Source organism: Rattus norvegicus, chromosome 17 (genome assembly GCF_036323735.1).
Source record: "Rattus norvegicus strain BN/NHsdMcwi chromosome 17, GRCr8, whole genome shotgun sequence".
In the NCBI taxonomy this organism is placed as follows: domain Eukaryota; kingdom Metazoa; phylum Chordata; class Mammalia; order Rodentia; family Muridae; genus Rattus; species Rattus norvegicus.
The window spans coordinates 30,680,969-30,969,326 of NC_086035.1; the positions used below are offsets into that span (position 1 = coordinate 30,680,969).

General features: G+C 45.3%; 3 protein-coding genes and 3 long non-coding RNA genes across 17 annotated transcripts; 2 read left to right on the forward strand and 4 right to left on the reverse strand.

The window, feature by feature from the left end:
- The first annotated feature begins 68,476 nt into the window (after positions 1-68,476).
- Positions 68,477-234,171, forward strand: Slc22a23 (solute carrier family 22, member 23). Of its 8 annotated transcripts, XR_010058929.1 has the most exons (12): positions 69,194-69,870; positions 108,295-108,398; positions 114,672-114,826; positions 189,190-189,358; positions 208,764-208,891; positions 214,764-214,866; positions 217,196-217,428; positions 219,269-219,301; positions 219,424-219,447; positions 220,397-220,520; positions 229,982-231,535; positions 233,703-234,171. XR_010058929.1 is itself a non-coding variant. In NM_022624.1 (11 exons), exons 1-11 carry the CDS (start codon positions 69,232-69,234, stop codon positions 230,337-230,339), a joined length of 2,070 nt encoding a protein of 689 aa, NP_072146.1. In that variant the 5' UTR covers positions 68,477-69,231; the 3' UTR covers positions 230,340-234,171. The 8 variants fall into 8 exon arrangements, 7 of the variants coding, with proteins under 7 accessions (NP_072146.1, XP_006253907.1, XP_038951981.1 ...); NM_022624.1 differs by having other exon boundaries at positions 68,477-69,870; positions 229,982-234,171; XM_006253845.5 differs by lacking the exon at positions 219,424-219,447 and having other exon boundaries at positions 229,982-234,171.
- Positions 205,265-208,814, reverse strand: LOC134482704 (uncharacterized). The gene is made up of 4 exons (XR_010059146.1): positions 208,677-208,814; positions 207,908-207,978; positions 207,258-207,329; positions 205,265-206,790 (listed from the first exon to the last, which is right to left on the reverse strand). It is a non-coding gene; the product is annotated as an uncharacterized LOC134482704 (long non-coding RNA).
- An 891-nt stretch (positions 234,172-235,062) lies between the features above and the next one.
- On the reverse strand, positions 235,063-242,462 carry Psmg4 (proteasome assembly chaperone 4). 3 transcript variants are annotated; one of them, NM_001129879.2, is made up of 3 exons: positions 242,136-242,405; positions 239,405-239,480; positions 235,063-235,255 (listed from the first exon to the last, which is right to left on the reverse strand). In NM_001129879.2, the coding sequence occupies exons 1-3, from the start codon at positions 242,301-242,303 to the stop codon at positions 235,134-235,136; spliced, it is 366 nt and encodes a 121-aa protein (NP_001123351.1). In that variant the 5' UTR covers positions 242,304-242,405; the 3' UTR covers positions 235,063-235,133. The 3 variants fall into 3 exon arrangements, with proteins under 3 accessions (NP_001123351.1, XP_006253909.1, XP_038952014.1); XM_006253847.5 differs by having other exon boundaries at positions 235,065-235,251; positions 242,136-242,462; XM_039096086.2 differs by lacking the exon at positions 239,405-239,480 and having other exon boundaries at positions 235,065-235,255; positions 242,136-242,462.
- An 11,273-nt stretch (positions 242,463-253,735) lies between these two features.
- On the reverse strand, positions 253,736-256,036 carry LOC120097753 (uncharacterized). The gene is made up of 3 exons (XR_005495457.2): positions 255,668-256,036; positions 255,170-255,316; positions 253,736-254,484 (listed from the first exon to the last, which is right to left on the reverse strand). It is a non-coding gene; the product is annotated as an uncharacterized LOC120097753 (long non-coding RNA).
- Positions 256,037-268,315: 12,279 nt separating this feature from the next.
- Positions 268,316-271,987, reverse strand: LOC102551220 (uncharacterized). 3 transcript variants are annotated; one of them, XR_005495341.2, is made up of 3 exons: positions 271,733-271,900; positions 270,780-271,032; positions 268,316-270,314 (listed from the first exon to the last, which is right to left on the reverse strand). It is a non-coding gene; the product is annotated as an uncharacterized LOC102551220 (long non-coding RNA). The 3 variants fall into 3 exon arrangements; XR_005495342.2 differs by having other exon boundaries at positions 268,316-271,032; positions 271,834-271,987; XR_360972.5 differs by having other exon boundaries at positions 268,316-271,032; positions 271,733-271,915.
- Positions 271,988-272,117: 130 nt separating this feature from the next.
- Positions 272,118-275,165, forward strand: Tubb2b (tubulin, beta 2B class IIb). Its single transcript, NM_001013886.2, is given in 4 exon segments — positions 272,118-272,273; positions 273,082-273,190; positions 273,425-273,535; positions 273,856-275,165. Coding segments are annotated over 4 exon segments (1,338 nt in total). The 5' UTR covers positions 272,118-272,216; the 3' UTR covers positions 274,917-275,165.
- Positions 275,166-288,358: the final 13,193 nt, after the last annotated feature.

A 288,358-nucleotide genomic window follows, 5' to 3' on the forward strand; every position in this document is an offset into this window, starting at 1 on the left:
CTGAGTGAGTGGTCCCTGTGAAGTTATGCAATCAACAACCGAAGCCACCCCATACGATGGCCTGGATCCAGCACTTTTCCTGCCATGTGTCTCCAAAACTGCATTTCTTCTCAGATGCTCTGAGCCGGGTGCTGTCTGATGAAAGCCTTCAGCATGCTCCTCCATCATGTTCCCCTTCATCCGGTGGCACAGGTGGCTGGCTCACTTGAGACCTCCTTTAAATCCTAATTCATCCAGTCGTTTCCATTAGTTGTTGGTGGCTCGTTACCTAAGTGTCAAGGACCCCCCTTCTCGTATCATGCCCCATTGAGCAAAGTGAGTTTAACACCATTGGGAACACTCTGTTGCTAAATGACCCATTTGATAACAGCGATGATGGCTGCTCCTGATTCACGGCTGCTAAGCTTTCACTTACAACCTGAAGTCAAAGACAAGAGACCACCTGCTTCCCTCTCTCCCTCAGAACCACTGGAAGTGTGGTTTAGGATCACTCAGGCCTTAGGAGACAATCGAACTCTGTGCATGAGCTGCATGTCTCCCAAACTCCCTCTAAGGCTGTGGGAAAGAGAAATTGAAATGAATGCCGAAAATAGTCCTTCTCCTCTGGTGCAGAGTGTGCTCAGCCATCTATGAGACCTTGCTGGTAGGGAGCAAAATGGACTGTTAATGAAAGTCAACTCTGTTGTCATCCTTTAGAGCCTTGCCCTAGACACTCGTCTCCTCACAGATTGCCTGGTCTGTTCTAGACACATAAAGCACATGAGGATGCTAACAGGCCTGGGAGAGAACAGCCATTCATTCACTCCTCAAAGCTCAGGCAATGTCCTGCCACAAAAGAAGTGTTATCCCAACCCTTAGGGGCTCATTCTTGACAGACAGGGTAGAAAACAGTAAGTAAGGGTTACAGCACAGTGGGGCTGTTGTTCTAGGGGGGAGAATTTTGTTAGATGCACAATGGAAGTACAGCAGAGAGGCCACAGAGAGGCCACAGTTAACGAGGCACAGAGAGGAGCATTTTTATTGGATTTTGCAGGATGAGTTGGGACTTTCTAGGGGATGAGAAGGTATTCCAGGTAGCGCAGAAAGTATTTGCTCGAAGTTAGAGGTTAAAACCCTTGTATATATTCAGAGGCTAAGATAGTGTTGTAGGTCATTGGTTCTCAATCTGTAGGACACCCCCTTGGGGGGCAGCTAACAACAGTTTCACATCCGTCACCTAAGACCATCGGAAACACAGGTATTTGCATTATGACTCATAACAGCAGCAAGATTACAGTTATGAAGTAGAAATGAAAATAAAATGCTATGGTTAGGCATCATTAGAGGGTATTAAAGGGTTGCAGCATTAGGAAGGTTGAGAAGCACAACTCTAGATAGGAGAGAGAATGAAACAAGGAGGAAGCTGCACCGGCTGAAGCTGCAACCAAGTCAAGCTCCTGTCATGGCTGTAGCCTCAGGATGCTGCTTCTGGAGCCCTGCTTGACTGGGCTGTCATAAAGAGAGCAAAATAAACTAAACAAAATGATTGATTTAAAAATTATGTTTAAATTATATCTAAGGTGGGTGTGTTTGTGAGTACTGACTTCAGGAGAAGGTTAGAGATCTCTTGGTTGGAGTCACTATTATGTGAGAATTGGGAACCAAACTGGGATCCTCTATAAAAACAGCCAATGTGTGTTCTTAAACATGGAGCCATCTCCTTAGCACATCTTTATTACTGAGATCTTATGGTTACAAGTGATTCTTTCTGTCCTTTGGATACTGGACCCTTATGATAAGTTATATATGTAGAAAATATTGTCCCAGTTTGCTGGCTCTCTCCTCTCTTCTCTCTCCTCTCTCCTCTCTCCTCTCTTCTCTCTTCTCTCTTCTCTCTTCTCTCTCCTCTCTCTCTCTCTCTCTCTCTCTCTCTCTCTCTCTCTCTCTCTCTCTCTCTCTCTCTCTCTCTCTGTGCTGAGGATCAAACCCAGGCCCTATTTATGATAAGCAAGTGAGTCCTCTTGCTAGTCCAGCTCTAGGTCCTCTGAGACAAGATCCTGCCATATATCCCAGACTGGCCTTGAATATGGATTCTCCTGTCTCTGACTAGATTACAGTGGTGTGCACGACCCCTTGATGTGTCTTTTTATGAATGCTAGAGAAGTTTAACTGTCTGCCAACTGTCTATGGTTCAGGATGAAGTCCTTACTCGGAGGACAGGAAGATTAGGGCAACCATGAAAAAAGCAGGGCAGATTAAAGAAGGGACAAATTCATGCCTCTCATTTTTATCACTGCTAAGGCTGTCAGGAAAGCTCCTACCCCACTTTGCTTGTCAGTTGCCCCTCCCCTCCACCCACACATTCTAATCTAGTAAGCTATAGTTACCATGCCGTGTTGTGTCCATGAGAAGACTAGTTCTAGAATCCCCATGGATGCTGAAATCTGAGGATGTAAAAGCTCTTATGTGAAATGTTATTGTATTGCCATCAAACTTACACCTCCTCCTGAGAACATGAAACCATGATGGCATGACTTACACCTAACGTCGTGTAAGTGGTATGTGTTACCCTCAATAGTTGTTAAACTGTATTGCTGAGAGAAAGATGAAGAAAACTGTACCTATTTGGTATAGATGAAGCTTTCTAGACTGAGTGTATAGATCAGAACTGGCAATCAAGACGCTCTAAGCTCACTTCCTGGTACCAAATGCAAATAAAACTATCTGAAATGAAACAAAAAGATAAATTTTTCCCAAAATATTTTTAATCCACAGTACCGAGTGCTCAGAAGAGGAGGGATGGGGTCCCTTGTGGATTTCCATTTCCCTTGCTCTCTGCCTCAGGACCTTTCCCGAGCTACTTCCTCTGGTTTCTGCTGAACATCCTTGTCTTTGAGAACATTCCTGTCACTCACATAGTCCACCCGACCATGGCCTCCTCACCCCAGTCATTCTTTACAGTCTTAATTCTGTGCTTCTCTCCAGATGGACCTTTAATTTAACAACTGTGGGCAATGCCTTCAGCTTCTCCAGTGTCCCATACATAGTCTATCATGGTGCTCAGTGGGTTGCTAGTTAATGCCGCTTTAAGCAATGAAATAAGTTTCTTTCCTCCTTTCCCCCCCACTTACACATGAGGATACTTTCTAAGCTCCCAGTAGATCACAAATAATAGCAAACCTTACATATAATATGCCTTTCCTATACACACGCATAAAATGAAGTTTAATTTATTCATTAGGCACAGTAACAGTAATAATTGATAGTGAAATAGAGAAATAATAATGGACTATAGGAGAGTATATGATCTTTACTCATTACACACACACATACACACACACACACATATCCTCTTGTGCTTATAATTGCAGATAACGAAGTGCCTACCTAAGGAAACATAGGGGTGAATGTAGGCTGCTGCCCAGGGGTTTGGGAATGCACGTATGCATTACTGACCCCACAGCAATTACCTGGTAACTAAGATGAGCAGCAAGTGAATGACATGTGCTTAGCTAATACAGCATGGACATACTGGACAAAACGGCTGATTCACCTCCCAGGTAGGACACAGCAGGGTAACAGGACTTCACCATACTCAAAACAGTGCACAGTTAAACCTGTGGATTACCTTTGGGGATTTTCTTACATTCAGAGCTTTTGGCCTGAGACTGACTTCTGGTAACTAAAACTTCAAAAAAGCAAACTCTCGGATAAGGTGGAGCTGCTCCTGCAGTAGCTGAGGATCAAGCGTTGATAATCCATATGGCTTGGCAGGGACCTCTGTCTGGGATTACTGTGGCCGCTGCAGTGAAGCAGCCTAGACACAGGAAGAAAGCCAGTCTGGAACCCTTCGCCCAGTGGTGTCCTGGCAAAGTAACCCCTCATCGTGTTAAGCCTTGATAATAACTAGTGTTCGTCTATGTAATGTCCCTGATTAAAACAATCTCCCTTTGCATTGCCTTTGTAATCCACTTGGAAGATGCCCAGTGCTATCAAGACTTCACTCTGTGTGTATGAATGAACTCATTCAAGTCAGTTCAACCGATATGTAGTAAGCACTTTGTGCAATCAAAATAGAATAGTAAAGACTGGGAATGATATCAAGCCAAGGCTTTGCTCTCTACCGCCTCACAGGGTGGCTCATACAACTGCATGTCTGCACGGCCAAGTAGAGGATATGGTTGCGGACACACTGAGATAGGCAATTTCTTTGGAAGTCATCGTGCACCAGAAGAGCCGCTAGCTAGGACACTGTTAAATCTATGGCATTTATGCAGCAGTGTGGGACACTCTCATTCTCTGCCTGAGGTGGTCTATTGATGATGCGGGATGTCGTGTGATGAGTGTTTCCCCACAGTTCACCCCCAGAAACCATGCCATAATCCACAGGGTGACAGGCTTGGAATTGGGTGTTTGCAGTGGTCCTTTGAGGTGTTGAGTGTATCTTGGTGTAAAATGGGTCACTTCTGCATCTACGTCATCATGTTTAACCCAAAGAAGAGGATTAATGACTTTATCCCAAGCTGTATAACACAGACACGTGGGAAACACACAGAGCTCTGGGGCTTAGAAGGCTTTGGAGATGGGCAAGGTGTGGTGACTAATGGAACCTGCCCAACTATGTTTTTAAAATCCCTCCCAACCTGAGAAGAAAAAAAAATGTCAAAATAGAGCAGTCCACACAATGGCGAGAAGCTGACTAGAAATGTGGCAGCAGAGACAGGTATGGGCCAACAAGCTGCAAACACAATGGTTGCCATGGTTCTTGCCCAGTGTACTGGCGTGGCCACTGAAGGTGAGGGCAAGGTCACCAGCATGCAAAGTCTGGATCTTGAGCAATACTGCCCCCAAACACGCTGCCCAGCTGCATGATCATTTGACTCTGAACAGTAAGATATCCAAGATGAAGAATGGTTCATTTTCTGAGTTAAGCCTCCTTGAAAGCCTTCCATGATTCATGATGCTGAGGGAAACATGTTGATATCCATGATTTCCTGCAGCCACACTGGCAGCTATAGGTGGGGAAGCTTCTTTTGCGGTGGTATCAATGACTGCAGACAATTAACTGAGATTGAAAGACATTGAAGGCTTCTGTGCCAACCTGTCCGGCCCCTCCTAAAAAGGGGAAGAAACAGTCCAGACATGAAATTATTGAAGAGAGTCCTTAAAAATTGTGATAAAGACATGGAAGTGTAGTTCTTTCCAGTTGATGGCTTTGGTGGGGATGCTGGTGGGAAAGGGCTCAGGCTTCTTTGAGTGGCTGGTCACTGGCGGTTTTGGATATGCTCCAATGAGTATATGGGCAGCAAAACTGGATTTGGTGAGGGTTTTCTTTCCTTCCCTTTTCTTTTCCTTTTTGGGGAGTCGTGCAAGGGTGGGAAGGTAGACCTGGGAAGAATGGGAACAGCATAATCAGGGCATAGTGAATGAAATTCCCAAATAATTAATAAAACATTATGTTGGGGGGAAAGAGTCTTAATAAACACACAAAGGAGAAGGAAATTCCTCCCCAAAAGGCATATTTGGTCAACAAGAGGATAAACTCATGGGGAAAGGAAGAATGACCTGAGCGCCTCTGGGATAAATATACACATAGAACTGTTCGTGAATACAGACCAGGGCCTCAGCAAACTCAGACCCATACCAGACATCAGCAACCAGCTGGCAGCTGGGTCCAGGTTCCATGCCTTTCCTAGATCAACCTAGCAAATCCACCCGTGGACACCGCATTCAGGTGCCATTACCTATGTTCCTTCTGGTCTCCTGTTTTATTTTCTTACAAAATCAATTCCAGGTTGCAGAATGGTGAACTAGACCATGGCCGAATGTGTACAGATGTTATCCCTGAAGAGTCCAAAGAAGCTGGAAAAATCCTATTGCCTGGGTGTTGCAGCTGCCCTAACAGTGCCAGTCACTGGCCATGTGACTGTAGTCCTCTGCTGTAATCAGAGCTGCTGTTTCAGTTGCCTGAAGGTGTAGCACATACACACTCAACCCTGAACAACGGTTCTTGTACTATGGAGCAGTACTTCTGAGTCTCCACTTTCTACTTATAAAGCAAGGTGACAGTAAACTTTGCAAAGAACCTTACATCACAGGATTACTGTGCCTCTTGGCTGCACCCAGAGGCCACCATGGATACCTGACCTGGAGCATTCAGGTTCGGGAATGTCCCTTTAGGATATGTGCTTGGGACGAATCTACTTTTCTCAGAATTTGTCCCCATTGTCTGGCTATAATGACCACGTAGGGTGAGATGGATTCTAAGATGTCTTCTAGCTAATTCTGCCCACGATGTCACTCAGCATCAGGTTTCATCTTCACCGTTGGTCCGATGGTAGATCTCTTTTCATTTCCATCTCGCAGATGAGCAAACCACGGCGCAGAGGTTCAGTGACTTTAATTATAACCACACAGCATGTAAACATCAGGGAAGATGTTCAAACCTGTCTCTGTCTCCAGGATCTAAATACTTTACTGCTACACTAAATAACCATTATGGTTGTTAATTTTAACTGTCAATTTGAATAGACCAAGAGGAACTCAAATATGTTAAAATAGTATTCTGGATATTTCTGTGGAAATGTTTCCAGAAAATATAAGCGTTTGAATTGGTGGATTAAGTGGCTTCTACCCCAACCCCTGTCTCCTCTACCCCACATCACCACCCCATCCATGGTGTGACTGGCTACATCCAACTGGCCTAAGAATCAAAGAAAATAAAAGGCAGAGGAGATGGAATTCTCTCTCTCCCTCTCCCTCTTCCTCTCCCTCCCCATCCCCCTTTCCCTTCTCCTCCCCCTATCTTTTCCCTCCCCTCCCCCTTCCCCTCTCTCTGTTTTCTCAGCAATTTGAGCTGAAGCATGAGTCTTCCTCTGCTCTCATTTTATACTATAGTTATACATCAGTTTCTCCAGCTAGGCTAGGTCTCAGACTAAATGAAAAGAGGAAAAGAGAAAAGTCATTAGAGCAGTGCTTCTCAACCTGTGGGCTGTGACCCCTTTGGGGGATCAAATGACCCTTTCACAGGGTTGCATGTCATGCATTTATATCACAATCCATAACAGTAATGAAATGACAATTATTAAAAATAACAACTAAAATAATTTTATGGTTGAGGGGTCACCACAACATGGGGACTGCATTAGAGGGCTGCGGTGTTAGGAAGGTTGAGAGCCGCTGCATTAGAGGGTTGGCATTCTCCTTTCTCTGACTTGAACTGGCCTCTTTTGCTATTTTGCTTTCTACTCTCACAGACTGTATTCCTTTGAACTGTGAGCCAAAATGAATTCTTTGTTCCTTACGCTGCTTCTAGTCAGGTATTTGGTTATAGTTCCCCTCAGTTCTTGAGATCTTCAGGCACTAGCTGAGAGCCCACTGTATTCTGGTACAACCCGTTCTTAATTGACTCCCTTCTGTAAAGACTCTTTCCACATGTAAAAGAGGGTAAGATGTGAACACGCTGGAGCATGGGGCACATTCAGCCACCACAGTAACAATGTGACTCACTAAAACTGAGAGGGAAAAGGAGGGGAAATGCAGGCAGCTTGAGAATGTCGCCTTCCTTTGAAAGGTTCTAAACGCAAGGCACACAGAGACGTGTGTGCACCCAGACATAAAACTCCAACCTACAAATGTTAGTTCCGAAGAATATCTGGAGATAATGATATCTTCAGAGAAACAATCTTCTTTGAAACATTTACTTAAGGCTTAACAGCCTTAGGTTTTGTTCTTTTATAAAACAGATAAAACTTAGATGTAAAGATTGTTTATTCTTTCAGAGATTATGATGATTTAAGAGATTGTTCCACTAAGCAATCATGATAGGAACTTCCTCCCTGCCAACCATCGAAATCGTCAGAAAGGACAATTAACAAAGGGTAGGAGTGGAGAAGAAGGGAGAGGAATGAACGGTAGTGGGAGGGAGATATGAATATATCACAGTCTTAGACTTATTCACAGAAGCGAACAAGAGCTGTCAGTTCATAAATGTTTGCTGAACTGGGTCCTTGGCTGTTAACGATGGCGTGCTGTACCAATGTCCAGACCTCTCTCTCTCTAGAATCCCACAGCAATTGGGATCTGTGGTGCTCAGTATTCAAGGGCTTCATGTCTCATTTCTCTTTTGCACCCAGCAGTCCAACTCTGATTAATTCCAGACATAGCCGAGGAGGAGAGGCCAGCCTTCTTAGATGAACTGACCCTGTCGCAGAACAACAAACAGAATCCTTCCCTTCTGTGTAGAAAGTACTTGGTGCTTCCAGCTCCTAAATTATATTCTTTTTGGCAAAATAATAATTCCCTCCTTGGCAGTGGGACTGGCTGGTAAAAAATAAACCAAGGTGCTATCCATAGCTGTCTGACTCAGCCCCTTTCTCTGCAGGGGACACTGTGGCTGCTCATAAACACTGTCCAGCTCAGAAATAAGCAAATGCCACAGCTGCTGACTGATGCTCACAGCCTGTCACCAGCTCCACACCTCCTCATCCTGCATGTCCCTCCCATGCTGGCTCACCTCCAGCCTATTTCAAAGGCAATAACAGTGACTCAGGTTTCTATAAGGGACATGGACTGGCTTCACTCTCACCAGGAGATTCCTGAGAAGGGATATAAAAGCTAGACACCTCATGCTTCTGCTTCTGCCTCTGCTGTGTATGTCTCTCCCTCCACCAACCCCTCTCATATTTGCCCTGTAGCCATCAATATTCTCACTCAGTCACAGATTGAGGACGTACTGGGCCCACTTACCATCCTCTGCTGACTCACATACGGAGCCCAGCACGTGCCCAGCACTCCCTCTGGCTGGATCAGGAGCTTGGTGATGTTCTAGCTTAAGCTAGCTTAATGTATTTCTCCTTTTCCCTGTTTCCCCAGAAGTCATCTAGGTCCTTACCCATGCCCTGTCACCCTAAGAGTCACAGAGAGGATCGGAGACCTACAGATCTGTGTGGGAAGAAATACCAAATGCCATTGTTTCTTTTTAAGTGTGAAACCAATTCTCAAAACAGAAAGAAAGAAAGAAAGAAAGAAAGAAAGAAAGAAAGAAAGAAAAATGGCCAGTAAATAACTGAAAACTGTTCAACCCCTTAACCCCTTTAGCCATCAGGGAAACACAGATTGGTACTATTTGAGGTTACAACTCACCCATGTCAGAAAGATAATCACCAAGAAAGAACATTGCAAAAAATGGTGGTAAGGATGTAAAGATTGAAAATGCTATGTACTGTTGGTGAGAATGTAAATTAGGGCAGCCACAATAGAAATAGTGTGGAGACTTTAACAAAGAAAAAAAAAAGCAGAACACACATGAACCCTCTATACTGCACCATCCACAAAGCAAATTATAGAAGGAGCCTGGAGACCCATGGGGTCTGTGAGGTATATGTATACAACATCATTTTGTTCAGCCACAAAGAAGAACATGGTGATTTCATCTGCAGGAAAGTGAGTGGAACCAGAGATCATCATGTTAAACGAAAGAAGCCAGATTCAGAAAGACAAACATCACATGGTTTCTGTTATATGTAAAACCAAACCTTTTTTTTTTTCTTAAGCCATAAAAGTCAAAGGGGGACAATTTGGCAGAGCAAGAGACCACTAGGACAGATAGAGGAACATCGGGGTAATGAAAGGGTTAATAAGATCAAAGCACATAAACTGTGTCCATGGGAACATCATAAGGAAGCCTGTCATTTTACGCAATGCACATATGTTAGTAAAAAGATTCAGGTCTAGAACCGATGAGCACAGCAGCTGCCACCTTGGGACAGAATCTTCATGCCCAGGTGTGGTGGGTTACCTAATTCTATAACCTAACTAAGACAGGCACTCATTTAAGTTCTATTCAGTCTGATGAATGACAGAGGCTCAGAGCTGGCCGGATACTATAGTTAGGCTCTACAATGGATACACGTGACAATGTGTTAACTACTTAGTTCCCAACATTCCCCCTGGGAGACAGTGAGACCTTTAAAAGGTAGAGGCTAGGAGAAGTCCTTCCAGTTATTTGGGGTATACCCTCAAAAGACATCATGAGAACCCAGTATGGCTCCATCCAAGTTGGATATGATTAGTGCAGTCTTGACTCAAAGCAGCTATGATCGGCAGCCTTAGAAGACCCAGCCCACTAACATTCCCACGGAGAGGGCAGGAAGGCTTACTAGGCCCCTCCCCTCCCAAGGTTATGTGAATGGTTAAAAATTGCTGGAACAGGAAGAGACTCTGTAAAGTAGCTGCTGGTTGCTCACTCTCTTGTAGATAACCCCAGTGAGTTCATTGTTTCTTCATGATGGACTTGGGTAGAATAGTTCTCTGGCCTGATGTCCTATGTATCTGGGGTGAATGGAAGTAGACACCTCAGAAAATGGCATGCAGCGCTCTTTTACTTTCCAGTTGTGAAGTGAACAGTTTGTTCTGATTCATGTTCCTGCCAAGATCTACTGCCTTATCATAGGTTCAAAGGCCCAATCATAAACCTGGAGAACTATGAGACCTGAATAAGTCTTTTCTCTTTAGAAGTTCATTACCACAGGGATTTGTGCTAGCGATGGAAAACTAACTACCACTGGATCTCAAAGAGCAATATACCCAATCCCTTCTTTCCAAGGAGGAGCCAGAAAAATGTTGGAAACAGGATTTGACTCCCTACCTACACCCCGCCCCACCCCCAGGGTCACCCAGGTGAGCCAGCTGAGGAACCCCAGCTCAGGGTTATTTTCTTGCCTCTATTTCATGTACTGCCACATCAGTTTGCATGCTATCTTTACGTTGCTCTGCAAGGGGATGCTGGGAATCAGCAGGGAGAATGGCCTGCTGAGGAATGGAAACTGCTTCCACACAACAGTGGCAGAGGAGCACAAGCAGCTAAGCACTCCAAAAAAAGGCCAGAGCAGGGAAGTTCAGGGGAGAGCACCTTACTAGCCAGTCCCTGGAGACTATAGGAAGGTTGCTTCCCCTAATGTCCACCACCACAGCTCACTGGCTCAGGGAGAGGAAAAGGATGTCACTGTGGGAGAGTTTGAAAGGTAAAGGCAGTACACATTCTGCAACTGAGGTTTCTAGAAGCCGCATGGAAAGCCCTCTGCCTGCCCCATGGAAATCCCTGCAGAGACTACTCATCTGTGCTTTCTGTCACTCTGGATTGCAATGAAGGCTCCAGGGGACAAAGAGGTAGGTAGATAAGGAAGGAGACAGTAGAGTTGGGGCATGAGGCTTTCCAAGGTATGCCTGTTGTATCTGTGGGTTTCAGAGAATGCTGTTCCACAAACAAGCAGGGAGAGCATAGACCATTGGGCTTAAACCAGGCTTACTTACTCCAGGGTGACCAATCCCCGAGGAGCTAGTTCAATGAGACCTTGATAAGTAGCAAAACTTTGAAACTGGAAAGCAATATCTGTGTTCCCTTCTTTAGGGATTCAAAAACCACAGGATAGTGGACTCTGGGCTGAGTGATCCCAGAGGCTGTTTGTATGCCCGGGGCAGAAAATATTAGCACTGTCAGGCTGCTTTGAACAATGCCTGAGGAGGCAGTAACCCCCTCCACAATCCAGTGTTCCAGTTAGGGAGTTTTAAACTCAGTCAGAAAGTCAGAGTAAGACCCCAATGCCCTGTGATCATGGCCCTAACCCTTCCCTGGATTCTCAGAAGACAACTTACTACAACCTTTTAGTATGTTTTAGAGGGTGCATGCTATGTGCACACATGTGGGCAAGAGCACAGGAAAGAGGAAGGATTAGGAGAACTGATACATTATTTAAATTAATAATCTTGCCAATTACAAACAAGGAACAAGCCAGTAGTTTCTTTACTTGATGGCTATCAACGACAAGCTCCAAAACTCTCTATTTATTTTTCAGAACTCTGTTTGAATTTAAGATTCCTAAATCTTATACCATGGGGACAGACTCAATCAACTTTCAAATGATAACAGTGACAATATTAAATAAAAGCCAGTCTTTCCTCAGGATACATGCCCTGTTAGTGATAATGACTTGTCTTCCTTGTCCCTGAGCCTGGAACCTTGTTGTCACTGGTGCCTGGCTGTCTTGTATCCCTCCTGTCAGACTTGCCGCACTCTGTACCCTGACACACTGCTCTCCTTCCATTTACAACCACACCCCTCACTCCTCTGCCTCAGGCCCCCTGTGCCCACAGTGCTCCATCCCAACTACCCATCACTCAAGACCTCTCAAGGACACAGCTAGTTTGAGTCACCAACATTGTACACCCACCACCGTGCTTCTGTGTTGGCAGCTCCTGACTACATTTGAACTTGGTGCTGGGACTCCTGGACTATGTATCTTTCATCTACATATCCCACTTTTCCTGTGGTTCTGTCTCACCACTTCCCCCAGCTTTCCTGGCTCCTGCTCCTCAGGCCCATGTCCAGTTGGTTATTTTCTAGCCCTTTCAGGGAGAGTCCCTTTTCCTTTGCACTATGACATGGGCCATCTTTTTATCTGAAATGTTCCTTCTTGTGCACCCCCACAACAGGGGAACATGACTGCTTCCACAGCAAGAAGGCACGTTCTGCATCACCTAGGAAAGGTACTACATCCACGATGCCTCAGCATCAGCTGGACTTCCTTGGGTCTGACATGGAAGGTAGACCCCAGGTCTGACAGGCTCAAGGGCGACCTGTAGCCACTTCTTTCAAGCTTATCTTTGGTCTGTTGTGTCTCAGCACAACAGCCTGGTGCTCAGTGAATTTTCTGGGACTGCTTTGATGTACTTACAAGAACCTGGGTAACTCACAGGCAGAAACGCCCAGCCAAGAAACATCTCTCTTCCTGTCAATTGTTAACCACTTTATATCACCAGAGGAAAAAGGAGCTCTCATGAGCGTCACAGGACTTCACATTCTTCCATGAGGGAATGTTATGGGCCCAATCTGTGAGAGTCTAATTCAAGGCAGTAATGATCATACCCAACTTAGAGGGAAAGCCACACAACGGGAATCAAGGAGAAGATCCATTGCTGTAGAATATGGCTTGCAGCCTTCCAAGACCCTCCAAGTGTGATCCTGACATTCTTTCCCACCATTCTTCTCATGATGCTTCAACAAGTCTATACATCTATGGGCTATCAGCTAAGAGCTCTTCTCTCTCCAAGGATCCAGACTATTCCCATGGTAAGACTCTCACTAGTGGGAACATATGAGAACTAGTTATTATATTAATATATAATAATGTGTATAATAACATATGTGTATATTAATGCATAATATTTGATAGCATTTAATACTCATTTAATAAAAAATAAAACATTAGACAATATGTCAATACATACATCAAAATTGCATATAGTATATTGCTATAATATTTAGATATACTAAATTAAAAATATAAAGTTTGAAGTATTTAATAATAAAAATATTGAATGATATATTAATGGATGGTTAGGACATAAAATATAATATAGTATGGAAATATACGGTAGTCTGATATCATTACTTATTGCTAAATTATAATATATAATGATTACAGTAGTATATAATTATATATGCATGTGTACATATCACGGGTTAAAATATTTTTCTGAACTTGCTGCTCTTTGAACATTTTGGATGTACTCACACTTAATGTATCACCTTATTGTCTTCCAAATGTTTTGAATTCTCTCATCTAATTTTCCCAACAGCTCTCTGATGCAATTATTTTTATTATTCTAATGCTTAAAAACACTGGACCTTTTGGGCTTCTAGAAGTCACTTCATGTACCCTCACTGCTCAGTGGGAGTAGCTCTCATCCTCCTACCCCCACCATGCCTTCTTAGGTATCCTTGATGCTGAGGACAGTCCTCTGAGTCTGCCTTCTGAGTTCCTAGCTCCTGCCTCTGTGAGAAGGCCATGAGGGAGCAGGTCAGACCTCTCTCCTTTCATTTGGCAGGAGCCTCAGAGCTTGTCCTAACTGGCCAAATTGGATTATATATATCTGCATGCACACTTACTCAGTCTTGAAAACTGGTTTCTACACAGAGGGGTGAGTCATACAGTTGGTAATTTCCCACTGCCACAGAATTATCTCTGCCACATCCTTCAAATGTTTGTCTGGCTCCCTAGCTGGATATAATGTATCCTGTTATTGGCTCATGACACACAAGACAGACTTCAAACACTGGGTTAGTAAATGGCTAGGGTAGCAGGGGCTGAGTTCTGAGTTGAAGGTTCCTAAGCCCCTCTCACTCCACATTTGTACCTGAGCTGTGGTTTGTCAAACATACTGCCAGGAGAGGGAACAGCAACACCCTGACATTGTACCATCTTCTCCATCAAAAATGTCTGAAAGGCCTTCAGACAGGTTAGTTGTTCATGCCTTTTCCAGTTTCTACAGGGGGATGCAGATAAACTATGTTCTCTCTTGCTAGGGGGCATATGCTATTAGAAATATAACCCTGGGAAGCTAGTGTTCCCATTACATTTAATTCTATTCAGTATGTATTCAGAAGAGGAGCTAAAGCTACCATGAGCTCTCCTCATCCCCTCTGCATTGAGGGTCAAACCACCATCACTGTCCCAAGCATTTCTGCTAAGGCTTCATTTGTACATCCTGACTAGGACCCTTAATAACTAAATATACAATCATTAGAACTAGATGTCTTAAACTCTTTCTTCCCAAGCCTTTGCTCCCATAACATTGGATACCATCTTGGGTATATTGGTATATAAAATAGACCTACAAATCAAACGTTCACTGATAATGAGTCTTTAAGAAAACTATTTCTAGAAAATGATTTGGTATGCAAACAATTATGCCATTTATTAAAGATGAGAGTTAAGTTTTCTAATGACATTAAACCTTGGCTGAATTTTGATATTGAATGATAAAGAGCATATTCAACAATTTCCAGAGTTGGTCAATATGCTGAGAATGGTGATTTGTATAAACACATAATTCAAAATTAGAGAAGTGTGCTCAGGATCATTTCAAAAATCATTAGAAAGTCTTTCTGAGGCCCAAGCAAAAATTAATTTTCTTTCCCTCTAGTTATTTGCTTGTTTGATTGCTTGCTTGTTTGATGTGTGCCTGCGTATGTCTAGAGTCTGTGAAATCTAGTAGAGGCCATTGGAGTCCCTGAAGCTGGAGTTACAGTTGGTTGTAAACTACCATGCAGGTGCTGAACTTAACCCAGGTCCTCTTCGAGAGCAGTAAGTGCTCTTATCTACTGAGCCCTCTTTCCAATCCCTCATTTTATTTTTATGAAACTCCCGTCAAATAGCAATTTTAAAAATCAAATCTTGTAAGAATGAGAATGTAGCTTGCTTGGTAGAATGCTTGTTTAGTGTCTATGAAGGCCTGGATTCAATCCTCAGTAATACATAAACCGAACATGGTGATAAACACCTGAAATCCCAGGTCTTGGGGCATGGAGGCAGGGGAATTAGAAATTCGAGTTCATCCCTGGCTACACAGCAAGTCTGAGGTCAGCCTAGGATGCCTGAAACCCTGTCTCAGGAGAAAGGAAAGAATTCTAGATACATTGCAAAGATATACTGCATGCTGAGCAATGACAGGAAATATTTAGTCTTTGTTTTTTGTAAGTAAAGCACGGATGTTTCCATAAGAATAGAAAACTTTGTAGCTACAGGATACGCTATGGTTTATAACACACAGTGTCTTATTTCTGAGCTGACCTGTTCCAGGCAGAGACCATTGGTGTCGAGTGGCGTGAGGGCATTCAGAGAGCAAATCACACATGTGTGTTCAGAATCAAGGCTGTGGTGAAGTCATAGGAAGGCAACATGGGTGACCACTGACAGAAACACTTGAGGTTTTTTCTTACATCATTCATTTTTAATTAATTTTTGTTGGCCATGAGTTCAGAAATCTTTTACTGTTGTCAGATTCTTGAAAACCCCATACTTAGTCATGCTTCTCACAGTTTAGGAGTCTGTGTCTTAAAAGGCACTTTAGAAGGTTTGTTCTCACACCATCCCCCCTTTAAAGATTCTTTCTGGCCCCCTTCTTGTAACATCCAGAGCCATTTTTCTTTTCTTCCTTAAAATCTCAAGGCCATGTCAGGGGTCATCAAGGGCTAGGTTCCCCAGAAGCCGGTTCCAAGACCAGGCTGTGTGAGACAGTGCTGTTTATAGGTAACTCTCCTCGGGAAGAGCTGAAAAAGGCCCAGAAACCTCACAGCTGGAAAGGGAAGATCCCCAAACCAAATGGTAACCCAGGCCTGACAACAAATTCAGAGTGAAAACTATTCCTCCTATGAGTTTGCTCTGTGTCAAAACAAGTGTTCTAACTCATGTTTCTATATTCCTTTATCAAGTAGCCTTTACTTAGGACAAAATACTGGTTCTAGTCACTAAGTGCAACTGATGTACAAGTGTTGGCCATTAAAACTGAAACAGAACAATGCCAGTTCCTGGTGCTGTCTTAGTCTTTTCTATTTGCTTAAACAAAATACTGGAGACTGGGGAAAATGGTGGATTGGTTGGCGGGGGCGGGGGAGCTGCTTATGGAAATGACAAAAACATATTTGCTGAATCCTGACCTGACCTGGAGGTGAAACTAAAGTCAGTCTGACCTTAGGGCATGTACAGCACTTAGGGAAACTTTCGCTAACCTGCATTGTTTTGTTTCTGTCACCCCCAGTCAAACAGAGACATCATGGTGACACAACTGTACCCTATTCTTTTTTTTTTTTTTTTGATTCTTTTTTTCGGAGCTGGGGACCGAACCCAGGGCCTTGCGCTTCCTAGGTAAGCGCTCTACCACTGAGCTAAATCCCCAGCCCCCCCTATTCTTAATAAAAGGTTTTATCCTGTCATGCTTGCCAACAGCCATCACAGCTATGTCAACGGGAGGTACCAAACTTGTGGATTTTACCTATGTAAACCCATGCTCACCTAGCTCAGGGCTGCCTCTAGACTTGTAGTCACAAGAATGTGTGACCAGGCTGGGTTTGTACAGTTCCAGAAAACCGTCAACTTCATAATAAGTTTGTCCTGATCTCCTTCTCTGGGGTTAGAAAAGCCAGGCTGCAATAGGTTGGAGGCTGGAAACTTAAAGATGGAAAGGCTGCACCTGGCAAAGACAATGTGCTCATTCACCTCATGCTGGAACGAAAAGAGTGTAGTCACATGAGGAGGAGCATCCGTATGTCATGGTAACAGAAGTGCTTGACTCACTTCATAACAATCTGTTCTTGAAGGAACTAAGCCAGCCTTAAGAAAATTAACCCAGTCTCTCAGGAAAAACAATGATCTACCTATGTAGGCTATGTCTCAGGGCCCCTAAATATCCTACAGCTCCCCGACGCCATTAAATTGAAACTCTGATATCATCTGTAAGTTTCAGAGGGAGCAAATCACATTCACACTGTGAGTTGAAGTTACCAAATAGAAGAGAGGCACTGCACCTGCACCAAAGAGTCTCCAAGGCCAGATGACTGAAGTTCAAGATCATGGAGAGTTACTCGTCATCCTTCATCATCTCAAACCCATAGCAGAGCTTCTCCTGTTTGTAGCAACCTGCTTACCTATGGCCCCCACGAATATATTTGACTTATGAGTTTCTCTGTTCTGCAACTAATAAAATTTCCTGGAACTGTGGATCAGGTACTGTGTTCCTGAGCCATGGCCACTCATATTTAACTCCAGAATAAATTCTATCTCTTACCCCCTTTGAGATTGCTTTTGTGTTGACAATAACCCCAGGAGGCACGAAGAGACAAGACGAGGCAGATACCAGAAGCTGGGTGAAGCACCAGCAACACTGCTGCATCATGCCGAGTGGCACTTGAGCAACTGCTGCCCAGATGAGCCATTCCTTTATGTGTCCCTGCCAAGAAGTGGGGCTTAATAACCTAGAAAAATCTTTGATTCATTAATTAGTAAGGTGAACTTCAATTCTCTCTCTCTCTCTCTCCCTTCTTCCCTCCACATCTCATCACACACACACACACACACACACACACACACACACACACACACACCGGTGGTAGGGGAACCACAGCAGAAGGGCAGAAACCCAGGATCCCACTCATCAGTGGTATGAATGACTGTCCCAAGGTAGAAGCCCTTCCTCTCAACCCCTGGGGTCAGGATCACCCTGCAGCTCCACTACCTTCCTGCTGAGCCTTCCTGTTTCCACCTCTTAGAGGTTCTGTTTGTTTGGAGCCCAGCATCTGTTTCCTTTTGTCATGGTTCCTGTGGCTTCCTCTGCTTGCATAGGATTTGTTTGTGAATCCTTTCCTGGAGCATACACACTTTGTGAGCAAGCTCTTCTGTCTTGGAGATGGAGTTCTTTGCTACCTGAAGACCAGTTCTCTGGATCACTGGTCTATGCATTGTTAAGTCAAAGAGCATTGCATCCCTAGGACTGAGGGAATTCGTCACAACTTTGTAACTAGGAGTCTGATAATCTACCTCATGGCCCAGAGTGTTCAGCACAGTAGGAACCTGGCAGAGCATACAAAGAGGCATTCTGCCTATTGCTTGCCAGGGAATGGTTTACTCACTTCCTGCATGTCAGATGAAGAACATACAAAGTTGTCTGAGTAAACAATTCAAGCATATGAGTCACACAATATCAGCCTGGTACACTGTGAGCATCTCTTTATGGTAGCAGCAATGGATATTAATATTATTCCGGGACACATACCCCAAAAAAAGTGCTGGGGGAATTTCATAAATGACTTTGAAATCCAAGATCAAATATCATTTTACTGATCTCCGATCTCCCAGGAGCAAGCTCTTCTCTGTCACATACTTCCTGGATTTTTTGTTCAGTACATGACAGGTACCCAAGAGAGATGAGCTGTCTTGCTGCAGATAGAAGTTGCTGGAGGCAGAGACAGAGTGGAAGTGGAGGGGAGGGGATATATACATATATGTGTGAATTTTAATCATAGCAGCAAAGATTAATTGAGGGGATTAAAAATAAGGTTTATTGGCCCGAATTGATTATTTCTGAACAATATCTTAAAAGACAAAATCGAATTTAAATTGACTAAAAACAAGCTTATTCTTTTAAACATTTTTCTTAGCCCAATATATTCAATTGAACTTCTATTCATTTTCCTTACTTCTGAATAAGGTTAAGTTTACCATAATTGTAAAAATTTTCAATAGTCTTTGCACAGATTACCAATTCTGTGTATGGGTATGCATGTGTGGGATTGCACATGTGCATGTGTGAAGGACAAAGGTTAATGTCAGATGTGTTCCTATATTGCTTACCACCTTAATTTTTTGCATATGTGTTTGTATGGGGTAAGTGTGCATTGTGCATGTGTGGTTGAATGTGCACTTATGTGTATGAGTGAACATGCATACATCCATATGACGGCCAGAGATTGATGTTGGGGGTTTTTCTTTACTTACTCTCTATTTTGTATATTGAATCAGGGTCTCTTGTTTGAAACTAGAGTCCATCAATCTAGGGCCAGCTAGCTCTACTTGGATTACAGGCAAGACACACACACACACACACACACACACACACACACACACACACACACACACACACACACACCAACATTTGTATAGGCACTGAGAATCCAAACTCTGATCTTCACTTTAACCCACTCAACCATTTCCTCAGCTCCTAAGATGACCAAGTATTAACGAGTTGCTCCTTTACTTTAACCCTTTCCTCTCAATACATACATGCTTTTTTTTTCTGGACAATTTAAAAACTAATAGCAAGCATCATGTGACTTACACCCAAAAATTTCAGCATGGATTTTTGTAAGGGAAGATATTCTCTCTCTAACCACACTACAAGGACCAAGTTCAGGTGAATTAAATGAATACAATAGTGTGGTCTAACTTACCAAATTCAATTTTCACCTACTGCTCCATTAACACTCTTTATGGATATTTCTTCCTTGAAACAGGATCCAACCGTATGTAAGTATTGTCTCTTTCCACACTTTAGTCTACCTGCTATTACCCTTAAAAATAATGACTTTTAGGGGTGGGGGATTTAGCTCAGTGGTAGAGCACTTGCCTAGCAAGTGCAAGGCCCTGGGTTTGGTCCTCAGCTCTGAAAAAGAAAAGAAAGAAAGAAAGAAAGAAAGAAAGAAAGAAAGAAAGAAAGAAAGAAAGAAAGAAAGAAAGGAAGGAAGGAAGGAAGGAAGAGAGAGAGAGAGAGAGAGGAAGGAAGGAAGGAAGGAAAGAAAGAAAGGAAGGAAGGAAGGAAAGAAGGAAGGAAGGAAGGAAGAAAGACTTCTTTTTCTCCAGAGACGTCTTGTAGTATATCCCAAGGAAGCTTGAAGTACTGGCATTTCTCAGAGAAATGTCTTGATTTGTATAATGTGCTGCTGTGTCCCCCTCTGTGAGTCTACACCTCTCAAGGGGCATCTAAAACCAACTAGTGCCACTGTTTCAGGTGGTGGCCTTCCTCAGATGGTGGGACATTATTTGTGAGCCCCCCACAAATTGCTGTTTGCAAGGAGAAATCTAGGGTCTTTCTAAGGATTTGCATCTCCTGTAAATAAATCTAGGGACTTAACAGTCTCGAACTTTCCCAACAAATTTCGGAACTTCAAAGACTAAAAATAAGCAGATGCCTTCAAAATAATCAAGCAAGCATATCCCCGAACAACTCTAAGAGAAAAGAAAAAGGAGGAGTCTGGCATCACAGCTTGCATCTATGGTTCAAGAGCTTTGAGGGAGAGGGGTCAAGCAGAAGGGTTACTATGAGCTAAAAAAACAAAACAAAAAAAAAAAACTAAAACTAGCCTGTGCTACAGATTAAGAGAAGAAGGAGGAAGATTTGACGTTTTCTCCAGTTGTTAAAAATCTTGGTGATGAATAAAAAAAAGTGGCAAGCGAATTGATAGATGGCAGCACAACGAAACAGAAGAGTGTAGATCCAGAATGTAATGTCCCAAGGGTATGCGTGAGCATGACAGGAAGGTGACCATCATAGAGAAAAGTGAACTGGAAACCATACATACACACCATGCACTGAGATCCACACTAAAGTGTCTAAGTTTTAAATGGCAAAAAAAAGCAAAAGCCTACGAGTCCTGCCAGAAAGCAGGGATGCAAATTCCCCACCTCTGCAGGGCTCAGAGCCACTCTGCCTCATTCTCAGCCAGGAAAGCCTCCCACATGGAAACAGCCATGGGCATCACAAGGCAGTAGAGAAATGAGAGTGTAGCCTCTGTTTCCAGGATCTCTGCCTGTAGGTTTCTACTCCTACAGCAGAGGAAAGGGTCTGCTCTTGAAGACCACTCTTCCCAGCTCTGTCTCCTTCGAGGTTACGGTAACTCTGTGTCCCTCGTCCCTTGAGCTTCAGTTGTGATGGCATCTTTCCTGCCTCTGGCTCTTGTACCATCCCTTAGGAACCCTCTAAAATTTGCTCATATCCTCATAATAAACCAATGTGTGGACTAGGCAGTCAGTCCTTGTACATAAAACCCTCTTAAATTATCCTAATTTAAGTATACCATCTGCTTCCTATTAGGGCGGTGATTGATGGGATAACCTTGGAGTGAATTGGCGCATCTAACTGTCTCAAGATCTAAAAGCCAAAAATAAAACGCTTTTTAAGATTACACAGGAAACAAAAACCAAAGCACAAGACCAAAAAACTGGGAGAAATATTTGTGGCTTACAACACAGAAAAGTACTTTTCTCCAGCACACGAGAAAAGCACCCAGAGATGGAAAATAGCGAGACCACAAGATCAATAGGAAAGTGGGCAAAGGGTTATGGGGTGGTTCACAGAGTCAGAGACATAAATGGACTGAAAGACAAGCGTCCACAATCAGAGACATGAAAAATTAAAGCTATATTAGGATACAATTTTCCCTTGATCAGATTGGTAAAATTCCAAAAGTTTGAAAAATGCTCTATTGGCGACGGGCCAGAGATGCAGAGTCTGTCATTTTCCTTTGGTAGGACAGCAAGATAATGCTGTCCCTACCAGGACAGTAGTCATCAGCATTTCACATCAACTCCCTTTGGCCAGCAACCCCATTCCTGGGATTGCATTTGGCAAGTGTAAACTGATGGGACAAGCTCACTCACCCCAGCATTGTTTGTGATACTGACACCTTGGAAATCACCCTGGTGACCATGTCAAAGGAACTGAAGAAAGTTATGATTCACTCATAGGATGGGATACTTGGAGTAAGAATGGGCAAGTGCCTCATGCACTGAGGACAAGACAGTTAAATATAAAGGGGAAAGCTATGAAATGATTTGGTGTACCCACCACCAAAGAAAGTAGAAAATACAAATATATAGATAAGACATATATATATATATATATATGTACTTGTTTTACATAAAGAAACTGTGAAATAGTTTAAAACAATGTAAGGGTAGCTGAGGCAAAAGCAGGCAGGAGAGGAAGGAGGGGACAGTATGATTTTAGTCTACTGCCATCTCGGTTGTCTGTGTTTTTGATGGAATGCCAAGGCTGGACTGTGGGATTCCAAAGTCCAAAGTGCACTAAAATGCAAAACATTTTGAGAGTCAGCATAACACCTTAGGTGAAAATTTCCACATCTGACATCATGTGACAGGAGGCAGTCAAAATGAAGATGTCTTAAAATACTCTATGTTCCCTATGACCTTTTGTATGGCCATGCAGATATGTGCATAAAACACAGCTCATACTGATGTTTATAGCTGGGTCTCATTCCACCTCATTGCGTGTGTGTGTGTGTGTGTGTGTGTGTGTGCGCACGCGTGCGAGTGTGCATGTATGTGTGTAGTCTAAAATCAGAAGAGATGCATCCTAAACATGAAACATATCTTCCCAAGTATTTCAGTAAAATATGTTCAATCTATATCTAGGATGTGAGGGACTGAAGAGGGGGAATGGAAGACAGGGAGGACCAAGAAGAAGACGATGAAAAAAGAGCTGCGAAGAACACAAAGAAGACAAAGACACGGCGTGTGCTGCTGTGCCACAGACTTGGAGAATGCTGCTTTAACTGCATCTTGTGCTATCACAGACATGGACCAGGAGAGCTCAGCAAAAGAATGTGCGTCGTGGATGAAAGCAGACCTCGACCTGAGTCTCTGCTTTGACTGGGAAACTGGGTTAATGTCTCTGAGTCATCCTGTGTATAATCAGTGAGAGGGGATTTCAGTACTCATCACTTGAAGGGACTGTTGTGAGGGCCAAATTCGGGAACATAGGCGCTCAGAAAGCTCTGGCTCCTTGGAAATATGAGACACCATCCCTATTTTTACAGCTTTTAGGCAGACATGTTGAAAGGTAAGAATTTAATTGTCCGTGTAAACACTTTGGACTGAAAATTCTCTCTGGAAAATGAAATTAGTCTTCCGAATAAATACCGAGGCTTCTATTTCGAGATGCATTGCTAAAGGCTGTCCACTCAGCTGCAGTCCATAAGCCTCCATCACGAATACATGGGAGTAAGTCAAAGACTTTTATTCTCAACAAACGACGTCAGGTTTTCTTCTCTCTTCCCATTCCCTTCCTCTTGTCCTCCCAAGTTCACTTTCTACTCTTCCCTTCCCCTTTATTCTTTCTTTTTCTGTGCCTGCCTTTCCTTTGGCTTAGGCAGTCATTGATGGCCTGAAGGTTAAAAGCAGTTTTGACCTTGGTAGACCATGTGCTAATCTACACATGATTGCAGATGAGCAGTCAAGACCCAGACATGAGCACCCCCATGCCGGGCCATCTTCCAGGTGGCAGCAGACAGAACCAGAGCCAGCTTCTCCTATGTGCCCTTTCATCCATCTCCCAAGGGCATTTTCTACCAACAATTCCTTCAAGTTATACTGATAGGTGACAGTATCTCTCAATATCTTGTTCTAGTTGGAAAACAGGTGGATGGATGGATGGATGGATGGATGGCTGGATGGATGGATGGGTTTGTTTGTTTGTTTACTCTTCAAAATTTGAAATCAAATGCACAACACCCCTGGAATTTCAACTGATGAAAGGCTTGTCAGAGTGCAGAAAGATAGCAAAGAGTTATGTGGAACTCAGCCTCCTTGACCTAAGATTATAAATGGCAGGCAATTCACAGAACCTTCTTCTATCTCCGTGTCTCACGAGTGGAATTTTTCAGCTGTCCAGATCCTGCCTCCTCTCACTGAGGCCTGATTACTCTATCTTGATTCTTTAGCCTGGGAGCTGTGGGCCAGCAACCATACGTGAGAACAAGGGAACAAACAATACCAAGAATCACGAAGATCTAGTGGCTGCTTACTGCCTGCAATGTGCTGCAGATTCACACCCACGGCAGGTACTGATATCAAGAGGCTAAAAACACAGGGTGCAAGAAAAGTCGCACTTTCATTTGTTCTTAACTCACCATTTAGAGACAAAAATCCTATTGTAATTGTGCTTAGGATTTCTCCATCATTCTCCTTGAAATGTCTTTGCCTTGTTGGAGTCTCCTCCCCAGGATGCTTTAGTGCTGAGTGGGACACACAACATGGGGTTGCCATCTGACTCTGATTTGGGCCATCTCCTACCCTGCTCATACACACAGAAGCATTGCTACTCCCAGTCTTCCCTAAGTAAGCTGGCCTCTTGACATCTTAGTGGTCTAGGCATTTTTTCTTCTCTTCTACTTTATCCCCTTTGCCCTGATCTTGAGCTCCTGTGGCTGAATTCCTCCTTTGTGTGAATGATGTGATGAGACCATGCTTTTCTTTTGAGGCTACCTGACCTTATGACAAGCTTTGGCTGGTGAGACATGAGCAGAAGAGCTGCATGTCACTTCTAGGTAGAGCCATGTAAGAACCAGCGCTTAGATCACCAGCTCCTTCCCCTGCCTCCCCCATCAAGATTGCTTCATATGAAATCATCTTGGGTCTTCGAGTGATGGCGGTGTGAAGCAGACAGATGGCAAGAGCAAGAAATAAATCATCTAATCCATTGAGATGGGGAGAGTATTGCTACCGCATGCTATTGAGGAGGGTGAAGCTTCAGGATGTAGATAGGGTTGTCTGAGCCTATGTGTCTAGGCTATTTGGCCATTATGGAATTTGTGCTTTCACATTAGGATTGGCAGGATTCTCTGCAAGGTTGGCTGTGATGCCCATCTTCCCCCGGGGCAATGGGGCATATAACCCCATACTCTCAAATTCTTAGTTTTTCCCCACAGGGTTCTATTGTCCTTTCCCATTAGATGTTTGTTTTACAGAATAGAAAGTATCCCCAGCCCAGAACCTGTCCCTGTCAACCCCTCTCTGACGTTGTCATCTCAGATTTGACCCAGTTCCAAGGCGTTGGAATGCTGGCCTTTGATTCTCTTTCTATTGTATGAGGCATTACCTTAGGGCAGTGCCCTCAGATAGCAACATTTTAGATCCTCAAACTCACAGACCCGCAAGTCAAGTCTTTCCTCTCAAGACAGTCATATCACAGTTTCTATTTGCTTTGAAGTTTCTTTTAAAAAAAAAAACTATCAACGAAATACATGTACACCATTAAAAATCATTAGTACTACAAATCTGGTAACTTAAAATGGCACTTTTTAATTCTTTTCACTATGCCAGTATTAATAACTATAATCTAATGTCATAAGATTGCTATTTTATGTTTATTTTTATTGTTTTTATCTCCCCCCTCTGTGTGTGTGTGTGAGAGAGAGAGAGGGAGAGAGAGAGAGAGAGAGAGAGAGAGAGAGAGAGAGAGAGAGAGAGCAGAAGAAAGCTGCCTGCTGAACTTGTTTGCTTATGCAAGAACAAGACATGTTCCCTACCACTGCGTCATCTCTCTAGGCCCTAGATCATTGTTTTTTACATGTCCGTTTTAAACAACATCTTCCTACTGGTTGCCTGTAATGGAAAATGGTCGTGCTGTGGCTTGAATCAGCACAGCGCTTTAGTCCACAATTCCCTTTTTCCCATCATGCCAATAGTGGTGGCATTAATAGTCTATATGTCCCTTATGTTCTAGAACTGTGACTGAACCTATTACTTACATATCTTTTTCATTTTTCATCTTTATGATGGTAAAGTTTAATTGACACATTCATTTGATTGAGAAGTACTATGGGACATTGGTGAAGCACAAGTCTGGATGGGTCTGGAGAGCTTTTCCTGAGCTGATCTGTTCTGTTCTTGGGGTTCTGATGTAGTGTATAAGATCCATCCTTGGATAGACTCATGTAATAGCATCACTGGGAAATGGTAGGAAGGGGCCTATTGAAGAAAGTAGATGACCGTGGGAGTGTCCTTGGGAACTATATTTTACACCATCACTTTCTGCATTTCCTTCCAACTTCCTGTCTTCCATGATGTGGGCTGCTCCACTGAACCACACTTTCCTTGACGTGAAGGACAGAATCATTTGAAACCATCAGTTGAAAACAATCTCCCTTCCCTTACGTTGCTTCTGCCGGGTGGTTTTGTCACTGTGATAAGCAACTTAGGAAACAAACCTTTGTGTCTAATAGTTTTTAAAGCTAATGATTTGTATTTGCTTGGCTCATTCATTTCTTCTGTGACTTTTTGACAGAATTATGAAGCAACCCTAACACAATGGTGTACCAATAGATCAAACATATCAAGTCATCTACTTATTAACTTCATTTTTTAAAAAGGTATTTCTCTCCCAAACCATCAGTCCTCCTGTCAGGAGCAAGCTAAGTTCCTGTCCTCACCTCTCCAGGCCTCTTGATTCTGCTCTGTTCCCTGCAGTCCCTTCCTTCCTTATTATTGATGGATCCCCTTATTTTGAAGGCCTGGTCTCTTGCAACTTTCATGAAAAGATGGACAGAGTAAAGCTGTATGTTTGAAGCCATACAGTATCTGTATTCTACCCTTTCTCTGGTTCAGTCATTTAGTGGGTAAACAATCTCTACTCTCTGGATCTCTGGCTTCCACCTCAGCTTTTAAGAAGAATATAAACTTTGGATTCTCTTGCCTTTGTGTGTGGACTTTCCCTCCTCCTTTGAAGAATTAAGGACCATCTCTTGTTACTAGAGTGCTAACATTTCAACCATGTGCTTTCATTGTGTCCAGGCATTTTGTAGACCTTTAAGTTCAGAAATTTACCTATTTTGTCATCCAGCTGTATGCCTCAGACCTGTGTACTTTATTCATACGGTATCACAACATAAACCTTGTGAACAGCTCTAGAGTGGGCATGCCTTACCCTCCCACATGTGTGCTTTCTCCCTGAGGACACATATGTTTGTAAAAGGAGAATGTGTGTGGAGAGATTTGGCTAATAGAACAGACTTTTCTCTTGACATCATCCTTAGGGTTATTTATGCCTTACAGTTGCTCTATAAAGTGGGAATTATGAGCCCCATTAACTGAGAAAAACTCAGTCATTGACATGTTTAAGCAGCTTCCCTACAAGTCTACTACGAATTCAGGTATAAACCTGATTCATATTGTCTTGCTGGTCCCAAAGACCAATTTTTTTTAAGTTTATACTGTTTTAATTGTTCTAAAAGTTATGTATCCATAGGTCAAAACACTAAGTTGACAGTTAAGTACATTGTACAATCACACAGGCAAGGCCAGCCTATGGTTAGAATAACCACCTCCCAAAATGTCCTTTGTTGAAGCTATGCTATTAGGCATGAACTCTCAGGAAAGGAGAAACTTTTAGGAGGTGGGTCCTAGTGAGGGGAAGTTAGCAAATTGAGTCTCTCTTTGAAGGGGCTCTTTCTTGAGTTTATGGCCCCTTCCTTTCTCTTTTACTTCCACGAGGTGAGGCGAGCACCTTCCTGAGTTACATAACCGCTGCCATGATGTACAACCTCACCGCAGGTCTAAAGCAACAAACCAAGTACCATTAAACAGAAACATCGAAAACTCTGAGTCCAAACAAACCTTCCATCTTCATAACTTGATTGCCTTAGGTGTTTCTATCACAGCATCGGAAAGCTAAAGCAGTACCTTGTCATCAAATTACTAAGAACCAGTAACAAAGAGAATCTCTGAGGGGAGCCAGAACAAATTATGTTTGAGGGGATAGGCAGGTGAGCTTAGCCAGATTTGAATATCACACATGTGTCCCTGTGTCGGAATATCAAGTGGTGAGCTGGAGAGATGCTTTGGTGGTTATGAGACTCCAGTTTGGTTCCCAGCACCTATAACTGGGTGCTCACAACTACTTGTAACTCTGGCTCCAAAGGACCTATTGCTCTCTTCTGGCTTCTAGGAACACCCATATGCATTTGCCCACAAATACACATAAATAAAAATTAAAACATCAAATCTTAAAAATAAAAGAAAGAAACAAAACACCATATGGTACATCATAAATGTATACAATATTTATATATCAGCTTATTAAAGTAAATACAATTTTTTTAAAAGCCAGAAAGGAAAAAGATATAACAGACCAAAATACAAACCAACACAATTCTTACCAGAAACAAAACAACACAGAAAAAAGAAATTAATTTGTTCGCATTTCTTTTCTGTTTCCTTTCTTTAGCATGTAGTTTGGGTTCTGGGGATTATCCCAGGGCCTTTGCATGCTAAGCTGCAGCCTGCCACTGAACTGCAGCCCATTCCTGAAGCTCCCATGCATAATCACATTTCCCAAGTGCTTCCTGGGAACTATAAAAGCACACAGGAAGGAAGGAAGACAGAACAGCCACGGGCTGCAAGATGCCTGTGAACGTACGGACTCCAAAGGAGACGGGTTGCTTTTTACGTTCTCTCCTTCTCATCCGTTAGAAAACACAGACTCTTTCAGGGAAATGCAAATGAAATCAAAGTCCCCTCAGCTAAAGAAGAATATTTGAAGACTGTTTCCTTTATAGAATGAGTAAAAACGACTGACCCATGGAAACGCAGAGTTGTCAGAAGCCCTGGCTCTCCTGCCACTTTGACTCTAAGATAATGTTGTGGGGATACCGGCATCTCCACTTCGCAAAGCAGTGGAGAGTGCCCACTGGATCTCTTTTCTTTCCAAAACCAAGTCTCTTTAGAGGGTCACTTAGGATTCCTCCATATAATCATGACTGAAAATCAGCTGGGCCCCGTGATAGCCCCCAGTGGGTTAGTTGTGACCTTCCCCATTGATTTATGTTCCTTACAACTCGATAGGACAAAAATGAAGTGACCATTCTGGCCTATCCAGTGATGCGAATGTCTCACTAAATAGGACTACTCGTCGCTGTAATGAAATCTCGAGAAAATAAGGATAAATATTTCCCTGGGAGATGAAATCTCCAATTAGGGTTCTTTTCCCACAATTAGATTTGCTAGCCTCCTGCCCTGGTTTTACCACCTGCTGATTAGTACATTAAGCCAATTAAACTCTGACTAACTCTTTACATTTGCTCGCCTATTTTTCAGAGGCACACACGGAATTAGTCTGAACCAAAGGTGCAATTTATTTGTCTGTAGTCTGAGTCACCAAGTTCCCTCAGGGTATCTTTCCACTGCTCTTTTTTAATATCCATGAAGTATTTTTTTTCAAAACATATGATTTATTTAGAAACAGCAGGCTCTCCGGTGCAGAACCCAACCTGTTGTGTGTCTTCCATTTCAGAATTTTCTGACATGGCTTTAAAACCCACTATTTTACATGTTCCTGAGCTCCGAGTTGGTTAAGTAGCAGAGACAATCGTTCCGAAGGATGCTTTATGGAAGAAACAAGATGCAGCCACTCTCAGGGGAGCACCTGTCAACAGCAGAGTGGGGTGGGAGGTGGGGGTAGGGTCGAGGGAAGGAGGGCTACCCACCCCAGGCCTTGCCCCCACCCTGGCTACTTCACATTTTGCCACCACAGCATAAGAAAGTGTTGTGCTTTTAAGCTCAGAAGAAATTGTCCCTCTCTGCTCTTGGCCTTCTGTAAAGGAGCATATCAGCCATGTGATACACTTTGATCAAGGATGGGCCGTGTATGTGGTGGGAATCGCCCAAGATGATAATAGGACTAAAAACCTTTGCTGACTACCAGGGCCACAGTTTGATGCCTCCCTCACTTGTGTGTCTGTGTGGTGCTGGTGGACATAAATACATAGAACAGAGAGAAATACATACAGTAGACAGAAATAATGTCATCGGATAGTATAGCACATAGGGACTCACGGGATATGATACTTGGTAGTAATTAACAACTAGTGACTGGTTTTATTCCCTGTACTGCAACTATTATTTTAAAAAATGCACCTTTAAAAAAAGTGAACTGGAAAGCAGCCTGAAGTAGGTCTTTCATGGATAGTCCAGAGGCCTTGTTGACATAAATGACAGTTCTGTGCATGCTACCGTTCCAGAGACCTTTCAGTGGGGTGGAAAATAGTGATGTTAATCATAGAATAGGACCTAGGCTAATATATATGGTTTTTTACCTTAGGGTTTTATTCGGGGTGGGGGAAGGTAGAGATGGGGTTTCTCTGTGTAGCCCTGACTGTCCTGAAACTCTCTTTGTAGGCTGGCCTCAAATTTAGTGATCTGCCTGCCTCTACCTCCTGAGTGTTGGGTTGAAAGGCATGTGCCACCACACCCAGTTTGTATCTTTGATTGCTTTTGTTTCCTTTGGATTTTCAACAACACAAGGTTTCTCTAAGTAGCCCTGGCTATCCTAGAATCTGCTCTGTAGATCAGGCAGGTCTCAGACTCAATGATCTGACTGCCTCTGCCTCCCAAGTGTTGGGATTAAAGTTGTTCACCACCATGCCCGCCTGTATTTTAGTTTTTAACAAAAGGTTTGTTTAAAGAAATCTTTAAAATGCTAAAGATCTTTTTATTTTGAGTTGTGTAAGCACATGTGTACATGCATGTGATATATGGATGGTAGTGGTATATATGTACATGTGGAGTTTGGTCATCATAGAGGGCAGAAGAAGGCTCTTGATCCATTGGAGTTGGAGTTACGGGTGTCTGTGAGCTACCTCCCGATGATGCTAAAATTCACAGGGTTTCACTATGTAGACCTAGATAGGCTACACCTAGTCAAACGATTTTTATTTTTAAATAATACAAATGTTGTACCACATAATGTAGATGCACAGTTGTCCATTCCATGTGAGTACCCTCTATGATATTCATACAACAAAAGTGCTTACTGACAATTCCCAGGATGCCTTGCAACATGACTTTGCAATTGTAAGAACACAGGCACTAAACCATAATTTTCTTCCATACTCTCTGTCTTAATTAGAGTTACTATTGCTATGATGAAACACCATGACTAAAGCAAGGTGGGGAGAAAAGGGTTTGTGTGGCTTACACTTTCGTATCACAGTTCATCGTGAAGGCAGAGTACAGGAACTCAAGCAGGACAGGAAGTTGGCCATGGAGGGGTGCTACTCACAGGCTTGCTATCCATGGCTTTCTCAGCCAGCTTTCTTATAGAAACCCAGGACCAGTTGCCAGGAGATGGCACTACCCCCATGAGCTGTTTCTTCCCACGCCAATCACTAATTAAGAAAAATACCCTACAGGCTTGCCTATGGGTGGATCTTACAGAGACATTTTCTCAGTTGAGGCTCCCTCCTCTCTGATGACTTCAGCTTGTGTAGAGTTGACATAAAACTAGCCACCACATGCTACTAATATTTCTGTGTAACTCTATGGTGGATGACCAAAACCCACCAGAATTCAAGTTGTAGGTCTGTTCTTAGCCAAGCCATAGGAGTGGACTCATAGCCCTAGTGTGCAACAGGAAAACTATATGGTAGGTTCAGCCATAATTCTGAATGATTTAATGTTGGCAGAAGCCCTCTGCAGTGTCTGAGGTTGTCCTGGCATAAAGCATTGCTATACTGCTTTTACTGCTGCTCTTAAATCCTGATCTCCATACTGAGGCCCTCAGAGGGCCCCTTGGCAGAATGGTAAGAAAATACCAAAATGCCTAGAATATTTACTTTTGACCTTGCATTTATTTCTGGGTGTGCATGTGTGGAGAGTGGAATCTAGGTGTGTTTGAGGGTAGATTGGTTTGTCCCACATTTCCTTCTGCTTTGACTTACTAGACTGTGAAGGCTGGCAAATTAAAGATCCATGCTCCACAAATTCTCTCAGGAAGAACGAGAGGTGATTTAGTTTTATATTTTTACCCATTCTTAGCTTCTTAATCTTGTACTTTAACATCTGCCCTGCATGCATATTCTGGGTATGCTTTATTCCATATAGTCCAATAACCCTGCTCATCCTTGCTCCCTCCTAATCAACTCCTGGGTTTCAAACATACATCATAAATCCAAAGCCCCTACTCTGAACATCTTCGCTGGGCTCTTGCCTTCTGGGTCACTATCTTGTCACTAGTCTGTCTCAACCTGCCAGCTACTTAAGTAATGACAGAGACCTTTTTTTAATTATGAAAGCTTGGCCTTAGCTGGCTTCTTCCCAATTAGCTCAAAACACCATGGTCGGCTACATGGCTCGTTACCTGGCAGACAGCTCACACTTGATTCTTTCCCAGAGCTCCTATCTCTTCCTGAAAGTCTCGCCTAGCTATTGGCCCTTTAGCTCTTTATTGAACCAATCAGGAGGTGCCTTGGGCAGGCAAAGAAGGACAGAGAATCATTTCACAAGGTATAAAAAAAGATTATCCCAACATTGCCTTGTCTGGACCTAGAGACTACTGAAATTAATTCAGACTGGCTGGTCCTACGCTTGCTCACCCCGCTTATTCCTTTCCACAGAAAACACAACCTTCCTCCTATTGACTTGGGGACTTCACGTGTGTGCATGCATCCCTGCACACACACACACACACACACACACACACACACACACACACACACACACACACACCATGATGTGTCCCAGCTCCTGGGCAACTGTGAACTGTAAACTGTCTTTTCAGCTATCGTGTCCTGGACTCTAGTCCTTATTCAGAAGCCCTAAAGCAATGTGGGATAGCATTCCACTTCAGGTTTTGCTGATTCCCAGCCTCTGTTGAGATGGGACCAGAAACTGCACTGGGACATGGGGACACAGAAGACCTTGGACATTTCCCTGCCTTAGTCTCCACTCTCTTCTTTCTGCTGAGTAAGGAGAGAGAAGGAGGAGATCAAAGATACATGAAATCCTATAGCCTCTCATCAGCGGCCTCTGGGTATCATCACTCTCATGACCTGAATAGAACCACACCACCCTCCATCAACACAGAAACATCAAGCACACAGACCTTCATCCCAGCCCCCACCCACACCCTGGCGAGTACTGGGAAGTCCTCTCTCTGCTCTTCAGTCTCCTGTATGTGGCTGGAAGTGTAGATGGGAAAAAAGACAAGATCCGAGAGTAGAAAAGTTATCCTTGTTCTGCGGCTAGGCTCTAAAACATGGCCTCTGTTTATCCATGAGTGTGTGGGAGGCTGGCCGCCGTTATCTGAATTGCCTTTTGGTTGTATTTGCCTTTGTTTTTTGAGAGGATAGGAAGAGATGGTTTTCTTCTTTTCTTCTTATTTTTCTTTACCAATTTATTTTATTATTTGATTTGATTTGATTGTCGGGGTCTCACTTCGATTCTACCTGCCCCAGTCTCCCAGAGGCTGGACTCCAGCATGCACCACCACACCCCCTGAGAGCAGCATTTCCACATTAAGTTGCCGTCTTTCTCAAAATACTTCCATGTTCTTTCAGAGCTGCATTTTTCTGATACTTGGAGGCAAGTGTGCTCTTGCCAATAGTATGCCTATTTTTCCCATTAAGAGGTGAAGAGAACCTAAGAGAGTAGATAGAAGTCACAGACAGATTTATTGTCTTAAAGAGAAGGGAGGGCTGGGGCAGCAATGGACAAAGAGGGAGGGAGGAGAGCCAGGGAGCACTGAGGATAGAGAAGTAGGGAGCACTGAGGACAGAGAGCCAGGGAGCACTGAGCAGGCCAGGGAGCACTGAGGACAGAGAGCCAGGGAGCACTGAGCAGGCCAGGGAGCACTGAGGACAGAGAGCCAGGGAGCACTGAGCAGGCCAGGCAGCATTTCCCCAGCCCAGCCTACAGAACTCTTTCCCAGGATCACAGGAGCCATCTCCATCAGGGATTTATTGCTCTCAGGCAAGCTTTCTGAGGAAAAGAAGGCATCTAAGGGCAGCATAAAAGGTTATTGATTATCATTGGTCCATTTTGTGCTAGGTACTTAGATAAGAGGGAAAGAGAAAAACATAAATAATCTCCAAATTTACTTCTGCAGAAAGAAATGGACCAGATACCAATATGGCACCTTCCCAGCACAGACCAGTTCTTGAACTCATTAAAATTCAAAACAGTGATCCGAGCATGTCCTGGAAGGAACTGGCCAGAGTCTCACTAATGGATCTTCCTAGGATCTTTTTCCAACTCCAGCAGAGAAGGAAAAAAAAAAGACTCACCAGAATCACTTAGAGGGCTTGTTAACCTAATTCTTCGGGCCACCCCAGCAGGTCTGGGCCAGACCAATGATGTGCATTTCTAACAAGTCCCTCAGGTGTGTGAGTGCTCCCAAGAGGCTGCTATACAATTTCTCACAGTTCTCAAGTCTGAGAAGTCCAATCAAGGTCTGATCCTGCACAGCTTGAGGAGTTCTGTAGAAGTTATACTTAGACCTCATCCTGACTGGTCCTGCTCTCCCAGGAGTAATTCCTGCATAGTTGTGAAGGAAGAAGGGAAGTGAAGAGAGGAGAGCTATATATTAGTCAAGCAAGTTCCAATATTCCTTAAGCAGCCCTCTGGGGCAGCTGAAAGGGTCTCATTTTGGACATGAGGAAATTGAATTTAGAAAAGCGGTTAGCTACAAAAATTGACCAGGGCACACATGATAAAACTAAGGCATGGCCAGTCATGTGGTACATGCCTTTAATCCCAGTTCTCGGGGGAGGGAGGCAGATGCAGGTTGATCTTTGTGGGCTGAAGGACAGACAGGTCTACATAGTGAGTTCCAGGACATCCAGGACTATATAGAGAGACTCTGTTTCAATACAAATAAATAACTAAAACCTGACATTTGCCCCCATGAAAGAAGCCCAGGGTAGAGAGTTAGTCCTTCAAAAACTTGTATCCCAGAGGGCCCATGAAGCAGAGAGGTATACTCATGGAGTGACTGACAAACTGGATCTGAACTTATTGACATACCCTTCCCAGGATGCACCATCAACATTTTATTTCCTTTCTTCATGATCCTGGGAAGGATGTTTTTAGAAGACAGTGTATAGGCATGGCCTGCCGAGAAAGAAATGAGGACAGGGAAAGTCTAGACTTATATACACCTCCCTCCTCTTCAGAAGCTATCCTTGTGGAGGATGCTGTTAGAAAGTCTAAACAAAGGCAAGGCCATTGTAGCTCCCACAACAGACAGACATCCCCAGCTCTCTTTTGGCTAAAATGAGTAACAGCTATGTTGCCAATTACAACTCCAGCCATTTTTTTTCTCCCTTATTGTGGCTCTCTTTTGAGGTGCTCCATTGCAGAATCATCTCAGCCTTCCAACAATAACTAATCTACAGCCTCTTTAAATCCTCAAATCATCCAAGCAAATGTCAAATCCTTTCTGTCCCTCCTAACACATCCACTGAGATCTGCCAGGATTCCCCATGACCTGTGCCCTCTATCACTGAAACAGGTGTACCCTAGCTTGCTCAACAGGAGACTGATTCTGGTTGTCTAAACTGGGAACACTGGTAGAGCTATTCTGTTGGCTCTATTTGACAGGTAAGGCACACTCACTGCCTTTTGGAGAAGCATCGGGGGCGGGGAGGGCTTTCTACAAAACCACTATTACATCTTCCAACACAATCTGAAGCCAAGAACATGCAGGGCACTATTGATGCTGGCTTTGGGTTTGGGGCAATGAAGTCAGTTCTTACAATAATTAGGTAAAAATCTCACTCTATGCCAATACAACAAAGGGAGGAGAGGACACCAGTGGCCCCCATATTGTACTACTAAGATTAGCTCTTCATCAGTCTACAGACGTATCTAGAACATACAACCTTAATCTTGAGATGAATAATTTAGTCATCAGAGTGCATCAGAGAGCAAGCTAGAGGCTCAGGATGGACTGAAGGACTATATGGCTATCCAGGAAACCCTCTGCTTTCCAGAGAAAACTGGTCAGCACCCTGCTGTCATTGGCAGAAGTAGCTTTGGGCTTCTGACCCAAGGCAGCCCATCTCTAGGCTGGCTGCCAATGTCTCTGCAGATCAAGGATGACAGGGTGTGATGGATCTATTCTGGTTCTTTCTTAGAGCATTTGGCAGCAAAATAGATGGAAGGCAGTGTGAGAATATTTGTTTCCTGTGGCTGTTGTAATGAACTACCACAAGCTGAGTGCTTTGAACGCTAGAAATTTATTGTCTTGCAGTTGTAGAAGATAGAAATTGGAGGTAGAGCTATTAATATTAAGCAGTTCATTGTTACTATAATGAAACACCTGTGTAGGCTACTTCACTGTGGAAAGGTGTTCGCTCAACTCACAAATCTGGAGACTAGAAGTCCAAGCAGCACGACCCAGGCGCGCTCTCTCTCTCTCTCTCTCTCTCTCTCTCTCTCTCTCTCTCTCACACACACACACACACACACACACACACACACACGCATGCACATGCGCACACATGCATATTTTGCACATTTGTACCACATCATAACAGGACCATGTTATATAACTCTATAACTCTCTCTCTTTTATAAAATCACCAGGGAGTGGAGTAACCCGGATCCAGAAAGACAAACATTACATGTTCTCAGTCATATGTAGACCCAGCATAGAATCTTTGATTTGTGTGTTTATTTGGAGTACCTATAGAATCCAGAAAACTCAAAGGGAATCATGGGTGGGAAGAAGAAAAACGTCTTAAGGGAGGGGGAGAGATTGGCACTCAGATGATACGAAAGGAATCGGGGAATGATGGGAGAGAGGTGTAAGTGAGGAGAGAGATGAGAGTATAAAGGAAGAGAGGAGGTTGATACGCAGATAACTACTGCTAGAAATGTTTGGAAAGGTCATATGGAAACCTATCATTTTAGGAACTCATTGAATGTGCACACATATACTTTTTTCATAGAAAAGAGCTTAATTGCAGTTGCCTAACATAGGGGATTATGCTCATCTCAGAAGCCACAAGTGGCCAATAGAAAGCCCATTTCTAGATGCAAGATACCACCCCTCAAGTTTTTGGTCAGTGAAATCCTGGGACCCCACCTCCAAATAACAATAAATTCTGTTGCCATTTCTGTTTGCTCACAATAACTTAATGAGAGCTTATTGCTGACTGCACCACACACATGTGCCACAGGACATGGAGAAATAAAGTTATTACTGACCAAAAAGCTTCCTTCCTGATGGCTAGCTTTCATAGTAATTGGAAGGTGCTATTCAGGGAGAAGGATAGGGGCTACATATGATCAAATTATATTGTATGAAATTCTCAAAGAATTAATGACTTTGTTTTAAAAGAAAAGTAGAGTACCAAGGTTTAGTCAGGGGGCTACCTCCTAATAATCTAATATAACATAGGCACTCACCTCAAAGCCCAGTCAGAAGACACCCCCACTCTTTTAACACCATTAGCATAAGACTTTGGGGATTAAAGTCCTTGAATTGAAAGACAGACAAGCCCTATTCAAACCATAGTGGTATTTAAGGCAGATTCCTTCTGAGGGATCTCAGAGAAGGATCCATTCCAGCCTTGTCTCTATTTATCATGACATGGCATTTCCCCTGCCTTAGAGCCTAAATTTCCCAGTTTTATAAGTTTGCCAGTCATGTTGGATCACAGTATGCCCTTCTGCAAAGATCCCATTTTCAGATGAGGTTACATTGTAGGATTTCAATGTATGGTTTTGGGAAGGGAAGGAATACCTGTCACAGGGAGAGAATGTCAAAAGCCAAAGGGACCTTCAAAGCATCTTCTTAGAAAATCTCATTCAGACCTCATATGCCCATGAGACCCCCTAGTGACCTATAAAATACAGTTGTACCAAACAGGTTTGAGAGGAGGCTCAAAGTCTGTTCCCAAGGTCAATGGGTTTAGATGCTGACCCATCTGGGACAGAAAATAAAGAGCTGTGAGACAGAAGGGCATGACGTAGGTGCCTGGTGCCCCCGAACAGGACTAGCAAACAGAAGGACTCAATGACTCCCTCAGATTCTTAAGGCAAGTGCTGTGAATACTTCCTGTCTTTTGGAACTAGAAAACTCTTGTCATCTTCTTACCTCCTAGAGATCTGTTTGGAAGGTCTGGCGTTGACATCAGTATTTATTCAAAGCTGCCCAGATAACTATTCTTACTTTCAGGGATCCCCCTCACAGACAACATCTTTATAGTCTAACAACTATACAGGTTAACACGTGACTTTTAATAGCATGGATCTTTAACCATCAGTTTTAATAGTGGGAAAGTATCTTTGGACAGACAAGCCTTTTATTCTTCAGATAAAAATGGCATAGGGTCATTTGATAATCTGTAAGAGTATCATTGCCAAGTAGTTTGGAGTTGAGGCAAGGACTAGAGTGCTGTATCCCTTACCAGGGTAGAGAGATGTCCTCGGTATCCAGGAAAGCACTGAGTAATATTTAAGACAAGAGCATCTCCCACCCAACACACACAGCCTTGGGACAACCAAAGGGCAGGAAGTAGTTGTTGATAGTGCTTTAACAAAAGGACAGTGGCATTCTACTAATAGTTCTTGAGGAATGGGACCCAGTAGGCCACCCCAAGAGCAGGTATATGCTCTTCAGATGTGCTGTGAATTCAACAGGGCAGGCTTACTGTGTCAGCAGCAAAGAGAGCAAGTGAAATAGGAAACTGGGGATTTTGGATAGCAGTACAAAGAAGGGAGTTTTTGTTTAAATGTCATAAACTTGGAATGGTGATCTATAACTGTAATTTCAGCATTCAGGGAACAGAAACAGGAGGGCTGTACATTCAAAGCAGACCTGAGCAATACAATATGATCCAAAAAAAAAAAAAAAAAACAAACCAAAACAACCATAACATCGGAGTGTTACAGTCTGAAAGAACACCACCACAATGTACCCTCTGAAGGATGCTGACTTCCAGTTTGTCTTAGTAGATGATATTTTTCAAAAAGTCCTTCAAAGGTTGTGTGCTAGAAATGCAACCCCCACCCCAACAAAGCTGAAAGCCACAGCCTAATGAGAGATGATTGAGTCCTGAGGGAAGGACTGAGGAGGCCATTATTACAGGAATTAACTAGCTCTCTTCCCATTGGCTTCTTAGGGGGAAAAAACTTTTCTTGCCCTTTCAGCCTTCATATGTAAGTTCTTTCATCTTCCAATCTTCTTTCAAGCAGGGCAGACTTGATACCAGTTGGAGGAGGAGGAGATGTTCTTGGGTCTATCCCGGTGCCGAGCCCACGGTGGCACAGCAGGCAGTACAGGAAGCACTTGGTGAGTGAGCACCATGTCTCCGGGTCCGGAAGGTCAAATTCCTACTGTGGAGAGTGCACCCTTGATCTACTTCCTGCCTCCTTGGGTATCACAGTGCCGTGTATACAGGGTGACAGCTGTTCTTGCCTTGAACAGGCTTTGGTAATTCCATTTTGCAGACTGTACTCTATAATATGTGTGGGAAGGGTAAGAATGGTGGCTATGGGGGCCTGGAAAAGCAGCCATCTTTGACCCTGACCTTGATTTCTCTCCCTTGGAAACAGTTTAAGTTCCAGCACTATAGCCACCTACTTCCTTGGCCACCATTTAGCTCAGAGCTCCAAGCTGCCTTTGCAGAGCTGAGTCTTCCTGAGAAGCTTGAAGTATCCTTGTCACACCTCCTCTGTCTCACACATTTTAGCTGCATCCCACATAGCACTGCCCCCTAGGCATCCAGCTTTGCCCTCAGATGACCCTGGAAATGACTGCTTCCTAGCTGGGGCAAATACCTCATGCTTTGATCCCAGGCAGGCATCCCCAGGCCAGGCCTGCATACCCCAAATAGATTTCAAAAGCACAGCTGATGTGTAGACAGTGTTTGGTAACTAGATCTTGGTACAGCTCAGCTGCCTAAGTTGAAATCTATTCATAATAATCAGCTAGCTCTTGTCGAGTATTCACAGGGAGTCTGGGCTCTGCTAGGACCCACCACAGGAGGCACAAAAGACATGTGAGGTGATTTCTAGACCGGAGCACAGTTTCTTCCTTACCTGAGGTAACTAAGGACAACACACAGGTATTCTATCATACAATAACCTGCATGCTGGAATACAACAGAAAAGAAACAGGAAATGGTGACCGAGAAAGCAGGCTGGAGCTTGGGCAAATGAGTAACAGAAAGTGGGGGGAAAGGTGTCTTAGGGTTTTATTGCTATAAACAGACACCATGATGAATGCAATGTTTTTTTTATTAACTTGAGTATTTCTTATTTACATTTCAAATGTTATTACCTTTCCCGTTTTCAGGCCAACATCCCCCTAACCCCCCTCCCCTTCTATATGGGTGTTCCCCTCCCCATCCTCCCCCAATTACCTCCCTCCCCTCAACAATCACGTTCACTGGGGGTTCAGTCTTAGCAGGACCAAGGGCTTCCCCTTCCACTGGTGCTCTTACTAGGCTATTCATTGCTACCTATGAGGTTAGAGTCCAGGGTCAGTCCATGTATAGTCTTTGGGTAGTGGCTTAGTCCCTGGAAGCTCTGGTTGGTTGGCATTGTTGTTCATATGGGCTCTCGAACCTCTTCAAGCTCTTCCAGTCCTTTCTCTGATTCCTTCAACGGGGGTTTTATAAAGGACAATATTTAATTAGGGCTGGCTTAGGTTTAGAGGTTTAGTCCATTATCATCAAGGCACGAGCATGGCAGCATCCAGGCAGGCATGGTGCAGGAGAATTTGAGTTCTACATGTTCACCCAAGGAAGTCAGGAACAGACTGAGCATCCTTAGGCAGGAGGGTCTCTAAGCCCACCCCACAGTGACACGCTTCCTCCAACAAGGCAATACCTTCTAATGGTGCCACTCCCTGGGCCAAACATATGTAAACCATCACAGGGGGCTTGCCTCACTGGCAAAGTTACCATTGGACCAAAAGTACAGGGATGCAAACAAGCATGTTGTCTAACTGGACCACTAGGAGCTTGGCCAGCTCACAAATGGGATATGCTTGGTTGGGCCTAGCTGATAGGGAGTTTGTAAAGCTTTGATGTATATAGTTTTAGCTGGAGACTGAGCGATCGACTTACTCAGCAAACCAGGCCTGATGCTTTAGGGACAGCAGCCAGAGCATAGCAGGCACACAGTCATGGCAACTTGGGGTGCTGAGGCGAGACGAGAATGAAGAAAGAATAGCTCTAATGAGAATGGTAGGATTGGATGAACAAAGGCTGGTAATGGGACGCTGTTCGCTGCAGAACACACTTTAGCTCAGTGGAGGAGAAGTCAAAGCAGTAGAGGCTGGGACTCCTGCTCTGCCTGGTTTGAGGCCTGCCTCCACATCCCTGTGAGCAGCCATGCAGCTCAGCTTGTACTTTCTTCGATTTCTGCCTCTGGGACATGGAGGTGGTGAGAATATATTCTAAAATTGATTTGAAAAGTGGCCAAAAGCTTAGGGCCCTTTATGGGAACATAAACACAACTATAACCTGTCATTAGCAGTCCTCCTGTGTGGTGTCCCTTTCCTTGTGACTAAAGGGGTACTGGGCAGATGTCAGAAACTGCTAATAGAAGGAAAGAGAATGACCCTTCAATACCAACACTTTTAAACAGAATTTTCTCTATTGAGTTTTGAACCTTCTATATCCTTTAATTCTGTTGGAGGTGGAACCCAAGACCTCATACATGCTAAGCACGTTTTCTCACTGAGCTAGATCCCCAGACTCTTATCATGTTGTGAGCCAGAGTCTTGCTATGTTACTCACACCAGCCTCGAACTCTTGTACTCAGATGATATTCCTGCCTTGTCCTCTTTGAATAGCTGGACTTACAGACCCCATGATGATTTGACTCTTCAACATTCCCTAAAGATTCTCATGCTAAAGGTGTGTTAATGAGTTGGCAGAACCTTCAGAAGGTTGGGTTTAGTGAGAGAAAGTTGGGCTACCGAGGCATGCCCCTGAAGGGATATTGGGAGCCTTGCCCCTCCCTCTTTCTTTTGCGTCTTCACTGTGCTCCTACATATGCTCCCTGCAATGATGATCTACCTTGCCACATCCCCAAAATCAGCAGAGGCAAGTAGCCATCAATCCAGCAGAGCGAAGCAGTCATAAATTGAAACCCCTGAATCCTTGAACCAAAATAAATTTCCTCTTTTTCTTTTGTTTAAGTTGATGATCTCATATTCTATTACAGTGTCAGAAAGCTAAGAAAGGGGCATACCGTTGTACCTGCCTCTCCATGTGTATTTCAATAAACTCTTTTTGTGTGTTTTGTCTGAAAGACTTTTACATCTCCCTTTTGTAGATACATATAGTTATCAGAAGCTTGTATGTACATAGACACACATTCTCTCTGTGCATCTTCTCTCTCTCCCCCCTCCCTCCTCTGCTTCCCTTCCCTTTGTCCTTGCTCGTAGCACATGGTATATGTGCTATGTTACAATAAGTATTTCCAGGGACTTGCAGTATGACTCCACTGCTCATTTGCATTGAGCTAGATAAGCATTTGAATTAATGTGTGAGGCTTAAGTCAGGGTGGAGGACAACCCATCAGCTATGTTATATTTATATGAACTTGTATTTCCAGCAATGGTGACAATAAAAAACAATATCAAAGCAAGCCCGGACTAGAAATGCTTTGAATATATTGTAATACATTAATTCCACAGAGGCTTTCCGAGGCAGCCTCATCAGGCATTCGGAAATCATTCATCTTAAATGGGGCTCTGTAATGTATGAGGGCGTTAAGAGCAGCAGTCAATTATGCTGGCTTCATGTTTTACATTAAAAAATAGGGAGCATCATAATTCCTGTTGGGGGTGAGGGCATTTTTCTAATCCCATAATTAGCTCTCTAGGCATCCAAAAAGAACATTTCATCCCAGACTTTGGAATTGCCACCTCTTTTTAAAGCTGGATAATGTATGCGTTGGCAGACACAAAGACCAAAATAGATCAAGTGGTGCCTGCTCTGGCACCTTTAGGTGATGAAACATGGGAGAAAGGGACAAAAATGAGGAAGAGGTTGATGGCATTTATGGCATCGAAAACTTGTCGACATACCCTGCCCAAAACACACACACACACACACACACACACACACACACACACACACACTGTTAAGTCATTTCCTCCCCCTACATAACCCAAACTATGTGAGGGATTCTGTACTAGGCTTTGGCATCCCAAAGAATAGTCAGAGGTTCTCCCCATCCTCAAGGCCTCATTGTCTCTTGAAATGGGCAGCACAATCATGTAATTCTGATGCAAAGGTAGATGCAGATTTCAGAAAGGAAAAATTGCTCCTAGGGCATGCCCACATAAGATGCTGCCACACAGGAGAGTCCACCAGTAATCCTTCACCAGCTGCAAGCTTGCCTCAGCTTTTGTCTTGTCTGAGATGAAGCATGAAGGTCTCTGTTCTTTGTGAATCACGCTGGCTACACACTGACTGGTAATGCTTTCTTAGCCAAGCATTTGTATGTGCCTGAGGGCACTCACTCATTCATCAAACATTCCCTCAGTGTAAGGCACAGTATTAATTCCCACAAACATGCAAGATTGACAGCATAGTAGTTTGGGGTCTAGTTATGTAATAGTGCTATGGCACTTAGAGTTATGATTCCAAATCCTTACACAGCAAATATGCATTCTGGATGGAAATGGAAAAACAAGAGTGTAACAGTTGACTACCAGAGTTCTGAGAGTCTGGACTATGAATCACCTAGGCCATAGTTTTCTATCGCTGTGATAAAACACTGACTACAATCAACTAGAGAAAAAAGGTTCGCTTCACTTTACAACTTGTGGTCACTGTCCATCATTGAGGGAAGTCAGGACAGGAAGTCAAGCATGAGGGGCTGGGGATTTAGCTCAGTGGTAGAGCGCTTACCTAGGAAGCGCAAGGCCCTGGGTTCGGTCCCCAGCTCTGATAAAAAAGAACCAAAAAAAAAAAAAAAAAGGAAGTCAAGCATGAACACAGAATCAAGAACTGGAACAGACACCATAAAAGAACACTGCTTACTGACAAGCTCGCCAAGACTTGCTCAGCCCACTTTATTATATAACCCAGGACCACCTCCCCAGTCATCAAATAGACGGTTGCTCCTAATACTAGAAGAGAAGCCAAAGAGGTTCATGGAGCATGAAAGGTAAGAACAGAGAACAAGTACATCTCTAAGCCAGCATGGGGTCAGTTCACACCACAGATGTCACTGAGCCTGTGAAAGGGACCTTGCTGATCTCTGAAGCATGTCCTAGGTATGGCAGAAATGAAGTTCTTTCCAAATGGCCCTTCTGTCTCCTCCAAGATGAAAGCTAAACTCTCTAATATGGTGTGTCTGGCCCACTATGGCATCAGGACCTAGCAAATATGGTGACTTCTTGCCCTGCATATGCTCAACACCTGGGGCAGTCTCTCCCACGTGGGTTGTTGGATACATGTACGACCAGAAGTGTTGCTATAAACAATATGCGAGACTAGATAATGTATGTACTTATTTCAACTCATTGCTCTGGAAGTTTATCAGCATGCCTTCTGACACGAGCCTTATGCTGTCTCAAGTTGTAGTAGATTGTGAAAGGACAAGGGAGTAAGCAGACTCAGGAGAAAGGACAGGCAAGAACAGATAACTTTTAGACAGAGACATGGGCATGTTATCACTCTTCTGGGAGAGAGAACTCATTGACATGACTTGGCCTTAATCAACTCATGAGGGCTCTGTTCCATGAGCCAAACTCTTGCCACTAGGTCCCACTGACCTCCATACTATGACATTAACAAATTAAGCTTCAACATTACATTTGATGGAGACAAAGGCACATAATCTATTTTTAAAAATTCCTAACTATCAGACAAAGGTTGTATGTAATTGACTCCATAAAGACTATGAAAGTGAGGCTTGCTTGCTGGTACCACATTTGTTTACCACATGCAAGGTCCTGATCCTGCCCCCAGCATTGCTGTAAACAAACAAAGAACATGATAGCAGGCTAGAATGATGGTAATAAAGGCTGTGAGGAACATGCTTGTATCAGGAGTCCCTGATACTGTGGAGGCACAAGTTGGGGCACAGTGGTATCCACTTGGCAATGACAGTACATGCACATGGGGTTGGAAGAAGGCCACTCTATCTGCCAGGATCTCTCTAAGAGATAGTTCACCGAAACCACTCTTGTGCAAATAAGTGTGGGTAGAGCTGGGAAAACAACTAGCAGGTATGGTATAATCAAAAGGATTTCCCAGTTCCAGAGGCAGAGTTCCTAACAATTTTGGAATTTCCTTGGTAAGGAGAAAAACATGATATTCACAGCAAGGCCTCATACCACACTTGAGTTTATGCCCACGAACTGAGTGTTGGTGATCCCCAAGGTTACCTCAGGTTGGGGGCGGCAGACACAATAGCCCACACATGATGAAGGAATTTTAGCACCCCCATTCCCAACCACTGGGGATATGCCAGAGACCAATGATTCAAAAAAGAAATCTGAAAAATGAGGCTCAGGGGCACTTTCTGCTTGGGCAAACACATTGGTATGCCCAGTAAGTGATGCACTCTGACCCTATGGGGACAGTGGAATTGCAACCTGGGGTGTTTATAGATCTCACCTCCTGTAGCTCTTTATTTAACTGGTCCGGGGTTGTGTGCTTCCTACTAAAAATGAACTTGTAAGCTTAGAGCACTCCTGACTCCTTTGTGTCTTTTTAATGATTCATAGAACTAGCGTAGGGGCCACGGGAGCTTTTGTCTATTTGTATCACAGAAGAGTGGGTTCCGTATGGAAAGAGCAGGTTACCGTGATGCATCTGCCCTTCCATTCCCTTCCTGTCTTCTGCCTGTCCTTGCTTACTTGCCTTTCCACATTCTACAGTGACTTGGACGCATAAGCCATGCTTGTGGGCTGACGTGACTTATCTGGAGACTCTAGACACATAACTGGCAGTTGAAATGGAGACAGCCTCAGGGAACAGAGTGACTTGCATTGTATAGTTCATCCTGCCTTTGAGTAGTGTTGAGAGTGAACTGAAGTGTAGGACACCAGTTAATTTCTCAGAAGCAGAGAATTTTAGTGTAAGTATCCAGGGGTGTACAAGACCCACAGAGTCTGGCACCAATGAGCACTGTTACCACCTACAGAGGTGGAAGGACAAGGAGGAGAGACAAGGAGAAAAACTGTTGTAACTAGGAGAATCAGAAATCTGAGGGTAGCTACCCCACATAGGCTCTCATTATGCATCGAACTAGAAGGAGTTCTGCTCCTTGTTGATGGACAAAAGGGAAATGGTTGGCATCCCAGACATAGAGAAAAAAAATGCCTCAGGGCTTCATAATCAACATGAATTGGATTTGGAATCAACTGGGAGACACAACTCTGTATATGTTTGTGAGGGTATTTCCAGTGAGTTTTTTTTAAAAGATTTACTTATTTTATGTATATGCATACTTTGTCTGCATACACACTAGAAGAGGACCTCTGATCCCATCATAGCTGTGAGATGAATGCTGGCCATTAAACATGGAAACTCTGTAAGATCAGCCACTGTCCTAAACCATTTTAAATGACGAGGGGACACCGACCCTGAAGCTCAGCACCAGTGTTTGTCTATCTCTGCTTCGTGACTGTGACCAGCTGCCTCACCCCCTGATGTCAAGCCCTCTCTGCCATGATGTTCAGTGGGAACCAAAATACACTACTGGCACTGTACATTCCAACGGGGAAGCCAAAATGAACCTCTCCTCTCTTAAGTTGATTTTGTCAAGCATGTTGTCATGAAAATGTGAAAGGTGAGTACAGGGCTAATCAACAGTTTGGGGCTATGGTTGAACCACCAAAGTACCTAATGTTACAAGCATATACTTTGTCAAAACAAGCCTTGAGCCATTTACAACCAAAGCGGATGCACGGCATGTTTGTAAAATGTGCACAACACACCGTGTCCCAACTCCTGCTAACCCTAGCAGTAAGACTATGAGGGATGCTAGTGATAAGTGAGGGCCTTCAGACTGGGCAACAGAAAGGAAGGGAGGCATGTGCATGAGTTAGCACACAGTAGGAACTCTGAAAATGTTAGTCCCTATAAATGGGAGCATATAAACCACTCAGAAAGAGTCAGGAGCTTGGTTCAAGTGATTGCGCCAGCAATGAGATGTACTGTTCCTATAGAGTATCTATAGCCTGTGACTGAGGAGAAAGGGGACAAGCTTCACTTTTAAGAGTGGGTCCATGGGGCAAACAGTCTACCTCAGAAGACACTAAGCCCCAAAGACATTACCCTAGACCTGTCATACAAATATTTAGTTCTATACAGAAATGTTTTCCACAAAAACTCAAACTATTCTCCAGAATTTTCTTTGATAAGAGGGTATGGACAATACGTATGCACAAAGTACACACATGACTTGTGACTTACGCCCTCAAAGGGGGCCCTCACCAGAACCTGTACAATGCTGTTCAGAGGTCTGTCTTCAAATCTGTGAGCTAAATAAGCTCTCTCTTTCTGAGAGGGGAGAGGGAGAGAGGGAGAGAGAGAGTTATTAAAATAATTCAAATAAAAATGATATTTGAGGAAGTGATGTTATTTTTGAAAGTGGGGTGCAGGAAGGGTTCTGGGTGTACCCTTCAGAGGTGATTTAGAGAGATCAGAAAGTAGAAACAAAATAAACAACACAGAATAGTGGATGGCCACAACCAATTGCAGCAGACAAGAGAGCATAGCCCAGTAGCTAGGAAGCCGGGTATTATGTTCCATTGTTTATCATATCAGCATGTTTGTTCCTGAGAAAATTTCAAGGACATTAGTGAGCCCCTCCCCCTATCAGAGACTAGCAATCCCAGACCCCAGAAGTGAATAGTGAACTTGGGAGCCAGAAGATTACATACTCAAATAGGAGAGACCAAGGATACAGCTCGCGGGTAGAATGTAAAGTCATGAGTTCAGTCTGGAGAGTGAGGCTAACGAAATAAACCATGCTGAGTTTAGAAGACTTTTCCAGTCCTTTGAGCAACAGCAGCAGATGGAGACCATATTTATTTTAAGAGTTCTGGTTGTTCTAATAGGGACAATGTAGTTACGTGGACCCATAATTTATTAATTCTCCTCTAATGGCTCCTATTATTTGCAAATTCCTGGGTTAGAGAGGGTATTTTTTTTAAAAGACTTTTAAAATCTTAATTCAAATTAAATATCTCTATTTAACAGATGAGACTGGAAATAAAGTTAAAGTGGTACCAACAACAACAAAACAAGCTAAAGTCTGGGCGTATCTATTTACAACACATGGAGCTATTATAGGGGGAGCATTAACAATACAAAAAAAATCTCTGCAGATTATTGGGTTTTATTTTTTAAATAAACGATTGAGAAAAAAAAGATGAGCATCACACAAAATGATCTTGGCCCCTTTCTAAGTACCCTGACTGCTTAGAGGTCTCTAGACAGCCTGATGGTCCCTCCCCACACTGCTCACAGAAAAGCCTGTAGCGGTTCTGTAGCTCACAGAAAAGCCTGTAGCGGTTTCAGCATGTGGAACATTCTTAACCTTGAAGATCCTCAAGGCCTGCCCAGGCCTGCAAAATCTGTTTCTTCATGAGCCTCAGATCACGCCCGCATGCCGTCAACTCTAAATATGCCACATACAAATGCTCCTGAGGCCCCCACCGTTCCTGCCCACTAAATCTGTTGCCTAGATAATGTGGACATCTTTGTCTGAATGTAATGCAAACATTGTCTGCCCTCCGATTGTTCTGCACCACACTGGGTCAGGAGTCATCTGTGTATGATGACTGCATTAGTTACTATTCTATTGCTATGATGAGATACTAGGACCAGGAACTTATAGAAGAATGTCTTTGGGGCCTTTGGTTGCAGAGAGTTAGAGTCCATGGCTGGCACTGCAGGGAGTATGGGAGCAAGCAGACAGGTATAGCCCTGAGCTTAGAGCTCACACCTTAAGTCACAAAAGCAAAGCAGAGAGAGCTAACTGGGAATGGTATGGGCTGTTGGAACCTCAAATCCCACCCGCCGTGACACACCTCTACCAACAAGCCCATGCTCTCAAGTCTGTCCAAACGGTTCCATTAACTGGGAACTAAGTATTCAAATATATGAGCCTATGAAGATCATTCTCATTCAAACCTCCAAGGGGCATTTTGGCTTATGCCAAAAATGCAGAATTACCATCAGTTACTAACTAGACTATGACTGTTTGGTCATTGATATTAGATGTGGGGGTGTCATGCTATCACAGTACATAGTACATAGAATAAATTCAATACAGTCTTAAGACAGTGGTCAGCCATTATCCACACTACAAATTCTCCCTAGGGAACAGTGTCTGGTTGCAGAGTACTTTCCCATGTGGAGGAGATGTTGAAGTCCATACCATCTTTTAAAGTTCTAAATTTGAAATAAATCAAATTGGTTTTTAAATTACGGGAATTAAAAGAAATGTGCATGTTTAAAATTTGGTACCAAAGTACTATCCAAGATTGTGGCATTTCTTTGTAAATCTCTCCCTTTGAGGAACTCCTTATCTTTTGAGTGGCCTGGCCCTATGGGAAGTCTTAATAGAAAGATCAGAACACCTTAGACAAACATACATAATCTATATATCACTTCGAAGCTGTCAACACAAAATAGCAATTCTACTTTAAAGGCAATAAGAAAATTGTTTATCCTAGACCAAATACGAGAGACACATTCAAGTTACTCAAAATGGACATGTTCCACTATGAAAGAGGTTATGTTAACCGCTGAGAGTTGCAGAACAAAAGAAAGCTGTGAACCAATAGATTTACCAAGGGGCTCCAGCAACGCAGAGAAACCTCTCCCATAGGTTTTCGATGCTATTTGAGTTCATTCTTAGCGTTAGAGATGATGGAGGCTGGAGGTCTGCTGAGATGAATGATACATTCCCAAGAAATTGACCTATTAATTAGGAAATTATTAGATTGCATGTAAAAGTTAAAGTGTTACAGACAGAAAGGGGGCTGGAGACTCTTCCAGTCCCACAGCCAGCCCATCCCTAGAGAAGCCATTAACAAGCATTTACAGAAACCACCAACTTGGGCAAGGATAAATTACTGCTGAGTCATCGTGGCAGCCTGGGCTGTTTATTGCCTTATTTGTGTCAGATATTTGTGAAATGACCCCAAGGGACATAAATAAGCTCATCCAAGACTCTGAGTGCTGAAGTCACAAGTAGATTGGGGAAAAGAAAACAACTAGGAAATTTGAAAGGTTTAGCTAATCCCAGTAGAAGAGAGCTCTTGGAGGAGCTGGCCTTCCCCATCTTTATGGATGCCTGTCAGTAGGAATCTGAGGGCAGAGAGAAAATTTGGATGCATTTTCATTTTGGGCTTTAATTTAAATGCTGCCTTGGTGTTCCAGATTTCTCCAAGTTCAAGATTTTTCCTGTTTTTAATCCTTTAGCTGGAAGAAACAACAAACAGAATCAAGACCCAGAGATGGTAACAGCCCCCAAACCCCCATCTGGGACACAGGCCTAAATCTTAAGCCTGTTTGCCTGACACATTGGGTGTTCTTGTTTCTCTCTGAAGAGCCCCCTGCCCTACAGAGTTGCTTCTGAGCTGGCTTGCTCTCCTGACCTCTAATTCAGCATACATAAACATCCTTCTCTTACCAGTTTCCTCCTCTGGAAGACACTGAGATCTTCTGTTTGCCTACCTAGTTGCTTATTCCTCCCTTTCAATGTCTAATAAAATCGAGTTACCTTCCAGGTTTACTTTTAAACTATTTTATCTGTACAACTAAGAACCTGCAAAGCAGTCCCTATGTTCTTGGGCTAATACTTTAAAAATGAAATCAACTTCGAAAAATTAAATTAAGCAAACATGGAAATAATAGTGTCTGATACATTGAATTACTTAGTAACTAACAAGAGGGTCCCTTCAGCTGTCCTTGCCTCACTTTGTTTCCTTCCTTCTCCAGCAGCTGGGTCCCTGCTAGCTGTGTGTTTTTCAGTTGAGTCTTCAGGAAGCTTAATATCCTATGGAAAGACTTGGAGGAACCCATCTTTCTGTAGTTAAGTTATTGACTTCCAGAGAGATGCAGTTGGAGAACGGCTATGTAATAACCCATTGATTGTTTCCATAATTTCATTATTGATTATTATAATGCACAGAGTTCAGGTTTAGGGGACAATATGGAGAAGTTCCTCCCTGGGAACCAGAGAGACTGGGCTCTACGAAGTTGGTGTCTAACCAACACGTCGATTTACCTCAAAGAATTCTATTTCTCAAAGAAAGTGAAGGGCATACAGTAACAGCTTGGTGGCCCTCTTTAACTTACCTTTTAGAAGTTAGACTTCCCTGCCTAAGAAGGGAGTTTCTGTTGTCTTGGAAGCACTCCCTACTTCCCACAGTGTAAGGAGCAAGGGCCACCCTTACCCAGCTAGAGCCCTCTCTTACATTTTGAGTAATCACCCCTGTTTAGCCAATGAGAAGACACCTCCACCAGAGGTGCCCAGAAGTGCAAATGACTATTTGCAAAGCTACATGCAGGCTTTAATTAGTATGACTTCACACGTGGGTTTAATGCAAACCAGCCTCTTTCATTAGCCTAGAACTTCAAATAGTGATACTGAATTCCAATGATTCTGTGGACAGACACAAGGGATCAGGGTTAAAGGGGGAAATGAGAGACCAAGGAACAGAGTCTTAAATCAGTGGTTGACCCGAGGATGGAGATGGTCTTTAATTTCTTGAAATGGCCTAAACGGGTGATGGGCAACTGAAGCAACTGACATCTCAGAGCCTTAGCTCAGGTTTAACTTTCATAGACCAGGCCTGGGTTTCCTGGGTGCTCCCCCCAGCACCACAAAGAAAGAAAGGAAAACATTAAGAGTTGTGATTATGCAGAAACTTGCCAAATGGGTCTAAGAGCGAACCCCAAGAGAAACAGAGATGCATTCACACATTTGCCCCTTTGAAGTCGGGAAGGGAAATTATAAAATCAGGGCATTGAGTAACAGGGATGCTGCCTTTTGACTCCTGTTTCTAACCTTTTTACCTTAACCACTGTTAGAAAAGCAGCCTGTCAGAACAAAGGAAATATAAAATGTACCTTCACACATGGCAAAGAAGTATCTCCATCCGTCCATGTGGTTACTCTCAGGAAATGACAATGTGAAGGACAGTGTTCTGCGAGGAGAGGAGCATCTTAATGGAGACACGAGGAAAGTTCCTCCTAAAGCCACCACATACCACTTCTGGGGAGAAAATAATTACCATCAAAGCTACTCTAAGAGCAATGAAGGAGCTGAGGGAGGAGGATCACTATGAGTTCCAGGCTAGTCTGAGCTGGAATGTGAGAACTTCTTAAAAACTCAGACAAAATAAGAGCAATGACAGAAAGGAAATTTCTATTTTATAATTATGGGATATTTGAGAACCCCCAACCACATTTCAGTTTAATCGCTGACCTTGGTTGGCTTCAGGGAGCCTTGTCACTTGCCTTAATTTTCCAAAACTGGGACTATACTGAAGGATATATTGCTGACCCTAAACACAATGTCAAGAAAAGAGGGGTGGGAAGGTTTGAGTAATTCCAATGCCATGACTAGAAATTTTGATAGGAGTCCAGATTTGCTTCTTTAACATATCGATGAACATATATAAAACTCCCAACCAAGACGAGGTGGGGTGATCATTTTTAAAGTAACTGGGTGAGAGAGCAGGGCTGTATCTCAGTGGTAATCACCTATCATGCATGAAGCCCTGGGTTCAATCTAGAAAGAAAAAGATCTGTGGGGGAAAAAAAAACCTTGAATGAAGACTAAAGGCAAAACCCTAGAATAATCCATAGGTTTATACTTTCTGCTGTGTATAATCTCTGTAAAATGTTGCTGGGATGTCCAAGGCTCTATCCTGGCTGCTTTCTTGCTTCCTGGTTCCTGTGGATGGTTGATCCCCAAGAGCTACAAATGAAGCATTGGATGAATCAAGGCAAAGGACAGAGGTGGTTCATCTGAGTCTCTAGGGAATTCTTTTTCCAACAGTGGGACTCCCTAAGCATCCCTTGCAGTCAAAGCAGAGAGGAGGATTTAGGATTCTAGTCTCTATGACCTCTGCACCAGGGAACTATATCTCAAGCAGACACAAAGGGAAAACAGGCAGGTTATCAGGAACTTTCACTGTGCAGAGCTCTATCTGGTTCCCCAAGTAAGAATTAATGGTAGATTAATGGCGAGGTACATGATTGTTGAAAAGTATACGGGCATACATGTAGTAAAGTCTCCAGAGACATGTGAATGACAGCCTGGAGAGCGAAGTAGACAGGATCCTAGAGGGGAACAATTGGGGTTTCCCAGGGTCACTAGTGTTGGAGCAGAGTTAGCCAGTGTCCCCATCACTGTGACAAACTACCTGACAGAAACAATTTAAAGGGAAGGAGAGGTTGACTTAGGTTCATGGTCACTTGGCTCAGAGTTTCCAGGGGTCAGCTTGGACAAAACATCACAGTGGAAAAGCATGATAGAAGAAAGCCAATCACCGCATAGCGGCCAGGAAAGAGAGGGGGAGGGGAAGGAAAGGGAGAGGGAAAAGAAGACCAGAGGGTCTGGGGACAAGATGTACCTTCCATGTCCCCTTACTAATCACATCTTTCAACTCTGTAGTTTCCATTGCCTCCTAGTCATGAGGTCAAACTATTCACCCATTTACCCATTGCAGAGTTCCCTTGACCCAGCCATTTCCCAAAAGTCCTATCAGCTGGCAACATAAGCCTTAAAAAATGAGCCCTCAGAAGAGGTTTCAAACCATAGCAGGCAGAGGGGGAAGGAAGCCAGTTTCAGAGCAGATTCAAGCCAGGGAAGCTTGGTGGGTCCACATTTCTACAGAGAGAAAGGGCAGGATATTCCACAGAAGATCAGTTTCTCAGATCTAGACAAGGGTGCCCCGCCCAGTTCTTGTCTGCTATGACAGGTGGCAAAGGGTACTGTGTGAGAATCCTCAGTGTAGGTTTGAGACAGATCTGCATTTCTGTTTGGAATCAGTCTATGAAGCTGTTAACTATTCTTTCTTGTTTTTTTTGTTTTGGTTTGTGCTCTTATTCATTATTACAAACTTTCTGTAAATCCAGCTAGACTTGGAGGGGAATAAGGAAACTAGGGAACCTAAAGGAGACTGCAGGGAGATTACAATGATGATAAAGTATTTTGATAGACAAGGTAGAGGGAGTTATCTCCTGATTCCAGAAGGCATTTACTGGTTGTGAAGATGCGTACAAGTTACAAATGTCAGTGCTGTCCACTGAGGGCAATGGTGAACTTCTTGCTTGTCCTGCCATCCCTAGACCCAAAGCGTTCCATGACTTCCACCACGCTCAAGCCTTCTTTTCACCTTCCCAAAAGCTAAACATTTGCCATCTAACTACCGAGTCTGGTCAGTAGGAGGGAAATCTGGGAACTGTTTGTATTTGGTCTAGCATTTGTCATGGACAAGATGCCAGGACCTGCACATTTCAAGATGAAGTTCTCATCCTCAGATATCTCCTGTACTGTGTGTGAAGACACCACCCTAGCACATGAAGCCTAGAGTAATTCTGTGTACGGGCTAAGCCTTTGCTTGTCATCAAGTTCTCTCCCCCCATTACTCATAGCAGAAATTTTTCGTCATCTCTGGAACTGTGCCAACAGTCAGTCCAAAGGCTCATGATTGATCACCGGGCGAGATTGACTATGGTAGCCAATACAGCTACAGAGCTTCTGCAAAGCCTTTACTGTTGTTAAGAGCGAGTGCCCTTGTTCCAGAGCAGAGCCTAGTGCTCCCTTCATGACTGCATGGGGGACTTTAAGTGAGGCAGTCTTTATGGGAAGGTGGTCAGCTACTCACAGAGCCGTAGCCATGTGGATTATTAAGATTACTCGGCTGGGGAAAGGTTGATAGACAGCCAGGAGTTAGAGTTGAACAGAGGTCAGAAGTTCTGGAGTGCTACTGTTACACAGTAGGGTAATTGTAAATACCACTTTAAGAAGCCAAAAGAATTTTATGGAGATATAATGACACGATAAATGTTTGATGAGATGGGTATATGTAAGATGTTTAAACACCCCATAATGGTTGTCTCTGTGTGTGTGTGTGTGTGTGTGTGTGTGTGTATACATATATATATATATATATATTCTCAAATGTTACATGGTATATCATAAATATTTATTACTTTTGTTTTTATGTGTCAGTTAGAAAATAAATTTAACTGGCAGTCTTAATGACACAGCCTGGAATCCCAGCTACTGGGAAGACCAAGGCTGGAAGATAAATTCGAGATCTGCTTGGGGAACAGTGTGAGTTCAGGATGAGCCCAGGCAATTTAGTGAATGAAATTTTATGTCAAAAAATAACAAAGTGCTAGGGAATTTCACTCAGTATACAGAAATCACCTAGCATCCACAAGACTGTGGATTTAAGATGGTCTTAGTGACCCAAGCCTTTAATCCCAGCACTTGAAGGAAGAGGCTGGCCTGATCTACATAGTGAGTTCCAGGGCAGCCAGGGCTACATAATTAGACCTTGTTTCAGCGGGGAGGAAAAGACTGGATTTAGTTCCGTTTTTAAATTAATTAACGTGGTGTGTGTATATGTATTTGCATGCGTCTATGTGTTCAAATATGTATGGGTATATGTGTGTGAGTACACACATATGTGTGTAGAGGCCACAGATTAGCCTTAGTTGTCTTTCAAGTATAGCAAGTACTTTATCCCCTTAGCCATCTTGCAAGCCCCTAATTAAATTAAATTATTTTATATTATTGTGTATGACTGTTTTGCCTACATGTGTACCATGGTGTGTGTGTGTGTGTGTGTGTGTGTGTGTGTGTGTGTGTGTGTGTGTGTGTGTTATGTGATGCCTGTAGGCCAAAAGAAGGCATTGGATCCCCTAGAACTGGAATACATATGTTGTGTCTCACTATGTGGGTGCTAGTAATCAAACCCATGACCTATAGAAGAACAGCAAGTGCTCTAAAATGCGGAGCCATCTCTCCATCACATCACTGGAAAAGGCACATAGGTTATAGAAAGATTACTAAGGCAAGGTATCTCATCACACATCTGTAATCTTAGCACTCAGGGGATCTCCAGTTCAAGGTCAGCCTGTGCTATATAGCAAAACTCTCAAAACAAATCAAACAACTGTAAAGCGATGAGGCAAGGAAGGTAAGTTGGAACTAGGAACCATAATTCCCTTAGCATGGTTGACAAATGGGGTAAATGGGGTCAGGAAGTGGGTTGCTCCTGTTGGGGAGGTCACTCTCTTTTAATAGTTGTTAAAGATATTTTCTACCACTAAGCTGTACCCCACCGCCAGCCTTCTACTCTTGATGCCAGGAGGGTCTGATCTCCTTCTGGGAGCCAGAAAAACATAGTGGTCTGGACCAGCAAACCTTTGCTACCATAGAGTCTGGCCTCATGCAGCCATCTCAACCTCTCTGCCTAACTGAACTGTAGAATTATTTAGCAGAGCTAATGGAATGAAATGTCCTCTGGGGACTCCATCCTCTTCTCCATGTGACTGTTGTTAGAATCTGACCCTAGCTTTATTGTGATGAAGAATCATATATGATCAATATAGATACTTTAAACACTTCTGAAAATGACTCACTATTAAGGAATATTTCTATATCATCGAATCATCCCTAATTCAAAATTCTAAACCCCGAACTTTGTGAGCAGCAACACAATGCAACAATGTTAGTGTTTTCTACATAAAATTAATTAAAACATTACCTTCAAGCTACAAAGTACATATGAAACAAATTATTTTTAATTAACACTTATTGATATATTTAGTGTATGCCTGTACATGTGTGGTGTGTTTGGGCCATGGAGCACAAATAAAAGATCAGAAGACAACTTTGTGGGAACTGGTTCTTTCCTCCCATTATGTGGGTCCCAGGGATTAGACTTAGGGTGTCAGGTTTGACAAGTGCCTGTACCTGGTGAGGCATCTCACTAGCCCAAAATAAACTTTGTGTTTAGACTTGGGTCTCATCGCCCAAATATTTTCATATAAATATTTAATATATTTATATATGCAAGTGTGTGATGTCTGCTGGGGTCTGTAGAAAGAACCCCCTCTACTGAAATTGTGTGTGTGTGTGTGTGTGTGTGTGTGTGTGTGTGTGTGTGTGTGTGTGCGCTAAACATGCAGCAAAATAAATCCTCCCACTGAGCATGAGCAAGAGGACAGTGGAGAAAAAAAGCAAAAGCCTGAGACGGAAGAAGCTAGGATTCCACCTTGCAAATCGCAGCTTCTGGGCTACTGAGCTAACCAATGCCCTTCTTCCTACAGCCGCTTTATCTTGAGTTTTCTGTGATGTGTGTGTAAAAACAACACTGATGCATACACAAGAGACAGGATGCCTATAGACTGATGGCCATTTAGACAAGTATGAAAACTGATTTAAACTAAGTTCCTTCTTAGACACCGGCATGTAAAGTATTCCCTTTTGCTTGTTACTTGTGTCCTGAAAGACTGTGAGCCTTAGTCTAACTTCATAGGAACAAAGGCTATTCCATGCCCTCTCAGATGATGCTTTTTTCAGCCCTAGGTTCTTTTCCTAACAGCAACCCAAGGACAGTCTTTTTAGATGGGTGACCTGGAGCCCAGGAGCCACAGTGCTAGCTTCTAAAATAGCACCTGGCTCAGCCAGTGGCAGTCAGAGCCAACAGACTTCACTGCTGCACAGTAGACGCATTCTTGATGACACCTAGAAAGGTGTCATTTTCAGAAAGTGAGATACAACCTCCTCTATAAACATCAGTCCTGCTTGTTCTGGAAAAAAAAAAAAACCCAGTCCCTATGTTTGAGAACAGACCTCTGAGTGCTGTGAGACTGAAGAATAAAACAAATAGATCCATCATCAGTAGAGCATAGTCCGTAGGGGACTTGCTGACAGGAGCATACATAGTAGCAGCAAGACCATTGATCCCCATAATGTGAGTTAAAAGAAGAGGTTGATCAGGTTAGAGGTGAGTCTATTCAGGTGGTTTAATCTCAAGTCAAGGTCAAAGATATCAGTCACGTGTTTGGTATACCAGGGTCTGGCTAGAAAGCTTCCCATCCTACTCAAACGCATTTGTGTGCTAGTTATTTTTATTTTGCTATCATAAAACCCGGTCACCAAAGCAACTTATGGAAGAAGTTTATTTTAACTTTTTGGTTCCAGAGAGATGGGAATCCACCATGGCCAGGAAGCATGGCAGTCAGCAGCAGGCACGGTGGCAGGAGCAGGAAGCTGAGAGAGTACATCTTCGACCACAAGCCCAAAGCAGAGAGTGAACTGGAAGTGGCAGTCAAAGTTTAAACTCTCATGCCCACTTCCTACTCCAGTGAGATCACACTTCCTGAGCCTCTTCTAAACAGTGCCACCAATGGAGAACCAAGTGTTCAAATGACCAAGACTACAGGGGGTATTTTCCATTCAGATAGCCACAGATTGATTTTATTTCTTCAGGTTTATTTTTGCATTCATTCATTCTTATTAATTGATTAATTAATTAAAAGTGCCGAGGATTGAACCAGGACCCTGCACATGATAGGCAAGTGTCCCACTGTTGACCACACTCCCAACTCTTGCTTTTGTTCATTTATTACTTGCTGGAAAATTATGGGCAAACTGACTAGGGTTACTCAGTTATATCAAGCTGAATCCCAAACCATACCTAGATTATGTACTCAAGAAAAATGATTTTTTTATTGGTACAAAGACCTCTCCTGGGTTCACAGTATTTCTATTCACAATGGCCCCAAACTGTAAATAACTAAAATGCTCACAATCAGGGGGCCAGATAACAGCATATGGCATGATGTGGTATATTCATACAGTCAATACCAGTTAGCCGCAAAGGGGGATGAAATGCTGGTACAGGCAACAGAGAAGTAGATCTCACAAGCCGTGTCGAAAGCGAGAGAAGCAGACATGAAAAGTGTGTGTTGCCTGCTTCTACTTCTTCTTCAGAGTTCTAGAGCAGGCAGATTCAATCTGCAGTTTAAGAAAGCTGACCAGCACTTGTCTGGTCATGTATTCCTACATGAGTGTCATGTAGGAGGAGGAGATTGGTTTCAAAGGACACAACAGACCATTCTGCAGGCCAGTGACATGTTTTGCTCTTATTTAGATGTCAGCGGTGCATATATCCACCGTCATCAAACTGAGCATTTGAATCATGCATATGAGTTGTACTTCAATTAACTTGGGTGGTTAAATCTGGTATTTCTCTATAGATCTCCCCCTTTTCTTTTAGATGTATTTCTATACATATTCATACACATATACATACATACACATACATAAACATGTATGTGGCTTGCCTGCATGTATGTCTACATACCACATGCATGCCTGGTCAGAAGAGAGGGTCACATCTGCTAATACTGGATATACGTGCTGGAAACTGAACCTAGATCCTCTGGGAGAGCAACACAACACATGCTCTTAAGCACTGAGCCATCTCGGAATCCCTAGACTTTTCCTTTTAGAAGCTCGTGGTATTCAAAAGGTAATCAACTTCAAATTTAGCTCATACTGTCGGAGGTTTCAGGCCATGGCCATTTGCACCTTGTTGCCTCTGTGTCTGTACAAAGCAGCACATCCTCAAGCAAAAGGGTGGAAGAGGAAGTAGCTTACCTGACAGCAGCCCAATAAACAGGGAGCTAACGAAGGAGGCCAATAACAAAAATCTCAACAAGAATCCGCCAAAGGCTGTTAACCTAGACAATTCGGCCTGCTCTACGATGCTACAACCCCCAGTATCGTTTTCAAGGGCATGCCACTTCTTTTCACTATGCCTTACCCTCTAAAGGTTCATAACATTCCAAAAGGATCATGGGCTGGGGACTAAAACCTTTTACACTAGCCATGGGGAACATTCCAGATCCAAATTAGAGCAATTGCTGGCAGTAAATCACATTGTGGAAAAGCTACTCACCATCCAGACACATAGATCTTACACATTCCCGCACGCACACACCGTTGTCTTCATCTCCTTGGGGCTTTCACTCCCACTGTTCCTCTGACTTGGAAGATACTGTGCCCTCTTCTCTCTGGAAAATACTATTTGCCATTCCATTCTTCCTTACTCCCGTCATTCGGTAAATACTGCTAAGTGCCAGGCCCTGTGCCATGCAATAGGGCTACACAGAAGTCGTGAATAAATCAGGGCTCTATCCTTTAGGGGCATACACCAGAAAACGGAGTTTTACTCAAACGCAGACAGGTTTATATTCACAGGATTTTTTTGGCTAATAAAAAGACCGTCAAAGAGCATTTGCCTGGAAGCTACGGCCTGCTTTGTCACACTACCTAGAAATTGGGCTGGTCCTTCCGTACCCCTGCATTTTGCAGCTTCCCCAGAGGTTCCCTGTTAGGTTTAAAAAAACAAAAAACAAAAAACAAAAAACAAAATCACCGAGGAACTTGACAAGACTGAGGAAGTTCCAAGAAACAAAAGAAGAGCCCGTCTTTAAACGTGTGTTCAGAGCTGAGTGTGGTGATACGCCCTTGTAATGTTGGCATTTTAGCAGCTGAGACAGGAGGAGAAAGAGCTCAAGGTCACGCTCAGCTACATACTGAACTCCAAGTTGGCCGGGACTACATGAGACCCAAGACCTGACTCAAACAAACAGATGAATAAATACATAAACAAAACAAGTACACACCCAAGTCTATGGGGGAAATGTGGCTGGAACGTGATCGAATCTGGAAACACACAGGCAAATGTAACAAGAGAGACTTCAAGTTGTTCCTCCCAAGTCCCCAGTTTAGTAACCACTGAGGCAGTGCTTGTAGGTTTTTGTACTCTAGCCTGGCCTTGCTTCCGACAACGTATTTCCTGGCAGAAAGTCACTGTGTAGCCCATCCTCAGGGAGAAGGGGGTCATGTCCTACCTTCTTGTGAGCCTCTTTGTAAGTGATGATTCTTAGGCATTAAAGATCAGCACTTCTGTCTTTATCCCCATTTATTTCACTAGCTTTGAAGTTAGCAGACAAACTAATCTCTCAGCTTATATTTTTATTAGATCTGTGCCATTCTATCTGTTCTTACTCGTGCCTCTCTCCTGTGCCCCCTCTTGCTGACCTTCCCCCTCTCCCCAGCTCCCTTCCCCTTCGGTTTTCAAGTCACCTCTATGTCATCATCCTTTCTTCCTGTCTCCCATCCCTGATTTAAGATTCCTCCTTTCTCTCTTGTAGTCCTCTTTCTATATGACCTAAACACACACACACACACACACACACACACAACACTCACACACACACACACTCACACGCACTCACACACACTCACACACACACTCACACACACACTCACACACACACACACACACACATACAACTTCAAAACTAGACTGTGGGTATGAGAAAAAATATGTACTATTTGTCTTTCTGCATCTGGCTTACATGCATACTTATATAATAATTATATTCATAATGATCTCTTGCTCTATTTACTTTCCTACAGATGTTGTGAGTTCATTTATTCTAGTGACAGAATAAAATTATTTGGTGTATACGGACTATGTATATCCATTCATCCGTTGGTGGACGTGTGGGCTGTCTCCATTTCTTAGCTGTCGTGACCAGTACAGCAATAAACACGAGTGTGCAAATATCTCTGTGGCATGTTCTCAGTCACTCACTTGTGATATTTATTCATTTATTTGACCACTAATTTTTATCAATATAGACTTGCAACTATGCTACGCTCTGGGCTGTCATCCTATGGTATTTACTGCTCAGGCTTCCCAGAGCTCAAGCACTCCTTTTGCCAGCTCTTTCAGTCAGCTCTTGGTCCATATAACGTACTCCGTATGTGGCGTCTGTGGGGAATATATACAACTTCCTTGCTTCCTGGCACTCCATGATGCCCTAGAATCACCCTGTATGTTTCCTACTGCAGCCCCAGAATCAAACATTTCACCAAGGAGCCCTGTCTTCTTCCATGGAGAATGGTATTAGTTCTAGATGCCTTTGTTGATAGTATTGCACTGAATTGCTTTATCAGTAGAAAAAATGTTCTAGTAGTTCAAAATTTCATCTTTTAAAAAAATCCATTATTGAGGTCTTCAGAGATGGCTTGGCAGTTAAGAACACTGGCTGTTCTTGCAGAGGACCTATGTCTGGTTCCCACCACCCACATGGTAGTTCATAACCATCTATAACTTCTCATTCTAGGAGATCTGATGCCTTCTGAACTCTGTGGGGACACAGGCGAAACACATATATACATAAGATATTATGATGATGACGATGACGATAATTTTAAAGTTCAGTGACAATATCTCAGTTACTTTACACACTTGAAGTGTTTGCTACAGAAACAATACAATTTAATTAGGACCCCTCTAAGAAGGCCCACAGTTTAAGCTGGAAACACAAAGCAATAGTAATTAAGTTTTCAATCCATAAATGGGGTTAGTCCATGACCACTCACCTCCTGAGTTCTCCCCTCTCAACTCTGATGCTCAGTGGGGATGCATCCTGCTACATACAAACTTCAAGTGGACATTTATCATCCAGATATAGCTCATTTTTCAACCAAGGAAAGTCTTTCATGATTACTCAAGTTTGCAGTCAGCACCACTGAGAGTAAAACCTTCATCTAGAGCTGAAGTGGCTTAGTGGCAGTACACTCGCTTAGTTTGCTCCAGGACCTAGCTTCCACCTCCAGCACCTCAAAGAAAGAGAAAGGCATTTTTTACCTAGTGTTATGTACATCATTTTCAGCCTAAACTGTGAGATGGATTAAAAGGATTTATTAGTTATTTAGTTAGGTTTTTGAGTCAGGGTTTCTCTGTGTAGCCTTGGCTTTTCTGGAACTTATTCTGTCGACTAGGCTGGCCTTGAACTCAGAAATCCATGAAGTGCTCTTAGAAGGTTGTAAATTAAATGTAATTATTCCTATAGCGGAAATGATAAGGATGAACAGGTAAAGTCACCAAATGGCATGCTCTAACAGTTGAAACTTCTCAGGAGGCTGAAGCAAAAACAGGATCGTGAGTTCAATACTAGCCTGGGTTACATGGTCTCTGCTTCTAAAACGAATAAACAAGTGTGTAAGGTTTATCTCAAAAACAACAACAGAAAGACATGGGGTAAAGTGTGTAGTTTCAGAAGGTGTTTTCTGGGTTGACAGTTTACTTAGTCTTTTAGGGGTATTGATTATCTTTCTGTAGGTTCTAGTCTTTGAAAGAAATTTATTCACTGGGGTTAGATTTCATTAGAAAAAGTTTAGACCAATGTTGGAGGGGGTGTGTGTGGGTGTTTTCTTTAGCTCTCTTTCAGAAGGAAGAGGTAGAGACAGAGAGTTAAGAAGCATTCTTTACTCATCTTAGGAAGTGAAAATTCCTTGCCCTAAATCTCTGTTACTTTATTGTCCTTCCCCAAAGCCTTCACGGCACTGGTAATCTACAGTTTGCTCATCCATAACCAAAACCCAAGTTCAAGAAGAATCTCTGAACCAAACAGAATCAACAGGAGGTAGCTGTTCTAGGGCTGGGACAGAACGTTTAAAGTCTACCAGTAAGGCCAGGTCTGGAAATCCATCTCATGCTCCCCTCCCCTTACACACACACACACACTCACACACTCACACACACACTCACACACACACACACAACACTCACACACACTCACACACACACTCACACACACACACACGCACTCACACACACTCACACACACTCACACACACACACAACACTCACACACACTCACACACACACTCACACACACTCACACACACTCACACACACACACTCACACACACTCACACACACACACACAACACTCACACACACACACTCACACACACTCACACACACACACTCACACACACTCACACACACACTCACAACACACACACACAACACTCACACACACACAACACTCACACACACTCACACTCACACACACACACTCACACACACACACTCACACGCACTCACACACACTCACACACACACTCACACACACACTCACACACACACACACTCACACACACTCACACACACACACTCACACACACTCTCACACACACACACAACACTCACACACACACACACACTCACACACACTCACACACACACACTCACACACACTCACACACACACACACACAACACACACACAACACTCACACACACACAACACTCACACACACTCACACTCACACACACACACACTCACACACACACACTCACACGCACTCACACACACTCACACACACACTCACACACACACTCACACACACACTCACACACACACACACACACACACACAGAGAGAGAGAGAGAGAGAGAGAGAGAGAGAGAGAGAGACGCGTGCACGCACACAACAGATTTCTTACAAAAAAAAAAATCCACAATACTGCTTTCTACATACATTTGATAGGAGAGAAATTTTTTTAACTCAATAAAACAGTTAAGTGGGTTTTGCTTGTTTTGGATTTTGTTTTGTTTTGTTTTTTGTTGTTGTGTTTTTGAGACAGAGTTTGTCTGCATAGCCCTGGCTGTCCTGGAACTCCTCCTATAAACCAGGCTGGCACTGAACTCAGAGATCTGCTTGCCTCTGCCTCTGCTGGGATTAAAGACATTCGCCACCCTTGCCTGGCTTGAAATTAAGTTTTATCCAAACATTTTAAAGCAATTGGGCCCTGCTGATACCCACTTGTAGGGGAGTAGCTTTTTTGCATGGAAGAGTTTGTAATCTTCTCATGATTTGTGAGCAGGAAGTATGAAGTTGGCTTGCAGTAGACAGGCAGGTGGCTTCTCCTCCAGGTAATACCTGCAGCTTTCCTTGGGAGAGCTTGTGTGACATTTTTATTACTTCTGCTGCCACAGAATGAAAGTAGCTTTTTCATTTTGATTTATGATAGGTTTTGTAAATGTCAAATTCCTTGTTAAAGAGTAAGGGTTGACATTGCAGAAGCCAAAGGATGATAAAAAATAATGTTTGAATACTATCTACACAGCTATAGCTGGGAGCTGCTGCTGTTCATCACAATACGGGAGCACTCATCGAAAGCAAGGTAACCTATCTTTCAAGTAAGCATCTGAAGGGAAGAAATTAAGTTACCAAAGAATGATACAGTATGTGATTTTCCCACTTATAATCCCAGTATAAAGAAAATGAATAAATGAGTACAAACAATCCAAAATACGTTTGGAATGACATGGTTCCTGATTAAAGTTATTTAACCCTGATACCAATTCCTTGGCATTAACTTTTAAAGTTGGATGTCCCTCAGTTTTAGAGGTAAGCCAAAATCATTTTTTGTCCTCCTGATATATTCAAGAGGGAAAAAAATTATCCAAGCATATAACCGACTAGGTTGCATCGTATTTTCATTATCTTATGTTTTGGGGATTGCAGAGTGATAGATTACTTAACAGAATGTCAAAGGAAGAGGGATGACTCAGCTTCTTGATGTGCACTCTGGATGCTAATGTGCACTAGGGTCAGGAACTCAGATGGAGATGTTTGCAGGGGCCAGCTGATGACGTGCATGCGTGCCAGGCAGCAATAAAGACAGGCTGGGTAACCCTTGCCTGCTAACTGGATTTCAAGGGAGCATGGCCCATAAATACAGGGCAAGGAAAAGGTCAGACACCTGCTACGTTAGGAGAATTCCCAAACACATTTTAAAAACACGCTCAACTCTTCCATTTTGAAATGTTGGCGGCGATGGCTTTTGGAAACCTGGCATGCATAGTCTGCAAGCTGCACTTCATCAGCAAAACCAATGACAATGTCCTATCCGGAGTGATCCACTCCCCACAGTAGCTCTCGAGGCGTGGAATTGTCAAGTTCATCTGAATTCTTGTGTTGGCTCAGCTGAGGACTTTGTTTGAGAGATTAAACAAATATGAAAAGCTCCCTTAATGACTTAAGAATCAAAGTAAAGCCTGTTGTAGGTCTTAATAGAGGGCATGGCCAGATGATCACAGCTGGGCGCACTCAGTCCCTCCACAAATACATACTGAGAATCTCGCTTGTGCCAGGTACTGCTATCACTCCCAGGAATACTGCTGAGCAAGAGAACCACCGTGAGGTGCTTACATTCAGGTGGTAGAAAGTAGCAAAACCATTAGATAAGCAAGGCAAACAACTAATAGCAAAGGCCATCCAGAAAATTAGGGGTGGAGCTGCTGCTAGTCCAATACGACACACTTCTGTATACTAGCTGGGGGACCTTTAAAAACTCACCTTGGAGGCCTTCTTCCACTCTGGAATATCAATTTTGCTTTACGCCTTTGTTCTAGGGCTCATCCTGAAGTCACCTGTGGTGGATTTTAATAAACAGAAGGCCAGATTATTTTAAATTAGTTACATTTTAATCGTCTTGACTAGATTTGGGAGAAATGTTGATCCAAGAGGGATTTAGGGAAACCCCTAATCTAATCAGTAACTTAATTACAACGCCTGGGTTGAGGCTGCTGCTGCTGCTGCTGCTGCTGCTGCTGCTGCTGCTGCTGCTGCTGCTGCTGAATTCCAAATATTTGGGGTTGGAATTCAGCTCTTGCTTTAGAGGGCACCATTTTTCAGCGTGCCTCCAAAAATCTTAGAATGTACCACTTGAGGATTATTGCTAGAGTTTAGAATAAAAATAAAGAACTTTAAAATGAAGGTACTTCTGGGCCATGGCTGTGCCCACCTTATAAGCATACATTAACAACTAGCTTTTCTTTAAAAGGCAAACAGACCTCATTTTAAGGTTCTAAACTTTATTTTATTGTATATATTTAATGTGTACAGGATGTTTTGGTATATACATGTATAGCAAAGTGGTTACTAGTCAAACAGTATCTGTCACTCCTTTTCGACAAACACCTTTGTAAACTCTTCTGTGGTTGGTAATCTGTCCCTGCATGTTGAAATGAAAGAACCCTGGAGGTTAGATGAGTAGGGATCTAAAACCAGTGGTTTGTTGAGCATCTAGGGCTCACTTCATCTCAGCCCTAGATGAAAGAATTGAATGACTGTGGACCTGAAAGCAACCCCCTCCGAAGTCCCCCATGATTATTATCTCAATTAGACAAGCCATTGTTAAGATCAGTGACTGTGTTTTGCAATGAGTTACAGAACTTCAGCTGGGTTCCTAGTGAGCAGATGGGCAAAGGAAGCAGAACCAGACACCGAGCAGGCTTCCTTTGAAAGAATCAACACGGAAAGGGAGTGAAAGAAAGCCTGGCCTATTGCATTTCAGTTCAGATAAGAAAATGTAAGTTGTGTGCAATGGGTGGAGTCGGTAATAAATATCTAATACTTGTTCATTGAGTGTTGACTCTGTTCTGTTGGGGGTGGGGGTCAGCAATTCCCAAGTATTAGCTCTTCAAGTGAGAAAGAAGGGAAGAAAAGTTAAACCAACCAATAAGGTGAAATTGAAGAAGAAGAGGAGGAAGAGGAGGAGGGAGGAAAAGGGAGGGGGAGGAGGAGATCACATGTATTGACAGGGTGCACTGTCACTCCCAACTGATTTCTAAAATAACACTTTATTAGAGTATAATCATTATACAGCGCGATGGGTCTCATAATGACATTCTCATTCAAGTATGTCATTAAATATGCTTAAATTAGCAGACTGGGTTTCCTAGACCTTTAGTGTCCTCTGCAGCCTGTGTCTCTTCCGTCTATTGTTATCTAATCTCCTCTTCCCAGCCACACAGGAGAGTTCACAGTTGGGTTCCCCAAAGTCCAGCTCTCTGGCAGTCTTCAGAAATAGTTCCTTCCACGTGCCAGAATTTCAGCAGTAAGTACATGTTGACTGGAACATTGAGCTGCATGCTTTAAAAAAAAAGTCTCCCACTAAATTATACAACATGCAGCTGAGCAAATATTGGAGATGCTTAGAGAATGCATCCCATACGTGTACTCGCAGGATATGCTTTTGGAAAGAGAAGGCTAGCTTCTTCCCCTGTGCTAAATAAGACCAGAGATAGATTGCTCCATTTAAGATTTCCATTAATTCCATTAATAAACTTCTCAGGATATGAAATGTCTCCAGAATGTAGTGAGGCTAAGATGAAAGCCGCATAATTCTCACTGGTGTCAAGCCCAGCAAGCAGGAGAAGATATGCTAATGCGGCCGTTTGCCGCAGGGCTGGTGTTATTTATATAGTGCTAGCTGGGCAAGGGCTGGCTCTGGAGTCTGGAGTGCCGAGAGCATTTGGATCTCCTGTGAGGTGTAGATGTGTGCGCCTGTGCACACAGCATGGGAATTATGAATCCGAGACCTTGGGGAGGGGGTGGGGCAGGCCGCCCTCATTCACGTTTGTATCGAGTATGTGGCTCCCCTTCAAGGTATAGCCATCCAGCATTGTGTTTATTTGACATTCATTCTGGAGCACAGAAAGAAATGGCGATTTGGGGCGGGTGCTGCAATGGGTCGCGTGTGACCCAGCGTTGGAGGGGCTGTCAACCTAAAATTGTCAAATATGCTTCCTTGCCCCTGACCCGTGGCCATAAAAAGCAGCCTTATTTGAGTCTGGAAGAAGCACAGAAGGTTGTTCTGGAAGGCAGGCAACGCTTGGGCTCAGGACCAGGAGTGGGGTGCCAGCCACCGGGCACCTCGGATACGAAGAGAGGTCACGGAAAGCCGGTGTGCCCTGGGCGGGGTTCCTTGCGGTTGTGGGACTTGAGACTGGCAGACGACCCTATCCCCTCATTCCCCGCCAGTGCGGACTCCTTGGGGACCCCTGTCCAGCCCAGAGACCGCCGGGGATCTTGCGTCGGCCCGGGTGTCCCTCTCCCCGCCCCTGCGTCTGTCCAGGCGGCGGCGACGGAGCCCGGCTGGAGGGGGCGCTCGTGCGCAGGAGCGGCGCAGCAGGTGCCGCGGTTACCTCCACCTCGGCGGGGGGAGAGGGGGCGGGCCGGGGCGGGAGGCGGAGGCCAGCTCGGTGAGCCGAGAGCGCGGCCGGCTCCCCAGGCTGGCTGCGAGCTCGCGGCTTCCGGGAGCGCCCGAAGTCCGTGGAGGACCTCCTAACCCGCGGCCGCCCGCGGCTCCAGCACAACGCGCACCGGTGCCCGCAGGGCCCTGAGTCGCGACAAGGGCGCGGGTCGGGCTCCTCCTCCTCCGCGGCCAGCGCGCAGCAGCGGAGAGCCTCGGAGCTCGGCGGGCGCCCGGGCCGCGGCGCGGATGAGCCGCGGAGGCTAAGGGCTCGAACGTCTTCTGCCCGGCGCCCAGGGCGAGGGGGTGCGCGGGTGACATGGGGGTGGCCTGACTCACCGGGCCCGGAGCATTCTCTCCGGCCGCGGGCCCTCCTCCTCGGCGGCGGCGCTGTGCCCGGGCGCCCGCCGAGCTCCGCCGCGCTCTATGCGCCTCTGCGGGCGCCGCGGGCCCTGGCCATGGCGATAGACCGGCGGCGCGAGGCGGCGGGTAGTGGTGCCGGGAGGCAGCCGGCCCCGGCGGAGGAGAACGGCTCCCTGCCGCCCGGAGACGCGGCGGCCTCGGCGCCCCTCGGGGGTCGCGCGGGCTCCGGGGGCAGCGCGGAGATCCAGCCGCTGCCTGCGCTGCACCCCAGCGGCGGCCCGCACTCGAGCTGCTGTGCGGCAGCAGCCGCCCCGAGCCTCCTGTTGCTGGACTACGATGGCTCTGTGCTGCCCTTCCTCGGGGGCCTGGGCGGCGGCTACCAGAAGACCCTGGTGGTGCTCACCTGGATCCCGGCGCTGTTCATCGGCTTCAGCCAGTTCTCGGACTCCTTTCTTCTGGACCAGCCCAACTTCTGGTGCCACGGGGCCGGCAAAGGCACCGAGCTGGCGGGTGCCACTGTCACCGGCCGATGGGGTGACATGGGCAACTGGACCAGCCCCTCAGCCACCCCTTTCTCCACTGCCTCCTGGGGGACCACAAGCAACCGAAGCAACAGCAGCGACACACCACCCCTCCCGTCCCCTCCAGGCAAAGGGAACAACGACTCAAATTGCGAGTGCCACGCGTGGGACTACGGCATCCGCACTGGCCTCGTCCAAAACGTGGTCAGCAAGGTAAGGACCACGACCGCTGCGTCCCCGCGTTCTTCTTGTGAGCCTTTTTCTTCCGACCTCGGTCGCATCTCTCTGCTCTCCATCTCTTTCTCTGCAGACTTGGGTCCCAGACTTACCCAGCGGAGGAACCTGAAATGTTAGCCTGTGTACGCACAAACCCCGCATTGACTGGGCTCCCAGCTGTCCCCCAAATGAGATGCTCTTACTTGGATGTAAAGCCAAGGCTTTTTGCCGCCCTCTGCGGTGCCGGTGACGCTGCATCTGCTTCAAAGAAACCGATTTAGCCTTTTCTAATTTCCACCCAAACTCCTGTCCCAGTACACATATGGAAAGGGCGCCCCTTCTCGGAAGGTTCAAATCCTCTCCTCTATCTCCCTAGGTGTCAGTCACTGATGGCTCAGCAGCGGCCTTGGAAGACTCAGTCCCTCTTCTAGGACTGCTCCTTGGAGCCAGGACATAGCTGTGGCCCTGTGTCTCCCACCAAGAACTAACTACCCATGAAAAATAGTGTTCTACTCACAGATATTCTTTCCAGCAGACGTCAGCCACTCCACACGTGCCTTGAGCAGATTAAAGCCAGTTGAAGAATCCAAGTTACAGACAAAGAAGCAGAGCCCTTTGAAAAGTTTCCTTGCTACCCCAGGCCCCCATCCCAACCATGCTCTGTCCTTTCCAGAGATCTGACTGTAGAGTTCAATGTTGGGGTACTCCCTCAAATACTTTCTCAGGACTTCAGTAAATAGTCCCACAGCATAGGAGGATGTGGGAAGCATGCAGGGTGTCATTGATGCTCTTGTACAGCAGCTGCTCTGGTCTGAGTCATTGAGACCTGGTTCCCACTTTCTCCTCCCTGACCCTTGCAAAGGTCTTGCATTCTGTGTAATATAGCAGGAGTGTTCTTGGAGAGATGTATGTCACCCAGAAAATGGACAGTACTGTTAGACAATCATGATCCCAGGTACCCATAATTTTCACTTTTCTTGGCCTGTAGGAAATACTGGATGCCGCCTTGTTAAACAATTTGTGAAACATTTGTAGCTTCTGTCCCTTTGGTAGTTTAAACAGCGCAGTTAGAAACGGGGCAGTTCTGAACTGTTTGAAATGCGAGCATGGGTTTGGACAGTTTATAATTGTGTGGGTGGAATCCAGCTCTACAACCAGTGTGTGTTAGTAAACAGTTGTAGCTCATGGATCTGGAAGATGAAACTCTTACATCATCATAATCATTGTTTTAATCTTGTACCAACCTGGCCAGAAAACGCTGTGTCCTGTGGGAATCAAACCGTCTGGTTTAGTGATCCCTCTGCTTTGCAATATAATTGAGAAGATCCTCCTACCTTGTCTCATCTTGACTCATCTCCCCCACAGCCTCTCCCTTCCAAAGGTGTTTCTGTAACTGATTCCCATTCACGGAGGGCAAGACAGCTTGCTTGCTTGCTTGCTTTCTCTCTCTCTCTCTCTCTCTCTCTCTCTCTCTCTCTCTCTCTCTCTTTCTTTCTTTCTTTCTTTCTGCTTAGCAACCGAGACCATTTTAAGACGACCACTACTTAACTTGCCCTGTATGCTTGTCAGAATAAGGATTCGGTAATCCTGCTGAGTATCTGAAGCCACTTTCTAGAGTAAAGGAAGAGTAATGATTTGAAGGAGTGAGTGTGTGAAGAGTGCTTGGTACTAGAGTCAAGTTGGAAGTTAGCAGGTGGAGCAGGCAGACCAACACTCCAGCGACGGGACCAGGAGACAGCTACTCATATCCTGCCAGGCATGGTGTGAAGTTGGAACAAAAATAGTTCTTGAAAACAGACTAGATAGAGTCATATTGGAAAGCTAGGCACATTTTTAAAATTAGCATTCAGGAGGGAGGGCTCCATGTGTGCGTGTGGGGGGTGGGGGTGGGGACAGTACCTGACAACACACAGTGGTTACATGTTACGGAAAAGACGACACCAAGGAATGAAGGCCTGCGCACAGTAATTAGAGGCATACTTTCTCATACTGCAGAGGTGAGGAAGGACATATTGATTTTCACAGACAAATGTGCTCCCGCTAGAGGACTGCCCTTCCACCGCGTTCTGCTAGGTAACAATACTTCAAAGAGCTTTTCCAGCATATTTTTACTCTATAGCAGACTTCTTCCTCTGCTAACTGTGCTCACTGAATCCTATGTCTATGCACAAATGTGGAAATCTTACTGTGCTGATGCTGGCATTTAATAGTCGAGTGTCTGACTACTTTGAACACAGTAGACTGATACAGAGGAATGTGTCAGTGGATACAAGTTCAAGGTTGGAGAAGTTGCCCTGTGTCCCCTTTCCTTCAGGCTGTCTTCAGCATTCAGGGTGACTTCTGCAGCTGGTATGTTCCTGAGACACAGGCCTGTCACTTCTAGCCCTAGTTGTTGGTTGGGAAGACGTCCCATTACTGTCCTCAGAGTTGGATGCTGTAAGAAATCACTTAACTCCAGGATGTTAGAATGAAGATGGTCCCATGGGCTCTGATCTTTTCTCCTCAAGGTTACACCCCTGACATGCCCTTACTACCTCAGTTTAAACCCTTCCACAAGTGGGGCTCTGTCCCAAGCAGGCCAGCCTGCCCTTCTTTGTAAAGAAGTGTGGATTTTGGTGAATTACACTTAAAATTCTCTCATGCCTGTCAGCTCACTCCTGAGAATGCTTGGTTTTCCAACATGGAATTCATATTTTGTCCTTCCTTCCTTTCTTTTTTCTTTCTTTCCTTTCTTCCTTCCTTCTTCCTTCCTTTCTTTTTTCTTCCTTTTTCCTTCCTTTCCTCCCTTTCTTCCTTCTTTCCTCCCCCATCCCCTCTGTTTCTTTTCTTTGTTGTCATTTTATTTTGTTTGTTTTGTTTTGTTTTGTTTCAAGACTGGGACTCACTGTGTGGTTCTGGCTGTCCTACAACTCACTCTGTAGACCATGGTGACCTTGAACTCATAGAGATCTACCCTCCCCTACCTCCCAAGCACTGGGATTAAAGGCATGCACCAGTATGCCCTGCTTTCTTTAGTAGCTTCTTTCTTGGCTGGAAAATATTTTATCTGTTCCATTCATAACCAAGTCTGCCATACTGACTGCTACGTGGAGTATATGCCTCTTAAACATGGTACCAGAGCCAACCAACCAGACACTGCATGATCTACGCCAAAAGGGAGATTGATGAATACCTGCAGGGATAGAGCCCATGGTGGATGCATTGTCACCTTTAGCAGATATGAGGTACTTCTGTCTGCAGCCCGTGGCCCCCAGGCCACCTTGCTTTTACTATTAGATTGTGCTCAGTGAGGACTTTTCTGCTTCTACACAAGTAGCCTGAGATACAACTCCATTGTCTTCTAAGTGGTCTTGAGTGTTAAGATCTCTCCTCTTGGTGTCTTCATTGTTTTTTGTTATTGTTGGGTCATTTGGTTTTTTTAAAGACAGGGTTTCTCTGCGTAGCCCTGGCTGTCCTGGAACTTACTCCATAGACCAGGCTCGCCTCTAACTCGGAGATCTACCTGCTTCTGCCTCCTGATTGCTGGGTTTAAAGGCGGGTGCCACTGTGCCCATTTATCTTTATTGTTCCTTGTACACTCAGACTTTTCACCATAGAGTTTACAATTCCTTCAGAGTTATGATTGTAGTAGTGATGATGTTGATACCACCTGCAGCTCTTTGTAGTTTCTGGAACATCTTACGTGAATTATTCCCTTTGATTAGTAATAGTAACCCAAGGCCAATTTTAACAGACCAATATCGCTGATTACAGAAAACGAACAGACTTTGAATGGCTCCTCATAGGAAGCAGGTATTCAGCCAACTTCCTAGTCTCTATTCTAGCATTCTGTGCTTTAATGCCGAGCAGAGCTGTCAGTGCCTTCTTGAGAGGATGAATAAGACAGATCCCTCTCCCAGAATAGCAGCCTTGGGGGTCTGAAGATGGGTGGGTCTGGACTAGGCTCTTGTGGCCCCCTTTTCTTATTTTCTGTGCTGCAGACCAACGTTTCTTGTGCTTCTGAAATTTAATATTCTTTAATTAAGAGAGGAACTCTGTGAATGTAAAAGTGTTGCTCTTAATAGCTAACACAACTCATCCTGTACCGTTCCACATGAGTATTGCTGGCTGCTAACAATCACTGCCTTCTTGAATAAACTCTAGAATTTGGTCAGGAAACAACACCAGCTAACCTTCCTAAGCCTTTCTCTTTTTCCAGTAGTTGTAGTTTAAATCGTTCACTCATCTCTTGTTCTCATGAACTTGCAAAGAGTTCTGACCTTTGTCTTGGAAGCTGTTTAATATCCTGACAAGTAATTTGTATCCCTTTTCTTGAAGTTATTTAAAATGACTTCAGTACAGTGTAATTAAGACTAAAACTAATTTTTACTATCATTGCAATGGTAATATATTTTTTAAAGAAGTCCACAGTAGAACAGGACCCCCTTGGGGGGAATTAGAGGAAGGATTGAAAGAGTTGAAGGAGCTTGCAACCCCATAAGAACAACAATGCCAACCAACCAGAGCTTCCAGGGACTAAACCACCAACGAAACACTATGGACTGACCCGGGGCTCCAACTGCATATGTAGCAGTGAATAGCCTTGTTGGGGCACCAGTGGAAGGGGAAGCCCTTGGTCCTGCCAAGGTTGGACCCCCAATGCAGGGGAATATGGGGGAGGGGCAGTAAGGGGGATGGATGGGGGGGAAATACCCATATGGGGAAGGGGGAGGGGATAGGGGTTTATGGACAGGAAACCAGGAAAGGGAATAACATTTGAAATGGAAGTAAAGAAATATATCTAATAAAAAAAAAGAAAAGTCCACAGTGTAATCCGAAACTAGTAATTAGTTTCCACTTTTGAAATGCTTAATTCTTATTCATATTTTTCCTCTTCCAGAGTGTTTATTTAATGGAATCTGCCATTATTCTGTTTCAAATCAAAAGTATTTGTCAATCCTTAGAAATACTGCACACTTTTTTAAAGTCTTTATTTTTTGTGCACCCCTCTCTTTCACACTAGTGTGTGTGTGTGCGCGCACGTGTGTGTGTGTGTGTGTGTGTGTGTGTGTGTGTGTGTGTGTGTGTGTGCACATGCAGACCAAGAGGCCATTAGAGCTGCAGTTACAGATGGTTCTGAGCTGCCTGACATGGGTGCTGGGAACAGAGCTCAGTAAGAGCTCTTAACTAACCAGCCATCTCTCCAGCCCTTCAGACACATTTTAAATTTCATATTCTTGCTGATGTACTAAAATTTCTTGAGTTATTTTTCTGGTATGATTTTGTTGTCCCAGTAGTGGCTTTTCTATGGAATATATAAGGCAACTGCGAGCATCATTATGCAAATTCCTTTTTTAAATTAACTATAATAGATAATGCACTTCCTGTCTAGACTACAGTATAAGCAGCGCATGCCTTTAGTTCTAGCATTCAGGCAGAGGCAGACAAATGTCTGTGAGTGTGAGGGCAGCTTGGTCTACATAGTGAGCTCCAGGTCAGCCAGACCTACACAGTTAGATGCTGCTTAAAACAAAACAAATCAAAACAAAACAAAACAAAAGAACCTATAGTGTAAGTCAGACTGCTTGCTCTCTCTGCTTCTCAGAGCATGGTTGCCAAATTGTATGTATCCTTCCAAAAACATTCTACTTTCAATCCTATATTTACCTCTTGTTTATATCAGAGTTGAATGTACATCAATATAGCAAAGTCCTTGTTCTCTTTTATGTCTACTTAGTATTTCTGTTATGTGACTAGGACATACTGTGTTTAACTAGTCTCTTGCTAAGAAGGCCTTGGGGTCATTTCTAGTCTTTACTGTTTTGTGTATGCATTTATACAATAAATATCTTTACATACAGAAACCTCTGCACACACAGAAGATGTTGTACGAAGCAAAGGTTTAAACCCCCGCTGTGCCTTGAGTATCCCCTACAGAGAACTTAGCAATGTGTATGCTCAGCAGTAGTTTGCTGGTCCTGTTCCCAACACCTTCCATAACCGGGGAGTTGCCAGATACTGTACTGTTTGCTAGTCTGATGAGGAGACAGTAAACTTGGACTACTGCTGCAGTATTTGCACTTGTCTTGGTCTGTGGCTTCACCAGTCTCTGTGCAGGTTTGCCTTCCTTGGGATGGTCTCCCATCTCTCTGCCCTCACGTGCCTGCGGGTTCCAGGATTATCTCCTTCCTGACTGACCACAGCACTCTGACTGAGACTACCCGCCCTGGCTAATTACCTGAGCCTCTGCTTCTTCTCCCAGTGTTAGGTTGTGCACACAGCTTGGTTGGATGGAATCAAGGGATGTAGTCTTTCCTGTAAATGGAATTATAAATTTTACCTAGCTGGATAAAAAACACATAATCCAGGTATTTTGTTTACAAGATGTAAGCTTAGATTAGGCAGATTTTGGAGTCATTCTAACTTACATCCCAGCCTGTGGCCATGTTCTCGTGGTCCATGGCTGCCGCTGCCTTCTCCTCGTCCTCCTTCTCCTCCTCCTCTTCTTCCTCTTCCTCCTCCTCCTCTTCTTCCTCCTTCTCCTCCTCATTTCTTCTTCCTTTTCCTCTTCCTCATTTCTTCTTCCTTTTCTTCTTCCTCTTTTTCTTCCTCCTCCTTTTTCTCTTCTTTCTTCTCTTGCTCCTTTTCTTCCTCTTCTTCCTTCTCCCTCTTCCTCTCCTTTCCCCCTCTCTCTTCTTCTTCTTCTCCTGTCTCTTATCTGCAGCCCCCAGCCAGGTAACTGAAAATCTGCCGACCCAATCACTGGCCTTTTATTGACCAATTAATTTGGAGAGCAAGGTCACATAGCATCCCTTGATATACATGAAGATCTCATTGGGGACAACCAGATTTTGGGGAACACTGTTTAACATTTCAATACATAGCAGCACCAGACCAACCCCAACACTTTCCTTTTATGGCTTCTGAGTTTTGTATTGTTGGGTTTATGATTTCCATAGTCCTGAATGACTAGGTGAAATCCCATGTTTTCTTCTAATTTCATTCTGATTTCATTTATTCTTCCATTTGCCATTCCGATTCTGTTTTGGTTTTATGGTGCTATGAGGGTACATTTCTAGAAATGCAAAGATGGGCAGAACCCATATATTGTGCAAATTTGCACTTGTTTATAACCTTTAATTCAGCAGTGCAAAGGCCAGAGCCGAGAAGCCGTGGAGACCCTGTCCCTCAAGAAACACAACACTCTCCAGGGCTGTAAGACCTTTTCCCTTCTATCAACTTGTTCTGAATAGCATGTGATGGTGTTATGGTTGGAAGCCACTTCATGCTCTTCTTCTGTCATTAGCAGTTTCTGCAAGTAGCGACTCATATTGACTTTTAATCCAAGGTCAACTGAGTCAAAAAAAGAAAGAAAGGAAGGAAGGAAGGAAGGTAGGAAGGAAGGAAGGAAGGAAGGAAGGCAGAAAGAAAGAAAGAAAGAAAGAAAGAAAGAAAGAAAGAAAGAAAGGAAGGAAGGAAGAAAGAAAGAAAGGAAGGAAGGAAGGAAGGAAGGAAGAAAGAGGAAAGGGAAGGGAAGGGAAGGGAAGGGAAGAGAAGAGAAGAGAAGAGAAGAGAAGAGAAGAGAAGAGAAGAGAAGAGAAGAGAAGAGAAGAGAAGAAGAGACAGGATCGTGTCATTTAAAAGCACACTGGATTTTCTGAATGTTGTTCCTGGCATTACTAGTGTTTGGCATACCAGAGCCACTGCGGGCATCTCTGCCCATCTTCAGATTCAGGAACTTAATGTTGGTGGCTCCCAATGGGCCACCCAGGGGTGTTTACACCATGGAAACTGGGAAACATCACAGAGCAGGGATTGCCATTTTCTTCAGAAAGCCAGCCGTTAAGCATTTATCAAGGTAATAAGTGCAAGCCTGCAGCCCCCTCCCCGCCCCCAAGACTTTCCTTCTTTCCCTCCTCTTTGCATCTACATATTCGGAACCTGGCACTGTGCCATGGCTGGGGACATAACGCTGCCTGCGTGAAAATAGCTCAACTTTCATAGGCCTAGCAGACTGATGGGGGAAGTGCACCCTAACTGGTCAACTCATAGTCTTTCCATTTCAAGCTGTGGAAAGAAAGGGAAATGAAAAGCCAGAACAAAGAAACCTGACAAAGATGAGCTGGTCTATCCGAGATGGGCTGGGGGTTGTGAATGGAGATGGGCTGGGGGTTGTGAATGCTAAGAGAGGTGAGAGAGAACAGCATGTGTTTCCCAGAGGGCAGACAGCATGTGCAAGGACCACGTGGCGTTCTGGCGTTTGAGACTGCTCATCATTGTTGTGGGAATGGAACAAGGGCTAGGGCACACAGCCCATGTTCTCAGTTTCTGTTATTCTAGAGCAAGAGGGAAACCATCAGTACTGAGCAGAGTTGGGGATATGAGTGGATGAGAGTTCACGGTTTTGAAAAGTTCTCTCTTACCTTAGCGTCAAGGTTTGATGGTGGGATGTGCAAAATGGGCTGGGCTGTGCCAGCGAAGCCTGCAGAAGACAGTTCACCAGGGGTATGAAATCTGACAGAGAGGTGATGACATGGGTGTGAGAGAAGGACAGACAGACAGGAAGGTAGAGTGATGAGGGCCTAGGTCTAAACATTGCAGCTGCTATGGACTCTGGGTGAGGAAGCAGCCTTTGGGGTGTCTGGTTTTTGTGTGTTACTGAAAGGTGGCCAGTAGAAGGGGTCTGAGAGGGGGCAGTGGGATATTACACAGGAGCTCGGAGTCCTAAGTCTGACAATGAGTCTCCCGTAGTAGGACAGGAGGACCTGACCCTCTTCCCTGGGGCATGGATAGGAAATGCAGGTCCCCGGAAGCACTCTAACATTTCCTTTGCTCTCAAGCTAAAAAAACGAGAGGGTACTAGAGCACATCTGGGAAACCTTAGGGGTAGAATGTACTTCCACTGCCCACTTTCCCTGTACCCTTGGGCTACACAGAGGCCACTTGGGTCATGTCAGTAGGAACTTCATGTCCAGAGTCTTCAGTTTATGGAAAATGGAGCTGAGGGGTAACTGACATGTCCAGTTCTTGTCACCCATTGCCTTTTTTTGGCATAGCAGATGCCCCTAGGCACTTGATTGGGTTGCTGGGACATCAAGGTGTGCTTCTCTATGGCTCTGTGGGCATAGGATTTTGCCTCTGGGCAAATTTCTCTAACCTCCTCCCCCTTGGTCTTTTAGACCCCAAATTGACCTCATCTTTCTGCCTTTGAAACCATAGAACCAGAAACACTAAAATACAAACCTGTGATGTGGTTGTCGGGCTTGCAGCCTTTCAGGGCTCCCTGTCATTGCTATTAACTACATGGCTTTGACCTCAACTCTACCGGCCAGTCCACTCCTCCTTGATACCTCTCTTGTAGTAGTGCACTTCTCTAGCTCCCAGTTGGCCCCTCTTCCCCCTCAACATTTTACTTAAAGTGTTTCATTAATGGAAAACACCCTTCCCTTCATTCTTCCACCCACTGGTTCCTGTTCATCCTTCAAGTCCGCTCAGCCATCATCTGAGTAACTCCGCCCACTGATGGTGACTGACACTCAGGATCCATCCTGTTAGCCTCCCCACTAGAGGTCTTTGACCCACAAACACAGCTGAACCCCTTGAATATGGCCTGCTGACATACAAGGGAGTGTTTTCAGTTGGTGGGTGCGGTTGACACAGTCAGTGCTCTGGCTTGGAACCAATTTATCAACTCTAGATTATTCTTTCCAGTTTCCTCATTGTCAGGGTGGGGTACCTGTTGCCTTCCCTCCTGGTGGTGGTGAGAGGACAGAACACCTGGGAAGCATTGCCCCACCCCTCCACCTGGCAAACAGGAGGTACCTGGTTGGCAGGGTGAAAGCTGGTGGCATGAGAAGCCCTGAGATGGAGGAGGTAATAGGCCAGACCTGGAAGGGTGATTTATCTCCTTGGAACATAAAGGTGGAGGTGTCTTTCTCTGGGTGTGCCCTGTACACAGGAATCCTGCACCCAGAGTGGTGTGTGTAGCTAGGCTACCAAAGATCCTCTTGCAGTTGGCTGGCTAGTAAAATTCTAATCTGAGAACTAAACAGGTCACTGGCCACAGGGCCAGGATGTGTGTAAATCAGAGAAGGGAGACATGTGAGTGGAATGCCATGTGTCGGAGAATGACTTAACATGCTCTAACATCTGACTGAGCCGCACTGGGAGAGAGTACAGAGGTGTCCATGGTGACGGTCGTCCACTGTGGGGCTAGGCAGAAAGCAGCGTGAGTTCCTAGGCAGGACCCTTTCATCTTGGAGCCCTACTCTGGGCAGATTTTTTTGTTCAAAGCCATTGGCTTTGGCCATAGTGATGGTTGACTTCTAAGCTGGTGGGAGTTAGTCATCTTGTTCTTTTCTTTGCTCATCTGACTCAAGGCTGGCCATTCTCAGTGGCATACCTCCCGCTGCATAAATGACCAGAGATGACAAAGTCCTGTGCTTCTGAAGGGGTGGTAGTTACGGAGCCAATCAGAATAGGCTTCCCCTGGACTCCATCACTGCTGTGCTAGACTCTCCAGCCTGCATGGTATTATTTTCCATCAGACCTCTCGTGGCACTTCATCTATAAGGAACAGAACAACATTGCAAATCATGCTAACAAACCAAAAAGGAGTTTGTTGCAAAGATGCACCATGGTGAGTGGGGTGATATCCGAGATAAGCAAGTCAGGTCTTTCAGGAGCCCTGACATCACTGTCTCTGTCCTGCCCCACATCCTTGTCCTCACTGTCCTCTGGTAAACCATGGTTACTCTCACCCTTATTTTCAAAGGTTGACTCCTTTACCCTCCATGCCAACCCCAGTCTGGAGCAGGGGATGGCAGTTTCTAGACCAGGCATGCAGTTATCCGAGCTAGGGAATTCTCTGGGACAGGGACTGGTTGTGGGACCGCTTCTTCTCTAGCTGGAGTGAAGGATTACAGGCAGACCTGTTTGGTAATTAATTGAGAATAACTGAATATTGCTGATTTCATTGATAAATGCTTTAGTTCGTATCCCTTTCCTTCTCAGACACCCAACCTGTCGGCCACTAAAACTAAGTATGCTAGTGCCAGGGACCTTCTGAGGCCTCTTTTGGAATAATTAGAAATGACCTTCGGTGTTAGTTGCACGTCACCCAGGGAGCTTGGAAAGTGCCCCTCGGTGTCAGAAACTGAAAACATTTTTGCGAATTCTCACCTCCACCTCTGCCACCATATTGGCACCAGCTCCATAATTTGCAGAGTCTTTGTGCAGAGTGAACGTGCATTCAGTGTAGGAAGATACCAGGAGAGTGACTGTAGAGTGGAAGGCCAAATGTGGATACTTCTGAGGGTCAGGCTGGGTAGACCTGGGCCTGCTTCTCGTGGCCCTAGGCTGTCACTGTCAAGAAACACATGCACATGCATGCATGCATGCATGCACTCGTACACACACATGTAGCTGTCCCTGCTGCAGAGCTAAGCATGCCCTATGCCCTGAGATTTCCCAGGTTCGTCTGCCTCATTTTTACGTATTTATTCATATTCACCTCCCCTCGTTGTATTTCACATCTTTTTCTACATTTCTTTTGGTTAGAAGCCAAACTCATTTCGGGAGTGGGCCCACTTCTGCCAGGAAGCAGCATCACACAGCCCTAGCAGGTGTGTTTCAGGTCTTCAGGGGGTGAAGCTGTGCTGTATCACACGGAGGAGCCAGGGAGCCATTCGTGCTGGAGAGGGCTGCTCCAGAAGCCGGGCAGTCAGGCAGTTCACTTATCTGGACTGCAACCCAAAGTGCTGAGTCATAGGGATGTGTGGCGGAGAACGTTAAGTCATAGCAATGCCGGGGAAGTGTTTATCAAACTTTTATGTCTGAACTGGAGAAAAGCAGAGTCATCCCTTTGTGTGATCCTACTAGCTGGCAGTCACACTTCTTGGTGTCATGCTTAAAATAAGAAAAACAGAGGATGTCAGAGAGGCTCCCGGAGGTCACACTGAATTATGGTTTACGCTTTCAGCCTCATATTTTGCCCTTCATAGAGTTTCCGCCCAGATTAGATTAGAAGCTGCCTCTCTGTGTTTAAAAGACACTTAGCACACTGAACACCCTGATTGTCACATACTAGGGATGCCCCCAGTAACAACTGTGTATATATATACACATAGTATCTAAAGTGAACACAAAGCTGCTATCTCATGGTATTTTAAAAGTTTTTATTGCTTTAATGTTTGATAACATACATCACAAAATTGACCATCCTTAAGTATGTTGAGTATGACCATGTTAAGTGTGTGGCATGTTTACTCACATGCTTGCATAGCCTTACTGGGTCTATTTCTTTCATCTTAGTTACTATAGCTTAGTCCCTATTTAAACAGTCATTTCGCATTCTTCAGCCCCCACCCCCCAGATCCCAGTGGTCACCATCCTTTCTTTTTCTATTAGGATTCTGACCATTCTAGGTATTTCATGTAAACGGAGATTATTATCTGTCCCCTTGCAACTGTCATATGCGGCTGCAGATGTCTCCAAGGTTATTCTGTGTTGTAGCATGTGTCAGAATCTTTCTTAAGGTAGATCCTGCTGTGAATATACCTATTATGTTTAGACTTTCATCCATGGTTGACACCTGGGTTGCCCCCTCCCTTTATAACACAAACAGCATGGCTGTGAACTTGAGCGTGTCTCCTGAAGACACCTATTGCAGCTCCTCCCATCTTCCTGTTAGAGCCAATTTTCTGGTCCTTTGAAGGCCTGGGCTTTGTCTCTGGATTATCATCACAGGTAGGTGGCATAGATGATGACATGGACCTGGAGAAGGAATTTATGCAGAGGTATCTGTAACATGCAGATCCAGATACAGCGTGTGGCCAGGAACTAAGGGTTAGAGGTGCAGAGGTAGGCACAGCTGGGAGCATGGGTGTGGTGCCCAGGTAGGAGAACAGACTGAAGCGTAGGAGCCCAGAAGAGTTCAAGAGGGCTGAAGGAAGCAGGAAGGCCCAGGAAGATTTGTGTTTTAGTAGAGAATAGAGGTGGATTGGACCTTCCTCTGCCAAGGAGCTGGTGATAGTTGAGAGGGGACGTGCACAGGGTGGGGAAGGTCCCAGCCTGGATGCAGACGTGGGACTCCACCCACCTTGGCCCTGGAGTTTGTCCCTAAGTTGGAGCTCAGTTCCCCCTCCTGCAGTAAACTATGAGTCTCTGAAATTTGTAAACAGGAAAAGGACAGAAGAGGGTGATTTTATAACGGGGAGACCCAGAGGAGAGAAGTCAGCCTCATGCTAGCCTCAGGCTCCTATCTATGCCAGGATTCTGGGCACAGCCCCACTGATGCTGTCCTTGTCACACGTTCACATTACTCTCTACCTTTTGAAGAGCCCTCACCAAGCTCCTGTCTTACAATATGGATAAGTCCTTGCCTACGTGTTATCTTTTTCTTGTGCATGCATGCAGCCCTGGGAGATGGCTGTGTGGTACAGTGTACCCACTGGCCACTGTATAGTCTCTGCTGCTGCAGATGACTATTAGGCTAGCTAAATGACAGATCTCACAGGACTGCCAAGAGGATCCAGTTGGCCTCCCTGGGTTAGCTCATATAGTTGCCATAACAAACAGCAGAGGCCAGGCACCTTAAAACAGGAGCCATGCATTTCCTCAGTTGTGCCTGCTGAGATATACGCAGATGAAGGCAAAAAGGGAGTGGGTCTTCTGATACACACCTCCACTGGCAAGTGGTTCCCTTTCCTGCCTTCTCCTTACCATCTAACCCCTGTGTGTCCCTGTCCTCATCTTCTTTTTCTGTACTGGGATAGAATGTAGAGCCTCCAGCATACCAAGCCTGTACCCTACCACTGAGTCGCTCCTCCAGCCCCTCCTCTTGAAAAGGCACCAGTCTTACTGCATCTGGGCCCACCTACAGGATTACAGCTTAAACATACAGGTGCAGGGGGTACATTTGCAGCACAACCATGGAGTACCAGCACAGACCTGCATAGGGCAGCCCTGAATGGGTAAGATGGGCAGTAAGGATGTTTCTGGAAACTCTAGACCCATTACTGGATGAGGCTGTCTTGGGGGCCTGTGGTTGTATCTTCTCTTTAGCCTCTAATCTCAGCACTGGGTGCCCACATTGTAGCTGAGCAGCTCTCGCTGCTGACTGGACTTTTACAGTCTCTGGCTGGCTTTTTTGCTTCTGTCCCCACCCAAACCTGGGCCCTGGCTGCTAATCTGTTTCCGAAACAGTAATACCGTGTCTTTGTAAGCTAGAACCTATCCCTCTATGCTATCCCCTCACCTTCTTCAGTTCTTCCTGCTTCCATACTCCAGCACTCCCATCCTCTGCCCTGTGGCGTTGGCCAATGTATATATCCTCAGCTCGTAGACATGCTGAATGACGCCAGTAATGAAGTCAGTAAGGGGAAATGGCTCCCATCTGAGTAAAGTCACATGATTTAATTCTAGCATAACCCACACATAGGCTATCTCAACCCCAAGTACGAATTCATGGAACCGTTAATGATCAAAGGAAGTTCTGCTTGTCTTAAGAAGTCACTAGATATTTGAAGGCATGCCAGGCTGGGGTCTGACTGGTGTTGTCATCTTGGAAAGAACAGTTGCCTGAGTCGGGAGGGTCGGTCCAGAGCACTTAGGCTTATTAGAAAGCTTTGGGAAATCCCAGAGGCATCTGTGGTTTAAAGATGCTCCCTGTGTGGTTCTGTGTGGGATGATTTCCCCCCAGAGACATTTATTCTCTTTATTTGCTTGTCACACCTAGATGTATCTAGGTTAGGGTTGGGCACCACAACTTCTTGTTCTCTACATTTTGATTGGTTGTGATTTTCTGTAATGATGTTCCTCTGTTGCAAAGATATGTTTCTTTGATGAAAGGTAAGGACCTCTTCTCTGTGGGCATAAGGATAAGTATTTAGAATGCAGTTGGGAACCACATCCAGAACCTCTTGAAAGATGGTGCGTTGCTCTTCCTCTTAGACTAAGGATTACCAGAAAAGGAAACATTTATTTGAAAATAAATAGTATTTGTATACAAAATGTCTCTAATTCAGACAAACACTCTCCATAATTAATTCCTGGGAGGTGGTTCCCTGGTGTTTCAAGCAGCAGAAAAAGAGAGGTTTCTCAAGGTACACAGACATGGAATATTGGTGCCCAGAGCTACTCAGTAGCATTGGTGAGCTTTGCTCAGTAATAGACGGGGTCCCACTTCCTTCTGCAGTGCCAGGCAGTAAGCCTCTGTGATCCTAGCAAATTAACCTCTTATTTGGGCCAAGGGTGGATGAACACACACTTGTCACTTCTTCAAACATGTATGTATCGTATCGTATCAGTTGGGGTTGGGCACCACACTCTAGAGATGGTAGGACCTGTCTCTTGAGATAGCCAACTTTATTCAGAGTATCAGACAATTTATAGTCTGAGTCTTAGAGAGACTCTCTTGAGTACTGTGTGGAATCATCATCTGTCAATAAAAGGCTGATGGCCTGTTAGCCGAGACGGGAAATAAGAGGTGGGAGTTCTGGTAGGGAGAGAGGAACTCTAGGATAGAGTCAGGCATGGGAAGGAATCACCCTTGGCAAGGAACTCTGAGGAGACAGAAGCATGAAACTGAAGAGAGGTAGCCAGCCATGTCCACTCATAGAATAAAATAAATGAATTATAAGCCAGCAGGAATGAGCCAAAGTTTGTGGCATAGGCATTTATTCATAAATAACTAAAACTCAGAGTCATTATTTCGGGGACTGGGACATGGGTGGAAAAGCCCACAGTTATACTGAGTATTAAGAAGAGTCACATGAGTAAAATGTCCAATCGCAGGGCTAAGCCACATGTGGTGGATAAGCTGCATGTGACAAAAACATGGGGGGTTTTTGTTTGTTTTTTCTATAGTGACATATAAACAAAATCCAATTGTAAGGACTAATCTGAAGTAAATTTACTCCTATCTGCTACACCTCAGAGGAGCATGAAAACACTTTCCAAGAAAACCCATGTTATTTGAAAAAAAAAAAAAAAGGTCACCCACAGGACTCTTGCCTTGCTTCTTGGGGTTTTTTCACTATCACTCAGAATTTGTCTCAAATGACTCCATTCTTGAACTGTGTTCTAACATAATGCCAGCTGTTAACCAAGACTAATGTCTATTGGCTCCTACACACATCATTCAGGAGCCTCAGGCCCAAACTCCCTGCAGGATCTACCCCTCCTTAGCTGCCTGCTGGACTGTCTGCCCACTCCACTTGATCGTCCTTTGACTGAGTATTGTATCCTTTTCTGAGTGTGCTTGGCATTCTTGGTGTTGCTAGTAAAGCCAGTCAGAGGCTGTGGACAGTGGGGCTGGCTATGTACTGGGATGGGACATCAGTCTAGCTGTCAGCCACCAGAATGGATCCTCATCTAGGTGAACCCAGTGGACGCAGATGCTGTGCAAAAAGGGATGTGTTTTTTATAGGGGTCAGGCTACAGTTTGGTGGTCTCTGCGGCTTTACTGCATGGTGAACCTTCACCTAATGATCCATGTTGGGTAATTTCTTTGTTTAAATTATGACTTCATTTTTATCGATTTATTTTTAATAATTTTCTGAGAAGTCAAACAAGATTCTTATCTATGTAACTGATTTCTCACTCGCCTTCTGGTTCTATTTATAACTTCAGTTCCTCTTAAGCAGAATCTTAGATAAGTGGCCAAGAGAGGGGTGATGAAGAAGGCAGGACTCCAGCTCTGGTGATGAATCCTGTTTTCAAAAGTAGCTTTTGGGGGAAGCCAAAATGAATCACATTTAACAGGCCAAGGTATGTCCATCGGCCTTCCATTAGTGAGTCAGAAACTGCAAGCTAATCAACTTAAGAAGAAACATGTGTTTTCACTCATCCTATTGGAGGACTCCTACCATAGTCAGCCCCTTGCTTCTGGGCAGTGTATCATGCTGGAGTGCATGATAGAGGAAGATGCCCTCCTCATGAGGCATGGAACAAGGCCAGAAGAAAAGAAGGAGCTGGAGTCCTTATATCCTCTTCAAGGCCTGTCTGTTAGTAATACCACAGAATTGAACCAGGTCTTTAACATGGGTCTTTGAGGGACCCTTTTCCAATCTAAGTCAGAGAGTCAGCAGAAACTTTAAAGACCCATAATTTATCACACTAAATAAGGTTTAAAATCTTCAAGGGCATTTCTCCCTATCTAAAGTTAGGGGATAATACATAGAAATCCTTCCTTCTTGATCTCTTTGAACTTATTTAGCAAACACAATAGCTCACTCTCTCAACTTAAAATATATGCAGTCTTGAAAGACCACACAATCCAGAATGCCATGTGCTACTCAGATCTTTACTGAGCAGCTACAAATGCACACAACACTGTGTTAGCAGCAGCTAGTGACAGAAAAAAGACAAGTGTCTTGGAGATTAGGAAACCTGGTGAGTGGAACTGGGGCAAGTAAATGGGTCTGGGTAGAGGGAAGCTTGAGACAAGGATAACACAGGGAATGCTAGTGTAGTTGGTTGAGTTTTCAGTCCCATCTCCAGCCAGCCTTCTCCTTCAGCAACCACTGCTTTCAATGCACTCCAATCACTGCTTCATCTTGCCTCTCCCACAGGGTTCTATTCGTGAGGTTAGGTAGTCTGTAGACTTGGTACTGGCATCATGTTTGAGAGTCGTCCCATGTCTCTGCATGCATTACTAATTGTTTCTGTTTGCTGTTGAATGGTGTGAACATTCCTCACTGTTTGCTGGACATCACTTCTAGGACTCCTGAGCACAGCAGAGTCCAAAGATGCTCAAATCCCTTCTGAAAAATGCCCATGTTTGCCCAGAACTTATACCCGTTTTCTTGTACAATTCAAATCATCTCTAGTTTAGTTACTGTGTCTCGTGCAAGATAAATACAGTGTTGGCAGTTATTAAACTATTACTCAGAACAATGACAGGATAAAAGCTTGCATTTGGTGGAGAGGCAACTTAAAAAGGTTTTAGATAACTTCTATTGTAACATTGTTACAGTTCTATTTTATTCCAAATTGTTATTAATGTCTCATTATACCTAGTTTACAAATTAAACTTTGCCCTAGGCATGTCCATGTAGAAAATGTATAAATAAAGCTTAGCCCTATTTGTTGTCTCAGTCTCCCACTGGAGGCCCTGCAGCTCCTTCTTCCCCGATAAAGGAGACTCACCATTCTTCTTCTGCACAAGCAGTACATCTTCTGCAAAATGGATTCTCATCTAGACATGCACACACATGTACACACACATGCACACACATATGTACATACACACACTCCATTACTCTTTAAAAGTATGTTTATTTTACATTTTATCTGTATACATTAGTGATGTGTAATAATGACTTTTATTATGACGTTGTTGTTTGTATATAGAATGTATTTTGATCATAATCATGCACCATTACCCTGTCTTGTCTTCCCTGATCCCTGATGCTCCCACTTTTCTTCCCAACACTGCCCTCCCAATTCCCTTGTCTCTCTTCTATTTCTGTGCTTTTTAGTTTGTTTGTCTGTTTGGTTTGGGGGAGCCAATTAATTTTACTAGAGTTGCTTACATGAACACAGGTCAGGGGTTATTTCCAAGAGAGTGGGCAACTTACCAGTTGTACACCACTGAAGAAAACACCTCTTCTCTCTTCTAGCAACTGTTAGATGCCTATAGATCCTCAGACAGTAGTGGGATCTTATAAGCCCTTGCCTCCTCCGTCAGGGAATGTCAAGCTGCCACACTCAATCTTGTTCTGGTAATTATAGCTGCTGTGAACTCATGAGTGCAGGAATCATGTCAAGCCCAGAGTCAGTTCCAGAGCACTCCACCCCTCTTCTTGCTCTTTAATTCTTTCTGCCCCCTCTTCTGTGATGTTCCCTGAGTCTTGCGGGGAGGGGGTGGGGATGGTGGCGATGTTTAGGGCTGAACACTCAACAGTCACTCATTCTCAGCACCCTGACTGGTTATGAGTCACTGCAGTGGTTGCTACTCAGTGCGAATGAAGCTTCTTTTACCAGAGTTGACAGTAACATTAACCTACAAGCCTAAACATAAATATTTAGAGGGCAATTTGATAGTCACAACATATCCATCAAGAAAAACAACAATAGCTTCCCTACTAAGGCTGGTGATCTTTCCAACCAGAGACTCTTGAGCAGGCTCACAATACCTGCAGCTTAAGGTCCAATTGGAAAACTATTATTTACCCTTCTACAGTCATGCTTCTATTGTATCAGTGGGTATATTCTACCTGACAGGTTGGCATTGTAACTCACAGAGTTCACAACTGAGTATTATTATTGAAAATATTTCTACCTAGTAGCCTGTATAACACTTCTGGCACTATGAAAGCTGGTTAGCAGGAAGAAAGCCGCCTAGCTCAGTTCCAGTTTGATTTCTCTATATCTCGTAGCTAAAGTATAGGGTGTCCTCAGCAGTAGGGGGCCGCCCCTTACCAACAACTCATAGAAAGTCTTGTGGATTTTCATTTGATAACGGGTGGCTTCTGGGAACAGTTTTTAATCCATCCACACAGGGTATCTTCTTTCGAACAAGATTTTATTGTTATGTTTTCTGATGATCTTGTAGAGCAGGTTTCTGATGGAGTTTCTGTAGACCCTGAGTTGTGGTTGACTCTCCCTCATACCCCTTTCCCCATCTTCTTGTCTCTACTGGCATCCCTACTCAAACCTTTCATTACTAGTATTCCCGCTTTCACTTTCATATCACATATGCTCTATATACCCCTTCCCTTAAATCCCCTATTTCCCAGCTCACAGGCCCCCTTCAGGTTTCCTGAAAGGCCATGCTCTTTTATCTGTTTGTTTCATTTTAACATTGCTGAACCAAGAGTATGGGCCTCTGATGGTTTGTCCGCCCTAGTACACACGTCTTCCATACTGTGCATTTCTCCTCACATGCTGCTGTGCATTTGGTTGTCCAGCCCCATAGACTTCTCTGAATATTGGAATCCTCATCCTATTCATCTTTCCCCTCCTCGTGTCTATTAGTCCTCTTATTCTTCAGTCCTAATAGGTACAAGTTGATTGGCAGAATTGGGTCAGCTATGTAATACCAGGACTTGTTTGTGAGTCAGGCAAACTTCCTTCTTTGTCTCTTCAGAGGACATTGAAGTGATGAAAAGGAGCTGTGGGGGAGGAGAATGTCACCCCCAAGAGGTGTGGGTCCTTGGCCCCCCAACAGTTGTGATCCCAAGGCTGAGGGAGAGGCCCTGAGACCTGATGCTGTTCTGCGCGTAGGGAAAAGCCACATCTAGAAGTGATGCTGCCAGGCAGCTGCTCTGTGTGACCTCAGGATGACTTATTAGCTGATTGGGTTGAGTTTCATCCTGTGTCAGTGGCATGTGAGAGAGGCAGCCCTCCTCTTCATAGCCTCTCCATCCTCCGCTCTGTGAAAATTGCACTGGGGGCTGAAAAACCCTTAGGCAAACCCCCCAGACAACCCACGCCTACTCTCATGCAGCCCTGTATAGAATGCAAAGGGCTAGAGATTACATAGCCTGTTTGTAGGGCAGTTCTGCTGAGCAAAGGACTAGACTTCTTGACTTCTTTGTTAATAAAACCTCCCCTATAAGAATCCTTTTACTAAGTTCAAGAGGAACCAAGGAAGTACTCCCTGGCCAACTGCCTTCTTCTTCTTCTTCTTCTTTTTTTTTTTTTTTTTTTTTTTTTGGTTCTTTTTTTCGGAGCTGGGGACCGAACCCAGGGCCTTGCACTTCCTAGGTAAGCGCTCTACCACTGAGCTAAATCCCCAGCCCCGCCAACTGCCTTCTGAGTTCCTCTCCTACCCAATATCCTTGAAGAGAGCAGTGAGGGTAGGGGGCGTCCCATTTGGACCGGAATATCCAAGAATCAAGGCTGTTGTGCCGGATGTTCATGCTGCTCTGATGTTTGAGCCAGTGTGAGCGTCAAGCTTGTTTGGCTTGTGTAAACATGTCACCTTTACTGGGGCTGTGCTCCTTACAGAGCAGGTTAAGCAACTAAGGTTGCTCTTCCAATAAGATCAGCATTCAGAGGTGGAGTCTCCAAATACTCTAAATGATGCTCCCCTCAGCCTAGTGGCTAGTGAAATGATGGTGCTCAAGAGAAAAGAGAGATAAGGGACCTACTGCAAGTTCTGCCTTCCGTAGGTTCAAGGTGACCAAAGAGCAGCCCTGCTAGCAACATGGAAATGAGGGTACTTGGGGGAGGAGGACCAGGAATTTGGTCTTCTTCCCAAATTGGAGTCAGTGATTGGGGGGGGGGTATTTCCAACAATAGCAACCTCTACCAAAGGAGCAAAAGAAGACAATTCACTTTGCCTTCTTTCTGGGATGTGAGTCATGCCCAGGGCCTTGAGCATGTTGAACACAGGCTGAGGTTCGAGTTGCAGAGAGGCAGGTGTGTACCCACTGATGCCTGGCGCAGAGGTAGACAAGGGACACTGAGCCCAGTGCAGAAGGGCTGAGTTCACACCTGGGCCACCAACTGCTCACTGAGCAGACATGACACATTGCTCAAGACTGGAACCTCCTCCCCAAAGTGGAAAAGGCGCTGTTCATGCAGCCTCATGGGGGTTTTCTGCAGTGATGGATGGGATGTGGAAGGAGGCCTTCTGCAGGGTGTGCATTTGATGGGCCTCTAATCCCAGTCCTTTCTGTGGGGACTTTATAGTAGACCTCTTTTTTTTTTTTAAAGATTTATTTGTTTATTTATTTTATGTACATGCATACACTGTAGCTGTCTCCAGAAACACCAGAAGAGGGCATCCGATCTCATTACAGATGGTTGTGAGCCACCATGTGGTTGCTGGGAATTGAACTCAGGACCTCTGAAAGAGCAGTCAGAGCTCTTAACCACTGAGCCACCTCTCCAGCCCTATAGTAGACTTCTTAACTTAATCATGCAGTCACCTGCTTCAGGTTGAGAATCCCTAATTCAAAAATACAGAGTCCATAAATTTAAATACAAAATGTTCCAAGACCTGAAACATTTTTAGTGGCAACATAGTGAGACACAGAGTATTCCCTTCAAGCCTTTCATGCACTGTATCTATGAGACATAATGAATTTTGTTCTTAGCATTGAGTCTCTTCTAATATATGAGTGTAGATATTTCAGAAGGTAACAGAAAATCCCAAACTTGGAGAATTTCTGGTCCCAAGAATCTCAGATAAGGAAACTAAGTCTGAATGATAACCTTGCATAGGTATTCCAGTTTCCCTTCAATTATCTTTAAAAATATATTTTATTTTTAATTGTGTATATTTGTATGTATTTGTATTTATATGTATTAAGATGTGTACATGTAAGGTTGGCTGACCTTGGAGGTCAGAAGAGGGGCTTGGGTCCCTTGGACCTGGAGTAACAGGCAGTTATAAGCTGCCTGTCATGGTTGCTAGAACCTCTCCAAGAGAAGCAAGCAACAACCATCTTTATAGCCCTTGCTAGAAAATTAGCTTTCAGTCTTAACACAGGATGGATGATGGGCCAGGACATGTAACTGAGATCAATTCTAGCCAATGGCCCCTTCGTCCTAGACATATCAGGCCATTCTGCACCCCACCCTCACCTCAGGGCCTTCTTCCTCTGATTCAATTTGTTCCCAGGCTATTTGACATCTCAACTGAGGATGCTTCCTAGATCTCCTTAAATGTCTTCTAGTTTAGAATTTCCTTTCTAGCCCTACCTTCCAAATTTAAAACACTGGGGCAACTAACCTTAGCTAATCAAGTAAAGGGACGACTGGTCTCTAGAACTGATCCTATTGTTTTCTGTCTTTCTCCTGTCTCATACCTGTTCATCAGAGACTGTGCAATAGCTTATAAGCCTCAAGTCCATTCAGGTGGCATATTCTGAAAGGCTTGTCCTCAGACTTATATGCTTGATTAGGGTGTTTGTTTGTTTGCTTGCTTGCTTGTTTCAGATAGGATATTACTTACTGTATAGTCCTGGCTGGGATAGGACGTGTAGACTAGGCTGGCCTTGAACTCACCGAGATCTTCCTGCTCCTGCTTCCCAAATTCTATAATTAAAGGCATATGCCACCACACCAACTCCTAGATATTTAAGTAGTTAACAGTATGTATCAAAAGCCCAAAGTAAATTGGAAGTCTTTTGGTAATGAGAAATAAGCCCAAGACCTTGTACATGCTAAGCACATGCTCCACCACTGAATTACCCTTTGCTTGAAGCTGGATTTTAATAACCTCTGAATGCTACCCGTGATAAAGGTTCAACTCTAACACCATATGTGCATGTGTGCGAGAGGCTACCCAAGGACCTGCCCCTGTATTGTCCCCATTCTTTCTGGCTCAGTGTCCAGCACACGTGTGGCTCTCCTCCTTCTTATCTTTATCTCATCTGCTTCCCATTTCTTAACCCTTCCATGTGCTGTTGACTCCTGGCAGGGCCACCTGGACTCTGGCCCTAGGCAACAGCAGCGGGAGAAAAGCTGTTGATGTGAGGGCAGAGTCTGAGATCTAAGATAGCCTGTCTTGGGTGTTGTGCGAGGCTGTGTGCAGAGGGTAAGCATGCGAGTGGGATAGGTTGCGTACTCTGTTGGGCAGGGCTCGTCGATTATGTCATCCATGGGCAAGCTTGGGGCCAAAGGACTCTTGCAGCCAGCAAACGACTTTCTGGTGGCCTGGCAAAAGATACTGTATTTTATGGGCTAGATCTCAAACATTTCTCTGGAAGGTGGCAAACAAGACTGGATACAGGCTTTAGGGCAGGGGCTGCTCCAGGGCTGTCTGCAAAGGCTTTGACTGTGCATCTGTATTTGATATAGATAATGAAACTTTTTCTTCATCTTAGCTGTTTTTAAATGTGTGGTTCACTGGCATGAAGTACATTCACATTATGTAGAAATTGCCACTCTCTACCTCTAGGGCCTTTCATCTCTCCAATTGAGCCTTCAACTTCACCCTTCAACTTCCTGTGTCTCTATCTAGCCCTGTCCACCCCTCACATGCTTTGCTTTTACCCATTTGGGTCCTCTAGGGACCTTGCATAAGTCAAATCCTAGAGTGTGTGTCTTGAGACGGCTAACTACTCTAAGCACAGTGTACTCGGGGTCCCGGGGTCCCTGTGTTGGAGCTCGCATCAAGTTCTCCTTCCCTTTTCCTGCTGAATGAAATTAGATCTCATGTGTAGAGCACACTTTACCCATGATTCCAGGGATGGGCACTTTTGCTGTTAAGACCAGTACTCCAGACATAACAAGCATGTAGCACTCTGTGCCACCCTGCTTTATTTTGGTATAGCAAGGTGAGTTTGGAGAGGCTAAAGTCATGTAAGAAATTGTCCACACAGCATGGAGTCACCACTGAACCTTGACTAGCTAAATGGATGTCCTGTCAGAGGGGTACACGTGTCTTCCAAGCAGTTAGACTTTTTCAGAAGGTAGACTTTTCACAGTTGACTGCTTTCAGCTGTGACTGACCTTTTGCAGGTCACATCCTAAGGGCATTTAATATTTGCCCATGTCCTAACCAGTTTGTACTAAGGACCTCCTGAGAAGCCAGAAATACCATTTGTATTTTCTCTGAGGTAAGGCACAAAGCTGCTTAGTATGAGCATGCTTCAACACACACCAACCCCACTTCTTTCCCCTCAGATGGATGTCAGGGACCACAGGATGGTTGCACCTCAGCATAAGGGTAGCATTTCCATGTGTTTTGATTTGCATTCTGTTTATAGACAGCATTAGGTCATGGAAGGAAAGCAGAAAATACATGTAAGCAACTCTCCTGTTCTACAGTCCAACTGTCTGTCATCGAAAGTGCCTGAAGGGGAGAGAGTTTCCAAGTAAGTTTGGAAAATGTGTCACACAGAGCGTGAATCCTGGTCTAGGATTTATGTTGATATTTCAGACTGCTGAGAAAGCCCTGCAAAGGAGACACCAGCTTCTCTCTCTCTCTCTCTCTCTCTCTCTCTCTCTCTCTCTCTCTCTCTCTCTCCCTCCCTCCCTCCCTCCCTCCCTCCCTCCCTCTCTTCCTTTCCTTTCCTTTTCCTTTTTTTCCACTTTGCAGTAGGTTCATTATTTCCTTTTGTCCATTAGGCTATGAATCTGTATAGAATGGGCTCCCACAGCTCAGACTCTTTTCTGTTAGTTCTCACAAAGTGTGCTTCTCCGGGTGGCACAGGCTGGTGCTTCAGCTGGACCCAGGTGCCCTTCTCTTTGGCTTCCTTCTTTCTCCTCCTTCATCCACTTCAGGAAGCTGTCTGCTCTTCAAGTGTCTGATGTGCTCAGTCCACACAATGATCCTCTTGGCTAGAATCTTGTGCTTAACTTGCTTGTTTACAATGATGCCCGTGGCCTGCTGGGTGACATTTTAGACTCTTCTGGTTTTGCTGTGGTAACATTTATTGAGTGTTCCTTTATAAACGATGCTCATTCCCTTGATGTCTACAATATCACCCGTCTTGTGGATTCGCATGTATGTGGCCAAAGGAACGACTCCATGTGTCCTAGAACAATTAAGAACACCTACCGAGTGCCCCTTCTCTTTTTTTCCCTTCGTGTTGCTCATTTTGATGAGTTACCGGAAGATGGCTGCCGCCGAAAGACCAGCTTAACTTTCTTCAATTGTACATTTCTAAAAATTATTTAGCAATTGATCCCTCCCTCCACTATTTTTTGTTTTTGTTTGTTTGTTTTTGTTTTGTATTCTGATGCTGCAGAGTGAGCTAGGGTTTTAAATATAAGCTCCATTCTTAGCCTGATTTCTTAGGTGACCACCTATGCTGCCTCTGGGGATTGATACCTCCAGCAAACATGTCATCCGCTAACGTAGCAGTGACTATGAATAAAACCGGTTCCTTCATGGACCATTCACTTTGAAAATTATTATTACTGCTGCTGCTGCTGCTGCTGCTGCTACTACTACTACTATTATACTATTATTATTATATTATTATTATTGTTATTATTATTATTATTTGTGTGTGTTTAAGAGAGAGATACTGAACGATGTATATACATGGTATATGTGTGTGTGAGAATGTGTGTGTGTGTAAATAATGTTATGTGTGTGCACATGTGCACACCTGCAGAGGCAGAATAGTTCTGTCCTTTTACCTTTATATGGGTTCTTTGGATTGAATTCAGATCAACAGGTTCTTACAGTAAGGGCCTTTATGCTTTTACTGAGCCATTTTTTTATGAGCCCCATCAATCATTCGGTTTATCTGTTCATCTTGTCTTTTGATTCTGATTTGATTTGGAGGAATGCTGCACGGGCCAGCCTGATTGTCCCCTGCCATGCTTTGGCAGGGCTACACTCTGTTGACTAATCAGGGGCACAGAGAACCTTACTCTGGAAGGGTTGTGAAGAACTTCAGTGTCTTGATTCGCTAAGTTCAGCCATGCCACAAACACCATGTTGTCACAGCTATCTCACAGCCTGTCACTAGAATCCCAGCCCCAGTGCCAACAGAAGAACCCTCTGGAGCCGCTCATTCCAGACCCATTACAAACTTCAACATTTGAAGCAGGCCGGAGGGGGGCTGAAGCCTACCGAGAGTCAAGGTTGCAAGATTATGGTGAAGGCCACGAGTGGGCAACTTCGTAACAACCTTGGCTTATAAGGACTCTCTGCCAAGGTCTGAGTTTTCTTCAGCATACTCAGTTCCCCCAGCCTGTGCCCATCCCTCTGACCCCAGAGAGCTGATGCCTGGCAGCCAGCCTTGCCCTTCGGCACTCTTCCCACCTTCAGCTTGCAGTTGCTTTCCACTTTGATTTAAAAAGACATTGTGGACAACCGTTTCTTAGTTATCTTGTCCCCAGAGGTGCCAGAGGGACCCACGTGGCCCGGGCCCTTTCTCACCAGTGCCTGCATGGAGTGCAGCCACATCTTTGCCTCTCTGGACCCACAGGCTGTGTCTGAAGGGTTGAGCCCCAGCTGAACCCAGGCCAGACCAGGAGGAGCCAGACTGCTTGGTCACCTCTGGCTGTCACACTGCCAATTCTTCAGAGCGTTTACAGGAGATTAATCATTCCAGGAGGGAAACTCAGCACCCACTGGAGTCTGACATGAGCTTTAAAGAGCCATCTTGGTCCTTTTTACTCAAGGTCAGAGAGACGGTGTATTTAAGGGCTGATTGCAGGAAGTGTTGAGGAGAGCTGGGTTGCAATGCCTAGGTTACTTTTAGGAAGGTCAAAGCAAAGGGCATCGTGGTCCTGATCCAGGAGGACTGAAAAAATGTGGAAACTGCTATGTAACACTGCAGCTGGGGCACACTTGGTCCTCACACCCCTTTTTTATCCTCACCTCGCCTCCCTTCTACCCGGTGCTGGCTTTGTGGCATGCTGTAGAATAGTAAAGCAGCCCATACTCGGACCAGTGCGGTGTAACTCAATGGGTAGAAACCTTTTTGGAAGCTCAGCAGGCCGACAAAACAACAGAAAGCGTCAGCTTGTGCCAGTCACTGCCCGGGCTCTGCCTCCGGCATTGCTCTAGACCCTCACAGCCACTGTGTATTGTAAGGCCTGTGCCTCCCACACAAGGATGTTGAAACAGCTTGCACAAGGGTCGATTCCTTGACCTCCACACAGCCGTCATCAGGCAGAACTAGAGTGGAGATAGATACCTGTCCATCAGACTCAAAAATCTGTGCTGCCACCACCACGAGTCCCTGCTATACTGCTGATAGTCCCGTAAAGCACCGTTCTCCACCCCCATGGATCACGGTGCCTGTGAAACAGGTCTGTGGGGATGAGTGAGGAACAGCCTGGTCAAAGCAGCTGGCACAGGGCCTCAGAAGGACGCTTAACCTATGAAATACATTTGTCCTTTTAAAGAGGAATTCTTTATTTTTAAAAATAAAAGTTCCATGCACCTATCTCTCTATCAATTTTAATAATAAAACAATAATGTCTTCCCCTGGGGGGAAAGCTACTCATAGTAAACCGAGTACAACATTTCAAAACTACGTCTGGCATAAATTTTGCATACTATCATATATTATTTGAATAAGATATGTTTGAAGAGATCTTGAAGAAACAAAGGAGTAAGGATATAAACATCGTGGCTCAGCAAACACGGCACCCACACGTGAGGAGCCTTCTGATTTTTGGGAGGAGTCCTCCAGCGCAGTGCCCCGCCTTCCCCCTCATTCCAAGTCCTTAGCCTAATTAGTAAGCATAGAGGAATAAGACAAAATGGTGCCTCACACCTGGAATGCAGAAGACTGTGACAAGCTGGAGTTAGAGGCCTGAGTGGGCCACATGTGGAAACCCAGCCACAAAAAGGAAAAAGACACGTTTTCATTGGTTACTTTTCTACTTCGGGGACAAAATACTGACAAGAAGCAATGCCAGGGAGGAAGGGTTTATTGATGCTTACTTGGAGGTTGTGGTCTGTTACGGCGGGAGCATGAAGTGACTGGTCACGACAGCACCCACAGTTAGGAAATAGAAAGAGAGATGCGTATGATGCTAAGCTCATGGTCTCCATTTTGGTTGTTTGGGGTTTTTGTCTGTTTGTTTTGTTTTGTTTTGTTTTCAGTCTGCGACCCCCCACAACACATGGGGTGGTGCCATCCACATTCTGGGTTAAAAGTTTCAGAAACAGTCACAAAGACATCCAAACTTGAGTTTTGACGGTGATGCTATAAAGATCAGATAGTCAACTGTTTTTTTATTTTCAGGCATAAAGGGATGCTGCAGGAACCCGCTACTGCAATGTATACACAGGCATTGTTAACATATAGGTAAAGGCTGGTGTGTCTGCTAACAAAACTATTCACAAAGACAGGTGCAGAAGTGTAGTGTGCCCATAGGCTATAGCTTTCCAGCTCCCGAGCTAGTAAAAGGACTAGCAGTTACAGTCTTCCCCTGTAAAAGGACAGGCAGTTACAGTATAATTCCATCATCTGGGTACTTACCATGAACGCAGAATGTTCTAGGAACACAGAGAAGGGGTCTTGATCTAGCCTAGGAGGGAGACCTTTAGCTGAGATGATTGCTCTGATGTGAATGTAGAATGTATTTATTTCTGCATTTGTAACCCACACCTCTCTCTTAGTCTTCTGCTTGCAAAGGTGCCATCCACTCACTGACAGAAAAAATGGATAAGCCGTTGGGAAGGTCTAGCCTACTGTGGCTGAATGTGGTGAGCACAGGTTTTGACTGGAGGGTTTGTTTTATGGTGCTGAGAAGGGAACCCAGAGTCTAGCACACTGAAAAGCATTCTGCCACTGAGCCATGCCCCAGCCTCTGGTGGGGAGAGCTGTCTTATTCTTTCACACAGATGCTGAGCCAGGCATGTCAGGACAGACAGAGTGGGGTGGTTTACAGGAGAGCAGTTCCGTGAAGGGTCCTGAGGCTTTAGAGGGCTGGGGAGGTCCAGAGTGTGGCTCAGTCCTAACAGGAGCTGGCGTTCAGGCTTGTGGCGTGGTGTGTGGGCTATGGAGAGAACTTCACAGAACTGTGTTTGGCCAGCCTTCTCCTTCTTAAGTCCTCAGAATGGCTGACCAGTCTGAGGGCTTTCTGATCTCAGTCTGAAGTTTCCCACACTTGCCTCTTCTCCTGAATGAGTGAGTGGGTGTGCTTAAACATTGATGTAACAGACCAAGTTTGTTCATTACTGTGTGACACTAGGAGAGGCCCTCGGAGCTATTCGGGACAAAAGTTGGAGGTTTCTCAAGTGACAGTGTTTATTACTTGGAATAAATTAATGTGCACCTCTTGATTTTGCTGAGAATATGAAGGGTGTCTTGACACTCAAAGCTCTGTGGAGTTGAGTTCTTCCCTCCCCTCATTCTCGTATCTCTTTATACAATTGGCTCTCAACACCCTTCCTTTCTCACAGGTGATGATCATTAATGAAATATACAATTGCAGATCAGGGCAAGATTTCTCAAAAGTTCAGTTAATAGAAGGCATTGCTTATTACCAGTTTCTGCTGCCTTGCGAATATTGACTGAACTTCCCCCAAATGACACAGAAGTTTCTCTCAAGAGAATAAGACTCTTCCACAGTATGGAACTCTGCTTAGAGCTACCATGTGGAGCTTCCTTAAAGAAAAGGGAGAAAGGATTAAGTGACTCCCTGTATCAGTTTTTCCAGAAACAGTTCCACATCAGCTGATGTGCGAGGACAGCCAGGCGATGCTGCTTCTGTTTCCCCATAAACCGTGCTGGAACACAGTTCTCATCTCTAGCCCTGCAAAAAAATGATCCAGTTTGGTGAAAACGGAGGAAGTCCAGCTTCGGTCCATGAAGCATCACAGTGTGCCCTTCTGCCCCAGAGAGCTGCTGTCAAAGCAGGGAAGCCAGCCCCAAGAATGCTGTTTAGGAAAGGAGATGAAGTGTTGTCTAGGATTGGATGAATTGAAAATCACACTGTTAGCTATAAAAATGGTCATGGGATGTTTAAGAGCCCTAAGTAGCTTTCATGCTGCCGTGGCTTTGGTGTGGGTTTCCTGCAAAGAAAACAAAACAAACAAAAACAAAAACAAACTGGAGTGCAAAGTTTCTAGGCTAGGTGCATCCTCCCTTTAGCTTAAACAAGCTTATAAGTCATTTTTTTCTAGTTTCTTCCAACAAGCTCTAGTTAGTTTTTTTGTTTGTTTCATTTTGTTTTGTTTGCAGTAGGTTAAAGGGGGGAAATAAAGACGAAGAGCAATTGCAATCGCAATTAACAAAAACCATAGACAAAACTTTAAAAAAAAATTCCCCAGAGTACCTGGCAAGGATGTTGATGATGTCATTTAAGGAAGCTCACAAGCACGCCAACTCTAATTGGCACTTGTGTTGGCTACTGTTGACAACAGGCCTCCTGAAACTGGAGCATGAGCTTAGAGGCGAGAATGCAGAGAGTTTGAGGTTTTTCAAATTAGGCAGTATATCTTGAATTTTGATGAAGTCTTTTAAGAAAAAAAAGACTCCATATACTGCTAGAATAGAAATACTAAAAACAGTGGCTTTGGCTGCCTGTTTCCGAGAAGCTAATTGTAGTTCACACACTCCTTCAGTCTGGCTTCTGGAGACTGTTTCTTTTGTCCATATGTGACTCATCTTTGCATGTGTATGTGTGCTTCTACTGTGTGCACGTATGTATATGAGGGTATGCTCTTACAATTCCTGTTGTCTCTAGCTTAAAAGTAGCATAAAGCACATCCATATCGTATAACACACTGGTTCCTGGGAGGCTACAAAATGCTAGTTTGGAGAGGAAAAGCAATGACCCCATATTTCTCTAGATTCCTGCAACCTAGTTGGGTATTTTGTTCTATGTAAGTCATTGGAATTTGAAGCCATTTTGCCTTCTTCGTAGCATTGCCCTGAAAGATTTCCTTCTATCTTAACTGACTATGCTCGGGCAATGAGCAGGCAGTTGATACAGTGGTTGGCAAAACCTAGTGGTCTGGTGATAACAAGCTTACATGAGGAACTCCTCCCTAAGAGATCTTAGGGACAACTTACATTCATTCATTTAAAACCAAAACAAAACAAAAACACAAGAGAAACCCACAAAAGTAAACTTCATGGCTTGACTTCAGGCTATGAAAGTTGTTGCAAGCTGCTTCTTTTACAAGAAAAAAATAATTATTTATTTTCTATGTATGAGCGTTTTGCCTGAATAAATGAATCTCTGTGTACCTCGTATGTGTGTGGTGCATGTGAAGTCCAGAGGAGGATAACAGAGCCCCTGGAACTAGAGGTTACACATTATTGGAACTGCCATGTGGGTGCTGGGAGTTGAACCTGGGTCCTCTAAAATGGCAGCCAGCTCTTAACAGCTGAGGTGTCTTTCCAGCTCCCTACCCATGCATCTTGAGCCAAGGTTGCCCTGGCTGGCCTGGAACTCACAGAGATTCATTTGCTGTGCCTCCCACACGTAGGGATTCAAGGCAAACACCACCGTGACCTGCTGCAGAGCTTCTTTGTATGACGTTTGCTTGCTTTGAACCAGCAGTGTGATGAGTTACCCTAGGCTAGCCTTGAACGCTTGGGTTCACAGTATGTCTTTCAGTCATTAGGTGGCTGAGGCTTCAGGCATGTTACACTGCATCCAATTCTGTTTTAAAAACTCTTCTAAACATATCATTTGTTCATTTACTGGTTGACTAGCATAGGGTCTCATGTATCCTGGGCTGCTCTAAAACCCCATGCATAGATGAGGATGACCTTGGGCTTCTGATTCCACTGACGGCATCTCAAATGACAGACATGCCCAGGACACCGAATTTTCTGCCACGACGGGAGAGAGCCTACAGCCTAGTGCATGCAAGGCAAGCACTCTACCCACAAAACTATATCCTTAGCCTCTAGTTTTTTAGATTGTATGAAAATTTATATCCCCTAAAAGCTGAAAGGAATACGTACCCTTTTATTTATTTATTTTCTTAATGAGTTTTGTCTTACCCTCTTACCCTTATCACCATGTTATAGCTGACAGCTAATTGTAGTAAGTTCAGGAACTGCAAGAATAGTATGGGGTAGAAAATAAAAACTCAGTTTTTATTGTAGTCTCACAACTTTTTTTTAAATCTTCTGTGTGTGTGTGTGTGTGTGTGTGTGTGTGTGTGTGTGTGTGTGTGTGTGGGTTGGGGAGACTGACGTTTCAGAATGCCTCCTTTCCCCTGTGGACACCAGCTTTTGTCCTCACTTCTTTGCATGGTGACACTGTAATCCATAATGAAAGTTTCTGTTAGTCATTAGTTTTTGAAAGCAGAATTTTTACTGGCCACATTGGTTCCCTGTGACCTTTCCTCAGGAACTCGTATCTTATAAATTACAACTGGTGATGTCATTGCCTAGAGAATCTCTGTGGGCATCGCTGAAATTTTCTTTGGGAAAAAAGTTACCCAAGGTGAGGTTTGCTGGGCCAAAGGGTAGATACTACTTAAAGTAATGAGTTATGTGTTGTCAAACTTCTTCCAGAGAGGGGGTGCCTGCTGCCGTGCCTTGTATAAATCTGCACTTCTTTGTCTCTCATCTTTAGGAAAAAAATACATATACACACTAGATTTTCATTAACAGGTCAAATATTTCCTGGGTATGTTCTAACTCATTTATATTCCATATTTTGTAAATTGTCTGTGTATCCACATACATCATGTTAGTCTATATGCTAAGAAAATAAAACAATAGAAAAATAACTGTGAGATCTGTGAATATAGTTTTATAAATGTGAATATCTATAATTTTATTTATGATTTTTTTGATGTATAGAAATTTAAACTAATTGAAGTTAGTAATGTAGTAACAAACTAAAAACATCCATTAGCTTTTGAAAAAAGATTTATGTATTTTTATTTCATGTTTACCTGTATGTATGTATTATGTATGTGATGTATGTATGTATGTATGTGTGTACCACATGCATGTCGGGTGCCTATAGAGGTCAGAAGAGGGCAACAGATCCTCTGAAACAGAAGTTACAGATGGTTATGAGCTGCCATGTGGGTGCCAGGAACTGAACCCAGGTCCTCTGTAAGATCAGCAAGAGTTTGTATCCACTGAGCCATCTCTCTAGCCCCTTCCTCTCATTTCTTTAGGTAATTTTCTCCCATTAGTTTTTAACACAGATATTTGATTTCCACAATCAGATAAGTAACCTATCTTCTTCCAGCTTTTCAAAGATTCCTCTTACACATTTTATTAGGGAATTCCTTTTTACTGAGAACGTTTTCCCCTATGTCCCATTTTCCATCTTTTTTAGAAATGCAATTAGCGTCCTTTTGACAATTCTCCATTCTAACAAGTCGAGAAATTTGATAATTGCCTTAAAAATGATACAACTTCTGTTTCTTGTAGGCTGCCCATAAAATCTATAAGTACAAAAGCAACCTACCATATTTTCCCTCTCTTAAGTTTTTTTAATTAATTTTTTGAGCAGAACACATAGCAACTAATAAATAGAATGAAATCATTTGTCTTGCCCTTAAGTCTGAGGCCAGAGTTCCCTGTGGTATTGTAGGATGCTTCTGAAATGAGGTTGGTGGCAAAGAAGGCAAGAGAGGGCTGGTGAAATGGGCTGTGGCTTGAAGCTTTTATGACCCTGTTAAACCTGCTGATGGAGTGTTAACTTGCTTCATTAGAGGGCTGTTCCCATTGTTCTCTAGGGAATGGGTTTCCTGGAGGTAAAGTTAATGCCAGGCTGTATTGCTGCCGGAGAGTGGGGGTTTCACCCACATCATCCTTGGGAACTCTTTTTTCAAGGACATTCAGTCAAGGAAGGGGCGCAATTTGCAAATACGAGGCACTGCTGTAAGTCTTGCAGGAGACAGTGGTTAAATGCCGGGCAAAGGTGCCTCTTAAGTTTAGAACAGCTACAGGCTCTGGCTCCAGGAAGATTCTCAGCACAGCACTTTATACCCAGCCTGCCCCGTATTTCAGTTGGTAGTCTAGAAATTAGGAAGTCACTGTCCCAGCTACTGACTCAACTCACACTCTTGGTAAAGCCACCATCAGAGCTGTAGGCCCCAAGGTTAGATTCCCGCCAGGTCTGTCGTCCAGCAAAGCTGAATTCCCTGAACCACTCCACCAAGTGGTTCTTTTTCAGATCAAGTCAGGCCAGAGATGAGAGCTGGATAGCGTGGAGAGTTACTTGTTGTGCGCCCCCCTGGTTAGCTCGCCCTAAATCACGTTTGAAAGCTCTGTAAGGTCCTAGAAAGGGTGTTTTTAGCCTGCTGCATACATTACAGGAATGCCCACCAGGAGGAGGGTCCTGCTATCTTGTGTGTCCAGGGAACATCTCCCTCACCCCTAGAAATTAGGATGGCTATAGCTGTAGTTAACATGGGTAGACATTCGGGTTGCATATTTAAAAGGTTTCCGATGTTCTGCTGGTATTGGTGATTGATTGATGGAGGGGGAAATAATCCAGATCATTAAGTCCTGGTCTTAGACTTTTTACAACATTGCTCCAGTTGGATGGTTTTTTGATGGAGCATTTAAATCCTAAAGACTCAGTTTAACTTTCTGTCTAACTAATCAGCATAATCTTATTGTCAGCGTAATCTACGGCAACGAGAACAAATTTGAGAGCCAGGGGATGGCGAAGCTTCCTCATACTTCTGAAATTCTTTGGTGGATTCTTTAAAAGATAACAATGTGTGAGGGCACACTTCATGTGCCCAGCACATTTTTCTGGTAGAAGTTAAACACGGGAGCCAACTTCGTAGATTTCCCCCGCCCTCACCCCAACTCCCCCATCTCCACCCCACCCCAAGAGCTCAGTGGAATGTGCCTCCAGGATGGTGAGGGTGTTGGTGTAGGTGGATCCCAGCATGAATAACCCCTATCTTGCTAAACTTGCTGGGTGCTCCTAGGCACAGTGCTTGTTAACTCAAGATAAGTATCCAGCTGAGGAAGCCATGGAGCACTGGTAGCCGCCTTGCCCTGGATTCCCTGGTCTGCCACCCTAGGGTGGGTGATTCCCCATAGAGGCTGAGCTCATTAATGCCAACCAGGCTTCCTCTCCTACTGCCAGCCTGAGTAGCTCAGTCTCCCTCTATGTTCTAATAATTTTCCACTCTGGCATTGTTAATTGATAGGGGTCACTTTGAGGTGACTCCCAAACAACTTATTAGGTGGTAACTAAATTGGGTCTGGCTGCCCTGGGCTGGGTGTAGTAATTGGCTCAGGTGACTGAGTTGGCCAAATTGCAGGCTATTTTCTTCACTTCCCTGGATGTTTTTATTAAAGTCTCCCGTCACCCGGCCATTTAATATAAGTGTAATGCACTCTTTTGCATCATTTAACCTTGAGTAAACTCATCAATGAGGAGACTTAGTAGAGATGTGAAAGGAGTTTAAAAGTAGGGTGAATGAAAGAGACAGCAGCCAGTGTGCTTCTCCCAGGGAGCAACCTGGTCTGTCCAGCTTAGTGCTTGTCAAGAGTATACCAGGCTGACGTCTACGCAGGTGCCGTGTAGCTGGGGGTTGAACCAGTCAGGTGCTGCCTCTCTCAGAATGTTTACATGCAGCTGGGAAAACAGTGCACCCACATTCCTATGACAAAGCTGTGACATGTTTTAAGACCAAGTCTGCCCTTCTGGCCTTAGAAAGGTATTTATTATCAAATGTTTCTTCTAGAAACATCAGTGAATGTTGACTTCCTAGGCTGTCTCCAAGAAACCTACTTTGGCTGTCTTGGAGCTTCACATTTCACTTACAAGTGGACAAAGGTGTAGTCAGCAGTGATATCTCTGTGGAATGTTAGCTTCTCCCTATTCTTGGGAGGTGATTGAAGCCTGGGGTGGGGAAGCCTATGGGTTGGCTCCACTGTGGCTTGGGAAGGCAGGGTAGGATCTTATGGAAGTTCTCAAATCCAAGACAGTCAGTCTGTGTGGCTCAGGCTGACCTGGACAGCCTTCCTGCAGGAGTTTTCACTCAGAGCACTGGGAGTGGAGCTTCTCAAATCTGCGCTTCTGGCTTATTCCCAGGCAATGGAGCCCCTGTGGTTTTGAGACCTCCTTTAAGGAATTCCTGCTCTGAAGTGACATTCTGAGCAGTCAATAGCTCTCCTCCCCAGACACATGAATACATCTAGACAGCAAGCCCCAAACCATCCTTCTTGGCCTTTGTGTGACTTGTGCTTGATCCTCTTGCCTTCCTTGCTAAGTTTTGATTCAGACCACCTGGAGCCAGCTCAGTAGGTAAAGGAATAAGTTAGGCCTTCTAAGTCTGGATCCTGCCACAGAGCATGGGAGGAGCAAATATCCCAAAGAGTCCTGGGCAGAAGTCAGAGCAGTGACAGATGACCCCTTCCTTCTCTGTCTAGGATGGGTTTCCTTGGCAACTGCTGATATAGACCATCTTCCAAATTCCCCTAAAGCCGTGACCTGTGGCTGTTGTATCCTTGGCCTCCATTGAGGTCTCCAGAATTTTGGAAGTGGTCAGACTTGGGGGTACCAGTCTAGGCACTACATTCTAGGTCTCCCTATAGGCAGACACTCAACGCTAGAGATGCCTAAGAAGACAGTATCTAGATCCTGTTTCGGCCCCATACCTTCCACCCCTGACCCCCTCACCCTTGTTGGCTGCCGCTAGCACACTCTTTGTTCTAACATTCTTAATTGTCCCCATGGTGGAGCATGTCTCCAGTTGGGATCAGTAACCCACCACCCTCGTACCCTTTAACCTGGGGTCAAAAGCTCCAAGCTGTAGCATCAGGAAGAAGGGCTTCTCTGCCACTGAGAATGGATGGCAACACAAAACAGCCAGAACAGGTGGTACAGGCTGCCAGTCACCCCCACTCCCGTTTGATTGCCCCTCTGACCTAAAGGTAAACTCTGTGCGTGTGTGTGTGTGTGTGTGTGTGTGTGTCTGTGTGTGTGTGTTTGTGTGTGTGTCTGTGTGTCTGTATGCACGCGCATGCCTCAGACCTTTTCCACTTTGGCAAACAGGAAAGATAATAATTAAAATATAATAAAATAAAATAATAATTAAAGATCTCTCTCCCCCATCTTCCCTCCCTCATTTCCTTCATCCCTCCCTCTTTTTCTCTCTCTTCCTTTGTGTGTGCATGTGAATGATGTGTATGTATGAGTGTGTGTCTGTGAGTGAGTAAGCATACATGCTGTAACACATGTGAAGGTCAGGGGACAGCCTCAGGAGCCAGCCCTCACCTCTTTGGTTTGAGACAGAGCCTCTTTGTTGCTCACCGCTATGTATGCCAGTCTAGCTGGTTCACAGACTTCCAGGGACTCCATTGTCTCCATCTCCCATCTCGCTGTAGGAGCTCACAGGAGAACATTATTATACCCAGTTCTTTTGTCAATTTTGGAGATTCAAACTCAAGTGTTCAACATGTATATGACAGGTTCTTTTTGGACTGAGCCATCTCCCTAGCCCTGAGGATCATTTTCATTCTTCCTTTTAAGTAGTGAAACTTAACTGCACAAAATAGACTAAATCTGAGACTCCAGCAGTGTAGTTAGTTGTGTAATTTGTGTAAACGCAATTTACAAGGGGGAAAAAAGAGACTATATAAAGCTCTTAATCCAGCATTTACTATTAACTCCCCCCACCCCAGACTAGAGTTTAGAGAGTATAATGGAGCGGAAATGCAAGTCTTGCCTTTCGTTTCTTTGTGTTATTATAGCACCTCATAAGAAATTTGCCTGAGCCGTCCCATCACCTGGATTCCAGCAACTCTGTGAAATGCGAAGGGTTTCTGGTCACCAGGATGTCACCCGTCTCTTTAGCCATTCTCCTCTCCCTCAGTTTCCTGTGGTGGTTGGGACAGAAGGTGCACACTCATCCCCAGATCTCATGCATCGCTTCTTACAGACATAGATAATCTGTTTAGATTAAAGAACCACATTTCATTTTGTGGGCAGATTAAGAGTTCCCTTTGGATTTTCAGCAGGCCCACAATGATGTTCTTTGCGGCACACGTGATATGGCCCTAGTGACAGTGCCAAGACCCTTTCAGGTTTTATATTGTCCTTGCGATTGAGTGCAACTAGTTCTGTGTATGCGTCTCTCTGATTTATCTTCTGTTTGCCCCTCTCTAGTGGGATCTTGTGTGTGATAATGCCTGGAAAGTCCATGTCGCTAAGTTCTCCTTACTGGTTGGATTAATCTTTGGCTACCTAATAACTGGATGCATTGCTGACTGGTGAGTACCGACACACCTGACACATGGACCTTTGGAAGGCACAGCACACCTTTGCTAGCTAAGGAGGAGTGGTCAGGGTTAGCACCGGGTCACTGTGCCTTTGCTCTGCTTGCCATTGATGCCAGGATAGAAGCTGCCACTTGAAGAACGCAGTCAAAAAGGAATTGACCAGTGCACATGACAGACCAGTGAGAAAGGAGTATTTTAATGCATTCAAGACTATCCTGCAGCCCCATTTAATTCCAGTAATTTCTGCTTAGCTGGGAGGAGCTTGAGCATGGAGATGAACAGCGGGGCACCAAGTGGGTGGGTGCACGAAATACATTTTAAAATGGAGAGCCATGAAATGGCTGTACCTGTACTCTCTGCTACCGGGGACCGAGGCAGAGGATTGCTTGAAATCAGTGAGGCCAGCCTGAGCCACATAATGGAACCCTATCTCCAAAACCTGGAAAAAAATGGTGAAGGAGTTGGAGACCCTTCACCTTATGAATGGAGATAATGTCAACCTGGATTAACATCTTAAAGAAGACAGTCCTCGGCTCAGCCAGGAGCTGCCTGTGGGATGCCAATGAGAGAGGAACTAATGGCATTTGGGTAGTGGGTAGGCATTATGGACAAGGGAAGGGTAGCAATCAGCAGTTTCCAGAGCAAAGTGTGTGGTTCAGGAGGAAATGATAAAGGGGACCAGGAGGAGCCGGGTTAGTGATAAAGGCCACAGCATCATGGGAAGCCACTGCATAGGGGCTGGAGACATGGCTCAGTAGTTAAGAGCAGTTGCTGCTTATCCAGAGGACATGTGTGCAGGCAGAACTCTCATACATAAGAATAAGCAGATAATTTTTTAAAAGGAGCCCATTGCTTACTGATCACTGTGTACCAGGAAGTATCAGGTACTCCCATGCATTAAGGTGACCACCGGTCCTCACGGTCCACCCATACACAGGTACTGTTACAATCATTGTTCATTGCTGAAAAACTAGAGCCCAGAAACCTAAGTCGATTTCCAAGTCCACTCAGCTATAAGCTGCAGTCAGGAACAGACCACATGGCCCAGAACTGCTTCTCTGACAGCATACCACAGCACTTTTATTTAAAGCATTGTATGGTCACAAGGACACTATGTTGCTGGTTCCAAGAGGGAAGACAACTGGATAATGTCAGGGACTGCACTGCTTAAGGACAAAGATGTGGGGTGGCTGTTTTCTATTGCACTCTTTTTATAAGAATGTGTGTGTGTGTATGTATCTGTGTGTGTGTCTGTGTCTGTGTGTGTCTGTGTTTGTGTCTGTACGTATTTGTGTGTGTGTCTGTGTGTATGTGTGTGTGTTTGTATCTGTGTGTCTATGTCTGTGTATGTGTGTTTGTGTCTGTGTGTGTATATGTGTGTGTTTGTGTGTGTGTGTCTGTGTCTGTATGTATATGTGTGTGTATCTCTGTGTGTGTCTGTGTGTGTTTGTGTGTGTGTGTTTGTGTGTGTATATATCTGTGTGTGTGTCTGTCTCTGTGTGTGTTTGTGTTTGTGTCTGTACGTATATGTGTGTGTGAGTGTGTGTGTCTGTGTGTATGTGTGTGTGTGTATCTGTGTATGTGGCTATGTCTGTGCATGTGTTTGTGCCTCTGTGTGTGTGTGTGTGTGTGTGTGTGTGTGTGTGTGTGTGTGTGTGTGTGTGTTCCTGGTGCCTTCTATATCCTGGTTAGCTGAGAAAGCTAGAAAGAGGGAATGGTTGCAGAGAGTTCTCAGACTACTTTAAGGGGTGGAAATTTTCTTCCTCAAACTAGTGTCTATTTGTGTGAGCATACAGTGTGATTTCCTGTGAGCCCAGAATCTGCTAAGTCACCATTTCCAGGGCTTCCTATGGACACATTCCTTGTGCTCAGCAATGAAACTGGCAGTGATCTCTGCAGGGCTGTGCCAGGAGCTGGCTAGTTTTTGAGGTTGGGGATGAGGATGGGGAAGGTAAAGTTTTATTTAACCAGATGCTTGGGTTGCTAGCTTTTCAACACAAACTATACTAAGCTGGCAAGCACTGCTTCCTAGTGGACATCACTGACAGAAATCAGATACCGTATGACCCTTGGCCCTCCTTTCTGAGAAACGCAGACTTGATGGTGCAAGTGATTACTACAATAGGAAATGCAGAGTTTTATCAAAGAATTGATCCATCAAGGTGTAAGCTGCATCCGGTTCTTTCTTGCACATTTATACCCAGCAGCCTCTCTGATCACACTACAGGCCTGAAGCGGGGGGCAAAAGACTAGAGAGTTTGGGTCTTGCTCAGTGTGACCAGAGTCTGATGGCACAAACCCAGTTCTCTGGCAGTGCCTTTCTGGGGGTTGAGCGAACAGGCAGGGGTGCCCCAGGGAGTCATCGTGAATGCTGAACATCGCTCTGGGAGAGTCTGTGTGGCCTTCCTTCCATTTCAGACAAATTTTGTGTTTCTCACACCTTTCCTACATTTTAGGGGGACGTATTTTACTCTCTGCTTAAGCCTTACCTTTAAGGAAGTCACCCTGTTTAAGGGAACTCTGGGTCTCACAGCAGGAGCTCTCTAAAATGGCAGCTACCATGTACAGACATTTAGGTTTTTCTGGAAGGGTTTTGGGGCGGTTGAGATGACTCAGTGGGTAAGAGCACTTGCTGCCTAGGCAAGAGGAGCTGAGTTTGAATCCCCAGCACCTATGTGAAAGGCTAGGCGTGGCCACAGGTGCCTAATCCCAGAGCTATTGAGACAGAGGCAGGAGGATATGGGAGGCTTGCTGGCTGCTGGCCTGTTCCCAGGTTAAGTGAGTATACTAATCAGATTTATGTCAACTTGATACAAGCTAGAGTCCTCAGAGAAGGGGGGAGCCTCAACTGAGAAAATGTCTCTATAAGATTAGGCTGTAAGCAGGCGTGTAGGGTATTTTCTTAGTAAGTGATTGACAGGGGAGGGCCCAGCCCCTTGTGAGCATTGCCATCCCTAGGCTCGTGGCCCTGGGTTCTATAAGAAAGCAGGCAGAACAAGCCATGAGGAGCAAGCCAGTAAGCAGCACACCTCCACAGCCTCTGCATCACCTTCTCTATCCAGGTCCCTGCCTTGCTTGAGCTCCTATCCTGACTTCCTTCCATGATGAATTATGATGTGGAAGCATAAGCTGGGAAAACCCTTCCTGGCCAAGTTTCTTAGGTCATGGTGTTTCGTCACAGCAATAGAAACCCTGACTAAGGCAGTGAGAGAGAGAGACCTTGTTCCAAGGGGGTATGGTAGAGAACCACAGAGCAGGATATCCAACATCCTCCTCTAACCTCTACCAATCACATACACCACACACTGTCACATACAAGCACATATAAATACTTAAAATAATAGAACAACTTTTAAAATAATAAACTATTTTAGAGATCATATTAGTTCAGCTATATGTGAGACTCATGGGATAGGGCTCTGTTGAGGGATTGCCTGTGTTTATGACAGCAATAGACTGGATGAAAGTATAGCTGGGGGGAGGGGACATTTCAGGCATTGGTCTCTGCTACACTGCAAGAGGTACCTGCCAGGTCCCCTCTACACAATGCCTCTCTCTCCCACACATGTGTGATTACCTGTCCCCTCCCCCATCCCTGCGGATAGAAACTTCAAAGTGGATATTGTCCTGCAGGTTCTCTGCCAGCTTGCTTCATCATGTTTTATAAACAATCCCTGAATTTAAACTTCTCCAGTCACTTTATTGGGATGAGATTTCTGTTTGGAGACCCAGTATCAGTTCCCTGTGACTGCTGTCACTAACTATTACATGCTTGGTGGCTTCCACACAAATTAATCATTTTACAGTTCACAATCCAGACATGGGTGTCACTGGAATAAAACAGATACCACCAGGGCAGAACTCCTTCCCAGAGGTGGGGGTGGAGGTTGGGGAGGGGAAGAGGGGACAGCTATTTCTTTGTCTTTTCTAGCTCCTAGCAGCCACCTGTTTTCTGGGTTCCTCCATCTTCAGAACCAGTAAAATCAAGTTCTTTCATGCTGCCCTTCTTGGAAAATCAGTTCATTTGAGGTGATTCCATTTTCAGAGTCCCTCTTGCACAGAATGATGAACAGGGAAAAAAAAAAAAGATAGATTCCGAGAATTCAATTCAGATAGGGACATCTTTGAAGATCCTCAAAGATAAAGACTTAGGCTGTCACCCACCTCTGATCCCACTCCTGGAAACTGGCTCACATGAGGCTTGTAATTCACTTGTAGTGAACGGTCACTGAGTGGCTGGCACATTCCCACACTTGTCATAAATCCCATAGACACAAGTGAGCCTGGTGGGAAAGCATGGCTTCCCCAAGACCACATAGCTCAGAAATGATATGATATGAGCCTGGGTGCAGAACCAAGGTGTTCTGACTGCAGGGATCACGTGTGCCCAACAGCCCCCATTGATTGACAGGTGTAATGATTTACTGGTTTACGGGATCAGGGAGAGGTGTGCTTAGAATGTTTTGGTTTATTTGTTCCTTTAGCAAAATTTAAAACCAAAAAAAATCGAGCATCTTTTCTAAGACCAAATCAGAACAGGAAAAAGTGTGTTTGAACGTCAGGAAGACATGGGCTGGGAGCATACACCAGAGATCAGGAAGGCTCCGGGAGATTATAGGTAGGAGGATTGCCAGTTTGAGGCCAACCTGGGCTACTCAGAAAGTTCTAGGTTAGACAAACTGGGCTGCATGGAAAGACCGTATCAAACAGCAGTAAGAAGCACAGGAGGAGGATGAAAGCTGAGTCCTTTAGCTTGGGGTTTCAGGCTGGCCTGTTGTGCCTGCCCCATGTTTTCTTAAAATACTTTACTTTGTATTTATATCATAGTTTAACTGTCAAATTTTATATATTTACATTTCATTTTTAAAACTATTATATATATTACTGTTATATATTTATATATTTTACATGTGTTATATTTTATATTACATGTTACATAAATTAAAATTATAGACAAGACAGAGCAAGGCCTTGTATTAGTTTATCTTAAAAATGAGCTTTAAGTGGGAGATCATTTACATACACGCGTGCGCGAACACACACACACACACACACACACACACACACACACACACACACACACACACGACCTGCTCTTTAATGAGCACCAGTCAATGATTTTGAATGTGTTTATAGAGTTAGGTCCTTTGCCCACCCTGAGTTTAAATCATTTCCATCATCCTTGTGGGGACTGGGAAATGTTCTCTTAAACATTCTCTCTTCTCACCCAGCCCTGGGCAGCAACTATTCTATCAGCTACCTCTTTGCCCCATGCCCTCCCTGGTTTACTTGTATATCAATGCCTTGTCATAAGTGTCCCATTTAGCTAACCTATGTAATGTTTCAGGCACCTGGCCAGCATTCCTTGCTCCCCTCTTCTGCCAGTCTCTCTGTGAACTATCCTTTAGCCCAAGCCAGTTGTCTTAAATATTAATTTGTTTGCTGCAGCTTGCCATAGTTGTAATAAGTAGAGAAAGTGGACGGTTATATGGGGACTAGGGAGCTCGTGACTTTTCAATTTCCATGGACTACCCCATCTGTCCTCTGACTGCCCACAAGTACATTGTTCCTTAGTGGCCACTGATTAGACACCAGTCAGCTCTGTGTGTGGTTTGTAGACTCAGTATATCACTACCCTTTCCTACAGGGTCTACGGTGAGACACCAGAGCGTTTATTTAGAGTTCAAAGTGTCCAGGCTTAGTGCGAGATCCCTGTGGCCCCTGTAGAATTACATGTTGCTATGTAGGTGAAGCAAATTGCAGCTGACCCCAACCTTAGACCTATAGGCCGCTGGCGAAACAAGATTCCTCCCTAAGGAAACAATATGCTGTCCCTTCATGTCTGTTTACTTTTGGGCCAGTTCCAAAGGTTGGCACTTTCTCGAGACATTTTATGTTGGGTGTGTCAAGGTTTGTGTTTGGGGAGTTGTTATTGATTTTATTCTCCTCCCCTGACGTATCCCTGTTTATACACAGAGATGGACTCAACGACAGCAATCAAGGCCACAACATAATTCGCCCTCCTAGTAGCTGTTTGAGCTCTGTTCTTAGTTCCAGATGAGGATGTGGGCTTAATGTCTCACAAGAGACCTCTATCCCAAGGGAGCAAGCCATGATCTAGTGACAGGGATATAAGTGGTGTGAAGACACTTAGCCCATACTCCTTCAACATACACAGAATACTCACTGGAGGCTGGGTTTCAGCTCTTACCATTGCCCTCCTATTTAACATTGACGCCTGGTTTCTCCCCTCTTCACATGCAGGGTTGGCCGGCGGCCTGTGCTGTTGTTTTCTGTCATCTTCATCCTCATCTTTGGACTGACTGTGGCACTGTCGGTGAATGTGACAATGTTCAGCACACTCAGGTTCTTTGAAGGATTTTGCCTGGCTGGAATCATCCTCACCCTGTATGCATTACGTAAGTAGGAACTGCCATGATGAGTCCCTATGAAAATCAGCCCAGGTGTTGCCGCCTGAGAGGTTCCGGGCAGGAACTGTGTGTGCTAGGTTTTGGGGTGGTAACACTTGGGAAATGCACACCCTTGACACCTTTGTGGTTACCAGGACACTTCCAGCTTGGGCTCAGTGCCCGGCATCAAGGAGAATGGAAATTTGCATAATGGTTTGGAGATTCGGGGACCTTCTCAGGCTGGTATGGGGGCTGCTGATTTCTCTGGAAGTTTCTGTATTGGCATTCTGTGCACTTCCTAATATACCATTGGGCTCCCCAGCCCTGGATCCAGCAGAGCACCCTGAAGAATTATCTGTTTGAACTGTACTAGGCATACCCTAGACTTCTTGAGATGTTTTCTTCTACTTTAAGACCATACAAAATGTACATTTTTTTTTAAACCTTCTTTTGGGCATGACCATAGTGCTCTAACCGTCAGCCTAAGTCCTAAAGCATTAGGTGGCAAGGCCTGCTAACATTCATTCTTTGGAAACAGCATGGAGAAAGCATTCAGTGGATCTGCCATATTTGTTTCCTGTATGATCTCCGCTGTCAAATATGGTTGCTTTTACTAGTTTTCCATTCTCTGGAAGACAACCACATACCCACACAGAAGGAGAGTCAGTAGCTGTTTTACTTGCTGGTTTTGTGCTCCCCAACCCACCCCCACCACTGCCTGTGGAAAGACCTGTTGGCTTACTGGGCAGATAATGTTCGGGCATACCTGATCTTTGATAGCAGGGAGGAGTTAGGTCTAGATTAGGTAATGATTTCTCAAGTAATAAAATCTGAATCGGTCCAGTTCTCTTCAATTTGCATGTTAAAGGTTTCTTTAGATAACCTAAATTTCTGTCCCAGTGTAAATGGATTTGTTTCTAACTCCTAGGTAGTCTCCCTATTTGCACATTGTTCTGAAAAGAGCCAGACAGTAAAAATTTAGGCACTGGGGGTCCTGGGGTCTCTGTTGTAATGTGGAAGTGACCATCCACATACACATGTAAATGACCAGCGATAGCTTGTTAGCATACAAGTTTATTCGCTGAATCACTGAAGCAGATCATACACCATTTTGGGCCAGGAGTCCAGGACCTGCCCAGCACTAATGGAAGCCACTCCTGTGGTAGATTGACAACACAAGCTTTAAGCTTGTCCTCTCATCTTAATGTCCTTAGTTTAATGCCTTCTTTGTACAATTCTCTGACTTTGGTAATTCTCTTATTGTATGTATTTGTATAAACAGCCTGCCAATTTTGTTTTCTGAAGTAGAACAAGCTGTTAACAACAATGGTGTCTGTGGCTGGAGAGATGGCCCAGTGGTTAATAGCTTTTCCTGTTCCCTCAGAGGACAGAAGTGTAGATTCCAGCACCCATGTTGGGAAGCCAACAAGCACTTGCCACTATAGCTCCAGGGCATCTAACACCCTCTGATGGTCTCCATGGCTTCCTGTGTACACAGAGATGTTCACATACATACAAACAAGTAATTAAATCAATCTCTCTTTTTTTTAAAGGGTCATGTTTTTCAAAATTGAGAATAACATCCAAACGTCGTGACACGTGCACTTGCAATGAAAACATGCATGTGTCTCACAGTGACCTCTTAGATTATCTCAGATAGCAAAACTAAAGTGAAGCAAAAGGATGTGAACAATGCCCGAGACCCCACTTAAGCAGTGACCATGAGGAGGGCTTTGTTAAGAGATGATTAACAAGCCAACCCTGACAGTGGAAAATAGAAAACCAGGAACCAAAATCATAATTGGTAGATGAGTTGGGATGGAAATGGGTAGAGGGACTGGGGTGGCCCAGTTCTCCAAATCCCTGGGCCATCTTGAGAGCCATCTACCAATACAGAGCTGGTGACTATGGGACATAATAGGATGCTCTCAGTCAACAGAGCTGGGAGGTGTGAATTTCCCTTTAGCATGCTTGCCAGCTTTCTAAAGCAAGCACTTAGGTAAATCCTGTTAATTTTGCTATTAATAAGTTGGTTATTGATAAGTTGGGCTATGGGATAAAGGAGTTCCTAGCCCCAAAGACAAATAGAATACTTCTGGACATTAATTCTTTGCAAGTGACATCTTTAATGGTCCCCAAATTTTCTCCTTCATCATCTAGAAGCTTCTTATGTCGCCTTAAGCCTCTGCTGGGAAGGCCTGGCCTTTGTTAACACAGACCCGGTCTTTATTCTTAATCTTGAGGTGCTTGTTAATGGAACTGGCAAAATAATATATTTTGCCATTTTGATTTCTTATGTTCCTGGCCTGGAGAGTGGGCTGCTTGTTGCAAGAAATACTGCTGCCCAGGCAGTGGTGGTCAAGTCTTTAATCCCAGCACTTGGGAGGCAGAGGCAGGCAGATCTCTGAGTGGATCTTGAGGCCAGCCTGGTCTACAGAGTGAGCTCCAGGACAACCAGGGCTACACAGAGAAACCCTGTCTTGAAAAACAGAAAACAAACAACAGAAATGCTGCTGACTTGTGGGTATTTTCTGCTTTATTAGCAAGGCTGCCTAAGGTTTCTGGTTTTTTTTTTTTCTGCTTTGGATTTTGTTCAAAGGTACACTATGGTTAAATTTCTACCCTTTATACTTTTGTTTTCTTCAAGTGGTCAACAGGATAAGTGGTTGTGTAATAAGACATAAAATAGAGATGATTTTGAACAGCAACAGAGTGTGCACTATCAAAAGAAGAGGTCAGGTCTGAACAGGACCACAGGAGTGGTGGCTGCCCTGTGCTGAACCATTGTGAAGTACCCAGGCACTTAAACACACCAGCTATATCAGAGGGCAGCTTTTCCTCTTTTTAACCTATGCATGTGAGTGTGTTTGCATTCACACATACCCACTCACACATGGTGGAACACACAGAATTAGTTGTAAGAGACACAGACAAGAAGTGCAGATCATATCTCCCGTCTCTTGAAAGTCATGCCATCTTATCAAGGACTAAAGAGATGGTTACATAAGCAGATTCAACTGATTGCCGCATGGCTCTCGTTCCCAGCTAAGACCATAATGTCACAGGCCAGGTGATCCAGCACTGCTTAAGATGTAGCTGTCTTCCAAGCAAGCCTCTGCATACTGTGGCACTCAGTCCCAGTTCCTCAGGAAGCTGAAGTAGGAGGATAGCTTGAGACCAGGGTTTAAAGTCAGTCTAGACAGCGTAACGGGGCCTGTAAAAAAACAAAAGAAGAACAAAAGAAAACAAACAAACAAAGCAAAAGCTTTTTTAAAAAAGGGCAAGATTATTGCCTTGTTTTATTTTTTAAGTTGATTTGATGTTGGATGTAGTAGGATTTTGTTGTTGTTTTTGGATTTTGTTTGCTTGTTTGTTTGCTTGCTTGCTTGTTTTTGCAGTGCTAGGGACAGGATCCAGGACCTCTCATCTTCTAGCAAAAAGTGCTACTATCAAGCTACACCTCTGGTCCATTTTTAAAAACACTTTACTCAATTTATTTATTTTTTGTGTTTTTAAAAAGTCTTTTATTTCTCCCCTTTCCTCCTCCCTCCACACCTTTCGATCCTTTCCTTGCTGTTCTATATATAACTTGTCTGCCCAGTCTGTATAATGTCACCTGTATCTATGTTTCAGGATGTACCACTAGATCATATTATCACAGATGCCTCTTCTTAGTTTCTCTGGTCATTAAATCTCCACCCTCTTAACTATTACAGTTTTCTCTTCCTGTAATTCTGCTTTTCTGGTTTGAAACAATGGATATTTCCTTTTGCTAGCAGAGAGCTTCCCTGGAGATAAACATGTAAATGTAACTATGTAAGTTTTTTTTAAAAACTAACAATGAATAACTTTCTTGAAAAATCCTCTCAAGGCAGTTCTCATTTTAATAACCCTCTTTAATCCTAAGCAGCCCAAATGACTGGATGAATTTTACACACACAAAGAATGATCAGAAATTGTAAAGTGCCTGAGTTACTGATGACATCGCAAAATTAGAATCCAAGTCTTGACTTAATTGCAAAATAGAGTAGGAAAAAAAATCTAAGGTTTGCTCTAGGTGGAAGGGTGTGGTTTTTCCCCCGACACGACACTAATGAGTTTAAACTCTCAAAGAAACATTAAATAGTTCCTAATCCATAGGGGCAGGATGATATGTGTATTCTTGCTATACCGTCTACCTTTATACATATATATTCTTCTGAAGCCCTGTATTGATGTATTCTCTGTATTTGTCTGTGTTGCTGAAAACATAGGGACTTACTTCAGTCAACAGGATTGCTAGGTATCGCGTCTACACCGTTTCTTGCTTTTTACTTGAATGACTGTACCAAATGGCTGTAGGCAGTGAGCAGCAGCAGAGCTGTGGAATGAAGAGAATGGAGCTTGTTGAGCTAGGGAATGAAGAGAATGGAGGTCGCCTGTTGAACAAGTAGTTGACTGCATCTAGAGGGCAAACATTTGCCTCACATCTGGTTGGCAAGTTCCATGAGAATACGTGCTCGCTGGGTCTCTCCCCACCCCCATCCCCATCCATCTCTAATACCTGGGTCTTTCTGCAGCACATTCTTCTGGGCTGTAAACCTGATTCTGTGTGGGCCAGCTCTACTGACAGGGCATCTTCCACCAAGGACATGAGTCAGAGTTTACCATAGGCATTGACAAACCGTCTTACTTTAACTGGACTTTTCCCCCTCGGATGAGAAAGCTTGTGTAAGCATGAGGACCTGTTTTCAAAGCCCTAAGATCCATATGAAGGGTTGGAGGAGGGGCTCAGAACTTAAGAGAACTTACTGCTCTTGCAGAGACTCCAGTCTGGGTTCCAGCGCCCACGTGGCATCTCACAACTGTATGAAAATCCACTCTCGACATCTCAAAATCTCTTTCTGGCCTCTGCAGGCACTAGGGATATACCTGTGATGTGGTGTACACACACACACAAACACACACACACACACACACACACACACACACAGTCAAATGCATACAAAAAATTATAATCTTTCAGAAGTTGGGCTTGGTTGCGTGGGCCTCAGCACCTTAGAAAAACAGAGACAGAAGAATGTCTGAGACTTACTGGCCAGCAGCACAACGCAGGTTCAGTGAGAGACCATGTCCTAAGGGAAGAGGTAATGGATGATAAAGAAGGACCCCCAGCTTTTTCCTGTGCTTTGCACATGTGTATAGGCACATGTACCTGAACACATACTACACACACACACACACACACACACACACACACACACACACACTTTAATTATTTTCCTCTGGCTCAACTTGGCATGATTAGAGAATCCACAGCAGGAGGAGGAGAGGAAGAGGAGGAGGAGGAAGAGGAGAAAGAAGAGGTGTGGAGACAGTGTGTGATGGGTACTGCCTATAACCCTAGTACTTGGGAGCTTGAGATAGAATGACTGCCAAAAGTTCAAGGCTAACCTAAACTGCAGAGTGAATTCGTGGCTAGCCTGGGCTATAAAATGAGAACCTATCTCAAAAAAAAAAAATGGAAATATTAAACTGGAGCACTTGCCTTTAAATCTTTTCCTCCGACCTGTCTATGAACATCAGAGTTCCTTATGTCACAATGGGGCAGTGAATAGTAATAGATATCGCTAGTAATGAAGTCCCTGTGTGGACAGGATGCTGTAGTACAGAGCACAGAGCACAGTGGACAGTGAGCTTTGCCATCCAGGACTACTCTTCTTAAACTACATCAGTCCTTCAAACAAAATTACTTTTGAAGGCCTATAGGTCATGTGCAGATGTGCTGTGTCTTCTGCACACTAAAAATGCAAGCCCAAGGCCTCCCTGAGAACCTCATGCCTCATCTTTGCAGAAGCTAGGAGACAAAAAAGTGCTTGGTTATCAAGGGCCTTTCAATTTGGTAAGGATAGATACATCTCAAAATCAGAGGAGGAAAACAAAACCAGCAAATACTTTGAGCCTTTGGCATGTTGAAATTATAGGGCTTAGCTGTATTCTCTACTGAGTAAAAAGCCTTACTAAATTGTATGGTTCCTTGTGGGCCAAGTTTTGTCATGCTGGAATTCTAATGCTGCCTCTGTACTTTGAAACAGAACAGTCTATACAGCAAAAGAATCCATAGAATGGTCTGGAAATCGATAGATCTGAGCTGTGGCTTGAGTCCCTCAGATGACTGTGACCACAGCAGATGACTTAAAATCTGCCAGCTTCTCCGGTTAGGGGATGGATTTTCTAATGTGTTCAAAGCATAGGTCCGTTCCTGGAAGAAATGGGGGAGGGGGATTAGGAAGAACAAACACCTGGAGAAGCTCTTCCAGTTTGAGTATTTCACAACCTTAGAATCCTAAACTCAATCACTAGCGTTGGCGGAATTCCATCCTGCGGAGGTGGAGGTCACATGGAGTGGCTGCAGAGGCCAGCCTAGAAGAGGAGAAGTGACTGGGTGGGGTTAATGGTTAACAGTTTGTCTTTCCTGTGGTCTAAGCCCTTGCTTTCCTGTCAACAACCTGGCCTCACCTGCCCCATCTGCATTTCCCTTCCTCACTGCACATTTACGGGTTTAGGAAAGTCCTGGGATCCGGTTAGACCCTCCGGGATTCTCTGTTCTCATCTGCAAAGACAGGACAGGACAGGACACAGAGCTGAAAACTGGAATTCCTAGAAAGAGTTTGGGATACTAAGAAAGCAATGTACGACAGACTCTTGGATGCCTCCCCCACTCCCCGAATGAAAATAAAATAATGAAATAAATCAATCACTTTGAAAACAAATTAAGAGTCCCGGCTTCTTGAAAACCTTCAAACATATGTGGGGGAAGTGAGACCATACCTGGTTTGCCAAGGTTTGCTGTTAATGAAATGAAAGCCATAGTCTTGCCTGAGAAGACAGGAATCCACCTTAAATTATATAGCGCCATAGAACTGTGCTGTCAGTGACTCTTATTCAAATCACTGTGCCATGCCAGATTTGTTCTGTTTCAAATGATTCTTTTTTGGCAGCTCATGTAAGACCTACTTCTTCCTTTATTCCTTCTGTGTGAAACGTTTGAAGGCCAGGGAAATAGTAGCTTGTCAACTTGGGTATATATTAAACCCTAGGCGCCATCAGGCTCTGAGGTTTCAGAGGCACACACCTTCCTGTCTCCCAAGACACTCAGAGTTCAAGAAGGGAAGATCAGGAATGTACTCTGATTGGACTAAGAGCATTTGCATCAGAAAGAAACTACTGAACTTTGGCTTTTGTGTTCATTATCTGGTTCTCAAAGACCAGGGGAGCCCAGTGCCTTCTGGGTACTGTGGATCATTAGAGTTTGGCTGGAGCCTAGTGCATTTTGGGTACTGAAGGTCATTAGAACCTGTCTGGAGGCTAGAACATGACTAACAAAACCTGAGAAGTCTCCCATGAACTTAGGATAGTAGCAAGTCAATGAAGGAGCCCAAGCAAGAGAGGAAACCCTTTAAATGTTTGATTTAGAGGAATCACTCGGGCTGTAAGCAGTTGTAATCAGGCCAACCTTGCCGGCTGAGCTAGAAACTGAGAGCCTGCTGCAGTATCTGTGTAAGGAAGAGGAGATAAATAAAGGCCAGGGCAAAGTGGGATCCATAGACCAATAAAAAAAAACTGAAGTATGAGGAGAACACAGAAAGATGAACACATAACTGCTTGCACCTGGATAGATGCGAATATGTATATGCATACGTGTACATGTATATGCATACGTGAATGTGTGTGTTTCCCTCAAAGTATAAGAGACAACTTTTGATCCCATGTCCTACTGAGTTTGAAGCTACTGACCGTCCTTTCTTCTGTGGGGTGTGGGAAGGAAAGATGATGATTTCTGTTTTAGGAAGGTGATTCCCCCGCGAGCATCTCCCAGCTTAGCTTTAGAAATGACTTCCAATTCCAAGTCCCAGCAGCAAGGAATGTGGGGCCTCAGCATAAAGTAGCAGCTGAAATCTGTGAGCAAAGCTGAGATCACCTAGAGATCAGGGTGTGGGAGAGTGATGGGTGCAGGTAAAGAATCAGTTGAGCAAGACAGAAAAGAATGCCCTCACTGGCCACTGGTGACTCAGATAAGCTGGTACACAGGGAGCCAAGGAAGGGGCAGCATGTTTTCAAATGATGCAATTCATGGAACAGTGTCCTTTGGATGAAGCAATAAGCATGTCAGAGGTAATTGTGGCAAAGGCAACTTTAATTCAACTTAGTGAATAGTATGAGATACTTCAAACATAGGGTTTAATTCATGTCAGCCTCAGAATATTATCTTGTTCTTGTGTCATATGTCTTGCTAAGTAACTTATAATGATTTTCAACTGTTGTAAAACATATATACATCAAATGTTTTACTGTTTCAACCATTCTTAAGCATCATAATTTATACTTAATGTGACTCATCCTTATCTTTGTACAGAAGAATAATTTTTGATATTAGCAGTAGTTTGTTATTATTGGGTAGAAAAAACTGGATTATAAGGCATGTCAATAGTGATTTTTCCCTTCAAGTCCCTGAAGCGCATTCCTACGTGCTTCATAGACATCTAGACCCATAGCCCAGGTGCAGTTGTATTCTTGCTTGATGTTGTCCATACTTGAAAGGCAACGTATGACAAATCGCTATGCTCACCACTTGCTTTTCTCCTACATGTACCCAAGTATGCACACACGTACACACACACACACACACACACACACACACACATACACACGTATGACTCCATGTAAACAGCTCATAAAGAACTGGATCTAGCCAGCATTTGGACCATAACCCAATCCCACTGCTCTCTAGTCTTGAATGAGTCCGTTTTCTCACCTCCAAGAGCTCATGCCCTACTTCACTCCCTAAATTATTGATTCTTGGTGTCGTAAGTATGCCAGTCATCCATTTCTTCCATATTTTTATTTTATTTTTCATGATACCTGGGGGGAGGGGTTAATTGTATCAAACCAGTGCTCTACCACTACACTATATCCCTCACTTCCTGAAGCCTCCAGCAGCATGTTGAATGTGTGTGAGTATGTGTGCCTCTGTGTGCTCGTGCGTGCGTGTGTGTATGTGTGTGGTGTGTGCGTGAGTGTGTGTGTGTGGTGTGTGCATGAGTGTGTGTGTGGTGTGTACGTGAGTGTGTGTGTGTGGTGTGTGCGTGAGTGTGTGTGTGTGTGGTGTGTGCGCGTGTGTGTGTGAGTATGTGTGCCTCTGTGTGCGCGTGCGTGCGTGCGTGCGTGTGTGTGTATGTGTTGGTGTGTGCGTGTGTGTGTGTGTGTGTGTGTGTGTGTGTGTGTGTTATTTAATTTCAGAGACAGGGGTGACCTCTGTAGCCTGAGATGGGCTTTTGCTTACAGTATCCTCGCCCCTCAACCTGTGCAGTGCTGGGATTACAGGCATTCACCATGCCTCACTTCCCTTTCTATATTTTAAAAATATTAACTTACACAATGTGTGCCTCATTTTTAAGTCAACTGTTCCTTGTGCTTTGACCCGAAGGGTTGTCTGACTTACTGAAAGAGATGATACTGGATGCTCTCTGTCACGTGGTCAGTGTGAGAGTGTCGCTCCCTGTTCAAGACAAGCCGCTGAAAACAGTTGTGCTTAAGCAGCACCAAGCTTGTTTTGTTTGTATTTTCAAAGTACTGCTTTAGGGAAAAGCCGTTCAGAATTCACCCTCAGATATTCTCATATAGGCTTAAGAACCAGCATAAGAGGAAGCAAGGCACTCAGAAGACAGAAAGGCATATCTGAGAGTCCCAGTTCATTGTTTTATCAGTAATCAGATTTGAGATCTTGGTTAGGTTTGAAGTTACTATCTTATCACTGGCTTCCTGCGGGTGCTGGGCAAAACAGGATTATGGTTGCTAGTTACAGTCTAGCCCACAGGCAGGGGTGCAGGAGGGTAGGGTGAGCTCATTGTAAAGAACTCTGAAGTTCTTAGACTACTTATGAGGAAAGAAATGAAGCTGTATCCAAGGCCATATACATTTAGGCCTTGTATTATCTATAGGTGAAGGGAATATTAACTATGTCAGCAGCCTTTGCAGTATGTGCTGCTGTTAGTTTTACTGGAGTTCTCAACTGGAAAAAAAAGTTTTAATCAGATTTTGAGAAGAGGGGTTCCTTTCCCTTCCCACATGCATCCCCATAAATTCCCTTTTTATCCTGCCTCTGTGCAATGGAGTGAACAGTTCAGCAGCCGAGGCAGGCAGGGCCTTTGAGCTGCCTTCATGGAACACAAGGGCTGGAAAATCGAGCTCTGCACTTGGAGCTGTGTTTTTCTTTCCCCTCTGCGGAGCCTTTGATGATTCCTATAGCAAAGGGCGCTTTTGTGACCACAGAAAGCTCACTCTGGTGCTGGTGTTTGAGAGATCAACAGTGCCGGGTTCCTCTAACCTGGGCCTTTTGAAATCCTGTCATTCTTGGTATTTGCTTTGTGTTGGTTCTGGGAAAGGGCTCAGAACTCCCGCTAAAGCGAAGGCAGATCGCCCTTGTTAGGCACGGGTGAACTAAGGGCCCTTCAGCCCCAGCCCAGCTCCGGATTCATCTATTTTACATAACAGAGGGAGAATTGTGGGAAGCCCTACTGTGATGTGGGGTTTCTGACCCTGTCTTCCCCGACACCATTTTGTCCAGCTGGTGTTGCTGTTTATAGAAAGAAGGCTGTGGCTTTAAGATGCAGGGACCCTTAGGGTGGAGGAAATCCAGGGAAAGAAGGGAGTTGGTTCTTTAGTCATTGGGGTTGGCATCTTTGTGTCAGAGTGGAAGCATGCAGCTGCCCTTACTGCACTGGAAGTGCTTGCTGGGAGCCATGGCCTTCTATCCTCAGCCATCTGTACACTGTTAGCTGGACTCACTGTTCATCACCAAAAGGCATCATTTTATCTGGAGTCTGATTATGACTCCCCCTGACACCTTTTTAGAAGGACTAATCCACAGCCCTGACATGAGGAGTCAGGCATCCAGTGAACCCTGGTCTAGGCCCTCCATTTAATACTCTCTAACATGGAGCACCGTGTGTAAGATAGCTGAGTACTGATTCTATGAAGGAGCAAACAGAAAGGACTATTGAGAATATCCTGGGGCCTGTGGCTTGGTAACAGTTAGCTACTCTTAGAGAACCTTTCAGGTCCAGATCCTTTGGTAAGTTACGAGTTCATGTCTCCTGATGTGTACAGAGAGCTGGCTTACGATTTATATTAATCATAGATTCTACCAAAAGCCTTTCCTATAGATAAAGAAACCAATGCTCTCACCTTTGGACCTCACCGAATGTGCTCTTACAGCAGGTAAGTGAAGGCTGATAAACTTGAACTGTGTGTAGGCGCTTCCGAATGCTGCGTGGGTTGCCACCCAGTGAGCACCGTTCTCTCCATTGTAGAAAACTTGCCTGAGATTTAAGGAAACAACTTGCACACGGTGGTATTCAGTGAGGAAGAGGAGCCAGAACTCAAACCCCTGCCTCAGGACTGTCAGCGGTCTGTAACTGCTGTGTGGAACTCATCAACTCTGTTGTCTTAAAGAATGTAGTGAAAAAAAGAAAATGTCTACCAACGCAAGGAACTTGCAGTAGCGCCTACAACTTACAAGTAACTGTAAAGACAGAATTTTGACAGCATACAGTGTCAAATCCAGGACATTCTGTGGTCTGTTCTGGCCTCTCTGAAACAGAATCACCTGTCCGCCCTGGCTGGATTAGGCAGGAAGAACCTTAGCGTCAGGTTGTTTCTTACTTCATTGACTTTGGCACTTGGACCTACATCCTGCAGGGCATGTGGTGCCTCTTCACATTGCTGTGTCATCCAAAATGGCATTAACAACCGTGAGGGTTCTGTCAGCACAGAACTCTTCAGCTTCATGATCCCGACTCCTGGCCACACCTCAGTCAGTCCTGTAATGTCTCCATCTCAGGAACAGTTTAATCCATGTATGGCCATAATAGAGCCTGGGGACATTATTTTTGCCCATTCCTATTAGTCTTTATGCTAACAAAGATGGCCTTCAACAGAGGTAAGTGGCTCCAGTGCTTGTCTCAGTCATTGACCTGACCTCTGGGCCCAGGGGTATTCCTCAGGCCCGTGCCATCCTGCACATGTGGGGTCTACTGCAGTTTTACCCATCATTGTGCAGTGAGTCATGTTGACATTTCGTCTTCAGTTATCAAAAATCCAAATGGTCCACATGAGTGGCCGCCAATTGTTTTGTTCTTTTTCGTTTTTTTTTTTTTTTCTGCTTCTGTTGTTGTTTGCCTGCCTGGTTTTTGTTTGTTTCTTTTGTTTTGTTTTTGATGCAGGATGTCAAATTGACTGTTTCTGAAATGGTGTGCGAAATTGAGCTTTGGCACTGCAAATGGAGAGCCTTGAACGCAGCTTTGTTGATCTAGTCTAAGACATTCTCTAACATGAGAGTACAATTTACGAACTCTTGTTCAAGAACGCGCTGCAGTGGCACACAGCTATCATTTCAGCTTTTAGGAGGGTGAGGCAGGAGAACTGTGAGCTCAAGCTGGCTTGGTTCTGGCTTTCCTTCTCCTCAGTAGTCAGCTCATGGCTGTCACATAGGCTTCTGTGAGGCAGTTGGTGTTTGTGCTTCTGAACCAGTTCAGTCCAGTAATTCATCTGCAGGACAGGAAACATCCCCAGGCCCTATTCCCCATAAATGACAGTTACCAAAACCACTAAACAAGTTGGTCTTCTTTGGACTTTCTATTCAGTTTTCTAATGTATCTGGTGAGGTAGGGGTGTGTGTGTGTGTGTGTGTGTGTGTGTGTGTGTGTGTGTGTGTGTGTATTATAGGTATGCACAGAGACATTGTAAGTTACCTAGAGATCTAAACTAAGGCATCTGGAAGAGCAATAAAGCAGTAAGTGCTCTTAAGTACTGGGCTATCTCTCCAGCTCTCTGGTGGGATTCTTGAGTCCAATGCATATGGTCCCTATCAACGACACATTGAGAGAACTTTGATATGAACTTAGAGTGGCTAAGGGAAGTTTCAGCTTACTCTGATATACAAATGTTGTCCTTGAAAAAATGTCTGAGTGAATTACAGAATGCACTGCCCAGCACGTTCGCTCTGCAGCCCTGAGACACCACAGCACTCATTTCAAGTCCCTTTTTTTCTTTGTAGCTCTTACCCCCTAACTCAGTGGGATTCTCTGACCCATTCATGGTTGGTTCTTATTTTCCATCTCCTTTGTGGGGTCACTGTGGGGTGTCATTTTATGTTCTCTTCAGGGGGTGATTGTTCTCTGCTATTTTTCCAAGATCTCCTTTTTGGCAATTTTCCTTTCCACCTTGTGACATGGAAGTGAATGTTTGTACAGTTGGCTTTTCCTTTCCATTGCTGCTGCTTTTACATCTCTGTGGAGTTCCAGAAGAGAAGAGTGCAGAGGGGGAAGCAGACTGTCTCCCAGGGACTCAGAGGCTCACTCCCAGTGCTCCTTCCAAAGGGCTGAATGGAAAGGTTACAAATCTGCAGACAGAGACCTTCTGAAAAGTGATGCACACCTCTGATCTCAGAAGTCAAAAGTCTGAACAGTTGGTACCCTTGAGCCTAAAGACTGCAAAGCAGTAATTTTTGCTGCATTGTCTGAGTGATTAAAGCAGATACAACCATTTGTCCAGCTTCTAGGTCTAGAAAATACCTGCGACGACTGGGTATTTATATAGAAGAGGCTCAGTTTTGGCTCATGGTTTTCAAGTCCAAGGGTAGAGTGTTGGCATCTGCATGGTCTTTGGTGAGATCCTCATGATAGAGATTCAGAGTGGAAAGCAGGTGTGTGCAGGAGGAACACATGAGCCAGAGAGTGATGAGAGGCTCTAAGACTCTCTGATCCAGTTCCATGAGAGTAAGAATGTCCTCATAACCCACCAGTGTCCTCATGGGAATTAAATGCCCTTATCACTTCCTGAAGGCCTCATCTCCCAATACAGTTCTGCTGGGAACCAAGTATCACCATGGTTTTTGATGGGAACAAGCCCTACCCAAACCATAGCATCACCCAGTTGTGAGGGCATGGATATATTTGCTCTCCTCTCCTCTCTCACACAGTTTGAGATCATGGAAGCATCATCCCCAATTCTTAAACAAGGAGCTAGGGGAGTCGTCTAAGGGAACTCACTGCCATAGAGAATGTGTCCTCTCTATGCTATCCAATCCTACAGCTACTGGGAGCATGTGGTGCTTGAGATGTGGATAGATTGGCCAAGAGACTATGTGTGTTATTTATTTCTCTTAACTGAAGTAGCTATAAACAGCAAGTATCTCCCACACTAGACAGGACAAGAACAGAAGGAGAGACAATAGCTTCATTTCTGCTCTCTCATAGAAACAGTTGCCTCAACCGAAACTCCAGGTCACATCTCCATGCTTCATTTCCACTCTTCCCTCTGTCCATGCAGGAAACAATATCCTGCCATCGGGGGTCAGGCCCCTTCTGTGACGCAAACCTAGCTACTGTGGACATATGTTAGAAAGCTTCCTACTGGAGCCACTCAGGAGTCTTTCACTGCTTTTATCTGTTGGCCAGAACTCAGAATCCTCTCCACACCAGCAGCACAGAAGTCTGGGGACAGTTTCACCTGCCATGAGTTTTTGGGAGGGTCAAAAGATCCTGGGAGTCAACTAGTAGTGTGCTTTGTCCTTCAGTGAGCATCCCTGCACAGTCCAAGTTCCTCGTGGTATCCTGTGGGTTCATGCCGGGTAGGCTCACAGCCAAAGGGGCCTTTCACCTTGCTCTTATTCCTTTAAGCCAGTTGTACCCACTCTCCTTCTGCTTGAATACACCACCCCCATGCCTTCATGCCTGGCCAGTCTTGTAGTTGTGGTCTCTGCTCCCATGACTCCTATGAAGCTTTCTTAGGCCACCTAATCAACTAACTTCTCTAGAACCACCCTGCCTTTGTTTTCTTGAACATTAGCGTTCCCATGCATTCCACCACCCCAAAGAAGACGCCCTGTGAGCTGGGATGCTATCTGTTCTCTTCACCATATCTCTAGGGTGAGATCTGTGTGTGTGGATCAGGTGTGGAAAACTAGCTGGGCGAATCAATGACCTCATGGAACATGATGAAATTTGTACAGCAGGATTATGGAGTAGATAGACCTGTGTGGTTGCAGAGTGTTAAAGCTGGGAGAGATAAGACCTCCAGCTTACCAACTCACTCTCTTGCCCTATTACTACATCATATTAGCATTGAAGAAACAAGACCACTGATTTTGTCACACTGAGGGTTTTAAGCAGTGGAGAGAGTGGGCTGAGATTTCTCATGAAAGTTACCTGACCTAGATAGGTTTAAGCTAAATGCAAAGCAGTTGGTTAGATTTCAATCTGCTTGCTCAACCCTCTTGCAACTATCGATACTGCTCAAAAAGAGGCTAGGGAAGGAGGTGGGAACATCTGTGTGCAAATCCCATTGTAATGAGCGCAGGAAGAGGAAACATTGGTAATAACCTCTCTTCCTTTTCCTTAACACTTTCTGTAGACTTCCCATGTTGGGGAAGAGTCTCACCAGGGTAGTTTGGATAAGTCTGAGAAACTGTCAGTATGAAGAATACGATTTTTCTGCATTCCTTCTATGTACTTCAACAACATCACTGAACGACAGAGCCAGCGTCCTTCATCATCATCCCGATGGCTCTGCTGGGTGGACTTTAGGTGGGATTTTAATTTTAGCCACTGACTCTTTAGGTTTCCTATAAGACAATGCCTTGGTGACTTTGCTGCATGTTGTCTAAGTCCCCAGAAGCTGGAACTAATGTTTAGAAAGCAGAGGGAGAGTCCAGTACCACTGCTGTTCTCACTCCTGGTCTACCATACACACCAGGTTCAACAGTGCACATGCGACCAGCTTTGGGGATATAACACAGATGGAAATATGTATGATGTGGAGCTAAAGTGGTTCACTGTGCATTATGTTGTTGCTTACAATAGCCTCAGGTTTGTACTAAGTACACCTCAGAACTCTCTGCCCCTTGGGGTACTAAGTATACTTCAGCCTTGGGCACTTTTCTTGGGACATTCTTGACCTCACACATACTAGGTTAGTACTTAGATTTGATTGGAGTTCAGGGAGTGAGGGGTTTTTTCGGGGGTGGGGGAGTGGGAGTAACAGGATATAACTCGAGCTCTGTGTTCTTATGAATGAGCGTCTTATCTTTTCTATTCCCTCCTGACATTTTCTGTGATTTGAGACTTGCTTGGGATGTCTGAGTATATATATTGGAATTTCGGGCAATGGTAACCTTTCTTCTTCAGAATCTTTTCCTTCTTGGTGTTACTGGATGTGAGGTTTGTGGTAGGCCCAGATGTTCAAGAGAGAGCCCAGTTCCTCTTTACCTGGACCATGGCTGACAATTGGCTGCTGTTCCCAGGAGTCAACAGATAGATGGTAATATCTGATCATGCTATACTAAAGAGCCCTGCCTGCATCATCCAAAACAGAAACTTTTTCTGACATTGAAGTAGTGATGCTACTTTCATGTTTTTAGCACATTCTTTGAGTGGTAGCATATTATTTTGGAAAGTGGGTACAACTTTGCAAAGTTAGCAACTCCCTTCCCAAGTCCAGCAAGACTGGCTAGATCTAGCAAGCCCACTTCTGGGAGCAGGCTTCACAGAACTGTTGCTACCTTTCTGCTCTCTGCAGTCAGCGAATCCCCTTCTGTCTTTTATCATTGAGCAGACCCCCAGAAGTGAGAATGTGGGTGCCCAGTGCATGTTCTTGATTTCTCTGCCCTCACAGGCTACAGCTCTCTTAAACTCACACATTTTTTTTTACCAAAAAGTCGATAGGGACATTATGGAAAACTAAGGTTGGCAAAAAACTGCCTAAGGTTAGAGAAGAGCTGTGAGTTTGCTTGTTTGTTTGACTGTTTGAGGTAGGGTCTCACTATGTAACCTTGGCTGGCTTTGATACTCTTTAAGCAGACCTGGCTGACTTTGAATTCACCAAGATTTGCCTGCCTTCGCCTCTCAAATGTTGGGATTAAAGGCATGTGCCACTGTACCTAGTGAGTTGGGTGACTTAAGTGCTATACCAGAGGAAGTCTAAGCCCTGACACCCATGGGGTACCCAACTTTGTTCCTAATGACTGCTTGTAATGATCAGAGGTGAGGAGATGAGCATTGACACCCGTCAGGTGCCCAGATGCTGCCCTGGATGTGAGAAGGTTACCTAGGGTCAGAGATCAGGTCTCATTGCTGCCTCTTCTACTGGCACAAGTCACAGGCTGTCTAGTACTCACTTCTTTATCAGTGAAGCAAAAGGGTGGTTAGAGGGGCTATTTGGCCTGCAGACTGTCCCCAACAGTGCTTACTGTTGCTGCTGAACGGTGGCTCAGAGCCCCCAGGCTGTGAGATGGCTGTGACCAGGCAGTGCCAGCCTCTGCAGCACTAAAGACAAGGCTGCCTTAGACCAAGTAGGAGCCTCCTGCTGGCTGCTTTATACAGGGAGTTCCTCCCCCACGCCACAAACAAGGGAAGTTGTTGAAGTGACAAAGAAGAAATGAGTTACTGGTGCCCACTTGACTGAATCCCTGACTGTTGGCTCCATATATAAAATGTGTGAAACAGTAAGGCTTTCTTTGTCCTTCCCTCTTTCAATGCTGAGGCTTGTCTGCCTTCCTTCAGTGCCTGCGTGGACTATCAGTACCTACGGACCTCCTCTCTTCCCTCCCACCCTCCCTGCCTCCCCCCTTTTCCTCCCTTGTGTTTCTAAACTCCTAATGATTTGCTGGGCAAGCCAAGGGTCTTCCATGGAACATGGGATAGAAAGGAGTTGGGTCATTTATTAACTCTGCCTTGCCAGGTAATGGAAGCCCTGGGAGGAGTATGGAAACGTGATCTTCTTAAAGCCAGTGTAGTCTCCTGGGTGGACTAGCAAAGATGAGTTTTAATGGGGAATTCGCGCACAGGATCGTTTGGAGTGACGTGTCTCATTGTCAGTTTCCCACGTGTTGCACATCTTGGCAGCTGAGTGGAAGATTCTGTGGATGTTCTTTGTGAGAAGATGTGCTGAAAACAAGGAGCATTCCAGCACGGGTGCATGCCTTGTCCTGGCAACAGAATGCACTCTGAGGAATGCTGTTTGCATTGAAGACAGGAAGCTCTTGTTGTCTACACAGGCCAGCTGCAGGCCCATGTGTTGGCCACATCACTCCGTGGACACGGATGGCAGCCTCTGAGAGACTGTGGCCTCAAAGGCTTCAGGAGACTGACCTGCAGGTTATACTGCCAGGGTAATGCCCAATAGTGGGGGCAGGGCTAGCCTGGTGTATGGTTCAGTTAAGGGTTCTGTATCCTGGAACTTCCTGTTGTATATATATTGTGAGAAGTAGACAAAGCATTAGCTGCATGAAGTTCATTCACAGAGGCACAGAGGTGTGTGGTCACCACATCCATCTGTCCCCAGAGCTCCTCATCCTGCAAAACGAAACTGTACCCTTTACATGATGGCCCCTCAAGTCCTGCTACAGCTCCTGAAGTTAACATTTTAATTTCTGGCTTTGTTTCGTGTTTTGGTTTGGTTTGTTTGTTTGCTTTTCTTTTTTGTTTTTGTTTTTCGAGACAGGGTTTTTCTGTGTGACCTGGCTGTCCTGGAACTTGCTCTGTAGACCAGGCTGACCTCCAACTCAGAGATCTGCCTGCCTCTGCCTCCTGATTAAAGGCGCGCTCCACCACATGTGTCCCTGGCTTTCTGTTTCTATAAATCAGAATAGAAGTAGAATCAAGCAGTGTTCCTGAGTGGCTGTTGTTGCTTAGTATAATGTCTCCAAGGATTATCACTGGCTGAGTCACACTCACTGAACGGAAATGCCACACTTTCTTTACCCTCTCACTCTTGGGCTTTGTCCACAGATTAGTGACGGATGCTGCTGTGGATGCAGCTGTGCAAGCATCTACCTCAGTTCCTGCTTCTCATTTCTTAAATGCGGCTCAGATATAGAAATGCTAGCCCCTATGGATCGGGAGGCATTTAGAATCACTATATTCTTTAGAGACTATCTTTGAGTTCTAGTTTAATCCACTGTGTAAAATAGTGAGTTCACAGACACAGTTTCGTCCTTCTGCTCATCTGTGATAGTCCACAAGAATTGCTGTGATGAGGAAATCCTGTGTGTGATTCTGGCCTGGAGCCTTGTTTCCAGCCATTGTTGCCCACATGTGGAATTGGGTTGTCTTGAACTCAGCAGTGCCTGGAGGCCCTTCATGCTGACTGAGTGGGTGGATGATGCCCCCATCAAAAGAATCCTTGCCAATTGCAGCCCTGGCGGTGCTGGCACATACCTGTCATCCCAGCATTTAAAAAGTTGAGACAGGAGAAGTAAGAGTTCAAGGTCATCCTTAGTCACACAGCTGAGTTTGAGGTCAGCCTGTGCTTCTTGAGAGCAGTCTAGCTGTCACGTATGTCACCTCCCTGGCTGTCAGAGTTGGTTTGGCTGATCCAGCTGGCTAGGCAGATGTCCCCCTCCTTACCACACCACATACTTATCCTCTCACAGTTTTTCTGTAGAAGAGGATCGTCTTTGGTCAAAGATCGAGTTACTGTTGCCGTGCTCCCCTGACAGAACCTCCAGTCAAATTCTCCTGGGCCTGTCTTACCCTGACACATCCTGGAGAACCACAGCTTAGATATTTCAGAGGACCCTGTTGCTCTTGGCACTGGGTCCTTATCACTGCCTGTCAGGCTCACAGTGTGGCTATGGCTACTCTCCGCCTTGTCTTCTGTACTTAGTCTGATGTTTTTGCTAAGACTGTTTCAGTTCCTTAAAAATTTTGTTGATATCTATGTCATCATGGAATTTTGCTAGAATAGTCTCCTATGGCTTTTTCTCAGAAATATACTTGTGAAATAAATCCTCAAGGAAAGCATGTGGCACCTTCTCTGGAGACTTCCTTTTGATTCCTCTCAGCTGGGTTGGAGGCTGCTCTTCTCTGAACCCACAGCACACGCTTCTGTCCTGAGAACCAGTCCTTCTATACTGATCACATCTCAGCACGTGGATCTTCTACCACATGCTATACAGTTTTTATTTAACATCAGGTTGATATAAATTGCTAGAAAGATACGTATGAGGTGTTAAGGATTACAACACTGCGCATGGCTCTCCCCAGCTTGGTACCTTTGACATTCCCTGTGTAACCCCTACAATGCTAGACAATGAGCTTGACTTTTGCATAATGCATCATTGCATTTCTTTATAATTGTACCTCTTGTACTAGCATTCTTGGCTAGTTTTCCATTGCTATGACAAAATGTCCAAGACCAATCATGTAAAAGAAAGAAAGGTTTATAGCAAGGCATGGTGGTGCAAACCTTTAGTCCCACTACTTCAGAGGCAAATGGATCTCTGTGGTCTACACAGTGAGTTCTGGCTATGTACAGAGACCCTGTCTCGGGGATGGGTAATTTTTGTTACTCTTATTTTCAGAGATTTCAGCCCAGTGTCATTTTGCTCTGTGGCTTTATTGTGATGGGAATATGGGACACGGGTCACCCACTTACTTCACAGCAGCCCCAAAGCAAAGGGAAGGGGCCAATATCACCTCAAGAACATGCACCCAGTGAACTAGCTTCTTCCCATTGAGTAATACGGTCTAAAATTTCTATCCCCACCCCTCAATAGCACCATTGATTAACTACTCAGCTTTCAATGTGTGGACCTGAGGGCCTACCTCAGATCTAAATGGCATATTCACAAACAGCATATCATTTAGTTTATGTGTTTTGAACCATTAATGAATCACATCATGCTGTTCGTGTCCCCTGTGCATTTTTCCTGAGGTGCCATCTCTGTTGATCTTCATAGCTATAATTAGTTTGTTTCGCTGATGTCGAATGCACCGCCGTTATCTGATCTGTGGTTGCTTTATTATGTATCGCTACCTCTCATCTATTCCTCATCCTTCCATCATGCTCACATTTTTACCCTAACCCACAATTTTGCATTCTAAAAGGGTGAATGCTGATTTTATCTTGCTGGTGTCTTATAGAAAGGCACTTAGAGGCGGTAAGTACAGAAGTATTTGTGAAGTACAATGTGTGCCCTTTGAGCTGAGGATGATCCTAGAACCTGTTCACATCCTCTTTGGAAAAAGCTCTTCCCTCCTCTATCTTTCATCACTGCAATACTCTAGGCACAGGCTCCACAAACATTTCCTACCAAAGGCCAGATGGCAAATACCTTACTTAGGCCTTGTGGGCCATCTGTTTATGTCATAACTACAGAAATCTACCAAGGTAGCAGGAAAGCAAGAATGGATGATTTATTTTTAAAAATGGTTGTTCCAATAAAACTTTATTTGCAAAAGTCGGAAGTGGGTGAAATTTGGCCACAGTCTGTAGTTTTTCTAAGGTTGCTGCCCTAGATGGCTTAGATGGTTAAAAGAGAGGACAGTTCCACTGACTAAGATATAGGAAACCTTGCTGAGAGTTTAAGTAGACTGTCCTAGCCTCATACACATGGCATGACTGGGCTGGGCTTGTGATATCTCATGAGACCATAAGGCAGGAAGCAAATTTCAGGGTGGGACCAAAGTTTAAAGGTCAGCATGTTATACAGAAGGACTGTGTTATACAGATGGACTGTGTTCCCGGGCCTTGACTAAAAATGCTACCATTGCATTTGGCTTTCAGGATGGGACAGAGTTAAGATGTTCTATTCTCTGTCTTCCATCCCAGTCCTGGTTTCCCTGGTTCGTCTCCAATACCTAGTGACTGTGGGTCCCAAGACCTGAGAGTTGGTGGCTCAGTTCCATGACTCTGTCAAATATATTCTCTTCAAGGAAATAGAAGTTTACAAGCTGAAATGAGCAGAACAGAGCACTTGAAGAGTTCCAGGTAGAAGAGGGGAGCAATCTTTCCTGAATGACTTCTTTGTGTTGGACGCCTTCCTCTGTTCATGGCCTGGTGCAGACAGAGAATATTACAGGGGAAGAGCCCAGCTTGGGCAGATGGTGAACAGATTGGAATCTGGGCCAGTTATGTTGTTTTAGTTTAAATGGGGATTTAGATGCCCATCTCACAGCATTATTGTGAGGGACATGGCTTGCTCATTGGGGTACAGATAAGTAAAAGAACTGTGGCTGCCAGGCCTTTGAGATGGAGATAAGAAAAAGGAACAGGAGCCACAAATGCCAGCCCTTACCACCACCACACAGGGTCCTAGTGCCTCCTCCTTCCTGTCCTCATGGGATCCTGAAGAGGGAAGCTATACAACCTTCCCTTTCTTGTAGACAGTGAACATGGCCCACAGCAGGCAGTGTCATCATCCCCCAGGCTATCTTGCCTATATAGTGATAGAACTGGCTTTAGAACACATTGCATCTGATAACATTATCTTCACTTGGATACTGTCTGTCATGCTGCCAGGGCTGATATTTTAGTAGGGTTTTGTTATTTTTATTTCATTTTTTAAGGAATTGTTCTGAAACCCCAGACTGAGGCAATTTGGCTCGATCCTGCTGTCTTGTATGCTCATGTCCAGTCTATGTCAAAAATAGACCTAAATTGTTCTAGTGAACACTCTTGAAAAGATTGGAGTATAAGCCCGAAGACTGCCAGACAGCTACTATGATACAAGCACAGTGGATGATGGACAGATAGAGCTCAGTAAGCCAGCATCTTCTCACCTCCTGGAGTGATGCTGTGTAGACTGAGTAGATACTGTACCTCAGTACCTGGCAGAGGTGGTCATGGCATGGGACTTCAGTTGAACCATGTGTTGTGTATAGGACTCAGATGAAGGACATAGGCAGGGGACTGTAGCTCTCAGCTATTTGCTCAAGGACACAAGCCTTGGAGTAATGGACATCAATGCTGTCATGTATGGTGCTTGTCCAAAGCAAGTTTAAAGTTCTAGGTGACAAAGCATGGAAAGTAATAGTGCCACTTGTCAGTGTTTCCCTGAAGGTTGGACAGGCCCATAGGACAGGTACAGCTGGAAATGGAAGTGACCTGTCCCTTCTGGGCTGGAATTACCTGTAAAAGACCCCTAGACCTCTTGCATAACCAGCCAGTAACATTCGAGATGAGGGGTATTCTGTGGCCTCCATCCCCAAGTGATAATAAAGACCACTGTCTTTAGTTGATATGTTTCATTAAACAGAACTTTGGCTGTTTTAAGCCTAAGGTAATACAAGAGTTACTGTAATGTGGCAAGACCTGACTGATACACAAGGCCCCCAAAGTTCTTTATTTGACTTGAGTTAGGCTCAGCATGGAAGAATGTTAGTGTTAACTGAAGTCTATTTTAGTGTTGCAGAAAGTGCAAAAATTCCAAAAATAGAGTCTTCGTTTCTTTGCCTCTTCTGTACATTAATTCTATCAAAAAGACTGATTTCGTGACAGTGTCAAGAAGCATCTTTGGTTCATTGGTCATGGGATTGTTAGGGGGCTTGAGTGAATATAAATGTTATCAATGTTTGTGTGCGAATTACTTATTGCTTGCAATATTCTCATGTTGTTGCTGCTGCTGCTGCTTTATTTTTAGTACTAGGGATTTAACACAGGGTCTCATGTGCCTGTCCCTGTCCCTTTAACCCTAGGGGTTCTCTTAGCCATTCTTTCCTCTTATCATGTGACTCGGTTCTCTATAGAACATTCTTATGCTGTTAACTTTCCAACTCGGGCAGCTCTTACAGGATAGCTTCATGGGAGGCTTTATTTTAGAATGTCATCCCTGTTTGTCTGCACGGATTCCTTTCAGTTTTAAGTTTCTATCTATGTATTTCCAAAATGTGTTGAACTGCAGTTTGGCAAAGTGCCCACCTCTGTAGAGTCAGAATCACTGTGTTGGCTTAAAGCTCAGTATTTCCTCCTCTCCCTCCCCGCCACCTCTGCTTTCCTTACTACCTTTCCCTTTCCTTTCTTCCCTCCCCCTCCCCAGCCATTTATATCCATCCTGTTATAAGATCCTAGATCCAAGGGAAGTGTCTGAACATTTTTCATTATGCTTCATAAGTGAAGCTCCACTAAGAACGGGAGGCTGGTGTTGTCCTCATCAGTAATCCGAGCGCACCCCAGCTGCAGGCCTCCAGTTTGAATTGCACAAGTTTCCACTCAAGTACATACTGCACAGGTTTAGGCTTTCAGTGAGTGCTCACGCTGATCCAAGTGAGGGTAGATCAGTAAGAGAGTTTCAGTATGGGGGATGTGCACGGAAAGATGGCAGGGCTCCCATCCCCACACAGATATTGACCTTTTTCTTCTAACCAAAACCCTTTCTCTACACCTCTCCTGTCCCCCCTCCCCTACCTCCACCACCTTCACATTCTCGGAACATAATATATGGTATTCTTTAGTTCTAGGATGATCTACTGTCTAAGCTAGGAGCTTCATTCCTGACAGTGAAAGACACACTAAGCTTTCCGGGGGACATTTGATGCTCTCTCACTTATAGATTTCCATTAAAAAGGTGGCACTTTTCCTCAACCTAGGAGGGTTTAAACTAGCTTTGTCAAGCAAAAACAGCATTTGGGGGAACAGGGTTAATGTCTTCAATGGAGGAGAATTGCTGCTTTGGACTAGACTCAACATCAGAGAATAGCTCTTCTCTCAGAGGCAAGCCAGGGATAGGAGTGGGTCTCTAGAGAGCTAATTAAAGGCATTGGGTTTACACAGGGCTGAAAACAAGGCGGGTGGGCAGGCAGACTGGCAGAGAGGGCAGCTGAGCCAAGCTGTCCTGTAAGGCAGGTTCTGCCTGAGCTATGGCTCAGAGCCCAGACCTCGGTCCATTTCCTGCTTCTGCTCACCTCTTACATGTGAAGAGGTTGAGATGTCCCTGTGGCCGGACAGATGTTATCTTAACTGAGGTGAGGGTGCAGACCTTCTGAGTAGCAGTGTAATAGCCTGCAGATAGTGGGGGAGGGTAACATAGCTGTGGCATCCAGGGTGCGAATCAGGAAATGGACCCTATTGTTTGGGAAATTATAGTGATGGCAGCAATGGATTGCCCCCCAGAAGAGAAGTTTTTGAAATACATCTCAGGTCTTCCAAGAGTGGTCACTGACAGGAGGCTGAGGCTTGATGGACTTTTGGCCATGTTGACTAAAGAACTCAGTGTCAACTGACAGGTGTCCACTCGGTAAGAACACAAAGGGTTGGAAGTCAGCTGAGCATCAAGCATAAAGTCACCAGAACTGTTGTTCAGCCACCATAAATGTTAAAGGAGAAGGTAAGGGCACAGAGGGATTAGTCACAAGTGTCTTAGGTATGCGCTATTGCTGAAGGTTTCCAGGGAAACGGACTCCATAGCGATGCTGCCCAGCCTGTCAGACACCTGGGACTCCTGGAGCGTGGCCTGTTCCACAGAGAAGCCGCTCTCAGAGACCTTGTGACACTGACATGGTCAGGAGGAGCCACGATGTCTTGCTGGTGTTGTGACTGACAGGCAGTGCTGGGGACACATCTACTCAGGAATGTCTGTTATGTGGCAGAGGCAGACCCTCCATTCTGGTGTTGCTATTCCTTGTCTGGGCTGATGTGCGTCTTCACTTCATTTTGCTTAGTTCTCAGCAGGCTCCGCTTTCCCAGCACTGTTCTCCACTGTGCATCTTTCTGCAGATTCTCCCCAGCCTAGAACTTTAACTGGGTACCACGCAGCCACTTTGGCCGTGACAATATTAAAGCCACGATAGATGCCATTCGAGTTCACATTTCTGTTGTTCATCCATACGAGATGGGATGAGAGAGAGAGTGTGACTCCTGATCACTTCCTCAGACACCACAAGGGAAACACCCAAGACAGGTAGTCAGAGCCCAGAGGAAGCTGCCCCAATCCTGCATCGCCCCCTTGTGAACCGCCATGGTTTCATCCACACCTATCCTCTATCTAAAATGTCTTTCTTCCTCCATCCACAGTGTCCATAGCCAAATTCTACAAGCTCCTCTCTGGGTCAACTCAGTCATCCTTTCTTTATCTATCTTTTCCCTATATTCCCTACCAAAAGGGAGGGCCCATCCTCTCTCTCCAGGGCAGTGAGCAGGGAGGAGAGGAAGTACAAGGTAAGATAAGGTGCTGGGAAGGACTGTAGCTACAGTCAGGAAAGAAGGCGGAAAAAGCTCATCCTGAAAACATCACCTTGTTCTTGATTTAGCCTGGGCCTGACTGACCGAGGTCCCATGGTAGACAGATGAATAGCTCCGCTCAGTGCAGTGAAGGGGGAGGACAAGGAGCCGGAGTGTCCAGTCTTTGCCCTCATTCCCTATTAGCAGGTGCGCCTCTCAGATGATGGTACGACAAATGGGTATTCTGAAGCTACCATTGGTATTCACGGATGTGAACTCACTGATACACTTGTTTAATAAACTCTGCAGCTACTTAATACCCCAAAGCAATGTGCATTCCCAAGGACATGTGTATGCTGATGACATATTCAGAGATAAAATATAGAGGAGGTTTCCCAGTGCCTGCTGCAAATGGAATTGAAGTACACATAACACTAAATGAATTGAGTTCTGCCATTAAAATTCCTAGTGCACCATCTACTTAAAAGACAAATTCAAATAAATACAATAGACATGTGATTTCCTCTATGGGGAGGGATGTTAATAAGAGTAGAGACAGTCAATGGGTGTTTGTATCTATATCCCTTCTCTCTACCCCATTAAACCAGAAATTGGTCTTTGCCAATAGGAACCTAGTATATGTATCCAATGCAGGATAATTAGCTGTAAAGAAGCCAGTTGTAGAATTGCTTATCCAGTCACATTTAGCACAACTCGATATGGATATATACATTATAGGTCCTACATTCTCTCCCAGGAGAAAGAGAGGGAGAGGGAGAGAAAGAGGGAGAGGGAGAAGGGAGAGAAGGAGAAAAGGGGGAGGGAGGGGAAGGGAGGGAGGGAGGGAGAGAGAGAGAGAGAGAGAGAGAGAGAGAGAGAGAGAGAGAGAGAAACAAAGCAGTAAATTACATCTGCTGAAAATAGATTGTGCCATTTCTCCCCAGAACTGAAATCTCTGCCCACAGTGATTGCCTGGGCACTGGCCCACTGGCCTGTATTGATTCTGGCAATAAGCTCACTATAGTACACTGCCAGCGTAGTAAGTGAATGGCTTCGATGGATGCCTAGCTGTGCTGCAGAATATATTAAAAAGCAATTAGCTTCCTGAGGGTCAGTAGATGATATTCCATTTCAAAACACAGAATGAGCTCAGATATAATCAGGAGACTTTATCACACTCAACGGCAGTTTTATGAGCAATATTTTGACAGGGGGTGGTTTGTTTTGAAGCTAGGGCTACCAAAAATGGATAAACCAGCTATAAACCAGCTATCAGCTGATTGGTTTTTCTCTGGAGCTTAAAAGTTTTTCTTCTTGATTTCCTTTTCTTACGTCGTCTTTGTCGTCGTCGTCGTCATCATCGTCGTCGTTGCCCCCTTTTATTTTCACTCAAAGGTATCACTTCTTGTAGCTATGTGATGATTGGTGTCTCTGTGTGTGTGTGTGTGTGTGTGTGTGTGTGTGTGTGTGTGTGTGTGTGTGTGTAAAATACAATGTGTTTAATTTTTTTCCAGACATCATTATTCCATCATTATCATTGTCTGTTCCATATCCCTGCATTCATTCCTTTACAATATTTAAAGCTCCTACCACTGAGATAAAATGGCTCTTAAAAACCACAGCTGCACTCTTAACTCTAACCTGAATCAAGTTGACTCCTAACAAGATAAAGCAGGAAAGAATGTCCCCGGACCTTGTCGTGCTCTTACTTGTTTTAGCCTCAGATCTAGCACTGCGATCACCTCCATGCTGACTTACCTGTGTTCCTTGACAGTCCTGCTGGATGACCCGTGCTTCTCAGCTCTATACTGCGCCCATCTAATCTCTTCATCTCCCCTTGTGTAGGTTGGTGGTGCTGTTTAGGGAGGCTTAGGCTATATGGACTCTAACCGTCTAGAACTGTGAGCCCAAATGAACTCTCTTCTGTAAGTTGCCTTGGTCATGGTCTTTTATCGAAGCAATAGATGTGACTAATACAACCCTCTTGGGCCATCCCCATTATCATGGCTGCCTTCCTCACTATTTTTCCATTGCATTTGCTACTTAATCTATTTTTTCCCTTGATGGTCATTGGGTTTGATGTCCCTAACTTCAGCAAGGTACATGCTTTTAAAATAATTTAGTCAATGTATATTAACACTGCAGCTGTCTTCAGACACAGCAGAAGAAGGCATCAGATCCCATTACAGATGGTTGGGAGCCACCACGTGGTTGCTGGGAATTAAACTCAAGACCTTTGGAAGAGTGGTCAGTGCTCTTAACCACTGAGCCATCTCTCCAGCCCAAGGTACATTTTTTTTATTCCACCCAACCTGCTTCTGGTTCCCTCAGCTCATTATGCTCACTGCTGACTCCAATGCGCCAATGTTGTTACTGCCACACAGAATGCCACTGTACTCTTCTGACCCCTGAAACGTCCCTTTGAGGCTCCCTCAATGTTTCCTAGAACCTGTCATCATCTAGATGATGATGACCTTGGTTGTCTTCTTATTCAGCCATCCTCTGACTACTTATCATGTGCAAAGACTGGTGCCCTAGAGAAGATCCAAGGATGTACTTGGCTTACACCTAATCATACAAACCAGAGTCCTACACAGGTACTCAAAGTTAGGAGCCAGATGAATGAATAAGAAAAACCATTCACAGGAAGGAGGCCAGCTTCAGCGCTTTCCTTGTGTTGGTCCTGCCATGTGGAATGCCTACTTGCCTTTCTGATTATCCAGAAAACACTTTAATGGGTCAGGATGCTAATATCGCTCTGAGTATTTCGTCAAAATTTGAAGATTAAAAAAAAAAAAGAATTAAAAACCCGGTAACTAGTTTCTGCTCCCTTTTCATTCGGGGTCAGTATATGGATTTGCTAGTTTTCTGACACTATAACAACCACCACTGATATAAATACCTTATAAGGGGAGAAGAGAATTTTGGGCCTGAAGTTTTAAGGATTCTAATCCATTATCACGTGACTCACATTTATAGTCCCGTGGCAAGGCAAAACATCATGGTTGGAACAATGGTGGAACAGAACTGCTCTGCTGAGAAGGAAACAGGAGGAGGGGGGAGCTGTGGCCTCATAAACCCCTTCAAGGATAAGCCCTCAACAGCCCACCCTTGTAGCTCCTCATACTAAATGTGCATGGAAAACATCCAACAGTTCCACTCTGGGACCAAACCCTTAGCTTATGCATCTTTGGGAGACATTCAGCATCCAAATCCCAGCAGTATAGAAAATCGTCTGCTCCTCTCCCCCGGGCCGTCCTACATCACACACATTTCAAAAGGACAGCATTATAACATGAGTCGGCTCTGGGTGGCTGTGTCAAGGAACGCTTAAGACCATCCTCAGGTCAGATATCTCACCAGGAGGCCTCACAAGTCAGCAGATGGCTTTCCCCTTGTTGATGATTTAGTCCAGTGGAAGGAAGGGTTCACAGCGGAGTCAGCAGAGGAGGAGGAGAGCAGCTGAAGGGGCAAAGATCAGGCAGACCAGGTGCACACTTGCAAAGTGCTCTCCCCGTGATGTCACCTGCCTACCTTAAACTGTCCCAGCACAGACCTATGACTCCACATGTTAAGTATTATCTACTGGGGAAGCTTCCTGGGGACCAGTCACATAGGTGTCCTCTGCCTGACATGTGCCCAAGCTTGAGGTGTCCAGAAGGAACACTGGTACTCATCATGCTCCTCCACGCATTGTTTATGCGGATGGTTCAGGCACACTCAGCTCTCCTTATGAGCCAGGGGTCAGAGAGCCCTTCCAGAATCACAGTTGAGCCCCAAGGGCTGGCCCTGCACACAGGCCTTCTACTGGAGAGCAGCTCTGGCCAGTGTCATTCTACTGTACCGTACTACAGACTAGGGATACAGCATGGGGATATTTTGGACCAGTCTGAGTTTTACAAGGAGAGAAATGCTTAACCTATTTTAAGTGCTTTATCAATTTATAATAGAAGCAAGAAAGATTTGAAAGAAATGTTTGTGAGGGCAAGCCATGGCAGAATTCCCCTTGCACTCTGAATGCCCCACACTGTGCAGCTGGCTTTTGCCTCCTCTGACAAGTGCGGAGGCTCGGGCTGAGCCACCCCAGCCTAGTGTGGAAGATACAAGGGACAGTTTGGTCCCTGACCATGCTGTCTGTATATCACTTCCCGGGTAGCCTTTGGTAGTTGAACTCCATAGTCTATGTTGTTCCTTTCTACAGTAATTGAAACTCAGGAGAAGCGACACCTCCCAGCCTCGCTCTCCTCTGCTCTGTGTAAGCCACTGCTTAGCACCTGCCTTCATAGGGCAGCTGTCAAGAGAAAGCTTTAGGCTTGCGTTTGAGCTTACATTAACGTGGGTAGTCCATATGGTATGTGTACTCCTACCTGGAGATCCCAGAAGGTTGTGCCTGACTGCCCTGGTGCAGGATGTAGGTCCACACTGACCAAGGGGAAAGCTCCTGAGACGGTCTTAGGGTGAATAGGACAGAATGTGGATTCAAAGATGCATCTGCCTACTTTGTCTCCTCTTAGCATTGGTGAACGAAGTCCTGTCTTATAATCAATGCTACACTAGAAATGGAGTGCGTGCAGTCTGGTCTTTCTTGGTGACCCATGTGATAGTGTAGCACCTCAAAACCAATGTTTTTTTTTAGCTAAAGTACAAAGTATGAAGCGCTCGGTACAGTGCCCAGCAAGAAGTTTAGTTCTTGCCACTCTCAGTGTTGTTTTCAGGAAGATGTGAGAGGCTAGCCAGGAACGCTATAAGATCTACAAGCTATAAATGGTTTTTTACATTCTTTAGATAGTTGAGAAAATCGTCGAGATTAATGTTTTGTGACCCATAAAAACAAATTAAGTTTAAAAATATGTGTGACAATAAAGTTCCACCAGTCTCGTGCATTTGGTAGCCTGCAGGGTCCTTTCACTCTGCAGTAATAGAGCTGAGTGGCCACTAGGCAGCCATGTGCCCCACCACACTTAGAATATTTGCTGTTTGGCTATTTCAGGAGAAGCTTGTGAATTCCCTATTTGGTGCTCAGCACTGTGACTCCTGTCCTCCTCGTTCATCCTTTTTCCTCTCACACTTTAGTAAGTGATTGCTAAATTGAATTTCTGCAATCGTTTCTAAGTCCGAAAAGTAAGTCTCAACTCGTGCTGGTTACCATGGCACCAGATAAACATCAAAATGAAATGCTCATCAGCTACAGGAGACGAAGCTGGCTCTCCAAGACACTCTTCCAAACAAGTTCATATTTGTACTGCAGTATCTGTCAAGGAGCAAATCAAATAAGTAACTGTAAAGATTAAGGGCACATCCCTGAAATGGCTGAGTGGGGAAATGCTTCTCAGGTGGGAGATGTTTACAGGAAACTGAATGCTTCATGGTTCCTGCTTATCTTAGAAGGACGGCTGAGCACATAGATAGGACCATGCACCGCCAGCCAGGGCCAAGGGGAGCACACGGGCACAGAGGTGAGCCCATGACTGCTCTGAAAGCCCCGCCAGGTTCCAGAGATCAGTCAGGCAATTGAAATTAAACTGCGGTTGACATTTTCTCTATGTTAAATGTTTCAAGGCAGATAAGCATAGGCACTATGTTTATCGATGTCATGGTGAAGGTTTTCTCAACAGAGTTTGGAGTTAGCCTGGGTAAAGGCAGCAAAAGCCAGAAGACTTTGGGCTGGGAGGAACTGCCCTTCAGACTCTGCTGGCTGCTTTGCCTCGGCTCTATGTAGCTGTGCAGCCATGGGTGAGTTTAGCCAGCAACAGCTATGGGCTGCTGGGAAAGATAAATATAGAGGAAAACACCAACCGAAAAGCCTTTGAAGGATAGAAGTGTTGGCCGGTGATCCCAGCACTTCAAGAGGCTGAAGTGAGAGGGTCACAAGTTCAAGAGCAACCTGGGCAATTTGGCAAGACTCTGTCTCAAAGTCAAAAGTAAAACAAGAGCTTGAGTTGGGCTCATTTTACAGAGTGCCTGCCTAGCATGAGTAAAGAACTGGGTCCCACTCCCAGCACCGCAAAACAAAGCAAAACCAAAAAGAAAAGAAAGGAAGAAAGAGAGAGAGAGAGAGAGAGAGAGAGAGAGAGAGAGAGAGAGAGAGAAAGAAAGAAAGAAAGAGAGAGAGAAAGAAAGGGAAGCATAGAGTCAAGAAATTCTACAGAGTTCCCTACTGCACAGTCTCCAGTCTCCTTAGCGGCTAGTCTGATAAAGTTGGTTTTATTTCCTTACAATTTGTTTCTTTCTCCTAGAGGAAAGTATGACATTCAACAAAGATTATGGTTTTTCTTTTGCACATAAGGTATGTGTAAGGAAATTTTTCTTTCTTTCTTTCCTTCTTCCTTTCTTTCTTTCCTTCTTTCTTTCTTTCTTTAAGATTAATCTACTTATGTATTTTATATGTGGATGTTTTGTCTGCACATACATTTGCGCACCAGAAGAGGGCATTAGACCTCATAGGACTACAATTATAGATGGTTGTGAGCCGCCATGCGGTTGCTGGGAATTGAACTGAGGACCTCTGCAGGAACAGCCAGTGCTCTTAACTGCTGAGCCATCTTTCCAAGTCCAAAGAATTCGTTTTTGTTTTTCAAAGATTTATTTATTTTTATTTTGTATGCTTTGGTGTTTCATGCTTCACGGGGATGGGGGAAATATGTTTGTGTGAGAGAGCCAAATCTCCCAGAACTAGAGTTGCAGATATCTGTAAGCTGTCATATGGGTGCTGGGAATTGAACCCAGGTCCTTTGGAAGAACAGCCATGCTCTTAACCACTGAGCCACCTCTCCATCCTCAAGGGCATTTTTTACAAGAAAAATCATTCTCAAAATTTCTTTGAAACCGTCTATATGGCCAGTGAGATGGTTCGGCAGGTAAAGGTGATTGACCACGAAGCCTGAGAGCCTGAGTTCAGTTTCTAGGACTCGCACTGTAGAGAACTCTGTTTTTCTTTGAGCTCTGCACACAAACTCTAAGTAAAATGTCATCGCTAACCTCTAATATGAAAATAGTAGTGGTATTTCTCCCATCCCCATGAAGCATTTCAACACTCCTTGGGTTAAAATGCTTGGGTGGACTAGTCTAGATCACTTTTGTAAAATGTGGCATCACACTGAGAACCTCCGTGCGTGTTTATACCATTATTACCAGTAAGTCTGGTGCATGTGAACTTGCCTCGAGTATAGATAGTGTTGAAGAAAAGCTCTAGGAGGCGTTGGCAATTCTTGTCAGCATCTTTCTGTTTTGACTCTGTAGGTGTAATTAGAGGCTCAGCAGAGTGGCCCACAAGGATTCACATGGATTAGATCCACTCCCTCTGCCTGGGAATGTCCCCATGTGTCTTTAGACAAAATCCTTGAAGGAGGCTGGAGGATTATCCATGTAGCTGAATTATTCATGGAATATTAAAAAGGAAAAAATATTTTCTTAAAAAAAATACAAACTGCCTACTCTAGAGACAAAATTGAGTTAAAAATAGAGCTAGTACTGGGAAAGACCATAGAATTTTAATTAGCTCAGCCTATCTGCAGGCCTAGCTCAGTGGGAAGGTGTACTGCTGGGCCTGAATATATTTATCCTTGTGGGTTTAAGTAAAAATAGGGCTTGTATGTAGCCTTCACACTACTACCTGCCTTCCCAAAAGCATACGTACATCTAGGAAATAAAAGGTTGCTACTGAGCCACAATGGCCTTCCCCTCTTACTTACATTGCCATAGTCCCCTCCTCCCTTTCCAGACCCCTATGATTCCTGTCCTTCCATCCCTTCCACCAAAAGGGAAATGGCTCTCCATTCTGTCGCAATTCTTTTGGTATAACTCACTGTATTGAAATATTTGGTTTTGTTTCTTGGAAATCTTACAATTAAATTGTCTATCCTTGACTTATTTTCAGCTTCTAAATCTGATCCACTTTATTTTGAAAATTGGTCAAATTGAAAGGAAATAAAGGGCCTTTTAAACATCTCTTTCTGCACTAGAGACCTCTTTTAGAATTTGCCAAAAACTGTGAGTCCTTCTCCTGGAGGAAAAAATGACTATCCTGTGTACACATGTGTGTAGCTTCATAGAATTACACCTGCCTGCTCTGTATTTCCATGTGATGCCCTTCACCACTTCCATGAGTCCACAGGAAAGACCTTGCCACGTATTGAGCAGATACCTAGAACAGTGCTTCCCCCCAAACTCCCAGGCTTCAGAATCATGAGCCACATAAATCTCTATTTCTTATACATTCCCTAGTTGCAGACAGCAACAAAATAATAACCAAGAGTGGCCAAGGAGGAACTGTGGTATGGGGGACAAGGGCCTTGGGGGAACCTGACTTGAATTGTCAGCAATGCTAGGTTCCTAGGAAAGATACAGTGGGAAGGGCCAAAGACAGAAGAACTTTGCCATTGAGTCCTTTGTCATTCGAATAAACCTATTTTCAGAAAACACCTTTGTTCAACAGAGCAGGAAATAAGTTAACAGTTGTGACTTCCCAACCAAAAAAGGTTCTTCTCCCTTGATATCTGTTAACTTCATTCAAATTCAGAGTTTTCTTGATTGGCTTGCAGTGAGCTATAAATTTCTTAGGAAGCCCGTGGAAGATGTATCTTGATGTAGTGACACCTAGTGAGAGCTGCATAGAACTCAGTACCTGTTTTTCTTACCATACTGTGTACATGGGGTAAAAACAGGGGAAGGTCATGTAGATTTGAGTTTCTGCCATCAGCAGTGTTTTGCAAATGGGAGGGAGCAAATTCCTTTTCATTGTATGCAGCTGATCTGAAGTACTGAAGAATAATCAGGAGTCCTTCAACAGAGCAGCCATTAGCATCAAACACCTAGGAGTCATCACCACTAGCTGAATGACTTGGGCAACCTGACTTGCCTGCCTTCCTGTAGCTCAGTTTCATCATTTGTGAGATAAGAACATGAATACATTCCCCCGGGACTGTTAGAAGCCTATCCTGTAAAACCATGAAAAGGATAACTGTTTCCTGCTTATGTTCTTAAAGGTGTCTCAGCCCTAATGGTTTACCCAGGTAAGGATGAAGAAGCCAGGGCTGCAGGAAGGAAGGAAGGGAAATATAATTAGTGATATAAGTTTGCATGACCTAAGCATGCCACACCTCATATCAGCCTGGGGCAGAGTGCTTCTGATGCTCTTCAGAAGTTTAAGTCAGTGGCTAAAGAATGGCTCCAGGCGTACAGAGTTCTGGGTAGACATCTTCAGGATGAGGACTGTCACCTGCTGCAGATTCAAGCACTGGATTGCCTTGATGCCTGAAGTAGGCACATATCACGCTAGGGCTGCTAGCTTCACAGGGAGTAGGATTCTGTTCCCCACTGTGTTGTGTTGAGTGAATTAAGTAGGAATGCTTGTGGGTCAGAACTCACTTCCTGGACCTCCAAGCATCTGAAGGGAAAGGCTGTCAGTTGGCTGCCTCTGTTTAATATTACACACACACACACACACACACACACACACACACACACACACACACGCACACAAACACACACACACGCACAAAGGCCTATGGCAGAGGCTGGCCCAGAACTTTTCCTCCCGTTATACCCTCTATTCTCACTTACCTGCTGGTCCTTACAGTCTGCACTGCCTTTTCTCTCCTGGGTCTGAGAGTTTGCTTGCTCTGTGCTCCACATGCTTTTTCTGGAGAAGAGTCTAGCTCCTGTTTCCTCTCTGCTCTAGGCAGCGGAGACATGACAAGTAGTTGGAGGTTTTCACCTATCCAAGTTCCTGTACAGCCTTTGAAAACAGGTGGAATGGGACTTCTTCCCGACTCATTTATCCTGAAGCCATGAAGCTGAGCTCTCTGGGGGAGCCCAGATCCCGACCCTTGCCTGCTAAAGAACATTTTGGATCTCCAAAGGGTTTCCTCAGAGGAGTTTCTATTTCTAATTAAAATATATGGTAACTTCTTTTGGTTTTGGTTTTCTTAAGTATATGCTAAGATGAGAATGCTTAACTTGTAAATGCAAGGCAAGCTCTCTACCCGCCCTGCCCAGGTCAATTGTTTCTCTAGAAGACATCAGAGGCTTTAATAATGACAACGTGTGTTTACTAATAAGCACATTCAAGAAAGATGCATGGAATGGCTCCCATGTTGTCCCCAGGTTTCTGTGGTTCTTGTGTAGAGCTTGTGTTTAGCAAACAACATATTGTAGGTTGTGGGGTTTCTGTGTCTGTAAGACATGGGTCAGCATATTCCCCTGATGGCTAGCATGGGAATCAGCTCCCCTTCACTGTACTGGTGTTGCACAGACGCCTTTGTGACTTCCTGTGATGGTTGTGTTCCTCCTGGTCCCCTTGGTGTGTTTCAGTGAGTCCTGGGAAACTAAGCTATTGAGTATCTTCTTGGATCATGTGTGCTGTTGGCAGCCTGTTTTCAACAGAGCACAAGGTGATGTTGCTATAAGGGCAAGTGCTTTGGTCATTGCCCCATCATCTCATCCCTATGGAAGTGAAAAGTGTAGTACTAATATTAGCATGCAGCTCCAAAGCTCATGGTTTGGGGGATGGAACTGACTGTAGACAAGGTCAGCACCTTCCCCAGCCTCCTATCTGTGTGATCTCTCCCAGCTTTAGCTTCCTTGCTGTGGCGGCTGGTTCTTACTTGGCTATTGATGCCAGCCAAGTCCTGGGTGAAGAACACTCTTGAGAGACCAGACTGATGCTGAGGGAATCCACCCAAGCCTTTAAGTGACATAGGAATCTTCAGACTCCATAAAAGATGGAGCTTTCGGTCCCTGTGCCCTCCTCCTCAGATGTGTTTTCCCCATTTCTACAAGGACAGTACAGAGGGTGTGTCCTGTGCCCTGCCAGTGCAAGGCTTCTACAGATGAAAGGCGCTTTGATTTAAAGCGCATTGATCTGATCCCACTGACTGCAGCCCTCGGCTCCCACCTGCCAGGCTGCTTACCAGCAGCCTGGTCTGAGGAGATCCTTCCTGTGTTTCTCTGCTTCTGTCAGGTCATGCCCCCTGACTGGACTGGACAGGTCTCTGTGGACACACTCACCTAGGCCGGCGGGCTACCTGCACATCTGCTATGTCTGAGGCCCAGGCTAGCTCTCCCAAGTTCACCTCAGGAACAATGAACACAGGGCAGAGATGTGCAGAGCATAGCTGTCAGGGTTGACTGCAGATATGTCAAGGCCCTGAAGTGACCTCCCTCTGCTCTGAGCCAGAGCCTGAAATCCAACCAGGAGGACACAGGCCCCTATTTTAAGCCACAAAGAGAGATGACCCTTGAGAATGGTGGTACAGCCAACTACCTCCTTGTCCTGGAGGCTGAGCTCACCTGACCCTCCCAGACCTGGGACTCCTGAAGGAGAGCAGGTGGGGCCTACCTACTTTCATTTTTTTTAATGTTTTTAGAGTATGGAAAGGGCCTGATGCTTTTTATCGTTACAATGATTATACTGTGAAACGTACCTGCTGAGCTGTCTCACTGGCCATCTGCGTTCAATCTCCAGAAGCCACATAAAAGTTGGAAGAGACAGCTGATTCCTGGGGGTTGTCCTCTGACTTCCACAAGTGCGCGCTGTGACATGTGTCTACACATACTACACAGGTGCGCGCTGTGACATGTGTCTACACATACTCACGTTTATACGCACATGCACAGTAATAACGTTTTGAATGGCCACTGAGCTGTATACACAGAAACGGTTAAGATTCCATTTTTAAAATTGCTCATTCCAGCAGTCTAGAATACAGTTTCTGGTTCTGAGTTCCTCATTTCCTTCTCAGAGACCATCATCCTTTTCTCGGATGAAACAAGTCATATTCTACATGTGGCCTCTGTGTGTACGAGGCACTATAAAGTCCTAAAGGAGCTCTCTTATGTGCAACAGAGAGCTGAGGCTCACCGTCCTGGCTGACTGAGACATGGAGGGCGACAGTGATGACAGCCATAAAGCTGAGGTGGAAACCTGAGGCAGGGTGATTCCGATGCCGCAGTGTGAACAACGGCAAACACCATGCAGGCACTGCATAGCCCCTTGCCTCGTGATGTCAGCCTCCAGTCCCCTCTTCTCTTCCTCACCAGAGCTGTGGTGCCTCTGGTATTTCCACTCACCACTGAAGTTAACTATTTTGAAGACTTTTTCCTAAAGATCAATAGATCTCACATTGAACGTGAGCTCTACCTCTTGGATAGTTTGTTGAATAACTGGCCAGGCATCATTGCCTTCAGGTGGAGCGCCCCCAGCAGCTCTGTGGAGCTCATCCATCCCACTTGACTAGACTTAGTACTAGCTGGTTAATGGTTCCCCTTCCCTGACCCCAGCCTGCACAGCCACCACTGCACTCTGGTTCTATGACTCTGCATATTTTCAGAGGAATTATGTAAGAAAAGACATACACTGTGTGCCTTCTGTGACTGTTGTACCTTACTGGGCATAATGACCCAGAAGTTTATCTGTGTGGCATAATCTCTCTCCTTGTTAAGCTGAATGCTATTTTTCTGTGTGGTTTCTGCCCAATTTGGCTTATCCGTTCATACGATAATGATGGTAGAGTTGTTTTTGTGTCTGGACTATTTTTGAGTAACACAGTAAATGTGGGAACACTCACAGGAGGACCTGATTCACTTCAGGATCCTGATTTTAGATCTTTTAGATATAAATTCAGACATGAGATTTCTGGGTCATATAGCAATTCTATTTTTACTTTTTATCTTTGAGTAACAACTGTATTGCTTTCCATTCCTAGCCCACCAATGGACAGATTTGTTTCTGAGATGCTAACTGGTTTCTGAGCCTCTCTGCATAGGCCTTCCTTGCTTCTGCTGAGATGTCAGTCTGCACACTTTCCTGTCTACACTACCCTCTGGCAAGACACTGTGGTGTTGGCCTTCTCTTAGGGCTATGCTCAAATGCTATTTCCTTGGCAACACTCTCTCCTGGTCTGGTTCTCTCCTTGGCATTTCTGAATGCAAGGTGCACACACCAAGTGAGTCTTTTCTTATTGCTGCCCTCAAGACCAGCAATGTGGCCTGGTCACCTCCACAACATAGAGCTACGCACAGCCCTTTGGAATGAGTGCATGGAAGGCCTTTGTGATACACAGCTCCTTCTGCTTGGGGTTATTGGTCATTGTTCGTTGTGTCCTTCCAGCTAAGGGGCAAGATGGGATGCTAAGTAAGACCATGGTCCTTACGCATTTTGGTAATCGGAATGGTTCCTTCCAATATTTTTGATATGATGTGCTTTAGGTATCTTTAGGCTACCTTGGCATAGAAGTAAATCAAGTACAGAGACTTCAGAAGTTAGGGCCGACCTGTTAACTCAAGTGGGTGGAAAGCCAGGAAAACTGATCTTCTTATGCTAGTTGATAAGAAAAACAATCCTTCTTCTGTTGCGAAAGCCACATGCTTTTACAAAAAGGAGGAAGAGGGGAAGAGAAAGTGTCTGGAGAGCTATTAGCAGACTTTCTGAGGCTGTGAAGAGTCCTCCAGCTGGATCTTTGTAGTGGGGGCTTCACAATACCTGACCTTGTTTAAGGTAAAGGGATGTTTGTTTTGCAGAAGCAATGGCAGAAGTGCCCTTGACATTGAAATGCTGCTGGGATTTGCGGCTCTGGAATGTTATGTGGACACCACAGCCATGTGGGTTTTCTCCCTGGTGCCTGCTATGGGTCTTGCCTCTCATTCTCCTCTGCTTCCTCTCTCAGGATATGCAGCCTGGCTTGCTTACACCCACAGATTGCCTGTGTGCTCCAATCTGCTCCAGGAGCTGCCACTTCTGGCAGACTAACTCTGCGTACCCCAGTGACCATGAACTTCCCCCTGCAGGTGTCACATCCTTCTCGGTAATGGAGATAATACCTGATACCTTTATTTATAGGTTGTGAGGGCTTCTGAGGTGAGGCATCCATCTACGTGTGCTTTGAAGGCCCTGGGTGTGACTTGCACCTGATTATAGATGCTTTTTTGAGATCTTGGGCAGATTTCAAAACCAGGGGACCAAACAAGTCCATCCTTACTTCTGAGCCAAAGACATTGAGGAGAGCATAGTCACAAAGAGCTTCAGACATAGGAAGTCCAGCTCCAAGATAAACACCTCTGTGCCTCACCCTGAAGGGTTGCCCACGACAGAGAAGCCAGTAAGAGTGGCACTCAGGCCAAGTGTTGGGTCAACTCAGTTTACAGAGGTAAATGAGGAAGTGCAAGGCTGCCAAACCCTGGGGTGATTTCCCCTTCCCTGGGCGAAGGTCACTGCCTCTCTGACAGGGCTGTTCTTACTAGCCTAGCAGTCATTGAGGCTGTACTTATGATACTGTCTGTCATATGATCCAATTCTGACAGCTGTGTACTCGCTGGTCGTTTCCTTTTGAATGCTTCTGGTGGCCACAGTCATTGAGACCTTGCAGGCTGCTGTGTTTCAGGAAGGCACTCTGAAGAAAGCCTATGATTTCCTTCATCATTGACTGTGGTATATTTTTGGCACTGCATGTATCCATGTATATCCCTGTGAAACAGCCTTATTAATACAGCCCAGCCCTCTGCCCGTCTTCCAGTCCTTCCCCTCTCCAAAAGCCTCCACTTCCCCATTTGTCCTGGCACAGTGCCATGGTTTGCCTTTAATGGTTTCACATCTGGGCTGGCCCACACAGTGTCTAGCACTCTGAATCCTAATCTGTTGTCTTTTTTAAAAGCTTATTAACACGAATGGTGTCCACTGTACTTGTCCTTTCAAAATTCCTTTTATTTTCATGGTTATCGAGTCTTAAAAATTGTGTGTGTGTGTGTGTGTGTGTGTGTGTGTGTGTGTGTGTGTGTGTGGTGTGTGGTGTGTGGTGTGTGTGTGTGTGTGGTGTGTGGTGTGTGTGTGGTGTGTGCATGTGTGTGTATGTGGTGTGTGGTGTGTGGTGTGTGTGTGTGTGTGGTGTGTGGTGTGTATGTGTGTGTGTGTGGTGTGTGGTGTGTGTGTGGTATGTGTGTGTGGAGTGTGTGTGTGTGTGTGGAGTGTGTGTGTGTGTGTGGTGTGTATGTGTGTGTGTGTGTGTGGTGTGTGGTATGTGTGTGTAGAGTGTGTGTGTATGGTGTGTGTGTGTATGTGTGGAGTGTGTATGTGTGTGGTGTGTGTGTGTGGTGTGTGTGTGGTGTGTGGTGTGTGGTGTGTATGTGTGTGTGGAGTGTGTGTGTGTGTGTGGTGTGTATATGTGTGTGTGGAGTGTGTGTGTGTGTGGTGTGTGGTATGTGTGTGTGGAGTGTGTGTGTGTGTGTGGTGTGTGTGTGTGTGTGTGTGTGTGTGTGTGTCTGTATGCACATCAACATGCTGCCCCAGTATACATGCAGGAGTCAGAGGACAGCTTACATGAGTTAGTTCTCTCTTTCCACCTTGTGGGTCCTAGGGATTAAACTCAGGTTGCCAGGCTTGGCAGTAGACATATTTACCCACTGAGCCATCTTGCTAACCATTACAAAAGAAAAATTATAAGCCTCAGTGTCCCACCTCAGAGGCTCTCCTGCATTGGTGTAGGGAGAGAAGGAAACAGGAGCCATCTCTATGCCAATACTAGGTACCATCTGACGATTAAGCTGGACTTGGGACTTCTGGTTTGAGACTAAAAATATAAAGGAAATTAGCAGATGATGCAGAAAATGGTGAGATTCTGTCTTCTCTGTGTGGAAATTCCTGTTTGGAGGAAACGGAGGGGAAAGCAGTCCGCACATGGCCCGATTCTGGAGCCTATGGAGGACTGATAGGAGGAATGGAGCCCAAACTCACAATGACCGCACCCTGGCCTTTCTCTTCAGCTACTGCCCACTCCCCTGCACCCCTGCTCACTCTCTTTTTAATACATCATTGACAAGAAATTACACACAGACTTGCACACACATAACAGCCTTTGTGAGCTTTTTGCTTTGTTTTGTATTTTTGCATTTTGTCTTATGTTTTAACCAATGAAGAGTTTCTCTGTTGCCAGGAATGAAATGTAAGAAATGATGGCATGCATTTTCTTCTTCCTCTTTCCACCAAGACTCTTATTTTCTGTGTGATGATGAAAAGCTGATAGTTCTCGGGCATCTCTAACCATCTTACTGTGAGGTTGAGCCCTGTGTGCCCAGACTGACTTTGAACTCACTGCCATCCTCCCGCCTCAGCCTCCTGCATGCTAGGATGGTAGCAGTTAGCCCCACACCTCCTCTGTCCGTCTTATTTTATTTGAGGAGCTGGCAGTCAGGGGAAAGCTTTAATGAGAGAGTAGCTACCACATTGGTGGGGTAGAATACGGGAACCCAGGGATATGGACTTGAACACGTCATTAAACACTAGAGAGGAGCTAGTATTTTGTACACTGGGTAGCTGGAGTCCTGTCGTGTTTCCCTGTTGCTTGCTTAAAGGAAGGAATAGCACAAAGGCACCCACCTGACTCCTTCAAAGCCAGAGTCCACATAGCAACATTTGATCTTCCAAGCAGGGTTCTGTGCTCGTATGTTGCCAACTTGTGGACATAGTCTTAATTGACTTCTTAATGGCACTTAAATGACACTTCTTAATTGACAGGAAAAAGCAAAGGTTAGTTGAAGATGACCCTGAATTGTGTGAGTCAACTCCTTCTCCATGGTAAAGAAAGATTCCCTATGTTTCTGAATGAGTTAAGAAATTAGAGATGGGGGAAGGGAGCTGCAGCTTAGCAGTTAAGAGCACTCACTAACTGCTCTTCCAGAGGTCCTGAGATCAGTTCCCCACAACCACCCAGTGGCTCACAGCCACCTGTAATGGGATCTGATGCCCTCTTTTGTGCGTTTGAAGACAATGGTGCTATAGTTGTGTCCTCGAATGTTTCCCAACAACCCATGTGTTAAAGGACTGACTGACAGGGCACTACCACTAGAGGATGGTGAAAACTTTCAAAGGACAGGCATAATGGGGTGGGGCCTTCAAAGCTGACTGTGGGACCCTGGTCTCTTCCTCTCTGTTCTATTTCTTGGATAATGAGAGTGTTTGCTTCACTATGTGTTCTCTCCATAATGTGCCACCACGTGCCTAATAAGAGCGGCAGGGCTGACTAATCATGGGCTGGAACCTTGAAAACTAGAACCCAAAGGGATACTTCCTCTCTGTAAGTTGAATTGTTGCTGTGACAGAAAGATCACTAACACAGAGGACCTTGGATGACATGAATTACTGACATCTCCTACACTTGGTTCTCCTTTTCAGTGACCCTGTTTCTCATCCTTCCTATTTTTCATCCATTAACAGATAGGTCATCCATCACCTGCTGAGTACTTCTGCATGCCAGACCCTGAGGGTGGAAAGACACTGCCATGTTATTGAGACATGTAACATCATCCCTAATATACCTGTGGGCTCTGATCACGAGGCAGAGATCACCACTGTGGAGGCACACACTACATGCAGTCGGGATGGGTGTTCCTCCAACCTACATCATATAGAGTCACATGCAGCAGAAGAGAGGAAAACCCCCCAAAGAACCCTGAGTCTCTCATGTATGTCTCTCCTGCTAATTTGTCACTGAGATCTGGGAGAGACCCTTTGCCTGTCTGGTGCTCTGACTGTTCCAGGGTGAATAGGTCCTGTCATGTGGTTCATGTGGGAACCCACATGTGTTTGTGACCTTGGAGTTCCTCTGAACCTTCCCATGTGTCTTTTGATCTTGGCCGCATTGACTTTAAGAAGACTATCTGTGATTGTCACTAAAATTCCCCCAAGTCTACCGAAAAGGTTTACCCAAGAAGTAAGGTGACTTAGCACCTCTTAGCTGCAAGCTCAGGTCAGGGAATTCCACCACTTGACCACAGAAAGGCCTTTCCCCAGTATCTTCTTAGAGAGAAGCAAAGTTGCTTGAAGGAGATTAGGAAGAGTCCGTGCCTCGAATGTGGAAGGTGCTAGTGCATGTGGCTTCTTCATGCCAGATCTGGGGTCCTGAGATACCTGTGGAAAGGAGGGTCTGCCTTCAATAAGGAAGAGCTGTCTCCCTTTTGATAACAGTCAAAAGGGTCAGAAATGACAGGAACACATTTGAGTGGCAGAGCAGAGACAGAGGAATAACTTAGGCAAAAGGAAGAGGAAGTCAGCATGTTATGGACTTGTTCATTTGTGAGCAAACATTTCAGAGTGCCTTCTTTTGATTTTCCAATAAATGTTTTCCTGATGCAAGTATGATCTAGGAAACCCCCATAAGCCAGAACCAGACCCACTTGCGACCCACTTGCTGCTGCAAAGCCTAGTACCAGTGTTTCACAGTCTAGGGAGTGTGTCAGGTCCAGTGATTTGAGAAGTTGTTGAGGGAACACAGGAAGTCATTTAAACTCAAGTGCCATAGAGCAGACTTGAGGGACTTCTTAACAGAGATTCCGAGGCTTAGGAGACAAAGTAAATTCCCTCTCTTTCTCTCTCTCTGTCTCTGTCTCTGTCTCTCTCTCTCTCTGTCTTTCTCTCTCCCTCTGTCTGTCTGTCTGTCTCTGTGTGTCTCTGTGTCTGTCTCTCCCTCTGTCTGTCTCTCTCTGTGTGTCTCTCTGTATGTCTCTGTCTCTCTCTTTCTCTCTCTCTGTCTTTCTCTCTGTGTCTGTCTCTGTGTGTGTCTCTCTCTGTCTCCCTCTGTGTGTGTCTCTGTCTCACTCTGTGTGTGTCTCTGTGTCTCTGTCTCTGTCTCCTCTCTCCCTCCCCCCCCCCCCCTCTCTCTCTCTCTCGGGCTTGGGAAGTAGATAAAGATCCCTGTGCTGTCTTTTGCAGCCATCTACTGAATGCTCTTCAAAATCTCCAGGATGGCCAGGCAGTGGTAGCACATGACTTTAATACCAGCATTCGGGAGGCAGAGGCAGGTGGATCTCTGAATTTTAAGTCAGAGTTCTACAGAGCAAGTTCTAGGACACCCAGAGCTTCACAGAGAGACCCTATCTCAAGAGAGAGAGAGAGGAGAGAGAGAGAGAGAGAGAGAGAGAGAGAGAGAGAGAGAGAGAGAGAGAGAGAGAGAGAATCTCCAGAAATGAAGGCTTTTTTTTAAAACAATGAGGCAGCCCATTGTCCTGTGTCTTTTAGGTTAAGTGGAGCACTAGCTAGTCTTAGGTCTCATGAATTGTGGTATCCATCAATATTTGCACAGTAATTATATTTCCTTCCCACTCTTATCTCCTTAAGACTTTCCATACTATTCATCAGTTCTGTTGGAACATAGCTGATGGCCAGAGGGTCCGTGAGCAGCAAGAGGGTTCTGGGGTCTGTGAGATGGGCTCCAGGATGTAATGGAAATGTTGCAGTTATCTGACCCCTTCCAGAAGTGTGCAGCCCACCGTACATATGTAGATGTCATATGGAGGTATTCCCACCTGCTGCTGGAGCTGTTTCATTGTGTGCTTTTCCTTCTTGGCAAAATTCCCACACACTGATTAAGGTCGGATTGCAATTCCTTTTTTATTTTTGAACACCAGTAAGTTACACTGTCTTGGGCACTGAAGAAGTCTAGGCATTTTCAGAAGAGGTGAGAATATGATTTATAGACTCTCATGATTCTATTTCCCATGAGTCAGGTGAGTCCCAAATAGAAATAGTTTCTGATTGTTGAAAATGAGAGATCATGAAGCCTGGAGAAATTGAACCTTTCAAGCAAGTACCCTTGGTACACATACCAGTGCAGCTGAGATTCAAGTTACACACATATACACACATACACACACACACACACACACACGTGTACACACACACACTCACGTACACACACATGTACACACCCTCTCTTTCTCTCTCTGTGTGTGCTCCTGCACTCCACATATATTCACACACACTCTGTGTGTGTGTGTATGTGTGTGTGTGTGTGTGTGTGAGCACCTACACTCCTAAGTCATGTTTGTATTTATATTTATGTATTTCATGAGTGTGCTTAGGTGTCTGTGTGTGCAGATCTCCCAGTCAGTAGCAGGACAAAAGGCTTTTGCATGTCTTCTAGAACAGTGGTTCTCAAGCTGTGGTCGAGAGCCCGTTGACAGACCTCTATCTCCAAAAATATATTACAGCTCTTAACAGTAGAAAAATTGCAGTTATGAAGTAGCAATGAGAATAATGTTATGGCTGGGGGGTCACTACAACACGAGGAACTGTATTAAAAGTTTGCAGTGTTAGGAAGGTTGAGAAGCACTGCTCTAGAACATGTCCCTCTTTTCCTCCCTGCTTTCTTTCCTGCCGTGCTTGGGTTTCCTAGACTCCAGGAGCTCTCTGCAGAAGGGAGACAACAGGGGACTTCGACCTTGACTCTGATTACAGAGAGGAGCAGTTTTGCCAGTTGGGCTTTGGGCCACCATGTCCCTTGGGCATTGTTCTCTCTTGTCCTGCTTGGCTTGTCCACAGGAGGCTCTTTGGCATCCTCAAAAGGCTTCTACCATCTACACCATGTGGCGCAGGTCTTGACATCATTTCCTTCGATCTTGCTCATCTAGGGACATGCATCTCTGTCACAAATGTGTTAAAACCTGTGTCTCCTGGTTATCCCCAGGGTAGCAAGAGGTCTCCTTGGTGACAGTATCGGTGCCAAGTAGCAGGAATGTGGCATCCATAAGGCCCTCTGGCTTTCTTGGCATGAAGTCAGGTAGGGAGGAGATGGGGAGGAGATCCACTGTGGCTCCTGAAGTGCCCATGGCCCCTCTGAGGCAGAGCCAAGAAGGGTGAAGCCTAGAGAGGTTTCCAGAGCAGCAGGGAGGGAGGAGGGCTAGGGAATGACAGAAAGGGCCTTTCATCCAGCCTCTGTGGTGGGGTGTCTGTTGGCCTAGTGCCGTGCACAGCGTGGCATTCTCTGGACACAGCCCTGGGGTGCCCAGCTCATCACCTCAGCCCCATAAAATCATAGCATGTGCCTTTCTGCCAACACTAGTGGATAACGTGAGGTTCCCTTTCCCCTCCCCCTCTCCCTTCCTTTTCTACCCCAGGAGGTTAAATCACCAGGCCCTTTCTTTCCACAGTCCTCGGATTACACTGGACAAAGAGCCCCCGACTAGAATGCTAATGGGGAGCTTTCTTTTCCATCAAGGGGACCTTACAAAGGCTGGGGCTAAGAGGGCCTCTCCAGCCCTCACTTTCTTTCCTGTAATTCTAGACAAATAGCATTAGCCTTTTATGAGGCCTTTGTCTGCAGGCATTCCGAGGGTACTTTTCATCTGACGCGCTGGTTTCTTGAATTTTAAGCGGACAGTGTTCAAATCGCCCAGCCTGGCGTTACTTCTGGTAGCGGAAATGCAGCTCACAGCAGTCAGTTGGTAAATTTAAAAGAGGTGGTTTTAAAGAACACATCTTTCTCTCCTACCACAAATTAAATGCTTCAAAAGGAGAACAGCATTAAAACTTGAAATGTTCTTTGATGGTCCTAGATTGTTCCCTTCTCAGGACAGGCAGGGAGGCCTTTGCGCCTTCTCCCTTGCTGCCCCCACACTTCACTTGGACCTTCTCTGATGTGGTGAAGGATGGCCTTTATTCTAGGAGTCGTGTCTCTTCACAAAACCACTATTTGCATTTCTAAAAATAATATTGCCAACTTTTCTGACAGAAATCTGAACCACATGACCAAATATCCCATTCTGACCCCTGTTTTACAAATTGGTCAGATTGTCCACTCCACAGCCTTCGGGGAAGGTGTTGTCCCCTTCTGTAAAGCGATAGAACATAAATATTGTAGCCGTGGGAAGCCTGCTGCAGCAGCTCAGTGACACCCATCCTTTTTTTGTCCCTATTTGTTTGTGATGAAATTCTCACTTTATAGCCCAGAATGACCTTAAATTCAAATCCTCCCGCCTCTTCTCTCACACACTACCGATCAGATGCAATAGCAGTCAGGACAGTCTGCGGTGAAGCTAAATGGCTGTGTTTGTTCCAACAGGGCACTGTTTGTGAGGGCTAAAATCTTAAATCCGTGTAAACTTCACCTCATTCTCAGCTCCAAGCTGGCCATGGATTGTACAAAAACAGGCCAGGGGGCAGGGGGTAGGGGGCAGGGGTCATTTCCTTAGATTTCTGACCCTTCTTGACAGCAAAGCTATAAAGCAGTCAGTTCACAACACATTCCAGTAGATTAAGTTTACAGAGTCCACTTGATGCGTCTTGTTCAGTGTTTAAAAACAAAAGGATGTTGTGCGTTGCACATAATACAGATTAAGAGCTTAATGAAGTTGCACACATGTGCCTGTGTCCCAGGTCACGATTATCATCTCGTATCTGGAAAGAATCTTGCATCTGCGATGCTACCTCTTCCTCCAAATTGTTGAACACAGGTTTAGAAGTCTAGGAAATGTTAATATTGTAGGGACCCCTGGTAATAATCGTCTCTATCATGTGACATAGGAGTTAAGACCCCAGTATGGGTCCCTTCTCCAAAGGTTGAATAGGAGAACATTGGAAGCAACAAGTTTATCCTTGTGGAGCCTAGGGTTTCTTTCCACTTTCCCATCTGACTCATTTCTAAGTCATTCCAAGAATTTCTCTTCCCACCTCTCTCCTTCCACCTCCCCATACAATGTGATATTTAAACTACTTGGTTGGTTGAATATTCAATATTCTTCGCCAAATAAGCACAACGATGTGTAGGAAGAGAGATGATGCATCTTAATAGAATAAAAAACAGCTTATACGAACCTGACAGCCTGACTACCAACCAGGCCCTGAGGAGGTGCAGGGAGAGGAAAGAAGGGCTATTCCTACCCTGTTTATCACCTGCAGGGATACACTAGAGATGATTCACATCAAAGAGAGAAGACCCCAAATTCCAGGAGCCATGGGGCTGCCACGTAGGTTCAGACCCTGTGTTTTGATAGAAGAATTGAGTCATTAATTGGACCAGATTTACACAGGAGAGGGAAAAACATTCAGGATTCCCACTAGTCATTTCTGTACTATTTAATCTAAGGGACAAGCCCTTCCCCCAGCACAGAGAACTGGGTAGGAAGAGATGATAGGTGGGAGAAGAGGCCAGAAGAATAAGAGAACCTCTGTCTCCTAAGTACTTGGGTCGGAAGCCCTGCTGTCCTTACAGGCCAAGGCAGGAAACGTCATCCTTCCTTATTGACCTACTCAGAGGAGACCTGGTGGCTTTCATGTTTACCCAGGGGGAGCAGTTGTTTACTTTCCAATGGGGTAATGAGAGATTGGCTTCTATTTCCAGCCAGGCATTGAGGTCTGAGGAAACAAGTAAAAGGAAGAGGACTTCTCTCTGAAACAAGACCTCAAACGCAAGTTAGTCAGCTCCTGCCCCACCCTGTGTATGGGGATTTTTGGTTCATAGCTCCTTGGGGAAAGGGCTGTCTCTTCGTGATCAGGGAAGACCCTTCCTCGGATACTAAGTGACCTTTCCTGAGTTTATGAGAAGGTTTGAGGCCTATTTTGTCCTGGTTAGATCAGAGAAGTGAGTTTTGACGCACCGAGGCACATGACCTCAGACAGGACCTACTGTGCCCTGCTGTAAGGCTTAGACTCTTGGTGGAGAAAAGACAAGGAAGCACAGTGTGTTTGTTCTCACAAAGATTTTCTAACTAAAATGCGATTGGTTAGCTAGAAGGTGAGAGGACTGTAAGAGATTATCGCAGCTGGCTTAGTAAGAGTGACAACAGCCCAGATCAGGGAAGGGGGACAGGAGACAAGGAGGTGGCGAAAGAATAAACAAGGTCTATGATCAGGAGAATAAAGGTAGCCTTTCGAAGAGTCACTAGTGTCCTGTAAAATGAGGAGTGAGTGGAGGGGCTCTTGACCAAGAGAGGGACAGACAGGAGAGCAGCCCAGACAGACCCAAGCCATCTAAACAAAGGGCCAAGAAATCTGAAGAAAACTCAAGTCCAGAAGACTCAGAGAAAAAGCCAGGATCCCCAAACAGAGAGCCATGACATTTGAAGACTCCCTCCTGCAGGTGATCTCGTCCTACTGCTTCTCCCCAAGAGGAGTAGATAACTGAACTCTGCCGTTACGGTCCTAGAACGCCACAGTTCTGCTGTTAGAAGTAAACATCATGTGAAACCCAGGCACACAAGGCACAGCATCTGCCAGTCCGTCAGCCGATGTCTGTCTTTATGGTAGCCATGGAGTTGCTAGAAGTAGAAGGATTCATCCCCACAAGGATGTCAATGTTGTGCAAAAGAAGCTGGTATAGATGGGTGTGTGGTAGGGAGAGTACAATGGGAAGTGACCAGAGGTCCAACCTGACAGTGAGGGCTTCGAAGACATTACCTCCCAGCCAGACCTTTCGGGAACACCTCCAGGGGGCAGTGTCTTCAATGACTTTGAGAAATGTTGATGATGAAATTCTGAAAAATAAATGCAACTTGATAATCAACCTTTTAAATAATTCTTAAAGATCGGGAGGAAATTGCAGTTTGATCATGCTTAGATTGCTGATGATTGTTTCACATAAATTTTTACATTTCTGTATTGTCATTAAGTTCCCACAATGTGTGTTTGATTTAAAGGGTTAAGGTGTATGTTCTTTAAATGCTAGCGGGAGATAAGAGCTGTATGTCCTGACCCAAGCCAGCTTCACCTGGACTCAGGAGGACTCTCACCTGGATTTTATGACTGTTAGAATGCCCTGCTGGTGCTGTGAGGACAGAGTGTTTCTCATAAGAGGATGGGATGACAAAGGTGTGGCAGAAAGGCATCTGGAGGGTGTGTTTGGGGAACTGAAAGTCAGCAAGTAATGTTCCAGGGTCCTCCAAGAGAGAGAAGCTTGAAGGGAGCCATGAGCAGTGGAATCTCAGCCAGAGGTACGGTTCTAATCCTGTAGCACTGAGATCCTAAAAGGGATCCACTGGCCCTCGGTTGTTTGGGAATGAGCTGTAAGCTGGTGACGAAAAAAAAAAAATGGATGTGACCCTGACTGCTCTGTAGCAGAATTGTAGTGACTATAGCAAAGACTCCATACACCAGAGGCTTGCAGCGGGGCTTGTGGGGGATGGAAGGGGTGGATAGGACCATGCAGGGGAGGAAAGGGTGGGGTCTGATGTGTTCAGCTCAGACCTGGAGCAGCTATGGGAATCTGCAGGTAGCAGGCAGACATAGGCAGTGCTGAAGTGGAAGCCTGTGAAAAGCAAAATAGCTGACAGCAAGTGAATTAGTTGTGTCCTATGTCACTTGATTGTCACCAGCCAGTATTCTGCATTACCAGAGAAACCCAGAGCAGTCTTTCCACTCAGAGAATCGGAGGCACTGGGAAAAATAACAGAGGCTTAGCTGCCCACACAACAGCTTATAAATAGGTCACAAACTCAGAAACAACCCCCCTGCCCCCCAAAAAAGGTCTGTTTAGCATCAAGTAAGCCAGTTTTACTACCTGATTGTTTGAGGCTAGTAGTAACAGAAATATATTCCTCTATCCATAGCACTTGACCCAAGACGCTGCTTCATATGTGTGTAGCTTTGGCTCCCATGTTTCTCATTGGCTTTGCCTTGTGTGGGGTGCTGTGTTATGAGATTATAGTCTCCTGGTACTTTCTTCATGGCAAAAATGATCTCCCTCAAAGAGCAAATGGGAGGTAGGGGTAGGGGGCTGATGGCATCCAGAACTCAAGCAATGCTTTACCCTCTGCGGCCACTGCAGCTCATTTTCTAAATGCTGATGTCAGGGAATCTGCAGGACTTAGGAATATAGTGGATGTGACACTATAATGAAAGAGTGAATAGAATTTGGATAGGACAGATGTTCCTTGCATTCAGATGTAAAGACAATTCATTACTGTCTCCACAGGGGATCTTTTGTCTCGCCAACCAGCAACAAACAGCCACTTTCTTTGCATAAGAGAAGCTTGCACAGTGGTGAACTCACTTGCTTCCTGATATTCTGAACACATTGAAGGCTTCACCAAGACTAGAAAGATGGTTCCCTTGGCCCAGTTCCCTGTGAGGCCAAAAGATTTTTTCACTTTCACTACAAGCTAAAACACACACCCTTATTCTCCTTTAACAAGACAGCAGGTGAATAGACTGCAAGAAGCTTATTCTAAAATAATAAAACTTAAAAGGCCCTACGGAAGCTGCTCTCGGTGACCAAATACTGACTTGTGTTAGTATTCTTAAAGTTTAGAGTTGGCGCTTGCAAGATACGTTCTCCACGACTGCCTCTAAGAAGAGGTATTTAAACGTTACTTAGTGTATGGTCTTTCAGATATTCTAGAATCCCTCTGAGTTTGGTTCCAGGGCCAGGCTCTTAACCATATGGTGGTGTCACTTGTATCCTTTGAATTTTTCAGTGCAATGCTTATACAGCTCACTGAGAGGATCCATCCAGCTAGAGGCTAGGGAGATGGCTCGATGGCTCAATGAGATGTTTGCTGCCCAACCTGAGGACCTGTGTAAAAAGCCAGGCATTTCGGGGTGTTCCTATAATTCCAGTGCTGGGGAGGTAGGGACAGGAGGATTCTGGGACTCACTGGCCAGCTCAGACCTAGCAGAATTGGTGAGACTCTGGTTGAGTAAGAGACCCTGTCTTAAAAACTGAGGTGGAGAGCAATTTAGGAAGACACTTACATTAATATCTGGCCTTCAGATGCACACACACACACACACACACACACACACACACACATGTGGGCCTGGATGCACACACGTACATATACACATAAAGGATCCTGTGAAACTTCTATTTCCATAGTGTTTATTTACTCAGAAAGGGGGAGTAGAGAAAGGAGACAGTGCAGAAACTTGCTATGGTTTGACGAGCTAACGATATAGAGATATAGTCCTTCGTGGATTGAGATACCATAGATTCTTTGATTGATCCTGCCAGAAAGTCTTGAAGGTGCCATCTTTAGAGGGGAGTGATGTAGTTATTTAAGAACCAGGCTTGTTATTATAAAATGAGGCCATGCTACATGCTCAGTTTCTTCTGCATACGCTGGCTTGCTTTCCCCCTTTTCTAGGTGAGTGAAGCTCTAGCTGTCCTCTCTAGATGCAGGAGTTATGATTTTGGGGACCCTCCAGCCACCAGAATTTTGAATCTTTTAAGTATTCAGCCTCAAATATTTTGCTATAGCTACAGAAACACAGACAGAAATACACGTGCTGCACTTTGACTAAGTTAGGCACTAGGCTTTAAGTGTTCCCTGTTGTTCCTTATACCTTGTCAGTATATGCAAAACATTATATACTTTGAAATTTTCACTTCATCTTTTCTTTTGTACTTGCATATTCTGGAGAGTGCTAGCTTGGTATCTTCATTTCAATATTTTAGCATCACCTTCTAGGTCAGTGCTGTGCGGTAGAGCACATAAAATATAACTAATGGGATTGAAAACCTGAATTTTAAATTTATTTAACTTTAATTAATTGACATAGTCATGTGTGCCTACAGTTTTGGACAGCATAGTTCTAGGGAAAAAATGCAAAAGCCAGTGTATCTCAGTGCTGTTGAGGACTGAACTGTGTATTCTAATGCCCATCCTACTCCCTTAACAAAAACAGCAAATTACCAAGTCTGACATTTATTGAAGGCAGTACTGTTCTTGATAGCTGTAAGGACATTTTTCCTTCATGCCACCCTGTCCTGCTTGTCCTATCCCAAATGAGGTGTTTCCCTTCACTCTGGCATGCATAAGAGCTGTTCTCCAGAGTGCAAGGATGTCTGACAGTGATTAGTCCTGTGCCTAGTTCTCCTCCCCAAGGTCATCAATCAGTGCCATTATCTGTGGGGCAGATGGGTAATTCAGGAGCAACCTGTGTCCTCAGCCACTTGGCTGCCTTGCTAGGTGTTTAATTATGTCCCTGCAAACATCAGAGCAAGCACTCATTGATAAGCTCAGTTCATTAAGGACCGGGTTCTTTTATGGCCATGCTGATAAATTATGCTAGTCTGATTAGAAAAAATAATGTTTGAAAGGAAAATGTCTTTGAATGATCTGGGGGTGGGGGAAGGCAAGAGGCTAAATCTTATGTTTGAAATAAGATCTTCATTCAAATCCTGGGTGCCGTAGACCATGTGGCCCATTTGACAGCTGGCTTTGAAGGGCTGCCCTGTCTTGAAGGGTGGTTAGCAATACATGGAAATGTGGGTGACAGTAAGTGCTGAATCCAGAACATGCCTCCAGGCTCACAGTGTTGAGAGCTGACAACTTTTACAAACTGACAGATGCAGGAAGACATTCCACATGAGCTCCTGTCATCAGCCTAAGAGTTCTCTGAAAGAGTTCAGCTGCCACAGATCCCCTTTAAGAGAAGTTTCCTACCAGGGACAAAGCATAACTCTGGTCCTCAGAGCTAAGCCGATGTCACAATGGGAAATGCACAAGCAAACCTTACTAAAACCTTTCATTGTTATTTCTTTGTATTTCGAGTCGCTGAGATTCTATATACTCTCTGCAGTAAAATGATATCCAAAGCCCCAAACGGTAACCTTTCAGGCACTTTGTAAGCTTCTTCAGCTTTCCGTGACTACAACAGAATACCTGAGGTGATCAACTATAAAGACAATACATTTACTGTGGCCTGCAGATTTGGAGGTGCCCGTCTATCTTCTGTTGTCTCTGTCTTTGGGCCTCAGGCAAGGCAGCACATCATGGGAGAGTGTGTGATCGAATGAAATGGCTCACTTCAGGGCCAGGGAGCAAAACAGGGAAGAGGAAAGACAGACCACAGTCTTCTTGGAAGTTAGCTTCTGGTTGATCTATGGAGCAAGCTTTCACCAAACCTTGCTTCTTTTCTCCCACCTCTAGGGTGACATCCTGAACTCAAAACCATCAACATCTATGGGGACCTTCAGTAGCCAAACTATAGCACTCAGATTAAGTGTATAAGTCAGCTATGCCTTTTGTCATGTTGCCTTTTAGACTTCCAAGTGCTGAACCTGAGAAAGTGGAGAAGGCCTCCCACTGGAACACCAGTATGAAGGTGTTACTTCTAGGATAGTGGTTTAAGGCAGCTGAAAAAGTCCCAGGTAGCCTCCAACATTTTATAGTGAGTATTTTTTTAAGATAGTTTTTTAATATTTTAACTGTTTATATGGGGATGGAGTATATACACATTGAGTACAAATGTTCAGATTCCAGAGGCATCAGAGTCCCTCCTGGAGCTAGAATAGGAAGTGGTCATGAGCCACCTGACTTGTATGTGGAGAATCCCAGTCCTCTGCAAGAGCAGTTTGTACCCTTAACTGCTGAGCCACCTCTCCAGGATTCTTGAGCTTTAACATATACCTGGTTCCAGGGACCACCTGGAACATGTGGCTTCCTAGGCTGATCTGGCTATAGGACCCCAAGGCAGTCTGCTGAGGGTCAGAGAAGCCTGGTTCTAAAAAGCCCCACTCTCAGAAATTCTGTATATAGTAAGAGAACAGAGCAATAATGGGGGTGGGAATCAAGATCAAGCACCCACACAGGCACGCACTGCAGAGTAGGAAAGAGCGGAGGTCCTGGGACTATATGCAGAAAGACAGTGTATGTTTAGTATTTGGTTGCCTGCATTTCAACTTTGCTTTTACCTCATATCTGGGCTGCAGGATTTCTCTGAGGGAGTCAAATCAATGAAAAAGAAACGTGCTCTTAAGAGACCGTCTTAGTTAAAGTTTCTATTGCTGCATCAAAACACCATGACCAAAACCATTTGTGGAGGAAAGGGTCTGTTCAGCTTATGCTTCCAAATCACTACTGTTCGTTATTGAAGAAAGGCAAGACAGGAAATCCAATAGAACTGGAACAGCCATGGAGGCGTGCTGGTTACTGGCTTGCTCTACACGTCTTGCTCCACATGGCTTGCTCAGCCTGCTGTTTTATAGAACCTTTCACCCCCAACCCCAGAATGACACCACCCACAATGCTCCCCACCATCAATCGCTAATTAAGAAAATGCCCTTCCAGCCTGCTTACAACCCCATCTTATGGAGACATTTTCTTAATTGAGGTGCCCTCCTTTCAGATGACATTAGCTTGTCTCAAGTTGACACAAAACTATGCAGCACAGAAACCAAACCACCTTGGGTTTGGCTTGAAGTTACAAGCTCCATCTTGGGGTAGAATGGTAACTGAAAATAAGTTTTCACACCGCCGCGCCTGAAACTTAAGCTCCCCTTCATTAGTCTCAAGGATAAACCACTGGTTTCAGAATCACTGACTTGGATTATCTTTTTAACTCTACTGAGCAGGTTTCGTCCTCTGTCCACAAATCAAAACATATATAACCACTTAGGAGCTCAGATTTGTTTAGGCAGTAGGAGAAATATATGGAGATTTATGTTATCATTTTTAAAAAAAGGCCTGTTAACTTTATTTGAAATAATTTACATGATCTTTTTTTCCCAAAGCACATGGCTTGAGTTATATTTTAACCGAGTGTGAAGATAGGCAGGCCCCGGCTTGTTTTCCGCTTCGCCTGCCTTTCCTCCTCACCCCCAGCTCCACTGGGGATTTTTGCTCACAGTGGGTGTTCCTCTCTCCTCTCCTTTCACTTGGTCAGAGACGCCTAATGAGTCTCTGAAGCACAAGCTAAGCATTGGCCCCCAGATGTCTGCCGTCGCTTTTCTATGGAGACATTTACATCTGAATGTCACTTGATACCCTGGGAACAGCAGTTGTGACTCAAACCTCTGTAGAATACTGTGGATATTTTTTCCCCTTGTGTTTTCATGGTTTGGACCCCAAGAAGGAAGAGAAGCTATCTAATCCAGTAGGGTGTTTCCCGGAAGGTCTGACAGATAATCTTCCTGAAGTTGAACTTCAGATGTGTCTTTATAACTTCTTCTTAACGTGAAGGGTACTTGGGCTCCGTGAAAGTTTTGTTTTGATCTACCAGTTGTGTTTGGTAATTTCCCAGTTGCTAGCACTTGAGTCAGTTCACATTTTTCCTCCCAGTGGAGCGAATGCTTTCTAAGTTCTTTCCACTTGAGAGTTGTTCCTTAAGCGAGTCCCAGCGGCCTCTGAAAACTCAGGGTGGAGCCCCCCTCTTTCTGTGAAGCGCCTTACATTCTGAGTGCAGTTCCTTCAGGACCCTGTGATCCCCAGATTCACAGAAGTTTGCTTCAGTGGTGTTGAGTGACCAGGAGTGACTGACAGGCATGTGTGATGAATGGACCACTATATGTATGTGGAATCTGAGGCAGACTTGAGTTCAGTCCGTTTAACACCACCCTAAAGAAAGAATTCGGTGTGGAAATGGGGCTCTTTTATACAGAGTAACTTTACCCTTTGTTACTTCTATTTCCTTACAAATGCATGAAGTACCCCTGCCCTGCCTTTGCTCACAGCCCACAGATTCTGTGGTCTTCGGCTCCAGCACATGACAGGCTGGCCTTTCACAGGCAGCCTTGTCATCTGTTTTCTACAAGGGTTGTGTTGTGTCGCCTTAGAAATTTACTATAGCAATTGTCTGGTGCTTTCTCATGTGGGACTTTGAAAATCGGTTTTCGCCTTTCCACAAAGGAACATTTAGGGAAAAGGGCTGTGGTTAAAAATGAGGTCACTTTGCAACTGCCATTTTCATGCAAAAAGCCCCCAACTTTTTGCAAATTATAGGCATTTACAGAAGTTCATTTGTGTTGATTTCTTGGAACTAAGGGGGCATTTTGTCTTAGATGCTGTCATTGCTTAAAAGGTGGGAGGGAGGAGGAACCAAGGCCAGCCATAGCTGTCGACTATTCCTGTGGTACTACAGTCAAGTGATGCTCCAGGCACTGGTGAAGGTGCAGGTGTCTGCCTAAGCCCACTCTTAGAACCGATTTACCTAGACGGTATCTGTTTAAACACCTTGCCCAAGGCCACATGGCTAGAACATAGAAAATGGAAACTCCAGCCACTCTCAACTCCAGTCCCCCTGTCTCCTGCCCCACACTGCAAGCCACCTTTTGTGAGTCACAGTGGCTTTGAAGAAGAGAGGCTTTGGGGCCTTGAAACCTCCACACAGGGAGGGAAGAAGGTAGAAAAATGGGTTCTGGAGGATTCTGTCACTTTCATTTATTTTAAAAAGTGTGTGCATTGTGTGTGTGTGTGTGTGTGTGTGTGTGTGTGTGTTTGGCAAGAGAGAACATGCATGCATGTGTGCACATGTGTGTGATATATGAGCAAATGTGTGTTCGGGTGTGCTTGCCTATGTTTGCACAGGAAGAAGCCAGACTTGGATATATGGTCGTTATTTTGGCTGAGGGTCTAGCCAACCATCTCCCAGGATGCACCTGTCTTCATAGTCCAATGGTGGAGTAACAGGCATGTACAGCCATGCCTAGCTTTTTAACGTGGGTGCTGGGGATTTGAACTCAGATCTTCTAGGTTTCATAGCAAGTGCTACTATCATCTAAGCTCTCTCTCTCCCCAGCACCGAGTACAGACAGTTTTAATCCCACCTGTCTACAAAAGATGCTTAGCTAGTCTTACAGCATCATAGGTTAAATGCTAAGGCTCTCACCCAGGGCCGGGGATGCTCCTGGAAAGGAGCAGGAACTGAAGGCTCAGACAAAAACTGGGCAGAGTCTGAGGTTGCTTGCGTGCTCTCCCCATCCACGGATTCAGACTAGTTTGTTATCATGTCAGTGCAGAGAGCAGGGAAACACTGCTTATATTTTCTCCCAATTACAAGACCCTTTCCATAGACAGAGGCTGATGACAAAGGAGACACAGATCTTTGGGGAAGGGTTGGCTCTTCCCCCTCTTTGTCCTTCCTTTACCTTTGAGATGGGTAGCCTGTACCCACACTCCTTCCTTTAGCACCTTCCATGTCTCAGGGTGCAGCCTAGCCAGCACTTTACCCGTGGACCTCTTTATCAGTCCCTTTCCTGCTCCCTGTTCTGTGTGGCTGCTCTCAATGGCGAAGTGACTGTGCTCAAAGCAGCAGCAGTTCAGACTAGAGCAGGAGATCTACATTGCTCAGAGTTGGGCTCATCTCCACGCTCCCTCTTTTCACCTCGAATAGAGTTCTAATTCTCTCATAGCGCTGCCCTTTTTTAAGTAAAAGCTATCACACGGGGTTGGAAATGGCTCAGCGGTTAAGAGCACTGGCTGCTCTTCCAGAGGCCCTGAGTTCCATTCCCAGCAACCACATGGTGGCTCACAACCATCTGTAAAGGGATCTGATGCTGTCCTCTGGTGTGGCTGAAGACAGCTACAGTGTACTCATATACATAAAATAAATAAATAATTCTTTTTTTAAAAAAAAGCTATCACAATTACAAATGGTATAAGTTTAAAGATGTAACTGCAGGGTCATCTACCTTCCTAATTTTTTTTTAAATGTAGCTGTGTTTGTGTTTGTGTGGATGCATGTGGAGAACAGCTCTTGGGAATCCATTCTCCCTTTCCACCATTTGGATCTCAGAGGTATCTTCACTTTCTGTATTGCTGTATTTAGGGAAGCTGGGCTGCAAGCAAGAGTAAGGATCAACTGAGGGAGGAAGGGAAGAGGGGAGAGAGAGAGAGAGAGAAAGAGAGAGAGAGTGTGTTCAGGCATGATGGCATAACCCTATAATCCTAGCACTTTCAGGTGAACCCAGGAAGATCAGGTCATTCTTGACCTAACTAGTAAGTCTGAAGCCAGCCTGGGCTATGTGAGCCCTTGAAAGGGTGTGGCACCAGCATTTGGGATGTAGTTTGGTGGTAAAGCCTAGCTGGAACAAAGCTCAGAGTCTCAACCCCAGCACCACAAGGAAAAGAAGGGTAACACCCTGCCACTGAGTTGGTCAGGGCACTGCAGATGAGATTAAATAAGGCACATGGGAAACACCCAGCCTGACTGAGCATGGAGCTAGAGGAGTGCCATTTAAAAATAAGGATCATAATTATCATAATTATTCCCTGATTAGGTTTCTTCCGAGTAAGAATGACACACAGGGATGCTAAGCAGAGCCAAGCGTGCAAAACTGCTGCTCCCGTTCTTTGCTGTACCGTTCCTCCGCCCTTGCCTTAGGCAGCAAGTGCTCACCGAGAGCGTTGGTGGGGCTGGGTTGGACAGCCAAATCAAAGGAAGATCCCACCTGTTCCTCTGTGGTAGGGCAGCTTTAAAGAATTGGATTCTTTTGTGTTAGGAGCGGTTCTCAGAGGCTCTGATCTGGCCTTCATGTAATTGCTTAATAAAGGCCATGGGGATTTTTTTCAGTTACCTACTTAGAGGTGGCCCTCGTGGAAAGTGCCTTTCCCACCCCTGTAGACTCATGTGTTACTCAGTAGGTGTTCTTGGGGCATCTAAGTGTGAACCAAATGCCAGGCATTGAGAAGGACACAGAGAAACAAGCCTGATTTTCCTTTCACAGCTGTGAGGGAAACCAAGCTACAGAGAAGGTAGTGTCAGAGGTTCTAGAACATGTGATCCAGACAAAGGAGGACTAGGGAGAAACAGAGGAAGGGTAGCCAGGCTAGTCAGTGATAGCAAGAGAAACAGCTTTAAGTAGACCAAGACATTGAGTGGGGAATAGAAGAGGGCAAGGTAAAGCTTACAGCTTTGCCTGTCAGGAACAGAGCAGCAGGTTAGAAAGTAAACAGGCCAATAAACGGGTGGCGTCGTGGAGACTAGTGGGCAGCACACTAGGGATTTGGACTTCCGGTAAGAGCAATGAGGGTCAGCACCCACGTGCAATGTGTCAGATGATTAGAGCAGAAAGGTCTCTGAAAAGGGAGACTGTCTCAGAAGCAACCGTGAGCTGGTTCTTCCCTGCAAAGGCAGCAGCAGGCCATCTGGTGGGCATGGCTGTGGAGAAGTGGAGCCAGTCTCCCCACTCTGGCCTCAAGTCAACAGTCAGCAGCCAGCTCTGACTCCCAGAGCCGCAGGTTGGTGTAAGGTACACATGTCTGTGTGGGTTTTCTATAGCTTCTAGGGTCACACCGGCTCATATGTAACTCCCCTTAGAATCACAGGCAGCTTGAGCCCCAAGAGAGAAAAACCCTGACTTCCAAAAGAGACACTCGATTCTCCCCTTAATCAGGCTAAGGTTTTAAGAGGTGAAATGGCTGGCCCGAGGCCACACAGCTGTGAGTAGGATCATAGAGGAATAAACTCGAGTTTAGAATTTGGCTTAATCACCGGGGGATTACTCAGCATCTATTTACTGGGCCCACACTTGGCACACAGCACAACCCAAGTGGTGACTACAACATGACCTGTGAAGTCCCCTACTTAGGACCCAAGAACATTCACCCCACTCCCCCAGTCTTTGTTCCACGATAAACACATGGACATGTGGACAACAGAAGTTCACTGCAGAAATGGCTGAATAGCTAAATTCCTGAGACAAGACTTGGCTGAGGATTGGCATATAGTGGTGTCCGACTGCCCATGGCCCATCCTCCTGTGCAGGCGATTGCACTGCAGACACCGTGGACAAAAAACAAGATGGCACTCAGCCCTCGTCAGTCTCAGAACTGCTCCTACTGAAAGTATTTCAGTTGGGCTGGACAGAAAACCACTTACCAAAGCTCTCTACCGACATAGTCCCTCTCCAAGGACCTGTTTCTTTCTTTCCTTTTCTAAACGCTTTTTTAAATTAATTTTTATGTATATGAGTACACTGTAGCTGTCTTCAGACACACCAGAAGAGGGCATCAGATCTCATTACAAATGGTTCTGAGCCACCCATGTGGTTGCTGGGAATTGAACTCAGGACCTCTGGAAGAGCAGTCAGTGCTCTTAACCCTTGAGCCATCTCTCCAGCCGCCATGGACCTCTTTCTTGGACATGACTTTTCCACCACTGGCCTGATCTGACTCCCTGTTTAACTAGCTGGTGTTTCTAAGTTGAACTGCAGCACCAGAGGACTTTCCACTCGTGGGGTGGGGGATGCTAATTTTAACTGCCATGTGTCCTATCAGATCTGATTTCTGTGTTTATTGTAATCTCAATTTAAAACTAAACCCAAAGCAATCCTCATCGCTTATATTCTCCCAAGGCAACGTAGTGAGGTCAGAGAGCCCGAGGCTTGGAATCGTGCCTTTCCTTTACCACCAACTGACTCCCTGACCTTATTTTCCCCTTTAATAAAATGAGATGGTTGGATAGGGTTCAGTGGCTGCAGACTGGCAGCATGAGCCAGCCCCTGACCCTCGTCGTGTTTCGGGTGACCTCAGCTGTGTTTTATTTGCTAATTGAATTTCAAGATCTTTAAGCAAGGCGAGAGCTGGGTGATTTGTTACGCGCTCCCCTCTCACTCCCACCAATTCCACATGGGCCTTGTCTGACTAGGACTCAACTCCAGTAGCCCTGCTCCATGTTCTCTGAGATTTCTTTCATTTGAAATAGAAGTTTTCAATTTCTTTGCACCTCCAGGGCATTTTGTACCTCTGTCTGCCTTGCTTTTTGGCATTGAAAGTTATATTGCGATTTTTTTTTTCTCCTGACAGAAAAAAGTCACACACAGCAGCAAAGCCAACCACTGACAGGGCCAAGGCTGGTAGGCTACCTGGTTTTGCAAACCTTGCATCCGTCTATGCTGCTGTCGGTGTTAATATGCCAGTATTGCAAAGGGAACGTTAACCAGGGATCTCAGTGCTGGCTTGTTGACAGTCCAGCTACACTGCAGGCACTACAGTGCCCAGAGCCTTGCTTCTGGAGCAGTCCCTGGGAACGTATCAGAAAGGTAGATTCCAAGTTCACCATCTAGACCTCCCATCTGTGTGTTTTTGTCATCTCTAAGACGATCTGGTAAACTAGCCCCTACTCCTCCCACTTAGGGAGGTCAGTAGCATATTGTAGGACATGCCACAGTCATCCTTAAATAGAGTCACTACAAAGTCTGTTTACTGGGCCCAGCTCCACTCTCTGATTGAAAAGGTCCGAACAGGGCCATGGAACCTACGTGTCCAATGTTGTCCCAGATGAGTGTGCGGCAGCTGGTGTGTGGCCATGCAGATCTCCATGCCCAAAAATGCTTACCCTACCATAGGAACATGGGGAAGTAAGAGGCAGGAATCACCAACTGAGGGGGATTCGGCTATCACTCAGGATACAATGGCCGGAGCCTGCTGGGCATGTGAACCTTAGGGAAGCCTGTGTGGCTGGAGAGAGTGATGGAGAAGGTAGGTGGGGAGGTTAAAGACAGCGAAGGGATCGGGAGCACACTGGGGCTGGAGTCATCCTAAAACACTTTACTTCTGCGCTGAGTGACGTGGGACCCCTCGGGTTGGTGGGCAAGATGGCATGTGACGATGACCTCCATCCTACCGAGAGGGACTGTGCTGCGGCTGCGGCTGCGGCTGCGGCTGCCGCTGCTGCTGCTGCTGCTAAAATGACAACGTTTTCAGGGTAAAGGAACGACCGTCACTGGAAAATTAAATTCTTCTTTACAAAATAGCTAACATTAAGAGCAATGGACAAGGAAAGATGGAAGGAAAAATCCTATCTTTGCGCTCCGAGTGAGGATGTTGACGCTGACCCTGGTCAGCGGAGCACGCTGAAGCCAATGGATGTAGCTAGGGCAGGAAGCTGGAGCAGCCTGTGAATCCACACAGCAGCCTTGTCTTCAAGCTGAGTCATAACCTCCCCTCCGCAGCGTGGAGGGCAGACACAACATTTGTAGAATCTCCTTCCAGAGTTCTTGAATTAGTCAGACTTCCAGTTTAGAGACTAAACTGAGGCATGGGAGAGCAAATTAATGGAAGTGAATAGGTCAGACCGAAGCCACTAGGCTTCTTCATCAAGACTATTCCAAGAGAAAAGTGGGCACAGGTAGCGGCTGCTCTAGAGGGAAGGAGGCGGTAGAAGGAAAATCTCTGAAGTTAGAAGAGGGCTCCAGAGCCTCTGAAACTGGACAGTTCTAAGCCACCACGTGGCATGAGGATGCTTAGAATTGAACCTGGGTCCTTTATAAGAGCAACAAACCTAGGAAAATTATTTTACAGATTTATTTTTATTTTTAAATTATATGTATGTGTGTTGGCATACGAACGGAAATGCAGGGATTTGTGGAGGCCATGAAAAGGCATTTGATCTCTTGAAGATGGACTAATGGTCAGAGGCGAACTTCCTGCTGTGGGTGTTGGGAGCTAAGCTCAGATCTCCTATAAGAGTAGCGTCTTAGCCTCTGAGCAATCTCTCTAGACCCAAGCAAGGTATTTCTAAAGGCAGATGCTACATCAGATGGAGCATTAGGGGTATATATAACTCTGGTAGAATACCAGGCCAGCATACACCTAGACTTTGGGTTCCATCCCTAATGCCAGAGAGTGGGAAGGAGAGGTAGAAACAAAGAGGAAAAGCACCTGACAATCTCACCAAATAATGACTGTGGTGCCAAAAAAAAAAAAAAAAATCAGTGAAGTCACTTGCCTGATGATCTGAGTTCAGTGCATGTCATGGAAGGAAAAAAGTCAACTCCCACAGTTGTCTTCTAGCCTCTCCACACGTGCCCCAGAAGTACATGTGTGTGTGTGCATGCATGCACACATATATACAGAATAAATGTGGTTTAGAATAATAACAACAACACTAAAAGGATGCTGGTGATAAGAAATACAAGCCTTCTAGCAGCTGGGGAGCGAAGTGTGTTGAGAGGGCACAGTTGGAAGGGACTGGGTGTTATTTCCTTGGCTAGCATTCCTCTAGGATTTCTAGCTCAAAGCCCTGTGAGGCTTCCCTCACTGGGATGCATTCATTCATCCATAGTCTCCTATTGAGTGTGAATTTGACCCATAGCAAAGCTAGTACCAGAGGAGCTGAAGGTGAAGAATCCTTACTGAGAAAACTAAATGGCAACCTCCACACAGTGTTCTGGACCCTACAGCCACCCAGCCCCCTCTGTGGTCCTCTATCTAGCTTAGAAACACACCGGAGACAGACCTGGCAAACAAGAATCACATGTACATGAAGTTGTCCTGATATTTAACGCCATTTCTCTCCTTTACTTTCTCCGCTTTTATTAAATATTAGGAGTCTAAAAGTGTCGTTGAATTCTTAAGCACACGCTGCCAAACATCACCCATTGTTTTTAAACAGAGGATGCTGTAAAGCCAAAACACTGTGAGCATTTGAATTCTTGTGCCTCCTTTGAGCTATTGTAATGTTAGTTTTAAAAGACAGACAGAAGGCCGCGGAAACCATTTCCCATCCAGAAAGAAAGTGGAACTCTGTGTCTCACCATGCCTCCACGGTTGAGATTGTCTTTAGTTATTATCAGCACATGGGTGCATGGAGTCAGTGACAAAGCTCACCCAAGACTGATCCTGTTGCAGAAATCCCAGAAGAGGGCAGAGTGCCTGCTGTAGCATATGCCTGTGATCTGGCATTTGGGAGGCTGTACTGGTTATGTTTATTGTTAGTTTGACACAAATTAAAGAACCTCAGTATAAGAACCTCCTCCAACAGACTGGCCTGCGGGGTGTTTCAATGATTGGTGGTTGATGTGGGAGCCCCAGGCCACTGTACTAGGGCAGTATATCCCTAGGGAGATGGGGCTAGAGTATGTGAGAAGGCTAGCTAAAGCCATCGGAGTATGCTTCTCCACAGTCCCTGCTTTAGTTCTTGCCTCCAGGTTCCTGCCTTGGCTCTCCTGAGGATGGATTGTATCCTGCAAGGTTAAATACTTTCTTCCCTGAGTTGCTTTAGAATCATAAGGTTGAGGCAAGCCTGGGCTAAAAAGCAAGACCCTGTCTCAAAATTAACCATCCAGAAAACAAAGCCCGGGTTGGAAGATGGCTCAGCAGTTCAGAGCACTGGCTGCGCTTACAGAGAACCTGGGTTCAGTTCCCACCAAGGCAGCTTATGACCATCTATCTGGATCCCTCTTCTGGCTTGCTCAGACACTAGGCACACATGTAGCACACATACATACATGTAGGGAAAACACCCACACACATAAAATAAAAATAAATAATAATAAATTAAAACAAAAACAAAGCAAAAATTTTAGCAGTCTCAGAAAAAAAAGCCACAGGTTAAAATAACAAAGCAAAACAAATAAGCAACAACAGAAGACAGAGTGGGGGCTGGAGAGATGGCTCAGCAGTTAAGAGCACTGACTGCTCTTCTAGCGGTCCTAAGTTCAGTTCCCAGCAACCACATGGTAGCTCACAACCATATATGCTGTGATCTGATGCCCTCTTCTGGCGTGCAGGTGTAATGCAGACAGAGCATATAAAATAAATAAATCTTTTTTTTTCCAGTACAATTCTTCTTTTTTTTTTTTAATCTTTATTAACTTGGGTATTTCTTATTTACATTTCGATTGTTATTCCCTTTCCCAGTTTCCGGGCCAACATCCCCCTAACCCCTCCCCCTCCCGTTCGATATGGGCTTCCCCTCCCCATCCTCCCCCCCATTACCACCCTCCTCCCAATAATCACGTTCACTAGGTGTTCGATCTTGGCAGGGCCAAGGGCTTCCCCTTCCACTGGTGCTCTTACTAGGATAAATCTTTTTTTAAAAGTTAAAAAATAATTCTTTTGGCTGGGTAATGGGATCTGATTCCCTCTTCTAGTGTGTGTGAATACACTATAATAACAATATAATAAATAAATCCTTAAAACCAAAACAAAAGTGCTATGCATTTACTCTGCCCAGCCCGGTTCTTGCCCTCAGCAAAGGCCTGGGCAGTATGAGGACACTTACCTCAGTTCTTACCTTGCTTCTTCCTTATGAGAGTTAAGGGAAGAGTCTCAATCACTCTCAGCCTTGGAGTTCAGCTGTGTAAAATGATCACTAGAAGTCATATCTACATCATAGAAGTATGTATTTTAAATGAGTTTAATGTATTTAAGCAGCCGCTTGTCAACACCCCAGCTTACCATGCTCAGAACACTGGTGATATGGTAGGTACCATATCAATAGGACATTCATCTTGGCATTCAACGTCCACATCTGTATGTCTGGTATAGACAGTAGAATGTGGTTTGAGGGAAATACTTAAAAGGTCCCCTGGCTTTCTTTCCTTTTCTCTGAAGGGAGGAAACCATTCTTTTCCAATCCTTTTAGTCATACCAGTCAGTTGGTAGGTCTTAGCTAAGAGGAAAGATGAAGTCCTCCTCAGGGAAGGAAGGCTTGGAGTTGTCGTGATAATAGCAGCTTTCTACCGTGGGATGCTATTTGGGACTCTGTGCCCAGCAATTTCAGGCTCTCTTGCTATAATAAGGATCCCACAATCACATGGCTGAAGGCCTGGTCTCCAAGGTCTCAGGGACTGTGTCCTTGCCCATGGCAGTAATTGTTAAATGTTGCCTATACTTCCAGGCACAGCCTGCAGAGAGTGGGACAGGAAGGAAAGAGCTGTGGGACACCAAGGGGCCAGAGGCAGCAGCTGCAGTTTTCTCCCTTGCTGAGGAAGGGGTGGGGGAGGTTTACAAACACAGAACAATCTTCTACGACCATGGTTCTCAACCTGTGGGCCGCGACCCCTGTGGAGGTTATGTATCAGATATATACATTATATATAGTTATGAGGTAGCAACAAAATAATTTTATGGTTGGGGGTCATCACAACATGAGGAACAGAATTAGGGACTGTCTAATTCCTAAGAACTGTCCTAAGAACATTTAGTGGGCTACCAGATGGGCTCAGTGGCCCGAAGCCTGTACCAGGAGCTAGGATACAGGAAGTGGTGCCTGGGAGAGCAGGGTCTCCCTTTACTTCCTCTTCTTCTTCCCCAGGCTGAAGTGGGCTGCTAATCTATCTGAGGTCAGAGGACAGGAGTCTGTTCACTGAAAAGCCCTAACCTGTGTTGTTAGAATGGAACTATGCCTTTGAATCAAGTTCAGAACTGCTCTTCCTGGATTCCTGTGTGAGAAAAGGCAATAGAAGGAAAGACACATCTGAGTGAGGGCTGCATGTCCAAGGTGACATGCCTTAGGAAGGGACCTGTGTGACAGGAAGGAGGGGCAGCTCATGAGCCTCACCCAATCTGTACCCTCACACCCTGGGGACAAATACTGACCCAGAAGACTGGCTTCCCAGGTAGCTTTTTCCTCCCTTTAGATTGCTCACCTGGGGCATGTATTGCAACACCACAAAGTCAGATCTCTGTGCAGTCACAGTTCAGACTGTCCCCTGTGTGGTGCAGCTACCAGACTCTGGGTGACTATCGTTTCCAATTTGCTCAGGGAAACAGAAGCGAGCACAAAGGTAGCTTTCCTAGAACCGAAGGTGCGAAGACTGTATTTAAACATCCGACTTCCCACCCCTCCTCCCACCCACACACCAGCCTTAGTCTTTACTTCAGCCAGTCCCCGAAAAGCACACTTTGTTCCAAGGACACGGATTCTAAGAATTTGTAATTCTCTGGCTTAAATAGTGTCAGCCAGTTAATATATTCCTTTATTGCCAGCCAAGCCAAATCCAGAAGAACCCTGTGAACTCAAAGAATTCCAGAACACTTTATCCCAAGAGCATGTCCTCTTCTCACTACCTTCTGTCAGCAGACACAGCATTTTAAAACAAAGTGGCTCAACTCGGCAGTCGAGGGCTTGCCCAGTGTGCGCCTTGTGAGGACCAGCTTCCACACCCAGTATCTCCAAAAATAAGTATTTGGTGAAGAATAAAGGCTGTGTTCTACTCCGAGCGAGCGTGCCATACGGAGTGGGGCTGGCTTTTCTACAATCAGTGTCAAAGGTTATGTGCGCCTTGTTGTTTGTTTACTTTCAACTAAATGCCAGGATCGCTGACTCCAGGGCAAAGTTAACTGACTATGTCTGTCTGTGGGGCTCCCTAGGATGTGGAAGGAGAATGTTAACCCCTTGCTTAACTCTGACAAGGTTCAGAAGCCAGGTGAATGTTTTGTCATTCCCACCCCAGAAGGAGCTCTGGGTTCCCGCTGGGGCTTCCCAAGGCATCTCAGCATGAATAGTTTAACACAGAAAGGTCCTGAGCCAGTGATCTAGAACCTAACAGGGATGGTCCCAGCTGTCACTTAGGGTACTGCTATCTACCACAGAGGTGCCGTTCATAAGCATGAAACATGGGGCATCTTTTTAAACTGTGTCCCGAGAGTATCGCTCAGCTGTACCGTGCTTGTTTGATATGTATAACTCCCATCATTGGAAATAAAAGAGAAAAGGTACATTATCTAAGCAACAGTTCCGCACTAAAATCAGCAAAGCATTAGGCTTTAACACGTAACAAGGACACATGTAAGTGGCCAAGGGTGAGTAAAAGGGGAGATACATTTTAGAATCTACACTTAGTGCGTGGACAGGCTAGAGGCATCTCTGGTAAGAGCTTTCTCCAGTCCTGGCCCCTGATGTAGAGTGTCCTTTTAGCACCTTAACAAGGCTTTTTCTGCAGTTAGCCAGCAGCTCTTATTACTAGACCACAGCACGTAGCTGCCATGAAAATGCTTCTTCATGGTGGGTCTGGATCCTCCTGATGGCTGCACCTCCCCCTCACCCCCAGACTCTCTGAGCAGCCAGCACGATTGGTTCCTGCTAGCTCTGCTTTGACACCACCACTTTAAGGGGCAATGTTTGAAATACGATCCACCTATGTGTCTGACCTTGCCTCAGTCCTGTGCTAGAAGCAGGGATTTCCAAGTGGGTGGGGCCTCAGGAGCTGTTTGTTCCCCTTTCAGACTGTCCCTCAAAAATCCTGGTGGAGTGGAGGTAGATAGGACGGAACCTCTTTTCTCTCTCCTCAACCTTCTAATTCCCGGTGTGAGCTGGGGCCACTTCTGAGGCAGGCTGCCTGGAGGTTCCATGTGCCCCTGATCAGCTGTGCTGCTGTCTCATCACAACCTGCCTTGGATGCGGTCCCTCTCCCTCCCCTCCCCCAGCCTCCCCAGACGTGTTGGCAACACAACTTACTTTTCTTCCAAGAAATTTGTGCCAGTTGGTAAAAAGGCAGGTTTTCTTGAGTTGCAGCCTCCGAACAAGTTCATAATTCCTCCAGAGCTGTCCCCACAGCCTGGACTCACACTGCCGTGGCCACGACTCCCGTTATTTATGGATCAAAGGCCTTTGCTCCATCTCACAGGATGTTCGAGTCTCAGAATGTTCAGCAGTCCCTCTGCCTATCAGCAAAGCATTGCTAGCATCTTGGCTACTTTTCTTAACTCTCTGACAGAAGCTGCCTAAGAAAGGGCTCCTTGGGGCTCACAGTTGGGAGGCAAGCCGTGCTGTGGGGGCCTAGAGTAAGGCTGCTGATCGCATGAACGCTGGGGCTCCAATGGCGCCCTCCTTTCTTCTGCTCACTCTGGGACCCCAGCTCATGAAGTGGTGTCAGCTACATTTAGGCTGTGTCTTCCCTCCTCAGTTAACTATCTCTGGAACTGTCCAAACTCAGGTTTACAGTGAGGATTAACCATCACAGCCAGTTTCAAAGGGTTGCTTGTAATGGGCCCCATTGCAGCCTGAGAAGAAACGTCATTTTAATAATGGGATTTTTGACGTGGTCTTCTTAGATTTACCTGTTTGTATCCCTTGTTTTGTGTTTTGTTTTGCTCCTTGCAAAGCTGGGAATCATGGACCCTACTCTTAAGCCAGTGCTGAACCACTGAGCTACGCCCCCCAACCCCTCAGTTCTGACCTTCCATGAAAGAAAAGCTACAGAGGAACAAAAAGGAGCACCATTCCTCTTCTCTTGTCTTATAGAACAAACTTCAGGCCTACTCTGAAAGAAAATCTCACTGGGTCAGGTGAACAATATATAAAACCAAATGTGTCTCACTGTAGATCCTAAGACCAAAGTGACTGGTGAGGGTTGGACTGTCATCTATAGTAAAGATGTGTACGGCTACTGCTTGGAACTGCTGACAGATATTTTCTGTGCTCTTCCAAAAAGCCTGATTTCTCACTTACAAAAGGAACACTCGATCGATGGCAGGCCTAAAGTGCATGTGGCTCCTTGATAATTACTTTTTGTTTTCTTCACGTTTTTTTAATAGCTACCCTCCTGACACAGTTAGATTAAGACAGTTGAAAAGAGTTTCTGGTGAGTTTAGGCCCCAAAAGGTAGTTGTCAGAAAATGATCACACCTGTGCCCTACTGAAGACCATTGTCTCTTCCTGTCCCCCCAGCAAGAAAGCTAGAATAGCAGATGCCCGCTATGTATCTGCCTAAACTCAGATCAAGTCTGTGCTAGTCTAAGGACCACAGCGGGGAGGAGAGATCAGAAGGTAGTAAGATAGTAGTCTGCTTCATCCTCCATACCTTGAGAGAGGCCCACATGCCCACAATGAGAGGCAGTAAAGAGAGTTAGGCCCGTGGGTCTTGTTCAAATGTAGGCATGACAGGCCTGGCCCATTTACATGTGATGCTGACCCTGTAAGTATGTGGATGCCACCTGGGGCACAAGAGGTGAAACATACAGCCACTTACAGAAGAGGACCTCCAGAAGAAAAGGCATGAGTGTTTAACAGATGTTATATGGAGTTGCACTAATAAATAGAGTTGCTATAGCAACTCATTTGCAGCCAGGGGAGATTGTAGTCACCTGCCGGTCAGGGGACCACTGTCCTCACCCATCTTCAAAAGTTGATCCTGATCTGGGAAGTTTCCTCATTGTTCCTGCGTGACTGCACAGAACTGTAGATTGGCGTGTGGGACTAGGCATCCCCAAGAGAGCTCTGCTTAAAGAATGGAATGATAATCCCAAGCCCTTCCTTATGTGTGGTAGGCAGGTTCCTGAAAGTTAGGCAAGAACTAAACCCTGTCAGTACTATGCTGCTTTCTTCCTGTCGACCTTAGTGGCCTCCGTGTCTTTTTCTCCTCTGTGGTTTTCACCTGTCCTCCTAAAAGAAGCCCTTCATTGCATCTAGTGTGCATATCTGAGTTTCCAGCGTCCCTGTTCCTGAGGCTTTTGGCCATTATGATGTTTAACATAAGGGTCATCCGATCACAAGCCGTGCGGTACCACAGCATCCTTTAGGCAAGTGGAATGTTACTGAGTGACCACTGTAAGGGCTTATGCAGAGTGGGCATGTAGGAAGGAGGAGTGAGTCGCTCTCATGGAGTGGGGTGGCATGTGAGTTATCCTGACAACTGAGACGCTGGTGAATGTGAAGCAGCCAGGATGCAGCCTGGATATGTCAGACAGGGGTGATTCACCTCCACGGAGTGTGGTGCCATGGAGGTCAACCTGAAAGCTGAGACATCACTTCATTACTAGCAAGCACGTAACTTATATGCCATGGATATGTTGTGCAGAGAAATCACTCACTCACACACACACATACACACACACACACACACACACACACACACACACACACACACACACACCTGTGGCCTGTGATGGCTTGGCAGTCAATCTGACAACTGAGTGTCACTGAGTGACTAGCTAGCAGGTGACTTACACAGCATGGGTGTGTTAGGCAGAGAGCCGACTCACCCCAGTGGTTCCATCCTGCTTCAGAACTATGTATACGTTAAAACGAACTGATGGTGCAGCAGTGGGGTTGCTCAGTGAGTCAGACTACTTGCCACACAGGCCTGGCAACCTAATCCTAGACACCCATGTAAAGGTGGAGGGAAGGGGAGGCCTGATCCCACAGAGCTGTCCTCTGACGTCTACAAGTATAATGTGGCATGACACCTACACCACACTGTATGCTTGCACACACATGCACAATAACTGTAAGTCAAAGTATGAGTTGTGACGCCGTTAAAGGTCAATTGACCCTTTCACAGGGGTCACCTAAGCCCATCAGAAAACAAAGACAATTACATAACAATTTGTAACAGTAGCAAAACTACTGTTAGGAGGTAGCGATGAAAATAATTGTATGGTTGGGGGTCACCACAGCATGAGGAACTGTATTGAAGGCTCACAGCATTAGAAAGGTTGAGAACCACTTCCATAAGTAAATATATTTAAAACGTACAGGTCATTACTTTATATATTCAGATTGTGGTTGACTGTAAGAAACTGAAGTGTGGGAAATAAAATCATAGATATTTTCAAATAGCTGTGTCACTAAGTTAAAGAACGGTAGTGAAGAAGAAATCAACACGCAACACGGAGTCTATTGTACTAGCAGACTCACCAGCACAAAGCCATCGGGCTCCTCCGACATCATTCTCTGGCTCTTTCAAAGGGCCGCAGCTGGGCTAAGTCTTCCTACCTTGCATCTGTCTGTAGCAGGCCTCCAAGGCCAAGTCTGCTCTGGCGGAGGTGGGTTCCTGGCTTCCACAACAAGTCTACTTATGCTTAATGAGGGACGGAGACAGCAGAGCTGCTACCCTGTTCAGAAAGACTTTTCCTTATTATTTCAGAGAGCAGAAATATCACACCCCACTGTGCTAAGAAATATCGCTCAAGCGAGTTTGTGCTGTGACACAGAGAGGGACAGCATCACAGCAAATGGCCCAGGAGGGCCCCTGAAATCCTCTTTTTTTCCCCTAGTTAAATGTCAAACATGTTCTTTATAAGACCGGGTTCCTCCTCTGGTGACCAGCAGCTATGATAATGACTATTTGTGTCCGAGGAAGAGCAGAAATTGTGACAGGATTATATTTCTTCTGCAAGGAGCTGTTGTAGGTGCTGGCTGGCACCGTGCCCTGTGATCCTTAGGACTGATGATATCCTTGCTGCCAAGTGTGATCTATTCACTCTCCATTTCATCTGTCCCCTCCTGCCCTGCAATGGTCTCTGGACAGCCAGCAGATAGGCTATTATAACCAAGCCACAGGGCCAAGCTTTTGAACAGTTTCTGGACAAGAAGTCAGGAAGAGTATTTTTTTCCTAAGGGGCCTTTTTTCTTTTTCTCTTTTAATCCTTTTAACTGCTCCCTCCCCCCACCCCCTTGCAAAAAAAAAAAAAAAAAAAGCAAGCAAGAAAAATTTAGAGACTATTACACAGGTAGAAAAAGAACAGCAAATACATTTGCATGATCCATAGGGGTGTGTGTGTGTGTGTGTGTGTGTGTGTGTAGAACCCAGCTATGGTTTTCTAGTATGAAGGACCTTTATTGTAGAGATTCATGTGTTAGAATTCATATTGATTACCCATGAGGAGCACTACAGACAGTTCAAAAGTTTGGGGACGTATTTATAAAAGGTCCAAATTAGAGAACAGGTTCTTGTCAACAGGAGGGACCATTAATGGATCTTGGCCAGCAGGCTTCAGTATGTATGGTACAGGGGCATTCCTGCTAGGTTATAGTATGCCCCGAGTGGCTTTGCTGTTTGTTTTGTGCAGTATGGTCGGTCTGTTTTGTTTTCGAAGTGGAGTCTTCACATAGCTGGTGTAAGACAAGGAGCAAAGGATGGTTGTAGGGGCAGGAATTGAATAGAGAGACCTTGCAGAGGCTGAGAGAGCCCCAGTGCACAACCTAGGTTGGAAGGAAAGGCGATGCCATGGGCACCAAGGGGACATGCTGGGCAGCAAGCTCTGTGATGCCAAAGAGCAAAGGAAAGAGGATAATGAGAGATGCAAATTCCGTCTCCAGTAGCAGCAGCAACCCATCTTAGCTCCTGAGCTAAGCACTTCTAAATGTACCATACTTCCCACTAGCTTGTTCCATGACCTTGAGCAACAACCTTACTCTTTTTCCCATCAGGCCTCAGTTCCCCCATGTATCCAGTGACATCTCAGGGCTCCTCAGGCATCAGACAAGCAAGTGACACTCAATCTACCTTATTATTTCTGTTTTCTAGGAATAGAGCTGTGTCCCCCAGGAAAACGGTTCATAATCACCATGGTGGCGAGCTTCGTGGCCATGGCAGGCCAGTTCCTCATGCCCGGGCTGGCTGCGCTGTGCCGGGATTGGCAGGTTTTGCAGGCCCTCATCATCTGTCCCTTCCTGCTCATGCTGCTCTACTGGTCGTGAGTATTCTTTGTGACGTACCACATCATACATGCCTGGCTCGCTGCAGGCCCTGCAGGCTCTGACCTCCATTGTGTTAACATGTTTTTCCTGACAAGGTCTCACCTCAGATAGGTCTTTCTCAACACATTCACTCACAGATACTCACATTCTCTGTCTCTGTCTCTGTCTGTCTCTCCCTCCCTCCCAGCTCCCTGTGTGTGTGTGTGTGTGTGTGTGTGTGTGTGTGTGTGTGTGTGAACTGTTTACATGGTTCATAATGTGAAATGAGGCCCTCTGTGTCATTCCCCAACCCCAGTAGCTATCCATGACATCACACTAACCTGCTTCTTACCTTGAGATGATTACCTATGAATAGATGCACAGGTTGGTGTGAAGGTCTTGCCTTAGGATGGGGCATGTGACTGGAGATGCTGAATGAGTGGTTATAAAAAAGCTCCCTATTTTCTCTAGGTGAGGGGTGAACAAATTTCAGCCCATTGTCCAAATCTGATTCATCCTCTCTGTTTGCAAATAAAGATTTATCGGAAGACAGCCATTCTTACTTGTTCACACATTGCCTATACTTACTGTGTCAGCAATGGTACGGTCCACACAGCTGAAAATACTTATCGGATCCTTCACAAACAACGCATCTGCCATGCTCCCGCACAACTGTGTATTAGCTGCTCCGACTTGCCTTCCCACTGTGGAGGACTGGAACTCTCGGATGGGCCAAAGTAAACTCTTCTTCCCTCCAGCTGTTTCTGTCAGGTTCTGGGTCAGTGACTCAAAAATAACAAATACATTCAAGAGAGCTGCATTCTAGCCCATGGGCAGGTACCCAAGCACGGATCCCTAGACAGTTTTCAGGTTTGGAAACCTCAGCCTGCCTCCGTGACTACTCTGTTGGAGCCCTCTCGGTCCCATGCAGCTCAGCACTGTACTTTTGAAGTGATTTGTTTTACTCAGTAACATGTACATATAGAAAGATGTCTGTATGCATGCCTGCCTGTCTGTCTACCATGCCCCATGCTTAGTTCTGGCTAGGCCAGCCACAGCAACTTGTCCCATACCTTTCTGATTCTCTGTTTTGTCAGCTCTATGAAAAGTGGGTCGCAATCATTCTACCTCAGGGGTTGTTTTAAGACTGAAATGATACATCCAAAAGGTTGCAGGAAAGAACAATCTAGAGGGAGACTTGGAGACAGAGCCTAGAACCCTTCCACTGAGCAGACATGTAACCTTCGGCAGGTTCCTTAACCTCTGGACCTCAAGTCTATCAGTACCCTAAGTCATAACAGTAAATAATTGGTTGGGAGAATTAATACAGATACCTTGATTGATGCCTGTTCCAAGCATCACATATGTCGATGGTTATGATCAACATAATTATATTTTATACTTTTGTTGATAATATTTAAGATATTTGGCATGTGTCAGGTCTTAAGTTCCCATAAGTATGAACTGCTACTTCTATGGTTGTATTGTCCTTCATAGAAACTTGTGTGTAGAAGCAGCAATCGTTGTCAGGAGACACGCATTCCACCCTTTCCTACTAGCCTTTAAATGCCCCACAGGAGTAGGTGGCTTTGAAGACTGTGTGGGTGCCTGACCTTTATCATCACCTCTCTCATTACCACTGTCCTGCCATCTCCTCCTGTTGGCTCAGTTCTTTGATAAGCTTCAGTGACTGCTTGGGGGAGAGGTGAATGAGAGCATCGGCCAGCACGACCAGCTGTTGGTGGCAAAGTACAGAGAGTGACACATTTCTTTAACAAGAAGGTATTTACTGCCTGCACTTGGGGTGCCCAGCAGCATGCTTGATGGCTGCTACCTCTCTAAGGAGCCAACTCAGAAGCCCAGAAGCTAAGCAAACCAGTTCCCCAATGCAGATCCTCAAATCAAAAGTCATGGTATTGTGCTTTGAAGATAAAGAGCTCTTCTGGTCAAGGTGGTAGACAGGAAGTGAGCATAGATAAACCTCCAAGGACTCACCCTGGAAAATCTACCTACTTCCTCCCAAATTTCCAGAACCTCCTAAAATAGTGCCACCAATTGGGGATAGAGTGTTTAAAACATGAGTCCGTGGGGACATTTCAGATTCAAATTGAAACCCATGGTTTGGATGTGGATTTTCCCACACCCATTCTTATGCCAGAGGCTTGGTTTCAGTGTAGTGGTGTTGGTAGGCAGTGGGACCTTTCAGAGGTTGGGGTTTCATAGTTTGGTGATTGGTATGCCCATAGAAGGGACTGACACTGATCTCATGGAATAAGTGACCTACCCCTAAATCTGTCTGGCATCTCTCTCATCACATGATCTCATCACATGATCTCTATCACACACATTCTATCCTGTGCGTCCAGAGGTCCTCACCAGAGGTCTAACCAAGCCCAGTCTTGGACTTTCAGTCTTACAAACTATGGGCCTTGTATGCTACCCTGCCATAGACATTTTGTTTTAGCTACAGAGAAAGGACTAAACACAGGCTTGGTATACAATTAGAACTGAGCTCCTTGAATAAAGCCAAGAATCAAAGACTAGAAGATCTTTGCTCACCACAGGGTCTCCACCCACAGCTAGCTGACTCCCTGAACTGTAGACAGAAAAAGATTCTCTCAGAGGAAAAAAATCAAAGCTTTGAAGTCTGTACTCTGTGTGTTCATGCGCATGCATGTATGCACAAATTTTAGCCACTTGCCAAGGCTGAGGTGTGGACCTTCTAAAGTTAACAAAGCCTCCCAAGGAGGCACACACAGTTCACATGGAAGAAAATTCTGACAAGGAAGAGCTCACAGACAAAATTCGTACATTCCTGGAGGAAAGTGTTAGGACCAAAACCTGTAGGCTTGGAAGTTTGCATCTCAGAAACCACAGAATACAGAATGATCTGAAAGGAAAATTGGTTATTATTTGAGTGCCTGCCCCAGGCTGCTACTATTATTCTAGATAAGGCATCTGCACACAAACCAGTTGTTATTCTCTGGAAGCGCCAAAGGCAGGCACAGCTGAAAGGTAGCCCGTAGATCACACCCCCAAACAAGCCAGAGAGAGGCTTGTCTTATGGTTACTATTTCTGTGATGAAACACCATGACCAACTAGGTGAGAAAAGTGTTTATTTCTCTGACAGTCCCATGTAACAGTTCATCATCAAAAGCAGTGACTACAGGAGTTCAAACATGGCAGGAACCAATGCAGAGGCCATGAAGGGGTGCTGCTTACTGGCTTGCTCAGCCTGCTTTCTTATAGAACCAGGACTATCAGCCCAGGGATGGCACCACCCACAATGGGCTAGATCTTCCCCATCAATTACTAATTTAAAAAATGTCTTTCAGTCTTGCCTGCAACCTGACCTGATGTGGCATTTTTCTCAATTGGGGCTCCTTCCTCTCAGATGACTTTAGCTGTGTCAAGTTGACATAAAACTATACAGAACAATTGACCTCCTGTCAACTTGACACACAAACTCATCACTGTAAAACCATAATATTTTCTTTCTTGTTTATCCCCAAGATCATACATTAATATAAACATTGCAATATAAAACATTTTACAAACTTAAAAAGGCCCACAATCTTACAAAATCAAGTACAGAGATCAAAATAAAAAATAATTTTAATACTTTCTTCAAGCGGGAAGAATCAAGGCACAGCACAACCAAAGCAAAGCAAAACTGAACTCCAGCTGTATAAATAACACAATGTCCCATGTCTGGGTCCACTCACAATCTTCTGGGTGCTTCCAAGGGACTTGGGTCACTTCTCTGGCTCTGGCCTCTGCAGCACACACAGCTTGTCTTCTAGGCTTGGGCAGTCTCCACTCCACCACTGCTTCTATTCTGTTCTGACAACTCCAAGAAGTTAGGGTCTCTGCTACAACTGGGCTGCACTTTCACCCATAGCCCCTCCTGGACTCTCTTCATGTTAACAAGACTCAACTTCTCCATAACCCCTTCAGTCTTTAAAACCAGTACCATCTGGGTAACTCTTACGTTACCAACTGCAGCTGCCAGAATGAGTTACAACCTTGGCTTTCTCTGGAAAGCCCCAAGGAAGTACTTCCCCAAGACTTCACTGCAGTGATGCTGGTCTCTTTTGAATTTTCAGCTCCAGCTGAACAGCATCCCTTGTCTCAGCAAACTAAAGGTTTTATTTAGTGATTCTGGTCTCTTGTTCATCATAACCAATTCTTCAGCTCCAGCTGACCAGGCACCAATGATTCTTCATACAAATTGCCTAGGAACCTCTGCTTTCCTCTGAAGTATCACAAGCCAGGCCTCTGTCACCTGTACTGTTCTCAACATACTTATCTTCCAAGCTCCCACAGAACAGCTTACCAAACTTTAAACACTCAGTGGCTGGTCCGACCAAAGTTCTAAAGTGCTTCTACAGTCCTCCCAACAACATTGTGAGGTCTGTCACAGCAGTACTCTGCTATCCCAGTAGCAAGGTCCTTCCTAGTTAGGCTATCGATTGCTGTGATGAAACACCACAACCAAAGCAAGTTGGGGAAGAAAGGGTTTATTTGTCTTACGTTTGCATATCACTGTTCATCACTGAAGGAAGTCAGGACTGGAACTCAAACACAGCAGGAACACAGAGGCAGGAGCTGATGTGGAGGCCACAGAGACTGCTCCTGCCTCATTGGCGGGCCTGCCTCCAGACCAATCTTTTGGAGATATTTTCTTAACTGAGGTTCCCTCCTCTCAGATGACTTTAGCTTGTGTCTAGTTGACATAAAACGACCGAGCACACCTATGCTCTGAGAAGATCTGTCCTTTTGCCCTGTTGGGTAGAGGCAGCCACTGTGCTTTTGGGCTGTGTGATGTGAGGCAGTGCCTACAAAGTGGACAGTAGACTCACCTGAGAGTCTCATTAGAGAGCTGTTTTGGAAGTAACCCCAATGGGATTTGTCAATGGACCCAATGTGGCTGATTAGGGTAAGAGAGGACCCTGGGTCTGGATCTGGGTCTTTGAATAGGAGGGGCTCAGGAGTAGGGAGTCCAAAGTCCCCTTTTGCCATTGGCATCTGGGGGTCAAGGGATGAGGTCAGCTGCTGCAGAGGTCCCAGTGCTGAAGGCAGTGGAGGAAGACAGTGTTCTCAAATGTAAACTTCATAGTTATCTAGGCAGAGCCAAGAGCTCTGCAGGTGTTCATAAAAAATAGTTCATTGCTCACAGTTCTGAAGAGGAGGGGATCACACAACATCCCATAAGGCCATAGGAGAAAGTACCAGAAAGCAGAGGGAAGGAGGACAGACAAGGTGTACAGGAGCCTTTATTGTAGTTTCTTCAAGAAAGACTAGATGAGACATAGTAGGAAGGTTTGGGATCAACTGGTATGGGGGCATGGAGCTGTCCTTAGTTGTCTGCTACTCAGCCCTGGGGTTATCATAGCAGGTGGGTAGTTGCTTGGTATAGCAGTCTGATCTAGGTCTAGGAGGGTGTTAAGGTATAGCCTCTGGATTGGTTAATTTGTATGTAAAGCATGAAGTTGAGCCTTTTAGAATGAGGTGACCCTTGACAGAGCTGGGTAGGGTGCTCCAAGGATGAGCAAGGCCTCCACACTTCCAGATGCTGGCAAGTTAAAAGGCATGCTTAACATACAGCCAGCCCTTCTATACAAGTGCAGGACAAGGCCACCAGGACAAGGTAGCATCAGTAGTGTGACCTGATAGGGATTTGGCAAAGACTTTCCTGAGTGCAGGTGCCCTTTGGTGATTAGAAGGTCTGTGACACAAGGGAGTGGGAGTTAGCGAGGAATGATTTCTGCCCCACCCCCACCCCTAGTGAGCCTGAGAATCAAAGGCAAAGTGAGCTGCTTCTGGATGCTCACAGCTCATTTCACCTTTGGGTGAGGCAGAAGCAGCTGACATTTCCCTGTGGGCTGGAGATGAAGGAAATGCTGCAGAAGACAGGTGATGTGGAGTGCAGAGAAGCAAGGGTGAACTTGCTTGTATGTGGGCACCCCGGGGTACTGCACAGTGGCACTTAAGCACTTTGCCATGAAGCAGTTACAGAAGAGACTGTACCTGTGAGTGGGTGCAGTCAACGGTGAGGGAAGGTATCCACAGCCTCTGTGCACCCCGTCTCGGTGCCAAGTAGAAATTCCTCTTTAGTCATTTGCTTAGTCACTCATTAGCCCTTAGGAAAGGGCCGCACAACTTAGTCCGAATCCAGAAGAAAGTTGTATTGACCCATCCTTCCCTGGGTTAACCCTCCCAGCCTCACCGTACACAAATGAATGAGAATGAAAGTCAAGATCTAGAACACCTGAGGGCAGAAGAATAAGAGGAATTCTGCCAGGTGAAGCAGGAAGATAGGTGGGGGGTGATGGAAGGGTGAAACGGAAGTTAAGAATGAGCTACAAGGGTAGGAAAGGCACCTCCCCCAGCTGGCCACAGCTGGCCGCAGCCAACTGGCAGGGTAACAGCTCCTCGGTAAGAGTTCCCATGCACGACACAATCTTGCCCTGTATTCTTATTGCTGTATCAAGGTCTATGTTACATGACGATGGCTACAAGTGTGGAAGACCAAGAAGGTAGTAGGAAGGGCAGGGAGTAGGAGTTTTCCTGGTTGGGACTTACTGCTGAGGAGTGGCGGAAAGGAGAGGAAAAGGCTGGAGTTTTGTGGAGGAGCCACAGGAAGCAGGGACGGTACATGCCATCCCTGTGGTTGTGTGCATGCCATCCTCTCAGTCACAGTGAAAATGACAGTCCAGAAGGCATGGCAGACCTGGGGATGCAGACACTCACACATCTGCTGTGTACTATTTATGCTGGTGAACATCTATGTGCCAACTCAATGAGAACCTGTGAAAGATGTGTGTGTGCTCTCTCTTCTTCAAACCGTGTTTCCTAGGTATCTGGGCTGTCATCATAAACAAGGCAGACACAGCCCTGTCCTCACAAACCAGCCGGGCAAGGAAAGAAACCCAGACTTAATATTTATATCCCAAAGCAGTCTAGAGTGTGTGGATTTCAGTGTGCCTTAACATTTCATGGACATGCTTTCTCCAAAATCAGCTGCAAGCTTCCTCCTGGGGAGGCAGCAGAGTGATTCAGTTTTGCCTGGGAAAAAAAAAACAGAATCAAAAAAGCTTCCCAGGAACCTGGGGAAATGGTTCAGTGGGTGAAGCATGTACCACTCAAGGGTAAGGACCCAGAGTTTGGCTCCCTGCCACCTGTGTGAATGCTGGTGCAGTAGCCTACCTGTAATCCCAGCATGGGAAGGTGAGGGAGACGTTAGGAACAGAAGGGATCCCCAAAGCAAGCTGGCTAGATAGACTGAGTCAGCAAGCTCTGGGCAACCACAAAAGACCCCTGAAGTCAACCTTACACCTCTACATGCATGTGCACCTGCACATATATCCATACATATCCATACATGCATAAACATACATGAAGTGTTCCAGGGCTGCAGGTGAGTCCTGAGGTCAGAGGAGAAGTCCTGTGCCAAGAAAAAGAGCAGGGCTCTTGCATGGGCCATATGGACCTGGTGCCCTTTAGTACAGAGCTTAAAGGGTGTGCTAAGGTGCCTTCAGTTGGATGAGTCCAACCCCATTCACAAACCACGATCTGAAGTTCTATATCGAGAAACAGATGCTGTCCCTGAGGGGTAAGTGAGCACCAACAGCCAGTTCCCTTCCACTGCTGACACAGGCATCACCTTGGTCGTCTCAGATATCCAGCATCAGAGATATTCCCAAAAGTGCTTGCAGGAAGAGACAAGAGCTTGGGCTTGGATCTAACCACCTTACCCGAGCTGTGGAACTACAAACTCATGTGGCTTATTCTGGAAACTCCCATCCTGGCTGAGTTCCCGTTGCCTGGGCTGGGTTACCTGCCTTGCTTACCTGACAACCCCATCAGCAGCTACAGGTTGTCTTGCTCTCAGAGAAGTTTCTGTCCCTGGCCTGATACCCCCTGCAGGGGAGCAATAGGGGTGGCTTTCTTGCACTCCGCCAAGGCTCTTCATCGGGGACCTGTTGGGAACTATCCTCAGCTTGGTTTCACCCACCATGAGTGCCCTGTGTAAAGACATGTCGCAGATGTGTGAAGATGGTGAATTATTAACTACACCTTGTCGAGCTGGAATTTCATCCTGATGAGAGCTGTGCAACCATCACAATCATTAGAAGCACAGGGGATGACACTGAGAGGAGAGGAAGCCTGATGGGAAATAACAGGAAACAAAGGAAAGTGTAACATCTGGGAATAAGTGCTTAGGCCAGTTCTCCAGGTGAGACAGGAAGGCCTGTGACAGTGGAAGGAGCTGCAGAACTAGCACCAAGGGAGGTGGTGAAGAGAAAGCCTAGGAACAAGTGCCGGTGCCAAAAAGATTTTAATGTTTACATGTCTCCAGAGAAATACTATAAAAACATATAAATGGTCTCAGGCTAGATAGGTCCAGCTAAAAAATGCAAACAATTCCATTATATATAAAGATAGTAAAGTCACTGAAAACATTTTTAATGGAATCATATTGATTTTTATAATTTTTTGAATTTATGTTTTTGTGGGGCAGGTCGTTTGTTTTTGAAATAGAGTCTTGCTATATTACCCAAGCTGGCCTCAGACTCCTGAGCTCAAAGAGTTCTAAATCACTGAAGTGGTCAGTCTGCATCACTACCCAGCTGAAGGCTGCTCTGTGGAAGCCAGACTAAGTACTCATGTCCCTGTGTGACATCAATCTTCCCAAGAACTCCTGAAGCTGTCACTATGATAGCTTCCCAAGCAGACAGAGGACCTGAGGCACACAGATACTCCACAGCTTGCCAGAGGTGCTTTGGCTGCTAGCTCAACTCAACCCATGACGTGATGCCCCTTAGGCCCAAAAAGTCCGTGAGCCACCAAAGGTAACATAAACCTGGCACAGAACTTGTCTCTCGTTCTGGAAGATTCCATGATCCCTCTAACAATGATAAAAACCATTTCTTTAATTCATAAGGGTATTGCTGCCTATTCTAACAGGGGCACAATCAAAGTGTGTGAAATGGATTACTTGTGCTGCTTAAAAATGAGTTTACAAGATGTGTGAGTGGATCCGTCTGCTTTTCTCTCCTAAGCGTGAGGAGTGCAACATGATCTTCCATCAAAAATGATTTTATTTTGAAATATCGCATTATACAAGGAGATTCAATCACAGATAAAACACGGTCACAGGGTTCTCAGAACACATGGAACTCATCTGTGTTAACAATTACAGGGGAAAGGGTCTCCCTCACAGGAAGAGGAAGAAGTGAGTCACAGATGCTACAGTCTCTGGGAACATGACTAAGTATACAACAGTCCTTTCACAAGCTTCAGTGACCATTTCACAGCTGATTTGGAGGGGCATGCCTTCAATCCCAGCATGCGAGAGGCAGAGGCAGGTGGAGCTCTATGAGTTCAAGGCCAACATGGTCTACAGAGTGCTTAAGACAACCAGGGCTCCACCAGTAAACCATGCCTCAAAGAAAAAATTAAGGAGGGAAAAGAAAAGGCTTTAAATCCTTCTTAGCAAAAATAAATAAATAAATAAATAAATCCTTCTTTCTCAGTGCTCAGTGGCTAAGAGCACTGACTGCTCTTCCAGAGGACCCCAGCACCCACCTGACAGTTCACAGCTATCTGTAACTCCAAGATCTGACACTCTCACACAGACATATACATGTAATCAAAATACCAATGTACATAAAATAAAAATAAATTATTAAAAAATTCTTCTTATCCCTACACTCTCTAGACAATAATGAAGCATCATGTAATACTAGCAAAAGTATACTGGTGGAGAGGGGTTTATTTTCCTCAGTGCCTCTTATGTCCCAACGCAAGTCTACTAACTGCTCCCAAACCTATGCTCACAGAAACATCCCTAATTTAATGCAACGGAACATGTTTATACATTCACACACACACACACACACACACACACAGAGAGAGAGAGAGAGAGAGAGAGAGAGAGAGAGAGAGAGAGAGAGAGGAAAGAGAGTGTAATGGGGAGGAAATATGATCAAAGTATATATGTGCATGTTTATGTAATTGTGAGAGAAGTAATTAAAAATGCAGACCTAGAAATTCAAGTGGCAGTGCATATTTCAATCACGAAAGTTGAATGAGCAGTTAAAAGTAAGCTGGAAATGTCTCAGCTGCTTGTCGGAACTTGCTGATCACACTGGATGTTAGGAGCCCTTTGGTAAGAAGCTTCTTCAGAGTACAGTTATGTACACTGCCATGAATCCCAGCATTTACACATGTGTTTACAAGCAGAGGTAGGGAGCCTCTGTCATCCCCAGGACAAGGACATGCTCCACAAATCCATCTCACTGCCCTACCCCAGCAGCTGGGTCTATGGGAGGCCATCTTGAGGGATGTAAACCAGGCAGAGGGCAGTCAGGGTGAGCATGTCTGAGCTGTCAGTGCCTGGCTCAAGTCAGGTAGATGATCTCGGGAAACAGGCGTCAGATGCTAAATGACTGCGGCACTGGCAGCTAGCTGGTCAAAGTCCATACAGATGGACAGAATGAGGTTTAGGGGACCTGTGAGACCAGTACCAAGGCAGTTTTGTCTCTCTCAGGCATTGGGACTGGCTAACTCGAATCAGGATGACTTTCCGTGGGGACTGGGAGAGGTGTGCACAGTGATGATGAGGCATCTGCTATGTGTGAGGACAAATCAGGGCCAGTAGGAGGCTCCCACATGACCAATGGATACTGTAGCCAAGGTATCTGTCTGCCAACCTGATGGGCATAGGATTGGAGCCTAGGCTTAGGCCAGAAGATGGTCCCCCTAACAGCTGTTTGGCCCATCCACAGAAAGCTGCAAGCAAGATGCCAGTAAAATTCCAATTAGAGGCAGAAGTGGCAAATCCATCTCCTCTGCCTCTCTCCCTCCTCACTCCCTCCCCCATCCCTTTCCTGGTAATTAAACCTAGAGTTTTGTCCACATTAAGGGAGCACTCAACCACTGAGGGACTCACACCGGATCCATAGTTTTAGACAAGGTCTTGCTAAATTATCCATCCTGGCCAGGAACTCACTACGCCAATCCAAACTAGCCTTGAGCTTGCATTCATCCTGCCCTGGCCTGGCAAGTGCTGAGATTACAGGCCTGCACCACTTCGCCTGTCAGAACACCACATTTTCCTTATCTCGTGCAAACGGTGTACAGCATTGCCCCTTTCATGCCCCACGTGCCTTCTGATTCCTATGCCCTGATAATCACTTCCACGGATACATTTTCCAAAGGAGGAGGAGTGAGAAACTGGAGAATATTAACTTGGTTCGAGGGGGGATGAGCACTGGCTGCGTGCAAGGTCACAGATTATAGGTGTGTCCGTAGGGGAGCTGGATCCCAGATCTTTACCTGCTGAAAACACGAGCAGAGTAACATTTAGGGCTATGTCAATTCCTATGCATGCAGGGTTGGTCCACTGTAAAAACACTAATATCAAAGACTTCATGTGCCCTGCCTGAGCCTGCAGCACTCTGAAAATGCTGTACACTGTGTGGCCTGAGCCCATAGAACTATGCCTCTCTGTGCACAGTATGGCTGAGCCTATAGCCCTGCGAGGATGCTGTACACCAAGTGGCCTGAGGCTGGATCAGCACTATGAGAATGCTATGCACTCTGCAGCATAACTTTACCTTTCAAAGGTGACTTTTAGCCCCAAATCTCAGCAGATAACATGGATCTGGCTTGCCTAGGTTTCTGTGGCATTCTACTGATGTCATTTCACAGATTCAGGGAAATTGAGATCCAGATGAATAAAGGACTCACTTAACACCACAGCAACTTTCTGATGTATTTCTAATATCGTTTTATGGGATTGTGGGGCCTCAGTTTGTGAAGAGCACTGGACACTTTTAGATAGCTTCCAATTGTGTTTAATTCCATTCAGGCCTTGGAGTTTGCTGCCGTTTCTTCGTTTTCTTTGGGGACTCTATAGAATTTTTTTTTAAAAAGATTTTATTTATCTTTATGTGCATGGGTGTTTTGCCTCAATGTATCGCTGTACATCACATGCATGCAGTGCCCATAGAGGCCAGAAGAGGATGCTGGATCTCCTGGAAATGGAGTTACGCATGGTTGTTAGCCACCATGTGGGTGCTGGGAGCTGAACCCTGGTCCTCAGGAAGAGCGCTCTTAACCTCTGAGCCATCTTGCCAGCCCCTCTAGAATTTTTTAGCTGCCCTATACTTGATCATACCCAGGGAATTAACAACTAGAGCTGGAGTCGTCTCTTTGAATCAGAAGTGCCCCAAGCTCCTCCTACACTCACTCACATATGCACATATAGAAGGTCATCTCCCTGCAGTTTTATTGACCTTGTGTCCTCTCTGGGTTCCACCTTGTGTCCTTCCTGTGAACCTGCTTGGGAGAAGTTCCACACTGGGCTGGGACATAGCTCATTGGTGCAGTGTGTGTTTTTAGTATGCTTTCCTTCCCAACAGAATAACTTCTTGTAGCCCAAAGTGTGGCTCTTTGTCCTTATGACTCTAACTGCTCCATACATGTTTATTCTGTGAATGATGTCACTGTTGAATCACAGGCAGGAAGGTGTGTTTGTGTACCTGGGTATCACCCTAAAACTAAATCCTTCACAAAACAAATAAAGGAAAGACTCAAGGATACAACTAATTTAATAAAGTGTTAGCAGTTTTATTTCCTTTCTGTACTTTATGAGTAAAAGTCCTAGTACAGCGGATTAAACAGGACACGCTTGCTTTTGACTCAGAGAACCAACTGCCCAACTGGCTTTTTACAGAGTGCATGTTTAATGAACTCTCAAAAAAAAGCAGCCCAAGTCACTGTTGAAATCAGTGTGGGGTTCTTAAAAAGCTACCCATGCATAACTATTATCTCTCCTGGGTATGTACACTAGAAAGACTGATCAATGAGCACAGACATGCACACCCATGGTTACAGTAGCACTGTTCACAATAGCAAGGTATGGAGTCGGCCTAGGTGCCCACCAACGGGTGGACCTATAAAGAATGTGCTTGTGTATATACACAATGGAGTGTTAGCCATTAAAAGAATGAAGATATGACATTTGCAAAAATGTTGATAAAACTGGAAGTCATCATGATAAGTGAACTAAGCCAGACTCAGAAAGGTGACATGTGTATTTTCTCTCCTATGAAGATTCAGGAATAAGTACGTCAGGCATTCAAACAGAAAGAAACTCCCTGGGAAAAGAACTGAGGTGTGAGAAGGGGGATGAGGAGTGTGATAAAATGTATGATGTATATTAAGGAAAGCATTACAGTGAAATCCGTTCTTTTATATAGTGATATATTGATAAACAAAAAAGGCTATCTAGATAGGAAGCTTGGTGGTGTTAGATTCACTGGACAAGAAAACAGTTTACAGCCTTTAAATCTTAACAGCAAATGACCAGCCTTACACTATGCACCAGGTTTTAAAATTTTAATCAGTTGTATATATATGTGTGTGTATATATATATGTAAATTACAAAACTTCCCTTCAAAACTCTGAAAAACCAGAAAAGCTCTAATTATTACTTTATTATCAGACAACCCCAAATTCTGTTTATGTTCTTTCAAGTTACCGTATTTCATCTCAGACTTGAGACGTGTGAACCACGTGGACTCCTTCAGAGACACTGTGCTTCTTTGAATCAACTCAAGACATAAAAATATAAAGAAGTCATTTGCAAACATCCAAACTGCTCACGTTTCATGTAGAATACTGGTGACAAGTTAGGAAAAGCTCCCAGCACCAAAAAAGAATCAAAATAGAACAGCGAACTCAAGCACAGATTATTCAAATTAATTGCTTTACGGTTTAATTTCAAAGAGTAGCTTTCGCACCTGCTGCATGGCAGCCCCAGCAGTAAGGGACAGGGCGGGGCTTAATTGACTTGTCTTCTTTATTCCCTATTCTAGTAGTCCCAGAAGGGTCTCACCTGTGAAAGTGGCAGAAAGTGCCAGCGCATTTGAGCACACATCTCTCTTCATTCCGATTTCCATTAAGACCAGTGCTTATTGCTTCATTCTATCTGGCAAATATTTTTAGCATTACCATAAGGTCTCTCTGCACTGACTGTGATGTCCACCCTTACCATAGGGTCTTTCTGCACTGACTGTAATGTCCAGCCTCCTCTCTGCATGAGAAAGATGCCTTTACTCTATCCCAAAATTCTCTCACTTCTCTCCTGGGCCTGATGCTGACACTCGGGTAGAGGAGAAGGAAACTTGATCCTTGTACTGAATTTTAACTGCTGATTTCACTGGACAATTGCACAGCTAATGACTGCAATGTACAACTGACGTGGGAAGGGCCAAGCAGACCTGGGCTTAGCTCGACTGCACACCAGGAAGGAGAGGAGCATGGGAACATGAGTTAGGAACCTGTTCTTACAGTCAAATCCTTAGTCACCATGTTCTGCCATACACATGCTGAGGTGAGCACAGGAAGAGGTTGCCTAAGCTGCATGCTCCCATTCAGCTTAAAGAAACAGCAAGGGAGCGAGTGGTGTGTGCTCTGTAATCCCAGCTCTCAGGAGGCTGAGGCAGAAGGGTTTCTCTGAGTTCTAGTCAAGCATGGGCAGAGAGAAAGGAAAAGAGGAGGGAGGGACAGAGAAACAGAAGGCAGACCTACCAGGAAAAGCATTTTATATCTTGATACAGTAGTATCATTTAGAAAGAGCTCCACATAAAATGTCTATATAAAGCTTTAGGACCACACTGCACTGCTCCCGTTTAGTGCAGGATCTTTCTAAAACATATTTATCATGCTTTTAAGAAATTACAGAGCTGTAGAGATGACTGGTGGTTAAAAGCACTTGCTGCTCTTACAGAAGGTACATGTTCAGTTCCAGTTTCCATATTAGGTAACTCACAACAGGTTGTGGCTCCAGTTGCAGGGTATCTGATACCCTCTGGCCTCCACAGGCACCTGCATGTACATGATGCAATTAAACTCACACAGGCAAATACATACACATAAGTACCAAATAAATCATTTAAAAAAATTTTTTTTGGTTCTTTTTTTCGGAGCTGGGGACCGAACCCAGGGCCTTGCGCTTCCTAGGTAAGCGCTCTACCACTGAGCTAAATCCCCAGCCCCTCATTTTAAAATTTTATGACTCTAGATGTGTGTGTGTGTGTGTGTGAGGGTGTGTGTGTGTGTGTGTGTAGTGTGTGTGTAGTGTGTGTGTGTGTAGTGTGTGTGTGTGTAGTGTGTGTGTAGTGTGTGTGTGTAGTGTGTGTGTAGTGTGTGTGTAGTGTGTGTGTGTGTAGTGTGTGTGTAGTGTGTGTGTGTGTAGTGTGTGTATGTGTAGTGTGTGTGTGTTGGTGTGTGTGTGTAGTGTGTGTGTGTTGGTGTGTGTGTGTGAGGGTGTGTGTGTGTGTAGTGTGTGTGTAGTGTGTGTGTGTAGTGTGTGTGTGTTGGTGTGTGTGTGTGTTGTGTTGGTGTGTGTGTGTGTAGTGTGTGTGTAGTGTGTGTGTGTGTGTAGTGTGTGTGTGTTGGTGTGTGTGTAGTGTGTGTGTGTAGTGTGTGTGTGTAGCGTGTGTGTGTTGGTGTGTGTGTGTGGTGTGTGTGTAGTGTGTGTGTATAGCGTGTGTGTAGTGTGTGTGTGTGTGTGAGGGTGTGTGTGTGTGTAGTGTGTGTGTAGTATGTGTGTGTGTAGTGTGTGTGTGTTGGTGTGTGTGTGTAGTGTGTGTGTGTAGTGTGTGTGTGCGTGTAGTGTGTATGTAGTGTGTGTGTAGTGTGTGTGTAGTTTGTGTGTAGTGTGTGTGTTGGTGTGTGTGTGTGTGTAGCGTGTGTGTAGCGTGTGTGTGTTGGTGTGTGTGTGTAGTGTGTGTGTAGTGTGTGTGTATAGCGTGTGTGTAGTGTGTGTGTGTGTGAGGGTGTGTGTGTGTAGTGTGTGTGTAGTATGTGTGTGTGTAGTGTGTGTGTGTTGGTGTGTGTGTGTAGTGTGTGTGTGTAGTGTGTGTGTGCGTGTAGTGTGTATGTAGTGTGTGTGTAGTGTGTGTGTAGTTTGTGTGTAGTGTGTGTGTTGGTGTGTGTGTGTGTGTAGTGTGTGTGTGTGTGTGTGTGTAGCGTGTGTGTAGTGTGTGCGTTGGTGTGTTCCATAGCAAACAGGTGGAAGTCAGAAGACAACAAGCAGGAGCTGATTCAATCCTTCCACCATGCGGGTCATGAGGATAGGACTCAGGTGCTCGGTCTTGGCTAGCGTCTTCCTGAGCCACCCTCATGTAAATGTGCACCATATAAAAAGATTTCTGAAGGCCAAGTTCCAAGACTTATCTGTGCTAGCATTGGTGCCTAACAGCATGTCAGTACTAGAGCAGGGAAGAAAGGTTTAGGTCATTGGCCACAGGGACACATGCCAAACAGAAATCCCTACCTGGCACTGAAGTTGTTTTGCCACTTTGCTGCTCTTGGGCACTACCAAGCTCCTGTGTCAAGACAGCAGGATAATATCAGAGGCACTTGTTGTGTAGGAAGCTCCTGTGATGACCAGAAGTAGTTGGACTGCCTCTGCACTCTGCCACCTTTCCCAGTGGTGGCTGTTGGCCCTCTCTGCTCCCCACAGCCTAGACCAGCATGGATCCTCTCCTGGAATTCCCTGCTGTGAGTCAGGCCTGCAGCTCTTTCATGAAGAGCTGATCACACAACCTGCATGCCACCCAATCAGAGATCCTTTTACTTACTTACATTCCATGGCCTTTTAAGCATGAGGTACACTGGGCAGATGTGGCTTTCATCTGCTTTGTTTTGTTTTATTATTTTTTGGTTGAAATATTCCATATCTCTGAGTTTCAGAGATATGTTCTTCCCGGGTCCCAAGCTGTGGCCAGGTTTGGTTTGGTTTGAATTCTTGAGACAGGGTCTCACTCTATATTGCAAGCAGGCCTGAAGCTCACTAGGTAGACCAATAGCCTTAAATTCAAAGCAATTCTCCCCATCTCAGCATTCTGAGTACTAAAATTATAGTAGTGAGCCTCCATGCCTAGCTCTGTCTGGGCTCTTAAACTTTAGAACGACATTACATCATACGTGTATCCTGAGAAAATTCCATCAAGTTTCCACCACGTTCCAAACTGAAACAGGCGTCTGGGTCTTCTCATGAGCAACAGCTCGGTTGTTTATGGCTCTGCATATATCTTAAAACCTGTGTTCAGAACACACATTGCAGGCCTTCTGTAATGCCTGGGAGACCCTGGTAAGGACAGGACTTCCCCAACATCAGCTGTCCAGATGGTTTGGCTTGCTGCTTTGCTGTGTCTGAGGTTAAGGGAGTAAGTTCCAATTCATCCAATCTGCCATTTGATGACTGCGTGTCCTCAGCTCTTAGCTATCCCCCGCCTGAACTTTTCCAGCTGTCCAATGAGTAATAGCAGTACGGCCTCATCAGAAGCTTGGCCTGGAAATTGGTAGGACAGTCAGTGCCTGCCGTCACCAGTCTGCTGATGGAAGGTGGTTTGCAGGTTTACCCGCTGTGGAAGACAATTGTATGGCTGTTGTGAGTTCACACGTGTGTCCTGAGAGAGTGCAGCCTTGAATTCCCTTCACCCTAGTCCTGTGGCTGCTGGTCCTTATATTCCACATCATCAGTACCTCCGTATCCATACCAGGTCCTTCCTCACTTCTCTCCCTCCCCGCCTCCTCCCTGTTCATCTGTCTCTGCCCATTTCAAACCCAACCTGTTTTACCACCGTGCAGCTCCACAAATTTAGTATACCACTTCACACCCCGATACCCTCCCTTTGGGCCCTGTCCCTACACACAGCACTCAGCAAGCTGAAATGAACCAGCACTCGCTCATTTTCTAAAACAGCTGTAGGAGCACTGTGCTTCTCCTTCCAGTGCCAGCCATTGCCTTCCTCGGTTGCCCTGCTCTATCCTAAGTCATACATGCAGAGTTTAGTCCATGTCACTCATTGAATGTGTATGTATACTTTACCTTCTTTGTCATATTTATAGCAGTTTCCCTCCATAAGGCTTAAGATCAGGAGCATATCCATCAAATATGGACCTAGAGTGATAATATTCAGTTCACATCAGAAACAAACAAACAAACAAACAAAAAACCCAACTTGGGGGCTGGAGAGATGGCTCAGCGGTTAAGAGCACCCGATTGCTCTTCCAGAGGTTCTGAGTTCAATTCCCAGCAACCACATGGTGGCTCACAACCATCTGTAAAGAGATCTGATGTCCTCTTCTGGTGTATCTGAAGACAGCTACAGTGTACTTATATATAATAAATGAATAAATAAATCTTTAGAAAAAAAAACCCAACTTGGTGCCCACAAGAGTCTGAGCTCATGAGGGGCCCACACCCATTCTTTCAACCATAGGATCATCATGCTGTAATCCAAACCTACAAGCTTGGCGATCCTCAAATATCCTTAGGTAGAATATTGACTCACAGCTCTCAGTTCAACTATTCAGACCCGCTAGGGGTAGCAATGCTAGGGCTAACGAAGATGGCTACTCTGGATAATGCAGTGTCCCAGTATCGATTTGAAAGCCACTGGCCTCGTCTACTGACTCTGCCTGTGGCTCTGAAGCCTGGGACAAGAGGAATAATCTTCTCCTGAGGGTCATGCATACCCTGGGTCCATCGCTGTTGTCCTGTGAAATTCTGCGAACAAAGATGGCCGCTTTGTGTGCACAACATGGACCTTGATTTGAAGAAAATGATCATACTCAAACACCATTGACATAGGATTTGATTCCCTGCCATGAAATTAGTGTCCATAAATACTGGTGTAAATGAAGTTACTTTGACACCACCCCCAGTGTTGTATGTTTTAGGGTTTTACAGACAGTCTATAAAGGACCTTGCGCTGTCAGATTAGCAAAGGGAAGAGATGACCCTAACAACAATCACTAGAGTCAAACACAGATGTGGCTACACTGACACCAACAGTAAACTGAAGGTTTTAAATCCATATATTGAGGAAAAACTGACCGTGTATGATGTACACTCAATAAATTAAGAAAAGACACGTCTCCCAAACAAATCAGCAACATGGAATTTAAACCGCGGGCATTGGTGTTTGTTCTACTATTCCATTATAAAGAAAAGATCTGATTTTTAACACGTCACATTTTGCTGATGGCATTTTTGGGTGTTTTCATTTGTTCTAATTTTGTTAACCAAAATTAATTTTTAATAAATAAAGACCAATAAACATTCATTTTGATTACTTTTTTAAATGCCTACAATTTGAAATAATTTTGTTATAGCTTTTCATTTGGGAATGGAGGAACCGACATTCTGATCATAGCAGTATCCACTTTTTCCAGCTGCTGGGTCCATTCAAAGATTCTCCTGAGCTGGCAAGGCAGGGGACTGGTCATTATGGTAATATCTTACCAGAGTCCATCCTGACTTTCTGGATAACTCATGACTGAAGCAGAGCAGAGTGCAAGCCATTCAGCTGTTCCCCTTGTGTCTTTGAAGGATTTTCCCTGAGTCTCTCCGATGGCTGATGGCTACCCAGCAGTTTGAGTCGGCAAAGAAGTTGATCCTGTACCTTACACAGAAGAATTGTGTGAGCCCTGAGAGCGATATCAAGGGAGTGATGCCAGGTAAATACAATGCACTAGTCTGGGAGCCCGAGGGTAAGTATGATGCTCTGGCCAGGGAACCTGAAGGATGTTTTTGTCCTGAATAACTGTCCTGGCTAATGTTTGGTCTATACTCCTGTGTCTGTGTGGTTTGCAAAGGTTTGGAAAGGTAACAGTAGCTGCTATAATCTGGGAGTGAAAATAAACTGAAGTTCTCTCCACTTTGTGGGAGCTGGTTTCTTTCATAATCAAGTCGAACACGGTATCATGTTCCTTGCAGCCCATACAAAGCCAGAAGCAGGATGCGAGTTGGGTGCACACCTGATCTTTATCAGCTCTATTGGCTTTGTGGAGCCCAGTGCCTCCTTTCCCTGAGTGCCTACCAGGTTTAAAGCCTTGGCTCAGGGTTCAGATGGTTTGAGTGACCTCTCTTCTTGAGCATGATCTTCAAAGGGCTGCCATTGTCTATTTATGGCCGTGACCTATTTGTTGGTCAAGGGAAGAAATGGAAGTATGAACTATTTTTGTGCTGTGGTTCAGATCCATAGAATTCTTGTGAATCAGGGCATCAGCAGAAGCTAAGTGGGGCTTTCAAGCTAGGAACCTGTAAATGGCACCAGGAAGTTCTTCACAGCCAGGTTTCTGAATCCTCCCTGACATGCCAAGATCCTGACCTTGTAGATCTGAAAGAAACCCTAGGAACGTCACTATTACTGAGCTCTGAAAGAGACTCTAATGCAAGGGACCTAGAGAGTCCCTTTGGAAAACAGCAGCCTTCCGTGTTAACCTGAAGACCTGTATGCTTTGTAAAATCCCCTAGGAATGTAATGTATAGTGTGTGTGGAGGGGGGTAGGGAGAGGTAGGGAGAGAGGATGGAAGAATGAATGACTTGACTGTAATGAAAATCATTTGATGACCATTCGTTCATTCATGACAAAGACATTTATTAAGCACCTGTTAGCACTCAACACTATGGAGAACAGCTGGAAGCTGAAGGAGTTCACAGATGGGGTACATACAGAGAGGAGGTCCTCAATGCACACTTAACAGGAGGGGAAAGTGCTAAAGAGGAAAGGTGGAGGGTGAAGGCTGCAGTCAAAGTGACTACAGAAGCCTGGCTTTCAGACAAGTGTGCCATGCGGGAGAAGTGCCCTGCTGGTCCCCATTTCACTGGAGAGGGTGTGAGCCTCCTCAATCTTGAAAGCTCTTGGCATCCTTGGCTTCTTACGGGACAAAGATGTGGGGGCACAACAAGGGCAGCATAACCTATCTTTCCCTGTGCCCAGGACACACCTCTGAGTCACAACTGCTTGCTAGGTGAGATGTGATTTACCAAGTCCTTTAGCTCAGGCAGGAAAAGTCTGGTCAACCAAAAGCTCTGAATTCCCTGGAATGAAGGATGCAAGCCATGGCTGGTCTTCTTGAAGAGTACTGAATGCTGGCTTTTCAGAGGGCCATCCTAGGCCCCCTTTCTCAGTAGCAGTGCCAGTAAACAAGACAATATATGACATTTATGTGCCACTCCCCTTCCAAGTGATGTACAAAGATCAACTCATTCATAATGTTGCATCTTATATGTGGTATGCACATGGACACCTTTCTTCAAAGCCGTGCATCACAAGGGATGCTACGGTGCTCCTCGTCTACAGATGAGGAAACCACGGCACAGATGACTGGGCTGCTTTACCAGAGATCAGTTACCTAAGTACTAGTGGAATGGAGTCGAACCCGGAAGTCGCACTGAAGTGGCTTTACTGGCCACTGAGAAGGGGGTGAGGACCCTGAGACATGTGGGAAAGGATGCTGTCAAGGAACTTTTTTGGGCCAGGATGGCCTGGTTTGGACTGTCACATAGCTTCCGTGCAGCAAGCTTCCGTTCTCAAGTCTTATTGTACGTTTGTTGCTGGCCTCCTAATTAAATCGCCACCCTCCTCTTCTTTCAGATTAAAATATTATCTGGGAAAGGCGTGTTTTCTCAATCTTAATGACACCGATTCATGTCCCTATTTTTGGAAAGTGATATTAGCTTACCTCTGCTCCTGTTGCTTTGCTTGTGAGTTTGTTTGGTGTTTACTTCTCTTCTGTGTCCCAGGCTGGGGCCGGACAAGAGGTGATTTGAACCCCTTGGTGACTAACAAAGAGGAGAAAGGCTTCACTCTTAACCAGGATGTGTCATCATTAGTGTAGTCCCTGTGGGACGCTTATTCACCCTGGCTCTCTATGCCCCACCCCACTGTCAGATGGGTTTAGACAACAGTGTGCAAAACTGTCCAGCACTTGGAGTAAGTCTATCTTCTCTGGAACTTCCAACTTCCTGAGCTCAGAATTGCTTCTCCACCATAATCATCAAGTTCCTGGGCTCCTCTTACCCAGCCTCTTCTCAGCCATACTCACTGCTCTGCCCTCCCCTCCTCCACCAGCAGCCCAGGAACAAATACAGTCACTTCATCACCTGCTCAGGGCCTCAAGGAAGACCCCACTTACATATAGATTTAGAAACCCTACCTAATGTCTACCTCCCCCAGGCCTCTGGTCTGTGTTGGACCCCCATGTTCTTCCTCCCCATAGACCTCACCTCAGAAAAGTCCCATTCTCTCAGACCCATTCTCCCATCCTCCAGGCTAGCTCCTCAAGTCCAGCTCAGCCGGGATACTCTAAACACCCTGGTCTCAGCTGCAAACAGGAGTTTCTCAGTATTAACCTCTACACCAGAGTCTGCCACAGAGCCCAGGATGTACCTCAAAGGAGACCTGTGGCCAGCAGCATTTCTTGAATATTCATGACATACAGGAATCCAGGGTTTCTACAGTCGAGAAGAGGCAGGACTGTTCCTTAGGGTGCCTCCTGCCAAAAAAGTGCCTTAGGCTGGGATGTAATAATGAGTGAGGGGCCTCATGCCCATTAAAGCATGCTAGTCTTGGCCTCATGCTAAAAGAAAACCTAATTTCCCAAGATTTCCCATTTCTATTCTTTTAATGCTGTCTTCAGTTTTCATTTGAGCATAAGTGATGGTCTGAGGGATGTGTGCATCCGAATTAGACATTTGTGAATTAGGCACTGGGGTGTGTTCCCAAATGTCCTTCTTGAAGTGTCAAGATATGCCAAGGAAGGCAGCTCTCCTTCCCAGGCGCGACTCAAGATTTTGAACATTTGCAGTAGATGTAAAGACTCTGCTGCTTCTGGGTTGTCTCTAGCCCACAGAAAAGAAAGGAAGACCAACTAACCTTGTGCCAGAAGCCTGCTTAGCCCCTTGCTTTAAGTGATAGTGAAACCAGTCAAGAGACACAGGACAGAGACTGGAAGGCACAAGCAAACCTCCTGAGAACGTGCCATCCTTCTCAAAGCCTCATGGGAGAGGGAAAGGTTAACTCGCCTTGTTTTATAGGTAGGCAGTGAGGCCTGGAGAGGTTGAGCAGTGAGTTCCTACTTCCAAGATACTCCCAGGGAAGGAGCTTATTGAAGGGTCACCCAATGGAGAAAGATCACATGTATGACCTTTTTCTCCTCACAGAGAGCAGTATGCAGGGAGCAGGAGTTATCTGACCTCTGTGGGTCGCCTCACTGGGGAAGCAATCCAAAAGTCAATTCTGGCCCAAGGCTCTTAGAGTCTGACCCAAGGCTCTCAGTCTCAGGGAGGCTACCCAAGGTGTGCTTCCATGACCTTCTCTCTGTGGTGCCTTGAGAAGATACAGAGGGACACTGTCTCCTGCATCCAGGGCTCCGAGCATGCACTACACGCCAGCCCCGCCATATCCTCAGGCATGTGCTAGGACTGCCCTTCATGGTGCCTGACTTTAGACAGGCTCAGATTCCCCTATAAATACAGATCTACTATAAGATCTAATTTAGAAAACAGGAAAAGATTAATAACAATTAATAACAAAACCTAGAGTAATTATGACAATATGATTTATGAATTTCTCATTTCTGGAATTCCTCATTTAATATTTCCAGGCCAGAGATAGCCTTAGAAAGCTGAGACCTCCATTCCTCTGGGCAGTTTTTTCAAGGAGGTTAAAAAGAAACAGAGCTGAGCTTCTTCCCAAGCAAGGGGAGCCTCACTGCTCCCAGACCCAGGGCACTGACCACAGGGGTCAAGGAAATGTGGGGCAGGGCTAGACACACCTGATTTGCCAACATTAAGTCTGCCTCAGTTTGACATTCAGACAGCACTGAGCCCATCTTACCAGCTGCCTGGTATCGATTTGCTTTTATTTCTTAGTGCAAGAAGTTTGGGGCAGTTCCTAGGTTTCCACTCAATAGCTGGAGAGAGAAGAGAGCTCCTTATGTCCAGTGACCTCACAGGGTCTCAGGAGCTAGCTAATGCTTCCTACAATTTGTGTGTGGGTTTCAACATGTGGAGCAGCAGAGGTTGTTGATGATGGGCCAGTGCTGTGAGTATCAGAGAGCCCGACAAAGCATCAATCGAGCTGGGAAAGTTAATTTAACTCCCTTTGGGATAATACAATTATGGGTGTAGACTACAGTCAATTCTTAGACTGGGCTCTAGGGTTTAATGCTATTTAAAAACAAAACAAAACAAAACCTTCAGGTTATAATGCAATTGCTATAGCTTCTTTAACATACTATTTCATCCGCAATAATACATCACCAGTTACATACAGACCACCAGGCTCTGAAGGCTTCCTCTGTCTCTGTTCCCACAGACATTTTTAAATTTTTCAATGTCTTGTTTTGGAACTATTTCATGTATACAGGAAAGTTAAGACAGTACAGAACTTTTCTATACTCCCGATAATGTCTAATGTTACCATTAGATATTACTTTTGACACATTTGTCAAAACTAAGAAACTGGACACATGTATACACTGCTGTTAGCCAAGTGCCAGATGCTACTCAGTGTTCCCACTCTATCACTGGTCTCTCGTGCTCCAGGATTCTGTGCCGTTTACCATTACCTTGCCACTGTCTTCTCTGGTCAGGCATAAGGACACTGGCTCCTTGTTGACTCTAGGAAGCATCCTTCCTGTTTTAGTTTCTAAGGAGGGAATCACTCCATGAGGACATGAGAGCTCGCAGGAAGAAGGGCCCAGAAGGCCGAGTGTGAGTATTGCTCTCTGGGACAGCCCCACAGCATCTTCCTCCTAGAGTGTTTCCCATGTTCTGATCTTCCCTGTTAGATTGCCAGACCAGCCCTAGGACTTGAGTAAATTCCCAGCAAGCTTGGGAGCACTTACCCTGGAGCACTTTTGACTAGGGTGACTGGCAGAGCTGGGATGAGCCTCACAAGGGCTTCAGTCATCCTATAGTTTCAGTTGGTCACATCTCTAGGCCAAACACATTGTCCAACTTGTTCTAGGAATGGAGCCTAGGACTTCATGCCTCCTAAGCACTGAGCTATACCCCATTCCCCAAAGAATTTCAAACTCACACACACACACACACACACACACACACACACACACCACACACACACCACACACACACACACACACACACACACACACACCACACACACACACACACACACACACACACACACACACACTAGTTCACATCCTCTAAGGACAGTTGTGGGTAGCTTCAATCCTAAGACATCCTGTCCCCCTAAGATTGAGGTACATATAAACCTGTAGCTTTGCAGACTTCTGAGCTGTGAGTGACATAGGTAGATCCAGTTTCTAGCAGAAAGAAACCACTTTCTGTGTGCAGGACCTAATTTAGGCCTCAGCGACCTAGACTCCCATCATGGAGTGATATGGTCAGGCAAAATGAATGGAGCTAGGCCAGAAAGCCTAGACTCTTCTCCTGGCTTAAAGGCAAAAGGCTTTCTCTTCGTTGCATAGTCCTGGATGGGGAAATCAAAGCTGTGTTTTATCTGTGTCTGGAACCTTCTATCCTGCTCATGCTCACGAATCTGTCTCTTACAGAGCTAGAGAAGGAGCTTTCACGGAGGCCCAAGAAGGTGTGCATCGTGAAGGTGGTGGGGACAAGGAACCTGTGGAAAAACATCGTGGTTCTCTGTGTGAACTCGTAAGTCATGGGAAACGCAGGTAGTCAGATCCAGACAGACCCTGCTTCCACCCCTTGATGAACTCCGAATCCTAGCTGCCCTGTGCCCACTTGTCTCAACCTGTGTCTATGAAAGAGGCCCTAGAAGTATCTGGGGATGCTTGAAGGATGGCAGGACCCAACAACATCTACCACTTCATCAGGAAGCCTTAGGCAGCCAGCACCGAGCATTGCCCTCAGCCCAGCCTCCTGCCCCATGCCAGTGTACTGGATGGTTTGAGACCTCCTAGGGCATTGAGCATAAAGGAAATCAGGAGGCCTGGTGAAGTCCTGCACATATCTATGTCCATAGAAACATGTCCCTCCCTCTCGCAAAATTTAAAGTGACTCTCATGACCTCCTTCATCCTAGTTCTAGGAACCCTGAGACGGCCTCATCTTATGCCTCTTATACTAGGAGAAGTTCTCAAGGTCGGGGTTCCTGGCAATGTCTAGGGAGAGGGTGGCTGATTGATTCCATGGGGCCTTGGCCAAGGCCTCCACCCTGGCGCTAAAGAACCGTTCTCCTTACATTCAACCAGCTTGGGCTACCTGATTAGCCTACCTGCCCAGAGAGCAGCTGCAGTCAGGGACCGGTTGCCTGAATGCAGAACAAGAGTGAAGGCCCCCTCAGGAGGCCTCTTCCTACAGCTCTGTGGCTCAAGTAGTCTCATGGTAGCCCCAGTCCCAGGATTGGGTGTGTACCTGGAAGTCTTACCTCACAGCTCCACAACCTCATCCTCCCCAACTGCACAAAGTGGACTATTGAGCAGAAGTCATCTGGGAGGAGGGGTTTAGACTGTGTGTGTGTGTGTGTGTGTGTGTGTGTGTGTGTGTGTGTGAAGTCTCAGGGCTGCCTTCAAGTAAAGAGGCTAGACTTGCAGCCTCCCATTCTTTAGAGTTCTCCCGTTAGAACAGCTTGGTGAAATCAACAATTCTGAGGGACCCAATTCAGTTTCACTTTGGAGGTACAAAGGTTTCGCTACCCATTAACAAAAGAGTGAAGATCTAATGGAGGTCAGACCCTACAGCACTTATCCCCCGCAGGAGATCTATCTATCTAGAGGGTAGACCCAAGCCCTCAGTCCTCTCCTTCCTACCAACTCTGGCATGGTGGTCATCACTCCACTGTCCACTCTCAGGGAGGGTCTAGCTAGCACTGTTCGTATCAATAGAAAGACTTTGCTAACTTTTATGTTGCAAAAACAAAAATTCACAAAATCAGGGATAAATGAGATGAGTTTCCAGTTTTATGATTCTTGTGGGACAAAGGGATGAACACCCCTATTTTGTAATCATCTGTTGTGCTTAGAGTTCATTTCTCCAAGTACAAAAGGTGATCACTGTGAGTGGCAGTTTGCCAGGAAGGAAGGAGGCTCATGTGGGAGCCCAGGAAACTGAAGCACTTGAATCTATGGCTGGACTATAAAAGAGTTACACGGAAAAGCTGGGCTCTTCACAGAGGATGGTGCAGGAAAGTCACATCCAGCTGACAAAAGGTAGCTTCTCTCTGCAAGGGGCAGGGCCTGTTGCCACTAATCTTAGTAGAAAAGGACCTAGATTTCCCTGTTGCATAAGAGGGAAGTTGCAGGGTGGGTAGATCCAGGATGGGTGGGAACTAAGAGTGAATGGGTTCTCATGCACTCCAGGCATTTCATAAGGAGCTTGTCCTTGAAACTTTTCAAAGCCCTAGAAGTACTTGTCTGAGCATCAGGAGGCTCCAAGGTGTGCTCCACCACATTTTCATTCCTGTTGTCCAAGGCATGGTAGGATATACATTGCCCAGGAAGTTTATATGCTCACACGGGGCAGCAAGGAGATGGACCTAGTGTCTTTATTTGGCCTGGCACCTGCCTGGTTTTTCCTCCTAGCTTGGTTACATGAGAACCAGTATGAATAAATAGGTAGTTTTCTGGATGGATTCCAATTTTTCAGCACTCTGAATACTCAGAAAAGGAAGCAGAAACCTTGATAGGCAATGTGATTTGGTGGCAGTCATCAATCAACCAAGATATGCCCTGTACCTGCTGCTGGTCTGCCAAATGGATATGACCATGTTCTTGTGCTGACAGAGTAAATTCTCACACAGAAGGTGCTTTTGTCCTACACCCTCGGTGAACAAAGAACCTCAGGGTTGTTTCTTTGCATTTAACTCTCTTCTTGGGTCCACATGTAGTCACAGCATGGTTTCCTCATGATTTCCTCTCACATGTAAAATGCTTCTCTATCTCTTGGTCATCTCTAGGAGACCAGGGAGCCTCTGATCTCAGGGCATGCTGCCCAGCTTCTTAGTGTGTGTGTGTCTCCTGCAGGCTGACAGGGTACGGGATCCACCACTGCTTTGCAAGAAGCATGATGGGCCACGAGGTGAAGGTGCCACTCCTGGAGAACTTCTACGCCGACTACTATACCATGGCCAGCATTGCACTGGCCTCCTGCCTCGCCATGTGTCTGGTGGTCAGGTTCCTCGGGCGCAGGGGAGGGCTGCTGCTCTTCATGATCCTCACTGCCCTGGCCTCACTTCTACAGCTTGGGCTCCTCAACTGTGAGTAGGCTGGAAAAGGGAGGCAAGGCAAGGGTGGTAGGGAGGGGAGCTGGCATAATACCAGAGAACTTGGCAGGCACGGCAGCTTTCTGTTTCTGTAACAAAATACCCAAGACAATCAGTTTAAAGAGAAGGAAGGTCTGTTTGGCTTACAGATTTGGAGTTTTCAAGCAGTCCATGGTTTGTTGACACGCTGAAGCCTGTAGCAGGACAACATATCATGAAAGGAATCCATTCATTTTGTGGCATGTAAAAAGAAGAAAGGGATCCAGAGTACTAATGTCCTCTTTGAGAGCATACCTCTAAGTGCGTGACTCTGCACCCAGGAGGCCACACTTTCTAAAGATCTGCTTCCCCGTACTGCCGTGGATGGAGACCAAGTCTCCAATGGCCACTCAACATATGGCCTTTGGGGGACTTTAAAGATTGGAACTATAATGGAAGGACTAGATGAGACTCGAGAAAACTTTTCTATGACCTGAGTGGTCATTCTGAAATTGATAGCCACAAGAACTTGCTTCAGGAAGGATGGAATTTTAGTAGAACATATTGTCCTCTGCCTCTGAGAACTGCTAGGCCTCTCCTCTTCCTCCTACCCACAGGCCTATGGTCTCATAAGAGGTCTCTGGATGCACTGTAACTCCCCAGCATACCAAGCCTGTATGTCCCTATAACCATGGCTGCACTATGGGTAGAGCATTCGTGTGCTTCTGACATAAGGAGGACAGACATGACCTTCTACTGCAATAGGGGGAAAGTCTGGACATTCTTGTGTGGGACATAGTTTTTCTATTGATATTCCCAAATTTATCATTTATCAAAGTATTCTGTAAAGGTCACATAACACCTTACACTAATCTAGAGAACCCATTTAGTCCTCCATAAGCCTCTGTACAATCCTCATAAACAACCACTCACCTATGTACAAGAAAACCCCACTGCCTCCTCCTGACCTGCCCAGAGCACAGTGTGAACACTGGCATCTCACGCCAGACCCCTTCCCTGGGACAGGCTCAGAACACTGCTGGAGAATGGGTGCCTTTGAACACACCTCTTTGGAGGAAAGCTTACACCAACTGCAGGGTGAGACTTACCTACTGTCCCTTGTACCACAAGTCACAACAGCCTTGGTGCATACTGGGTTATAGAAGAACCAGTTTCAAAAGCAGGTGGTTTTCCTTACTTATGTGGGTGTACACCATGCTGGGCAATAACCAAAATAAAAAAAATTTGTAGCCAGGCAATAACCAAGATAAAAAATTTGTAGCCATTCTCTATCTCCCTGGGTAAACATTGTCTAGTTGACCTTTCAGAAAATTTCTGTCTAGCTTACTCAGTTGAGACACATGTGGTAGGGTACCTCAGCTCCCAGAGTGTCCCACCTGCCCTTTTTGGCATTAACAGGAATGCCACAGGGCCTCCGAGCAACGGGCAAGTAGCCGTGCTCAGAGTCGGGTTTAGGGGAGCATAAATGTGGCCTGACAGCCTGCTCACAGTGTGCAGTACCCCTTGGCCACACACCAGGAGTACAACTCGAACAACTTTCTATGCAGAGAAGCTCCGCTTAGGTCTGCTTGGACCCTTTCTGCAGGATTGTGTTGTCTTCCAGACCCCATGGCAAATAGGGCCTTAGCCCTCTCATCACACAAAAAGGTCTTTGTTTAGTCCAGTGTGAATTCTACTGCCCAAGCAGCCATCACCAACCCAGACTTAAGAGGAAGTTCACTTAGAAACAGGTCATATGGGAGCACTCAGCAGCTGTTTTATACCTAACAAGCCTTCTCCCTCTCTCCCACTCTCGTTACCTGTGTATGTGGGTGTATCCATCCCATGGTTCCAGTGATCGGCAAATACAGCCAGCATCCAGACTCAGGTGAGTACTGAACACTTGTCCTTGTGGTTCCTTGATTTTTATTACGTCCACACAAGATTTGCCACAAGGACTCACCAACCGGTTTCCATTTCCTCTCTTTCTTCCACTCTTTGCCCTTCAAGAATTGCAGCTGAAGTTGGCCGTAGGTTGGACACTATAAGCATATATTTGTATTCTCTGTCCCCATCTGTGCTAGAGAAAGCAACTCGTGTCTCCCTGGTTTTATGCAGCTTGGCATGCATGCCCTCCCAGTCCCCGTATCCAGCACCAGTGCTGTTTGTCCTTGGACAGCAGCTTGTCAGAATGAGAAGGCAGGGGGGTTGGGGCTTGGTCGTCTGTGCTATAGGGAGAGTCATTATCTCCTCATGACTCATGCAAGCTTGCCGCTCTCCAACTGGGGAACAGCAGAGGTGCTGCCCTATACCCCATGCTGCTATGAAACCTGCCTGTCCCAACCAAACCCATGCCACCAGTGCCCATGACAGCACTTGCCCTCCATGCAGCCCTGAGAGAAACTGAGCCAAGCTAAGAAGTGCAGCTCCCACGCATGCCAAAACACTGTGTACGGCACTGCCTCATGCTAGCAAGAATCCAGTGCCACCTGTAGGCGTAGGGACTGCTGAGTGCTTTCCCTCCCTGAGGGACTATGAATTATTCCATTTGGGTCATGTGTGGTTTTGTATCAGCATTGACTCTGGATTGGGTGGGGCCACCCCGAGGTTGCAGTCTGGAATCCAGGGAAGATAGCACCTTAACACTGTGGCAACGGGAGCACCTTAGCCTGCCTGGCATGGCTTCTGGCTGAGGAATTCTACAGGCCACTGTGAGCTCAGCATGCTTGGTGTCTAAGGCACTAACAGATGCCAACAGAAGAATGCTTAAAGGGCTCCAGGCTCCTAGGCCTAGAGGACTGCCCACCCAGAGGCCACTGCATGCCCAACTGCATTGGGAACTAGTCATTGGGGAGGAGGGAGCTCCTGGGATATCCCAGGCTTCCCTTCCCCATCCTTGTTCCAGCTCACCCCTTGCCTGCTTCTGTTCTCTTCCTTTTTCTCCTTCCAACCTCACGGTCCCCTTCTTTGCATTCTCCTGCAGGGATGAGTGACAGCGTCAAGGACAAGTTCTCCATTGCGTTTTCCATCGTGGGAATGTTCGCATCCCATGCGGTGGGCAGCCTCAGTGTGTTCTTCTGTGCGGAGATCACGCCCACAGTGATAAGGTGGGTGATGGGATAATGTGGGTCCGTATTCTCAGATCTCAAGATTTGCCCTTGTCTACAGAGGCCTGTGTGTAAGGGACCGTCCTCAGTTCTGCCCCACCTTGGCTGCCAGACCAGGGTGTGGTGGTGGCACGAAGGGCATGACGGCTGCCTGACTCACAGTCTGATGATCAGCTCCACCCTGACTCCTAAGTCAGGTGGGAACGTAACCCTAGGTCCCACCGAGACAGTTACCAGAGGTGTGGAGACAGGGAACTGCTTAAGGTACAAGAAACATGACAAGGAATAGAAAGATCAGTAAATCACTCTTGCCAGGGTCCACTGAGAGACTCAGGAACAAGCAAATTTTAAAAAGGTATACACGTCCCCTATAATCCTAGATTCTCGGGAGGCTGAGGCAGGAGAGTGGAGACTTCTGAGCCAGCATGGCCTACACAGCGAGACCCCATTTCAACAAAAGGTGAAGGCAGCGGGTGTAGTTCAGTTGTTTGTCTAGCACGCACACAGCCCTAGCACTCTATAAACTGGATGTGGCGTACATGCCTGGAATCCCATCGCCTGAGAGGTAGAAGCAGAAGCAGAAGCAGAAGGCTCAGAGAAGTCCAAGGTCATCCTAGGTCATACCAAGAAATATTGAAAAGGTACAAGGTTACACAGAACCCTTTTTCTTCCTGTCCAAAGAAACTGATCACTAATCCAAAATCGTGTAGATGATTTAGTTAAGAAAAGCAAAAACAAACAAACAACAACAACAAAAAACAAGGTAAGACAGCACAACCCTAGACCTAGAAGAAGTTGTCTTTCCCTCATACCTTCCTAAAAGGTCTTAAGTGTTTATAAAGTGAGATTATTATCCCTGAGTGGTGGCCCCTGAGGCACAGCATTTAATCCCACTGCGATTGTATTATAGTAAAAATTATATTAGAAAGAGCGTCACTCACCTGCATCCCTCTACCAGATCCCTCTTCCCAACACAGGTTGAATGACCCTAACTGAAAATCTGACATCTACAATGCTCCCAACATGGTTTGTTTGTTTGTTTTGACACATCAGCAAAAAGTTTCACACCATGAAATTCTGCTTTCATGCACAAAATTGTTTTTAAATATTGTATTAAAATGACCTTCAAGTTCTACAAGCCATATATAAGATGTAAACAAATCCGTGTTTAGATTTAGATCTCCTCCCTCTCCAAGATATCTCATGATATATATGTGAATTTTCCAGATTCAAAGGTGCAAAATCTAAAAGCATTTTTCGAGTAGGAGACTTCACCTGCACTTGGCATTTGTTACTTACTGAAGGGCTGGCTGCACTTCACGTCACGCTGAGCTCTTTCATTGGAACATCATTAGCATTTCTTGTGCACATGCTTTTTTGAAATCGTGAGTGTGGGCAGTTATTCAGCTGTGAGCTGAAACCCAGAAGTCAGCGTGATGACACTCTTCAGAAGAACAAGCAGACATTCCAGTTCAGATGGGACTCGGAGAGGGTAATTATTTTAGGCCCTCTGGTGCTGGGAGGACTCGGGGAGCAGGTGGGCAGGTCTGCGGACTTCTCTCCTTGCTGACAACAGAATTTTCTCATGACCTCATTTTGACTCATTCTCTTGAATTTTTACAATACAAGCTAAGGCTGCTGGTTATTGGTCCCTGTAATAAAATATCCCATGGTTGTATATTTAAGAAAAAGCAATTAGGTGTCTTGTAAGCCCTCTAGTTCCCTGCCTTCTGCTTAGCCAAGGACAGGTGAACCAAAAACTCCTTTTGTGCCTGCAATTGCAAAACACTGAAGTAGCATAGCACATTACTCTTTCCCCACCAGTTAAATTCCCTCCTTTATAAAGAATCCACAAAGACAATCTCTCAGCTGGAGTGCAAGTCTCTAATAGTCCTAGGTTTCTCGTAGCCACTGGCAGCCATTGCATGACTCTGGGAAGGCACCCCATAACTCTGGCCTCCCTGTCAGTGTGTTTAGTAACCTAGAGTAGAAGAAATATGACATCCTTTTCCTCTTTGATGCAAATCTGGAAAAATTATTAGGGGATAAAATTTGAACAAATGCATTCTAAAGTCCACCTCGCCAAGATGACAAATAAGAAAAATATTTGGCCCTCAGTGATGTTTTGTACCTGCAGTGGGTGAAAGGAAATTGCGGTCGGTTCCAAGCCAGGCTGGAAGAGTCTCCATGGGAACTCTTCCCACTGGTGGTTTGTGCAGCTTTTTCTTGCAAATAAACCCATGAAGAATTCCCATGAGATAAACATGCAACTTCCTACCACCCACTCCACACAGAAACACCCAAGATGATTGAAGGTGGGGTCCATGGGCTTCCTCTCTCTTATGAGTTTTATCCTTTTCTACAACACTGAAAAGAAACCTTTTGAAGCAAAAACAAGTGTTCTTACTCAATAGGGTTTTTATTACTGCGATAAAACACCACGACCAAAAGCAAGTTGCAGAGGAAAGGGCTTACTTTGCTTATGCTTCTGTATCACTGTTCATCATCAAGGGAAGTCGGGACAAGAACTCAAACAGGACAGGAAAGGGGAAGCAAAAGCTAATGCAGAGGCCATGGAGGGGTGCTGCTTACCGGCTTACTCCTCATGGCTTGCTCAGCCTGCTTTTTTATAGAATCCAAAACCAGCAGCCCAGGGACAGCACCACCCACAATGGGCTGAGCTCTCCTCCATCAGTCACTAATTAAGAAAATGCCCTACAGGCTTGCCTATAGCCAGAACTGATGGAGATATTCTCTCAGTTGGAATTCCCTCTTCTCAGCTTGTGTCAAGTTGACATAAAATTAGCCAGCACAAACTGCAAAAGTTAAGGTGCCAGGAACAAGAGACTGGACATACATCAGGATATGTTTTCTACACAAATTCACTGTAATCTGTTTTTCTTTGGGTGGTGGAGACTAAAACAATGTTCTCAACCTGTGGGTTGCAACCCCTTTGGGGATCGTATTTCAGATATCCAGCATATCAGATATTTATATCATAACTAATAACAGTACCAGAATTATAGTTACGAAGTAGTCATGAAATGATTTCATGACTGTAGGGGTCACCATAACATGAGGAACTATATAAAAGGGTGGCAGTGTTGAGGATATTGCAAACCACTTGATTAGAGTGAACCCTGTATCATCAAATTCTGTTCAGACGATTGCAGGGAGACACTTAGCCTCAGCTCACTGACATTCACCACTAGCTCAGCAGCTGCTTCCACAATTCATACCCTAGGCTTTAGGCAGTTGACTGGAAGATGGGCTAGGAAAGACAGGTTTCCACCCTCCCTTCATAATCTCGCCCCTTGTCTTGGGCAGAAGTGACAGGCACTCTAGGATGGTGCAGACATAGCCGGTGGCTGTTTCTGTGGTGGGTCGTCGTTTCTCTCCACTGTTGTCTGGAATCTGAAAACAGAAGCTCCTGTAGCCTACAGTGGCTTCCTTCACCACAGCAATGGGACAAGGGAAGAGAAAGGGCAGGTGCGGGTGATACTGACAAGCTGGTTCAAGGTCTGCATAATTTCTCACCAATTTGTGGAGCCCTGGTCATGGACTGTCTGTCCTTGCCCTGTGTACTATCCTAGCTTCTTATCTACTAACTACTGTTTGCCTGCCACTCAGATGGCTCCATCCCTTTACTGTAGTCCAGATCATTTGCATCAGACAGGCCTTGAGACCTTCCCCTCTGAGCAAGGTCCCTATGCCTGTCTTCTGCTCTAATGTTGCCTCAAGACAAGGTATCACACAAAGAACCATTAGTCATCCAGCCACTGATGGACAGCATCCATTTATAGAAGTGATGTACCTGAGTGTAGCCCAGTGGTACAGTGTGTACTGAGTATGTACACAGCTCTGGGTTCCATCTCTAACACCCACACCCAATAACCTATGCCTATTGGACATGTACAGTCCTTACCATTAGCCCATAAATATAGCAAACACCTATTTACACAGCGTTTGCATTGCATTAGCATTATGAATAATGGTAAATAATGCAAAAGACGTGGTTCTGTGCACTATCATAACATTTTCTATAAGGGACTAGAGCGCCTAGGAGTCCTGGTACCGCCCCTACCCCCCTACCCCCTCACCAGATACCAAGGAAGAACTGAATATTTAACTCCACAAATTGCAATCCGTGTTCCTGTTTATACCTGGATAATTGTGCTAGTTCTTCATTTCTGTGGCAATGAGTACAATATTTGCTCATCCTTAACTTCACAGAAATGCAGTCAAGAAAAGCTAAGAAAAATAAAGGAGGACGTACAACATAGGGAGGGGTGTGTCCATATTTATGTATGAGCTGATGGTTCACATTTATTTCTATTCACACTTTGCTCCCCTAGTGAGGCTGCCCATTGGCTGTGGCCGGAGAATTGTTACCCAAAGTAAAGCTAGCAGGTGGACAGTGAACATGTCATGCTTCTGAGAAACAAGGAGGCCCAACCCGGTTTGTGTGGGAAAAAGACTCAGTGCTATATAAACATGGACATAGGCTGCCCTCTAGTGAACTCCCAGCGCTATAGAAAGTAGCTATGACCAATCTGCCTTTTAGAGGGAAACACCATGTATGTGAAGACTTAAAGGGAGCAAACAAAACCAAAACTGGCATGGCGTTTATCTTACAAAATTGTCCGTAATAATATTAAATCCAAGAAATCGCCGACAGTGAAACAGAAGGTACTTTCATAGGAAAATAAACAAGATGTACAACTGTTTCAAACACTATTCAGCAACTGGACATGCGAGGGTGGGGGGGGTGGATAAGTCGCTATCTGATGTCTCCATGCAGACATCCTTGAGTCTCCTCTGCATACTTAGATGCTGGACAACAATCAGGAGGCAGGAAATGAAACCTGAGGTGCTGGTGGTATAGCTCATAAGCTCTCACCTTGTAGCCCAGGTTGGCCTTGAACTCACCGTCCTCATTCCTTGGCCTCCCGAGTGCTGGAATTACTTTTTTTTTTTAAGTAGAAATGCTTTATGATAGTATGTACCAAGTACCCACAAACAGAATCATTTAGCATCCTAGATCATCACATATTACACATCATTCTACGTGCTGTCCTTTAATATGACTGACAGTGCAGCAGGTCTCTCTATACCGGTATCACTGCAGTCATGTAGGAATGAGTTGTGCCATGATATCTGTGAAAGCAACAGCTATAAAATCCCCAGGAATGTTTCACTACAATCCTATGAGTACTGCTGTATATACAGTTTGCCGCTGGATGGGATGTTATTCATCACAACTGGATTTTCTATTACATGTGTATATCAACATACCAAATATCATATACATATGCCTGCAACTTAAATGTGTTGTAAATCAAACATATTTCATCCAATATTATTTATTACTGTGACATATTACTTTGATCTCATTCACTTGCTGTCATGTAAGATTTACCCAGGGCTTAGTGGCTTCACACCCTCCCTACATGGGGGGCTGCATTCTGCTTTCCTGCATGGCAACCCTAATGGACAAGGGCAAGAGAATACAAAAACCAGAGAAATACAGTATTATCAACGGTCTCAATCAAACAGGTCCCTGACATCTGATACACCCCTGCTCTGACTTTCCAAGTGGGGCCAGATTCACCAGGAATTCTGAATGTCTGTTTAGGTATTCATATTATTCACCTGACAAATGGGCCCAATCTCACAGCTCTCTGCCCCTTGCTTATGGGTAAGCTGGCCTTTTAACCTAGGAAGTCATCGTGAACCACGGGCATCCAGTATTTATTACATGCAAACAGTGAGACAGCTAATCTTCCAGGAAATAATCCTTGTCCTTGACAGGTGCATGGAGGAGCAATACCGAAAGGCTCATCATGAGCAGATGTTGACAGAAAGATGCCAGCGTCTTTAAAAGGTGTTGTAGGACACTACTTGGGAAAGGGCTGGTACCTGGACAGCACCAAGAGCAAGCATATCGCTCTTCAGTGCACCCCTTGCTGGGCCAGGAGTATGACTTTCTCTCTGGCTCTTTTCAGCACTCCGTTGGTTTAAAAAGTGTCTAATAACAAGTACTGAGGACATGAAAGCCTGGGTTAGAGGTTTCACAGCCAAGGCTGGTCATTCTCACTACAGTACTTATCTAACAAATGACTTAAATCCTATGGCTTGTGGTATCTGTAAGTCAGTGACCTGCGCAATGCTTAACTGGATCCTTACTCCAAGCCCCAGTGCCCTGAGGCAGGATTTGCCTCCAGGCTCAGCAGTCATTGGTAGGATCCATTTCTTCATGAGTTGCAGAATATTACTGGGGGCCACCTCATTTCTTGCAATGGGTACCCCAACAACACAATAGCTTGTTTCCTCATACCCAGAGTCTCTGTATCCTGTTTATGGAAGGGACATCTCATTAAATCTGTAGTACTTTATGGGCAAGAATTTATTGGCAATTACCTATTTCTTCCAGTCCAATATAAGGCAAAGATTAAAAATACTGGTAGATGGAAATTATCTTAAAATTTTGACAATACCAAGTAATGTCCAGGGGGCAGTTGGACAGGTCTTAAACAGTTGCCAAGAGAATCACCAGGGACTACACATTGAGCAAGATTTGGTCTTGCCCTTGAGCACCTCTTAAGCACAGACGCACAGAGACATGTATCACGAGGATATAGTCTGCCAGAGGGAGGACTCAGGGAGGCCCCAAGAATCCCAAGGAAGCCAACAGGAGCCACATGAACTGTGCCTTCAAGACAGTGAGAGCACCAAGTCATGTCCCCTACATTAACCCAGGATTAGTCTGAAGAACTGCTACTGAGAGGCCCATGAGCAGCCATGGGTGACGTGGAAAGGAAGTTCAGTCTCTGGGAGCTTGCAAAGAAGTGAAGCTGGCAGCTGCCTCACTCTGATTGTGAGGTAACGGGGATCTGTAGGGGCAGCCTTGGGTCCACAGCTGAAAGAGTTTGGGAGTCAACAGCTTGAGTGCCATGTATGTGACGTAGGATTCGTGCATTTCGACTTCTGGCTCCCCACCGTTCAGTTATAGACCACTTCCATCACTTCTCTACAAACACCCTCGTGCCCCTCTGCACTTTCACCCTACTACCCCCCAGGCAATCCCTGCCCTGCTCTCTGTCTCTCTAGAATCATACAATCAGCGTGATGTTTTTCATGGTGTAACATGTCTGTGTTTCATGCCCTTAGAGGCTAAGTAATATTCCATTATACCTGGATAGGCCATATTTTTATTTAGCACTCAGCAGCTGATAGACACTCAGATTGTTCCCAATGCGATAAGGCATAAACATTTGCTTGTAAATTTTTGTCTGTTCATATGGTTTTACTTGTTTCGTACATGGAATTGCTAGTTATATAAAGAATTATGTTTCCTTTTAAGAGAATGTCGACCTGTTTTCCATTCTGCTACCAGGAGGCCCTTGGAGAACTCCAACCCTTCTAGGGGTTGTTGTACATTGTTCGGTCTTTACTCCAGGCTTTCTCGAAGGTGTGAAGTGGCCTCTCACTGTGTGTGTGTGCCGTGCGTGCGTGCGTGCGTGCGTGCGTATACAATGAAATGCCTGTTGACACCTTTTTCCCATTTTTTAAGCCAAGTTGAGTTCGATAGATATTATGGGCTTTGCAAGAATCTCTCCCTGGCTGTGTAGCTTCTACTTCTGAATTATGTCTTCTGAGGAGTTTAAAAAAAGAACAAAACAATTAATTTTGATCAAGTGTAGCTGTGCTGCAGCTGCGTTTGTAAGGAATCCCCGCCGACCCAAAGTCACAACGATCTTCCCGGATGTTTTTTGGGAATCGGCTTGTGAAGGAGGCTCTGCCTTCATTCTTTTGCCCACAAGCTACCCTACCGCACCAGCACTGCTTGCTGGACACTGCCCTTCGCCCCACCACGTGTGCCTTTGTGGAAATCTACTTACTATAGGTGTACAGACCTGATTCCCAACCCTCACTGTCCTGTGGGTTTGCCTCTCAGTGTCCCACACAAATGACAGAGCTTCTAAGTTTCGTAATTGGGACAGTAAGTCTTCTTACTACATTTCTGTTTCCAAATCCCTTCCTGGCTATTCCAGGTCTCTGGCATTATCATGTAAATTTTTGAATAAGGTTATTCTCCACTGAGATTTCAATAGGGACTGTGAAGAATCTGTTGCTCAATTCAGAAAGACTTATCATCTTCATATCTTCACAATACTGAGTCTTCCAGACACTTATTTGTAACTTTTTAAACTTTCCGCCAGCAATGCAGTTCTCAGCATTCAAGCCTTGGAAATTCAAGCTTTCTTGGAAATGTTTTCATCTCATTTCTGAGTTTGATGGTAGTATATAAACATGAACGAATTCCGTGTTGACTTATATCCTAACACTTTGTGGGTGGTCTCTTTTACTTGGGAGCCACCTGCAGTACCAAGAAAACCTAGATGTTCAAGAGCCGCCTCTACCTGCAGCAGGCACTTCCCTCCAGCCATTTCCACTCTGTTTGAGAACGAGGTCCCTCTGGAATGGTGTATAAGCCTTGAGCATCTCCTATCTAAGATTCTTCCTGAAGTCCATATCCCTGTACCTTCCTCAAAATGTTCCCACAGGTGGGCAGGCTACTGTATTCCTCCTTCTGAAGACAAGACCACCTCAGCCTGTCCCTTGGGCCTGGGGACTGGGGACCAGGCAGTTTTCTGGCCCATTACCTGAACACTATGGTCTCACCCCAACACTGTACCTCTTTGTTAGTACCTACAGAGCACTTCGGTCTCAAGAATGTTTTTAGGTCAACGTAGAGACATTAGAGCCATGAAAGGAGGGGTGTTAAAATGTTACACATCTGCTATCCTCTCAGGGATTCCAGAGGGTTCCTCACTTGGCAGAGGAATAGAGATAAATGACTCCCACTTTGGCTTTGACCTATCTGAGCTCAAAGCTGCAGGAATCTACAGATACAGCCAGGATGAAGGTGGCTTGGGATATCACTCCTATGGGATTTACTAGGTGGTACCAACTAGAATAGGGCCCAATGCAGAGGCAGAACCTCCTTAGTACCTAAATCCCCTCTCTGTGTAATCAACAATTTATAAAGAATATGGTTTATTCAGCTATGGCTCTGGAGACTGAAAGGTCTATACTGTACTGTAAGGGGTTGTATATGATGAGGACCCTAGATAATGGGGGCTCTGCAGAATCCCAAGATAGAGCAGGGCATCAAGATACTGGTGACCCAGTAAATATGCTAGCTCAGGCTTCTCCTGCCATCACAGGGGGCCTAACCTTTTGACTACTTTTAATATTAATTGTTCTTAAAGCCACCATATCTGAATTCCAATTTGAACTCGAGATTAGGTTTATAATACCAGAAGTCTGTGGAACATACCTAAACCAGAACGGTGCTATGAGCTTAGCCTAATAGTCCACCAATCTGTGGTGCCATTCCACCCTACTTGCACCAAACCCTTGTGCTCCATGTAAGCCTGTGCTCTCTCCCCCTGCAGGTGTGGTGGGCTCGGGCTGGTGCTGGCCAGTGCAGGTTTCGGCATGCTGACAGCACCCATTATTGAGCTGCACAACCAAAAAGGCTACTTCCTGCACCATATCATCTTCGCCTGCTGCACGCTCATCTGCATCATTTGCATCCTCCTGCTGCCTGAGAGCAGGGACCAGAACCTGCCTGAGAACATCGCCAATGGGGAACACTACACACGGCAACCACTGCTGTCACACAAGAAGGGAGAGCAGCCATTGCTGCTCACCAACGCGGAGCTCAAGGACTACTCGGGCTTGCATGACGTGGCTGCAGTGGGTGACGGGCTATCAGAGGGGGCCACTGCCAATGGCATGAAGACCATGTAGCTCCCTGGGCCACGCCACCATTCCACCAGTCCCCTGTGGCTTGAAGGGCTGGGGAAAGTTTGCACACAGGTTTACAGACCAGAGAGAAGACGTGGCTGGGGGAGGAAGTCCAACTCTGCTGCTGACTCCACTCGATTGTGAGACTTTCAACTGGTGTGGGGAAATCTGTCTTTCCAGACATCCGAGGAACACATCTGAGAAACCAGATGCTTTGAAAATAACCCTCTAAAGACTTTCTTTTCTGCCATTAAATGTTTGTATTTATTTTGGTCATTTTTACGAGAAGCACTTTATCCCCTTCCCCTTCCACTGATCATGAAGCAGAACCTCCTTCAGGAGTGAGGGAGGGTCACTCTGAGGAAGTCCCTGTAAGTGACCAATGCAGTGGCCAGTCCCCTCCCTGGAGGCCAGACTCAATTTTCTTCTCCACTCAAGGAGACAGAGGTCATCCATAGGCCAGGACCCCTACCTCCAGGCTCCCTGCCGTGGACAGATGTTCCTCTCAAGCAGAGCATCCTTGGGACTACATTTTAGACAGAGGAAAATGTACATGAATTGGTTTTGTTTTCTTAGAGTCTGTATATTTTAAAGTTGGGTTCTTTACTATTTGTTAGGTAGTTTCCATCCTGTGTTGGGAAAGCAGCCCCCAAAATGTCGTAAGAGCCAGCTTAGTCTTTCTTTCCTTCAGGATCGTCCTTTTGTACTTGATCTGGAAGTTTTTGTGGGGAAACTTCCATACTTCACCAGAAATCCTATATGAGAAAGCACCAGTTCCTGACACCGGGTTTGCTTAGTTAAGTCCACAGCAGCTGTTGTGTTGAGGTGGGAACCATGTTTGTTTCTGCTAAGACGCTTTCTCAGACTAAGCTCCAGCAGCAAATGTCCCTCTTCCCCAGCCAGCCCTGTTGCCAGTACTACTTGAAAACGTGGCCACTTCCAGAACTCCAAACAACAGGAAAATAATCAAAAAGGGCAACCAAGGCAAATCCCAGGAGGGAGCCTCGCTCTCCCACACATGGCTGCCACCCACGTCTCCAGCACACACCATAGAGAGCTCCTGCTTGGATGGCTGCCACTCTGACATCACAACAGTGCCCGCAGCACCCGGAGGCGATCCACCTCATGTCTTCCTCAATGGCTTCCTGCCTGTCACTCAGCACAAAAAGGCCCTGGGCAGGAGTGCAGGTTGCTCACAGGTGAGTCCACATGGTCTCTAGTCCCTTGAAAGCAGCAAGAAGTGAGAGAAAGCAATAACTCACCAAAGCTCAACTCCCATCCTGTACCAGCCTCCCAGGATGTCCTTTATCTGTGTCCCTCACCTTGCCCCAGACAGCAGGGCACCAGGGCTGCTAAGAAACCAGCCTCTGGACCTCTTGCAGCGGCTCAGGCACCAGCTTCTCTGAGCATCGTGGCTTCTAATCAACCATCTGCCTTGCCTCTTGCCATGCGTCTCTACCATGTGCTCTTCCAGGGAAATCATGGTCTCAGGCCTATGTAGGCAACAAAGTGACTTCTAAATGACAGTTGCTCGAATTCAAAGGCCAGAAAAGGGTTGAATTTATCCCCTTCCAGCTCCTTGTCTGGTCTGTTTCTTGCAGTCTTATCCACTTCTCTTCCACATCTGATAGACATATCAGTGGAATCCAGCTGCCTTGATCAAGACCTCATGAGAGTAGTGATTCCATATGCAACCATGTTTTTGGAAGCTGGCCTATGTTCTCTTTGATGCCTGGGGTCCTGAATGCTTTGCTTGAGGACCAATGCCTAGGAGGGAGGCCATGTGGCCAGTCCTTGATACCTGTTCTAAGTCCAGCTTACCTTCACTCTCCCTGGTCTCAGTCATCCCCCTTCCATGCCTTGATGTTAGTACAAACATCCTCTTTCCAAAGCCTCTCTAGATTTGTGCAGCCTTTGCGTGCCAAATTTGTAAGATACCTTTCACCTTCCCAGATACTTGCTACCAAGTCACCTGGCAGCAACCTTTTAAGTATAGAATGAGACATTCACATAGTCATGAACAGTCTTAAACTGGTCGCGTTGGCCTTCTTAAGGAAACATGAATGACATAGAGTGCTGCGGAAATCACTAGGTTAGTGGTGTCAAAGTATAGCACTTCTAAACTTCTTTTTAAGGTCTCCAATCTCCATCTCAAATGACAATGGTAAAAACACTGGGCCAATGCAGATAGTGTTAATGGCTGCAGCAATGGAGGCACTCATCAGGGAGTAGCAGAGAAGCTGCCGCTGAGGCAGGAACAGACCATCAACCAGAGGAAGTTCAGAAGGCTGACTGCTGGCAGTGTCTTGACCTCCATGTGGCAGCCTCAGGGGAAGGCCGAGCAGATCAGTTTCTGCTTCAGTGCATGGGTACCTGAAGTTGCTAGAACACCTCCATGAAAGTTAGCCAAAACAGGAAAGCTTGCTTGGAGGCAAGTTTGCTGTGTGGTCTGACCAAGTGAGAAAGACAGCAGGGCACCCAGGCCTCAGACACTCTGGCGTAGCTCCAAAGAAAGATGGCCACAGCCCAGCTCCCTGGTACCAAGCTGTCATCCCTAAACTCTGCTCTGTACCCCTTGTGGGCAGACATTAATCAAGCCCTGGCCCTTTCTGATGGGCCCCTCCATCCAGGGAACACTAAAAGGTAGTCTTACTGTCCACCACCCTACACCTGTTTTCATAAGTTATGCACAAATGCGAACAGCTGAGACAGGGATGGAGAAGTTCTTCGTTTTGCTCTTTAGTAAGTCGAATATTATGAAATATCTAATTATTAGCACCCAAGACAAATAGGGAAAAGGCTTAGATGTTTTTGTGTTTTAAGACTATAATCACCTGCAACTGGAGGACAGGGCTGGTAAATGGGTTTGGCCACAAAGTGGAAAGCAAGCAAAACCAGACCTCGAGAGGGGAGTATCACACACAGTCGTGACTACTTCCCAGAGCCAAACAAGGAGTCCCTGAACTAGAAGTGCCATTCAAAGAATCTCGTGACCATCACACACCCAGCCCCTGGGTGGCACATGGGTTGAGGGAGGCCCACACTTCAACTCCTCCCTGTTCTGAAGGACACCACCTCACTCTAATGTATCGTGTGTGTTTTGGAAAAACAATATGGTGTGTTGTGTCTAGTGAGGAACGCTTCCCTACCTCTGTCCTTTCTGCAACCCAACCATGTGTGCTTTTCCTCTTAAGAGCCGCGTGACTGTATGTGTCGACGGGGGCGGTACCTGTTCACAGCACAAGTTTATGTTGAGCTCTGAACTGTCATTCACAGCTGCGTGTCTGCATGGTGTCGCATCTGTTGTACCTTTGGGGAAAATTTGTATGTCAATGTACAGAAATAAAAATGTTGCCCCATTAACAGGTTTCCTCTGGAATGTCTTCCCTACCTCACCTGATGGTATCCACAAAGGGCATTTCACTACCACTGAGGATGAGTAATAAAATCCTCCACGTTGACCAGACCTCCCACGCCACTACTTTCAAGGCTTCTTCTGTAAGCGGCCTTCACTAGCCCTGCGGATGGTGAGGCCTTTCACTCTGCTTTAAGAGTCCTAGTCTTAAAAGGTAGTCAGAGGCTGAGATCGGATTAAACTTAAATGTTTATGGAGTGTAATTCTCAAACCATCTGAGAATTGCGCACATTTAAGAAGAATTTTTTTTTTCTCAATTGTGTTCTGCTAATCCGTGGCCTAAGGATTCCTAGAGAGGTCAAGGAATGACTATCGACACTGTGATTCTGTGAGGAAAGACTGATAACATAAACTCTCTTCTCTAATGTAGTATTTTTTAACAACAAAATAATATTTCTTTAATAAAGCATTTATACCAAACTCTTCTCTCCATAGCTGATTTGTGTCACTTACTACTCTGTCCTAGGGAGCTGTCCACTGGGCTGGCCACACTGCAGAAATGGCTGAGGCCACAGAGGCTGGCATGAGGTATGCAGGAGGTGGACCCTCGAAACACAGACACCATTACTACTAAATGTCCTTATTCCTGCCTCTGCCTCAGTCAAACCCCTTGACACCGTGCAAAATAATTATAAGCCCTGAACTGTCCATTTGAGAGGATCCAGGGGCACCCCCAAGGATTAAAAAGCTCTTTGGCAATGGTGGTTTACCTTCTGTCAAAATGTGGCTTCCAACACATGAACCTCAAGTGGGAAAACCACAATTAGAGCCCAAGTAGTAGTCAGGAATTAAACATGGTGAAAGGGCAGGTAGTAGGGAGAAAAGTGAAAAAGAGAGCAAAGGTGACAGTAAATGTGAAGGGGTCTGAGGTATTGCTGCCTATAAAAATCGAAGTTAAAACCAAACCTGGCCCCTGGCACAGCCCGTCACTTTGCAGAACATTTCTACACACTTAACCCAGCAAGTTAGGAATGATTGCCATTTCACTGATGGAAAGAACAAGGCCAAAAACACCAGACTCCACTGAGCCTATGAATCTAGAAAGCTGCTCTAAGGTGCAAGTGTAGCTTCAAACAGCACAAATAAGGGGCCCAAGAAAGTCCCACCAGGAAAGTACGAACAGACTGAACAGTGGCTGATTTAAACTGTCCGGTATGCTTCCTTCCTTTTCTCTAGCACGGACAGGTGGGAAGTGTGTGTTGTCTGCTCCCTTTTCTTGCTTCCCCATGCCATCAGTTTGAGGCTTCTGACACCCAGAGGTACAGGAGAAAGCCCATGAAATGAACCCTTTTAAAATAAAGTAATTTGCAGCCTGAGGACAAAAACAACCTGTTTATTTCCATGTAATTTATATACAAGTTACAAACACTTCCTTCTGCTGCTCAGAACTTTTCCGGAAAGGTCTCCATTTCTTCTTTAATCCTGTTTTCTACGAGTAACGTGAAGTTACTGTCTGTATTGGAGAGGTTGTAGCTGACAAACACCTGTTTGCTGGTCTTCCTGGCTAAAACAAAAAAAGCATGTTGAGAGCTGCAAGTGAGATACCACGTGTCCTGTGTCCCACAAACCTGCCCAGAGCTGGGGAGCTGCTTGGAAAGGGTTTGGAGAAGACTCCTCAAGGGCTGGACATGCAAAAGGAACCTAGCCCTAGCAAGGCTCTGGAACAGGGGATTTAAGTACAAGCCTTAGTAAGAACAGCAGTCTGGCCATCCTGGTGTTGGGGCTAGCAGTCAGTGCTAAAACGCTCTCAGGTGACCACACACTAGTATCTGGATACCTCTACTCTACTCTTTGGAGACTTGGGGATTTTGTTATTTCAAATAATGATGATGATGATGATGATGATGATGATGATGATGATGATGATGATGATAATAATAATAATACTGCAGTTCTCTATCACTACCACCCACCTCTATAATTTTCTCTCTCCTTCTAGAAGTGTATATTCTATGCATGTACATACTTGTATATATGCATATGTGTGAGTGTACATTTTCTAGAACCAATAAAACGGTGAGGCATTGACCAAACTCCAATAATGAAGCTCAGCTGCACCCACATCTGGAAGGCAGTGCCCTCCCCGAACAGAAGCAAGCAGCAAGCCCAAACCAGTGTGTGTCATTCAACAATGACTGGCGGTGGCCTGACTTTTCCTTCCCTTCACCTTACCCATGCCCAGAGCAGAGGTAGAAACTACTACTCACCCATGAAAACATCAATCCCCTCTCTATTCCAGTGACCTCACCCCATTTGCAGGCAGAAAGGCAGGCAGTAAGGCTAGGGCAGCCACAATGCCATGACTAAAGCCTATTGTGGAAGACACCAAGCTTCATCCATGTGGTGATTCTGTCCAGCCTCTGCAATTCTTACCTGCAGTACCAGCAGGGTATCCGAGAGGACAGAGACAAAGCTACCTTCAAGCGTCAGTCTTTTTGCTGATCTACCACAGCCCAAAACCTCTTTGGGCTCCAGACTCTTACAGGTGAAAGATCATGGTGTTGGGGCTAGCAGTCGATGCTAAAACGCTCTCAGGTGACCACACATGAGTATCTGGAAACTTCTACTCTACAGAGGCTTTGTAAATCTAAGGTAGTTTAAGGCCTCTGAATCTCAAAGACCCCTTTAATTATTTTCTTTATTAGATATCCAAGACTGTGTATCTGGTTTATTTGGGGATTGTTTGCTTTTAGATAAAGGGGTATTGGGGAATATTCCATGGACTAGGCAGCTAATGTGCTGCCTTTGCCCTGAGGATAGCTGGGTGGACTGTAGCATATGAATACACCTCAATAAAACTTGGGTTTGTTTTGTTGTATTTGGGAGGAGGCTTAACTTTTGGTGAAAGCATTTTCCTGTATAGCCCTGGCTGTCATAGAACTAGCTCTGTAGACCACGCTGGCCACGAACTCAGAGATCCACCTGCCTCTGCTATATTGAGTGCTGGAATTAAAGGCATATGCCACCATGCCTGGCCTGTTTTTTCTTTTTTAAAAAAAGGAATGTAAAAACATGCACTGATGAAGGGATGTAGCCAGTCATGCTATAATCCTAAATCCTAGCATTTAGGAGGCAGAGATGGGAAGCTAACCCTGAGCTCTAGGCCAACCAATTCAACAAAGGGAAAAAGAAGAAGAGGAGGGGAGGAAGAGGAGGAAGGGGAGGAGCACATCTGGACCAAAGCAGTTGTTGGGTCACCAGAGGAAGCAGTGCTTTACGATGGTCTATAGCCACAATTAGCAGAAACTGCCATGAGTTTGCATGCAGTGTGCCCAGAGAATCCCATCCATCTATTTAGGGTGGGAATTGCTAGTTAGACAACGATCTGAGAACAAGTCAAGTGTGGCAAGACAGTGAGATCTACCAAGACGAACCAGAAGGAGACCGTAAAATCACACTGTGCTTAGTCTGTCTTCTCAGTGGCAGTGGCATGGAGTTCCTCTTTCCCAACAGGGGCCCACTGTAGTGTACTTCCAATCAGTCTAATTCACCATTTCTCAATCTGTGAACTGCAACCATCAGAAAGCACATATTTCCAGTGGTCTCAGGAACTGAGACACAGCTCTTCTCTAAAATTATAGTTACGAAGTAGCAACAAAAATAATTTTATAGTCGGGGGTCACCACAACATGAGGAACTGTATTAATGGGTCACAGCATTAGGAAGGTTGAGAGCCGCTGGTCTAACTGTTAAGGGGGCCACAGAGTCTGACTCAATTTCCAAACCCATCTCTGCTCTGAAAGGGGACCAGAGCTCAGGGTCTCCTCATACACGCAGAGCTGTGATGCAAGTTTCCATGGCCACTGAGAACCCTGTCACCCAGTGCTTACCTGGTCTGCTCTTATCTTCCATAGAAGGTGTCACTGCAGAACATCTCTATCTTTATTATGATGATAGATTACTGATACTTGTCCAAGCCCAAGAGACCAGTCAGCCTAGGGCTTTGCTGAGCAAGTCCCTAACCTGAGCGGGTGAAGCGCCAGACCTTTCAAAGATGTCAGCAGCCACGACAGGTCACTGGGTTACTGAGAAGCACTTTGCATAAAACCAGGTATCAAATCTCAAGCTCATGGATACTCTTGAGACAACTTTGCATTTTTTGGTATAAAATCTTTGGTAGCACACTCTAGTAAGATATGTTGAAAAGGCGGGGACAGGAACATGAAGGGTTTGAGGGCAGCCTGGGTTATAACTTAGGGGCTATAGAGATGGCTGAGCAATTAAAAACACATACAGTTCTTGAAGAGGACTGGAGTTTCGTTCCCAGTACCAACGTCAGATGGCCCATAACTACCTATAACTATCTGCAGCTTCCATGGGCACTACAGTCATGGGCACAAACTCACACTCAGACATACACATATACACATTAAAAATTCTTTAATTAAAAAAACTTATTCATGGCACCCTTCTCTACCAGGGACTGTCACTGCAACCCAAACTTAGCATCCTGCTTCCATACATATGTCCACTTCCCTCAATTCTTAGTAGACAAGAGCACACAATAATCTTGACATAAGTGTGTTAGCACTTCTGAGTTTAAAAACACACAAGGAAGCCCTTAGAAGCAAAGGTGCATCACGTCCCCAACTGACTTTCATGTTATTCAGTGGGAATAAAATGTAAACACAGAAGGGAAAGAGCAAAAACTAGAAGCCTTGATACAGGCTCAGCAGAAATTCATTTCCAAAACAGCTCATGAGTCTGTTTCCAGGCTAGAGAAGGAACCTGAAACTTCCTATGTCCTCCGTTCTCCCTGACCTCTGACAAGTCTGGGGTATTCCTAAATTGGTGGTGTTCCCCCTGGGTTAAGTGGTAGCTGCTCATGAATAGGTGACTAAAAGTGACAGAGTTACTACTGGTAAAGATAACACAATTTTCTTTGAACAATTCCAAACACAACTGAAATATGAGCTTCTCAAAACAGAGAACTTGGCTCTTTCCCTCTACATCCCTTTAGCAAAGATTTGGTGGGACCTTGAGACTACTGGGCTCAGAAATGACTAGAGATGCTGGAATACACAAAGACTGAGCCATTGTTGAGGGCATCCTGTCCATTCCGACTGTGGTCAACTGGTGCTAGAGATCACAGAATACAAGCTATTCTAACCTAAATCACCTGAGTCTTTGTAATTTTTAAAAAAGGCACGTGTGGAAGGAGGGAGCCTTCAATCTCACACTCTTTGCTAAACAGCCACTCCGCATTCACTTTATCAGGCTCTCCGCCTGTCATACTGAGACCGAGAAACAGTCTCCTGCAGTAGTGACATCTACCACGGACTCCACAGACATTGTCATGAGGTCCAGGGAGCCACCCCGAGAAGTTGCCTCAGAGCAGGATTCACTCTCCCCCACGAGGAGACACTACACTCACTGACAGGATATAATCAGCTTGTGGATTGAAAAGGTGAGCTGAGAAGGATGGCGAGAGTTCCTGAAAGCCCCCTGTCACTGTGACGACGCTGAGACAGTTGAGACAGGTCAATGCAGAGGTGTCCCATAAAAAGACCAAAGGACAGAAGTCAGCTTCCAATGGTAATGAGGCAGCCATCGCTCATATGAAGATCCTTCACTTCTGAGGGCATTTACCCTAGGACATGAAAACAGTGGGTCACATCTGGCTAGGGTCAAAGCATTAGCCTTGGGCACGTACCTAAACGCTGAGCAAGGCCGGTGGAAGTCGTATCAGAAGTGTCTCCAAAAAGGGAGGTGCACACAGGGATGGAATCCTAAAGAAGAGAACAAAGAGTTTACTGTAGATTCTCCTGCTGGGCCAGCCAGGCAGCTTTGGGTTCCACACAAGAAAAGGACATAAAGTATCCCAAGTGGCAGGCATTTGTCAACAGCCGAGCTAGATGACCCAGACACAGAAGAGATAGTAGAACTAGGGCAAACAGAAGCCACCTGTAATGGGCTGGATTCTAAGACCGATTTCACATACAGGGATTGTTTTCATGTTACAAACTCCAAAGTATGCTGAAGGGCATTCCAACCAGGAGGGAAGCCAAACAAACTCAGTAAGCCGTCAGCAAGAAATGCGATCGGAGTCTAGATGCCTGGTCCTGTTCCCCAGCTGAGAAGCAACCTGCACGCCTTCCTCAGGAAAGCCTACAAGAACACAGCTCTTGCTCCCTGAATGCTGTGTGAACTTCTGAATTTAGTAAATGACTTGGAGCTTTGAAAAGACACCATATATCAGCATCCAAAGAGCAACATTAAAGCCCTGTATGAAATGGCCGACCGATCTTGTTTAGCTAAGGGACAATGAAGTATAACACAGTAGTGTGCTTGCCTAGCGTGCAGGAGGTCTAGGGTTCAATGTCTGGCACAGAAAAAGGGGAGGAAAAGCTGTTGGAAGAGGCAAAGGCCTTCTCGCTAACCTGCGAGGGAGTGTGATACGCTGGCCTCACTGTCCAGGTGGAAACAACTAAACTGATCAAACATCTCCCAGACACGGTGGCGGAGACCATATAACTCATCTCTTAAGAACTTGAAGTCCCTTTCAGAATTTCTTCAGGTATATATCAAACAAGATTTAATAATAATAAAAAAAAGAACAGCAGAAAGTTATTCTATTTCTGTCTCTTTTTTTGTTTGAAAAAGATACAAAAATATAATCATAAACTTGCTGTTTATAGACTCTTAATTCAACATTTAGCTGAAATATACAGTATTTACACTTAAGCCTCCTGAAGTAAATCTACCTTGCCAGCTGGCTTTATTGTACCAAAAATAAAATTTTAAGCCCCATCTTGTTACTGTTCTTAATATAATTCATCACTATCAAATAGGATATTCGTTTCTCAGTAGACACAAGTTCAAGGACACATTTGCTAAGATGGGAGCACCTCCTTCAACTCCCTGTCATAGATCAGGAACACCTTACATCCCAGACAAGCCATCCTCAGGCTGGCTTGACTCGGCATCACCCCTTCTGGGTACCAAAACCACTGATAATATCCAGTCAGGCCAGCTAGAGAAGAAACTTCATCCTGTGATTTCTGTTCTCCAAAGTTTGCTGTGGATATAACAGGTCTGCAGGTAAGAGAGGGAGAACACTCCATCTTTGATACTGTCCTCCATGGACCAGCACACCTTTACCATGAATGATCACAACGTAAATAATATAGGTGTCAGCGGCCACAAGCTCTCTCGTAGTACTTGTTCAGCCCTGCCAAGCACAAAGGCTGCCATATTCTCTAACTGCATTGACGACAGATGTGGCCATGTTTCAGTAAAGCATGATTACATTCTAAGTCCTTACTACCTGACTGGCTATAACTTAGGACTCCCTGAAGAGGGTCTCAAGCAATCTCCAAGTGACTTAATGAGCAGCCTGAGAGGCACTAGACACAAACCTCACCTTGGAACACTAAAACTTCAGAGGTCAACATTGCAAGAGTGACTGGGCAGGGAAGAACACTAAGAAACAACAGGCCCCGCGGGAATCACTCAGGATCATGCTCTGAATTCATCTCGAAGTGTTTTTATCAGAGAAATGGCAATCCCCAACCTATCTTATTGTTTTATTTTTTGCTTCTATGTAGTGTGTATGGTATGCATACATACGTGCATGCACGTTCCTAAATTTGGGTGCATATGTATGCAAGTACATAAGCATGTGCCCACACACAAGTGAGCTCATAGGAGTGTATGGGTAAGTCTGTCATCCAATATGTTCAAAGAAGAGACAAGGAGAGGCAGTTTAACTCACTGGTGAAGCACTTGCAGAACACATGCAAGGCCTTAGATTCAATCCCCAGCCATTGAGATCGGGAGGTTCTGGGCACATGAACCGTGGGCCATGGACAGTCAGAGAGCACTAGGCCAAGGACAGCCAGAAAGTACTCAGAATAGGCAGAGTCGCCCATATAGGGATGAAAAGCCACCAGGTGAAGGGGAAAGAAAGTTTGTTCTTGACTTTGTCGGTCAAGTACCTATCAGATGCTCAAATCTAAGTTCCAAGTCCAGTATAAAAGTCGTCTAAACGTAGGTGTGGCAGAAAACTGCCTGATGACAGGCTGGTGCAAGGAGAGCAGATGTTCTGGGGAACTCAGAGTTCAGGGACTAGGCTGAGTTCCCTTTAAGGTGGTCTGACTCCAGGGTTCCCCAAGTCAAGAAGCAGCCCTAGGGGACTCCTGCCTGAAATGTCCAGGAAAGGACAGGGGGATGCGCTGAAGCCTTTAAGAATGTCCCTCAGAGCCACAAGCTGCCAGCCTCACTTCTCCCCAACCCTCCTCAGCAGCTCCCACTCTCTACCCGGACCCTCTCCCTTGGGGTCCACTCGTACCTCCCCCGACCCCTCTACAGCTAGGCCACGCCCCCAGTTCCCCACCAAGTTCCTGGCCCACCCCAGTTTCTATCCAGGCCCCGCCCACACTCACGAAGCGGCTACACATGGCCACAGCGAGGTTGCGTAGATGCGGCGTTGCCCCCACCCACAGGAAGAGCGAGTCCGTTAGCCGCATGACATGAAAGTGGACGAGCTGCTCCCACAGCCTCGCACTGAAGTTGTGAAGCGACACGTCCGCGGCGGCTTGCGGCTCCTCCATCCCGCCAGCCACCGGGCCACAGCCTAGACCAGGCAAGCGCGGGAGACCAGACCAGAAAGAGCGAGCGCCGAAAAGCTGAGCGCTCTTTCACTTTCAGCTGCGCGCGCCGAGGTGGGGTGGAGCGAGCATGAGTGGGCGGGGCCTAGAACGTAGCCTCCGCAGGCTCTACCTTCAGAAAGGTACTATTAGATGACCTATCCTCGCCTAGGGGTCTGACAGCGACCTCTGGGAACCCACTGATCTATCTCTGTCCTTTTCCTTCTCCCCGAGAGGGCATGTTAGTGGTCTGAAGCCACTCTCAGGATCTCCCTTTGCCCAGACATAGGCACACTTTGAGCGCTTTAGCAGCCACCACCTCCCAGTCCCACTCTTCTGTCCCACAGTCTGTATCTCTGCAGCAAGTCTCTGACCTAGCTAACACTACTTAACAGCAATGGTCCTGGGAGAAAGCTTTAAAAAGGAACAGCATAGACCATGGCGGGAGGACAGGCAAGCACATCCTGAGCTGCTATCTTGTAAAGCACGGGTCTTGATCTAACTTCTCTTTGTTTCCTTGAGTGCAAAAATGGAAATACGAGTAGGGAGCCTTTAAGATTTGAGAAGAAGCTGAGAGTGAGTGGGAAGCCCTATGGAGGGTGGTGATATGTCTGCCCCGGGGACCCTTTAATTTTAATTACTAGGACACTAAAGTGTTGGAATGAGACCCTTGGTGGATTGAGAGAGAAGCATAAAAACCTACCGGCTTTGTCAAGCTTTTTACAGCTGACTTGGAGACTTTAGGAACTGCAGGGAGACTGCTTAAATCTCCGGTAACTCTTATTGGATTAAATTGAGATTTAAAATGTGATGTGATTTGAATATTGTTTGTTGCCCACTGAGGATCCATTGTGAGATGTCTTAGTCCCCAAGGGAAATCATGGAATATCATGGGAGATCAGGGGATAGGCCTTGTCTGGAAGACCTAAGTTACAGAGGAAAAGGAAATATTTCTCTGATAGAGCTCCCAAGGTGTTACTATAAAAGCAACAATCCCAGCTGCTGTGGTTAATATTGTTGGAGGCAAAGAGGGTTGCTACACCCCCTGTTACCTAGATATCTATTAAGGGTTTCTAACCAACTTCAGACCATATTGTTCCCAGATAAAAGACAGAAACCTTTAGATTTATAATAAGCTTGAAAGCACTAGAGCTGGGCAGATAGCTACCCTCTACTATTTTGTCAGTTTCCCTATGGTCATCCCAGAGATGTTGCTGGCAGACATTTCACAAGAAGAATGTGCTTCACAAAAGGACAAACTGGTCAGTTGGACGGCATCAAGATTAAATGTTTCTGCTCTTACAAAAATCAGTAAAAAAGCGAAAAGACAAGCCACAGTCTAGAAGAAAAGTATTTATACAACAAATGTCTTAAATAGAATTTATAGTCAGAATATATAAAATATTCCAAAAACATTGAATTTATAAATGCAAGGTTAGTCTGGAGAAATGGCTCAGTGATTAAAAAGAGAACTGGCTGATCTTCCAGAAGGCCTGAGTTCCAATTCCTAGAACCTACATGGTAGCTTGTAACTGTCTAACTTAATTCCAACATCCCCTTCTGACTTCTCTTGGTACCAGGCATGTATACAAACATGGTATACAAACATACATGCAGGCAAAACACCCACACACATAAAATAAATGGTTTTTATTTAAAAATAGATACAAATTAATAATCCAAGCATTGTAGTTTAAACCTGTAATCCCAGTACTCTGGCATCAAGAAGATCATGAGTTTGAGGCTAGCCTGGGCTACATGGAAATATCCAAGTCAGTACAGGAGATATAATGAGACCCCATTGAAAAACAAAACAAAAGTCTTCTTTAAAAAAAAAAATTCAAGGCTGAAGCCAGGTGTGGTAGCATGTACCTTTAATCAGAACAGGCAGAGGTGGGTGGATCTCTAGGAATTTCCAGGATAGCCAAAGCTACATAATTACTAGTGGGACTTTGTCTCAAAATGAAGGCAGCATGAAAAGGAAGAGGAGAAAAAGAAAAGATAAAAGAGTTGAGGTGCTGGAGAGATGACTCAGTAGCTAAGAGCACTGACTGCTCTTCCAGAGATCCTGAGTTCAATTCCCAGCAACCACATGGTGGCTCACAACCACCTGTAATTAGATCTAATGCCCTCTTCTGGTGTGTCTGAACACATACTATAGCTACAGTGTACTCACATACATTAAATAAATAAATTAATTTTAAAAAGAGAGTTGACTAAATGTGTTACCAAAGAAGATACATGATGACTAGCTTTTTCTCAGTCCAAAACACTGTTGTAGCACTCTAAATTCCCAAGGAGTTACATCTCAGGAAGCCCATTAGGGTGGCTTCAATGAGAATGGCCCTCATAGGCTCATATGTTTGAATACTTTGTCCCCAGTTGGTGGAAGTGTTTGGGAAGAATTGGGATGAGTGGCTTTGTTAGGAAGTGGGGGGTCACTGGAGGTTGACTCTGAGATTTCTTGGTGTACTCTCAGCCTCTGTGTGCAGGCCAAGATTTGAGCTCTCAACTCAAGCCACCTGCTAAATGCTCTCATGGTTAGTAACCCTCTGAAACTATAATCACAAAATAAACTTTTCTTAGGTTGCCTTGTGTCTTATCACAGCTACAGAAAATCCCACCCATCATAAGTGGAAAATGCTTGTGCCACACCTAATCTCAGTATGCCAGTTTAGGACCACAGCCTACCGTGGAGTGTCAGCATGACCCCTGCATGGTTGACTGGGATCTGCCTGGCCTCACCAGAGAAAAAGGAACTGCTTATTGCTATCCCAGCAAAATCCTAGATATAAAATTTCAGATACAGTTTCTCTGAATACATATGCCTGTCATACCATCATAGAGTTAAGAAATAAATCAAATCACTGAACTAGTGATTGTTGTGTAGTCTAAACCTATCAATAACGATAATAAATTAGCCAACCAGCAACCATTCAAAGAACAGGAACAGTACCAGCCACAGGCAAAGGATTCTAGCACATTCCTGGGACACGGGAACTAGACATAGACTCTCCTCTAATGAAACAGCAGGGGTGGAAAAAGGAGGAACAAAAAGACTGGATTTAATCATAGCACATTGGATGCAAGTATGGAAATATCATAATGAAACTCCTTTGTACAAATAATATGTGTCAATAAAAATACCCCCCCCAAATCTGGAGGGAGCAGCCAGGAAGAAAGGCTCAGTGGATAAAGTATTTGCTCTGCAAGCGTGAAAACCTGAATTCAGATTCCCAGCACCCCCATAAAAGCCGAGGAAGCATGGCAACCCACCAGTAATCCCAGTCTTCCAGAGACAAGAGTTCTCCAGGGCAAACTGGCTACCTTGAGGTAGAGGTTTTGCTGAGCTCTGGGCTCAGTGAATAAAGTGGCTCATGTGCCTGATATGACACGTGACAAAGATGGCAGCATAAAGGCCATTTTGGCCTGATACAGTCAACTCCAACCCATGAGAATGGTCCTTTATTCAGGGCCTGTGCCTGGAACTCAACTGACAGGCAATCAAGCCCCCTCTTGCCATAAAGTATAAACAGTAATGATTGTCTCAACCCTTCCCCAAAAGGACCACTGGCCACTCAGGTAGAAGTACACCAGGGAAATAGGAAAGCCTACAAGGGCCAAGCATCAGAGTTAGAATGAGACCTGGCAATCTAAAGTATCACCATGATTGTCCTGCTACACTGGAGCATATAGGAACCAAATAACAGTGGAGTTCTGCCTCAGGAGATCCACTGAAGGTCACTCCCCTGCTCCCTGAATGTATAATTGAGATAGATACACAGGGAAGGTGGCACACACCAAGTGGAGAAAGCCAACTGGAAAGTTCTAAAGTTGCTATTACTCAGCCAAAGCGAACAAGTAAAAATTGTTGCCTGTAAAGTTTTAAAAACAAGCTACCGCCTCTTCCCGGGAGCTGCCGTGCTCTGGCCCCTCCTGGCTTGGCTCCCTTTTGTTCTTCTGGCTTGGCAACAGAATCAGCCCCACTAGCGCTGACCGGACGTCTCTTTCTCACCAGCCTTTGCTCCTGGAAGGGTCCTGTTACTAGCCAGTCCTGAGACCCACGAATCCACGGATAAAAAACACACACTCAGATTGTCACTTTATAGCTTGCCTTCCATGACACAATAGCTGGGTGCAGATACCTCCTGCCTGGAAAGGCATGCCTTTATCAGTTAGCATCTCCGTTTCTCCTCCTGCCCTAAATTTAGTGGCTTGTACCAAACAGTCCCCACCAACATCCCTGGCCCCCGCCCGTAGCGGAAGCTTCAGGCCCTAGCTGTCTCTCGACCTTACATGACTGCAGCTTTCTTCTCGTTCCAAAGCACGGCAGAAAAGATCCCCTCTCTCTTTCCCTTCATCTATTTTTCCTCTTGGGACGCAGAAATCCCAACTGTACCTTCTGTCCAGCAATTGGCTCTTGGCTTTCTTTATTAACAAATCGAGAACCAATTAGGGAACTAGACCTTAGGATCAGCACCTCTCCTTACAATAATATAATAATAATAATAATAATAATAATAATAATAATAATAATAGTAGTAGTAGTAGTAGTAGTAGTAGTAGTAGTAATAGTAATATTGCATCCTGAGGAAGAGGAGGAGGAGGAGGAAGGGGGTAAAATTTTAGACTATCTTAAGGATCAAAAGAGGCAATGATGGCCTTGCCCTGTCTCTGCTAATCTACCAGTCAAGTCTAGAAGATGAAAATACAATCTATCACCTCAGTAGACAATAGACACTGTAAGCTCTTGGCAGTAGACTATACAACTCCCTCCAACTCCCCCAAAACAGCATGATCATGGCCACCACAATCATCTTTGCTTGGGTGATATTGTAAGGCTTCAAGCACGTGGCATATGGCCAAGGACTCCACTGAGGCATTCTTTCCTATTCCACTCAAAACAAAGGAGCAGAAACGGCTCGTGTTCCCATGATATGGACACAAAGCATGTTTATAGTTTGGGTCAGTGTTCTGACTCAACACCTTCTGTCAGAAGAGATCGGAATTGTCTAGACAGCTTCTAGAAATCAAATTAATGCATTATGACATTGTCACCTCCATCCCACTGATGTCCTCTTGCACCATTCACTTCTGTGACCATAGGGAGATAGTAATGGATGAAGCCCACGACTGCCTTTGAGGTGGACCAGCATAGGTACCAGGTACAACGGAGTAGCAGTTGTGATAGAGCCTCACTCATGCCATGGAGCCTGGCTACCCATGCTGTGTAGGTAAAGCAGCGGACCCAGGCTAGGGTATGTACAGACTCATAGATGTGGCTGCACTCGTAGGGACGCATTGATATAAATAACTGGAAGATGGAGCTCAAGGAGTCCTGGTGCACAGCCTGAGAATGAAGAGTCCAGGGTATGTAAGGATTGTTGTATTACATATTCTCGCCCAGCAAAGGCCCACCAAAGATGACAACATGAATCCATCAGCTGGCGTCACCTCACTCCCTCAACCCCCACCCTACCTCCCACCTTCTACCATCTCGGGGCTGGCACAATGGGTACATGTTGCTGGACTTTCTTGGACACCAGTGGGTGAGTAATGACTTATTAATTTTATTATAGCTTAGGCCTAGCTTATCTAACTTAGTTAACCTGACTATCCTAGTCCATGTTCTGGCATATACGTGGCTCATTACTCCCACCCCCTCCCTTCCCCCAGTACATCCCACTAGAAATCTTCCCACTACTGCTTTCCCAGAGACTTTCAGCCCAGAAGTCCCATCTTCCCTTGCCTGCCTAGCTATTGGCCATCAAATCTTTGTTAAACCCACTAGAGAGTGAGAAAGGTATATATATGTTTACAAATACTGAGGCAGGTGATGAGTTGTAAGAATGACAATACGAAAAGCCAGCCAGCAGTCAGTACTGCAGGTACAGAATTAACAACCGAATACTACAAAGAGAGCCTTCACACAGTGCACCCCAACAGGTACGTGCACTAGCCATTGTGGCAGATATGAAGGTTAGACTATCTGAAATCCACTCTGAAAATTTTATTTCACTTTCATTGCCACCAAATATCCTCTGATGATCTGAGACCCCCGCCCTGAACACTCAAGAACGGTTCCTCAGCCCACACGAGTGGCAGTAGCTGGTGACCGTGTTCCTTCTGTCCAGAGGGATAAGGAAGGATCTACCTTCCAGGTGCTGCTCGCCTTTCCTACTCAGGAGGCCCCAGAAGGTGCCACTTTCCCAGTGTCCCTGAATGTGCTCTTGAATGTGAATGTTCCATAACACGTCGTCCTACTCAGCTTTAACTGTCAGCTTGACACAACCTAGAGCATTGAGGGGAGAGAGCCTCTATCGAGGAATTGCTTCTGTCACGGTGTTTTGTGGGCTGCTGGAACACACCCCAGAAATGGAGTCGTGTGAGAACTCTGAGTGCTGTGGGAGCACTCCAAGAAAACAGGACAAAAATCTTGGGGCTCAGTTTCTTCAAAACATGGAATGTGTCTCTGTGCTCCCTCCAGCACAGCAGGACAAGTGTTTTTATTTCAGATGATTTATCCCTACTTACTACTGACTACCAGATGTTTAAACTGTCCTTTGTATGTTTCTATGGTTTTTGTCATGCCCAGCTTGTCTTTGTTACTGTATATAACTTGAACTCTACTCTTGTGACTCTTTGTAAGTCTCAGATTTATAAATTGCCCGCTGCTCTGAATAAAGTTGGCTGTTGCATGAGACTTTAATCTGCCCAGCTCCATTTTTGCAGGTCCTGCTGCCTCGGGAGCAGTAACAGCAGGTGTCTTAGGGTTTCTACTGTTGTGAAGAGACACTATGAGACACCATGACCATGGCTACTCTTATAAAAGAAAGCATTTGATTAGGGATTCCTTACATTCAAAGGTCATGTGGGAAGACATGGTGCTGGAGAGGAAGCTGAGAGTTCTACATTCAGATCAGCAGGCAGCAGGAAGAGGAGACACACTGGCAACAAGGCCACACCTACTCCCGCAAGGCCACACCTACTCCCGCAAGGCCACACCTACTCCCGCAAGGCCACACCTCCTAAAAGTGCCATTTCCTATGGGCCTATGGGAACCATTTTCATTCAAACACGACAGTGGGCAGATCTGTGAGGGATGGTCCTGATTGTTCTTTGATGTAGTAGGGTGCACTCCACTGTGGGAAGCACATCGGTAGTCCTGAGCTGTGTAAGAAAGCTAGCTCAGTATTAGCCTGACGGTGTCCCTCCATGGTTTCTGCCTTCGAGTCTCTGCTTAAGTTCCAGTGATCTCTCCCTCCTGTGATAGACTGTGATCCGTGAAGTTAGTAAAGCCTCTCTTCCCCTAAGTTGCCTTTAGTCGGAGTGTTTTAGCACAACAGAGAGGAGACTAGAACACGAGACATGAGTCAGAGTGGATGAGGAGTTACTGCCATGAGAACCACCACTGCCACCCACCAAGGTCAGGAAGCCGAATTCCTTCAGGACCCTGACTCACGGCGCTTTATAGATATTATGTCACCAATAGGGATAGCTCATAAACCCGAGAGCGAGAAAGACAGAATTGGAACCCTATCCCTCACAGCAGCCCGTTTAGAGGACTGTACTTTCTAAACCCGTGCAAATGGCGCACAGGACTGGAGTCGTGCTTCCATTGGGAGGAGACCTCTGAGGAAGTAGCTACAACTGTGTCTGAGCACCGGGCTCTGGATTAGTTACCTCCTTCACTGCTGTGACAAGACACCCCATGGGGACGAGCTTTGTGCAACAGTTGGGTTGGGGTGGCCAGCAGGCAAACTGCATGTGTGTGTGGCCTGAAGAACAACAGGCTTTGGATTCACACGACAGAGACTAGCTGAATGGCCCAAGGATGCACGAGGCCAGATGAGAATGCACAGAGAATCCAAGAGAATAGGCTCTGCAGAATTTCTATTTCTCCAGGATACCCTAAAGATGCTCTGAGGGCTTGGTGCAAAGAGAGCAACTCCCTTTGATCTTACCATCCTAAGCACTTACTTCCATTAACCTACAGTCTGCCATTCGTGCTATTTCCAGAGAGTTCTGTGCTTATTCCACTAATAAAAAATTCTGCAATGATGTTCAGTCCCAATGCCTTTGCAGACATGCAAACCCCACTCCCTCAGAAGGCACTTATTTTATGTTGGGGATTGACAGACCCCCACTTCCCATTGCCTATGCACCACTGCACATGGTGGGTGACCCACCTGCCTAAGAAAGTCGACATGCTGAAGCTAGCCATTCCTTCACAGAGAAACCTTCCGAGACTTTAGGTAAGCTGACTGAAGCTGTTCCCTGTCCTCCATCCCCACCTCTTACAGAACAGTGCTCTGCAGTGTAATGCCGGTGTGCAGGGCCGTCCTTGCTCTCAGAGAGCTCCTAAGAACAGGAATAGGGTTCTCCACCATGCCCTGCTCAGCCTGAGACGCTTGGAAGCAGGACTAAGGCAGATGATTGAAAAACGTGCAAGATTCCCGTAAATGTCTTGGGCTTTAGACCTGGTTCCTCCACTGGTTAGGCTGATGCCTGTATTCTAGGTCTGTTACCTTAACTGTAAATTGAGATGGTTGGTTGGGGCTCTCTCTGTAAAGTGCCTTCCAGGTTTAAAATCAGGTAAGAATGTTAACGTTAACAAGAGCGCACATGGGAGGATGCAACTCTAAAACCCACCACTAGGTGGCAGATGGGAAGGAAGCGATCAACTTGCAGAGTGGCTTTTGCTTTAAAAAAAAAAAAAAAAAAAAAAGCCAGCCGCTGTGTGTCCTTGAGAGTCTGTTCTTAACTGGAAAGCACAGTCTGGGAGCCTCCCCCGAGGCTCTGCAACTGTAAAACACGACAGTGGAACAAGCAGTTTGGTCACCTGAGTAGACCCCAAAATCCACCCACAGAAGTATGCAGCAGAAGGCCAAGAAGGCCAGCTAGAAGGCAGAGTACGCTGAGGGCGGGGCTTTTGATACGTCTCTTTCTGCTACCACTGTGAGCTTCTAGAAAAGATTTCTTTAGTGCCATAAGGGGTTTTGGTTTGGTTTGGTTGGTTGGTTAATCTTGGCTGGGGATAGAACCCAGAGCCTCAGGCTGTGCCTCTGAGGTACACCTGCTGCCCAGTCAAAAGACTTTTAGATGCGGGATAAGAAAACTGCTCTGTGGGGGTGGAGAGCTGGCTGATTTCAAGGCCCTGAGTTCAATCCCCAGTACTGGATAAGAAAGGGTCAGGGGTGGGGGTGGGTTGAGGAGAATGTAAAAATGGTTCCCTTGAGCATCCTTCCAAGTGTGGAAACAGAAGCCACCTGCAGGTGGAGCTGTCTCCTGGGATGTTCCCGGAGCATTTAAAGATTCATAAAAACTTCTGGGATGTTGGGGGCACCCTGTGAACAAGACCTTTGGGCTTTTAGCCAAACTCAAACTCAAACCCAAACTTGGTTAAACGCCATGATAAGGTAATGCGGTATCCAGGTTAATAATAGACTAGTTTATGCTACAGTAAACATTTTGACCCTGCTACATCAACAACTGGATATGAGAGGTTCTATTTTTAGCTTATGCTGTATATCTAGCTTGCAATAAGACAAGTTCCTTTAGGAACTCTAGCTGATAGGTCCTCGGCTACCACAGGTCCCAGTGGCAGAGATGAGCACCAAGTGATGGCTGTCATTGTTTTTTCGCTCTGACCTAAAAGTGACATATTACATTCCCTCACACCTCACTAGTTTAGTTCCCTTTGGCTGCTTTCCTGCAAGGTGAGTGGTGGGCTGGATATGTGGGAGATAGATGGAGTGTGTTCAGAGCAGCACTGGGCCAGCCATAGTGACAGCATTGTGACTGGGGGCTGGAGGTATAGCTCAGGGTTAGCATGTGGCATGCACAGAGCCTGAATTCAATCCAGTTCCAAGAAAAAAAAAAATCTGATTAACCGAGAAGCTCTGCATCTACTAGCCAGGGCCTCTCCAGACTTTCACTGAGGAGCCCCGGTGGCCTGGGGCCAGAGTTCTGTTCACCCCAGGGAGCGATTAACCTATTTTAGGTCTTGTTCTAAATCGTAAGAGCATACAGTGACCTCTTCCTATCTGCAAAGCCAGCTGCAGCAAACCCTAGAAAGAGTCCTCTGGCTCTGCTACCACACTCTAGGATAGGACCACACTCCAGCCTGAAAGTGCACACGAGGATAACACTCAGACAGCTTTCTCATCTTAAGGAAAAAAATCTTCCGTGGACTCTGTTTTCACCTTCAGCCATAGGGATATCCCTGCTCGGTCTTGTTTGAATAAAACTCATTCGTGGAGTCTGAGAACCAATTGAAAAAGGTAGAAGGGACCCAAAAGCTAAGGAAAGGTCACTGCATACACTCTGTTAAGTCCTTATAGACAGTAGCAAGACAGGAGAATAACGCTCTAAGGCAGGAAGGGAGTAAAGTCTTGCTAGACAAAGGAGGTCATGGCCAGCCTCAGATTCCTGGTCTTTCTCAAAAACTATTAACATGTCAAACAGCAGGTTAAGAGGCAGTGAGTTTTAACTGTTTTGTTTATGCCATAGCCTGTGGAATGCATGCCAGGGGTCACCTGGCGGGCAAGATGGCGGTTACAACTGAGATGGCTACAGTCAGATCAAGTAGACTCCACCCCCCACCCTACCCTCCAACAAACTCCCAGAAAAGGGAGTGTGTGTGTGTGTGTGTGTGTGTGTGTGTGTGTGTGTGTGAGAGAGAGAGAGAGAGAGAGAGAGAGAGAGAGAGAGAGAGAGCGCATCTCTATATGCCCCAGTCAAACTCCAGTGAGTTTGGATTCTGGTTCCAGAGACATATATTGGTAAGCCAGCAGGATGTAAAAGGAAATCAGTCACTTTCTGGGGATAGCTCTGAGCAAGAGGAGCTTCAGAAGAGAACAGGGATACGGGAACATGTACAGTAGAGGCAGAACTATGATGAAGAACCAGACAGTAAACCTGAGAGAAGGGTCAGGAGGAACAAGGGCACCGGGATAGGGTAGCATCCTGACCATCATCGTCCTACTCAGTAAGGAAGGGACAGGGGAATGGAGGCTCTGGTGTCCTTGGCAGGGGAAGCTCAGTAGCACTTGGTGTGCGTTCAAGAGAGAAGACCCAAGCCTGGTGGCACAGGCCTGCAACCCCAGTAGTGAGGATGCTGAGGCAGGACAATCCCATTCTCCAGGCTACCTTGGCAACATTATGTCAAAAAAAAAAAAATCAATGAAGAGGCAGGACATGCTGGCACCTGCCTTTAGTCTAGTATTAGTTTAGTTCACTCCCCAGCATATAGAGATGTTCTCTCTCTCTCTCTCTCTCTCTCTCTCTCTCTCTCTCTCACACACACACACACACACACACACACACACACACACCACCACCACCACCACCACCACCACCACCACCACCACCATCAAATGTATTTATTTCTCGTTTTTAAACCCCAATGCAATGTCAAATGGCCTTGCCCTTCCTGTTTAGAGAATAACTAACTGCTCATCTGATCAGCCTTAGACTCAGCTCCCCCATCAGGCCACTCTGATTTCTATGCAGAAGCAGAGGCAGCAGGAGGTAGGATTCTGCTTCAACCCTTCTTCATCTGAAAGACACCTTCAACTCGGCCTTGATGAACCACGAATGACAAATAAAAGATTTCTCCCTCAGGGGCTGGTCCTTGCAAGAAAAGGCGCGGATTCACACAGCAAAGTACCGCTGTATTTCAGACACGAATACAGCCTAGCAGCTGCAGGGAAGAAAACCTATTTTTAATCACCGAGAAGCACGGATAGCAGCATAAATCTTGGATATTGCTGGGTTCAGGAGCGGAGGGAATACAGTAGACGGGACAGGGTCGGGTTCAGGTAGGTTGGCCCGACGATTTCCCCAGAGATGAGTAGAGGAACTTGGGGAAAACCAGAGATGCCGGAAAGCACCTGGTCACTGAGGAGGGGGCGGGGCTGCGCCGCTTGGCTCTTCCCCGAGACAGACTCGATTTGAAAATGAGGGCCAGAGCCAGCCAGAGAGCTCAGGGAGATGGGAGTGGGAAGATGAGAAGAAACACAAACCCATCTGTCCTGGATTTAGGGGCTCACAGGTTTCCACGAGTCAGCCTACACGTCTCATGACTGCGAAACGGCTCTCAACTCCCCCAAATGATCTCCAGAGGTTATTTACTTCCAGCAGACTGGGAAAGGAAAATGTGTTTGTTGAGGACATCAGGAGAGATTGAGAGGGAGAGCACACTGCTAGAATCAAGGGGAATAGTACTCCACCCTCTTGTTTTAGATTTATGATACTTTAGAATTAATCCCCAATATAACCCCAAGGTTTAATATTTCAGGTAAATGTGGGCCCTAGTGTAATTTTTTTTTTTTTTGGAATTGTTCCTGCTTCTTCTTCTTCTTTTTTTTTTTTTTTTTCTTTTTTCTTTTTTTCGGAGCTGGGGACTGAACCCAGGGCCTTGCGTTTGCTAGGCAAGCGCTCTACCACTGAGCTAAATCCCTAACCCCTTGTTCCTGCTTCTTAGATAAGAGAAATCCTCTCCAACATGTCAGATACTTGTATTTGAGCTGGAAAATCTGTGAGTGAAGTGTGAATTAAAGAGTGCTGTCCTTTGAATGTGGCGTGGCCCTAGCCTGCCATCTTGAAATTAGAAGAGCTATAAATACCAGTACCAGACCCTAGCAAGATTGGGCTGCTAAGAGTCTCCGAAGCAAAGTGTGGGAGGGCACAGCAGTCACAAAGGGTCCCTCCCCTCCCCCAGGATATAGATGTAATTTACAACTACTGAAGGAAGGGAGTCTCTTCTTCAAAGGTGTAGTTGCTAGCATGTCCCCCATGCCCCTGTCCCAATCAAACTGTTGGCTCACCAAGTTAGTCTTGGGGTTGAGTGGTTGGTTCCCTTAGTCTGTTGCCAGTGACTTGCTGGGATGAGTAGACATTTTTTAGTTTCTTCCCAGCAAGAGCCGCATGTTGTACTTGTTCAGGGAGGGGACTTGGAGATTCTAGGACCCATCCTATGACGAATAAAATGAGATTAAGTCTTAGCCAGAGCAGGTGGAGTTCGCAGTCCTAAGCACAAATAAGGGCTGAGCGAAAGGTCATCCTGTCCCCTGGGTAAATCTGTTATTTTCTCAGGAACCTCAGCCTGACTTCAGAGCATTGTGTTAGAGATGGAGATAGCCAGTCCTGGGAGGAGGCAGAACAAAAGCTCACGCTCCTCCCCTCCCCTCCCCCATCTCCCCGGCTTGCAGTGCGGAAGCAGATCCATCATGAATCCTTGCCTGGGGAGGAGGGGCAGACGGGTTCGGCTTAGTTCAGGTTATTCCTAAAATGATTAAAGCGCTCTTCTCATATTGGCGACTCACAGCTCGTATGTAATCTCTGTCATCCGGCTGCCCCTCTGATTCCCCACAGAAGGCTCTTTGAGCACCGGGGACTACACCTCCACCAAGTTGTGGGCGAGTCCGTTCTTGGCACAAAAGAGGCTCCTTTGCCTAAACTATGGCTGCGGTGGCAAGGCTATTTCTGTGCTTGCTTTCTCTTCCTGGTGATGAAAACAAGCACATCCACCCAGTAAATAAAGGCGAAGCCAATGAAAGCAGCTGTATTTCAAGGAGAGCCGGGGAACAAGCCAGAGAATAAATGAACAGATCCAGTGACAAAATGTCCATTCATTGGGTTCACTCGGCAAACATTTACTGAAGGCATCTGTGCACCCGGCACTATACTGAATGCTGGAGAAACACAAAGATGCCCTTGAGAACGGTGACTACCGCCTCTCCTCCACTGGAATAGATGCATATTAACCAAATACAGCACCTTAAAGAACTAGGGATATGTGGGATGTCTGAATCATCTGCAAAACATGAATGAATTCCACAAGTGATGTTCGGCATCTGCTCAAAAGGTCTTATTTGTAATCAAAGTCCATAACGTGTGTCAATCAAGCTCGCTGATTCTAATGATAACTGTGCCTAGTTTTAACCAGAAACCCACTCTTTGATAGGCGGGTAGCCAAACAGTAGCCAATCTTACAATTATTGATGTCCTACTGTGTGGGAGGCCCCAGGGGAACGCCACAAAATGAAGTAGACAAAACAATTTTTAGAGAAAGAAAACAAGCGAATAACTACAGTACTGCTCAGCGAGTGCTAGACATACACAGGGTGCCTTAGGTTCTTGGAGTGAGCGAGACTAGAGGATGAGGGCTTTCTGGTAGCACCCAAGTCAAAGCCGGGGATATGGATGAGTCGAAGGAAGGAAGTAGGGAGAAAAAGCATCCAAGACGCTAACCTGGGGGCTGCAGGGGGATCAGAAGGTAGAGGCACAACTGAACAAAAGTTAGAAACACAGAATGGAGCAGATTAGAAGCCTTTATAGAGACCAGGGAAAGCACAATGGTAGGGAGCAAAGGGCAGAACTGAACTCGGCCAAATGTTCCCCACTTGACCTCTAGAAACCCTGTTAGCTGAGTGTCTGAGGCTCCCACTCGGTCAGGCCCCTTTATCTGAAGAAGAAGGAGATTCTGGCACCTGCTACCACAGGGAAGAACTTTGAGTTCAGTGTGCAAAGTGAAGTAAGTCACACAGAAACGCACAACTGCTGGGGCGTGTGTCTCAGTGCTAAGAGGGTTTGCCTGGCATGCACAAGGCCCTTGTTTGATCCTCAGAACAACAAAACCTAACAAAGAAGAAGAAAGGCACAAAGGGCTGGCATATCTTGAATGACACATATAGAGTCATCAGATTTCTGGAAACAGACAGTAGAACAGGAGTTGTCCAGGAAGAAAGGTGACTAAACACCTTCATGGCTTCAGATTTGTGACATCAGTATGTTCTGGAGGTGGATGGTGCTGATGTTAGCACAATAGTACATTTCTATATGTGTAATTTACCACAACTAAAAATAAAAAGGTTGGGGCTGAAGAAATGACTTAGCAATTAAAAGCCCTAGATGTTCTTGTAGAAGACTGGGGTTTTATTCCAGCACCTACATGGCAGCTCACAACTATGGTAACTTCAATTCCAGGGAATTCCAAGCCCCCTTTTTACCCTCAAGGGCACTGCATAGACAATATATATATGTGTATATATATATATATGTATATATATATATATGTGTGTGTGTATGTGTGTGTATGTATATGATATATGGTATATGATATATGGTATATGATATGATATAGAATATATAATATATGCTATAATATATAACACCCATACATATAATATAAAATAAATCTTTTAAAAATTACAAGTTGACCAGGCATGGTGACACATGCCTTTAATCTCAGCACTCAGGAGGCAGACACAGGTGGATCTCTGGGAATTCTAGGCCAGCCTGGTCTACAGAGTAAACTCTAGAACATCCAGGGCAATACAGAGAAACCCTGTCTCAAAAAACCAAAACAAAGCAAAAAAAAAAAACCAAAAATCCACAAGTTGGCAATTACGTGCTCTGTGACAAACATTACATCAGGCCTTCTCCGGAATGTCTAGGCCTCAGGGCGAGACCACACAAGGGAGATGTACACACAGAGCTTCAGTTGTGAACCTGTGGGTGGTGATCCCTTAGACAGCATGAGAAGCCGTTTTAAAGGGTTAGGAAGGTTGAGAATCAGTGATGTACAACAGCAGAATAGGTTAAAAAACTTGCCCCTGGGCCCTTGCAAGTGAGTGGGGAGTAGGCACTGGGATTCCCGACATAAAGCTGAGTGCTTTATAATTCTAACATATAATTTGTAATATCTGGGGCTTGGAAACTGAAGCATCAAGGGGTTATGTATTTTTCTTGGCCCTGAAGACACAGGCACATAGGTATTGGTCCCCAAGCTATGCTTCCTCTGTTTTTGCATGTTGGGCTGCTCCAGAAAGCAGAATAAAGGCCAGCAGAAGATTCCAAGAGGCAGATACAGTCAGAGAAAGACAGGGTCACCTTGCCACTACCACCTTGGGGCCCAAAGAGTGACTTCCAAGGACCACCATCTTTTTTCAATTGGGAATCTAGATGAGAAGTCATGGCCCTAGAGCTCTAGATCTTAGGGTGTTCCCTGACTCTTGAAGGTGGTTCTCAAGTTTTTGTGACCCATGCCTCCTATGGTTTGTATGTGTCTTTCCTGTATTGGAAACAGTATTTTTATAACATTTTTATTTATTGTGTCTGTATGCATGTGTGTATAGGCGCAGGCACACTGTGGCACAGATGTCAGTGTCAGAGGACAACGTTGTGGCAGTCTGTTCCCCCTTCCACTATGTGAGTCCTAGGGATGGAACTCAAACCATCAGACTTAGGTGCAAGTGCCCTTATCCACTGAGTTATTTCCCCAGACCCATGTGTTGGAAACATAACTCCAACAGTGCTGAGAGGTGGAATCTTAATGGGGTGCTTAGGCCATCAAGCTCAACTGTTCTCAGCTGAGTGGATTCTTTACAAAAAGAGAAATTCAGAACTACCCTCCCCCACTGGAACACACACACACACACACACACACACACACACACACACACACACACCCTTGCCTTTCCTGTCTTGCTTTCTATCTCCCACTTCTCGGCAGAGAATGATGTAAGGAAAAAGCCCTTGCTAGATATGGCCATCTTAGACTTCCCAGCCTCCGGAATCACGTGCCAAATCAATTACTGTTCATTACGATCATCCAGGACGGTATTCCATTCCAACAGCGCACAGTGGACTAAGATAACGCTATTTGAAAGGAAGCTTCAGTGAGTGGGAACACAGCTCAGCAGTGGAAGGCTCGCCCTAGGCTCACTCCAGAGTGCTACGAAAGGATCCCTCAGACCCAGGCATGCCCCTGTGAGGTTTAGTTTACCTTTCCATCTTGTGTAACACTTCCTGACAGAGGTAACTGTATTCTTAAGATTTCCAGTGGGAAGCCCACAGTGAATGCTTCCAGTGAGAACAGAGACAGGCCCCACAGTGGCTGCAGCAGACACCCTGCTTTGCTCACTCCCTGGTACAAACAAGACTGGAGAGTCCCCCGGAGAGTCCTGTTGGGGTGGGGGTGCATTCTGAAAGCTGGTTAGTTTTTTTTCTGGTGTCCAAGTTCAAAACTAGACATACACACATCTAGTGGCAGTAAGCTCTCTGTTTGCTTATTGCTAATTACAACCAAATTTACTAACAATTAAGACTTGAAATAACTCAGTATTTGATATTGACTACTTAAGTATTCTCCCAAAAGGATGCATAAAGATAAAAGAGTAGCTATTTAAAACCAATGCAGGGCAGTGGTGGTGATGAGAACAGCAGGCACATATAATCTGAAGTGAAGTGAGATGTGGTGGCACACACCTTTCTCAGGAGACAGAGGCAGGTGGATCTCTACGAGTTTGAGCTAGCCTGCTGTACATATTGTTTCTAGGTAAGCCAGTGCTACATAGCAAGACCTAGTCTCAAAAAGAGGAAACTTAGAATGTCGCCATTACAGCAATGCCAATGAGACTAAGGTGAGTGTGTGGGAGGGGAGGTGTGTGTGATGCGACAGACAGAAACAGGGCTGGCCTCATGAGCTTTCAAAGTCAGCACTTTTGCTGAGCACTTGGTCCCAGGTGCCTTCATCCAGAAGTATAAACATCTTCATGTGGTCATTTCCCCAACCCCATGGCAAAAGGTGAGGGCAGAACAAAATAAAGGCAAGCTTTGCTGTGAATGTAACTAGCAAGTCCTGGTACAAGTGGGCCCAGGCATGGGAAGCATGGGTTACAGGAATTTTAAACTCAGAAGAAGCCGAATGCCTGTCTAGTCAAAACAGGCAAACCAAAACAAAACACAAACAAACAAAATAAAAACCCAGATATTGAATGCCATAGTTTATAGCAGCACCAATGTTCATTTCTACTTTAAACCAATTTAACATCTATAGCCAGATGTGGGCAGATTGATTCTTTCTAACTTGACACAAACCTAGACATAGCCTGGAAGAGGGAATCTCAACCGACAGCCTCTGTCAGCCTGGTCAGTGGGGTCCTTTCCTTGATCAATGATTGGTGTAGGAAGGCCCAGAGCGCTGTGGCGGTGTCATTACTGAACAGGTCATACTGGGTTGTGTGACTAAACTGAGAGGCTTTTTTGGAGTTTTGGCTGCTCTCCCAAAGAGCCTAGGTTCAAGTCTCAGTACCCATTTGACACACAGACATACATGCAGACACATACACATAAACTAACTAAATAAATAAATGAGAGGAGAGGAAACAGGTTGGGCAAATCATGAGGAACAAGCCTGTAAGCACTGTTCCTCCATAGCCTCTACTTCAGTTCCTGCCTCCACTCTCCTGCGTTGAGTTTCTCCCTTGACTTCTCTCATAACTATGACTGAGGTATGAAATCCCCGCATCCATCCTGTTTAGTTTTATGTCAATCTGAGACAATCTATAATTATCTTGAAAGGAGAGAAATTCAATTGAGAAAATGCCTCTATATGGACCAGCTACAAGGCATTTTCCTAATTAGTGATTGGTGGGGAAGGACCCAACCCATGGTGGGTGGTACCATCCCTAGGCAGGTGGTCTCCAGTTCTGTGAGAAAGCAAGCTGAGCAAGGAAGCCAGTGCAAGGAAGGCTGTACAAGGAAGCCAGTAAGAAGCACTCCTCCATGGCCTCTGCATCAGCTCCTGACTCCAGGTTCCTGCCCTGCCCGATTTTCTTCACTGATGGACCACAATGTGGAAATGTAAGCCAAATAAACCCTTTCCTCTCTAGCTTTGCTTTTGGTCATGGTGTTTATCATTAGCAATAAAAACCACAGCTAGGACACTCCCTGAGTAGCTTTTGGTAAGTGTTTTTATGACAACAATAAAAAATAAACTAAGACAGGTAGTGTAAACCTGTAATCCCAGTAGTCAGGGCTAAGGCAGGAAGATAGGTCTTTCAGGCTAGCTTGGGGTACATAGTAAAAGCCCACTTCAAAAAATAAATGAATAATAAAAAAAAGCAGAACAACCAAACAACCAAAAGCAACCCAAAAATATCATGGCGTCTCTTCTGGCTGGAGAGCAAAGGGTCAGCAATAGAACATGAAGTACAATGAGACAGCATGCTGACCTTCCTGTGATGGTTCCAAAAGCAAAAGGTGAGTAACTATGAGGAGAGAAGGGGCAGGCAGAGTTCACTCATACTCAGGGAACAACCGTTCGATCCCATTGTAAGCATCACTCATGAAGGTGAGGGGCATGAAAGAATATAGGATCTGCAAATGTTCAAGGACGTGAGAGTTTCACCCCACACACTATGCCAGCCCACCTTTAGTGTGTCGTCACAGTCCTAGAACGACAGCCTGGTCTCATGCAGGGTCAGCCTTGGAAGAGTTCACAGTGGCATTATTGAAACTTCTAAGGTGGGCACATTACTATTCCCATTCGCACGCAGGGAGCCCTATCTGTGTGGGTGGCTCGTCCAGGGCACAAAACCTGTGAGAGGCCGAGAAAGCCAGTTGGGTGGGCTGTTCCTTGGAGTGAATTATGCAGCTTCTTGCTATATTCTAAAATCAAATTGTCATGGTAAAAGTAGTAGCCAGATAAGGGGCCTCTGTTCCTAGTCGTGGGTGGTGTTCTTGACAATGGGTTTGTATGTTGGGAAGTGGACACACCTTTAACCTTCTGTGTGGTATTTCCATGCTATGGAAAACAGAGAGAAGAAATCCATAGGGAAGATTTTATAGCACTGAAGAGTAATTTTTTTTTATTTTGAGGCATACATATATCTTGGTATACAGTCCAGACTGGAGTCACTGGAGTCAAACTTAAGATCTTCCTGCCTTAGCCTTCTGAGTGCTGAGATTACAGGCATGTAGCACAATGCTTGGCTAAAGGAGGATGGCAAGCAGTGTTTATTTTTTCCAACATGTCTTCTGATATAGTCTCCGTAGTGAGACTCCTATAAAGATTAAAGTCGCTGAGTTTTAATCAGTCAGTTCTTTTCCCTGGTTCAGGTGGTCTGGGGTCATTTGGAGACAAAAAGAATAAAGAGAACAGAAAACTAAGGTGGGAAAAGGAAGGAAAATGGGGTGGGGATTGGGGATGGAATAGTGTCAATACTGAGTGTCAGTGTGACTCAGATAACATTGATGGCACCTTCTCTTACAAGCCATCATAGGCACTTTTTGTTATGGTACCATCAAAATCATCTGTACCCTTTAATTACTTAGGCCCTGTGATGGTTTGTATGTGCTTGGCCCAGGGAGTGGCACTATTAGGTGTGGCCTTGTTGGAGTAGGTGTGTCACTGTGGGTGTGGGCTTTAAGACCCTCATCCTAGCTGACTGGGAGCCAGTATTCTGCTAGCAGCCTTCAGAAGAAGCTGTAGAACCCTTAGCTCCTCTTGCACCGTGCCTGCTTGGATGCTGCCATGTTCTTGCCTTGATGATAATGGACTGAACCTCTGAACCTGTAAGCCAGCCCCAGTTAAATGTTGTCCTTATAAGAGTTGCCTTGGTCATGGTATCTGTTCACAGCAGTAAAACCCTAACTAAGACAGGTCTGCTACACTATTTAGCGGATAAATGAGGAAGGTATGAGAAAGAATAAAGTTATGATTTTCTTTAAAAAACAAAAAACAAACAAACAAACAAACAAAAAACCCCCTAGGGCTGGAGAGATGGCTCAGAGGTTAAGAACACTGACTGCTTTTCCAGAGGTCCTGAGTTCAATTCCCAGAAACCACATGCTGGTTCACAACCATCTGTAATGGGATCTGATGCCCTCTTCTGGTGTGTCTGAATGAAGACAGCAACAGTGTACTCACATACATAAATAAATAAATCTTTTTTAAAAATTCTGAAGAATAAGAAAATAAATATGTAGGACTGATATGAGCCACAGCCCTGAGAAACTGTATGTTTCTAATTCAACACCTTGCCTGAAGTGTGAGATCAGGAGAGTAGAGGTGTTTGGTTTGGTCACCACTGTTGTGCTGGGACATAGGACAGAGCCCAACACCTGGTGAGAATTTGTTAGGTGAATTCTATGTGCCAAAGTGAAATTTATACATGTGGCTAGAAGATAGCATTTTGAAGGCTTCCTTTTTAGAATGTCAACCAGAGCATTCCCTTTTGTCCATTCAGGAGGGCACCAGTACAGCATAGTTCAAATATGAGTGTATTTTCTATTGCTACAAGTGAACATTACAGAATGGACAGATCTTGGTGAAAAGAGTGTTACTGGGTTCATAGTTCTGAAGGCTGGGCATCCTAAAGCATGGTACAGGCATCTCTGTTCAACAATACAAAGGACTTGTGCTATATCTTACATACCAGGAACATCACAAGGCAAGACAGAAAAATGAACATCACCTCATGTCTCTTCCTCCTCTTAAAAAGTCACCAATGTCATCATGGCAATCCCACTCTCATGACTGAACCCAGAGCCCTCCTCAGAGGATCCATCTCCAAATAATAATCAACAATTTGGAATCTAGTCTTCCTGTGAGTCTCGGAAGGATGTTTAACCCAGCATAATTGTGCTTGGTCCTGAGCCTGGAATCACAGCAGCTTCTGGGCACTATGAGCAAGTCTCAGCTCCCATTTCAGCATCTCTGATCATGATATAAACCGGGTCTGAGCAATAGACTTTAAAGGCAGTATAGGCACTAAGTTCTCCCTCTCAGGAGCAGCATGCTTCAGATTGGTTTTCAGGATACAAGCGTGTGTGGTACCCAAGAACAAATCCCTGGTGATGGACTTCAGATCATTTGATTCCTGAATGAGGAAATTAATATTAATCAAAGGAACTCCCAACTGTACTTCAAATTACAGTGAGCTGTGGTTCTTCTCTCAATTTTTGAAGTACTTGATAATCTTGAACTTTAAAAGTATTGGTTAAAGGTACGTTATTTTATGTATTGATAACATCTGCTTTGTTAACTACTGGTGTTGTAGTCATTGAAAACAGATAATACTGGGGATGCTTTATCTCCAGGATCTTCATCTGTGACTAAAGATATGCAGTGTTTGGTAAGATGAAGTAAATAAAAAGCTCAATGAGATGGAAATTTATTTGATGAATAGGTGCGTGGGTCCATTTTCTGTTTTTACATAAAATGGCTGGGTATTTTAATTCAGAAAAGAGGTTTATTTAGCTCATAGTCTGGAGGTCTGAGACTATGTTATCTGTAACTGCACAGCTCAGTGAGGATTCTAGTAAATAGTATAGCCAGTGGCGCCTTGATGGGAGTATGACAAGCTTATAAGACAGGAAACCAGAGACCTTCAAGGGCTAGGCTCATATATTATAACTTGCGCTCAGGGAAACTAACTGGGGTCCCTGGAGAAATGCATTAACCTCTTCTGGGTGCAGGGCTCCCAGTGACTGCTCACTTTACACTAGGCTTCATCCCTTAAAGGCTCCCTCACCTGAACGCCATCAGACCGAGGACCAGGCATCTGGCACATGAACCTATGGAGCACACCCGCTGCGTTCAAACAGCAGCAAACAGAAATGCTCTGCTAGGACACCCCTGTCACACTGAAGGCCTGGGAGGACCTCTAAACACCCCTGTGGGCAGCTATGAGAAGAGCAGCATCTCTGGAGGCTGGAGACATTCAATGTGAGTCTTTCAAAATGTGATTCAAAGAGTTCTCCAGTGCTAGGTGGGAAGAAGGCAGAAAGGGAATGTCCGGTTAAAAGCACAACACCTGACTTTATCACAACTTTCCCTGGAATAGAAGCCATGTACAGCGACCCCATGAAGGCCCAAGTCGCTCATGCAAAGCCTTCTAAGTAGAGGAGCCCAGCAAGAATTCAGGGTACCCAAATACTCAAGAGGCCTGGGAACCCACTATGTTGAGGACTCCATAAATATCCTTCTCTGTTGGACACTGGCAAAAGGCTAGGTTCTCCAACACAAGTTATCTTTAACATTCATCTTTGTAAGAGAGAAGAGCTTTCTTGAGTTTATTACTGAGTCCATCTCCTAGGCATATTTTGATCCAGACAACTGAGAGCCACATTGGGGCCCATCCATTAACCCTTTATGCTACCACTAATTTCATAACAAAAGAGTAACTTAGAACTGTGACACATCACTTCTGTGGATGATGGACAGAGTTTAAGTGTCCTTCCCACCAGTGGAGCAGAGAAGGCAGGAAGGCTCTCTCTGGAAGTCTCTGGTAAAATTGTATTCATTTCATTCCCAGGCTTGTGCATCATTGCGTAGCTCCCAGAATTTGATCTGATTGGGGCATTGAGGGAATGAAGAAAAACAGACTGATGAAATGACAAACATGTAGACAGAAGAGCAGGGACCAGTGGGCTGGATTCCTTGATGGAGTATCTGCAAGAGCCCAGAAACTCATCCGTGTGCTTGTTACATACAGTTGAACACAGAGGCGGAGGAATTGTATATTAGCTGAATATAGAGGCAGGATTTATGGTATACAGTTGAATCAAGAAGGCAGGTTTTGCTAATCTCTGTAGGTGTTGTCTCTGTAGGAGAGTTTTCAGGCAGTTAACACTGTGGATTGGCAAAGCTCCGGGAGATATTTTCTGCACACACTGCCAACATCCACACACGGACCAGGGGGAAATGTACGACATTTCCCTGAGCCTCACCCAGGTTAAACGTTGCCACTCCCTTGAGACTGAGTCAATAGGGTCCTTGGCATGGCCAGCACATGTCTACATTACAACCATTCGGGACTTCACACGCTCAGGACTTCCTGCACTCCCCCACACAGGCTGGCATGTTTCACTGTCTGCTACAGCGAGAACAGAGCAGCTGTCGTGAATTTTCTTGCCATGAGGCACAATCTGGGGCTTGCAGTGTCTCTCTTGTTGGCCATAACAAATCCCGTTTCTTCACTTCTCTGCATGTAAGGCTGCACAACTCTGCAGCTGGCTCTTTTCTGACAAGACTTTTCCTATTCTGCTGGCTGTGAATTTGTTTCTTTTACAAAACCACCCATTTCTCTCCACAGAGGTCATTGAGCAGCACAGTGTCTCTCTTCAGTTTTTCCTTTAGTTTCCCCAGCAGAATTTAGCCACAGCCATGCCCCAGTGATTTTTCATCAAAAACGAGGCACATGCCAAACACTGATCCATGAGCACCTTTCCTCCCTGTTTTTTAAGAAATTGGGTCTGCTGAACACACACCAATGCCCGCCCCCAACAACAACTTACTGGGAGCATTTACTTTTATTAAATAATATAAGATGGCTTAAAGACACGGGAGGATGACTATGGGCTTTTTGCAAATCTTACTCTATATAAAAAGTCTTATGTGCCTGAGGATTTCAGTGTCCTGTGTGGGGGCATCTTGGAACCAGTTCAAGGAAGTGACTATATGTTCACAGTGGTGTGATTATCTTGCAAAACTGAAACTCTTGGCCTATTAAATAACCCTGATTTCCCTTCCTGCCATCCCCGGCAACCCCCATTCTACCATGCCCCTTTGTCTTTGACTCCTCTGTGTAACACCTATGAATGGAACCAAGCAGCTGTGCCTTACCATCACAGGTTGTTTCCCCTTAACATTACGGCCTGAGGAGTAGTCCTTGAATAAGAACTCCTTCTTTTAAAAGCCTGGGTGATATATATATATATATATATATATATATATATATATATATATATATGCGCCATTTTGTTTATCTAGCCATCTATCCGTGACCACTCAAGGTGCTTACGTCTCTTGGTTCTTGTTGACTACGTTGCTGAGAACACGAGTGGACAGACAACTCTTTGGGAGTCTGTTCTCAATTTTCCTCCTCTATTTTTTTTTAACTTTTTAGCACACTTTTAATTAACACCTAACTCTTTTGAATATGTTGCAGAGAATATTTAATCTCACTTGGGGGTTTCTACCCCTGACTTTGATCATTCCCAGGTAAAAGACACAAACCCTTTCTATGTAGGATAAGCCTGTAAAGCACCAGAGCTGGGCAGACATCTACACTCTAAGCTATCAGAATCACTCCCATCAATAACCTGAGAACTTGCCACGTTCCATCGGGCTGCTCTTAACTCCAGTTGCCAGCCCTCATGGCCATGGATTCATGACACACCTGTCCCATGCCAATTTCTCCTCTCTCTACTTTCTTTTCCTGGTCCTTTCTCAAACCCCAAACCCATGGAACTCAAACTCCACCTACCTCTCTTCTGCCCAGCTATAGGCTGTAGGCTTCATTATTGGCCAATCAGAGTAGACTTGGGGGACAAGGTTACGAAGAAGCATCACTTGGCCTATGTGAGGACCTCTCATCCCTGAGGTAACCAGAGCCAGTGTTTAGCATTACAACATATACTTCAATCAAGGAGTGAGGTGTGCACACAAAGGCTGATAAGTATGAGAATCTGTAGGTCTAGACCTTCCGGTACAGAGTTCTGCATTGCAATAGATAGCAACAGACCAAACCTCGACAGACTGTGCATATCAGACTAAACCTTCTGATAAGTTTCCTTTTCAAAAAGCTACTTTAAAAGGAGCATCAAATTCTCTCAGATATCCTCGTCATGAAAACATAAAAATAAAAACCTGCTGTGGCTATCAATTGGGAAATGAAGCAGAGGCTGATTTGCTGAGAGGTGCCAGTGCCTGCTCACCAAGACAAAGGGCAGAGGGCTCAGCATGTCCGCATAGTCTCATTTTTATTTAAATGACAAGCAAAGGTCTGTGGTCGACTTTGGAGAGACCGTGAGCTCTGGAGACACTGCCAAGCAGCAGTTGCTTGTGGGACGACGTGGGTGGCAGCCTATGGTCACACTGCTACTACAGCAGTCTGCCTCCTTCCCTTAAAATGGCTCCCCCATCCATTCTGTCTCCTGCTGTGTACTCTACCATTTTAAAAGGGATCCATTTTCACACTGATGACTTTCACAGAGAGCACCTTACACAGGCAGGCTGTCCGTGTTCGAACATGCCTCCGTTTGACTGCTTCTGGTTCTGAATTCTTCCCAGGGTGACTCTGTACTATGGAAATGCAGTTTACCAGGCTGAACTGTGAACATTCCTGTGCTTGCTTCCCTGTGCTCCAGGCTGAAGAATCTTAAAAAAAAAAAAAAAATCTTTGCTAGAGATTGGAGGAGGGGAAGCAGACCATGAAAGGGAACTGATGCCCTGGAAAACCAAGGGTTCCCCTCCTCCTGCTGATTTGTGCGACAAGGAAGACGACCCTCTTTTGTGGAAGGTTTGATGACTGGATGTAGGCTTTTAAAATTCAAATTCATGAGCACTGGCCATGGGAAAACACCCAGCCCAGTGAGGAACAAAGACCAAGGTGCCGGGTGCCCGCATGCCTTTGCTGCATTCAAGATGCGGAATTTTCTCTGCAGATCCCAGTCTTTTGTTGCCTAAGTGTCTGATCCCTACAGAGCCCCATCGCAGCAGGAGGACGGGGGCTCTGAGGCCCCCACCCAAGTAGTGCCTTCATTCGACAGCTCTGGAGAACGCTGTGCCACACAATCGTTACTCATTTCTAAGACGGAAGGGGAGAGAGGAGAGGATTGGAGGGTGAACGCTGGGCAGGCTGAGCCGAGACACAGAGCACAGGAACCCTTTAGCGGTGCCCACCCACGGCTACTATATGTGGCTGCGACCCCTTTCTAGTTCCAGTTCTCTGGGCATTTGGCTCCTTCGCGAAAATGTTAGGAATGATAACTTCCCAATATTTCTAACAATTTCTAGCAGAAAGGAGGGCAGATAGGGTAAGGGAAGAAATAACCAGGGATCTGCAGCCTTTGCAGTCTTTCTTTCAATTCCCTTTCATTCATTGGCAAAACGTGTGTTGCCTAGGAAACCTCGTACATCTCAGCTGTGGGGGTGGTGAACTGAACTTTAAGTGGTGGATATAGGCTAGCTATGGACAAAAATCCTGAATTAATGTCCCTCGATTTAAAAAAAAATGGGTCAAAATACATTTTTCATTAATACATTTTTAAAAATTTTACTACGTATTTATGAAAAATCTTCTTTCTATCCAACTACTTCAGTTGCTTAAAACAATGACCCTTTGTGTACAATAAATGCACAGTTGGGGGCTTGCCCTTGAAAAAAATCTGACATTTGTAAAAGCACATATCCAAGGGGTCTGTTTAGGTCCCTCTCTATACGAATCAAACGTTGGTTTTGATTTTGCACAGAGACTCTGTCTTTTAAAGATTAATGCATCATTACAACTAATTGGTATGTAAAGATCATGAAATACATTGTCCTAAATTTTCCGGGTCTGGTGTGTGACATAGAGGAAGAGGAATGTACTATAAAGAGGCAAAAACAAACGCTGGGCACCCTTCTGATTTTGCTTCCTATTAGCTCTTCTTTCGAGTTAATATGAAATAAGGCCTTTCTTATTTTAAGTTCAAAGATGAAAGGAAAGCCTTTAGGGAAAGACGGACCTGTTGTCAATATTACACACACACACACACACACACACACACACACACACACACACACACACACACACTCACTCCAGCTCTTTGCAAAAATTTAAAAATGCAAAGCATCGTAAACTCAAAGACAAGACCTGTGGGGACAATGAGGCAAAATGCGCGAAAGGAAAGCTGACCCTGGACCAACAGGCTGGATCCCCAGGCGGTCAGGTTTCAGGCTGATTTCTAGTCACGCTGTTCCAAACCTCTTCCGCTAAAAGAAATCCAAGAAGAAAGGCCTTTTCATGTATAGAATCATAAACACGAGTTTTTAATCAGCTGCCTTGCAAAGATCTGGTTCTGAAACAGAAGCTGAACAAGGAACCCACTAGGTGAGAGAGGCAGGCTCAGATTACCGGGTTTAGAGTTGAGCCCCCGGGGCTCCGGGATTGCTCCTTGGCTGGCGCAGCCAAGCAGGACTGCTGCACAGCGGCATCTATAATCGAAGTGCTGGTGACGCCCTCTCGGTGTTACTTCCAGGTCAACGGAGCACCGCAGCAGCCACCCTTCAAATAGCTCTTTTGGCTGTGAATGTAGTCACCTTCCCTGAAAGTTCGGAGACAGTCCGAACCCTGTCATTAACTCGCTGTGTGACCTTGGGAAGTATTTGCTCTTCACGCTTCAACATCTGTAGGAAGACTTGGGTGAGAAAATCCCAAATCAGGGCCTGGGTTCTTGGAATCCTGATACTGGACATGTGGACACACCTTCACTGTTCTTGCCTCTCTCTTCTTAACCCACCCCGAACTGAACATCGGTATCTGGTGAACTCTGGCCATAGAGTTCCAGTCTGGACACCCTGGCAATCACAGGAGGCAAGGCTTTTGTTCTGGGCTGCTTTTCTTGGTACATTAGAATTCAGTTTAAAGCCGGTCCTACCCCCACTCTCCTTGCGGAAAAGAAAGGCGATGACAGCTTGCGGATGGTTCTAGCAAGCCCTCCCTCGCTCAACAGCTGCGAGCTCTACCCTATAGTGTGACCCTGAGTCACTGGGCCTCTCTCCTTAGAGAATAAAAGGGGTCACATCACCTCCTAAACCACTAGCCCGGCGTAGGAAAGCGGCGACCTTCAACCTGGAAGAGCAGGGAACAGGTTCTGACACACCTTTTGCTCTCTCCTTCAGAAGCGCACAGATTTATCTCACACACGCGCACAGATAGTAACAAAGGGATCGGTTTCTTCCTCTAATGCCTAGAAAATTCAGGTTTGAAGGCAGAGTAGATGCACCGGGTCTGCGCACGCGCCGTTGTGGGTGTGCCCGGATCTGCGGTGGTCTCTGGTCAGCTCAACGCGCTGCAGTTTTTAGGCGTGTCCCCCACTCTCCATCCGCAGCATCAAGGCTGGGACCTCGTAGTCACTGCAAATGAAAATTAGAATGCTCTAGGCTTGGACGGTTTTTGGAACCCACCTTCTTTCCCAACAATGGATGAACTAAACGCTGGGAAGGACAGCGACTGGCTGGCTTTTAAACACTCAGTTGTAGGATACATCCCAAGCTTTTGTGAACTCCTTTGTTTCCCCGACAGGCCCGCCCCCAGGACTCCACCCTCACTCTGCCCGCAACAAGGTTCACACATCGCGGCCTGCCACACCCACTCCATCACTCTGGAGGAACAAAAGCCAATCACCCGGTGAAGGAAATCACTGGTATCAGGCTGAGAGCCCTGTGTATTCTTGGAATGGGTGAGGCAGGGCTAGGCTCAGAGGTCCTTCTAACCCTAAATGCTGCTACTACAGCAGAGGAACGAGCAGAGTTAACAAAGACAAAGGCAAGACCAAGATGCTCCAAAGTGTCCAAAGTTATGACCGTTTGGATCTCTATTTTTCTAATTACACTCGGCTCCATGGGACCACTAGTCTTTTCTATGTAATGGGCGTGTGCACCTGGACAGTCATTGACCTCCAAGGATGAAAAGAGGGGAAGTACTCTCGCCAAGTGCATTGGCTTGGCAAAGCCTGCTTAGAGTTAGAAGAGGAACTGCTCGGGTAACGCAAATTACCCTAAACCTCCCTACCAGTGCGCACTCGCAACACCGGACTGCACCTGCCGCACCCACCCATTAGCAGCTCCTTCTCAATCCTCAGCCTCTGGTACTAAATCACCCCGCCTTGTCACACTACGGCAGTCTTCACGCTACCAGTTCCCAGTTTCCCATACTCAGCTTGCCCTTCTCAAGTCCGAGACAATGCTCAGGCCCCAGCTTCTCCCAAGAACCCCCACTCTTCGCTAGGTCTTCATGCCCGCGCTGATTGGCCACAAGCCCATAGTCCAGCCCCCCGGACCGTCCCTGGGGCTCAGAGCATTACGTCAACCGGGCCTGGAGAGCGCTTGCTAGAACGGGACTGGGGGCTTTGACTGGGGGGCGCGGTCTCTTCGGTTCGCCCCACCCTCCCTACATAAAAACCCGAACCCACCCGGCCGTCGCCCTCAGCCCGTCGGTTCCGGAGTAAGTTCCAGGTAGCCCAGCAGTGGGTGTGGAAGGGGAGGATCATCAGACCCACTGACCCAGACCCAAGGCAGCAAGAAGCTAACGAGGCACCATGCGAGAGATCGTGCACATTCAGGCGGGCCAGTGCGGCAACCAGATCGGTGCCAAGGTGGGCTCACTGCTTAGGGGTTGGGGGAGGAACGCTAGGGAAGCTCCCCTCGAGATACTTGGGCTCCAAAATGCGGCGCGGTCCTTGGTAGACACCAGGGCCAAAGGGGGATCTGACTTGCTGTTTTGTGCAGTCGGATGGGCGTGGTCTCGGAGAAGACTTTAAAGAAAATGGGGTCTCATTCATTTTTCCTGGAACTGTTCGGAATTTGGGCTGTAACCTTTTTCTTTCCTCCTTAATAGCCACGCGTGTCTGAAGAAGACGCGGGTGTGTCTGCTAGGCAATGCACGCCGGTCTTAGGGAGGGGCCCCTACACAAGAAGAATTGATTGTACTCGCTTGAACACCCGGCGAGCTGCGGGGGAGGGGAGGTGAACGATTGCCTGGCAGTCGCTGAACGTGCTTTGAATTTAAAACATCACCCTACAGCTCCCTCACTTCACTCTCCCTTTTCTCTGTGCCTATAGTCCCAGCGCGTTTGTCTCCAGCCATCAGTGGTGGCTGTGACTTGCAAACCCAGCTTGGGCTGTTTTTCACACACACACACACACACACACACACACACACACACACACTCACCCATCCCTAGCTCCTGCTAAGAACAGCTGTTCGTGTGAGAAACCGCCCAGTTTCAACTTTCTGATCTTGTACAATGCAAGCCCTAAGGCTGTGCCCGGGTCATGCCACTCATTAAAGCTTCCGCAATGTCCTGTCGTTAAAACTGTGGGGTGGGGCGGGGGCGGGGGGTGAGTTCTCATTGATTGGGGGTGGGGCTGTGCATAGCTAAATAGAGGCTTTTTATGTCACAGTTTTGGGAGGTCATCAGTGATGAGCATGGTATCGATCCCACTGGAAGTTACCATGGAGACAGTGATTTGCAACTGGAAAGAATCAATGTATACTACAACGAAGCAACTGGTAATTACTTTTAACACCCTAAAAGCTCCGCTCTCCTGTGGGCCCAGGATAAGGTGGCCTAGATACTTTAGGATGACCATTTTTTTGGGTGGGGTAGCCAAACCCTTTGAAAGCTTGGTTATAATAGACCTTTCTTTGTCTGGGGGTACCACCAATCAGGAAGGAGTTGGGACCAAGCCCTTCTCTATAGAGCACACTGCCTGAAGGGCTAAACCAGCTCTAAATCCCTTGCAGGTAATAAATATGTGCCTCGGGCCATCCTGGTGGACCTGGAGCCTGGCACCATGGACTCTGTCAGATCCGGACCATTTGGGCAGATCTTCAGGCCAGACAACTTCGTGTTCGGTGAGTGAGCGGCATAGCTGAAGACAGAAAGGCACAAGGTGCCAATTACTACTAGCATAATGGGTGGAGAAGCGTGATAGACTGGGATCATAAATAGTGTCAAGAAGTGTGACATCTAAGCCTTAGTTCAGGCTATGAGACAAATGCATCTTAGCTCTGTTAACTCATTTTTAATTGTATTGATGACCAAATAGTTTATTGCTTTAATATTTATTGGCCATTTGGTGATAATTTGAACTAGCCTTATCTGAGAGATGAGTCTTTATTTAAGAAAGAATTTTCCCAATCATGACTGACTTAATCCTTCTTTGCTCTGGCAGGCCAGAGTGGTGCAGGAAATAACTGGGCAAAGGGCCACTACACAGAGGGTGCCGAGCTGGTGGACTCTGTCCTGGACGTGGTAAGGAAGGAGTCAGAAAGCTGTGACTGTCTCCAGGGCTTCCAGCTGACCCACTCACTGGGGGGAGGCACTGGCTCAGGCATGGGGACCCTGCTCATCAGCAAGATCAGAGAAGAGTACCCAGACCGCATCATGAACACCTTCAGCGTCATGCCCTCACCCAAGGTCTCTGACACTGTGGTGGAGCCCTATAATGCCACCCTCTCCGTGCACCAGCTGGTAGAGAACACAGATGAAACCTACTGCATCGACAATGAGGCTCTGTATGACATCTGCTTCCGCACCCTGAAGCTGACCACACCCACCTATGGCGATCTCAACCACCTGGTGTCAGCCACCATGAGTGGAGTGACCACCTGCCTGCGCTTCCCTGGCCAGCTGAACGCAGACCTGCGCAAGCTGGCTGTGAACATGGTGCCTTTCCCACGCCTGCACTTCTTCATGCCAGGCTTCGCACCTCTGACCAGCAGGGGCAGCCAGCAGTACCGAGCCCTGACAGTGCCCGAGCTCACCCAGCAGATGTTCGACTCCAAGAACATGATGGCTGCCTGCGACCCACGCCATGGCCGCTACCTGACCGTAGCCGCCATTTTCCGGGGCCGCATGTCCATGAAGGAGGTGGATGAGCAGATGCTCAACGTGCAGAACAAGAACAGCAGCTACTTCGTGGAGTGGATCCCCAACAATGTGAAGACGGCCGTGTGTGACATCCCTCCTCGTGGCCTCAAGATGTCAGCCACCTTCATTGGCAACAGCACCGCCATCCAGGAGCTGTTCAAGCGCATCTCGGAGCAGTTCACTGCCATGTTCAGGCGCAAGGCTTTCCTGCACTGGTACACGGGCGAGGGCATGGACGAGATGGAGTTCACCGAGGCGGAGAGCAACATGAATGACCTGGTGTCTGAGTACCAGCAGTACCAGGACGCCACGGCTGATGAGCAGGGCGAGTTCGAGGAGGAGGAGGGCGAGGATGAGGCTTGAGTTCCCCAGGCCAAGCAGGTTAGGGAAAGCTGAGGTGAAAGGAGGGGGTGGGGGGTCTTAATCTGTGAAAATACCTTGGCAGTTGGAAGAAGGAGAATGGTCTTAGGTTTGTGCTGGGTCTCTGGTGCTCTTCACTGTTGCCTGTCACTTTTTTCTCTTTTTGTAATATCGATAACATCAATGTAACACTTGAGATCTTTCTGAACTCCTGTTGTAATGGCTAAAATCACATAAACCTTTGTGTCCTAACGGTGTCCTCTTTTCTTTTTCTTCCTTTCTCCTTATTAAGCTCTTTATTATCTGAACACATAATATTTTCTTCCTTTAGAAAAGACTGGAAGCCCAGATATTTCCTCTTTGGATATGCTATTAATATAAGTTGAACCAAAAATGATCTTACTCAATTCAACAGGAGAAAGCATCCTGAATTTTCAAATGTCCTTTGGTACATGACTTTTGTTTATAGAAAGAATGTTTTTATGTAGATGTTACCAGGCCTTTATTTCTTTCAAGTTTTATTTGAGCAGTTACTTAAGACACACTGCCTAGCATTTAAAGGAGAGTGAAAAATTAGTTTCTTCTTCTGTGTGCTTTGATCCAGCCTTCCTCCTTGAAGAATAGCATTATCAATAATGTTGATTATTGATGGAATCAAACCCAGGGTCTTCTTGCACATACTCAGCAAACATTATACCACTGATCTATCCCTCCAGCCCAACACTGTGTTCAGGGGGCAGGGCATTCGTCATGTACCTATGCAGTGCTTTGTCTGGCCTGCTCCTGGGCAGTGGACCTGCAGGTCATTTAGCCTTTTCTAAATATATAATACTACAATGAATAATTTTGTGCATGTATCATTGTGCACACAAGGAAAGCTATTTTTTTCTGTCAAAGGGCTTTCATTCTTGTTAAATTAATAAAGTGATGAGCATTTAGGAACATAACAGAGTTAGGTATTTAATATGCACATTCTCAGGTTTCCTCCCAGCCACAGTGTCCACAGTTTTATAAACTTTGTGCCAACCTTTATTTCAGTTTACTTGGAAATGTAAATTCTGAGCGTCTGGGGAGTTTTTCTTTACACGAGTTCTCATAGTTTACTACATTCTTACTATGAAGAGCTGGGATCTGAGATTTGCACTCAAATCAGATATGGACTTGAATTCAACAATTAAAGGGACTATAGGAGTCCAGTCACCTATAGGTTCTCATTTAAGACACTTCCATGGGAGTATTTATTTAGTATAGGTCTGCTGCTTTAAAAGGAGGGCATAAAGAATTTTATTTTAAAAGAGTTTAACACACTTGGATGCAGAATGAGCAGTGTCATTCTAAATAGTGTTAAAGAAAAGACGCATCCCACCTCTAGGCTCCATAAATGGCAAAGAGCGACAGTTCACTGTGTAAGTATAGATCACAGAAACCTGACAGAGCAAGTCAGGTTAAGTGACCCGGGATCTTTAGTTCCAAATGCTATATTTAATGGCAAACTGGCAGGTGTCAGTCCTGGCTGAGCTGGTGTAAAGCTTCAACCACCTCATTGAAGTGTGACATTGGTTTTAAATGCCCCGAACACTTGGGGCAGCTGCCAAGGCCCGCTGGACCTGTCCTTTGGTTTCCTATTTCCAACAACCTGTCAGACCCATGACAGTAATTTTGAAAAAGGGGGGATCGCTGCCAAGTACCTTGTGGTATACTGGAAGTGTGCATCTCTTTCATACCTTGGAAGAAAAGGACCGGCAGGTGCCAGCCAGCCAGCCTTTCTGCACAGCCCCGCTGCACATAGATCAAGTTTATTTTGGCACAATGAGAAGGGTGCTTGCCCAACTGACCATTTAAGCAGATGCTCTGGATCTTATGTCAACTTTAAATACATTATTAAGGAAAAGCACTCAAAGATGAGAAAGGTGTTTAGACACTTGGATTAAGAGACACTTTTTAAAACAGTGGTTTCCTTTGTGGAGTGGCCATTGTATAATGGGATTAGGATGTGTGTGAATGTGTGATGGGAGTCAGTGTGAGTGTGTGTCAGGCAGGACTGGTAAGATTAGTATTGATGGCCACAGCAGTGGTTATCTTAACTTCTATAGTGTTCCATGCCTCCCTAATGCGCTTTGAGTGGGGTATTCATTTTGAGCAAGTAAGGTTCCCAAATTATATCTGCTATAAAGTCTAGAGGTTGGTATGAAGGAGGAGAGTTCAAGTTACCTTGAGGCAAGAAATCAAACTTCCTGTAGCCTCCACAGCAGCCTACCTAGCCGCATCAGCCGAAGGAATACTGACGTTGTGTTAAACTACTAGCAGTTTGGACTAAAATCTTCAGAGCTTAGCTCATTGCATTTGTTCTTAGTTTTAAAGACACATGTGCGCATGTGCGGATGCAATTGTATTTGCAAGAGTAGTAATATTTTATCAATAGTCAACTGAGAATTAACGGGAATTAACGGAAGTTGGGGGGACATGAGAGACCTTCAGACAACTGTCACAGCAAAGACTTCCCTCCCACAAATGACCTTTCACACATCCTAGCTTGCATATGACTTGTCCACTAGGGAAATCCGCCTAACAACTCATATATAGAATGTTGATTTCCTGAGCGTGTCAGCCGTGTCCTGGTTTTCTAGGCTTGCTTCAAACCATGTGCACAACTTGGAAACATTCATTCCTCTCTTCATTTCTTTTTTTTTTTTTTTTTTTTTTGTTTTTTTTTTGTTTTGTTTTTTTGGTTCTTTTTTTCGGAGCTGGGGACCGAACCCAGGGCCTTGCACTTCCTAGGTAAGTGCTCTACCACTGAGCTAAATCCCCAGCCCCCCTCTCTTCATTTCTTAACCATCATCATCTCCCTTTCAGTTTCTTGTGACCATCACATACCCACAAACATTTATTTTGGTGCAGCTTATTTCACAACATTTTTTCTTAAAAAACTAAGATAAGATCTAATTGACAAACCATAAAAATTGACCACTTACAAGAGTGCAGGTGCTGTGGAAGATGACCTACCTTCTGAGTATCCAGCCATTACCATCTTAGAGCAGCTGTGACTAACGAGGCCATCAGGATGGGGATTGCTAAGGTTCTCATAAAAGGGGGAGGACCTTTACATCCTCACCTAGATCCTACCCACTCTTTCCTGTGTCCTTCTGGCTGTATGTATTCTTACATTCACTGATTTACCAAGCTAGACTTAGAAGACATCCTTCCTTTAGTCTGTTGGTGGTGACCTATCTCCAATGGGAAGTGGTTTGTTCACATTTTCCCAGGAAATATCACACATCAGAGAGCTTTCAGAGAAGTGAATGTGTGGAGGTTGTATGTCCAGCAAGGACAACATACCTGTACCTTTTACCATATGTCCTGCACTATGCATCACTTTGTCTGATGCCCAATAGTTTATGATTCTATTTATATTAAACCAGCAAACTTAAGTGCTTCCCTGAGCACTTAAGCTGCTCTGGGAAATTAGGCAAATCTGAGGAGAGGTTAATGGAAGCCACAATTTACAGTCATTGGTCAGAAATATAGGGAGTGACCAATTGGTTGCCACTGACATCTGCAGTATGGGGCAGTCATGTGGGTCAGAGCCCTCAAACCATGACACAATACTGCTGCTTCCGAAAGTTAGTATATCTGGACTGAACTAGTGGACATCCAGGCAGTGCCCACTGTAGAATGGCTTGCTTTGGTGAGGAGAAGTATTTAGGGTTATGGAAGTATTGAATGTAGTATGAGCATGGAGGGAAAACCCATTTTTCCATAGAGTAATATAAACAAGGGTCTCTTAGGTTCAAAGATAGCACTAGGAAAGGAGATAATCTTGTGAAGTGTTTTCTACTGAGGAGAAGATGGATTTTCTAAAGCAACTGAAAACAACACTCAAAACTTCCTGGCCCACACTTCTGATGAGATCTGGGAGTGTTTGGATGGAGATCATTCGAGGTTGTCTGGCTACAGACATTGTCCATGTCTGGATCCAAATATTTCATCTTATTTTGAAGACTTCCTAATTTTAAGCTAATGCATACAACATATCCATGACTCACAGATGACATGTTTCAATGACCTGCAGACATGTTCATGTCAGGCTATGCTGGTCACAGACATTGAACTGCTAAAATGGTAGGGTTGTTGTGTTTTGCTTTCTCTCTCCACCATAAATGTGTTTGCTGTCCCTTGTGTGTCTGGTCACCGAGGAAAAGGGATCTATTTTAGTGGATTGAGAGATAAGAGAAGGCACAGGGTACACACGGAAAGTGAACTTCTATGGCCATGAGGAAGGCGTCTCTAGGAACTTATCTGGGGACAGGAACAAAGGGTTTGTTGTGTATGGGGGTGCATATGGGATGTCCATGGCCAGCATCAGTGACTGGTATTTCAAAGGACTGTTGAGTCATGCGAGCCTTTGGAAGTGAAGACAGGGAGACGCTTTCGGCAGCTACATTATTCACAGACACAACTCTGAAGCACAAACATTCCCTAAAGGAAATAGAATCTAGCAAGCTGTCATTCATCTTCACAACTTCTTTCTTTCAGTTCTCTCACTGAATAGGCACGTGGCACCGTTTGAATATGGTTCATTTCCAACAATAATCACATGGGGACTTCATTCTCAGATGTAGTGATGGTGAAGTGTGGTGATTTTTAAGGATGATCATAGGTCATGGGCCATCCTGGGAGAGGATTAATGTGGTCTCTAAGGACAGATTAGCTCCTTTCAATTGTGTGATTGTGAGACTGAACACGGCCCTCTCTCTCCCATTAGTGGCTCCTTTTTCTTCTTTCTCTCACATACACATATGTTCCTAACACACATGTCATGGCATAGCCATGACTCTCACTGGAGCCCAGAAAATGCTAATGTTACAAACTTAGAAGTATGGGTAAAATGAACCTCTATCCTTTATAAGCAATAAGATTTAGAAATTTTATTATAACCACACAAAACAGAATAGCACAACATGGTTTGGGTATGTCAGTTGATAGGAAAAGAAAAGAGAATCCACACGTAACAAGCACCTACTATGTGCTAGGCTTATTACCTTTAGTCTACAGTGGAGAGAGACCTCAGTTGTCATTGATGAATTTGGGAGACTTTTATCGTTTCAACTTTATACATCCTGTATAAAACAATTTATAGTATCTGTCCAGAGGTTCAGTTGACACGAATGTACGCAGGAACAAGAAAGCAATCAAGCCTGGTATTGGTGAGCATGTGCTCCCTGCTATACTTTAATGTCACTTCACTTTTCCAGGAGTTATATACAGTCTGGGTGCTATTGATTATGTTCCAAATCAGTTTTAAACTTGCTTCCAAAAGGAGTAAGGGAAATTATTGGCTCACATCGTTGACAAGCCCAGATGCACATCTCCCCTGGCAATATCTAGAGTCTAGATGTTCATACCCCATGTAAGCGACGAGTGCAGAGAGATACAAAACCATGAACTTACTTGAGACATTATGAGAGTACTGTTTTTGTAACTTGGTGGCGCAGTTTTTAAGTGTGAACTTTGTAGACGACAAGTCATGGTCCGGAGTCAAAAGTTGGATGTGCCGGAACTGGACTCTCCCGATCACCTCGGGGCTCTGCATCCCTTGTTTCATCTTCACTCTTTGCCAGGATCTCGCTTGTGGTGACGACTCATATCACCCCATTGCTACAAAGAAAGAGTCCGACTGGCGGTGGACCTAAATCAGATGTCCATTTCTGAATCAGTCCCTGCGGGCAGGGGGAAAAGGGCAATGATTGGTCAGTCCAGATCACGTGCTCACTTCTTAGGCAGATGAAGAAGGGCCAGAGGATTGGTAAATCTTGGCTTTCAGGGAATGAATTTAAGCCCCCAAATCATTCAGTTGTAAGTAAAGGGCACACTCTTACTCGGAAGTGCTTGAGATTTGTCATGTGTAAGACCAAAAAGGAGTCGCAGCCAGTTACAAAGGGCCACGAAGGCAGATGCTATGCTCAGCACCGGAAGGCAGGGAGCGGGAGTGGGAGCGGGGGCTGGGGGCCCTGATCCAGAAACAAACAAATCTCCAAGATTCCAGCTGGTCAGCAGGCTTAAGCCTACATTCAAGGGCTTGAGACCGTCTGGCACGATCCTTGCCTTGCTTATCTTGTTCTCTGTATGAGTCCAATGCTAGATATTAGCTGGGGGAAAAAAAACCCGAGAAACAGTTTTCCTATTATGAATTTTATCTCCAACAGAAAATGCTGCCCTTCCCCATTATGCTGCTTTAGATCTGAATATCCCCCAAACTCCCTAGAGCATGGGGCTATTCAAAGTAGAGCCTACTGGGAAGCCTTCTGGTCAGCATGCACAGCTGAGGAGTACCTGGGAAGAAGATGTGTAGTGTATTCTGGGAAGAGAGAATGAAGTATATCAAGGGGAACTGAGATGTCTTCCCACACCAGCTTTCCATGACTGCAAATACATAGGATAATACGCTCACAATGAAGGAAGATGCGTGCTGGTACATCCCTGGGACGTCAGGAGTGAAGGTAGGCAGGAGGACCAGAGTTTGGGGGCTAGCTCAGATTATTACATAGTGAGATCCTGTCTCAAAAGGAGTGAAGGAGAGGGGTTCACTTGGGCTCATAGACTTGGAGGTTTTGGCCCACAGTTGCTTGTCCCCCTTAATTTTGTCACAGTGGTAAGGCAGCTTATCATAGCAAGGGCACACTGTAGAGTGATACCAATCTCCTTGTGGCTAGGAATAAAGAGAAAGAACAGGGTCCCAGAATTCTACTGGACTTTTTAAAAAAACTATCTTATGTGTATAGGTATTTAGCCTACATGTTTATGTATTGCATGCATTCCTACTGCCCAAGGAGACCAAGAGAAGGCTGGATTGGATTCCCTGTAACTGGAGTTACAGATGGTTGTGAACCACACACAATATGGGCGCTGGCAGTGGACCCTGGGTCCTCTGGAAGAGTATCTAGTGTTCTAACAGTGGAGTCATTTCTTCAGCCCGCAGAATCCCCTTTGTGTGTGTGTGTGTGTGTGTGTGTGTGTGTGTGTGTGTGTGTGTGTGTGTGCGCGCGCGCATGCGTGCGCACGCGCACATATTCAAGGATATGCCCATGTGCTTTTGTTATTATGTTTGTGCACATGTAAGGATCCTTCTAGCAAGTACTATTTCTGTGGCTCTAAATGCTGATCTCTGACTCCAACCCTGTTTAACTCCACCACCACCACCACCACCACCACCACCACCACCACCACCACCACCACCACCACCACACACATACACAGGGACACATGGAAGCAGCTCCCAGATAGTGTGTGTTGGGGAAATCACAGAGCAACCTCCTTTGTTTCCCCTTTCTCAAGGATGGCTGTCACCATTGTCTCATACCCAAAATCCCATTTTGCCCAGTTAGATACTTTCAGTTGGAGGAGACTGTCTGTCTGTTTGTTTATTTATCCTGGTGATTCAGCCAGGGGTCTGGAGAACATTCCAGATGATGCCTCACCACTGTCCTTCGCACACTCCCACTCAGCTCCACTCCTAGCCTGTCAGTCTGTCTGCCTTTCTGAATACTAATTCCTTCATTGCAGCATTTGTCCTGTTTATCCATTCTTATGTGCCTTTTGGTTTAAACTTTGCTTATGGCTGATTTTTGTTTATCACTTTTACGGGTCTTTATTTTTTTGACAGAATCTCATTTCAGAGTTTCCCTAATTTTAATATTTTCTTTCCTGTTATCTTTTCAAAAGTACAAGCATATTTTTGCAGATGGTAAATCCGTGTAGGCAGTATTCTGCTCTTGTTTTTCTTAGCACTCTTATGGTAGCACGTGCTCATCCTCAATTGCTATCAGAGTCATGAATTCAGCCATCGTGGGCTCCATACCAGTCTTAAAAACAAGACAAATTACAGATGTATGAAATTTGACTACAACCCTTATCTTATTTATTGGAACTGGGGATAGAACCCTGGGCCTCTCACAAGCTAGACAAATACTCTGCCGTTAAGCCACATACCCGGCTTCATGGCTCATCTTTAAATGAAATGAAATTTCCTACTCTCTGGGAAGAAAAAGAGGTCATCCTCCCTAACCCCTGTACCCCAATTTAAAAACAACAGCTATATAGCCCCCCTTCTGTTGTTTTCATAAAACAATTTTAAAACACTCTTTATGATTGTTTACTTTTTAGTGTTATGACACCTGGAGGTTAAGGGACAGCTATCAGGAGGCTGCTCTCACCTTCTGCTGTGTGGGTTCCTGGCCTCAAGCTCAGGTACTTAGGTTTGGTGGCAAGGACCTCTACCCACTGAGTCATCTTATTAGCCTTTTGTTTATTTTTAATCACCTGCTTGGGCAATGTGCATCTGTGTTCCCACCAAGACTCCTACAGGCATCTCCTCTTTCCTTCGATGCTGCTCGTCTGCAGTGGTCATGGAAACTGCTGTGGGTGTTTTTTCTTCCCCATTTCCCTGTTGTGAAGGGGCATTTTGATTGCTTATTTTTGATAATTTAGATTTTGCTTCTTGCTGAGCATAGTGGCATGTGTCTTTCATCCCAGCTCTTCAGAGGGAGAGGCAGAGGAAGAGAGGGCTCTGTGAGTTTCAGGCCTGGGCTACACAGTGAGACCCTGTCACCAAATTAATTAATTAATTAATTATAAAAATAGAATGTGCTTCTCCGTCTGTTTGGTAGACGGGGAAGGTGAGGGAGATAGGTTAAAGAAGAATTCAAACTTGTGACCCACAGCCTTTATCTCTGCATCTTCCAGATTGACTCACCCTAATTTTAACCCTAGCCAGAACATCTTGTCTCTTGCAGTCTCAACTGTCATGCGTCAGTCACACTAGCCATTTACTTTCAATTTTACTAGGACATAGTGATAATGACATGAATGTGCATAAATACACCCCGACCTTCGAGGAGTGTGCAAGCCAGCCAGAGAAGCAGACACAAGCCCACAAAAGTGCCGTAAGGAGAGTACATACTAATGGAAATCCAGAGAAGGCATGGGCTGCCCCACAGGATTTCATCAGTACAGCTGTCATAGAGGAAATCACATCTGTTTCCAAGGCTAGAAGGCTGGGGGTTGCATGTTAGCCAAAGACAGTTTCTTATAGGGATGAGTCAAAGCATGGCTCATGAAACACACTGGGTGTGCTGTTACAGCCAATACAACCAGGGGACATGAGCTGTCTGCACTGAGAGCCGGCCATGCTGACCTCAGTTTTTCTGTTTTCTTCCTTTCTGCTGCTATGGGTGCACACAGGGCCTCATGCATGTGAGCCACCATTAAGTTGTGCCTCCTTTATCTTTTGTTGGTTTTGCTTCCTTCTAGAAACATTAGTGGGCCCCTGAGAGGAAGATAGTGGCTCTCGCCAGGTGCAGATCCTCCTTGAGCCTGACACATCACCTCAGATTATAGCTTTGGATTCTTCTGCTGAGAGAGGGAGCCTGCAAAGAACTTATTGCATTTTTGACCTGTGACATTGACTCCCAACTGTTCCCCATGCCACTCTTTGGATGGCACTCACATAACCATGCTCCTTGTCTGGATAAAGGCCAAGGGGCTGATGTGTGTACTGCATGGAGCGAGGCAGGCTGTGACCTGCCCAGCCTTCTTCAAGCAGGCTTTCTAGCAGAGCTTTACAACAGAGCACCAACATATGCTGTTTGTGTTTATCAGAACACTATTTTATTTTGAATGTCAAATACAGAATTCAATCTAGTCCATCATTCAAGGGTTCTGTTGGAAAGTTCAAAAACACACAAGACATGATTGTCTTTAGGACTCGCAGGCTTTTCTTAATATATACCACACCACTTGCCAGGGCTCTGAAGCAAGCCTAAGATCAGCAGGTAGAAGAGAGAAAGATGGGAGTTAAAAGCCTTTCCCTAAATCAGTTGCAGAGGGAGCCAGGCTAAGGTAAACACAACGTGGCAGTAGTGACTAACAGAGGAAGAGGTGGATGGAGAAAGGGTTGCCAGGTTCCCAGTGCCCATGCTCACTTACCCTTCTGGACTTACTGCAGTCCTGGCCCAGCTTCTACAACTTATGCCCAGGCCTTGGAAATTGCCATGAGACCACACTGTTCCTGGTCCCGACTCCTCACCCAGGTGGGGTAAGCCGTTTTGCAAGCCAGTCCCAGAAGGTAAGGCTAGAAACTTTCTCAAAGAAGCTGGACATGATAAAGCTAGTCTCAGTGGCAGCCCAGTCACAAGGTTCTCCTGCCAGTCCCACTCTCCCAGATGTCAGCGCTATGCCCAGTTCCTACTACTTCTTCCTACCACCCTCTAATGATTTCTGAGGGAGGATAGTAGTTGAAACTAGGCGATCAGACTGCAGTGAGCCTAGGATGGTCACTAGGTTCTAGGTCCTTCCTTTCTGTTACCCCTAGGCACAGTCCAAGGTGAGTATTCTGGTGTTGGCCTTCCCTCACTGTTTTCCTACCTCAGTTCTTCTCAAGATGGATATGATGTCACTTTCAGATTTGGATGACTTTGGAAAGTTAAGTCCTGTGTGTGTGTGTGTGTGTGTGTGTGTGTGTGTGTGTGGTTTGTCTGTGTGCACATGTGTGTGCAGGTGTACTTGCTTATTATGCAAGCTCATGTAGAGGTCAGAGACTGATAATTAGAATGTCTCCCTCAATCTCTTCTCCACCTTAGTTTTTGAGATAGGGTCTCTCAGTGAACCTGTAGCTCACTGTTCAGTTAGAAGTGGCTAGCAGATTCCAAGGAGCCATCTGTCTCTGTCCTCTAGCAGGAGTTAGACTTTCCTGACTTGTGTGTGGGTTCTGGGCATCTGAACACATGTCTTCATGTTTATACTCTGTCCTAATTTATTCCTGTTGCTGTGAAAGATGCCCTGACAGAAACAACTAAAGGGAGAAAGGGTTTATTTTAGCCCACACTACATTAAAGTCCATTACTGTGGTGAAGTCACTGTGGTTAGAGCCCAAGACTCTGGGAAGCATCACATCCATAGTGAGAAAACCGAGAGGAAGAAGTTACTCAGGCTTGCTCCAATCCCCTTTCTTCCTTTTTGCAGTGCAGGCCCCAAACCAGGAAATGATGCCAGACATTTTTAGGCTACGTTGTCTCAGTTCAGTCACAGCCATCAACACAACCCCCATAGACAGGTGCAACTGTTCTAGTGTCACGCAAATGCTGTGGCAAACTCTATGCTCATAAGCACTGCAGAGGAGAAGAGGCTTTATTGGGGCTTCCGGGTGACAGTCTATGACTGGGGGAAACCAGGACAGGAACTCAGGCAGGAACCTGAAGCAGAAGCCATACAGAAGCACCATCTACTGGCCTGCTCACCCCTAAACCCACACTTAGCCAGCTTTCTTTTATATCCCAGGGCCCCTTGCTCAGAGAGAATGGTGCCATTCACAGTCAGAAGGGCCTCTCACACAGACATGCCACAGACCAACCTGCTATATTACTTAACTGAGACTCAAGTGATTCCAGGTTGGTGTCAAATCCACAGCTAATGCTAACGAGGTCACTGACAATCTAGACAATTTTTCACCAGGCCTCCCTTCCACATTGTGTGGTCTTGGCAAAATCACCACACACATCAAGTGCTTTATCCATTGAGCAATTTCCACATTCCTGGGTCATCCTAACAGATCCTTCCAGTACCAGTCAGCTTTCCACAACTGAGAGAAAATTCCTGAGGAGACTGACTGAACAGAGGAAATACTATTTGGGCTCATGGTTTTGGGTTATGTCCTGTTACCTTGGGCAACAGAGCAAGCACATCGTGACCAGAGACTATGGTAAAAAATATGGAAATAAATAAGTTCACCTCATGTTGGCTGAGAAGTAGGAAGAAGAGGGGGAAGCCAGGGGCCCAGGGCCCACTTCAAGGATACGCCTTGTACCGGCCGAAGGTTCTTTAAAGGATTAGAAGAGATAGAATGTGAATGTGAATGTGAGTGTTTATATAGATGCATGTGGCTTACATAATAAGGTTTTGGTGACCTGACAAAGGCTGTCTGCATGCAGGAGAGTCTACTCAGAGCACTGGATACTGAAGGGCTCTGGCAGGCCCAACATAGCAAACACAGACCAGAGAGTGGCAAACATGGCTCTGTCAGGCCTTGCCCTTCTCCCATTTCCTCTACCTTGCTAAACAGTTAGATTATATTCTTGAAGCTAGCCCCCAAGGTCCCTCACTCCTCTTTCCTGAGGCTGACTACCAAGATCCAGCTATCAAAATATTCAAGTCCAGAAATCAAGAGCCCCCTTTGATTCACCTAAATAACATGCCCAATTAAAACTAAACGCCTCACCCTAACACCAGGTTTTCCCCATTTTCCCTTATAAGCTTCCATTTTCCTGTGGGCCACATCTCCTCCCTATCCAGAAACAGTTCTTTATTTTGTTGGTTTGGGACAAACATCCCTTCCCCCTCTCTCCTGTCCTTCCCCTTCTCCTTCATCCTTCATCTTCTATCTTTGTCTCTTATTCCCTGCCCTTTTCCCCTCTGAGGCAAATAAATCTCCTTTGTGCTAAGAACTTGGTCTTGGGGTGTCTTGTGTGGATTCTGGAACTTTTGGATACCACAGCAATTCTATTCTGGAGCCAAAGGCTCCAGATCCTGGTGAGTCATTGGTATTCATTCCAGGATGGATGGCCAAGGAAGTCCGAGTCTGATGGCAATGACAGTGGAGGTCCAGAAGCCACAGGGCCGGAGTCCTCAGCAAGAGGCAAAGGCAGGCAGCACTGATTTTCCCTCAGACCTTGCATCTAGGCTGCCTACTACAAGGTGTCACCCACAGTGAGGGGGAGCACCCCTCCTAAACACAACGCTGGAAACTCCCTCAGAGACATGCCCAGAGTCATTAAAGTTAAACAAGAGCCATTGCAGCCCCAATGATCTAGGTCCTTCCTCCTACAGGTTCTACCTCATCAAGTGGGGGCCATGTCTTAACAGAAAGGCCTGTGTGGTGCATCCCAGATCCAAACTGTAACACATTATCCTAGAAGTCTCCATGGCCCTAGCCTGGCATTTCTTGTCTGTCTCTACCTCATGTCTGGCTCTCTCAGGCACTAACCAAAAAGGGGGACTCTTTTGCTAAGTGTTTTGTGAAATACTCAGGGCATCAAGTTGTTCTCCTTCTTGCTTTCAAGTTGTGTGACTTAGCGCAACTTACTCAACCTCTCTGGGGTTTCCTTTCTTCACCTATAAATTGCAAATGATCGTTGTACAATCACAAGGTTGAACCCAAATGAGCGGTGTTATGATACTATCCTGACTTGTCATTGTTGATGACGTGAAAGGGATTGCAGAAGGAGTCCCCACTCCCTAAGCAGAAGGCACACCTCTGCCAGTCTCTCCTCTGGAGCCATGGCCATCACACAGGTCAAAGAACAGGAACACAGACATGCCACGCTGTAACTGAGCGAGTGGGCAGCATGAGTCACTTTGTTGGACAGTCTCCAGAGTATTAGGTTGAATCGTATGAA

What these genes read in the sequence shown, in the direction of transcription:
- Slc22a23 (NM_022624.1), top strand. Translation starts at nt 69,232, where the DNA reads ATGGCGATAGACCGGCGGCGCGAGGCGGCGGGTAGTGGTGCCGGGAGG. An exon ending in ACAGCTTGGGCTCCTCAACT is followed by an intron (nt 217,429 to 219,268) that starts GTGAGTAGGCTG and finishes CCATGGTTCCAG; the next exon opens with TGATCGGCAAATACAGCCAG. An exon ending in GCAGCTGAAGTTGGCCGTAG is followed by an intron (nt 219,448 to 220,396) that starts GTTGGACACTAT and finishes ATTCTCCTGCAG; the next exon opens with GGATGAGTGACAGCGTCAAG.
- Psmg4 (NM_001129879.2), bottom strand. Translation starts at nt 242,303, where the DNA reads ATGGAGGAGCCGCAAGCCGCCGCGGACGTGTCGCTTCACAACTTCAGT. An exon ending in TGGCCATGTGTAGCCGCTTC is followed by an intron (nt 239,481 to 242,135) that starts GTGAGTGTGGGC and finishes TCTCTTCTTTAG; the next exon opens with GATTCCATCCCTGTGTGCAC. An exon ending in CGGCCTTGCTCAGCGTTTAG is followed by an intron (nt 235,256 to 239,404) that starts GTACGTGCCCAA and finishes TTTTTGTTTTAG; the next exon opens with CCAGGAAGACCAGCAAACAG.